The sequence below is a fragment of the Cavia porcellus genome, unplaced genomic scaffold (assembly GCF_034190915.1).
Source record: "Cavia porcellus strain 051 isolate PalLab524CR breed Dunkin Hartley unplaced genomic scaffold, mCavPor4.1 scaffold_22, whole genome shotgun sequence".
NCBI lineage: Eukaryota > Metazoa > Chordata > Mammalia > Rodentia > Caviidae > Cavia > Cavia porcellus.
The window spans coordinates 53,058,572-53,346,929 of NW_026947505.1; the positions used below are offsets into that span (position 1 = coordinate 53,058,572).

Consider the following 288,358-nt stretch of genomic DNA (forward strand, 5'->3'; position numbering starts at 1 on the left):
CGGAAAGAGCAGCTATATGAGGTTACTATCCTACAAACTGGCGGATCATCGCTTGAGGCCTGGAGGAGATGTCCTTGCAGTGATAACTGTCTCAAACTTCAAAGTAAGAGAAACATTTCTTGCGGCTGACCTACACTTACCTTGCAATTGGCAGCTGGAGTTAAGTTTGTAACTTTCTAACCATGGGAACAGGCTGGCTCCTGGTCTCGTCCTTGAACAGTGTTAGAAATATGCTTAGTTTAGTCGGGGGCTGGGGATTTAGCTCCGCGGCATAAGCGCCTGCTTTGCAAGCTGGCAGTCATCAGTTGGATCCCTGGTACCGATAAAAATGAAAAAGACAAAAAAAAAAAAAAAAAAGAAATATGCTTAGTATTAGAAATATGAAGTTTAAAACTGTCTCTGCATTAAAATAGCCCCTACAATCCTAACTCCAGACAGCAAGGTGCGCTTATGATATGCTTCTTAGGTGAGTAGTTGACTCTTCTGGCAATACTCTGATAACAACTTGCTTTGAATAACAGGACACTAAATAAAGCTGTGTTATGTTTTACTTTTGAAACCTAGATACTTCCACAAGAACTCCATTAACCCTTCCATTTTTTTCCGTCCTCTTGATTTGGCTTCTCCTACTTCCCCACTCCCCTTTTAAACTGTTGTATAAATTCCCATGTTTGCAAATTAGTGTTTTTGTTTTAGGGAAGCGCGGGTTTCACAGCCCTGACAACTGAAGTGTCATGAAAGTGCCTGGGGTCTGGACTTTGGTTTTCTCTCTGTCCTTCGCGCCCACCCCCTGAGAACAGACCTTGTTGGCGGGGTCCAGCGCCCGGCCCCGCCCACACCCGGCCCCCTCCGGCCTCCGCGTCCCGTCTCCATGGTAACGCCCCGCCTCCGCCTCCACAGCACCCACCGCTCTCCGGCGGGATCTCCTTTGTATTCCGGTTGTGGTCGCCCCACTCTGGGTTCTGGGCCCTTGAACTGTACTCCGAGGGGAGCCGAGCTCGTTGCCGTGCGGGGAGTTCTGGCTGCTGGAGTCTGGACCTCCCCTGAGTGGAAACTGCAGTCTCTTGCTGCGCGGGTGGCCCGTCCACAGGTCAGACCTCCAATCGCCTGGACAGTCCATCCCCAGGGTCCTGGTGTGGGCGGCCATCGGTCTTTGGGATCCACGCTACTGTTTCTGTTCTTGGATTGTTTCAGTACTGGGGGTTGAACTCTGAACTATATCCCTTTTATTTTTAAAAATTTGAGACAGGGTCTCGAGAAGTGGCCCAGACTGGATTTGAATATGCGATCCTCCTGCCTCAGCCTTCCAGAGTGCTGAGATTACCAGCCCAGTTGTTCTGTGTGTTTGCCTTATGCCACACGCCTTTGTAACCACTGCATGTGTCTCATTAAGTGGTCACCAACTCCGAAAGAAGTAACCTAGGTCAGTCCTTCTCAGAGGAGCAAACTGCCTCCTGAAGAGGTGAAGCAATGCCCAGGTCTCGGAGCTAGACAGTGGTCGGGTCCCAATCGTTCAAGCAAATCCACTCAAACGCCAAAAGCTGCCTTTACCCATTCCCCAGAATGCTAATAAGCTCCAAGTAACTAATATTATTGCCTTTCTGTTAGTCTACATGTGGAGGACTCTACAGGTACACAATAGAAAAATCAAGAAGCTTTATTAAAACCTGCCACCCTTTCCTGATTTATAACAAATGAAATTAATAACCAGGAGTTCTTTTTTCCCCATGATATGTAACTCTCATCTTTTGATTCTTTGCCTTTATGTTTTAGAGGCCATATTCTAATTAGGATATGCAGAAAGGAGAATTTAGATTATCTGAACAAAATTTTTTCTTTCTTAAGTTCTTTTACAATTATAAAAGGTTATTTAGAATAAGGGTTTTCTCTTTTAAGCCCCACAGTGCTACCTACACATATTGACTGGGTTGAGCGTCTTATTACCAACCCCTACTGCTTATCCTTCTTTTAAATTTAAGGACGCCGTGATATAAATTTACTTTTTACCTTTTATGGCAACTTTTTATGGCTATCATCATTCAGGAAATGGTTCAATCATTTGAAGTGCCAGTTGCTCTTGCTGCCTTCAATGTCTTTCATTTTTAAAAACGAAAAAATAGGAGTCTAGACACTAATAGTTACATAGTAGTAAGTTAACAAATAATATGACTACAAATATAGTAGTGGAAAAATCTAAAGAGAAAAATATGTCGATGCAATTACAAAACCTAATACATTTTATTTACCCAGAATGCCTCTCACTCAAGCAGAAAGTGTTATAAAGAATATCATTCGGGAAATAGGACAAGAATGTGCCGCCAGTGGAGAGGTGGTTTCTGAAACTCTGATTGCTTTTATGGTAAGAATGACTATTTGTACAACTTAGTTCTTTATTAGAAATGTTTAAAATTCTGTCAAGCGTTCCTCGATGTATTTTGGCCAAAATATTGAGATAATGCGACAAGTTACTGAAAATATTTTTAAAAAGACTGTCAAGCATGTCAATTCTAGATTTATAATGACTAATTTAGAATTTCTTGATAAGTTTTAGCAACGCTGCAGGTGCTGTGCTGTGGAGGATTTTCTTTAACGTATTTTTGTTCATTGTTGCTAAAATTACTCATTGCTATGGTTTCTCTTTTCTTGCTTTGGGTGGCAATACACAATGAAAATGTGATAAAATATATTATAGTTCCCCAATGTAAAAGCCCACCATGCTTTCACCCTTTCTTCCCATATAATTTTTCTAGTACCATGTTCAAGTTTGGTATTTATTGCTTCCTTGAAAATTCAATCTGTAAGAGTAATCAAGAGTAATTTAAAATAGGAAGTTATGAAACTAAATTCATAATAAATATTTAAAAATTATATAACGGTTTCTTTTTCTACTCTCAGGTGAAAGCTGTTGTTCTGGATCCAAGTAATGGCTTTAACATAGACAGGACCCTCATGAAAAGCGATGTGCAGAAACTTGTTAAGGTGATTATCTAATGATCCTCAAGTTTGAAATTTCTTATTTCCATTTAAAATGCATTGTATTTTGTGTTATTTATTACTGGCTTCAGAGACATGAAAAAGAGCCAAGTACTGATACAAACAAATTAGGAATTTCTTTTCTCTTAAAGTCCAAAGATCATAGACTCTTCTTCCTGGCTTCCTAGGGTGCTTGCTTTGGCATATGGCATGTACCCTGTAGTCACAGGATAGTATCTGTAGGCAGAAAGAAGGGAAAGAGAAAGGGAAAAATATATGTGACAATTGGATTTGTCCCTTTCTATCCAGAAGAAAATCCCTCCAATTTCAGAATCCCCCAATTTCCTTCCATTTATTGACCAGAATGGCACCATAGGTGACCCTGGAGCTTTCCCCACTCCCTCTTTCTTGGGGAAGTCTTTGCCCCAATCTAAATTAGGACTCTGTTAATAAGAAAGGAGGGCCATAAATACCAGAAAAGCAGCAGTGTTCAGCCAAGTATTTTTGCGATATCTTTTTATTAATTTGTGACATTTCTCAATGTTCTCATATTATATACTTGTTTGTTACATGCTGATGCTGTAAAGTTAAATAATTCTAAAATAAGATTCACATAATTTATTTGCTGTAATTTATGGTCTTCAATTCTAAAGAAAAAATTAAAACCAAAGCACAATAATCCTATGAGGCAAGTACATGTGCCTGAAAATCAGTTTTAAAAACTAATGAAAAACTTTAGATTTATGCTATTCATATCTTAAATTTGGCTCATTAAATTTAATAATAAGTGGCTCATTAAATTTAATAATCAGTGAACTTAATTCCCTTCTTCATATAAAGGGCTTGAAATAAGCTTTTCTGAACTTATATGTGGACATTTTTTGAGTCCAGGAAGGGGAAAATGTCATCCTTTCTGTCTTCCTTCACAACCAGCAGTTCCCCTGGTGAAGAGTAGTTGTCTACAGACGTGTCTGAGGTCAAGAAGATACATGGAAGCCGGGAGCTTGGGAATGTGGTTAAGATAAGTGTGAAGTAGTGACTTCATGATATCACAGGCAGGCTAGAGCAGGGTTGCTCCAACCTAATTTTAAACGTAATATCAATCCTTTTCTTCACCATGAGTAGGGGAAATGATTTCTGACTGTGATGGTCAGTCAGAAATTTTATTGGCAAGCCATACAGGAGACTCAAGGAGGGAGAGAAAAAAAGTTATTTTCCTTTCCATGGCCCCTGAAGAGTTCTTTTGGTCTCCCCAACTAAACTGGAAAGAATCAAGTTTTTTTTTTTTTTTCAGTATTGGTTTTCAAGCAGGGACTTTGCACTGAGCTATATCCAAGGCCCCATCCTTTTTTCTTTTTGAGACAAGCTTTTGCTAAGTCACCAGATTTGCAATCTTGCTTCCTTCAGAGTCCTAGAGTTACAAGTGTATGCCACCATGTCGTTTCAATATACTTTTAATGTGACAGGTACAGAAACTCTCAATGTAAAATTTACGTTATCAGAAATGTTTTCTTTTTCCTCAATTAAAAGTCATTTGGGTGAGCTAATCTTTTTATTTGTAAAGTCTACTTTTAAGACAATGCCTCCTCTACTGGAAGGGACCCACATGCACTGGTTTCCTTAAAGACAAATATTCTCAGTTTTGCATTCTACTGAGCCAATTCTCCAGGTCTTTAGTTTTTATTTTGGGATAGGAACACCTAAGATAGCCTTAAAATTGTCATCTCTCTGCCTCATAAGTACCTGGGATCACAGTCATGCACCATATCAGAAGCAGAAATTCGAAACAGAGGGTAGAGCCAGAAAGATTTCATGAGGAGAGGGCAGTACTCGCAGCAGCAGTTTATAAAATGCATGTGACCTGGCATCAGTATAGTGTTGAGCCAGGCTTAGATAAACAGTAGTAAGTATCTAGAGGCGTTCCAGACTAAGATACAAGCCTCATGAAAGATTTACTCTCATTTTACAGTTCTCAGACTGAAACATATGAATAAATATCAGGAACCATTGCTTTGATGTTTCTTTTTATTTTTGAAAATAACTTAGTATTTCAGAAATATAATAGAACTTTTGTTGGCTGTTCTTTTCTAGCTTTGTGTGACTCGGCTACTTGACAGTAAAAATCCATCCCTGGACACAATTAAGATGCAAGTCTACTTTGATATGAATTATACAAGTCGAGGTAACATCAATCTACCCATTTTGATACTTTCAAAAAGGTTTTTATGTTGCATTTCATATAAGAAACATTTGACAAGGATTTTGTTTAATGAAATTAACATTTGTCAGTCTTTTGAAATATTTTCCAACCTCCATGTGTCAAGCGGTTCTGTTACTGAAGCACATACTTGAGACAGTGAAGGGAAGCCAGGTTTATTTTTGGCCCACAGGTTTAGCCGTTCACTCCATGGCTGGCTGGCCCTGTTGCTTTGGGCCTGTGGTGGTACGTCATGGCGAGAGTGTGTGGCAGAGCACAGCCGCTCACCTCATGGCTGGGAAGCTGAAAGGAGACACTGGTGTCCACAGAGGCGGACCTGCCCTCGGTGCCCAAAGATCTTCCACTCTGCCCTACCTCTTCTGAGCTCACCACCTCCTAAAACTGTGTAGACTGGGGATAAAACCTTTGACACAAGATCTTTGGGAGATACTTATCAAACTGTAGTATTAGAAAAATATGGTAATGTTGGAAATGCTTCATGAGAAAAATAGCATTTGTGAATGTTCAGGGTAATTTCAATTTTTATGCTCATAAAAATTGTATTTGCAGGTTTGCTGTTTTTTAATGTTTATTGTACTAATACATAATAATTAGAAATTAAACATCTAGCCCATTGAAGTTAAAAATTTTAAGTTTATTGATGTTCCTCTTTTTTGTTTACCATTTATAATATGTAAATTATGTTGCTGCCTAAAAATGAAATTAATTATGGGAAATTTAAATTTAGACTTTATTACATTATATAAATCAATCATGTGTCAAAGTCAAGTTGTAAATAAGACAAAATGGAAAATAAATTCTTCATTATATTGTATCTTCTCCTGCTATACTTATAATTTATCATTATCATTAACCTGCAATTATTATTAACCTTTCCATCATTTCTCCATCACTTTTCTTTCTGGGCATTAGAATTTCTGTCATGCTAAATATGTAAAATCATATATATTTTAAAATTTTTGCTTAGTAATATATTTTTAAAGTAGTATAATAGTCATGAATTTAAGAAATGTAATTTATATGTTTAAATTTGCATAAAGTTCTCATTTATTTTTGTGGTAAGATTATGAATATGAACTATGTGTCCTTGAAATGTCATTATTGATCTTGTATTAGTAATATGGGATGTCTTATTACATTAGTTGCAAAGATGATCTCTTTACACAAATCTATACATTAGCATATCATAGGAAAAAAGAAGAGGAATAAAGTTTTTGATGCATATTATTGGCAATATTATTCAGAGGAAATTTATCTTACAACTAGAATGTACACAATTGAAAAGGAATATATATACTACATTTACAACTATATGTGTTTACATATATTATAAATACATGGTCATATAAATTATATTAACTATATTTACATACTATATATGCATATTATAATATATACACACTCTATATGTAGTATTTACATACAAGTAGTATGTGTGTGATATAGAAAATACTCTTCTCTTTTTCCAGTTAATTGGGAAATTTAGTCTTTTCTGATAGTTACTATTTAGATTGTTTCAAGTCTCCAGGGTTTTACGAAAGTATTCCATTCAATTCTCTGTAGTAAATATTTCCCACTAGATTTCTGTCTTGAAATTACGTGGTAGCCATTGACTCTTTAGTTATCACACCCTAAGAAGATACTTGTTTCCATACAGTAGAATTTCCAAACGTTTTTTCTGGTCTTTATGTGCTGTGAACTGTGTGGGAAGTGAGGTCCTAAGAGGGAGGGATGGGAGATTAAAAAAGCTATAGACACATCCTAAAAGGAAAGCTGGGACCAGAGGGGACCTGCCCTCTCTGATGGAGTGGCAGTGACAACTCAGCATCCTTTATTTATACACTATGCACTTTATTTAGGCAACCCAGGCTCTTTATTCATAGACTATAAAAAAGGTGTGGGGGTGTGTGTATGTGATGGGCCAAAAGTGCAAAGTTTCAGAATTTTGCTAAGAACCCTGAAAGTGGAACATGCAGGGAGCTATCTGTGCTATAGTCAACAGGGAAGAACACCAAGACAGACATCCGATGGACTGGCCTTGGTCTAACCCCAACAACTTGTTTACATGGCTCGCCTCTGGCTCAGCCATGGCTCTGCACTCTCCATACTTGAGAATTCTAAATATCAAATATATGGAATGCTGTTATTTGCTAATTTTAGAGGACTTTCTTGAAGAACATCATCGAGTCCTGGAGTCCAGATTAAGCTCTGTCAGCCGAGAAATTACAGATAACAGAGCAAGGGCTAGAGAAGAACTGGAAAGCCTCTACCGAAAGATCGTCAGCTATGTGTTACTACGCTCTGGGCTTGGATCCCCTACAGACATCAAGATTGTCAGGGAGGCGACAGGTAAAAAAGGAAATGATTTTCATTCTATAAGTGAAAACATACGATCATCATATTTTATAAACTATGTTAAAACTGAAGTTCCCTTTTTATCTGGGAAAGAAAGCCCCACAAACATGTTAAAATTTACCCAGGCTTCTTTTAAATGGTATATCAACTCTAAACCTCAAATAGAACCTGTAGAAAATGAAAAAATTGTTTATCTTCTTAGAGCTATACATATGCTGGCACCTATTACATCTTACCAAAGAAACACTGGTAATAATATTAAAGGTACTGGAACATTTGGAAAGCCAGATTTCTTATCAGTGGAAGGAGCTGAGTCTGCTGCTCCAGATGATGATGAAGGGCACTGTGTTATCCTCGGGAAATGCTGACCCAATTTCACAGTTTAAAATGAGGAGTAGCAAGATGTCCAGCCTTCCTGTGCTGACTTCCACAATCAGTTTAAGCATAGATTTTTCTACTAAGAGTCCTATTAGGAAGTTTGTTTTAATGTCCATTGCCAAAAAAATTTTCTGATGGAGGTATAATTATTACGAATGTACATGAGACAGTGATATTGTTTTAAATAGTCCACCTTTGATGTATGATAAATGTTGCTATGTATTCTGCGGGTATCAGAAACTCAATCACTAGAAAGACAAGTTCTTTAATTTTCTGCTGAAAGAAACTTGTAACCTAAGTTCTGATATTTATTATATAATTTTGTTTTCCTTTTTTCTGGTTTATTTCAGCTGCCTTACAGAGTGTTTTTCCGCAGGCTGAGCTTGGGACATTTTTAACTCTTTCTAAAAAAGACAAAGAACGCCAGCTGAAAGAACTCACTATGATTGTTACGGGAATTCGCTTATTTAACAGAAATTGTGGAAAAGGAGGAGAAGGCATTGATGACTGTAAGGATATTAGGCTAATTCTAAAGTTATGTATGTTTAAAATTTAAGCTTCACTGTGAGGAAAATAATATATAGTACACCACTGGCATTCTGAGGTTTAAGATTTGCAATTTTTGACTATCCCTTAAAAATGACTACTGTTCATAATATATTGTAATTCTTTCTTTGGCTGAGGTAGAACTTTAAATTTTATGTACCATGAAGCTAGTGTGGGACTGTGAATCAGTTGAAAATAATGTGAGGGCCTTGCCCAGAGGCTAGGCTCTCCAATTTAGTGTGTTTATTCCAAGTCACCCAAAGAAAATAAAACTATATGACCTTAAAAAAAGAATAAAATGCTGGAAAGAAAACAGTTGCTTGTACAGTTAATAGAATGAAAAAGTCCAAGAGAAGATATTTGTTTATGTGTAAATTTAAGAGCATCTAGTATGTTGTTATAGAAATAACATGTTCTTTTTAAGTTTGAAAGTATTTATGAAGTATTTGCTTAAAAACCTATTAGTGGAATTAACATGTTATGAATATGAATTTGGTATTCCTTTAAGTCCATTGATACAGTGTTGATGTCTTTTTCCAGATTACTGATCATTAGATGGATCAGTACTAATAGTGGGATAATTTTTTTCTTGTAGCAGGATTGAGCCCTGGGCTTTGGGTGTGCTAGGCAAGTGTTCCCCACAGTGCTCCAGCTGACTAATTTTTTCCATTTTAAGTTGTTTTAAAAAGGCAAATTCCCATTCTTCATGAAGTTTCTTCTTTTGCTAGACCTTTCAGTTATTTTTCACCATTCAGATGAATTTCTTATGAAGTATGCTTCTTAAATTTGTTTTTACAAATAGAAAAGATACATAGAAAGGGGGATTAGTGGCTATTTTGGAGGCAAATGGTCCATCAGACATAATACCAAAGTCTATCTATTCTTTAAACTCTTTTATATTTTAGTGACAGAAGATAATATGCTTTAACTTTTGGTTATCATTCAGACAATCTTTTGCTTGAAGACGTTCTTTTTGGAGTCTTTTCATCATAGGGTGGGACGCATGAAACGTGGGACTCATTATTAAGTTGACTAGGGAAAAAATCTAACTCAAAATAATACTTAAAATATGAACCCCTCTGGGATTTTTTCACCCTAATTCTTCTTAGACTCCCTTATATCAGTCTCCTATTATGCCCTTACAAACAGTGCCAGCTATTCTTCATGAAGCAATCCCAGCCACCACTCAGTATATTGACTCTCAACTTCAGATTGCCCAAGACCTGTTGTATCGTTACACAGCCATCCTTGAGAAAGTAACAAAAAACCCACTCCTGGGTAAAGAACTTCAGCAGTACATGATAAAAGAAGCACTATATAATATGCGACAATATGAGATCTTCCTTCAGATCATCTTGGTGAGTTAATTCCATGAGATCTGGACTTTTTGTAGACTGCAATGTCTTTGCAACCTCACTAGTTAAGGTAGCAACTTCAGTAACTGCTCAATGTATATCACATCAGTAGGGCCAGAAATTAAAAACGAAAACAGGAAAGTTGGATTTTGACTTTAATGCAATTGTATTGGTAGAAATTGATTTTGTATTTGTTGGTTTTCTTTGGTACGTGATAGTATGTTATAACATGCTGCAGTCAGATAATGCTATGTCTGTATATGGAAGTGATATTGTAGGATTCAAGTGTCCTGACAACAGCAGATGTACAGGAGCATGTCTGGTTGTTTGTCTTGGCCCACACTGGCTGCCCACAGGAAGCAAGCATCCCAAGTGTCTGGCTGTTTCTCCTGGCCCATGCTGACTGCCTGCATGAAGCAAGCATCCTGTTGGTGGCAGGAATACAGGAGTGTTTCTGGTTGTTTTTCCTGGCTTATGCTGTCTTACTATCTGTTTTTAAACATAGAGTATATAAAGAAAGCCCTCAGACACGTGATGAAGGTGTTAAAGGCATTGTCTTCTTTTTTCCCCTCTTTGAGACAGGGTCTTGCTATGCAGTTCTGGCTGGTTTTGAACTCACTATGTAACCCAGACTGGCATTGAACTCACAATGATCATCCTGCCTCAGCCTCCCAAGTGCTGAGATTACAGCTGCACCAGAACTGTGTTTTATATAGTGAATGCCAAAGTTTTGAGTGATAGAATAGAAGGTGTTCTGTACTCCTGTTTTTCATAATTTGTATCTTAATGACTTGATGCTACTTTAATATATGTGGCCTATCCTCCCTCTTTACCTGGCTATGCAGAATAAAGAACTAACCATCCTGATCACAGGACATCATGGCAACAAACTAGGAGTAGTCCTTATAACTGTCCTACTATCTAATTTCTGTAAATCACTGTGATGGGTAGATGTTCCCTTAACATTGACTTCAGCAGTATGTAGCTACCCACTTACCAGGAGTGCTTCATAATCAATTTGTATTAAAGTGCAGTACTGGTCCACAGGAGTAGAAGCTCATTTTGCTTATAGTATGTTCATTTGTAGGGGATATTAAAAGAGGAAACCTTGAGAAAACATAATATGTACTATAAGGATGCTACAGTGGATGTCATTTATTGTACTTTTTTCTTCCAACTTTCAATTATGAGTCTTATTCAACCAAATTCAATTATGAGTCTTTTTTAAAAATCTTTTTATCAGTACTAGGGATTGAACTCAGGACCGCCTGTTTGCAAGGCAGGTGCTTATGCCACTGAGCTAAATCCCCAGCCCCGCAATTATGAGTCTTATTCAACCAACTCTAATCAGAGTTCCATGTCTCACAAGAGGAGAGAGAGAAAGTATAAAGTACAACTCAGAATGCCGACTCTGTATGTAGGCTCCAATCCTTACTTTGCCATCTTGGTGTCCCAGAGGAAACTGCTTAACTTTACTAAAGGGGAAATCAGCAATACTAAAATAATATTTTGCCAAGGACAAGTCAGTACCTATCAGTAACAACCATCAATGTGAGTGGTCTGCATTCACCAATCAAAAGAAATGGATTGGCAGAATGGCTTGAGAAACAAGATTCAATAATATGCTGCATATGAGAAACACATTTAACCCAAAAACTATGGACTCAAAATCAAAGGATATAAACCAATACTTCATGCAACAGGACCTCAGAAAAAGGAGGTAACTGTTTTATTTGCAAAGTGGATTTCAAAGCCAAGACTGATCAGAAGAGACAAAAAAGGCTACTACATCCTTGTTAAGGGAGCATTCCAAGACAAAGAAATAACAAAGAAATAACAATTAAAATACCAGTACACCCAACTATACAAAACAAATACCACCAGATATGAAAAGTCTAAGAAGCACTTGTGGTAGTATAGACCTCAATATTCCACTGTCACAAACACACAGATCAACTAGACAAAAAATCAACAAGATCTCTGAGCTGAACCAAACCTTTGAACAAACGGAATCAGCAGACGTTTACAAAATGTTCCACCCAACAACAACTGAATATACATTATTCACAGAAGCACATGAGAATTTCTCCAAAATAGACCTCATACTAAATCACAGAACATGCTGAAGTAAATCCAAAGTAACTGAAATTATCCTACGAATATTATAAGACCATAATGGAATGAAATTAGAAATCAATGGTGAAATAAAACACAAAAAAGTACCTAAACAGTTAGAAATCAAATAACCAATGGATCATAAATGAAATTGAAGAAAATATTATGTATTTTCTACAATTAAATGATAATGGCAGTACAACATCCTGTAACTTATGGGACACAATGAAAGCAGTCTTCTGAGGGGTATTTATAGCAGTGAAATCCACATCAGAAAACCAGACTGAGCACAAAATATAATACAATGTTGAATGTCAAGATTCTGGAAGAAAAGAGCAAGTCAAGCTCAAGCTTTTATGAAGAAGGAAATTATAAGGATTAGAAGAGAAATTAATGCAACCAAAACTTAGGAAAACAAGTATCAGTGCATTAAAGAGTTGGTTATTTGAAAGATTAAATAAAATACAGAAAATTTCAGCCAATCTTATCAAAAGAAGGGGGGAAATGACCCATATCCATGCAATTTGGAATGAAAAGGATGAAATCACAGTGGATCCTACAAAAATCTAGAAGATCATCACTACCTATTTTGCAGTAGAAAAGAATAAAATGGAAAATTCAAAAGAAATGGAGAGATTTCTAGATAAAAAATAAATTACCAAAGGTTAATTAAGAAGATATAAAATATCTAAATAATTCAGTATCAGTTAATGAAATTGAAGTAATTTTAAAAAATACCAACAACAAAAAAAGGCGGGTCCTGACACATTCATACAGAATTCTATAAGAACATTAGAGAAGAGCTAATGCTACTGTCTCTCAAACTCTTTAATAAAAATGAAAAACTCAGAGAAGAATCTAACCAAAAAAGAGAAATACAAGCCTATCTCTCTAATGAACATAGATGCAAAATTCTCAATAAAATTCTGGCAAACAGAATGGAGCAAATCATCAAACAGATAATATATCATGACCAAAGTCATTCCAGTAAAGCAGGGATGGTTCAACATATGCAATTAAATAAATGAAATACACCACATTAAAAGAACCAAGAATAAGCACCACATGATCATCTCAGTAGATATTGAAAAGGCCTTTAACAAAGTCTAAAAGCCATTCATGGTGAAATCCTACACAAAATTGAAATAGATGTTCTTGATCTCAATCTAATACAAGATATCTATGTCAGACCAACAGCTAACATCATACTAAATAGGTAACAGCTGAAAGATTTCACTCTAAATCCAGAAATAAACAGCAATGCCCACTACCATCACTCCTATTCAATATGGTTCTGGAAACATTAGCCAAAGTGAATAGACAAGAAAAAGAAATAAAAAGGATGAGGATAGGAAAGAAAGATGTTAAATTATTGTTATTTGCAGATGACATGATGCTCTACATAGAACACCCTAAAAACTCCACCAAAAGACTCCTAAAATTAATAAATAAATTCAATAACATACCAGGATACAAAGTCAACACTCAAAGATCAATAGCATTTCTGTACACATATAACAAACACACTAAGAAAAATTAAGGAAACAACACTTTTTGCAATAGCATTGAGAAAAATGCAATACTTAAGAATCAGTCTAATGAGGGAAGTGAAAGACATTTACATTGAAAACTGTAATATTCTGAAAAAGAGATTAAAGATATCAGAAAATGAAAAGATAACCCTTGTTCAATATAGTGTAAGTGTGGGCCATATGCCCACAACTGTTATACAGATTTAATGCAATCCCAATCAAAATACCAACAGCATCTCTCACAGAATTAGAGAAAACAATTCTAAAATTCATATGGGACCAGAAGAGATCCAGAATAGCAAAAGCAATTCTAGGCCACAAGGGGAAAACGGGGGGAATTACAATCCCTGAGTTGAAGTTATACTACAAAGCTACAGTGACAGAAACAGCATGCTACTGGCAAAAACAAGCAAACAAAAAACCAGACCTGATGATCAACGGAACAGAGTACAAGATGCAGAAACAACTCCATGTACACTCAGCTATCTTGTCTTCGACAAAGGAGCCAAACACCTTGATGCAAGAAAGATAGCCTCTTTATTAAATGGTGCTGGGAAAACTGGCTTTCCACATACTGAAGATTGAACTTAGACCCACATCTCTAAAATTGGAGTGGATAAAAGTTCTAAGTATAAAAACAGAAACGCTAAAACTTCTGGAAGGTAGACAGGTAAAACTCTTGAAAACTCAGGTGTTGTTATGAACAAAACTCTGATTGCACAGTAAATATTACAAAGAATCAACAACTGGGACCTCATCTTATTAAAAAGCTTTTTCACAGAAAAAGAAACCAACAGAGTGAAAAGACACCCCCCATGGCGTGGAAAAAATTTTAGCCAGCTGTCTCTCTGACAAAGAACTAATATCTAGAACATTTAAGGACTCAAAAAAAAATCAGACCCCCCAACATTTAAAGACCCAACCCAAATGTGTATTTGAGATGATTATATACTTCTCAGATGAAGTAGCACAAACAGCAAATAAATACATGAAAAAATATTTGACATCACTGATCATTTGATACAAATCAAAACAACACCAAGATTCCGTTTCACTCCAGAAACAATAGCCAGCATCAAGAAATCAGCCAATAACAAATGCTGGAGGGCCACTATTGGTGGGAGTGTAGACTGGTATAACCACTGTGGAAATCAGTGTGGAGATTCCTTAAAAATTAGGATTGTAGGTCCCATTTGACTGAGGTATGCCCCTTTTGGGCATCTTCCTGAAAGAATTAAAAACATACCACACTGACATTTGTACACCCAATGTTGATAGCAGCATAGTTTGCAATAGCTAAATCTTAGAAACAACCTTAATGCCTATCATTTGATGAATCAATAAAAAAGATTTTTTAGCATAATGAAGTACTTCTCAGCCATAAAGATAAACTGGATACATTTCTAGGTAAATGGATACACCTTGAAACCGAACTCTTAAGGGAAATAAATCAGGTACATATGTGTAAATAGCACATTGTTTCTCTGGTGTGAGACGCCAAAAGTGTAAATAATGACCAAAGAGTACAACAGGTATTGTGACATAGGAAGAAATTGTTCAAAAGCCAGGGGAAATAGGGAGGGCGGAGGGGGACAGGAGGAAGGGAAAAGGAAAAAAATAAACAATAAAAGAAGGATAAAATGCAAATACATCAAGATTTCTAAAGACAGCACCTCTCATTCAAATAATTATAAATGTATCTCAAATGGATGATGGAATTACCTTGAAGGAATGTGAAATTCATCTTCCTGAAAGAAATAAAAATATCATACCACAATGATACATGTTTATAGCAGCACAATTTATAATAGCTAAGTCTTGGAAGCAGTCCATATTCTCCTCAGCAGATGAATGGGTAAAGAAAATGTGGTGTTACTATACAATGGAGTATTTCTCTGCCATAAAAAGGATAAACTTGTGTCATTTGTAGGTAAATGGATGCAACTTGAGATCATAATTTTAAGTGAAACAAATAGGACATGCAAGTTTAAATATCACATTATTCCACCTGTGGGGGAAATCCTAAGAGTAAATGAAGAGCAAAACAGATGATATATATATATATATAGAACATGTTCAAATGGGAACGGGAACAAATGAGAGTGAAAGGGGAAGGGAAGGAAGGGAAAAGGGATTAAATACATAATAGAAGGAAAAATGGAAACAAAGCTTCTGTAAATGGAGAGGGGAATCAGGGTTAAAAAGACAAAATGGGAAAAGAAGAATTAAGACATACTATGTACAGGTACAAATTCCCAGATGAATGTGAGCACTGTGAATGGCAAATATGTGCTAAATTTTTTTTTTTAAAATGATGGTGACACATTTGTTATTACCATCATGACTGTCAGTGCTTTAGTAGAACGACTCATTGTACTTTGGCATGGAGCAGTTTTTCTGGAATCTTATTTCCAAGCTCCTTGTGGCTCATGTTATGGATTAAGTTAATTTTTCCATTGCAGCAGGCTTCATGGGTGCTTTATATTGACTTTTCTTAGACAGGATGAGTTTTCTTTACTGTCTGATTTTTTTTTTTTTTCTGCTGAGGCTTTATTTTTGTTGCTTTGTCGCTTTAACTATCCAACCCTTTCCTGGTAATCCGCCTTAGTCACAGTTAAGGGTAATGAGCACAGCCTGTATATTGGTTTAATCAATGTGGCCTCTAAGATATTAAATGTATTAGTTTATATCTAGTTGAGATTACTTACCTTGGTGGGTAATATTCCTATTATTTGAAGAGATACTAATATAAGAATTGAAGTATGATTTTGACTAAAGATTCTCTCTTGGCAGAGCTCCATTCAGGTTAAGAAAGCATTTTTAAAAATCCAGTGTAGCTTGACTAGTGAGTTGTGTCATTTTGTTCTAATCGGGCGTTTGTCTACTTCAGTGAACAAATGCATATGTCCTGAAAAAAAGAAAATATGATCACGCTTTTGTTGATTATCTTAGATAAGAGGTAAAATTCCACCTTCTGGGGCTATTTACATGCAAGAAAGTTCATGAGGAAAAAAACTGCTGATTGTTATTGTGCAAGAAAAAATTTTGCTTGACAGAACCCTTCCTAAAACCTGTAAGTCAAAGTTTTTGTAAAGTCAGCGCTCCCAACCCCATGCTTGCAAGACCTGTTCACAGATGAAGCAAAAAGCATCCTGAAATAAATAACGTGTACTTATTTTATTTATTTTTATTGCACATTTGAGACCTACCATCTTAATACTTTTAACAAGTCTAATCCTGGTGTTAACGGTCGGCCTCAGAGCTCATCCATCGCCGTTCCTGATCCCCTGCACCTGCTGATGAGCAGCTCCCCATTTCCTCTGCAAGTCCTTGGAAACCATCGTCTGCTTCTGTGGGCTGCATGTACTTGTTGAAGATTGTTCATGGAAGGAAGTATGAGAGACTTAAAATTTTTGTGTTTTTTTCATTTTTATTTTTCATTAGTACCTATTTGTGATACATGATTATATCTCTTGTGGGGAGTTGGTTCATGTACATTACACATCTTAATTTTTTTAAATATTCTTTCACTCCATTTCTTTCTCTCTCCATCTCTTGATCCCTTTCCAACATGAGAAAGTTCTACCTCCCTGCTTCCTGTTGTCTACCTATTATTCTGCTCTTGATTCATGTTTTGGTTTCTCATGTAAGAGACAATATTTAAATTTGTGTATCTTTTTTATTACATTATGGATAGGTACATATAGATTCAAGGCACATCGTTTTGCTGGCAAATGACTGCAGCTTATTCTTCTGTATAGCAGAGGAGTGCTATATTCTATATAAATACTATTTTCCTTATCCACTCATCTTTGGTGAACAAATAGGCTACTTCCAAGTTTTAGCTATTTTTTTCTCTCATTTCTTTTTGTCTCCTTTCCCTTCCCTTCATCCCCTCCATCTCTTATTCCCCTTTTCATGTGAAAAAGATTGGTCTACTCTTATGATTTATCCTTTATTTTGCTCTTTATTTATTTAGTTTTCTTCTGTAAATGAAAATATAAAATACTTAAACTTGTGTGTCTGATATATTTCACTTAGTATTGTGGTCACAGATGCATCCATTGTCTGTGAATGTCTCAAGTTTATCCTTTTCGTGGCACTGTTGTACTCCATTGTATGTAAATTCCACATTCTTTATCCATTCATCTGTTGATAGATGTGTAGGCTGTTTCCAACTTTTAGCAGTTATGAATTGTGTTGCTATAAATGTAAATATATATAGATCACTATAATATGCTGTCTTTAACTCTTTTGAGAAAATACCTTTTGTTAATTCTCCATACTAATTTCCATAGTAATTTTTACTAGTTTATATTCCCACATCAACAATGAAGAAAGGTTCCTGCTTTTTCATAAGCTTGCCAGCATTTGTTATTATTTGATCTCTTTATGACAGCCATTCTTTTTGGGGTAAGATGGAATCTTGGTGATATTTTAATTTGGCCAGAATTGTTGAGCACTTCTTCACATATTTCTTGGCCATCTGTGCTTCTTCTGAGAAGTATCCATTTCAGCTGCCCATTTTTAATTGGGTCTTTTATTTTGGGAGTTTAATTTTCTTGAATTCTTTCTGTTCTAGATATTACTCCTTTCCTGAGAAGCAGCTGGCCAAGTTTTAGATTGCCTCTTCATTTTTGTAGTTGCCTTTTTACTCTGTTGGTTGTTTCTTTTGTTGTGCAGAAGCTTCTGAATTTGGTATAATCCCATTTGTTGATTCCTGGTGCTATTTCCTGTGTAACCAGGATTGTGTTCAGAAATGCCTTTCCTGCCCCTAATGACATCAAAGTTTTATCTAACAAGGCATGATGAATTACACCTGTAATTCTAGCACTTGGGAGGCTAAGGCAGGAGGTTTGCTGTGAGTTCAAGCCCAGCATGGACTACATAGTGAGTTCAAGACCAACCTGGACTTCACAGCAGCATACTGTCTCAAAAAAATAAAAATAAAAATCTTTCACAAGGGAGGAAAAAGAGAGATGAAGAAGCATGGTGGTATCGCATGGTTTTTCCTAAACATTTACTAGTGCTATGATAGAAATTTTGAAGTGATATTATCACTAGAGGATTAACAGTACAAAGAACTGTACCTTTGCAAATAAATTCTTTTGGTAATTTGTAAATAGAATGAGGGTTCTAGATTACTGTCAGGAAACAAAATCCAACAGTATTGTGAATGCACCCTGGAAACCAGCTGGGAGACATGAGCTCTGAGATGTCTTCCATTACAGCTTTAAAAAGTATTGTGTCAAATGCCACTTCTTTGAAGAACACAGGATGATTTATTTCTATTTTTTTGTTATGTTGCACAAATCTAAAATGTTTTTAAAGACTGCATTTTAAACTTTAATTCCTAAAGCAAAACTCGCAAGAGTGGTTCAAGAAAGCTCAGTGAGGCAGAAAGAGGTTATTAGAAGATCTTACGAAATAGGAAAAAGATGTTCAAATGGGAAGGGGCTCTAGGTATGGGACAGGAAGGAAGGGAGAAGTAAAGAAAGCAAATAAAAAGAAAAATGGAAACAAAGCTTTTGTAAACAGAGGGGTGAGAGGGGTTGTAGGCAGGCAGGGAAAGAGAGAAAAAGAATCAAGATGTATTATGTACAATATAAATTCCATGTGACGAATGTTATATACATCTAAAATGTACCAATAAAATTAACTTTAAAGAAAGAAAGACCTATTAGACAGGAGAGATGTTATTATGTGGAAGAATGAAGAAAATGCTTAAGTAGCAGTGTTGATAAAATTCAAGCAAGACGCATGCTTTATTTATGAATAAAATTTTTTGTTAGGTGAACTACAGTAATATTTGATATCTCAAAAATCATTACCATTGGGTTAATTCATAATTCATTCATTTTTGTCATTTCAAAATCATGTAGTACTCAGATGTGGTGGTACGCATCTCTAATCCCTGCTAGTACTTAGGAGGCCAAGGCAGTGTTGCAAATTCAAGGCCAGCCCAGGCAACTTAGCAAGACCCACCGTATAAAAGGCATTTTTAAAATGACAAGGAATGAAGATGTAGCACTTGTTTATCGTGCTTGAAGCCCTAGGAGCACCTCCAGTACCGCCTCATGCCCGTGCTGGGTAAAGGCTGAGCTCTGTGTTCAGACGGTTTGGGCATAGAACTGGTAAACTTAGGTAATTTATAATTATTTCAAATTTAGCAATTATTTCCTGACTATTGTATCAAAAACGTATTGCTTTTCTTCTTTCCTTTCTGTCGTCTTCCCTCCTTCCTTCATGTCTTCTTCCTCTCTTCTCTGCCTTTCCCTTTTCTTCACACTGAATTGCATGCCTCAGCCCCGTTTTTCAAAAGTCAGACTTTCTACCCTGTCCGACCTGACTTCAACTTGCAGTTCTCCTGCCTCAGTCCCTCAGAGTGCCGTGGTTACGGGTGTGCACCACCACAGCGACTTTACTTTTAATGCTGTGATTTTTAACATTTGTCTGTCATTTATTAAATCTTGGAATCAAAATAGTTTTCAGAGGGAAACAAAATACTTTTCAGAGGAATACTTCATTAATTTTATCATTGAGGAATGGGAAAATAAACAGCAATACAACTGTACACACTGAATGCCTGGGAATTCATTTCTCAGGAATGCAATTAGATTTACAGAATAGCTACATCCATTTGAGAAAAATTACATCCATTGTATTTCAAAAGATTCATAGATTCCACGAATATTTACAACTGTGCAGATGCTATAAAGGACAGAGTCCATCCTGTCCCTGAGTTTACCTCAAAGGAAGGTGAGGAGCAGCAGGGATTAAAGCACACCTGGATCTTATAGTGAAATTATTAAAACATTAACACAAATTATGTTTTATCCAGTCAGATATACTTACTTGTGCTCAAGAAGTGGAAATGATGATGAAGCAGTTAGCAGCCCAACTGGAACAATTAAAACTGACTGTAAAATCGAAGACAGCTGTCCCAACATCACAAGTCTTTGTAAGTATTTGTCATCAGTTTTGACCTACTTAAAGCAAATTTCCTTGGGAGTCCTGTAAAAGTGGATTAGAAGTCCCTGTGATCATATTTAATTAGTAAATATATAACATTAATTTTACACAAATTTATGTTGTCCATTTTGGTTATTTTGTAGTGATAATCTGCTTTATGTTGAATGAAAGTATTCTCCTTCATAAGAAATTGAAATTCAAGGAAATGTCCACCTCAACTATGAGAACTTAACATCAGTATAGACTGTGGGAAAAGAAATAATCTATACCACAGGGCTGAAAATGCACTCATAGTTGCTAGTCAGAAATTTTCTCTAGTGAAAGAGGTGGGGAGGAGGGGTTGAAGAGGGCAGAGGACTGGGGAAAAAGTCATATCATGTGCAGTTACAAATTCTGTATGATGAATGTGATCATTATATCAAAAATGTACCCATAAAATTAGATTAGAAAAAAGAAATTTCCTCTGGCACACAGGTGATGTAACTTGTGACCTTTCTCAAAGGACAAATAATAAAATACTCATTTTGTTTACCATGCATAGACTTCGTCTTTTGATTATCAGCATCATTGTGTGGACAAACTTGGCAGCTCTTATCTGAGCAAGCAGATATAAAACATACAAGGAGTATTATACAGAGCATTGACACACTGATGATTTCATTCTCAGTATTTGGCTTTAAAAACCAAGAAACACTGATTTCCTTCTTTTTCTTTCTGTACGTTAGTGACCTTTATATTACGTAGGAAAAAATCTAAAATCTATAATTTGCATCTCACAAGACATGCCCTAAGATCTATCGCTATACTTTCTAGTTTCTCATGAAGCATTATTTGTCCCAATAAATGTACTATAATGATTCATATTTAGCTTTTTTTTTGTACTTAGTCTTTTCAAGTGAAGTGTTTTTTTTTTTGTTAGGTGATCAAATATGTTTGGCATTTTTCTAGTATAATTTGAGTAAAATAGAAAGCTTTGAAATAAAATATAAATCGATTTTCTCATAATTTATGAGTCAAATTTCTATGTATAGTATTGTCTAACTTGGAGTTTTTACTTAAGGAGGAATTAATTTTACAAATGACAATTGTATTATGTGTATATACACGTATTTTTTATTTTCTTGCTATGTAACCTCGGCTGGCCTTGAACTCAAGGTGATTCTCCTGCCTCAGCCTCCTGAGTGGTGGTATTATAGTCATGTACCATCATACCTGGGAAAACTGAATTTATTTTAAAGGGAGCAATGGTCTATACGTTTATCACACGGTTATATTTTGAGCATGTTTGTTTCTCCTCCAGCCCATCTTCATGGCCCTAGCCAATCTGTGGACCAGCTTTCAGGATGAAACTGTTTTGATTAGCATACTTAGTAATCTGACTACTCATCTTGAGCCATTCCTCGGTGCTCATGACATTCTCTTTCCTGAGAAAGTAATGCAAGATCTTCTTGATGACGTGACTGTGAAAACGGACGCAAGCAGAATACAAGAACAAATGGGTAATGAAAATTATTATTTGCTCTTGTTTTAAAAAATTATCTCTAGAAAGGCACTTTTGTTTCACATTTTTCATGTTATATCTTTCTGATAAAGTATTAAACATCTTTCTCAATTATGAAGTTTCAATGTTCACTACAGAAAATTTGGAAAACAAAAAATATATAAGCTAAGTATCTTACTATCCAGCAGTAGCCATTCCTAATATTACTTTTCATGTTTTGGTTAACAATGTTTTTTTTGTGTGTACATCTTTCTACTGCAGGATTAGTGATTTGATTATTGATATTTAGTAGAAAAAGAGATTCATCCTTGCTATGTTTGGTAAGAATAGAGCTCTGTTTCTTTCTTTCTTTTTTCTTTTTTTTTTTCTTTTGTCTTTTTTTGTTTTCGTTTTTATCGGTACCAGGGAATGAACTCACGACTGCCTGCTTGCAAGGCAGGTGCTTATGCCTCTGAGCTAAATCCCCAGCCCCAGAGCTCTGTTTCTTTATAGTGTTATTTATTAAATGTCTACCTCTGATTCAATTTGAGAATTTATAAACCAATTAGTTGTATCACTGTCAAATTAATTGAGCTATTTTATACCCTTCAAGAGATGAATTGCTTTTTTTTTAAGAAATTATGTCAATATCAGTAAACTTTTTACCTATTGGTCTCTTCTACCTTAAAGAATTTAAATTCATGAGAAATGGCAAAATAGGCTGTGGAGCTTGAATTAAGGTTTTTTCCCAGAAAACAAAATCATATGACATATGAATTTGTTTTCAAATTTCAAAACTGTAACAGTGGTTTCCTTCTGTAGATTAGAAATTACAAAAATTGAAATCAGAGAGTCAAAAGCATCCTTTCAGAAGTTGAAGTTTTCACTACTTATTTCAGTTTATTGAAATAGCACAGGCAGGAAATATGAAATGAAATTGAAAAGTTAAGTTCAACAGTGGCTATTAACCCAAACCTTGTTAGCAAGGTAGTTTACTTGCAAATTCTTACATTTAGATGCGTCATTTCCTACCATGTATCAACTCGTGCTTTATTCACTGAAACATCATTTGTTAAGTTACTCTCCTGTGAATTACAAGAGCCATTATTGTTCTGAAATAATTTAATTTGACCTCTCACATCTTACTATTGCTGGAGGCCTTGAGCATATTTGGAAAAATATATATTTTCTCCAAGTTATGCATTCATTGGTAATTGTAGCCACAAAGTCATTTATTTAGAGTGTTTGGCTTTAGAATGAGAAAGACTGACAAAGTCAAAAATCTCAGAGAATAATGTTTTACAAATGTGTTATTTGTATACAAATTCATTCAATTTGCTTATTACTGGAAGAACTTTTAAAAATATTAGGAACACGCATTGTTTACCTTGTTTTTAATATCAGGTGAGTGAGAGACATTTCCTTGGCTCTTTCTGCTTAGAACATTTTCTGTTTTAATATCTTGGTACATCCAATTCAAAGTATTTTATCATCCAGTATCTTATTAAGAGTGCCACTATATTGAAAGAAACTGGTCCATCTCTTCCATGGTCACATAGTAACCAGTGTCTTGTGCTCATCCCCCTAGAGTATTTAGTCTGTAGCAGGAATCAATACTTTCAGAAATGCTTTAGTAAGTTTTTCACTCAGGAAAAAACAAATTCTGGAATGGCCTCTCTTCTTGGGTTCTTTATTCTGAAGCAATGATCTACCTCCAAGTTTGTTCCGGCAAGTCATGTTTACCTTGGACTGTCACAAGTTTATTTGTACTTGTTTGCATGAATAACCCTTCTGATAGATCTGGTTTTATATCAAATCTTTGTCAGGAAGAATACAAAGCAATAAGAAAGGAATGTTTCTAATGAGCTACTGCTGATTTAGTCAGGAAAGTTAATCTCACTGAATAGGAGGGTTTTTTTCTGTTCTCTTTCATTTTAGATTATAAAGTCCGTGCATCAGATTTCAAAAAACTCGAATGGCTTTTCCCAGAAACAACAGCAAATTTTGATAAACTGTTAATTCAGTATCGGGGATTTTGTGGTTACACATTTGCTACAACTGATGGTCTTCTTCTTCCAGGTACATTATTTGAAACAGTATTTCTCCCACTTCCCTAATTTTTCCCTCTGTATGGAGTCATTTTCCCTTGCTTGCTCAGACTGTAAAACTTTATGGAATCAGGTGGTAAACTAGGAAGGAAATCCAGAGATGATCCAGACACTGTGTTCTAGAGGTGCTCACAGTATAACCTGCAGATTGACATGGAGAATACATTATAAGCAGTAAGTAATGAAATGTGCGTGAATCTGAAATGCTTGGGAGGAGAAATGTTTCAGAGTTTGGATTTTTTTTAAATTTTGAGATATTTTCATATACATAATGAGGTATCTTGGGAATGAGACCCAAATCTAAATACAGAATTTATATTTCCTGAATATCACACATATTGCCAGAGATAATTTTATACAATTATTTTAGTGTGTCTGTGTTTTGACTTGTGCGAAGTGTCACATGAAGTTGGGCATGAAACTTCCAACTTGTAGTATCAGATCAGGCTCAGAAAGTTTCAGATTTTGGAACCCCTTCCTGTGAGCCGGCAGCAGCCATGTGTCCTAGAAAGAGAACCAAAAAGCCAACCCCTCCCGGTGAGTTAGCAGCAGTGGTGGGCTGCGCCAAACCCTTCCAGGGAGCCCATGACAGCCTGCATCCTGAACAGAGAACCAAGAAGAAGCTGACTCCTTCCTGTGAGCCAGAGGCAGATGTGGGACAGGTTAACCACTTCCTGTGAGCCAGCTGGGGCATGGGCTGCGAGACAAAAAGTGCGGACCCTCCCAGCCACTGCTCTCAGCAACCCGCTGACTTGGAGAAACACAGGCTGAGGTGACAGCCACTCAAGTAAAAAAACAAAACAAGACAAAACAACTTAATGCCTGTATTGTCTGATTGACTTTGTAGGCTTACAGCTGGTAGTCTGAGTATCTATTTAGAAGATAACAATATACAATATAGTGATATGGGGGATTTCCTTCTGAAGGTGGTTGCTATTATTAATTTCCTATTATCTTGTTTTAAAGTCCTAAATAATTTTCATTGTTTTGTTCTGTTTTACTTGTTTTTTTTTTGGGGGGGGTTGATTTTACTATATCTGATGGCATGGGCAGCTATTTCAAAGATACTATGATAGCCATTGTTGATTTCTTGTTACCTTGTTTTGAAGTCCTGTATCACTTTCATTGTTTTGTTTTGATTGGCTTTATTTTGTTCCGTTTTATTCTCCTTTTAAAAAGTTTTGGATTTTGGAGCATTTCAGATTTCAGATTTTGGCCTTTCAGATTACATACATTCAACCTATATTACAATATACATGTATGTCATAGTATTACAGAAAGGGGATGACTCAATACCTAATAAAGTATTCCAGACTACTATAGTATTGATAAAAGTAATCATGTTCCAAAGTAATTACTAAGTAAAGCAGTAATTATTTGACTGATATGCTTACTTAAAAATACTTTTTGTCATTTTATAAATACATAAGTCAAGATTTATGTCTAGGTTAGATTCTTCTAAGGAAATAGCCAATAAATATTTTCTATCCAGTAAATTTTCTCTATAATGTATAGGTTATTGCAGTATCTCCAAAACAAAGAGTAAGTCAGACACTGAAGAGAAATAAATTATTATCCAGAAAACGTTGTGTAAATTGGAAATATAAGAAGGATGCTAGAGTTAGAAGGAAAAAGTTTGAAAAAATTATTTCTTGTTTATACCAGTAACTTCTTCCTTCATTTTCTTTTTTATTTATTTTCTGTGTTACTGATTTTAACAGCTGCTTTTTTAACTAAAAAGAATTATTGGAATTGTATGCATACATACTGTAAAGGCACACAAGTTGGCTCATTTTTTATAATAGTTCCTTTTTATAGTGAGAGTGACAAAAAGCTTACAGTGGGGAACTGAGATAATAGAATTCTGAGGTTCTTATGTGTTAGTCAACATCTTGTTACTGTGAGAAAATATCTGATACAAGCAGCTTAAAAGAGGAAAGGTTTACTGTAGCAGATGGTTTTAGAGATTACAGTCTATGGTTGGCTGGCTCCAAGGGAGAAATACCGTGGCAGAAAGGCATCACAGAGGAATTCTACCCACTTCGCAGCAGTCAGGAAGCAGAGAAAGGAAAGAGCTGGGGTCAAAATCTACCCTTTGAGTTTAGGCCATCTGCTCCCTCGTGTCCTACTCTTACAGCTGGGCTCAGCCTCCTAACAGTCCATTCAGTGCCCTCATTTCAGTCACTTCCAAAAGGCCCATCTGTGATATATGAGCCTTTCGGAAGTCATTAATGATCCAAATCATAATCACTGACCCTGGGGAGAAAAAAATTAAGAGTCTGTGCAAAAAAAAGAAGAATGGAGTGCATGCCACTTCTTGCTTTCCTTTCTTCTTCTCTCCCTGCTTTTCTTTCTTTTCTTTTGAAACCAAGAAAACACACAGAAAGACACGCCTATAGGGTGATGACAGAGGGCACGATGTGGTTGGAAAGGCCGTGGGCTTGCATTCAGGAAAGCCTGGTTTTAAGTCCCAGTTTGTTCCACTGATGAACAAGACTGCCTTCAGCAAAGCTCCCGCCTTCTATGGACCTCAGTTCACCCTTAGAGAAAGTACCAGCACCAGGCAGGAGGCCTGTATGGTCCCTTCCATCGTCCACCACCTATTGTTCTAAGAATAGGGAGAAACAGGAAAGTAGAACTATGGGTTTTAGACTGCTCTCCGAATAAGCGAGTCCTGCCCGCCTCAGTTCTGTTTACTGCATTATTTCTGGGCAGCAGAAACCTTCATCAGCTCTCCTTCCATTCGGGGGCATACAGCACAGGGCTTAAAGCCCAAGGTGACTCTGGCTTTCCCCAGCATGCTTTTCAGATGGTGTCCCTGACTTCATGGCCACCACTCCGCTCCTGGTTTGCACGGCTCTAGCAGCACTGGCTTTGCTGTTCTTGAACATTCTGAGACTGCTTTTACTGCTGGGCCTTTGGACTTGCAGTTTTCTCTACATGTGTTTGATTTGCTCTTTCTTCCTTCCTCCCCACCCTTCTCCCTCCATTCTACCTATAGCATCGGTCACTCTTTGGCTTCTGATGTATTTGTGATTTGATAAGAACAGGAACTTTGTTTTCCTGTGTCTACTTGATGCCAAGAACTCTTTCAATAAATACTTGTTACACAAATTAAACAGTAAATGAACAATACAGTATTACTGTGTATAATACAATTTCTGTAAATTGGGGATATTTTGTAATCTATGGTCAATGTCAAATCTTTTTATAATGGAAAATATTTTATAACATGTAAATTTGATTTTGGAAAAGATGTTTGATCATTGATAATTCTCACAGAGTTATTTTAAAAATAATCCTTTATGGACCATTTTGGCTTTGTTGCAGTGCTTGTTAAAAATAATCCTTTAATAGTTTAGCTTAAGTAGATTTTTTAAAAAGTCTGCCAGATGTCTAAGTTATAGTTCATAGAGAATCTTTAAATATCTTTCATCTAGATAGTGGAAAGTGTTTTATACACAATGTATTTTAAGATCGTACTTTAAAATAAAAATTTTAACAATCTTTTCACATAAAATATCATTTAATAAAATGCATCATTTATGAAAACATAGTTGATAAGTTAAAAATAGAGGACATAGGGAATGGTTTTATAGATATATTGTAAACATAGAATTACTTAATATTTTATACCTAATTCAGTTATTTTTCTTGATTTTCAGGAAATCCAACAATTGGAATTTTGAAATATAAAGAAAAGTATTACACTTTCAGTACCAGAGATGCTGCATACTCATTTGCAGAAAATCCTGAAAATTATATTGATTTAATTAAAGAAAAAGCCAAAAAAAATGCAGAGTTGATTCAGCTTCTGGAACTTCATCAACAGTTTGAAACACTGATTCCATGTTCTCAGGTAAAGAGGTCCATGTGAAGAATGTATGACCTTTAAAATATATTGTATTTAAAGGTTGTATGTTTTTAAGAATAATTCCCAAATCCAGGCAGAGGTAAGAATAGATGATGGGTTGGGGCTACAGCTCAGTAGCACCAGCGCCTGCCTGGCAAGCATGAGGTTAAGAGCTCGATTCCCAGTACGAAAAATAAAAAATAAAACAAACAAAAAAACCAATAAATGACTTTTCACAGGTTATCTGAAAAGAATTCACATCTGAAGATGGAAACCACAAAGAATAATGAAAACAAAATGTGGATTCAAACTGATAAATTAACAAGATTAAGACTTGAAAGAGAAGCCTGTAGTTGAATAATTAAAGCTACAGTGTTTTCGTATCTAAAATTAGGGGTGCTCAGCACAGGTAACACAGATGGTAACTCAATATCAGAGTCGCAAAACAATTTACCAGGTTTAAGTCACAGTAGACTAAAATACCACAAAATGGATCTGAAACTGTGTTTCTTGTATGTCTGTGCCTGTTCCTTAATTTATTCATCAGACATTTAATAAGCCAGTTTCTACATGGCAGAAATTATTCTTGGCATATGGAAATTAGCAGTGAACAAAGTTTAAAACTCTACCTGCACAGAATTCATCCTATTGCTGTATGATCTTGTTTCTTCCACTGTATCTTTGTCATTGTTCACTTTTTATTTGATCCTTCAGGCTCTCCTCTTTTACTGAGTTCTTCTTTTAAAATATGCAAAACATTTTGAAATACACAGTTTAAAATGCTTATTGTTTGCTCTTTTTAAAAAAAAATCAACATTTTAACTATGAATTAAGTGGGCTTTGAGACCACTGATCTAAGCAGTACTTAGAAAGTGAGTTGACATGCTGGCAACGTGAACACAAGGGTGTTCTGCGCACAGGGGTGGGCAGATCAGAAATAAGCTAAAAACTAAATCATCTGGGGACAGGTAGGAGATACAGTGCTCAGGCCCTGGATCGCTCAGGTCAGGCCCTGGATAGTTTGGACAGCTGTGAGAGCGAATGGACTCCTTATGTTTGTTTATTTTTATTAGTAGAGGTTTGCAGCACTATTTTCGAGTCGGGTAATGCTAGCTTCCAGGAATGACTTTGGAAGTACATCTTCCTTTTCAGCTTAATTAAAGATTTTGAGGAGTATTGGCATTAGATGTTCCCTGGAGTTCTTATAGAATTCAGCAGTGAATCCATCGGTTCCTAATCATTTCTTAGGTAGAAAGTTATTATTGCTTCCTTGTTATTGCCTATTACTGGGCTAGTTAGGGTTTTTAAGTCTTCTTGGTTGGGTTTTTGTCATTTATATATATACACAGGAATCTCTTCATTTCTTCTGAGTGCTCCAATCCATTGGCATGAAAGTTTGTGAAGTACTTACTAATAATCTTCTGGATTATTAGTGTCCTTTAAAACAGAGCAAGTCCAAGTAGATAACCTAATGATGCACCTCAGGGTCCTAGAGAAACAAGAACAATCCAAATCCAGAACTTGTGTAAGGAAGCAAATTAGTAAAATAAGAGCAGCAATCAATGAAATTTGGGCTAAGAAAACAATACAAAGAATCATTTAATTGAATTCTGAATACTTTTGGGGCTTATATTTTGATGTCCCCCCAAGCCTCACACTTTCACAGGCGGGGTTATTTGCAACTGGCTGTCTCTAGGGCACGTAAGACTGGTGAGTGGTGCTAAATTATATCCTGGGATGTAAACTGGAGTTGCATTAATTGGAATTAGCACGTCCTGGGTGCGGTTAGTGAAAGCCTCACCTGGGTGTGGGCCACACCAATCAGGGGAGAGAGGAGGCATGCCGCTCTGCTTTCTGCCCCCTGCCTTCTCCCTGCCGTAAACTATTGGTCCTCTATGACATCCACTTGTGCTGCCCTGCCGTGGGGCCAGCAAATATGGACTGAACTCTCTGCAAACTGTGAGCTGAAATATACCTTTCTTCCTTTATCATGTGGGTATTGGTATTTTGTCTCAGCAATGAGAAAACTAACTAAGATATACGTTGTTTCAATTATTTTTGCTTTGTAACACAGTTATCCCTTGATATCTGTGGAGACTGGTTCCTGAACCCTAAGATACAGAAATCTGTAGATTTTCAAGTTCCTTATATAAAATAGTACAGTATTTGTATATAGCTTACACATGTCCTTCTATATATTTAAATCACTCACAGATTATTTATGACACATAATGCAGATATATTATGTTACCTAGGGAATGATGACAAGAAAAACATCTGCCTGTTCAATACAGACATGTTTTTTCCCCAAATTATTTTTGCTCTACAGTTGGTTGAGTCTTTGGGTGCACTGACAGGGAGAGCCAGCTACATATTTGATTATATGTCTGATAAAGAAGCTCTTCTCTATGCCTTTATTTTTCCAAACTGCCTATGTAAATTTCTCAGTAGATTCATGATATACTGCCAAAAGCCTTCTTGGAATATAAATTGGGATTGAATTAAATTAAGCAATGAGAAATTTACATATTTATTATTTTTAATTGCACCATTTATAAATATACCATTTGCCTAGTATTCTCTATAATTAGTTCATTATGCCTTAACACAACTTCATGGTTTTAGGGATATTTTATTCTTCACTTATAAAAGAGTTATTAAGATGGCTTTTAAAAACATATCAATTCTGATCCTATGAAAACTATGAAGCTAAAAAGAAAAACTACTTGTGACAGAAATGTCTATCTGTAACCTACATTTCTAACATATTTTATAAGGCAAAGCACATATGAAATGTATCTCTATCACAAACTAACTATAAGCAAACACCTGTTTATACAGTGCCTATAGCAAGAAAACAATCTATGTTTTGGTTTAAGTCATCAAAAAAATTATTTTGGATTTTTGAGATAGAATCTCACTATGCGGATCAGTTGGTCTTGCATTTACTTTGCAGCCCAAGCTGACCTGAAACTCTTGGAAATACTCCTGCTCAGCCTCCCAAGTTCTGATAGGTATGCACCATCATGCCCAGCAAGAAAAAGAAACTTTTTTTGCTATGATGTGTTTGCCATACATATTACTCACATTCATTAGGGAATTTGTACCTATATATAGTATCTTGATTTGTCCCTTTTCTCCTGATTCCACTCCTCCCCCATTTGCAGAAGCATTGGTCCATGTTTTTACTTGCATTCTTTTCTTCAATCTCTTTGCCTTTCCTTCCCTTCCCCTTATCCTTCCTTTGTTCCCGTTCCCATTTGAACATGTTCTTCCTACTTCCAAGATCTCTTTTCCATTTTGTACCTCCCTTGGGGTTTCTCACAAAATAGAAACACTGTGATATTTAAACTAATGTGTCTATTTATTTCACTTAAAATTGTGATTTCAAGGTTTACCTACAAATGAATCAAGTTTATCCCTCTTAATGGCAGAGAAATACTCCACTGTTTGTTAATACCACATTTTCTTTATCCATTCATCTTCTGATGAGTATGTGGAGTGTATCAAAGATTTAGCTATTATAAATTGTGGTGCTGTAAACATAGGCTTGCATGCATCATTGTGGCATGATGCTTTCAGTTCTTTCAGGAAGATGCCTAAAAGGGTAATAGCTAGGTCAGTGCAAACTCTTTTTAGTTTTTTGAAAAATCTGCATATTGATTTCTTTATTGGTTGTACTAGTTAATACTCCCCCTCCATCAAAGGAAAAGAGTTCTTGTTTCTTCACAGCCTCACCAGCATTTGTTATTGGTTGACTTCTTGATAGCAGTTGTTCTTTCTGGAGTGAGATATGGATCTTGGTGTTGTTTTGATTTGTACTTCTAGAATGACAAGTGATGTTGAATAGTTTTTTCATGTATTTATTTGCTGTTTGTACTTCATCTGAGAAGTGTCTGTTCATTTCAGATACACATTTTTGGATTGGGTCTTTAAATTTGAGGGGTCTGATTTCTTGGGTTCTTTGTATGTTCTAGATATTAGACTTCTGTATGAGGAGTAGCTGGTAAATTTTTTCCCACTCTGTGGATTATCTCTTCACTCTGTTGATGATTTCTTTTGCTGTGAAAAAGCTTTTTAATATGATGAGGTCTAACATTAATTCTTTGTAATATTTCCTGTGCAACTGGAGTATTGTTCATAAAATCTTTGCATACACCTGAGTCTTCAAGAGTTTTACCTATTTATCTTCCAGAAGATTAAATGTTTTCTGTTTTTATAGTTAGATCTTTGATCCATTCCAACTTTAGTTTAGTGCATGGTGAGAGATGTGGGTCAGGTTCAATTTTCAGCATGTGGAAAGCTGGTTTTCCCAGCACTATTTATTCAAGAGTCTCTCTTTCTTGCCTTGAAGGTGTTTGTCTGCTTTGTCAAAGATAAGATAACTGAATGTACATAGAATTATCTCTACCTCTTCTGTTCCACTGATCATCAAGTCTGTTTTTTTTGTTTTTGCTTTATATTGTGTTTGTGTCGTGCTGTTTCAATTGCTGTAGCTTTGTAGTATAACTTCACCTCGGGGATTGTGAGGTGAAGTTTGCTTTGGCTTGCTGTTGTTGCCCAGGATTGCTTTTGTTATTCTGGGTCTCTTTTGGTTCTATATATGACTTTTAGGATTGTTTCCACTAATTCTGTGAGGAGCGCTGTTGGTATTTGATTGTCAGTCTGTATAACAGTTTTGGAAGTATGGCCATTTTCACTATATCATTTCTGCAAGTCCAAGAACAGAGGATATTTTCTGATATTCCCTTTAGTTGCCTTTTTCACAGCACTGTAGTTTCCACATAAAGTTTGTTTCCTTCCATCATTAGGTTGATTCCTAAGTATTTCATTTTTCTTCATCCTATTTTGAAAAGTATTGTTTTCCTAATTTCTGTCTCAGTGAGTTTATTTGTATATAAGAATCCTTTGGATTTTTGAGTGTTGACTTTGTATGTTGCTATGCTACTGTATTTGGCTATTAATTCTACACATTTTTGGTAGTGCTTTTGGGGTTTCTATGTAGAGTATCATGTCATTTGCAAATGCTGATAACTTCTTTTCCTTTTCATATTAATTTTACTTATTTCTCTTACCTAATTGCTCTGGCTAATGTTTACACAACTGTATTGTATTGAACAGAAGTGCTGGTAGTGGACATCCTTGTCTTGTTCCTGAATTTACAGGGAAATTGAGTTTTTGACCATTAGTATGATGTTGGATGGTGGTTTGCCATAGATGGCTTTTACCAGATTAATAAAGACATTCTATTCCAATTTTGGGTAAGGTTTTTGTTATGAATGGGTGTTGGGCCTTGTCAGATTATTTTTCTGTGTATCTTTGAACTTAAGAGACTAGACTAATATCACTCTGAAAAGTGAATATTAGTATTGCTAGATTTTATATCATAATGTTACAGAATTAACATTGGGTTTCTTAGTGTCTCTTCTTCAGAGTATCTGTTCATTACATCGTGTATTATATAATTTGTTCCCATAAATAGTTTAAAAATTCTTCCCATGTGTGAATTTCTACTTATATATCTATCTTCTCTGTATTACAGGGAAAAACAGCTCAGATGCCCATTTTTGGATTGGATCCTTAACTTTTGGGGTCTGATTTTTCACAATTCTTTATATGTTTTAGACAGAAGTCCTTTGTCTGAGGGACAGTTCACTAAAATTTTTTCCCAGTTTGTGGGTTTTCTTTTCACTATGCTAGAGATTTCTTTTGACGTGCAGAAACTTTTTAAAAGGAGTGATCCCAGTTGTTGATTCTGGGAAGTATTTCCCATGTTGTTTGATTCCTGTTCATGAATTATCTACCTACCTCTGTGTCTTCAAGGCTTTTACCCAACTTGTCTTCCAACAGATTTAGTGTTTCTGTTTTAATATTCAGATCTTTGATCCATTTAGATTTTAATTTAGTACATGGTGATAGACATAGGTCTGGTCTTAGTTTTCGGCATATGGAAACAAGTTTTTCCAACACCATTTATTAAACAGACTGTCGTTCTTCCAGTGAACATATCTGGTCCCTTTATAAAAGATAAGGTGGTTTGTAGTTGTGGTTGTATCTTCTAACCTATTCCATTGATTTCGGCTCTGTTTATATTCCAGTACCATGTTGAGTTTACTACAGTTGCTATGTAGTATAACTTCAAGTCAGGGATTGTGATGCCTCCTGCCTTGCCTTTGCTTCTTAGGACTGTCTTTGCTATTTTAGGTTTCTTCTGGTTCCAGATGAATTTTGGGAGTGATTTCTCAAGATCTATGAGGTATATTGATGGTATTTTCATTGGGATTGCATTGAATCTGTATAACAGTTTTGGGAGAATGGCCATTTTCACAATAGTTATTCTTCCTATCCATGAGCAAGGGACGTCTTTCCATTTTTCTGAGATCATCTTCAGTTTCTTTTTTCAGTGTATTATAATTTTCCCTATATAAATCTTTCACATCTTTCATGAGAATATTTCCTAAATATTTTATTTTTTGGTTGCTAGTGTGAAGGGTGTGGCTTCTCTTATTTTTCTCTCTGTGATTTTGTTGTTAGTGTACAGAAATGCTATTCATTTTTGTGTATTGATCTTGTGTCCAACTACACTGCTGAATATATTTATTATATCTAGGAGTCTTTCAATGGAGTTTTGGGGATTTTCTATGTAGAGTATCATATCATCTGCAAATAATGATAATTTAACTTCTTCTTTTCCTGTCTTTACCCCTTTTATTTCTCTCTTGTCTAATTGCTCTGGCTAGTATTTCCAGTGCTATATTAAATACAAGTGCTGATAAGGGACATCATTGTTTTGTGCCTGATTTTAAGGTAAAGGCCTTCAGTTTATGGCCATTTAGGATGATACTAGCTGTTGGTTTTGTCATAGATGGCCTTTATCATATTGAGGTAAAGACCATCTATTCCAATTTTCTGTAAGGTTCTTATCATGAATGAATATTGGACCTTATCAAAAGTTTCTTTTGCATCTATTGAAATGATCATATGATTCTTACTTTTGGCTTTATTGATATGGTGGATTACATTTATTGATTTTATGTATGTTGAACCATCCCTGCATGCCCGGAATGAATCCCACTTGGTCATAGTGTATAATCTTCTTTAGGGTTTTTTGCATTTTATTTGCCAATATTTTATTGAGGATTTTTGCATCTGTGTTCATTAGGGAGATTGGCCTGTAGTTCTTTTTTTTTTTAGTTGGGTCTTTCTCAGATTTTGGTACTAGAGTAATATTTGCTTCCAGGAATGACTTGGGAAGGATTGCTTCCCTTTCAATTTCGTTGAAGAGTTTGAGGAGTGTCGGCATTAAGTCTTCTTTGTATTTCTTATAGAAATCTGTAGTGAATCCATCTGGACCTGTGCTCTTCTTTGTAGGTAGAGACTTAATTACATTATCAATTTCATTAATAGAAAATGGGTTATTCAGTAGTTTTACATCTTCTTGACCTAGCTTAGGTACTTCATATGTTTCTAGGCATCTGTCTATTTCTTCTGTATTATCAAGCCTATGAGAGTAGAGGTTTTTGAAATAGGTGTTGATGATATTCTGTATTTCTACAGAATCTGTAGTGATTTTGCCTTTTTCATTCCTTATTGCATGAATTTGAGCTTTTTCTTCCCTTTTTAAAATAAGGTTGGCTAGCGGCTTATCAATTTTATTCATTCTTTCAAAAAACCAACTCTTTTTTTTTTTAAAGAGCATAATTGAATTTTTTTAAATTTATTTAAGGAGAAAAGAAAAGAAAGAAAAAAAACAGTGAAGGGGTACAAGTTATACAGATTTACAGAAGAAAAAAATGCACAGTAGGAAATCACTAGTTAATGGATTACATATTGCCATCTTAGAAATAATTGTTCAAGTCACAAAATTAAAGCTTGTAGAGTGGACATTCCAACAATGATATTGCAAACAGTTCTGTTCAATGATCCAATAAAACTCTGTGATATCATTTTCTATCTTATACATTTAAATATACATGCAGTTATATAGTTTAGAGCACTTTCTTTTCCTCTCTTTTGTACAGTGACTATTACACATTTTGGGTTTCATTGCTCCCACGGTTCTTATTGCTTTTTTGGAAGAGAGTAAAACCAAATGTGACATAACAGAACAGAATCGGTCAAGTCAAAAGGGTGGACATAATAGATAATATAAAAACATAATACAAGGTGATCAACAATGGTTACCATAATGCCTCCCGCTATTTCTAATAGAATTGCCTATATCATTAGTTGTAATACAATTGAACAAAACCATAAAGAATAAAACCGACAAAACCAAAACATTGGAGATATTGTAGGTCTTCAAAAGTAGATAAAAGTCAACGAGAATGGGCGTCATAATGAATCTCATTATCTTCTCAGCTGATGCCTAAACTTTTGAACCTGATACTATCCAGCAAAACAGAATAGAGGAACCTCAGTCAAAAACAAGATGGTGAGAGTAATACAGGGCTTCAAATCGAGATAATAGAAAGTCAAAGTGGGTTACTATATTATATCCTGCTATATTTTTCCCTTTAATTAAATGCATAAAAATAAAAAAGTAAATAATGGAGTGGAGATTGAGAAAAAAGAGGGCATAACAGCGAAACAGGGCAGATCAAAACATAACCATTTAAGCAGAATAGTGTTTCACCACCAGATAATCCTGACCCAAAAATAGTTACCATATTGACTCCCTCCCTGAAGTCCTTGAGTACAACTTCATATACTGTAGCATTAAGTATATCAAAACAATGTAAAACCATTTAAGAGAATGACAGCATTATAGAGTATTTAGAATCGACTAACAGAAAATGAACAATGGTCTCTGTATAATCTCCTTGTCTTTAAAAGGTTTTTGCTTATACTATCGTACATAACAAAATCCAATAAGATACAACCTGTTTAGACCATTGGAGACAGAAGAACAAAAGCTAGATGAGACTTCAAAACAAGATGAAAAAACCAACTCTTTGATTCACTGATTCTTTGGATTGTTTTCTTAGTCTCTATTGCATTGATTTCTGCTCGGATTTTTATAATTTCCTCTCTTCGTTTGGCTTTGGGCTTGACTTGCTCTTCTTTTTCTAGATGTTTGAGGTGTAGCATCAGGTTATTTATTTGTATTCGTTCTGTTTTCCTGATGTGGGAACTCAATGCAATAAATTTTCCTCTGAGGACAGCTTTCATTGCATCCCACAGACTCTGGTAAGTTGTATCTGCATTTTCATTTTCTTGTAGGTATTGTTTAATTTCTTCTGTGACCCACTGATTACTCAAGAGTGTGTTATTCAGTTTCCATTTGTTTGTGGAATTTTTGCAGTATCTTTTATCATTAATTTCTAATTTCAGAGCGCTATGATCCAATAACATGCAAGGGATGATTTCAACTATTTTGCCTTTGTTTAAATATGTTCTGTGAGCTAATATATGGTCTATTTTAGAGAATGACCCATTTACTGCTGAGAAGAATGTGTATTCTGATGTTGTTGGGTGGAACATTCTGTATATGTCTATCAAGTCCATTTGTTCACAGGTGTGATTCAGTTCTGTTATTTCTTTGCTCATTTTCTGTCTGGTTGATCTGTCCCTTGGTGTCAATGGCATGTTAAGGTCTCCTGTTACAATTGTGTTACTGATAATTTGAGTTTTCATTTCTGTTAATAGTTGTTTTATATAACTGGGTGCTCTGCAGTTTGGTGCATATATATTTAAGATAGTTATCTCTTCCTCTTGGAGTTTTCCCCTAAAGAGTACGTAGTGACCTTCTTTGTCCTTTATGATCATTGTTGGTTTAAAGTTCACATTGTCTGCAAACAGAATGGCTACTCCTGCTTTTTTTTTTTTTTGGATTCCTGTTGCATGAAGTATTGTTTTCCATCCTTTGACTTTCAGTCTGTGAGTATACTTCTGGGTTAGATGGGTTTCCTGTAAACAGCATATGGTTGGATTTTGTTTCTTGATCCATTCTGCTAGTCTGTTTCTTTTGATTGGTGCATTGAGACCATTTACATTAATGGTTATAACTGTTAAATGCTGGTTTATTATTGACATGTTATCTCTCTGCTGTTGCATCTTTATCTTTCTGTTCTGTTTAATTATCTGCTTTGCTTAGTGGTTTTTTCCTTTGTGTATCTAAACTGTCTTTCAGTATTCTTTGCAGGATTGGCTTGGTGGTCATGAAGTTCTTCAGCTGTTCTTCGTCATGGAAGTATCTTATTTCTCCATCAATTTTGAAGGACAGTTTTGCAGGGTACATCAGTCTAGGTTGAAAATCATTTTCCTTTAGGATCTGAAATGCTTCACTTCATGCTCTTCTTGACTTTATTGTTTGTGCTGAGAAGTCCGCTGTGATTCTGATAGGTTTTCCTTTCTAGGTGATCTGTCTTTTCTGACAGCTTTTAATATTCTATTTTTTTGTTGGATTTCTGGGATGGTGATTATTATATGTCTGGGTGTAGTTTTATTTTGGTTATGGCTATTTTGAGTTCTATGTGATTCATTAATTCTGACGTCAGTTTCTATTCTCATGTTTGGAAAATTTTCAGCTATTACTTCTCTAAATATCCTCTTGACATCCATTGTTATCACCTTCTTTTTCATTTATTCCTATCAACCTTATTTTTTTTCTTCATGTCATCTTGCAGGTGTTGAATTGTTATTTCCTGACTTCTTGTTATTTTTAAAAGATCGTTTTCTGTTCACTAGCTGCAATCTTGTCTTCGAGGTCTGAAATTCCATCTTCACTTTCATTGAGGCAGTTTTTACAACTTTCAATGGAATTTTTTATTTCTTGCATATCTCTTTGCATCTGCTGCATGTATTCTGTTTGTTTCTTATATTGTTCATCTAGGGATTCTATCTTTTTGTTTACCTTCTCCAATGTTTTAACTGTGTCTTCTTTGGATATGTTCAGCATCTCTTTCATTTCTTTTATCATTTCTTCATTTACCTGGGAGATTATTTCTAGTTTGAATTCCTTTAAAGCTTCCCAGAGTTGCTTCTTTATCTCAGTTGCTACTATTTCAGGTATTTCAGGTGTATGGCATATGTTTTGTTTTATCTACATAGCTCCTAAGGTTTCTTGGGATGGGTTGGAGGCTTGAGATTATATTTTGGTCTTTTGTTTTGTCATTTGCTATATTTCCGTGTTTTAAGTGTTATTCCAAGGCTTCCCCTGGGCCTGTTGGAAATCCTCTTCTATGCTCTCAGCTTCTGGGACTCTGGCCACCCAGTTCCTCAGATTGAGAGAGGGTCACTGGGTGTGAGGCAAGCAGGCCCATGCCCTGTTGAGCTGGTTCAGTGCAGTAGGAAGCCACAAACTTCCCTTGCAAGGATCTTAAACTCCCTCCCTGGGCTCGGGATGGTATGGGGACACTCAGTCCAGGCTGTCCAGTTTCCAGAATTGAGGGCGCAGGCAGGCAGGCTCAAATCCCCAGAGCTGTTGGACCGCACAGGAAGCCAGAAAGTTAGTGCAGCAATTGTTTCTAGTTTTAAAGAGGATAAAATCCAGGAAAATAAAACAGAATAAAACCAATGAAAATAAACCAGTATAAGTTATACAGGATTTTGAAATCTTACAAAATCAACAATAGTTACCAGAATGCCTTTTGTTGTCTTCAATATAGCTGCAGATACTTCAGACATAGCAAAAATGGAACAGAATAGAAACAATAAAAACAAAACAATGAATGCAATAAAGAACTTTAAAACAAGCCAATAATAAATCCAAAATGGCTACCATAATATGTCTTGCTGTCTTTTTAATAGCTGCTCACGCCATCAGATTTAACATAATCAAACAAAACAAAAGAGAATAAAACCCAATCCAAGAAAACAAAGAAAATGATATGGTTTCCAGATGGGAATCACTTCCTGATGAGGTCTTGTTCTCTCTCTCTGCAGTCCATGAACTGCACTGACTTATGGAGAGAAGCTTGTGTTTGGCTGTCCCCACTCTGGCAGCAGCCAAGATAGCCTCTTCTATAAGTGGTGCTGAAAAAGACTTAAACTACACCCATGCCTATCACCATGCACTCAACTAAAGTAAAAAATCTAAAATATTAAAACAAAAACATTAAATACACTAGAAGACAAAGTGGGTATGGGGAAGGCAGAGAGTTCATGAAGCAAAACCAAACTGCATGGAAATACATCAAAGAATCAATAAATGGGATCTCATCTTATTAAAAAGTTTTGCACGTCAAAAGAAATCACCAACACAGTGAAAAACCCACAGAGTGGGAAAAATTTTTAGCCAACTCTTCCTCAGACAAAGGCCTTTTATCTAGAATGTATAAAGAATTGAAAAAAATCAGGCCCCCAAATTCAAATACCCAATTAAAAAAATGGGTATCTGAGACGAACACACAATTCTCAGATAAAGAAACACAAATGGCTAATAAATATATGAAAAATGTTCAATATCACTGGTCATTCTAGAAATGCAAATTAAAACAACATTCAGATATCATCTCCAGAAAGAATGGCTAACATCAAGAAATCAATGAATAACAAATGCTCAAGGTGCTATGGGGAAAAAGGAACCCTTTTTCACTGTTGGCAGGAGTGTAGACTGGTAGAATCTCTGTAGAAACCAGTGTGGAGATTCCTCAAAAAATTAGGATTAGAGGTTCCATTTGACCCAGCTATTCTTCTTCTCGGTATTTTCCCAAAAGAATTAAAAATATCATACCCCGGCAATATACATGCATCTATATAGCTGCACATATCTTGGAAACAACCCAAATTCCCATCAACTGAGGAATGGATAAAGAAAAATGTGGTATTTTTACACAGTGAAGTACTACTCAGCTACAAAAAATAAACTTGATGCTTTTCATAGGTAAATGGATGCTCCTAGAGACCATACTTATAAGTGAAACAAATCCGACTCATATATGTGTTAACACTGTATTGTCTCACTAGTGTAAGGAACTGAAAGTTACAATAGAGTGAATGGGAAAGAAACTGCTCAAAGGGAAATCATATTGTTTGGTCAATTTTGCATGTAATTTGAACAACTATTTTGAAGATAACAATATGTAATATAACCATTGTTTAAATTCCTATCATCTTATTTTGGAATCCTGTATTATTTTTGTTGTTGTCATTGTGACTTTTGTTGGTTTTTTTTTTGTTTGCTTAATTGCTTTTAATTTTTCTGTGCTTTTTTTCCCTCTTTAAAATAAAACAAGAGTATAAACTATTCATGAATCAATGAGGGAATCTGATAGGTGTTATAGTCAGTTTAAAAGAGAATCCTGAGCCAGGTGGGTGACTCATGCCTATAATCCCAGCACCTAGGAGACTGAGGCAGTAGGATCACTACCTGTTTAATGCCGGTCTAGACTACAGTGAGCTCAAGTCCAGCCTAAACTACATATAAGACCCTGTGTCAAGAAAGCCATCCAAACAAACAAACAAACAAACAAACAAACAAACAGAATCTCTTAACAGACACGTTTATAGATCTGATGTATTCAAATAATGTGTAAATAAAAGCAATACTTATTTAAAGGGTATTTGGTTGAATCTCTAAAGATAGGCTAGACATTATGTGTCTATAGACCAAAATTACTTGATCTCATTATTAGTTATTAGTAAAATAGCTCAAACACAAAAGAAAGCCTAAGGCTGATAACAGGAAAGATGTGGTGTATACACAATACCCACGAAAGTGAGTTTTCTTCTATATTTCATGGAGGAATTATTGCCTCATTATTTACTTATTTACTTGTACTGCACAGTATGGTTATCTTTAGTGTGTTTTTATCTACCAACAGTTATGATATAATCATAATTTTAAAGGCAGAAGCTATATATCAAATGGTAGACATTTCATAATTACCTGGTAATGGATTTGGAGAAAGAAGTTAGTATCTTCCTTCTCTTCTTTACTATGAACTCAGTTCCTCAAACTTTTCCCACTCCCTCCAACAAAATCACGTGCAAAACTACTGTATTTTGGTAGACTGGAATTACTGGATGTTTAATTTTGGGTATTCAGCAGAAAAAAACCCTCAAAACTTTGCTAAATATGCTACAGATGCATAGGTAAAGAGGTTTTGATAGTTTAAACCAAGATGATTTACACCTAATATGTAATAGTTTATTTTTGTTGTTGTTTTTCTTTTCTTTTCTTTTCTTTTTTTTTGAAACACGATCTCACTATGTAGTCCAGGCCATCCTCGAACTCACAGAGATTCTCTTGTCTCAGCTGCTTGAGTGCTAGGATTTCAGGCCTGTGCCACCATCCCCAACTGTAATAGTTATTTTAAAATTCTATCCATTTGTAACTAGTTATTCACTCCTGCTAACAATTGTGGAACACAAAGAAGGACAACGTACATGGGCATGAGGGATGTTTTCCCTTCCATAATAGACTTCTTCCATTAACCTCCATAAAGTCATGCACAAAGATATAGTATTTGGAAAAATAATTCTGCTCAGCTCAATTATTATGAGTTTTTTTGTTGATATTTATAAGTATACTTCATGTTCTAAAGTTATTGTTTTTCTAATTTGGTGACAGTTTTACCTAAATATTTATCTATAGATAATGGTTATGTTTTGCAAGTACTAATCACAAAATTCCATTTCTTTAGATGAGAGATGTTGACAAACATTATGTAAAACCAATTACCAAGTGTGAAAGTGGCACACAAACAGACACACACATATTGCAACCAACTATTGTGCAGTCATATGAGTGGAATGAATGGGAACTCAGAAGAAAAGCTATAAAACTGGTTTGTAACTATATTTTCTAAAGTTACTCATAGGTTGGAGAATTTTAATATGTTGTTGTGCATAGATTTTGTAAGTTAAGTTATTTATATACAATAATGCATTCTACGCTGAATTCTTTGTTAACATTAAAACAGCAAAATTTACTTTGTAAATTGGATTTGAATTATAAGCATATTTAGAAATACAGAAGCATGAAATTACTATCAAGTGATATCAGCCAGTGAATAGCATGATTATATGTATTTAATAGTTCAAAAATTTGGAGTTAGATTTTAATAACTTAATTTCTAATCATTTAAAGCCTACTCCATTTGGGAAGCATTTTTTCTTTTAAATCCATGGGTCTGGTCTGACTCTCAATCTGTTTTGTCTAGACACCAGGCTTATGAATCCTTTTGATTCTCAGTCACCTTAATCAGAATAGGTGCCTCACCTTAAAACTATGTCTGAAACTCATACTTTTCCCACTCAAAGGAATTTCCCCAACTTTCCCTTTTTTGCAGTATAATTTTTTAAAATTTTTAAATTATTTTGAGGGTGTAAAATACAACAGAACAAGACAGAACAAAGCCAATTGAGACAGTGTAGTGAAGTTGGTACAGAACTTCACAGTAGGTTACTGGGATAACAGTAATAGGTATCACAGTATATCTTATCTTAGTTGTTCTTTCAATCACATATAGCAAAATAAAATGAAATACAGAACATTATAGAACTTACCAAAGCAGAATATTGAATAGAGCAATACCACTAATCAGAATAAAGCAAAACAGTGGTTAAAATATTTGCCTTCAAAAAGGTGGTAGAAGGAAATCTCCCTTATTTGCTACATTGCATATGGTCAACCTCCTAAGAGATGCTCAGATCTCTGGTTCCCATCTGCTAAGGGGGGTTAGGGGGAGTGGGATGTTTGATTCTCAGCCCGTGTACCGGTAGGCTCACTATTGCTTAGCAGTGAGGCAGGCTGGTTGCTTGGTTTTTAAGCACCCTAAGTTCCAACATGGTGTGGATCTCAGGAGACACTGGTGGCTCTCCCCCTGGAGGGGCTCAGCCTGTCACACCACAGCCGCTTACCAGGGAGGCGAGCTGGTTGCTTGGATTCCCAGTGCCCTAAGTTCCAACATGGTGTGGATCTCAGGAGTCACTGGTGGTTCTCCCCCTGGAGGGGCCGCAGCCTGCCACACCATAGCTGCTTACCGGGGAGGTGAGCTGGTTGCTTGATTTCCCAGTATCCTAAGTTCCAACATGGCGCAGATCTCAGGAGTCACTGGTGGTTCTTGCCCTGGGGCGGCTACAGTTTGCCGAGCCACAGCCACTTACCAAGGGGATGAGCTGGTTGCTTGGTTTCCCAGTGTCCTAAGTTCCAACATGGCACGGATCTCAGGAGACACTGGTGGTTCTTCCCCTGGGGCAGATGCAGCCTACCATATACCGCAGCTGCTCACCAGGGAGGTGAGCTGGTTGCTTGGTTTCTCAGCACCCTAAGTTCCAACATAGCCCAGTATCTTATCATATTAAACAACAAATATTTACAGTATGAATTGTTGTACCCCAAAAATGAGATGACGTCCAAAAAGAAAGAGTGCTTCATTTAAGCTGGCACCAGCGGCACAGTAGCGTTGCAATTTGCAAAACTGTGCAACTAGGTTAGATTTTTGGGAGGCTTATAAAGGGGAAAATCTGCAAAGCAGGGATGGGAGGGGGTAAGAGTGAGGAAGGCTTTTTGTTCCCTATTTGATTTGGGGACAGAGCTTCTGGCTTAGTTAGTTGCCTTGAAGAAATTTTCACAGCTGGTGGTCAACAAGTTCCTTATTTACAGACACTTGTGGTCGGCTGATTCCAGGAACAACTCTCTTTCACAAAGGGGGACAAAGGTTGAGACAGAGCACAGGGTTACCAGGGTAACAACACATACAGAACAAGATGGCGGCATTTTAGTTACAGCACAACATGAATGACATTAAGAATGTGTCTGTAACCTTTTCCTAGAATATTTTATCTATCTCTTTAGGTGTGGAGATAAATGAAGGCTACCTAAATGAGAACACAGAGGCTATCTATTCAGTGCTTACAACAGCACACATGATGGACTCAGCCATCATGATTTGCCTTTGGCAGACTAAAAACACAGGCAGGGAAATGGGAAAGATTTAGGGGGAAAAGAGGGAAAGCTTCAGATGTCCACTGGAGGGTGGTGACACAGGAAACTGGAGGCAAACTAACAAAAACAGGGTATTCTGTGTGATTGGTTTTGTGAGCATATCTGGCTTTGTCTGCTTGGTCCTGAGCTAGGGAGGTGGAGCAAAAAGGGAGTGGTGGCCACATCACAGCGACTCTGGCCAGATTGCTACAGCTTCAGAGGTCACAATGTGTTTTGTTGTTGTTGTCTGTCTTTTGAGACAGGGTCTTGCTATGTAATGCAGGCTGCTTTTCACTCTCTTATGTAACTCAGGCTGGCCTTGAACTGACAATGATTCTCCTCTGTGGACTTTCCAGTGCTGGAATTAGAGTTGTGCACACAGTGCCTGGCTCAGAGGTTGCAATCTGGCTTTCTGAACTGATTGGTGTAGAAGTGAGCCAGAGTTCTGTTATCATATGTGGTTTAGCTTTCTTTTTGTTTGTATGTTCAATCTGTGATGGGTTTCTCACTAACTAGGATTCTACTGCTATCCTCTCTGGCGGCAGCATTTCAGTTCCCTGATTTCCTAGAAAAGGATCAGGTTCCATATATACATTCGAGATCATTGTTCCATTTTCACTCCTCTTAGTTACTTTTTTGTAGAAATTTCCTGTTCTTTTCTATTATCTACTAAACTCATGTGAGCTTGTGGTACATTTATTGGGTAATATATATCCCACTACCTTGTTCTAATGGGGATAATAGGCTAGCAGGTAATACTGATACACTAAAGTATTTCTGTGCCTTTTGGTGTAACAGAAGTGAAACAAAACTTATAAATTAAATTACATGACATTTTGAAGTTGATCTTGAGATGCAAAGAAAAAGAAGGAAGCAGTGGATGGATTAAGGTATGAGAACAAGACAGAGATACAGATATGGGATGGAAATGTTAAAACAATGGATAGTCAGAGGGCCTAAACTTTATACTGCTTGAACTTTCTGTTCCTAGTATTCAGTTCCCATGAGGTTTTACTCCCACCTGAGACTTAACAGTCGCTGAGCATTGCATCATGTGGAATGCAGTGCTCTGAGGATAACTAACTCAGGCTGTTCATGAGATAAAGCTGAGTTTACTGCTTGTACCTTAAGAGAAAACTTCACCTCAAAATAAGAATGGCAAATGCAGAATTTATTGCGAATATGAAATTTTTTAAGGGAAGTCTTTCATTGCTTAAAGTAGGTTGAGGGTTTGAATGGGACTAGACAAGGAAACAGTAGTCAAGCCTTGGTGGGAATGGTATAGTGAAGATTTTTGAGACAAAGAATTCAAAAGGGGTGGGGTGAAGGGCAGTGGTAGATCTACTTGTGAAGCATGGAGGAGATCCTGTGTTTAATTCCACACATCGGAAAAATAATTCAACTTTCAGGGTAGCATCAATGTACAATCAAGTTATTTGATTGGGCAAGAGTATCTTGGAATAGTGAAATTATGCTATTGAAGACAGGGGAGTAATCATGTCATATTACTGTAGATATTGTGTGGAGGAAAAAGGTATAGGCTCTCAGCTCAAACCTGAATGTCTGCTCAACTTCTAGGTGTCTCTTTTTCACTCATGCTATAATACCTTATGAGCTTTTTCTTGTCCTCTATAATCTCATCAGCACTTACATACTTTTTTTAATGGAGCTGGGGATGGAAAATAGGGCAAGTACCGTACTCCTAAGCTACATACTTCACCCCTTATCCTCCTCTTTATTAGCTCTTTCTTGCTTTTCAGCCCACATGATCTGTTCAACTTCATGTTTACAAGTAATTCATAAAGGTAGTAAGCAAGATGAAGAATAATGTAAATATAAACTGACATCATCAGGGCTTTTTATATTGAAAACGAAAGGTGAAGCCTAGTTTGTAAAGACTTTTATAAATCTTAAACTTTTATCTTAAAAAATATGAAAAAATCTAAGTTGTATAAATCTTAAAGTAGAATAATAAAGGAATTAGAAAATTATTTTAACAAGTAATTGAGCTCATGACTATGACTCTAATATTCTTTGGGGTGTTCATTTGCATCATTTTATACATTTCCCAATTTTTAGTAAAAGTTGTTTTTCTTTCAGTCCAGATCTTCTAATATTCTAACATTTTAAAGAAATATGCTGTTATCAGATTAATTTCTTTGTAGATTGAGATGATAGATATTAACCAGTGTTCAATATTATACGTTGTTTATTCTTTGAGAAATGGTAATTCCTATTTTCTGTTTCCACTTAGGCCAATTTACGTCAGAAAATTACTCACTCGGTACAGACTGATCTCAGTCACATGAGAAGAGAAAATTGCTCACAGGTTTACCCTGCCAAAGATGCCAACACCCAGACCATGAGGCAAGATGGCACGCAAGTGCCCAGGCCCCAGATTTACCTGGCTGGTCTTCGTGGTGGACCAAGCAAAGTAACCCACGAGGTTAAGGTGGACCTAACTAGAGCTGTGGATGAAACCTAGAGACGACAGCCTCAAACATCAGCTCCTGCTTTAAACAACAACAAATACTGAAAAGTATTTTACATCCGTGAAAATTAATTTTGTGGGGGTGTCACATTCACTGAGTGTGTGAATGTTTATTTGATTCTCATATTCTTTCAAACTGCTGTGAAAAGCTAGAAGTTATGTTCCGTAACACAGTTTTCATTCCATTAAAATTCAAAGAAAATTCTGTCCATGTATCTTCTTTAAAAAAATCTTTTAGAGAAAGTTTGGCAACATAAGATTGAAATTATGATGCCATTTTGATAATCCTGTACTGTAAGTTTATTATGACTGGATTAGAAGTCTTATTTCTAAAAATCACATTTAATATTAAAAATTAAAAATTTAATACTCAAGCAGTATTTTCAGCTTTCTCAACTACTGAATGTTAACACTGATTATATTACTATATGATAAAACCTATCTGTTTGGCAGTTACTGCAAAGCTCCACATGACATCTTTTAAAACCTGAAATTTTACATAAGACCTATAGTTCTTTGAAAAAAGTCAGAGTATCTATACAGTAACGTCTGGTTGGCATTCCTCTAAGTGGTAGCTTTGCCCTCTCACAGGACGGGCACTTCCAGTCCTCCACTGTCCACCCCGGCTCCTGCTGCCCTTTAGGCTCCCACTTCAGCCTTCTGTCTTATTTGCCTGACTCCGGCTGTGGTTAGGGCTCCGTGCATTAGTGACACCAAAATTTTAGAGATTGTTTTACATACTTCTAAGACCAACTCATGGATAAGAACAGTTCCAGAAGGAGTGTTTATTACATGGGCTTTAACAGGTGGGGTTGGGGTTGGCATGTGATTTATATATAGCAGTTTATCTTCACAAGCTGATTTTTTTTTTTTTTTTACTAAGAGGTCTGTATTACTTGTTTTCTATGTAGGATCAATGCTGTTTGTAACAGGAATGTGTTTTAAAACCCATTTTCCATAGACATTATAAAGGTGGCTGAGTGAAGAACAATAGTGATATTTAGCTTTTCAAATTGAATTTGATATTTTTATTCCTTTGGGCATTCCAATTCCAGCTCAATCCAAAATGATGGTTTACAGCCATTCTTTTTTTTATGTTTAGGAATTAACAGACATAATCAAGTTCATGATGTTTGGTAAATTTTCCTCTCCAGCTCTTGCTGTAACCACCAGCTAAGCAGCCTATCTTTAATATCATTTTTAAACTGAAGTGTAAAAACCATGACTATTTACATACAAGTAGGTCTGAAGTTCATCTTTATCTTGCGTCTGCAGAGTTGGGTCCTCCTTCCTAGGAGCAGGGAAAGCTTCCAGACTGCTTGTTCTTTTCTCTGTACTGTGCCCTGGTTTTCCAGCTTCTGTGTAGTTTCTAATTTTCTTTTCAGTTCCCTCCCAATTCCCTGACATCCACTTTTTTTCTCTTTGATATTTTCCAGGTGTTTGGGTTCTAGGTCCTAGGGAGGCTTTATTTTGCTGCTGATTGCTGCTCTGCCACTTTGGCTCTTTCTTTTGAGTTTATTTGTAGATTTGATATAAAAGAGAAAAACACAATATTTAATATTCTGGACCTGAATGGTTTCAGTTACTGTAATGGTCTGCTGCGTCCAGCACAGTTGTTGAACTTCCCAGGGTGAGGACCGTGAAGAGCAGTGACAAGGTGAAGACCAGACACAGAGAGCTGGGATCAGGTGGAGCTCCTCTTTCCAGATGGGAGGAAAGGAACTGACCAACCACTGTAGTGCATTTATTTAAATATTATCAACTTGGTGTCTTGGACACCCCATTGCCTAGTAATCTATATCCATGGAATCCTAAGGGGTTGGTGTTCCCCAGCTGGAACACCTTTTTGCCTGGTCCTCTCACTGTTCTGCATCAGGCTTGCCTCGCCCCTGCATGTTTGATTAATCTCCATCTTCAGTCACTCCCCACAGTGGTCTTCATTGTGGAATGTACTCTATTGTCACCCCATGAAATTCTTTTTGCCCTCAAACAGCCTGATCAGATTTCACTATTTCTGTGATGATTTTCCTCATCAATCATAAAAGAATTGGTTCCTTTCTTGGATTTTCATTGGATATTAGTCATTCTTTTATTATAATACTTAAATAGAGTCAGTGTTCATCTTTATTTTGTCTCACGGTGAATTTCTATCAGACTAACTGCTTTAGTCATCTTTATATCCTTGACATTTATATAGTATTTTGTAGGATGAATGAATGAAATTTTAAAAAGAATGAAGGGACAAACTAGAAGCAGGTTTTTGGTTGAGTGTTTTAAGGGTCAAGGTGGGGGCTTATAAGTTAATAGTAAAGTATTACAAAAGAAAAAAGAAAAAGATTATTTTTGGGGAAATAAAGCTGAGTAGATTTGGTATACTTTTTGGAGAACTTTGAAGGTAAATGAATAGTTTGTCTTCCTGTAGTAGGCCATTAGAAAACCACCACAGATTCTTGATTCTGGAGAGGGAGGAAATGACTAGGAAGTTGTTGCAAGAATATGGGGTACTTGCTGATGGACAGTATGAAGGGACATTTAATAACAACTGAGGAAAGGGAAAGGAAAATCAAAGTATGACCTCAGGGTCTTAACCTGGGAGACCAAGGATAATTAGTTGCGATTAGTGTTTAAATATGTGTCTAATACTATGGTTCCCTGAAGTATAGTTGATTCCATGATCTAGGCCAAGGGGAAATCAATATTGATTTGGAACTGCTTGCAGTCAATTTTTCAAAAAGCTGACCAGACTTTGTAAAGGAGCAGGTTTACAAGGGTCACATTTGGATATTTAAGCAGAGTATATATATATATATATATATATATATATATATAAAAGTATAAAAAGAGTATATATATATATATATATATATATATATATATATAAATTAACATATATGGTTAATTTGAGAACACAACAATACCCCAAAATGGGAAGAGAGAAATTGTACAGAGCACTTATAAAGAAATGGTATTTTAATCCTTATATTTAACTTTTAATCTTTAAAGTCAATTTCAAGTACAAGTGTGAGTTTTATGTTTAACTATGTATGTACAAGTACATACACAGAAGTGAGCTGAATAATTCCACAAGTGTAAACTGTATCCATTACAGGAAGATGTGATTAGCTCCATTGAGCATACATAGGTAGAGAAGGGAAGAACAAACAGTGCTCCAAAATGAGACTAATCAATGACAATGCCAACTCTAGTTTCCTGGAAACACATCCTAATATTAATATTATGCTAATAAGGCATGCTAAGTTTCCCAATTAACAGGCAAGAAACAGCTGTATGAATAATGACAACAAAGTGGTATGAAAGATTTACCCCTCAGCTCTTTAAGACATTTTTGGGGGAGAAATCATGCTACAGAAGGTGCTACTGGGCAATTTAGAATCTTGTATACCTGTTCCTGTATTTTTAAACCAATACATATATCTTAAACAGCACTCACTTTAACAAGGAATTATTTCTAATTTCGTATGCTAATAAATGTTTAGTTAATGCAAAGATTATAGTGCTTCAAGTGCTTGTTGATACAATCAATACTGCTGAGACTGGTTATCTGAACAGTTAGAATGTCTGGCTAGTCAAAGACAAGGCTGTAGTGCACACGACTTACGGGTCATATATAATACAAATTATACTTTATACAAAAGGTAAGCGAGGTGGAAGTTATAAAAGCCGACGAAAATAATGTGTTACTTTATGAATTCCGGGATCTTCTCTAACAGCTTCGACGGGAATCACCAAGTCCAACTGCAAATCCTCCGGTGCGCCTCGTAGTCCTCGTCCTTGTGAGAGTCCCAGAAGGCAAGGCTCGGCTCCCTTGATTTCGCTTCCTTATCTGGCCTGGGTTTGTCAGAATCACTCCTCCGAACCTGCTGTCACACGTGTCACCACAGGCCCGGCTGTGGAGCACACCCCCGCTCCTCTCCTCTGGGGCCGGAGCGCGCCGCCCGGCGGACGCCGCGGGCTGCTCTAGGCCGAGCGTCGTCGTCTCTATGACCCCGAGGGGGCGGTGCCCGGGCCGTCGCTGGGCGTGCGCAGGAGCGCGCGCCGGAGCCGCGCGGGGCTGTGCGGGCGTCATGGCTACCCAGAGAGGTGAGGCTGGGGCTCCTGGGAGGTCGGTGCCTGCGGGAGCCACCTGCGAGCTGTGGTGCTGGCAGCCTTTATCGGGCAGCGAAGCACCCTCGGCCCCCGCTGGACCCCAGGCAGGGCCGAGGCGCCGGGTGTCAGGACTGGGTGTAAGTGTAGAGCTGAGCGCTGGCGCAGCCAGCTGCGGGCGAGCGGGTTTTCCGCGGAGGCTGTCAGCCTACACTTGGAGACTACGCCGCTTCCGGCAGCTGGTAGTGGGTGGGACCCCAGTTCTGGCCGCCGGAGGCCCCATCCACCTCATTTATCAGGGCAGTTCCTGGTCTTGGCTGCCCCTCCCGGCTGCCGTCTCCGGTGCTCCTGCTCTGCTGATGCCTCGTAGAGGCTTGCAGGCGTGCTGCGGTTGCAGGCACGGAAACATTACGGGAGCATCAAACAGCTCCGAAACCTGGAGGAGATACAGAAAAATAGTCGTTATCCCCAAGATAATGCCGTGTGTAGTTAATGCATGGCACTTTCGGGAAATAATACTTGGTGACAATTCCGCTTAGAGGATGAGTCTAACTCCAAGGCACTTGTGATTTTTGTTTTTTCTTTCTTTTCTTTTTTGTACGGGGGGTCGAACTCACAACCTCAAGCCAGGCAGGCGCTTATGCTGGTGAGCTAAACCCCCGGCCCCAAGGCACTTGTTTTTGGTAGTTTACACAAGTTGGGAGTAGAGCTGAGTTTTTGTACCATAGAGCAGTAGCAAGGACAGGCTTTTGGCCTAGAATAGGTGCTTTCATCTCTAAGTAAATATTCACTTAATAATAAATAAACACTTAATATTCTTTTACATGGGTGCCAGATTATTTTCCTAGTTGGGGAGACATTTTCATCAAGCCCTGCCTGGGGATGTCATCAACAGTTGCATATGGTGCCCTTAGGCATTATCCCATTTCTAATTAAGTCTAGATTTAAGAGTTTTTCTGTAGCAAAACAAGTTCAAGATATTCTTTTGATAACTTACATAGGACAGCAGATTAATGACTAGTGAGCACTTAAAGATTACAGAATCACGTGAAACAACTGTAACAGTGTACAGATTTAGGCTTATTGCTAGTACGGATTTCCTGTACCTTGGTTGTGCTACAAATCCTGTATGACAGTACAATTTTTTTTTGAGACAGAGTCTTGCTGTGTAGTTCAGGTTGGCCTTGAGCTCACTTTGTATCACAGGCTGGTCTCGAACTCCCAATGATCCTCCTGCCTCAGCCACCCAAGTTCTGGGATTATAGGTGTGTGCCATCACGGCTGGCTACAAATGTATCTCTTGATAAAATTACAGTTTCCTAGCTTCGTAATATTTACAAAAGACATAGATGCAACTTCCTGAATGTCCAAATTCTCAGGTATTACAGTGCCCCCCATAAAATACAACAAGCATATACTCCAGGTTCTTGTTTCTTTTGGGGACATTTCCCACACAGAAACAAACTGTATGGGAGTTAATGGGAACTTTGTGAGAAGAAAGGGAAAAAACAAGTGTTAAGGTGTGGCCACCACTTGAGTTGTGGGCTTGGTTTATACTTACTGGCCGTTGGCATGATTTGAATTGTCAGGAAAGCTTAATTACATGTCATAGACTTTTTATGTTACTTTGTAAAACTTCAAATTCCTAATAGTTGAAATTTCATCCTGGGAAATTTGTGAGTTGAATGAAGAAATATTTTGATCTAATAATAAACTATGTCAGAAAACATGTTTAAAATTATTTTTTAGAAAGTTGAGTAATGTTTCTGAAATGTTATTACATATCAGAGTCCTATATGTTTTACAAATACCTAAACTTACCACTTTTCTACTGAGATTAGTATTTTCAAGAATATAATATGGTTTCCATTTAATCACTGTGAAAACAATCTTTTCAAAGCTGACAGGATGTATGTGAAGGCTGTAAAAATTAGGACTAATATTGAACCATTCACCATGTTTTTTTTGGAATCAGCAACCTGTAATAAAGTAGATGTGAATTGTGCAGTCTTAACTGCTCTTATTTATGAAGTACTGATGAGCAAATTTTCTGTAAAGGGCTGCTGGTTTCTGTCATAACTACTCAACTCTGCAGTACTAGGGCAAAATACTGTATAGCCAGAATAGTTTGTAAAGAAATGAGTGTCACTTTATTCTAGTAAAACTTCATTTATGGACATTGAAATTGAAATTCTGTATCAATGTTACAATGTATACATGTTACAATGTAACATGTATAATGTTATTTAAAATATTTTTAATGATTTAAAGATATATCATTATGAGCTTGCAGGCCAAAATAAGTGACAGTATGGTTCGCTTACCTATGATCTAAGAAAGTGTTTTCTTCCATACTGATTAAAAGTTACTGCTAATTTTAGTTTTGAAGTCATACATTTTTCTCTTGCATAGGAAAGTGTTAGATCTGAGTAACTACTGTACTGCTCTGTACTGTACTGTTTACTTTTACATAAACATTGCTTTTTGGCTTCTTAGAGATTTTGAAAAGGTAATTTAGGTAGCTGAGAGCTCCATTTCTCCTGTTTGACTTTATTACTTTTTAGTTAGACTTGATGTCACATTTAAAAATAATATTTTTAAGCATGGTTTTTGCTGACATTTTTAGATCAAAATATTACATGAACCCTTAAAAATATGCCTCTTTACAAACTATGCTTTAATTCAGTTAGGGAAACTACGTATTTAAGAACCTGTTTCTTTGTTAAGGTTGTTTAAGAACCTAAGTTTCTGTGTTGCCATATTTAAAGTGAAGTGAAATGAAGCATTCATTTCCTTGTGATGGTCATCCTTGAATTGTGGTTAGGCTCCGGAGCAGTGGACAAAAGGATATTCAGCGTACAGAGTGGTTTAGTAGCAGCAGAGGCACTCGATTTTTGATTCTTAACCTACCTTTGCCAGAGTATGACCCAGTGAGTGGCCAAATCTGAGTACATACTTATATATGACATGAACTAACCATGGTTTTTTCTTTTAATTAAAACAAGTTTAAAAGTTTTTGAGACAGGGGCTAAGTTGCTCATGTTGGGGTTCACACTTGTGATCTTTTTGATTCAGGATCCTAGAATGTTTGGATTACAAGTATGTGCCATCATGCTTTTTTAAACAGATGAATTTTTGCAGTTGATTTGATGAGCGACCCCTAACTTCAAACACCAAATAAACGAAATGTTAGCTTTCCCAAATGATTCCATTATTCGTATTAGTGAATCTATATTGCAAAACATTGTACTTAATTTTAATGAGAACATCTGTAATGACTTTTTCTCCCTATGTAAAAACCCTTACTTTTGTCTGAACAGTAGAAATAGTTTGGGCCATGGGTGCCGGGAGTGTGAGCGTGGGAAGCACTGGTGGTTTACTGTAGGTGTCAAACTGGCTTTAGCACTTGGGATGGCTACTGCTCAGGTGTAATTGTAGGCAGTTCTTATCTCTTAAAGTTGTACATTTCCTGCATTTTGGCTTTTGTACAGCTTTGTTGTTACTAGTCTGTTTTGAATTATTTCTGATGTGTAATAAAATGAGAGACCAGATATAAATTTTACTTCTATAAAGTTCTGTATTGCTGGGGATTTAGCTCAGTGGCACAAGCGCTTGCCTGGCAAGCATGAGGTCATGAATTCGATCCCCAGTACCTAAATAAATAAAGTTCTAAGTTAAGCCTCATCTTTATTACTCACTTACTCCTTTTGCTTTTTTTCGGCTGCTTTTAAACTGATAGCATACACTTCTTTCTTAAATTTGTAACCATAAAGATAATTAAAATATGTAAGTTTCATCTTTAAATAGATTACTGGGCACATGGTCTTACAGTTGGGCGTTGAATAAAACAGGCTTTACTGTATTGATGTTTAAGGTTACTTGTGTTTTGTGACTTGTTTCATATAACTGGAAGATACTGGTTTAAAATAGGATTTTAAATGTCATGGGTTTTAAAAGATATTTTGTGCTGGAAATTGGAAAGCATTTTGGGCTATAACTAATTGATTAGCTTTTTAAAATTTTTTAAATTTTTATTAATACCTATTTGCAGTACTTAAGGATTACATTTATTGGGGGTTGGTGTATGTACATAACACAAATTATATACATAATCTTAAATAATATTTTGTTGCACCTATTTTCCAGAAAATGTAAGTCTACTATTCAAATTATACTGCTTGATAGTGATGACCCTGGTGGCTGCAGCTTATACCGTATCTTTAAGATATACGAGGACAACAGACAAGGAACTCTACTTTTCAACTACAGCTGTGTGTGTCACAGAAGTTATAAAGTTATTGCTAAGTGTGGGACTTCTAGCTAAGTAAGTATAAATACTTTTAGTATATTGTTATTTTTCCTCATGAAGTATTTTATTAGAAAATTCAAGCTACATTTTTTAATATTTGGTTGCTCTAGAGCAGTGTTTCCTAACTAGGGATGATTTGCTCCATAAGAGATATTTTTGGTAGTTATAAGTTGGGGGAATGGTGTGGCCTCTAGTAAGAAGAGGCCAGAGGCCACTAAATATCCCGTAATGTCCAGTATAGCCCTCAGCAACAGTTAGGTCCAGCTCTGTTTGTTGCTGGGGTCAAAGAGCCCAGCTCCACACCAGATGTCAAACAATAGCCCATGGGCCAGATGTAGCTTCCTACCTGTTTTGGTTGCTGTTGACACTATATGGCTTACAAAGCTTAAAATATTTACTATTTGACTTTTAACAAAACATTTCTTTGCTCACCCCTGTGTTATTGGAATATGCTAATACATATTTCTTTTGTTCTGTGTTAACTGCTTGTGCTTTTCATGAATTTTCTCATTTAATCTTTATGCAGTCTTGAGATAAGTACTATAATTTTTCTTATTTTATCAGTATAGCATGTGAGATGCATCAAAAGTACAGTATTAATATGTGATAATGCAGGACATTGAATCAATAACATCATATAAGAATTATTTTAGCTAAAGATGGAGTGAAAAAGAGGAGTACTCATAGGGAGTCTCAGAATCTTATTTTATTCTTAGACTCAGTGGAATTGTGGCTTAACACACATTTCCTAACCTTTTAAAAATCCTGTTAAGAAATAACATGGGCAAGGGTTTATGAAATTGGGACCTAGATGAGAATTCATACTGCTTTCAATACATGTGTCAGTGAGAGTAGGCAGGTAGGAAGGCAGAGCTTGTGCATACGCTCTTAGGTGAAAATAGACAAATCACATTCAATGATTTCTGAAACGCATTTAACATACTGACTAGTTTCTGTGTAACAGTTTTTATACTGGGTGCTGGTATACAGGTATGAATAAAATATGGTCTCCATCTTCCTCAAACAGATTTAATGGAAGAGGCAGAAAATAAACGAGTAAACACACATGATTTCACATGATCCTGAAAAATGATGATTTGGGGAGAGTGAAAAGAACAGAAAAACAACTTGAGACTAGATGGTAGGCAGCTTCAATATATTTGAACTTAAAATTATGTTGCAGATAGAGATACACTGGCAACGTAACTTGTCAGGTTAGTAAAACCAGACCTTCATGTAACAAAATTCATTTTTCTTGAAGTGTGCCTTTTAATTATGGAATTTTTCTCTCTGGATTATGTAGGATAAATGTGAGTTTTAGTGTACCTTTATATAAGGCTGTGTTTCAAAGGCAAAAGTCTAAAACTCTAGAATAATGTTTAAACCTCCAGGACACCTTCCATATAACAACCGAAGAGTTAACAAATTAATACAATCTTTTTTTTTTTTTTTTTCCTTTTTTTGGTGCTGGGAATTGAACTCAGGATCTTGCACTAGCCAGGCAGGTGCTTGCGCTGCTCAGCTATATCCCCAGCCAAATTAATGTAATCTTAAGGCTTAGCTTCTTTTAAGAAAAACACAAAGTTCCCCAACTTCCAAACAGACAAAAAAATTTTAACTCAGGAGTTACAAAGAACTATTAAAGCATTGTTAGCTGTTCTAAATTACAAGATCAAATCATGGTTCAGTGTGTTGTGCACCTGTGAAGAATTTGTGGCAATCACTATGAAAAAATTAGCAAAAAAAGCACTAAATCCCTCGGTATAATTTACCAGTGGGGCTAGTTTTCTATCAAGCCACCTACATAGACCTTTTCTTTTGACGATTTTCAAGTCTCGCATTGCTTCTTGTACAGGATTTCTTGCTTTTCTTCAGGTGTTTGATGTTATAGGTATAGTTAGCTATTATGTGGAAACTTTTTGGAAATTATGTCAAAATACCAACACAAAATTTTGAATTTACCAAGCTAGTCAGATGATGGTGTTGAAATAAATGCAATGTGGAAAAAGTGGTAGTTGTTTTGTTTGTCACCAGCAAAACAAAGGCCATGATCTCACGCACAAAAATTAGGCACAGTCAGAAAAAGGTAAAAGAATTACAATATACAGAGTTTTGGTAGTTGGCATTTGACATTAAATAACAATTCGGTATGGAAACGAACCCTTAAAAAAGACTTTCTTACTAGAAAAAGTACTAGAAAATTTAGAAAGCATGAACTAAGTGAAATAACTTTGCAGCTACTGAATTTTTGGAGCAAATATTAATTTGTAAGGAAACATTTTCCAATTGGTGCTTATTCAAAACACCAGTAAAAAACTACCAGGTATTCATACAAGAAAAACGGTTCATTTCTTAACAAAAGGTTTACTTTTATGAGAATATCAGTGAAAATGTTAACTTTGGAATGGTAAAAAAGTTAACGATAAAAAATTATTTCAACCTATGAAGTCACAGATAGGTAGTACAAAATGAAGTGATGTGCTACCTATACTGTTGAACTTGTATTTGGGACTGTAGCTCTGTGGCAGAGGGCTTGCCTCGCACATATGAGGTCCTGAGTTCAGCTCCCCAGTGGTACAAACTGAAATGATGTATTGTGAGTGCTTCTTCAGCAGTTTGTAATAAGACAGTTGATAATGACACTAAAGCACAGTTACAAACTTGGGAAAGATACCCAGTGAAAATACTGAAAATTGCACTAGATCTTGAATACACAACTATCTTATAATAATTTACATAAAGTAATTGCAATATGAAAAATATGAATGACGCATATAACAAAACTGTCCAAGTTAACTGGACAATTAAAAGTTCCTGCAAAGGTAAGATTTTCCAGATATTTTAGTGCTGCTATTTCTTTGCATATATGTCAAAGTATGGAATGAGGATGTAGCTAGTGGTGAGCAATTGCCTAGCATGTGTGAGGCCCTGGGTTCAATCCTCACTCAAGAAAAAAAAGGTGGGTTGAAGGCAACAAGATATATATAGTTTGTTATAAAGCACAAGTTGGAAAGTTGGATGTCAATGCTTTGCTGTGAGGGAGAGACTTCTATTAGGGAATATTTGTTACTCAAAACTTTTATGAGGTACTTTACATTAAAGAAACCAAAATTGGCTCATACTGTTGAATTTGCATTTAATGATTTTAATGTTAAAATAAGTTTCTAGAACTAAAAAATGTAATAAGTTTTTTATGTGTGTTATCAAAGTAGAAGCAATGTTGCATCATCTGAGAAAAGATGAAAATTTCAGGATATCACAGGATGTGAAAGAATTATGTTAAAAATAATCAAAGTTCTGTAGCTACCATTTAAGTGTTTGCACTCATCTTTCCTTTAACCCAACCTTTACCTGATATAAACCACAGTAATCTTACAGAGTTGATACAAATATAATCCAACAACTTCAGTTTATATGCCCTATTGAATGCTTAATCATATTATAGACTATCTCAGTCTGGCTGATTGCTTATTTAGTACAGTGATGCTCTTTGCTTAGTAATGTTTAGTTTTGGCTCATTGTTAAAATAATGATGTTATATAAAGTGAAGGATAGACTCATTGAGTAGCATAAGAAATTTTTAGTATCTTATGATCAATTTTACGTAGAAACATCACTGCCATGCCTAAATAATCAGTGCTTTACTCCCTCTGAACATCTGAAGCGTGTAGTTTTACTAAAGTAGATTCAAGTTATTGTTAATAAGATTAATGGAATAGCCAGTTTCATTTATTCACTTAGCAAATATTTATCAAGCCCCAATTATGAGTTCAACACTGTTCTAGATATAAGAAGTATAGTTGCATATTAAAGCAAATTTCTGCCCTCCTGGAGCTTATAGTCTATTGGAGAACCAAATGTTACGGTAAGTTAATAATAAATTGGTGGTGTTATGAAGGAGAAATAGAGAATGTTAAAAACAAGTATGGTAGAGAGCCTGTATTAGAATTGGAGACTTTCTTCTTTGGGGATGTTGCATTTAATCCTAGACCTGAAGACTGACTAGAAGTTAGGAAAGAGAAGAATGGAGCAGTTGGAGTAAAGAGAGTGCTGTTTGAAATCCCTGAATCAGAAAAAAATTGTTACTTAAACATTATCAGTATGTGTGGAGTAAGATACCAAGAGTCAAATACATTAGAAAATCACTGGATGGTTTAAGTGAGACAAACATGGCAAACTATTTTGGTTCCAGAGTCGCTCTGACCCCTGTAAGGAGAGTGGGTTGGAAAGTTGAAAGTGCAGTGAAGGGTAAAAGTCGGACAGAGGAAAACTTAATAGAAGCAAGTGATAGGGCCTAGAATGACAGTGTATGTAAGGAAGAGAGTTAATGGATTTGAGTTACGCTCTGGAGGTATGATGTATAGTACTTAATCATGTGTTTGAATAAATAGTTCTCTTTATTCAAAGGAATTTCATTCAATAGTCATCACTAGTATTTGAATAGAAACTATTGCTCCTAAATACAAGGTGGGTTCTCATGCGTTTTTGGCCATATTTCTGTCAACTGATTAGTATATAACTTTGTTTTATGTGTGTTTCAATTTAAAGACACTATTTAATACTGTGCTTTGCATCTTAAATACCCCCAAGGGTTATGTGCTAAATGCTTGTTAGATGGTGGAACCTTTAGGAGGTGGTGCCTGTTGGGTAGTCTTTTGGGAACTGTGAGGCCTCAGTCTCTTTGTTTTCTCTTTGCTTCCTGACCATGAGGTGAGTCATTTTGCTGCCTTGTACAAAGCCATGGGATCAACTGATCATGGTCTAAAATCTCCAAAGCTGTAAGCTAAAAATAAAATCTCTGTTATAAGTGATTATCTCAAGTATTTTGTTACAGAAACAGAAAGCTAACACATTTATTGATCAGTGTTGAATCATGGTCAACAGCACTATAATTTATACTTGAATGAAGTTTACCTGTCACATGTATTGTCTCCATAATGTTATATCATAGCTTTCTTAGGACACTAGCACTTTAGCACTATATTTGGAGGCCATTTTAAATAGCAAAATCACCAGCAAAAAGCAATAGAAAGTGAAAAATATGGATTTCTGAATTACTTTATTTTATAAATTATATATCATTATCGCTATTGTTTTTGAGACAAAGTCTCACTGTGAAGTGCAGGCTGACCTTGAACTCTATGTAGCCTAGGCTGGCCTTACATTCACAGTGATCCTCCCACCTCAGCCTGCTGAGTGCTGGAGTTATAGGCATGTGCCATCATGCCTGAATCATTATTATTCTGATGCTGAAAATGCCCCAGATTTAAACTTGGGATCTCCAAGCTTGTTTCTTTTTCACATAAATTCATTAGTCTCTAAACAGTTACTTTGTAGCATGGCAAGATGCTCTCGGCTTATTTTGCTTTTTACCTGCCCAAACACTGAAGTCATACATTTTTTCAAGGATTCTTTGTTCTCTTTATTTTTCCATAATGATATTTAGAAATCAGGCACCTCATGTACACACTGCTACTCCAGTATCCTTGCTTCTAGACCATTTCAGCAAATAGGAAATATATGCACATGTGTATACGTACTCATATTTATGTCTGCTTCCCCATATTTATTGTCTTTATACCAGTAAGTTTACTGGTATATATTGGTTGACACCTACAGCTAGGATCCAGCCATCCTGAGGAGGATCTAACCTTGCCCTTACTCATATTTGTTCCCTTCTTGGTATTTTTGTTACTCATTTGAAGTAACAGGCCTTTTTGTTTGTTTGTTCTTAATTTAGGATTCTTCCATTTTCATTGATTTTACTTGTAGTTTGTAGAATATGAAAATATACTTCAATCTGAAGTCATAAATGCAAGAAAAAAGAATGAGGAAGAATTAATGGACTTAAACTACTTTGATAAATAACGTTGAGATGATCTAACTGGTGAATTTTATTTTATTTTATTTTATCTTTTGGTACTGGGGATCAAACTCATGACCTTGCGCTTGCCAGGCAGGCATTTATGCTACTGAGCTAAATCCCTGGCTAACTGGTGAATTTTAGATGTGCAGGATGTTACTAGGCACTGTATAAAATACACTACTCCGCTGAATTTTTTTCATACTTAAATACTTACCTTCCCTTTTTTTTTATCACTTAAGTATTTCAAAGTACTATATTAGAAATCTGTGTCTTTCTTTCTAAAAATTATATGGTATTCCCTTATTTAGATATAGGCTATGTGCGATTCTGTTGATGGACGTTTGGGTTGCTTTCAGTGTTCTACTACAAAACAATATGTAATAATTGTTCTATACACATTGTTACATACCTATTTGTATCAGATCACTTTTAAATTGAGCAAGAAATGAATGCACTCTGCTTTTGAATAGGAGAGCAAATTACAAGTGATGCTACAAAAGCTCTATATGTAAATACTTTAAAAATACTTAAATATTAAGTCCCCAGTTTCTAAGCTGTATTTTGAAATGTAACCTTTAAAAAAGATTTTTTTCATAAAATTACTAATATAATTCACAGGAAAATTAAGCACTCGGACACCTATTGACAGTGTGGATTAAAGTCCACCATTGGTGGTAATAAGGAAAAGGAAGTGAAAACACTTTCACGTTGCTCTAGAACAAAGCCAGCTTTTTATTGTTTGCTGTTCACTGCAGTAAAAGACTAAATGATTGTAGCAGGATGTGCACATGCTATGTACATATACCTTGGGTGTGTTTTATTGGTAAAACAAATGGATTTTCTATCTTGAGCTACCTAGCCATATCAAGATAAAACAGTTTTACTATTTCATAGAATCTAATACCTAATGTAGCTCTCAAACAGAATTTCCAACTCTGTTTCTCTTTCCTGCTGGGTTTACATTTTACTGTACCTTCATACCCATGTTTTAATGAGTTTTGGGTCTTAGGGAAAAAGTCAAAGTCATTTATCTCATCTGATGAGTATTTTTGTTCTCAGGTTGGCCTAATTATTGTTTTTTATATCTGGTCCCTCAAAGTCTTTTGCGTGTTAGTTATATTAAACTTTGCAGATAAAAACTTTGTAAACAAAATTTAAATTTCTTAAGCTCATATTTAACTTCTGCTGTATTCCATTTTGAACAGTGCCTTGGTAACCTAACCAAGGATTCTATGCTTTCCAGTAGTTCTGATCAGAAAAGCTGAAAGAAGCCTACTTTTGACCAAACATAGGTCAGAGAGAATTGGTTTAAGCTGGTGGATAGGAAATTTAGGAGGGAAAGATAGCATTGAAATCTCTCTGTAGTCAACATGGAGCTTGACCCAAGACACCCACTGTAAGCCAGAAGAAACCATGCTAGCAGGGATAACCAGGAACCCAACCCACTTACCTTCCAGCCTGCCGGCCTACAGGCCAGGAAAGAAAAAGAGGCCCTGCTTCCCCACACCTGTAAGCAATCAGCCGACTCAGAGGAACACAGGCTGAGATGATAGTAACTAAAGTAAAGAAACAATGCTTGTATTGGTTGATTGACTTTGCAGGCCTAAAGCTGGTAGTCTAAGCAACTATTTAGAGGCTAACAAGACGCATTATGGTAACCATTACTAATTGCCTACTGTCTTGTTTAGAAGTTCTGTATCATTTTCTTTGTTTTGGTTGATTTTATTGTCTGACGGTATCAACAGCTATTTTGGAGACAACAATGTACAGTACCCATTATTGATTTCCTATTATTGTGTTTTGAAGTTCTGTATTGCTTTCATTATTTTGTTTTGATTGTTTTTATTCTGTTTGATTTTGTCGGTTTGGGCAGCTATTTTGAAGATAACAAGAGGCATTTTGGGAGCCATTATTACCTGTTATCTTGTTTTGAAGTCCTATATCACTTCCATTGCTTTGTTTTGATTGGCATTATTCTGTTGTACTTTATTTGGTTTTATTCTCTTTAAAGTTAAAAATAAAACAAACATGGAACTTGAGGATTTCTTCAGGTAACCAATATTGCACACAGATTCTATATCAGTGTTAAAAATTAAACAAAATTAGTAGGAAAAAAAACTGAATCTAAGAAGCTTTTTGATTATATATGCTCTCATCTTGAAAAATTATTTACATAATTAAATCTTTGTTTTTAACAAAAGGTGCACATTAAGGTGCTTGATTTGACTCCCAAGAAACAAAGTCAGGAAAATGGCCTTTAGTTTTTTTTCTTGTACAGTATTCAAGACTGTAGTAAATTTAGAACTGACTTTGTATTTTTGTCTTTGTATTAGAAGAAAGGACAATATAGTAGTATGTTGGGGAAGATACATTATTCTTGTTATTTTTAAAAAATACTTTTAGTGAGTAAAGCTAAATACAAGCTATATTCTTAATAAGTTACACAGGATGAATCTGACTACAATAACAATAATTCATCCCCTTTTAAACTTCATGGGGTAAGATTCCATTTATTCTTATGCCTCATAAATCTGCTTGTCTACTTTCTGATTTTTTTTTCTTAGCCTCTGTAACTTATTTCAGTATCTTAAAACTATATTGTCATAATTCTAAGATACTATAGTGAAATTTGAGCCTTCCAATACTCCTTCTTACACTTGGGTTTCTCTAGTATCTACCTACATCAGAGGGAAACAGACAAAGATACCTAAACCTTCCCGGCATTGAAAAAACAGCTTTTGAGTTTCCAAAAAATAAGATCTGGCCCAAAGAGATGAAAACCTAAAGGTTAATCTTGGTGTACTGTACTGTACTATACTGGTTTGTCACACTGAAGGAACAAAGAGTTCTGATTGGCTACTAATTGTTTCATGCAAAAGCTGAAAAAGTTGGAGAGTTAAGAAAAGTGAAAGGAAGAAAATGGATCACAGCTTGGTTTTGGTGCAGGTTTGGTCATTCAATAGTAATTAGGCCTTACTACAGTATGGTTAAAACAGCAGTAATTGGCCCTTAATGAAGGTCAACCAGCCTGTTTTTTTGAACGGCTAAGAAAGTCATTAATATTTATGAAGACTTATTTCTAAGAGGCAGAGATAAAATAGCATTGCCCATAGTTGAGGATTCGGGAAATGATAGTAACCATTATGCCTTGAGGGTGTAGCTTGAAGAACCTCCTGTAGGACACAAGTGAATATGAAGGAAATAAAGCATGAGAATTTGGCAAGTTGTATTAAATGTATCTCTAAATCATTCCTTTAGGGTAGCACTTGGAGTATACATTAGTGTATAGGTTTTCATTTTAGAGGACATTAAAAATAAAATATTCAATTCAAAACTTGATTCTAATATTAACAAAAATAGAGCTTATTATGATTATCATAAATACCTATGTTATCAATGAAGATTCTGGTTCTTGTAAAGGAATTTTAAGTTGTGTTTAGGACCAATCTGGTAAAGTACTTTTTTGCGGTATTGATACTTGTAAGAATTTTATTCTCAGGAAATAAATGATTTATAGCAGGGAAACTGCAAGCTGGATTAGTTTTCCTGAGCAAAAATAATTCAGATTTGTGAAAAGCATGCATAATCAATATGCAGTCAAGAATTTTTTGTACGTTATGCAGTTTACTTTTCTTGACATCAACAAACTTTTCAGATTTCCCATAAAATTATGCAGATTGGGCTTAAAATTTTGACACTGTGCTAATATAAATTAGATTAATTGTATCTACTATATTTTCTAAAATAAATGAATTCATTTACAGATATTGACCTGAATCATTTGATTCCTAATTCATATAATTTCAAAATAAAAAGTAAGCCTTTTTCTTTTGCTTGTACTTTAAATGTGTTGTCATGTGGGAAAAAAGTTTTAAAAGGTTAACTATGAAGTCTGGCTAGAAAATAATGAGTGAACTTGATGCAGTATGGTTAAAGTGGCAGAAGATTAATTTTTAATTGTTTCCTCATCTCATTACTTAATATATACAAAAGCTTCTGAAGCTTTAATCAAAAGTGGTAAACTTAATGTCAGATTTTTCTAAATCTTATATTGTTCAAATAGAAATACATTAAATTTCTTTAACTCTAAAATTAGTTAGAAATTATAATGAATTGTATCAGTGCACAAGATAGTTATCTGTGTGTGAAGGAATTTTATTAAAAGAATGTTAATTTTCTACTTTACTATCTTCCCATTTCCCCCTTTTGTTTCCAAGAGAAACTGGTAGCCTGAGTAGATTCAAGGCCTCTTTAAGTGAAAATGTCTTGGGGAGCCCTAAGGAACTGATGAAGTTAAGTGTGCCTTCATTAGTGTATGCTGTTCAGAACAACATGGCTTTCCTAGCTCTTAGCAATCTGGATGCAGCAGTATACCAGGTAAGTGTAGCTAATGATAAGTTGTAAAGTCTTGAAACATTTTTATTATAGAAAGAATTTTAGTAATTATATCACATTGTTAAATAATTTTCTCAAATATTAATGATTTTAGAAATATTTTTCAGAGACTAATAATAGCCAAATTTATTAATTCATTAATTTGTTGCCAGGTGACCTACCAGTTGAAGATTCCCTGTACTGCTTTATGTACTGTTTTAATGTTAAACCGGACACTTAGCAAATTACAGTGGATTTCAGTATTTATGCTGTGTGGTGGAGTCACACTTGTACAGTGGAAACCAGCCCAAGCTACAAAAGTTGTGGTAAGAAACAAAATACATACCAAAACTAATGTAGGAAATTTCTACCTCAGTCTGATACATACAGTTACACTGATGTTTATAGCATGATCACATTTCTTTGATTTAAAGTAAATTTTGCCTTTTAGAGAGGCTTTTTAAGTTGTGCTGTTAACGATAGTAATACAGACTAGTTTTCTGTTTCTTGAAGGAATATATTAAATATATTAGAGATAATACATTATACATGTTTCCCATTCCTTTGTTTTACAAAACTGAAGTCCAAAGAGATACAATGACTTGTCCAAAGAGAGAGTTAATCACTAATTTGTGACTAAAACTGTCAACTACACAAATTTCTACATGTTCTTAAAAACATCTCAGACACACTAGAAAAGGTTTTCTCTATTTGGTTTTCATTCTTTCCCCTTAACATGATAACAGGAATGGTGTTCTGAGCATTGATAATGAAAACAGGGCAGAAAAAGAAATGCCCTTTACAGTTTTCAAGAGTGAATATTAAGGTACATACCTGATTTTATATATTTTTAATACTGCATGTCTCAATCATTTATTCCCTAAAGAGAAGTAGGAAGTGGATCTCTGGTGAATGCCTTCTAAAAGTCAGGGGTTTTCTCTATACTCAAATACACACTCTTCAACTGTTAGCAAATAGACCGTATTTGTCTTATGAAGGGCAACTAGGAATGGACAGTTTAAAAAGTGGCAAGTGTGCTTCTTTTTAGTAGTTACTCTCCAGTTTGTAGAGAAATCTATTTTTAGAAAATGACTTTTAGATTAATACTTACTGCATTCAGATATTGTGAAAGTACATTCATATCCTTGGTGACATTTCAAAACATTTATTAAATATGCACCAATTAACTCAGTACAACTTCATATAAATAAATTCTTTGGGAAGGCAAACATTTAAATGTTAAATGTGAGCTATAAGTAATATCTTACTATCAGAAAAACCATTAGGTCCATCTTAGATACATGGAAAGTATGTTAGTTGGAGTAGGTTAAGGGCAGTTTATTCTACTTGGACCACTCAAGATCCTTTTGTATTTTAAGCAGAATGCAGATTCTTATAACTACTTATCATCGTTCTTGTTAGAATAATTTAAATCCGTGCCAATTCCATAAGGTGACCTTGTGAATGCTTGAAGATAACCTCACGTCCTCATCCCCCAGGTGCCCTCTGTCTCCCATTTACAAAACTCTATCCTTTCCATGGTATGGTTTCTAGATGGAAACTTACTGGTCCCTATCTCCAGCCCAAGACTTATTTTTCTTCTAGATGCATTCATTGATCTGTCCTTGTTCCTCAGTAGGTCTTAAAACTTCACACCATTCTCCTCCCTCCTTGTTCTGAATCAGCATCAGATTATATTAGTTTTCTGGGGAGAGCAGGGGCGTCCATTTTAGAATTGACTACACACAACTGTATGTAGCTGTGTCACAAAATTTGTCTCAAATGTCTCATATAGCAGACTTAATCCTAAACGAAAATACAGGATGTTTGTACTTCGGCAGCTCATCCTGTTCTGTGTCAGCCCTTTGAGTTCTTCCCAATTTCCACCTATTAGCTTTCCCTTTAGTATGCTCTCTAAGAGTGGGAAAGTCTTGAGTGAAAATTTTACAACAGGATCAGGGTTCCAAAGGTTGCCTTTGTTTGGTGGTTTTGACTTGGATCTCTTAGAAGGTTGTAGTAAAGCCACTGTTTAGGGCTGCAGTCAGCTACAAAGGTTTGCTTAAGCCCTGAGGATGTGTTTCTATGTGGGTTTATCATACTCTGGACAAGCTGGCACTGGTTGCCTGTCTAGCTTGATTTGATCCTATTAGCATTTTTTTCTGTATGAACATGGGCTGTTCTATTATCCTCAGCACACTGTTGGGTCTGCAAAGATACTGGGCAAATCTGTCAGATTTCTTGCCAAACACTGCCTTTTTGGAATTCCTCTTATCATTTAACTCTAGGAATCCTTTCAGTAAAGAAATCTGGTATGTTTCACTCTGAGGGAAACCATACTGTTTTCAATGGTGAACATAAGTTCAAGTTGTCTGTATTCTAAGTATGTTTGTATTTAACAATTATCATTTATAGGGAAAAATAGAAACTAGATTTGAGTAACTCTGTTGTCATCTAATAGCACATTATCTAGCTCAAGAAATATGTTCTCCTCGAATAAAAAAGCCATATTTTAAAAAGCCTTCCTTAATGTTTTAAGCCCCCCCCCCCGCCGTAAGCCTCTGCTTATTCTGAGTTTTTAATTCCTTAATATTTTAAAATTTCTGGTTGTATTTCTCTTGATGGTCTGCAGTTCAGTAAAGACATCTTAATTAGTTATGTTGATTTCTTCGTTTTAACTCTTTACCAGAAGTTCATTCTTCAGGACCTCTTAATCCCTCTTGAACCATTTTTCCACCAGTCATGGAATTCTAATTGGTAGTTTATCTGAATTCTGATTTATTCAGGATTGACGCAGTATCCCTAACTGTGTGTGTGGCAGGCACTCGTGCTAAAATGACATGGTTGCCTTCTTGATCCTATTTCCATCATGTCCACTTTATCACCTGTCAATTTCTTACCTGTCCAGAGACCACTTACTGTTTCCTAACTGTAGAGATCAATAAAGCAAGTCAAAAATTTAGTAGATACTATCTAAAACAGGTTGCTGGGCTCATCCCTGGGATGATGCCTGACAATTTCCATTTGTAATAAATTTCCAGGTGATGCTGCTGCAGCTGGTCCAGGGAGGGACCACACTTTGAGAACCACTGGTCTACAATGTCTTCTGTTTCTCCTTTTATCTTCATACAAACATTTTAGACCAAGCTTTCTCTCTCAGGTACTTACTCTCCTTACATGAGGCTTATTTATTTTGAACAAGGCATATTCTTCCTTGTAATATTGCAGTTGAGTCTCAGTCCTCTTTAATTTTAACAATATTGTTGAGAAATCTCAAGGAAAGAGATGAAAGTGAGAAAATGAATTTGGAATAGTAGTTTGGGACCTCATACACAGGCATCTCCGGGCATGTCTCGCAGTATTACGGTTATATATACTTGTCAGTCTCTCCTACACATGAAACTATAAAAGAACCAGAGTTTTGTGAGTACTGCCTTCTTTGTTCAGTATACAGCTATGATTTTGGTACACAGAAGGTATACTATAAATATTCAATGAAAATTCAGTTTAAAAGTCCGATCTTCCATACTGTAGGTGATGAAGAATAAGTTACCACCATTTTCATGACAACACTATAAGGGGTTAGAGTCATGGCAGAAATCAAAATTCAAAAGCCAGCTAAATATGGGAAATTGTGCTAGAGTGCTTATTAGCATTAGGAAATAGGATTATCATGTCTGTGATTTGAGGGACACATTTTTAAGTGCTCTGGTTAATTTCTGGAATAGACTTTTTTGATTGGTCTTATTCTACAGAATAGCTGTGTCTGATATAAAATATACTTTTAGTAGAATGTTAACACAGATTATTTGTTTAGACTTAGATGAATTCTATTTGTTACTAAAAAACCTTTTAAAATTACTATTATAGGTGGAACAGAACCCATTATTGGGTTTTGGTGCTATAGCTATTGCTGTGTTGTGCTCTGGATTTGCAGGTATGTCATGAAAAATATAGTTTTACCTGTTGCCACTTTTTAAAAACATACTTTAAGAATGGATCTAGGGGGCCGGGGATTTAGCTCAGCGGCATAAGCGCCTGCCTTGCAAGCAGGCAGTCGTGAGTTCGATCCCTGGTACCGGTAAAAAGGAAAAAGACAAAAAAAAAAAAAAAAAAAAAAAAGAATGGATCTAGTTTATTTTGCTCTAGCAGAACAGTTTTATTCCTAGTAATCCTTCTATCTTCTTATGCTTATTGTTCTTTGTCACCTGTATCTCTCGTGTGTGGCATTGACTCACTTTAGACCTCAGTCCTTATTTAGACTTGCAGTTATCTAAGAATGTACGCCTGTCATCCCTGACCATCTCAGTCTAACCAGCAGTCCAACAGTAAACAAAGTGGGGGAGGGGGACTCAAACTAGAGGAAATTAACTTTCAGAAAAGTCAACTAGCTTTATAGTTTTCTAGAACCGGCAATAGTTCTTGCTAGTGTAGGCTGCTAATATAACAGCTCAAAAACTTCAAGTTTCCCTTCAGCAGACTGGGAGCTATAGAATAGAAAGAGAACATAGATAGAGTGTTTTTTAGAAACAATACAAAAACAGTTGAAAGGGAGAGAAGAAACGTAAAAATCACATCAAGAAATCAGGGAAGTCTGGGTCATATGTGTTGAGACAACTGCTTCTCCAGCAAATCAAGAAGTATTAATGCTAAGTGCAATATAAGAAAGACATTTTTAAAACAGTTCCAACAGAGATGAAATTTAAAGCTGTTTTTAGGAGAGAATATATTAGTAATAGCTTATGTCTTTATCCTTATTTGTACCTATTTTAAGCATTAGTAATTTTTATTTTTGAGGAGGAAATAAACTGTTGGTTAAATGACATACTCTATAGGAAGAAAACTTCTAAATTTGGAAATATACTTAAGTAATCGTAGTATTATCTTAAACCTTTATTATAAGATCCAACAAATTAGGAATAAAAATTGAGTCACTCAAGAAATAATACACTTTTGATTTCTAGCAATACTTTTGAGCAGTTATGTCCAACATTGTATTTAGATTACAACTGAGGAAATGGGGTGGTTTATAAAGAGTAACTGAGTACTGAGTAAGTGGTTTTCCCAGACATAAGATCAAAGATAGAAATAAGAACCGCCTTTTATGTTTTCATTCTTTGGCTCTTTCCAGCATAAATTCATGAAAAATACTGTTTTTTTTTTTATTATACTTTACATTGATAAGTATTTTAGTACTACATAAGTCTCTAACATGTTTATACCTAAAACTTTTTAAAAAATATACCTTCACTCAAATAACAAAGCTTACAAGAGCGGCATATGACTGTTGAGGGTGGCAGAGTCATGTATTCTTTTAGAATGTCTGAAAAGTATCTAAGGAACCTCAAGCCCAGAAAGCATGTGTACACACAGTTTATTACCTACTTAGAAGCTGATGATTCTTCTGACATTGTGTATAAACCTGAAAGGAAAATGACTTCACTCAGCAAGTTCTAGTTAATTTTATTTTGGTTGTATCATTCTGAAAAACAAGTGGTGATTAGGTTATTCTAAAAAGTTAGGTGTATTCATTTTTAAGCATCATTATAGGAGTATGATTAAGATAATTCCATCTAGTATTAAAGTTTTCCATCTAACTAAAGCAAGTCTTATTGGTGTTAAGTAGCATACAGTACTTTTGTGATGTATCTTGCTGCTATAATAAAGGTAGAAATGTTTTTAATTTACAGCGCCTGTTTATAAAATTCCCCTTTAGTTATTAGTCATTAGTTATTAGACTGTATGGTCTAAGAAATGCAAATTAGTGTTGTTCAGTATATGTGTCATAATGTACATAGTAAATGTATGTTTAAAGTTTGTTTGTTCCCATCATACTTTGTATCTTTAGAGTATGTTCTAAATGAAATATATTTTAAGTTAATTCATAATGTTGTTAATATTTTTATCTTTTAGGAGTATATTTTGAAAAAGTCTTAAAAAGTTCAGATACTTCCCTTTGGGTGAGAAACATTCAAATGTATCTATCAGGGATCATTGTGACATTAGTTGGTGCCTACTTGTCAGATGGAGCTGAAATTAAACAAAAAGGATTTTTCTATGGTTACACATACTATGTCTGGTTTGTCATATGTAAGTATCGCAGTATTAAAGCCTCTAAGTAGACCCTTTTTTATTTTTTTGAAGTTAGATGTTGCTTGTAAGCTTTGTAGCATTTTGAAATTATTCCTTTGATACTTTGAATAGCAGTTGGAAAATTTACTTTTGGTTTTATTAACTTTTGTGGCATAGCTATCACAAAGCAATTTTGCCTTTACAATCAAAAGTATCTAATGTGTTAGCAATAAATGTATACAAATTTAGTAGAAGACCACACAGCCTTTTGGGCATCTGAGAAATAGTTATGTGGGAACCATTCAATTTTAGTACAAACTCTCTCAGATGACTATTTCTAGAAAAATAGTATTTTCCCTTTCCTAAGTAAAATAATATGCTATGTCTGATGAAAATTATTTCACCGTCATGGAATGTTTCATTTATTTGAGTGTTAAGGTTTTATTTTTTTGTATCCCAAGTTCTTGCAAGTGTGGGAGGCCTCTACACTTCCATTGTGGTCAAGTACACTGACAACATCATGAAAGGTTTTTCTGCAGCAGCAGCCATTGTCCTTTCTACCATTGCTTCAGTGATCCTGTTTGGATTACAGATAAGTATGTTTCAGTTTGTTTTGTTTTCTTGGAAGAGCCTCTTACTTCATGATTCATTTCTTCTCTTATTGAAAATGGCAGTTGGAGTCAGGTGGGGTGGTGCACACTTGTAATTCTAGCACTCAGGAGGTAGAAGGATCACCTTGAGTTCAAGGTCAGCCTGAACTACACACAGAGATTCTTTCTCTAACTCCTGGCAGTTGTCCGTATTATTTATAGGAATGTCTAGTTTAGCTACAATTTACCATGGAAGTACAGCAGTTCAGAGTTGTGTGAAATGTGTGCTAGCAGTCATTAGGCCATTTAAATGGTTCTAGAACTAAAACAAGTGCTCATTTTATGTGCAAGCTAGGAGTTACTAGAGTGTTTATAGTCAGCATCTTTTTAGTTTTAGAAACAGGGTGATTTGAGTCAGGGTGAAGGTGGCCCTATATCTGTAGATTCTGTACCTGTGGATTCAACCAGCCATAGATGGCAAATATTTCAGGAAAAATTATCTCTGTACTGCCTGTGTAGAGACTTTCTTGTCATTATTTTCTGAACCATATAGGTATGAGTAATCTATGAATGATTTAAAGTAGATGGGAAGATATGTGTTAAGTTCCATGCAATTTGAGTATCTGCAGATTTTGGTATTTGAGGTGGGTGCTAGAACCAGTGCCCCCTTAGATACTCAGGGATTACTACAGTATGATTGGGTATGCAAGGGAACAAATTGGAGGACTTTAGAAAATGATTACTTTCAGCAGTGGAATTAAACTAGGTTTATTTTGAGAAAAGCAGAAAACATGTTTTATCTTTTTTTTAAAGCAGCAATAGTAAGCAGTTCAGGGTGCTTTTATGGTGTGTAGTAATAATTATATTTTTATCAATCAGTTACGATACTAATATATGTAGGAAAGCTGTCAGAGATCTAGATAAAGTAAAAGCAGAACTGGCCTATATTTGCATTTCTTTGGAGAGCTGATTACTCTTAAATGCAAATAAAAGAATACAAATGTTGCAGAAAACCTAGAAAAAAACATTCTGTAGTAGGGTAGAAATCTTGTCTGTGCAGCTTTGGGAAAATTAATGCAACCTGTGTCTTAAATTTTCTTCATCTGCAATGAGAATAATGTTGCCCATCTCTTAGGGTTGCTTTCTAAGTGATCTACTTGAAAGAGTACCTGCCACATAGGAAGTGAGCTATATAAGGCCAGCCATTTATCACTGCAGTGTGAGATATCTCTAGACCTTCCCTTCCCTTAGGTGTTCTTACCTGATTAGAGGTGTTCTTACCTGATTAACTTTAATTATAGTTCTGATCCTTCCTTATGTCGAACATTAGTCCTTATGTCTTTTCTCCTGAGAAAAATCTGCTTTTGGTTAATGTTTTTTCTAGGCAAAATCTTTTTGTTAATTAGTTAAACATGATAATAAACTACTACCCTTTTTAAGGGCAAAGATGATCTTTTCTAGTAATTAAGAATGAGGTAAAATCATAGCTTTGTATCATTTTTTACATACCATATTTAAAAGCTGTGAAGACTGCAATTGTACTTCACATAGAATGTTTCAGCTTTTATTAAAATGTACACTTTTGATATAAGCACTTACATCATGCCTGCATGTCAAGATTGGAGCAGCTCTAATGTCTTACATACTCATATTTTAGGATTAAGATACACAGGGTAAGTCTAACAGGAAATTTATTTTATACAGTAAATCACCATTTCACCTTCTGTTTAGAAATTTTCATTAATTTGAGTAATTTCACACCTAACTCTTTAAATTTTACTCAATTTTTTGCCTAAACTTTACAGGTTTCTGGTACCACAGGAAAGCCATGTCCCATTGCATTTTCTTCTGTATTCACATGTACTTCCTTTAAACTGAAGCTATTATGGTGTCAGGGAGCTCCAAGCTAGGCATAACTGTGTCTTCAGCAGTGTGTGATTAGTAAACAGTGATCATCACTTCCTTGATTTTACTGTTTTTTCTTTTGCTAGAATGGGTAACCTTTCTAAAGTTTACCATTAGAAAATTGGAGTATCTAGCTTTCTCATACAATTGATAACGTTAACCCACAGTTAAAATTTTTAAAATTTTTACATAAATGATTGTTACAGAGTTTTAAAGGCACAAACACAGCATTCTTTTCCCCCCACAGCACTCACCTTTGCTCTGGGTACCCTTCTTGTATGTGTTTCCATATATCTCTATGGATTACCCAGACAGGATACTACATCCATCCAGCAAGGAGAAACAGCTTCAAAAGAGAGAGTCATTGGTGTGTGATTTGAGCCTCAGAAGATTCCTACTATGATTAAACAGCTTGCATTAAACTAGAGCCTTAAGTCAGTCTCAGAAGGTAGCTTAACCAAGAACAAGTTAACTGTATGGCCTAAGAAGAAAGAAGAAAGCTGCAGAATGAACTGCTAACACAGAGACAACTGTAGACTTGTTGAGGATCAAGCTATATTGTTTTAGAACGAAGGAATTTTATTGTGTATATATATATATAATGTACATAACAAGTATGAAGATGATACGGTATTAAAAAATCATATGAAGCTTCTGAAATCAAGTGATAAGGTATGGAATACTATCTAGAGGTGAAAGTGCCAAAGCCATTTCTGTACTAACTGTTCTGTTGTTCAGGTACCAGGGGAGGATGACCTCTCCTCTGTCATGTACAGTATTTGGTCTCAACAGCAGTAAAGACCTAGTTGTTACAAAAACCGAAACAAGACAGGCTAGTTCAGAAACAACCTGAATGTGTAACTTCTCAAAAGGAATCTATTTTGTAACTCAGTGATCTCTGGGTGGTGACTGAGTACTCCTTTAGTGCTATATTTGTGCCATTTATTGTCCTGTTCATATTTCTTTGCTGTTACATATACTTGTCCTCAAGAAAATTTCTAAAATGTCACTTTTATACCTTTTTTTATATAGTTGTTGGGTTCTCAATAATTTGTGAAATTTCAGTGTTTTAAAAATATTTCTATAATGTTAATGTGGGAAATTTAGCAATAAACTTTATTTATATGAATCTTCTTGAATCACTTTTTTTATTGCAGATATGACCATGCAAAAACATAAAAAACCAAAATGTTGATTTTTTTTTTTTGCTTTTCCTGTATGTGGAACTATAAAAAGTAAAGTTTGCAAATAACGGCTACTACCCAAGTCTGACAAGCCTGAAGCCTAATAAAGGAATTTATAGGTAGTACCACAATCAGGGATAATAGGGTTTCAACCTGTAGAACTAATGAATAGACTTTTCAGGGAGCTGCTTTGGTGTAGGCTTGGGTCTAACTGTTACCATTCCTGTATCATTTACTGAAGATTTAATACCCAGGAGAATATCATTAGTCTTAGAAAGAGGAAGATTCCTGAAAGTGGAGAGGAATATTGGACATGTAAAACATGATGGTATTGTAGATTTTAATTCCATGTCTGGTTTGTGCTGAGAAATGTTTTTGTTACTTTAAGCAGAAAATTAGTTATCTGGAAGCCATTTTACTTAAAATGGAGGCATGGATAAGTTTTCTAGGACCAGGGAAGTAAACGATTTGTTACTATAAAGTGATGTTTATCCCAACTGAAGAAGCTTTAGTTCATACTATTTTATGTAAATAAGGATGGTTTCAGTGAAATAGATGTTCACTGGTATTAAGACTTTTTTTTCTTCTGCAGTGCTCAGTATCAAACTTAAAGTTTTCTATGTGACAGGCAAGTTTTGTACTACTGAACCACACCCCTAACCCTTAGAAACTTCTATTAGCAACATTTTTAAGAAATTACAGCAGACTTGAATAGAGTTGCTCAGGAGGATGACTGTGCTGACAGAATATACCACACGATACCTCCTACTTGTGTCATCTAATCTTATCAATCCAGTCACACAAAATATACCTTAACCACACAAATACATGGAAGCAGTGTTTAACTCCAAAATGTTCAGTTACTACATTTTATAAAAGATCCTAACAACATCTCTACAAGTAACTCCTTGTAGTTAAAATGTATTCAGTCCCTAAGTTTACAGAGTACATTACCAGGATATATCAACTAAAAGTTAAGTATTAGGTAGGCTCTCTGGGAGTAGTTATCATTGTCAATGAAGAGGTTTACCTTTGGTCTCTGTATTTTTTCAAAATTAGCCATGATTTTAAAAAATTAGGATCCTTCTCTCATCATCAGTTACTTAAAATATCAGATCACCTCAGTGATAAGTTTCTGAAAATGACACTGTAAGAAACCTCAAACCAGTTTAAATTCTCATCCTTTATCTGCACTGTACTGTAGTTTTTGAATTTAAAGAGACTTAGTTTAAAAATATGTAATTCAGTACCTACTGGCCATAAAACTCACATGACTTATAAGCAAAAAGATTAAGGGTGTGGTGGTGTGCACCTGTATTTTCAGCTGTTCAGGAGGCTGAAGCAAAAGGATTTCTTGTGCCTAGAAGTTTGAGGTTTGGCCTGGGTAACACTGGTAACACTGTGAGACGGTCTCAACAAAACAAAAACAACATTCATAAGTTAAGTCACTCACACTTAGTAAAATATACTGGCACAAAATAATAGTTTACATTGTAATCTGAATAGCAAAGCACTTATTAAAAATATCGAATTTATTTAGCTTGTAACAAGCCCTTTTTAATGATAAATTACATCCTACATACAGGTGTTATTCCAAGAAGTCTCATTCCATTGGCTAGGACGTAACGGACAGCTTTGAAAAGATGAAGTCTAGCCTACAAAATAAAGAACAAGTAAATGTTCAGTAACATGCTATTTTATGTAAATATGGATGGTTTTAGAATTTTAACTTTCTTCTAAAGTAGGAATTATACCTCAAATTGTCCTAGAGTTTACTATTGGCCAGGAAAGATATTCATCCCTTCTTATAATAAGACCAGTATAGGAGTTGTGAAGTGAGAAAGGAACAATTTATCATTATAATACCTGATGCACAAAGATGGGTTTTGTAATACAGTATTTTTGGAAATACATAAACATGTATGATTACAGCCCAGTTCTAATTAGATTTACGAGAATCAGAAAGTGTTGAACAAAAGAATGCTATTTAAGAAAAATTTATGAGACCGATTCAGATACTCTGTAAAGACATTCAACATAACTTACCGCAGCCACTTCAGGAGGACTATCTTTTATTTGAAGTGTTTTATGTGCCATAGCTGCAAGATGACTGAAATGGGAAGGGAGGAATCATGATGGGGAACAACAGTAATTTCCTACTGTAATATATGAATAACCCCACCTCTTTAACTTATTTTTGGTATTGGGAATTGAACTCAGGACCTCATGGTTGGCAGGCAGGCACTGTGTGGCTGAGCTATATCCCCAGCCCTGGCTCCACAACTTTAGAATAAAGCTTAGAAACACTGAAGGAGGTATAAAACTGTAAAGTTGAGACTGGAATTGTCTGCCTTTTCTGTAATAGATAAAACACACGAAACTTAGATTTTGGTCCTGTTGGATAGTCAAGTGGCAGATTCTTAAGGTTATATCACTGTTAGCTTTACAAATATAGGGCATTCCTTTCTAACAATTAGTTTGTCCTTTTTTGGATAGCACTTAAAGGTGTAACATGAGCCAGGCATGGTGGCACATCCCTGCATTTGGGGAGGGTTAGGCAGGAGAATTCCTGAGTTCAAGGGTAGCCTGGGCTACAAAGTGAGTTCAAGGCCAGCCAGAACTACTAGTGAGGCCCTGTCTCAAAAGGTCTAACTAAATAAAAGTACAACATGGTATAGGGAGGAGGTAGGATATGGACTAGTTATCAATTCACCCTGCATACACACTGAGCACTTTTCTTTACAGTACCTTCTTTGTTTAGGTATGGCAGCAAGTACAACAATGAGAGAAGACATTCATTTAATGATTAAGTGACAAGACTTTCTGGTCTTGTCACTTCTACAAGTCTAAGTAGAACTTAATCACTTAAATCTGAGAGAAAAGGTAAGCAGTATAAAACAAGCCAGGCATGGTGACACATGCCTGTAGTCCCAGCACTCTGGGGGCTGAGGCAGGGGAACTGCTAAGTTTGAGGCCAGTCTGTGCAACTTAGTGGCTTAGCAAGGCTCCATCTCAAAATAAAAATAAGTGGGGATGCAGCTCCGTGTGAAGGTCCTGGGTTCAGTTCTCAGCATAAAAAAAAAAAAAAATGAAGTCTCAGTTTGAGTTTAGTAAGCTTTATGGGAAGATAAAGCTATTTCTAGACGAGCAGACTCAACTAGCTAAAACTAAAATTTCCATCCAAGTGTCAGTGATTCACTTCCCCATTCACTCTACACTTTGCTGACTGATTCTTCTGTTTCTGCTAAGAACTGTTACGAACTCCAGTGCCCTAAAAAGTAGTCTAAATGGCAGAAAGACTATCTATGTGTGCTTTCTCCCCCCTCCCAGGACTGTGCCTCCTCCTTCCTAGCTGCTTGCTTCGTCTAGCAATAGCTGCTTTCCTCTGAGCAACTGTCTCTGGTCCTGCAAAGCCAGCTGCTGGGCTGATGATGTCTCTTATGTTCCTCTATCACAGCACATATGCACTGTGGCTGACTTCCGTGTCACTGTTGGTTTCTACTCACGTGATTGTGGTGATTATCTTACATCACTGAATTAATAAATAAATACGAATTACTAGTTGGCAAAGACAAAATAAGAATTCTTATAAAGCACATTAATTCTGGGGACAAGGGACTTGTTTATGGGAAAACTTTGAATTAAAAAAAGGTTTCTCATTGGATCAAATTAATACCTGAAAATAGGAAGATTATAAAATACCTTAGAGTTAGCAGGTAACTAACAATGTGCCTGGGTTGAAGGTCTTGAGATGATCTATAAAGCACCTCATCAAACCTAAAAGAAAGATGACAAGCAGCTGTCTGGGACATGTTCACATGTTATAAGCTGTTATGATATTAAAAAGTTGGATACTGACATTATGAAAAGCAGAAGCCATCTGAAAGCAAATATATACTTTTCTTTCTTACAAATTCCTTGATGGCAAGAACTTTATAAATCATGTTGACATTCCATAAGTCCAGAGCAAAGACTTAAATCATGGCTTTTAAAATAAATATACAAAGTCTGCAACCATGTTGAGAAACAATCTATGAATCAGCAAAGCACCTTCAAGGTTAAGAAAATCAGACTGGTTTATTTTCCCTTGCAAACCAGTCATCTGTGAGTAAAGTTTTTGGATGCCTAGAACTGCTAACTATACCATGTGGCAATCAGAGAAAAATGCCTTGTTTATAACCACATGGCCCTTTTAGATAGTTATTTCTGACAAGGCTGGCTTCAACAACACTTGTGTGAACAAAAGCATATGAGCACATCACACAGAAAGATGTAAAATATTTAATATCATGAGTCAAAATCAGGAGGCAAGTAAGGTACTCTCTCAGAAGCTGCTCAAAGCAGAGATTTTCCTTCACATCACAGAAAGTGAGAAGATGCTGTTTTCCAAAACCAAAAGTTACGCCATTATCAAGCTTTATCTTCCCAAACAATGGACTAGAGTATGCTGCATATCTGCATAATTCAATGGTGGCAGTATTTTTAAAACTCAAAGACTGACTGAGTATTGGTTTAAGACAGGTACTTCCGTTTGCCACCAAACACCAATTACTTTCCATACCTGAGAAGATGCTGGAGAACTGAAACAGACTGCGGCTCTTGTAAACAAGCAGTGTTAAAGTCATTCAGATAACCACATCCAAAAGTCTCTTCCAAACTGAAGCAAAAGTTTAAAGTTAAAAACCCAAGTCATCCAGAGGTGCACAGCTGCAGGTGATGAACATTAATCTCATAATGCACAGTCTTGGTCTTCTTAATATAGATTTACACTTTGATGTCAAGTGTTGTACCCGAGTCTTCAATTTTCCCTAAATTTGTTTCCTTATCTATAAAATGTAGGTAACAGGGTTGGCAGGGTTATTTTGAGAACTACATAAGGTAATATATATAAAAGCATTTCTTACATAGGCTGAATACATATTTTAAAACCACAACAACAGAAAGTCTGTGCTTTTATAGTTTTGAATAGATGTTGAAGAACCCAGGGAACACAGCCGGTCATTGGTCTTAGAAGCAAACCAGCTACATCCCAGGCTACAGAAGAGCAGCAGCACGTTTCCCTGCATCTGATCTCACCTGTGGAGGCGGGCATGTGTGTACTGCAGGAAGACTCCTGTGTCCCCACGACTCTGGAAAACACGATCCCAGCTGAAATGATAGTCAGACAAGAGCAAACCTCTGAAGTCCTAAAATGAGAGTAAATCATTAGCCCCGGGATTTATTCTGCTACCAGACAAAATATTTTCATAGGAAGGAGACTTAACAGACCTGAATAATAAGTGCTGCAAGCCCGACCCTCTCTGCAGTCTCCTGTGGGTTGGGAAGTTCTTTAGTTGCTAAAACAGATAAAGGAAGCATCTTTTAAACTGCATGACACTACCTAATCATGGATCAAATCTGAGACAAAAATCTGCCAAAAATATATGCTGACAAAAACAAGTTCACAGTTGGCACTTTATTTTCCTAATTTATGTTAATTTATGTGATAAAATACGTTTATCCTGCTTACATTAAAGGAAAGAAATAAAAACAATTCTTTTACAAGTATTCCTTGTAAGACATTAGACATAGCTGACATCTACTTTTTCAAGGATGAAGGTGAACTTGAAACTTACATTCATTTTACAACACAGGATTCTCACATGACAACACAGATTATAAAAGGACTATGCCAAAGGTGTTTATGAAAAGATCACAAAGGTTATACGAATTCCAATTATTAAAATGAACAACTGGGTGGTACATTTAAAAACTCTGGCATCTTAAATTAGTGAAACTTGCTTCTGACACAGTTAGTGACAGTTCAGTAGAGGGACAGTTTAAATAAATCGCATTGCCTGAAAGTTCAGCAAAATATAAAAGTGTAAAGCATGATTTTTAACAACAGAAATGTGGATTTACTCTTAATGGAAGCCATGTTCTGTAGCATCTTTAGTCGAATCTCATTTAAGACATCTTCCAGAAAAGTGACATCTCCTCTTCGGGTCTTCATTCCTTGTACTACGCCAAAGGGCACATGCTGGCACCTGCAAAGAAGAGCATTTTGTCAATCTAAAGCTAAAAAAGAGCTAGCAATCTGAATTTATCATAATACCCTTTAAGAGTAGCTAGAACTATAACCCTCATAGCATTTTTAAAAATGAATAAAATGAAATGAGATGTAAGATCTGTCGTGTGCCACAAAACATACTGAGCACAGCTTCATTTTTCTAATAAGCACTAGCATGTGATTAAACTACTGAGTTCCTTGATGAATAAAAGGAATGAGCATTAGGAATTTTGGTAGACAGCACAGATGTCTAGTAACAAACCCATTTATCAGGATATAGATTAATGAAAAGAAAACTATTTTTTCCTTACTCACATCTTGAAACAAAGAATTGTAGTCTGAACGAAAATCTCCCTTGGGCTTGGGATTTAGCTCAGCAGTATAAGCACCTGCCTAGCAAGCATGCAGTCATGAGTTTGATTCCCGGGATAAAAGAAAAAAGAAAAAAAAAAAAAAAAAAAAAAGAAAGTCTCCCTAATTACATTTTGGAGCTTGGCTGACCTAATTCAGTGTTGGTGACCCTAAACAGGCAATTAAGAACCAAGAGACACTACCTTTCTGCCCAGTCATATCCCATGATCTTCAGCATTTGAAACAGTTGTTGAAAATGCTTTTGTTGCCCTTTATCTGTCTTGGGAAAAAAAGTGTATTTAAAATAAAATTTAAAAACAGTGGTAAGTTAATATATAACAATAGGTTGGACCTCAATCAAATAAACAGAGCTTTCATAGACTAACATGATTGTCAATTAATATTCTTTAAATAAACACAAAAGACACCAATAGAAAAATGTTTACATGAAATGCTCTACAAGGAAGGAAAATAAAAGCTGCAGCATGTCACCAGCGAGGAAGTTCATAGCATATTTAATCTTCCAAATATATTATTTAATTTCTTCCTTTCTCCCTTATTATGGCATCTATCTCCAAGAAAACCAAAATCTAGCTTCAAAAAGATGTATGACAGCTATTTTCTTAGTAAAAGGGGAGGGTTCATATGAAAAAGGAAAGGGAAAAAGAGTCTAAAATCCTCTCAGCAGTACAAGGAGCAACACTGACACACCACCATGGACACACTTCCAGGTCACTTACTGCACGAGGTGAAAAGAACTTGTTAGGGTACATATTGTATGATTCCATCTGTGCAACCCTCTCAAAATGACAAAATTTGTGATGGAAAATAGGGGTAGGGCTTGGAGGAAAAGTAGGATTACTAAGTAATTGACTATGAGGCGGTCTTGTTTTGTGATAGAAAAATTCTACATTCTGAATGTGGTTAATGGTTACATGAACTTATACATAGGATAAAATTTCATAAAATAAATCCACAAGAAGTGCATGCTAAATCCAAGAAACTTGAACAAGATCTCTAGAAATGTCAATTATTTGATACTTGCAAAATACTATGGTTTTATCTTTGGGGATAGCTGAGTGAAGGTACATGGAAACACTAATATTTTGAGTCTTAAAATATCTAGAGTTGCGTGTGGTGGTGCACAACTGTAATCCCAGCACTTGAGAAGCTGAGGCAGGAGGATCACTGTGAGTTTGAGGCCAGCCTCAGATACATAGTACGTTCAAGGACTGTGTGAAATACAGAGCGAGATGCTGGCTCAAAAACAAAAACTAAAAAAGTTATTTTGAAATAAAAATTCTTTGCATACAGGTCACTTCAATTACAGTGACCTATACACAATAATTTCATATAATGATCACTTTCTTGGTATGGATAATGTTTTTTACTGTAAAGCAATGTAAACTTTTTCATTTTTTAATCTTTTAAAAACTTTTTATAGAGAGGTTACCACCTGTATATACTTAAATACTGGATTCTCTCCTACGTCTGACAAAAGCACTTTTAAAAGTTTTTCATTATGGTATCCAATTTTTATCTGGGCAGTCTGCACAATCAAAATTTTTGTTCTTTATTGGGACTACTTACCACATAAATCATTGTATCAAAATTATACCTGTCCATTCGATCTATAGCAGCTGCAAGGTCTCTAAAAACATAAATCAAGAATTGTTATACAAATCTGGATAACAATTAGTTTTATGTATTTAATAGTAATAAAAATTTTCTACTTAAGAACTCCTATGTTGGGTCTGGCATAAATGCCTGCCTGGCAACTACAAGGTTGTGAGTTTGATCCCCTGTACCAAAAAACAAAACAAAACAAAACCACAAAGAACTCCTATGTCATCCCATAGCTAGCGCTGTATGATTCATGTATAGTTTCCATACATACTCTTGATACAAAATAATAGTAACAAAGTTAGGTTTGGGAAGAGCAGTAAGAATTAGAGCTCTGGGAAAAGTAACTGAAAAGAAAAATTAAAAAAGCTCCAAGAAAAGAGCAGTGAAAACTTATAGTTCTAAGCATGGAATCTTGTAGGTAAATGTGTCATGATTAAAGTCCTTAGTCCTTTTCAGTAGGATTAAGTCCTACTGAAAATAATCGCTTGTCACTTTTCTGCAATACATTTTCTTTTTTTTAAAAAAATATTGTTTTCTACTTTTATTTTCATTATTTTATGCTTTTCATCCTTTTTTTTTTTTTTTTTTTTTGTCTTTTTCATTTTTATCGGTACTGGGGATTGAACTCACGACCGCCTGCTTCCAAGGCAGGTACTTCTGCCGCTGAACTAAATCCCCAGCCCCTACAATACATTTTCTTAACGTAAGTAAAATACAGGTGATGTAGCAAATAAGAGATATCTTCTGGCCAAAGAAGATATCTTAACACAGTCAAGATTACAAAATCTTGAGTCACTTACAAGCCACCCCTCAGGTGTATTTTAAAAGCTTTTTTTCTTTGTTAATGGAGGACAGGGTTTGAACACAGGCCTTTAGCATACTATACAGGTGCTCTACAACTGAGCTACATTCTTAGCCCTCTACGGCATTTTAGAAGTCTGAAGGTCCTGAGATAAAAGTTCTATTGACCTCTTTTATCTCTAATTAATTACATAAATGAAATATCATAAACTATTAAATTTTAAGATTTTTAAAATACTGAAGTTGAAAATTTATAATATATAATACTGGAAGAACTGAAAACAATTCTTGCATGTTTTGAAATGTTGGAGATTATCAAAGTGTCATCTGTACCCTATCCTGGCACAGCATGAAATGTACATTCTCAATGGAGGCAAAAACTAGTTTTGGGGAATGAGAGAATCTTGCTGTTTATGTATAAAGCATACATATGTATATAATACCCACAGATACATTGCACAACTCTGGCCCTGAAATTTCACAAGGATTAGCAATTCAGAAAATTATGGCTAAAAAGATTTCTGAGGTGGATAATAACAATAGTAGCAGTAACTTAAAGAATACTCATATAAACACACATCACAAAAATGGTGTTGCAAAAACACAGTCCCATTATAGTTTTTGGTTTGAACCAAGCAAAAAACAAAAAGAAACCTCTTGAACCAGTGAAAGAACAAAAGAGAAGATTTAAAAGATAATTCCAGTTTGAGTTTGCAGAAAATGAGCTGAAAGCTAGAAGCAATGCCAAGTCATTTATTTAGTCTAGGTCTCCCATTTCACAAAGCAGGGAACCATGGTCCAGAGTATGAAGTGATAGCTACGTATCAGAGCAAAAATCCAAGTCACCAGCCTCATACTCTTCTTTTCAGTATTCTGCATTTCTGTCTGAGGCAACAACTCTAACTCATATCCTCACACACACATGTATTCTATGAGGAACACACTGTGGCAAAGAGACAATTTATTTCCCCAAAGAAAAACAGAAAAAGTAAAGGTATTGCTATAAATACATTAAAAATGCAGACTTGATAGCTCTTGTGATAAAGATGACACAGATCAGGAGAGCTGCAGTCTTTCTGACATGGAGAATAGACATTAATCTTAACTACTGTTCACAGGTTGCTTTAATTTGTCTAATCATTAGCTGGCAGAACCAATATATAATTTTTGTATCTAGGCAAAAAATAAGCCTTTTATACATAGGTACTTATTTCCTAACCTCAACTGCATTGACTTCATAAAGGTAAAGGTCAAAAAGTAAAAGAGATGAATTTCTAAGGAGCAGTTAAAAGACTTTATTGGTTGTTTAAATCTGATTCAAATAAATGATAGTAGTAAGTAGTAAAATATAATTACTTTGTTATAAAAATGTTTTGTGTGGGGCTAAGGGTACAGAGCTTGTCTTACATGCATAAAGCCCTCAGTCTGAGTGCCAACACTGCAAAATATGTTTATTATAAAGGACCTTGGTTTTACACTTAACTATAGAAATTCTAGGATGTTAACAAATTGTAAATAGTTTTCAAGTCAGTTTCCTGATGATATTAAACCTTCCAGAAGATGTAACTTGCAGTTATCTGAAGAAACCTAGTAAGTAATTTAAAATATGAAAGAGATAGACTTACAGTATGTGACTAAAATTTGGTAACACTTTGGGCCATTTGTCCTGAACAAAGAAGATGAAATAATGTACACATTCCATGTTTACCTTCACGGAAACTACGAACCTTGTTACATAGAGAGATGTCCCATCACTTCGCATTACAGTACAAACTGAAGAGGGGTCACCATTCCCAGAAAGATCCACTACAGCAGTTCCTTGTCTAGGAATGTAAGAAAGCAACTCTAAAGCAACACAATAATTAGGACTTTTGAAAGTATAACATCTGTAATATTATCTTTGGCAAACTTGAAGTTATTTTTATTGCTAATGTTCCAATAAGCATTGTCAATTTTAAGTTATGACCAACCAGCAATATAAACAAAAACTATTAAGAATGACTGAGATGCTATAAAAAGTACATATTAGCCTCCCTTTTAAAATCTTAGCATTAGATAAGGTACTCAAAATCTTTAATATACTAATTGAAAAGATCATTAACTGCAGCTTGTCTATAAAATATCACGATTTTTTTTCTATTGCAAATTGTTACAGCATAGATAATGAGCTAATTTTTAGCATGCCACAAAGTACTGTGTGCTAATAATAGCATAGAATTTTATTAAAATCTTTAATGCTTAACCAAAAACTAGAACTTGCATATGACAAAAATTTCCTTGGTCATCACTGAGGACACTATTAACTACATTTTCCATGTCTTCCTTAAGAAGATGACAGGGGAAATTTTGGTTTGATACCATAAAAGGTGAAATTCCTAAACACCGGGTTTCTTTGTATATTACAGATAGGTTGGTGCTTATAATTGGTACCATTTTTCTGGTTGTTTAGCTGACAGAAAGTTAAAAACAAAATTAAAAAGGAATTTGATAAGAAAAATAAATATAAGAATCAAAATCTGAAAGGAAGAAGTTAAAATATATTTGTTTGCAGCCAGTAAGATACTACATATGGAAAAACCTAAAGATTCCACCAAAAAACAGAATAAACAAAACTACTATACAAAATCCAACAGAAATCAATAGCATGTCTATATACCAGTAAGAACTACCTGGGGCTAGGCGTTTAGCTCAGCGACATACGCGCCTGCCTTGCAAGCAGGCAGTCGTGAGTTTGATCCCTGGTACCGATAAAAAGGAAAAAGACCAAAAAAAAAAAAAAAAAAGAACTATCTAAAAATAAAATCAAGAAAACAACTCCATTTATAATAGCATCAAAAAATTTAAAATACTTAGGAATTTTAGCAAGGTAGTAAAAGATCTATATACCGAAAAATGACGAACATAAGAAGACATAAGTAGGCTGGAGTAAAAATACTCATACCACCCAAAGTGATCTACAAAATCAATACAATCCCTATCAAAAGATCAACATGTTTTGTAGCAATAGAAAAAAATAACTAAAATTCATGAGGAGAAATAATGAAGAAAGGACAACCTTGTCAATAAATATTATCTGGAAAACTAGGTATCCACATGCAGAATAACAACACTGGACACTTACATCACCCCTCTACAAAAATCTACTCAAAATGGATTAAAGATGTAAACTGAAGACCTGAAATTGTAAAAATATTAGAAGATAATATAGAAGAAGCAAATATTTCTTGGTAATGATACCGAAAGCAAAATAAAAAAAACAGACAAGTAAGATCACATCAAACTAAAAAGCTCCTGCACTGCATAGGGAGCAACTGACAAAATGAAGAGAAAAACCTATAGAGCAGGAGAAACTATATGCATAAGCTCATGAGGGGTTAACATCAAGATTATAAGAAATTCACAATCCCAATAATAACAAAAAACAAATACTCTGATATAAAAATGGGCAAAGGATTTACAGAGACATTTCTTAAAAGATATACAAAAGGCTGGGCAGGGGTTTAGCTCAGTGGCACAACTGTCTGCCTGGCAAGCCTGAGGTCAGGAATTTGACCTGTGTCATGGGTTTATGTTTGTGTCCCCCAGGCCTCATGAGTTTGCATTGTTCATTTGTGATGGTTCATTGTATAGTGCTTGGATTGATGGTGTCAGTGCTCCACCCACATAGGGGTGGAGCCAGGATGTGATGTAATGGCAGGAAGAAGGTGTGTCTTTCTCTCTTTGCTGGTTCAAGCTTGCTGTCGGCGGCCGCCATGAACTGCAGCCCAGCCATGCCTGCCTGTCTTGGAACCAACTGAGTATGGACTGAAACCTCCAAAAACTGTAAGAAATAAACCTTTCCTTTCCCAGCCTTGGGCTTTAGGTATTTTGTCTCAGCGATGAGTAAAAAGTAACTAAGACAACCTGGTACCAAAAAAAAAAAAAAAAAAAAAAAAGGTGCTCAGCATAAGTAATCATCAGGATCAAATTAAAGTCACAATGATAGCTCCTTTTCTGCTAAAATGGCTTTTATCAGGAAAACAAGGGACAAGTGTTGGCAAGAATGTGGAAGAAATAAATCCCTGTACACTACTGTTAGAAATGTAAACTGATACCACTGTTATATAAAACAGCATGGAAATTCCTCAAAATTATTTATTTGTCTGGAGATAGATTCTTGCTATGTAGTTCAGAATGGCCCAGAATCATCATGTAGCCCAAGCTAGCCTTCAACTCACAGCAATCATCCTGCCTCCTACTCAGGATTACAGGTATATACCACCATACCTGGCAAAAGTTTTTAAAGACAGAATTACAAAATGATCCAGTAACTCTACTTCTGGTTATATATCCAAAGGAAATGAAATCAGTATAAGACATCTGCATTGCCATGTTCACTGCAGCACTATCCATAACATCCAAGATATGGATTCAAGCCAGAGTGCTGTTGATGGACTCTTAAAAATGTGGTCTATATACAATCACTGAAGGCTATTCAGTGTTATAAAAGGAAGTCTTGTCATATGTCACAATATGGATGAACCCAGAGGACATTATGCTCAAACAGATAAGCCAGGCACAGGAAATCAAATACTGCATGATCTTCTATATGAAATCTGAAAGAATTAAAACCAGAAACTGTTGAATCTTTGAACAGAACTGTCTGTAGTCTCGCTGTTTGAATGTCCACTTTGTATGCTTTACTTTTATAATTTAAACAACTATTTCTAAGACGACAATATGTAATTTATCAACTAGTGATTTCTTACTGTTTTTTTGAAATTATGTATTATTTCCACCCTTTTTCTGTTTTTTTTTCCTCTTTAAATAACATTTAAAAAATAAAAAAGAAACAGAAACAAGAGAACAGTAGTTACCAGGGACAGGAAATGGGGATAACATCACCTATAGGGTACAGAGTTCAGTTATACAGGAAGAGTAAGTGCTGGGGAAATCTGTACATAATGGTGATTATAATTAATAATAATGTACTGTGCAAATGAAAATTGTTAGATGAGTAGATTTTAAATTTCTTAAACCAAAATGTATGAGTTTTAGATACTTAATGCTTTATCAAAGCTAAGTATGTTAATTAGCTTTACTTAAATGTGTGTGTGTGTATATATATATAATGATAATGCATACCATAAATATATACATTTTTGTCATTTGTCAGAAACTTAAAAAAAAAAAAAAGGAAAATAATTCTACAATAACACATGGTAACAGAATCCCAGCAGGGACACACTGATGCCTCTGATCTTACATTATTTTTCCTGTTCCTACTTGCTGATTTTCTCACTTTCTTCCAAAAGGCTATAGCATAAATATTTCCTGAAAAGGATGAAAGTGTTTGTTTTGTTTTTGTAAGGCAAGGCAGAGTCAGAAAGAATAGCTGTTTTTCAAGTTATGCCTTATCAGTTTTTGTGTGATTGACAGATAGGTCACTTATGTTTTCTGTGGTTTAGTTCCCTTATATAAGGAATCTTCAAAGAACATGTAACTTTACTAATGAATAGTAACGTTATCATACATTGTTTTTTGTAGTAGTCCTTTACTGTCCAGCAACTTTAAGACTTCTTGATATTTTTCCCGATAAAATGATTCTCCTGAATATTCATCAAAGTATATTCCTAGACGCTAAAAGAAACAAAATATTAGTTAAACCTCCAATAGTCTCACCCTAAGACAAAATTAAGAATGCTTTACCAACTGTCACACAGAGAAGAAAAATAAAAACTGGATCAAGTTACTCCTCTGGTCAAACCATCTAATGACTCATACCACCTTGGTTAGGTCGTCACAACGGTACAGTATTGTTCAGTATGGTAGTTGCAGGTACATGTGGCTAAACTAGAATTAAATAAAATTGAGAATTGGGTCCCTTGGGCATACTGTCACACTTCAAGTGCTCAATAGCCAACTGTGGCCAGTGGTTGCTATGACAGACAAAGACAAAGAATTATACTATCATGGCAGAAAGCTATACTAGGCAGCCCTGAAGAATGGCCTACGTCATGCTCCACGTTACAACCTCTTCAACTTCTTTCCTATCACTTGTCTTCTTATTCACACACTCCAGCTACATGGCTTCTTTATCAAAACACTCCTCATGCCACTCATGTAACAAAACTCATGTAACTGATCTTATGATCCAGTGCCATCTAACAGAGGGTACATATTTCTTTTTTGCTCTTTCACTTGTTTAATTTGCTTTCTCCATGCTCAAATGTAAGCCACGAGTCTAAATTTTTTTCTTTTATTCACTGATGCATACAGTATCTCCCTTAGCGAATGTGTATTAAATTAATGAATTTATACCATCATATACAGACCTATAGAAATGAAAGAAGAAAAAATGAGTAAAAAATTTAGGAATGATAGAAGAAATGAAAGAAAAGCCAGACTGACAAGAAGTATACCATCTGACACTGATTAGTCTCAATTGCAACTGAATCAGAAACTTATTCTTAAATACTAGCTTAAGCAGCAGCTTTAATACGCAGTATTATCAGGGAGAGCTGCACATCACAGGACAGCACAGAGGTCTATGTATACCTTATAAATTTGACTGTATTCTTGAACACTCAAGTCTCGAAATCTTTGCCACAGTGACAGTGCTTGCATGTCACCCAGTTCCAGTCGCTGGAAGAATTCATGTGCCAATTTTGCGATATTTTTATCATCTGCTGCTTCTTTATTAACTTGCACATAAACCTAAAAATACAATAATACATTAAATGAAGCAAGTTATCATTGTTATCCCTACTGCAAAGAAAAGAAAAGCACAATTTTAAGAATTCTCAGTTAAAAGATACTCAAGTAGCCCTATTACACAGGCTAACTTTTTTCTTTCCTTTTTGCAATACATCTTTGGTGAAGCTTACAGATTGCTCCTTGAAATGTTTCTAAATGTATAGAATACATAAAATTATAAAGGAAACACTTACATTGAAATACACTAAACAAACTTTTAAATAAACTGTAATACAGTACTGGAAGAAAATGTTCAATTTTTAATAGAGGTAAGAAAAATAAAAGTACTGTACAACTTTTTCTTCGCATCCGAGTCCACAGACCCCTGGCTTAGACTAAGCTGGCATTTCTTCTTTGTTGTCAAAATGCCAAATTATTATTGCTGAAATTTGTCTGAGAAAGGCTGAAGAAATTAGGGTGGTTTAATCTGACCAAAAAAAAAAAAAGGCCAATGGAAGCTTAGGCTTTTAAAACAATTAGCAGTTGTCTTAATAGAAGATAGTTAACCCGTTCTCTGCATCTGTTAAAGACCAGTGAACTAGATGATTATAATAAAAAATAAGCAAGACTTTTCAAACACTGTTTGGTAACATTCCAACTCGCATTTCTATAAATTCTGCGGAGCATCCACTTCTGCAATATTGTATCAATGTCTGTCCTGGCTGCTTTAGTTCTATACCTACCCAGTAACTATATAGGGATGATGCTTGGTAAGGATTCACTTGTAATGCCATTGCAAATTATTTTACTTTTCATAGACAGGTAATGTTAACTATTAGAATGGCATACTCAGATGAATAAATACTGCTAAATAAAAACATAGTGATACTGAAGTACAGATATTACAACTCAATTATATTGATGTTATATACAAGGACTACAAAGATTTTATAAGTTGCAATGCATTTTTGGTTAAAATGTGACTGACAAATTATTGAATTACTTCAAGGAAGCTTTTATAAAATAGAATGAAAGGAACAGACATTAGTAAATAATCTACAAAAACACATAAAAAAGCCTTCTAAACTCTTATAGTAATATAAAAATTTTGTGGCAACAGATACTTTTTGATTGCCAAAATTACAGCGGCCTATACCCACTAGATACTACCAGCAAAGGGACAGGGCATTAAGAATCTAACTCAAGGTAAAAATGTTTCACTTTTCATAGATAGGTAATGTTAATTATTAGAATGGCATACTAGGTGAATAAATACCGCTAAATAAAAATAAAAATTACCTAATTTTTCTCAATTATATTCTGTGGAAAAAGACTGTCCACTGCCTAACATCTAGAAATCTGGATTTTAGGAATGTTTCCACCAACTAATAGAAGTGGCTCACTGTACCTGAACTGTTTACGTGAACAACAGGTTTATGCTCAATGCTTCCTTTCCTTCTATGAGTTCAAAATTTGGCTAGGGAGAGAGTTCCTATATGTCCAGCACCCAGTAAAAATCGTGGACATGGAATATCGAAAGAGCTTCTGGTGGACTGCATTTCACATGTGCTGTCACAGTTTGTTCTTCAAAGAATCAAGTTCAATCTGTGATTCAGTTTAGGAAAGGACTTAAGGAAGCTTGAATCTGATTTCCTCTGGGCTTCATTCTGTGTGCCTCTTCCCTTTGCTGACAGTGTTTTGTATCTGTTCCTTGCTCTAAATCACAGCCTAGAGTAGGACTATATACTGAGGCCTGTTAGTATCCTGAATGAATCAGTGAATCTGCAGGTGGTCTTTGGAAGACCTGACAAGTATCAGAAAAAACTACTCTTATGTTGTCTTATTTGTTAAACCCAGAATAATGCATAAAATGTTAATTCAAAGACAGAAGATCTTGGTAAAGTGTGGGAAAACAGATAACGAACTGAAGACTTCCTGACTTAAATAACCTACTCATTGATACTACTTAACAATTCAGCTCATTGGACACACATTTATATTTTATATTCACAAACAGCTTGAGATTCTCATTCTCGTACAGACATATACACAAAGGTGTGAACATATAATTTATAAGCAAATATACACACACAAAATGTCCTTACTTTCAAAAGCAGAAAGGATTCCACTTTTTAAAAAAACTGTCACTAAACTCAAATAGTTGAACATTTAAAAAATTACTATGCATTCAAGCTACTGAGGTATTCTTAGAAAAACTTCGCCAAAATTTTTTTTTCTTAAAATTTAAAATTAAAGAAAAAACTTTCTAACATGTGAACAATTTGCAGTCATAAAAACAAACATTAAAAATCAAGTGACATCACCAAATAGAAAAGCTTTAATAAGTACGTAATGATCAGCCTATAAATTAACAAAATAAAACTTTAACTCACTGCCATTTTAGGAAAATTTTTCCATATATATATACATTCAATACTAAGTACTTCTGAAGTTATGAGGGTTTTTTTTTTTTTTGCTTTGTAATCAGTGTATTAAGGAGACATTCATACATTTCAACAATTGCTTAAATTCTGATACCCAGATTTAAGCACGTGACACATGACTTTTAAACATACAAGTAAAGCTATTAAGAATTTGCTATACCTTTATCATTAGAGGAATAAAGTAAGCCTATAACATACTTAAGGAACACCCTATATTACACATGCACATTATATTTCCACGTAGTCTCTTCACTCTAATTTCAAAGTTACCCAGCTCTAGTCACAATTCAAGGGCTTATCATGGTCCAAAGAGAAGGAGCATAGAATGTAATCAGGACTGGTCAAGATAGATAGACAGACAGAGATGGCACACAGAAGGGAAATCAATCCTAGAAATGCAGGCCGTTCAGCAGCAGCATTATTATGATAAACTCCTTTAAAAGGAATTATTTCTATCAGTGATATTGTAGGATAAATTATATTTTATGCCACCTTCAAGTATAGCTGAGGCAACAGAATGCAGAGGCACCACAATGAGTTGCAGTTAACATAACTAACTAGACCGGGGCCAGGGACACAGCTCAGCAGCGCAGCACAAAGCACGAGGCTGTGAGCTTAATCCCCAGTACCAAAAAAACCAAACAACAAACAAAACGCTAGACAAACCAACACTTCTACAAACTGTTTCCTTTTCTGATTTCCAGTTAAATACAGGGTTTTAATCCATAGCTTGTTTAACAATGAAGGGTCAGACACTAAGGTCAACACATACACCTAGCACTTCAGTCTAAGCTTGTCCATGTACACAATTAAAATCAATTATAAAGTATGGCCTAACAGGCACCAGAGTCAGGTACTTTTTACAGTCATTAAACTTCATCCTGCATACTGAACTCATTACATGTATAGGGCAAAGTCGGAGCTTCTGTATTTGCATTTCTTCTTCACTTAACTCTTAAAACATTACTGTAATTGAATATTGAAACAAACACAACAGCAAGTAGTGAGTGACTACAGTCCTTCACGCATTCACTATTGCACACTAAATGCGGCAGTGAGTGTTATTCATTGATCCCTTTAAGAGGCCACATCTGAATATCACCTCTAGGGTGAAGTTCATCATCTTCACAGGCTTTTCCAATATAATGGCATCATCTTTCTTGATTTGGATCGAAGTTCACCAGTTCTACTTGATCCATTTCAGCAGTCTCCTCTGCTTCTTTCCTCCTAAACAAGAATTTCTCCAGCAAAGACAGTTTATCAGGAAAGAGAAAACCATTTTCAGGAAAGTTTACCTTGAAGTCGATGTCTCCACATTTGACAGTTTTTCTGAATGAGAAGTGATGACTGTGGTTCAGTTGTCAAGAGTGGACATTGGCTTCTGGAAGCCACACAGTGCTCCAACTAGCTGTATATCCATACACATGGACAGGTCTATTCTTGTTGAGTAAAATATCAGTCCTGGTTCTTGGTCTCCTTCACTATAGAATGTTATTTTCTAATTTTTTTTTTTTTTTTTTTTTTTTTTTTTTTGTACTGGGGATCAAACTCACGACCTTGCACTTGCTAGGCAGGCGCTTATGCCGCTGAGCTAACTCTCCAGCCCAGGAATGTTATCTTATGGCCATCTTTCAGGCCTTTGTCATTAGGAACTTCTAGAATCTTTTCCTAATTATCTATCTTCCATTGCAGCCTTTTTTGGGGCGGGGGGGAGGGGGGTACTGGAAATCGAACTCGGGACCTTGCACTTGCCAGGCAGGTGCTTATGCTGCTAAGCTATATTCCCAGCCCTCCACTGCAGCTTTTACACCTATCTTTAGGACTGACTCATTCCCCAGTTCCCCCTGGTCCTAGCACTCCATTCATACAAGAATGAATTTACTGAACCTTTTAGTCCTATCTCATGGATTTTTATTTGCATTCCAGTACCTCAGCAGTTGTGACAGCTCTTCGTATCGCCTTTCTTACCATCTCAGCTTTCACATTTGTCACAAATCATATTCTTCTGCAGAGCGGTTTCCTTGTTGCACCATGATATAAACCTTCTAAGGTAACTGAGAACTGACATACCACATTCTTACCTCTCCTTTCGCCCTGCATCTCTCCTCCTCTCCAAACAACCTATAGAAGCTATCCATGGGCAAGCCAGAGGAGCCAAAACTGCCATGCTCCACCCTCCTTAATGACCTGTCCTCCTCGGTCATATAATTCTTTTTTCTTGGCATCAGAGAGAATTTCATAAACTTAAGAAATCTGTTTAAATTTTTCTCCTTTGCATTCTTATCAGGGTGAAACTACAAAGTTGGTTTCCTATGTGCCTTTTTCAGTTTTTCTTGGGTGACACTGGATTTAACTTCTAAAACATTGTATGATTTGTTTGACCATTTTCTAAAGACTGTGAGTGGGACGGCCTGGAGAGGGGATGTGGGAAGGTGCACGTAGTGGTACACAGTGCTCCTCCACTTCTCAGTGAGTCCTACAAAGTTCCTAACAGTTTTGATTTATGGCTATGGGCTACTGTGAACATTTTATCCTTGCAAAGTATGTATTTCAGAGATAATTCCTACTTCAGGCTAGATTTAGACACAAAGGAACAAATTAGAGTTGCAAAATAGTTTTTCAACACTAGGTTGATTCCAGTCATACTGAGGAGTATGTATGCTGTTAGCAGTTATTTTATTAAAAAATTGTGTTCAAAAGTTCTTTATCATTTAGGTCACATTTCTTTTTTTAGTTAATACTATTGTTAAGTTAGAACTTTTAAGCCTAGATTTGACAATAATGTGGCTTAGTATATACTGTTTTTGAGAATGGAAATACAATTTTTCTTTTAGCTCTCACATTGCAAACACTGGATGTAAATGTCTTAGCTTTCCTTAAGCAATATTAATACTCTATCTTCACTATTTCTGCATATTAGATTACCAACAAAGCATATGAAATTTTATTTTGAATTCAATTAATTCAGGTAATTATAGCCAGTTCTTGGACTGATCTGCCCAAATATAAAGAACTAAGCACAAAAAGACTAGTAGACAACAAAATTTGATACCAGAATACCATTAGCCACAGGAGCATAGTTTAAATTGCAAAAAAGAAAAAGCTTTCAAATATTGGTCCATAAATGTCCTAATTCCCCATGAATCACAGCCAACTATTTTGGGAAAAAATGGACAATAGGTACACAGAAACACTAGTAGGTACCAAAATGGAAACAAGAGAAATGACTTTGAGTGTTCAGTATTTTCATCAAGAAAAAAATGCTACAATGATCCCAATGCCATGTCTAACTTAGATGAGAAATTTGACAGTGCAACATAGTGATTATGGTGAAATTCAGAAGAAGATAAGCCACCAAATCCTACAGGCCTTTGGCCAAAGCCAAACTAAAAAAAAATATACCAGAAGGTCAAAACTGCCAAAGCTGTGTCCTTGGAATAGCACTGGGGGATGTAAGAAATGAAACTACTGTGTTCATTTCTACAGCCAATGAAATGAATGACTCAGAAAGGCATTTGCAATACCAGAGTGTTTGTGTGTGGGGGGAACGGGGAATAGCTAGCATGGGAATTTTGGGACTGGCCCTTAAGCTTTTGGTTAGTAAAATGAAAAAAGTAAAGTAAGAGTCCACTAAATGGTAATTAGTGGATCCTACAATAGTTTGTCCTTCCCTGCACTAAAAGTATGTTTCATACTTTACAATTTAGAAACAAAAAATGGAGCAACAAGAACTAAAAGATCACATTCATTCAGACACTTATCATTGGAACGACAAAAAGAAAATCTGGAAACATGGTCCTTTTTAATCAAAGAGCTCATAACTAAAGTCTGACAAGAAAGAAACTTGGTTTGACGATAGCTTTTAGAAGATTTTCACAAATAAGAAAGGGTAAAATGCAAATTGTTCTAAACATTTTATTTCCCATCAGCTAGTGTCAAAAATATCTGCCAATACACTAACCATCAAGCATAGAATTATTATCCTTGACTCTGATAACCTGAAGTGAAGATGGAGGTCCTTTGTATTACTGTTTGTGGAACTTGTTATGCCAAGAGACCAGGGTTGGCTATACATTGATAATGTCAATACAGAAAAACAGTGGTGAAGGGTAGGCATGGCTAGATTGGGAAGCACAAATAAATAGGCTCAATATCTATCTTTAAAGGGTTAACAGAAGCTTTGGTGTTTTACAAAAAGGGCAACAAAAGGAAGAGTGACGGTTTGTACAGCTAGCAACATAAGTGATCTTGGTAAAACCTTCGTCTGGTTCATCAGTATCTTGAGTAGCACCGCTCCCGTGAGATTCTGGGAAAACTGTAATTGCTCAGTAGGCAATTTGTTTCCCATCTTAAAGCAACTGTTCCTACTCTGGGTGGGGAGCCTTGGTTTCTACCATAGAATAAATAACTCATCATGAAATGGTCTATGAGGTTTTGCTTTTCTTGAAATCTGAAGTGATTACAGTAGGTTTAACACAATGACAGGAGACTTCTAGGCATCATTCCAGAGGCTCTAAAACTGGATATTACAAAACTGGCAATTGGCTATCACTACTAAACCCTGAAAACTACTTCAGTAATTATTGTCTTGCTGTTTCAGTGATAAAGGGTGATGAGTTAGGCTCAGTGAATTTAGGATGAGCAAAACTTGTAGTACAGACATTCTTAAACATTAATATACCTGCATGCAGAACTAAGCAAGGATCTGACCCAAAGTTTAAGTGATGAAGGAAGTAGGCATACAATGAAAACTGATACTAAGTTTTACCCTGCTTTTAGTTACTCATTTGGCATCTGCTGATCTGTCCTGTAGGTCACTGTTATATTACCATGTATGTCATCTCTGGAGCGACAGAGCATCTATATAAAACTTCAGTTATTTGTAAGTCTTTCAAATTTTCCTTTAGGAACAGAATAATACATTAAAATGTTCTTAAAAGTTTAAAAAAATCAAAATTCCTCATTTACACTAAGAGTTGATGAAAGTAATTCACAGTAACAACTGTCACTAAAACGAAAACTGGATCTGCAAAAGTTAGCAAAAAGATATAATAAAGTACCAATGAAAATGTTTCGGTGGAGGCACCAAAGTGAACCATGCAGTCTCTTTCCCTCATAGGAGAGAGAGCAGGTGAGCGCTGCAGTGGGGCTCTGTCTTCCATTCCCAACAGCAACATGTGTGTGTCTCATTTGCCTTTTGCCTGAAAGTTCTGCTCCCTATTAGGTACAGGATTCCTTGGCTTTCTAGTCATTCAGAGAATTACTCCCTGCCCTTGTTTCTTATGTGTACCCATCACTTAATAACCTCTACCACAGATATGAGTTGTCTACTATTTTTATCAATCTTGAAGGATGATAACTGGATTAACTGTGATGTGGTGGTACATACCTGTAATCCCTGCATTGGGAGGCTGAGGAAGGAGAATTGCTGCAAGTTTGAGGCCAGCCTGAACTACTCAGTGAGTTCGAGGCCAGCCTCAAATACAAAACAAGACCCTGTCTCAAAAAATCTAAAAAGACAGACAAATCTAACAAACAGACAAATACCCCAACAAACTAAAAAGCACAAAAACTGACACTGTCTCAAAGCAGATACTTATATTATTTGTGCCTGTAGTATCTATAAGGGCATGGAATTGTCAAAAGGATTGTGGTAAAAAAACACTCACCATTATTCAAAGTATAAAAACATAATACAGTAAAAAATTCTAGGCATTGAGCAGGCATGCTTTATTTGTGTTTTTTTGTTTTGGTACTGGTAATTGAAATTGGGACCTTATGTTTGCCAGGAGGCACTGTGCCGCTGAGCTCTATTCCCAGCTGGGCAAGCTTTATTTGCAGATATCTATAAAGAGTTGTTAAATTTTAAACTCTTGTTTATCAATAGAACTGCTAGTGGAAAGACAGTCTTTGGTTAATATAAATCAAAATGTAGGCATTAAAATGCAATGCGCACATGAGTTTAAGAGGAAATGACAAACCTTTAAAGCTTTTTAAAGAGCTCTTCTGGCTTAATGGAGAAGTAAAGAATTATTCTGATGTATTCTCTTGCTTAAACAAAGGCAGGACACTTGAGTTTGTTCCTGGTATGTCACTAACATAGTTGACACTGTGTGTTTCCTTTGGGAGGCCCAGAAATAGCAGAGAAAACAACTGGGACAATGTAATGAAAACTCATCTCCAGAGATTACTGAGACAGGAAGTCCTTAATTAGTAAAGTCAAGGAAGGATGAAAGATAAAGCATTCAATAGACTAAATGAAGGACGGAAAGTTCACACTGGGCAAAAGCCAGAAAAATGAGCTAAATGCTATATATGGACATAAAAGAAAAAAAAGGACACATGAATTCAGAGGAAGATGCTTTTCCTCAAGCCAAAAAAAAAAAAAAGAGTAAAAAAGTATTCATGCTTAGCAAGTTTAAATCAACCATAGTTATCCACATGAGCAAAACAGCATGTCAACTGATAAAAACACAGAATTATTTTTCAGTGTCTAATCTGTTATCCTACATGTTTATTTATAGATTTGATACCTAAGGTAAAAATGTCTCTAGTGGACTAAAAAACAGTAATAAAAGGCACACATGGATATGAAAGTGAAAAGAACCTCCTAATAACAAGAAAAATTTTCAATTAAATTTTCAGTTCATGTTTCAAGAAACATAGTTTTTAAACCCGTGGCATTAAAAATTAGTCAACAAGCTGCACAGTAGTTTGAAAAAAAAATACTGAAGCATTTTCTGATACTGTTTCTTGACAACTTACTTCAAAGAGGTGCTGTAAAGGATTGGACTGAAGTTTTTCTTCATAGCCAAACAGCTGGAAGCCAGTCCCCAGAAGACCTACCATAAAAACCAGTAAATAAAGTATTACAAAATAGAACAGTAGAACAGATAGAGATTAGCCCTCACAATTGTTTCCTGAATCATACATTTAGTGCTATGTACCGAATAGATTAATAAAATTAAGGTTCACAGGACCATGCATTAATCAAAGGCAGGATCTCGGAGTACTCTAACTTTGTATTAACAGTGTCCAATACTTCCCTAGCAAACAAACATTTATGGAGCAGCTTTCCACGAAGCACTAGACACTCAAATAAAACAATTTTTTAGGGTATGGATACTAGGGACTATATCCTGGGACTTTGTACTGAGCTAAACACCCACCCTCTGCCAAAATAAAGTACAATCATCTGTTCAAACATAAATTCCACACTCACAGATTGAACAAAGTCAGATCAAAACTACTCTAAGAAGAAAATTTTACTCTAAGTTGCACATATACAAATGTTTTTATGACTATTCTCTAATACAATAATTGAAACCTGGAACTGGCAGAGAATATGAGTCTCATGGCCTCTCAAATGAACAGTCATGCTAAGCAAAATCCCAGAGAGTGAACTGTATCAGCTGGAGACTTAGAAGGCAGGCAGAGCAATGTCTTTCACTCTGGGCTGGACAAGGACTTCTTAACATGAAAGACACACTGAAATTAATGTTTTGTTAATGAAGTTCTCCAAGATGGACAATAATGCTCAACCAGTCTGGTTTTGGAATTAGCAGTTTAATAGACAGTTATATTCAGAGAAACTATACAAATCACTTAACAAGAATCCGGTAATACTTTTTACTTTCAAAAAATATTTTTCTTGTCAATGCTTAGTGATGATTAAAAACAAAAAAGACAAATTGCACTTCATTGCTTTTTTTAAAGTGTGTAATCAAAAATTTCTGCAAAGATTCAGTTAAAAAAATTAGTGATGTTTCTGGAAGAATTGCAATAAAGTTTATTTTGGGGCAAGGTCTTGAAGTCACTAAATTGTCCAACTAGGTTCAAACCTGTGATCCTCTTGTCTTTCTGAGGGCTAGGATTACAGGTACATGCTATCATGCCTCACTGATTTGAACCTTTTTAAAAAATACAATTTTAAAGCTAGAAAAGGAAATTCTTAGACTGAATATTTATATTCTCAAGAAATTTTGCTAAAAGATCATAATTTCAGTTTGAAATGGTATAGATAGCTTAGGCCAACAGCAGTAAAAAACTGATTATTTTGAAAGTCAATTTCTAGGCTGGGGATTTAGCTCAGTGGCACAAGTGCCTGTCTGGCAAGCATGAAGTCATGAGTTCGATCCCCAGTACCAAAATATAAAAAAGGGAAAAAAATGAAAATCAATTTCTAGAACTATGTCAATTATCAAACTTCAAATCTAAAGGGCCTTGCTCATCTATATTTTTTACATAAGGCTCAGTAGAAAGCAGAATTCTACTGACCGCAGGGATATATAATGCTTTGAACTTTAAAAGATGACTGAATTTTTACTCACTTTCAAACAAGAACAAATGTGATTGTGATTCAGGTTCCTAGTAACAGGGTATGGAAAGATGCTCAGTGAGTTTTAAAACATACAAATGAAAAAATTAAGACCACTCTATTTAACATTCAATCTAATACATGTTCAGAAACTAATTCTATGCTTTGGAACCATCTGCCAGTTTTCAAACGGGGATAGCTGAAACAGCAAAATTGTAATTCTTCAATAATGATGGCTATAATGGAAATATTGACAATCATTAACCATAGCAGTGCTTTAGAGAAAAGTCCCTATAACAAAATCCTGCAGCTATAATTTAATGAATGCCAGAATCACATTTGTCAAGGCCTATAAAAGGCCTAAATCAGTCAAACTATTAAGTCTGACTGCTGAGCCTGGAGCCTGAGCATTAGACTATCAATTGTGAATTGCAGGTGGACTTCTGGAATGCAGAACACATTTTCTGATTTTTCCACAGTGAATAGTAAGGGTACTGTTACCACTTTCAACTTCTGTCCTTTCCAGTGTCTGAAAAAAATTTTCATTGACTGAAAAGAAAAGCATTCATGAGATGTAATCATAAATCCCCTATAATAAATAAACTGTGCTTTCCTTGAAAATCATAATTTTACTTCTTTACCTGTGAACACAGAAATATCAATGAACTTTACAACAAACCATGCATAATGCATACTTACAAAAGCTTTAAAATATTACTTAGCCTTTCTTTTAGATTACTATTAGAAAACATTTCCTAGGAAATTTTTACTCACTCTAGGTGCCTCTTATGAGAAAATAAGAGGCAGAAAAATAAAGAGATACAAAAATAAGATACAGTTCAGGCCTTCAAGGAACATATCATTTATCAGGGAGAGAAGCACACAAAAAGAATGTAACAAGAGAAAAGCCTGTGTGAGTGCAGCTGGGGTCTAGGAATTTGGTGATACGAGAAAGTGGACAAGACTGTGTCTGCATGTCAGAGAACGCTTTACACACACGGCCTTAGGGCTGGATCTCAAAAATTACAAGAAGTTCATATTCCTAATCCTTCACTACTACAATGGCTTCATTTCTTATCTTGACCTTGCATTCCTGGATGACTGACTTATATGAGGTAGTAATAGCTCTGAGTAAACTCATGATGTGAGAGATAATTTGCAGTACACTCCTAATCTGTTTGGTTCTTATTCCTGTCTTCCTTTCTCTCCTTTCTGACTACCACTGTACAGTTAAAGGGGAAGTCGTAGTATATTTTGTTTCTCTTCTGGGCCCCTCATCCATGATAGGATAACGAATCTTATTGCATGTGGTGTGGCCCGGGGAGACTGGACTTAACTAGATTTAAAAATAGCAAGATGATATAAAACACAGTAAGACAAACAGAAATGTCTTCTAAAAAAACTTTACAAATGGAAAGATTGTAGTTGATAAAGTATATATAGCTAGACTTATTTCTTCTCTGCATGCTACCTTCTTCATTAAAACAACTATGTGTGTGTGTGTGTGTGTGTGTTGCGTGTTATTCCAGTGTTGTTCTCAATGTGTGACATTTCCTTTCCCAAAGTGTGTGGCAAGAATTACTCTTACTAAATAAAATAACATTACAAGCTGGTGATGTAGCCCAGTGATAGAGTATGTGGTGTGAATACATGAGGCTCTGGATTCAATCTGCAGCCAACATAAACCAAACCAAATCAAACCAAACCAAACCAAAACAAACCAAAAAACATAGGACACATTATTTCATGTAATAGGATTTTGCCTACACTGTTCAGATGATCAAGTGAAATGATATTTTAAAAAAATTAAACTTCATAGTGAAATGAAAAAAATTCTCAAATATACTTACCAAACTGCATGCCCCAATCTCCAAGGTAATTTATTCTTGTTACTTGATGTCCTAAAGCTTCTTTGAGATTTGCTATAAAATTTCCTATAATCAATAAAATATACTTTCTTATTGTTATTACTCACTTTGGCTTAAGAATCATGTGTTTCTCTAGTATGAAAGCAAAAACAGAAAATTCACAAAATTTGCTAACTCAATTTTTTTTTTTATCGGTGCCGGGGATCGAACTCACAACTGTGCGCTCGCAAGGCAGGTGCTTATACCCCTGAGCTAAATCCCCAGCCCCTCAATTTTTTTAAAAAAGTAAAACATTCATTCGTTTTTCATCTAAGTTACAGACAGAATTTTCATCAATATCAGAGAACACATGCAACTTCTGGTCAATCCAAGGACAGAATATAAATGTATAATTTAGCTGTACCCTAAGATGCTAAGCCACCATGTTGTTTTTATAAACAGTTTACTTGATTTCCTTTCAATCACTAAGGTCTATCCTATATAAGCCTACCACTCCCTAAAACACACAAAAATCCAAGGCTTTCACGTTCCTGTATTGCTGACATAGTCAACTTCCATTCTACTCGTTTCTAATAAGCCCTCATACTTCCAGCAGGGGCTGGAAACTTGAAAGTATTTCCCAGAGTCTCTTGTGGTTACAGTGCCAGAAGTCAGTCCTTCTAAGGCTGGGCAATCAAACACACTGCATGACATTTGGAAGAAATGCTACTTCTCATTTTTCTGACAAACAGTTATGGGGCTTTGGGATGTGCTGTGTACGTGTGTGTCTGTGCATACACACAAGCATACACACGCATGAGTACATACTACTAACAGAGGTCTTATTGTCTTGTCATAACTTCTGAAGGAAATGAATGACAGGTCATGGGGTCACTTGTTTTATCTGTGTGGATGCTAGAAGACATGAATGACAAAGAATAGTGGCAGTTTTTGGATTGTGGTTGTGGCAATATAATTTCAGGGGAAAGGAAATGATGGCAGAAATGGCGGGGACTCCTTTGATAACCAAGTTCTATGGCGCACTTTTAGAAGCCATTTAATCTAAACCTTCTTCAGTCCCCCATCGGCACTATAATAAACTGTAATAAACTCCTTGTTTAAGTAAGAATGGATTTCAGTTTTCTGTCAACAGATCCTGATACACATATTTGATGTAAATTACAGCTACCTTTTTTTTGGTGTGTGAACGTTTGTATTTCTAGAGATTCCAAATCAATAGTTTTAGCAACAAGAAATATCTTCAGTTGCTACTCAGACTCTAGGTTCAGTTTTCTTAGTACCTTGTTACCTTCGAAATTCAATTAAATCACTGAGCTAGCCTTTAGGAATTAAGACTGATTTCATATCGTGGCCAAAATACTTACTATTCATGTGGTTTTAGGAAATTTACTTTTGATATCTGAATTTCTTCAGCTATTCACCAAAGTTAATCGTACTTACCAATCAGGGCTGTTGTGAGATTACGTGAAACAACACATGAAAATACTGTGCATAAACAAGATCTCAATAAATACTATTTCTTTCTGGTCCATTTTCTTTAACTATCAAAACAACTTTATTGTGTCTTATCTACTATTTACTCACTCCTATACTTTGACTTATTCATGTAACTTTTTCTACACAGTGTATTTTATATATTGTTTTTCATCAAGTCTTATTATTTCCCCTTAAAATGCTCCCCAAGAACTTTGTAAAATGATAGTTGATCCTAATTCAGTGATAATCTATCCTACAACTGCTCATTTCTTCAATTCTTAGAAGTATCTGAGCATAAACAACTTTCTTTGAGCATGAAATAGATTTCTACATTGGACAACACATTAAATGAAATAAACTCCAAAGTCCCTTATAATTCTAATATTATCTAATTATAATCTGGATTTTAAATTGGACTGCTGCAAAATGCAATGCTTTAACAGAAAATCTTAAGTACTAAACAAAGAAGCATGACCGATATGAAACAGTATAAAGTAATCTCTATTAGAATAGCCTTGTTTTCATTTCTAGTCTTGAACATTACTGCTACTACTCACATTATTGAGACTGAGTTTGCTTTTTTTTTTTTTTAAATGTAATCTATGTGAATAACAACAAAACCTGTGCAGAACACTTGAGCCATGGCTAAGCCTGAGGTCAATAAGCTCCTTGAGATTAGAGCAAAGCCAGTCCCAAGGACATGGAATGCCAGAGGCAGACTGTGTGAACAAGCTGACCTCTAGCTCAGTGGCCTATCAGCAAGTGTCTGGCCTTGGTAGTCTTCCCTGTTACCTGTAGCAAGATGGCTTTAAAAATGTTTCTCTTTCAGTGTTCTCAGCAAAACACTGAGACCTTGCATTCTAGACCCTAATGGGCATTTACCTTTTTTGACTTTATATATTAAGTACACTGGGGTTGGGATTTCATTGCTATCTTTCCATCAGAGACGTCAGATCCCACTTAGTCCTAGGTTTCATTTTTTGTGTCTTGTTTCTTCTTAATCACCCGTCACTCACTCTCAGGACCCCAATCCTTGTGTAGGTCACCACAAACACCAACACCAAGAGTTACTGTCATTCTCACCTGATTATTTTTACTTTTGCATGCATCAGTTCTTCTACATATATATACACATACTTTCAGAAAATTAAAATCATAATATACCAGTTAAAACAGATTTTGGATTATTACTTGGTTTTGAAATTTCACCTTTAAATTTGTAAAGTTTCCCATCTCATGTAATATTTAAAAAACATTTGGCTCATACTAATGTTAGCCTTTTTTGTGTGGTTTTTTCCCCTATACTTTTATTATTTTAATATTAAATTAAATACTGTATTATCCTATATTACCCCAAAGGCATGTTTAAGGATTTTCTGTGAAAGTAAACACTTACCTATGATAGTAGAACGCAAATGTCCAACATGAAATTTCTTGGCAACATTAGGTGAACTGCAACAAATTGAAGAAGTTATTTTTATCTTAAAAATAAGAATCCTAAGAATGAACTAGGTCGTGCTTCCATACATTCACATAATTAGGAACAAAGACCTTTGGCAATTTAGGACAAAGATATAAGAAATTTAAAGATAAACTAGAATTCAAAAGATTCATTTTCATGACATTGATCCTATGATTCATGAGGTAGTATCATACACAGAACTGTCATAAAATGAAGCAGATATACTTAAGGGTTGATTAAAAAGATGAAAAAATTTAGAGATACTCTTGACAAAAACAACATAGATCAGAAATTTAGCACACCATTCTTCAATTCTTTGCCCTTTTAAACGGTACTGAAGGAACCCAAAGACATTTGTTCTTATGAGTTATATAAGTAAGTAATATCAGAAATTAAAACTGAAAAATGTAAAAATATTTATGCATAAAACCTCCCAGAATAACCAGAGCTCTGACTTACCAATGAGAATTCTCCATCTTCAGATTTATCAGCCCTGTATGTGCTCAAGAAGTTGTAATCAACCATTTAATTGCAGCAAATGCTTCTAAAGCACTTTACATGCATTAACTCATTTAATACTCATAAATATTCTGTTATGTGTATGCTGGAAAATGTCATTAAGCTTTCAATATTAAAAAAATACAAATCAATTTGAAAATAGTTAATAGTGGTAAATTAGAGCTTAAATTTTGGTTTCTATTGTCTTGTTATAGATAATTTTAAAGGAGTATTACAATTGAAAAACTTGACCCTATAGGTAAATAGGAAATACAAAGTAATTGTATGAAACTACATAGCTGCTCATTCAAGTATTATTTACCAACAAAGTATATCTCCTTGTGTAGGCTTAAAAAAAATAAAGAATCTCCATTTCTAACCAAAAGAGAATAAAAAAGATTTAGATTTATCCTTCTGCCTTTAAACAATCAGAAAACTAGAAAAATATATGAAACACTGATTTTATGAAACTAGACAACAGGGAGTAAAGGACTATATAGCCTCTGAGAGAATGAGAGCAAACAAGTTGAGTCCTTGGAGTATACCACATTACTGCCTTCCTACTAAATTTGTGGGATATAGAAAAAGCAGAAAAACTCTATGGCATGCATGTTTATGTGAGAATAGGGGAAGGTTTCAAATCAGTAATCTCCTTTAAGAAACCAGAAAAAGTTAAATAAAAAAGAAAAAGAAACTAGAAAAAGTGAACAAATCAAGTGTAAAGTAAGCATAATAAAAGGAACAGGAAAGGGTAACTTAGCAGAGGAAGAGGCAACAGCAGGTAGTTTCAAGTCTTGCGCCAAGTTGATCGTTAACAGCCAGCCATATTTTATCTCACTGTTCGTAGGTCTGAGAAATCTATACTATATGAGAATCTATACTATCAGCAATGAGGCAGTGGAAGTACTCAGGTTTCGAATTGGAGTCAGCTCTATGAACTTGGAGTTTTTTTTTTTGTTTTTGTTTTGTTTTTTTTTTGTCTTTTTCCTTTTTATCGGTACCAGGGATTGAACTCAAGACTACCTGCTTGCAAGGCAGGCTCTTATGCCGCTGAGCTAAACCCCCAGCCCCAGTTGGAGGTTATTTAACCCAATATTATCATCATCTTAAGTTAGGCGAAAGTGTTTTGAAGACAGTGATCATATCTTTCACTGTCTTTTTTTAGGGGAAAGCTGTCTGGTCTAATTGACTATGTTTTTAAAATTCTTTTACTTCTCTCTTTCAAAAAAAAATTCAAGAACAATGTTTTCTACCCATTTAACACTGTCCCTACCTATTGTCTCTACTTTGAAATCACAATAGAAAGTAAACACTGCAACATTCAGAAAACTGTTAAAGGAGAGAGGAACAAAGACCCCCAGCAATGCTAGGTGAAAACTGTCACAGAGCAAAGCTGGCTGCTGATAAAGGCTCTGCCTTCACTAGAGTTCAAATGCTCATTTAAGCTCCAGTCTTTAACTGCTTTAAAAAAAGAAAAAAAGAGGCATAATTCCATCAACAAATTATTACACAAACCCTAAAGAATACAACTCAAACAGAACAAGTTACTTTTAGATACCGTTTTTCAGGATTGTGTGTGTGTGTGTGCACGTGCGCAGTATTAGGGATTGAACCCAATGGCTTATGCACTCTAAACAAGTACACTACTATTGAACTACAACTACAATCCCAGTCCTTCTTGTCTTTTGAGATGAAACTTCACTGCATTGCTCAGGCTGGCCTAAAACCTGAGAACCTCTTGCCTCACCTCCTAGGCAGCTAGAATTATAGGCACGTGCAATCATGCATTGCTTCAAACACTTCCTAACAAGCATAAGGGGCACACAGAGGAGAAGAGTCAATAACGAATGAAAAGGAGAAAAGCCAAGGAAGAAGAAAAGAAGACTGAAGTCTTGGTATTTTGAGAGCTCAGTTGAAAAGAAAGGATGGTAAAGGTGAAATAAAAATGTAGTATTAAGAACTGAGTACAGATGGCAACTCTTCCAGTTTTGAGAAACTTAAAATGGCATTATTGCAAAGGTAAAAGAATCAAGGTAATAAATATTGTACTGCCTCCCTATGATTTTCCTCTTCCTGCTGGAAGTACCTCCCCAGAGAATGAAACTAAATGTCCTTCATCAATTCAAAGACATGAATAAACTACAGATGGCTATAAATTTTTTTTGTCAGTTTCACCAGTAAGAGATCACCCCTTAAACCTGGGATGATTTTATGACTTGCTTTGATCAGAAGAGTGAGAAAAGTGATGTTAGAATGTTTTAAGACTACATGATTTCACTATTTTAGAGCCCTGAGAAGCTTGTAAAGCGGTGTGGCTACCCCTCTATAGAGACGATGTGGATAGAGCAAGATGTGTGGCTGGACAAGCCAGTGAACCGCTAGGTTTCGGGCCTCAGTAAAGGCTTCAGAGGACCACAGTTAGATAAAGTACCCCAGGCCAGCAGAAGAATCAGTAAGGCTAACCCAAACCACCCACCCTTCTCCCATTTCCTGACCTATAGTTCATGTGCATTAAAATGGTTACTGCTTTTAAAAAATTATTTTATTAGTACATGTTTGCAATACATAATGATTTTTTACCCTATATCCCATGGCTGTTGTTTTAAGGCACTAATCAGGATTTGGCACTAATCAGGATTTCTCTTAAGCAGATAGGAAATATTTTAATAGGTTTTTGAGCTGTCTAGTCTCTGAATCAACTACTCAGTTCAGTTTAGTTTTACTGTACTTAAATGCACTCCAGTATGAGGACAGCTACTATAGATAATATGCAAACAAATGTACACGGCTATGTTCCACTAAAACTTTATTCACAAAAACAAGTGACAGCCTTTATTTTGCCCAAGGACTGAAGTCTGTCAAACTTTGTATTAAGGCGTGTAATGCTTTCTAGACCAAGGGGCAGCAGACAACTTTGTTAAAAGGATGGGATTAGTGAAGCATCACAGTGATATGAGGATGATAACATGAAGTCCCTCTGTACTCTTGTCATATAACCAATGTTTAAATTTAAATACCATGATTGTGTTGTACTGAAGTAAACAGATTCTCTCACATGTTTGAGCCAGAGAAGTTGCAGCTGATTCAGCAATCAGTCCTCAACATAAACTAGTAAGTCTTAATCTGCCTTTTTTAGGAACAAGTGGCACAGAATACAGACGTGGGATGTTAAAAAGCCACTCTTTCTCTAATCATCCAGTTGGTAATTAAAACTAAGTTTAAAAGTTGTTATAAATGTCAATCTTTTTTTTTTTTTTTTTGTCTTTTTCATTTTTATCGGTACCAGGGATCGAACTCACGACTGCACACTTGCAAGGCAGGCACTTATGCCGCTGAGCTAAATCCCCAGCCCTATAAATGTCAATTTTGAGGACATAAACATAAAAGATTTCCCATACCAACTGTTAGAATTCCAACATAGAAATGAATATGTAAGAAAGTAAAAGCCTTTACCAAGTTCTTTCTTACAATGGAGAAAAACAGTTCATTAAGACTCTTCTTTTAGGAAGACAAATACAGTAAGGAAAAAACTTTTGTACTATCAACCTGTCATCATACTATGAAGGTATTAGTTCTTAGTGTTATTCATATTTTTGGTTATTTCAGAATAGTCCAAATATTAGAAGGTATTACTGATAGAAATTTACAAAATTATACAAAGACTATTTTGAAGAATGTTAACAATCGAAGCTCTTTTTCTGTTAACTTTTAAAAACATATACTATAAATACTACAAGGCTTTGTACTGATAATTATTTAAAAATTCTCAATATATGACAGTAACAATATTACTCTGACTCATGTGTCTTCTAAAATGAGTAACCATTTCTTCAAAAAAGAATAATAGTTCAATATTTATTTAAAAATAAAACAATCACTATACTTTTTTTCAAGGAGTGACATAAATGGTTCAAAACTATTTTTGACTAATTGCTCTTGAATGTATCAAGTACTATGTTGAACAGGAGTGTCGCAGTTTATGTCTGTGGCCCCCAGGCCTCATGCATTTGCATTATGCATTTGTGATTGGTTCATTGTCTAGAGCTTGGATTGATGGTGTCAGTGCTACCCACCTAGGGGTGGAGCCAGCATACAATGTAATGGCAGGAAGGTGTGTCTCTTGCTCTTGCTGGTTTCTGCCTTGCTGTTTGCAGCTGCCATGAACTGTGGCCCCGCCATGCCACCTGCCCTGGAGCCAACTGAGTATGGACTGAAACCTCCAAAAACTGTAAGAAATAAACCTTTTCTTTCCCAACTTTGGGCATCAGGTTATTTTGTCTTAGCAACAAGTAAAAAGTAACTAAGATAAGGAGTATTGATAGTGTACATCCTTCTCTTGTTCCTAACTTTAGAGGGACAGCTTTCTGATTTTCCACCTTTAATATGATATGGTCATAGACCCTTCATCAGATTGGGATAGGATTCTTCTATACATATTTTCTTCAGGGTGTTTAATCATAAATTGATGCTGAATTTTGTCAAAGGTTTTTTTCTGCATCTATTGAGATTATCATGTGATTTTTCTCCTTGCTTCTATTTTTATGATAAACTATGTTTGTTGTCTTGCATATGTTGAACCATCCTTGCATTTCTGGGATGAAGCCTACTTGGTCGTGGTGTATGATCTTTCTGATGATTTGTTTCATTTTATTTGCCAATATCTTTTTATTTTTTTAATTTACTTTTCTTTTTGAGAGAGGGTCTCACTCTGTAATTCAGGCTGGTCTTAAACTGACTATGTAGACTAGCCTTGAACTCAAGGCAATTCTATTGCCTCAGTCTCCTGAGTGCTGCTGCACTTACAGGCATACACAAACCATGCTTGGTCGCCGGTATCTTTTTTGAGGATTTTTGTATCTATGTTTATTAGAGAGATTGGTCTGCAACTGTTTTTTGGTTGGATCTTTGTCTGAATCAATATACTACTAGTCCCATCTTACTCCACAAGAAATGGCCATCATCAAGAAATAAAAAAATAACAAATGCTGGCAAAGCTTCAGGGAAAAAGGAATACTTCTACATTGTTGGTAGAAAGGTAAAACTTACATCCACTATGAAAATTAGTATAGAGATTTCTCAAAAAACTAAAAACAGAAATTCCATTTGATGTAGCTATTCCTCTTCTAAGTATCTTTCCAGAAGAGTTAAAGATACCATAGACAGTGATACATGCATACCATGTTTACAGCAGCATGATTTCCTTTGCTGTTGTTTTTTGTTTTGTTGTTTGTTTCTTTAAAACAATTTTCATTAATAGCTAACTTTTGGAAGCAACTGCCTACACATTCATAAACAGATGAATGGATAAATAAAATGTATCTACACTCAAAGGCGTACTACTCTGCTGTAAAGAAAGATTAACTTGAATCATCTGTGGGAAACAGATATACTGAGACCATAATTTGATGAAATAAATCAGACACACAAACTTAAATACTGCATAGTTTCTCTTATATGAGAAACCCAAATTTTAAATAGCAAAATAAAAGATAGGAAATAGGAAGATAGGTGCTTCTCAAATGTGAAGGGGATCAAGAGAAGGAGAAAGGAGCTGGGCGTGGTAGTGCACACCTGTAATTCCAGCAATCAAGAGGCTGAGTAGAAGGACTGCTGCGGGTTTGAGGCCAGGATGTGCTACACAATGAGTTCAAGGTCAGCCTATACTACATAGCGAGACCTTGTCTCAAAAAACAGAGATCAAAATTCAAAACAAAAGAGATGGAGGAAAGGGAGAGAGGTGGGAGGGAAAGTGTATGAAATTTAGCACCCTGAATGATGACGGTATCATACTCCCTGCTCTGTCAAATCAACTAATCAACACATACAGTGGGTAGGTACCTGAATTCTACGATGACCTTCCGCTGTGGAAGACCGCAGAAAAGTTCACTTTTTAATCCATATTTCGAGCCATCTTCAATGACTTGTTGTAGCACTGCCTAGAAAATAAAAGGAATAGGATTTAATCACAGAAAATATTGTGGTTTCCTTAATTACTTTATTACTGGGAATTAAATGTTGGTAATTTATTCATTCTAATTTATGGAGCTGAGAATTTTATACCACTGTATCACCCCCAGCACCAAAGCAAATAAGATGTATCCCCTGAAAACCAGTAAATGTCAACTATTCATTCCTGTAGAAACTAATAATGTACATATTTATAGATGAAGAAATTGAAGCTTAGTGAGTTAAAGTAACTGCCACAAGTTGCATAGTAAATAGTGACAAAACCAGAAGGAGCATCTAGCATTTACTGTGTGCACACAACAGGAAAAGAATTGTGCTAGGTATTGTGTATGCATGTACTGTCTATTTAATCATCACAACAGCCTCAGAGATGAATGGTAGCTTTACAAACAAGGAAAGAAAAACATTGAGAGATTAAGGTCGCACTGCTATTAAGTTATGTAGAAAAAAATTTTCCTACACCACACAGTAAATATATTAACTAACTAGCATATGTATGCAGTTTCAGGTTTTGTGATATTAACAAACACAAGTAATGGTAGGAAACACACATAATTAAAAGTCTATTGGCTACTTAAGTGACAAACAAGGAAATCTTGCAGAAATTTTCAGAATACATTCTAGGTTACTTTTTAGTTACTAATACACAACTATTGTATAGTTCACAAAATTGATACTTTGTTTTTTGATAATGGTGATGATGTATTTTTCAACATGCAGAAACTACTATGATAAACTTTATTTATACTTATATTGGTTTTGCTTCCCTATATTTTGAATACTAAAAATGTATTTCACGTAAAGATTTTTTTTTTTAAACTTTTGAAGCTTTTTAATGTACTTCACATCAGTCTGGCTGGTTCATTTCAGCTTCTTACCACCAAGCCTGGGGGCATGGACTGTTTTAGTTTGACTTTTTTTTTCATCTGTGATGAACAAGGTATAAAAATATCTGCTGCATCAAACTTTAAATTTCACATTATCTTTATTCTTCTTTATCTTGACAGATTTGGCATTGTTTAGCCTGGCTGCGAGCAGGAAATCCTTGATTTCTGCAATTTTTCGAAGCATGAAGATGAGGCGCTCAGAGAGCACAGATGTGTGCCGTCAGAGAGAAAGTCACCAGCAACAAGTGAAGACAACATAAAAGCATGTGAAGAATTTTATCATAAAAAGGAGATGGTCACTAAATGGAGCAGAGAGAGAAGGTAATAGCAGGCAATAAGACAATATAGTCAGTAGTAAAAAGCAGCATCCAGAGTGCTAGATGAGGTGTGTCCATGTTACCTTTATTCCACATCACCTTAAACATGAGTAACATGTCCCATTTAATGCAAAACTAAGCACTTGTTCAAGGACACAAGAAATATTACTGTTTACTCACACTCTACAGCAAAGGAAACAAAGAGAAAGAATATACAGACATTAAACTGAGTAGTACCAGTCATTTAGTACAGACGCAACAAATTTAAGAAGACTGTAAGCGGAGGGGTAATCACTAGTGAAAAGGAATCCATCTCCAGATTATTCTAAATTTAAGGTGTACAGATTTTTTTCATTTCTCACCCCTTGTATGAAACAAATGGTACACTCCATAAAAGTCAATAACAATGTTAGCATTCTCATTAGCAAATTAACTCTCTCTACACTGATTTCTCTGGCACAAACAAAACTAAAAAAAACACTCCAGGAAAGGATTCTTTTTGCCCGTGAGCCCCAACCTCTATCTAGTTTGTCTTTCTACTATTTCACAGAACTATTCATAGAATCAATAATATTCTAACTACTAAACTAGAGTTAATTTTTTATACTTTTATAAACACATTTTCCTTGAAAAACTAAACACATAAGCATTTAAGGTACCTGTAAAGCCCTTTTGTTCACCTGTCCGTTTCATTTGTGCTACTTCTTTCCTTCCATCCCAGGGTTAACACTTTTGCGTCTCAGTATCCTTTGTGGTTTTCCCTTCCATTTACGCTTTCCTCTATAGCCCAGGATGTTCTTGCTTCTAGCTTCTTTATACTTCTAGTGATTGAAACGCTTTCCCTACAGCTTCACCCACCACTTACCTTAGCTAATGTCCCCCAGCTCAGGATTAGCCACGCCTGTCAGGCTCTTCAGATGGAAATCAGCTGCTCTTCCTTCACATCCCCTTTCCTCCCAGTCACCCAACCAAGGCAGACAGGGGTTCCTAATACTCACTCTTTCCCTCAACCTCCAAAACTAATCACCAAGCCCTGTGCCTGCTCTCTCCTAAATATCATCAGAAGTACTCCCCCTCATCCTCTTTTACATGACTTATCTGTCAAGCATATCACTGCAAAAATACAACAAAATCATAACCTCTTTCTTATATCACTTTGGGAGAGGGTGCTCGACTGAACTCAGAGTTTCACACACATTCCACCACTGTACTACATCTGCAGTTCCTTACAAAAACAGACATTTAATTGAGTATATGTTCTATTTAATCCTTCAGTGGCTCTTCACAATTTAAAAACACTTTACTGGCCAGATGGTACATGTCTGTAATGCCAGCATTCTGGGAGACTGAGGCAGGAGGATTTCAAGTTCAAGGCCTGCCTGAGCAACTTAGTGAGACCTCAAATTAAAGTAATAATTTTAAAAAGACCCAGGGATGCAGCTCAGTGAAAAGACACTGAGTTCAATCCCTACCATGACTGAAATGGGGAGAGAGGAACAGAAAAAGGGGTATGGAAAAGAGGAGAAGTGGACAGAAAGACAATATGAAGCAGGGAAGGAAGGGAGGAAGGGGAGGCAAGGAGGAAGAGACAGAAGAAAGGAAGGAAGAAGAAAAGAGAAAATTACATGCATACGATTTTTTTATTTTTTGGAAATTTATTTGTTGAAAGGCATAATTTTAAATGCTAGTATTTTTGCAATAAATATCTAACTATTAAGATGAAATAAATTTAACTGGTATATTACCAACAATCATCACATGTGATCTCCTATGCTATATATCCATGTTTTATACATAGATGTATCTTTCTATCTGCATAAAAATGGAAAGTAAGGATTTGTAAGAAAAAGCTGAAACTCTTATGCAGAGACTATAAAGCCCTTCAAGTTATCTAATTTCACAGCCTCCCACCATACCATCCTGTGTGCAAACTATGCTTGGCCATCTGCTCCACTCCAGACAATACCACATTCTGCACTGACTGTGCCTTGGCCCCACTTGGGCCCTCTGATGAGAATGCCTGCTCTTGCATTTTCAAGTACATTCTTCTCCTCACCCACTTCAAGGTCATATCTTCTCTCTTCAGGATAGACCTACACGTAGCTTTCTTTATACTAGGATTGCATTCTACATATTATGATACAATATTTATCTCATTATCATACTCTTATTTTACACTAAAATTTTTTATGCTTTTATTTGATCATAAGTTCCTTGAGGCTAGCATTCACATCATTAATCTTTAGACCTAATATAATTCCTACTAAATAATTAACAGATTAATGGGCACAGAGATAAAAATTTTTAAATACAGAATGTCAATGAGCTATTGAAGTCTCCTGATAGTCCAACAGATGAATAAACTAGAAGCTCACCTATTTATTAATAGGTATGACTAAATATAAGCTATACCTAATGTATATATTGATGCAGAAAAGGTTTTAATCAGAAATGAAATTTTTAAAACAAAATACACGTTTTGGAATGCGTTAGCAAGATAATATTCCAATTCACTGGTACTTTCTATGTCACTATCATCTTTTTACACGCATGATTTCTGTCATTTCGCCTAACTCTGTTCGTTGGCTATTTTCTTATGGCTCCTATCAGGAGTTTTTAGGAATCTATTGCTGCCTACTTGCCTCATCATTTCTTTGGGCAACAGCTGTGTTTAAAACCACTCATTCTTTCCCTGTGTTCACAGAAACTACCGAGGACTTGCATGCATCCATAGTCTACGGCTGCCTATGAGCAAAAACTCAATTCTTGAATGAGAGAAATGCAGTGATTTCAATTAGGATCTTTTCAAATTTTTCTCCCTTTTGGTAGAATATACAAAGTGAACTCATCAAATAAAAAGCAATGTGTATGAAGTATGATACTCTCCATTATGCTGGGATATTGTAAGATACTCCTAAGAAAAAAGGGTTTTGTCTGTATTTCTATCTACCCTAATTAAACCATATTTTCTTTTTTTCTCTGACATGAATATTATTAAACATTACAATTTTTCTGGAAAGTCATCTGCATATCACTGACAGATGGAAACTTGGTACCAAAGTGATGGTTCTTTACAATGCTATTATGGTTACTCTTCAAGCAAAGAATGACTGACTTACTGTTGGTCCTAAAAAAGGTTGAAATTTTTCTTTATAAAAGGTGATTTAAAAATTCATTAGACTTGCAAAGGACCACTGAGACGTGAAATTAATCAAACAAAATACAGAAGAAACTGCTAAAATAAACTGTAAACTGTTAAAATAGTTAAAATTATGACACAGCAATAAAACTATGAGACGTAGCACAGGTATACTTCTTTTTCATAACATAGGGTTCACTGTCCTAAATGTATCTTTATTAGGACCCTGAGTAGGGCTACTGTAGGCACTCCAAATGATTCTTTAAATTACACGGTTTGAGATTCTAATGGCTGTGATAAAAGGAGAATTTCCATTTGAGCACAAACAGTTAAACTTCAAAGTCTTAATTCTTAGCCCTCCATTGTCAACTGAGGAAGAGTTAAAAAAACTTTTATGAAAGCATAGTGGCTATCCTTATACTCGAGAAAATTCTAGAATCTGTTAATGGTAATAAAGATAAAAACTCATTGCCACTAAAATGTTATAGTATGTAAATATATGATTTATCTCAAAATAAAAATTATATTTCTTTCAGCTAAGCTTGCTTTAAAAGTGAAACTCGATCTACACAGCATATTTTCCTTTGTTCAAGTAGCCTCACATTTGGAAGGCACATTTTTGTAAGCTGCATCTTCATTTCCATAAAACTGAGATAATAAGCCAGATGAGGTGGCACAGGTCTACAATTCCAGCAATGGGAGGCTGAGACAGGAGGACTGCAAGATCAAGGCTAGCCTGGGCTACACAGGGAGTTCAAGGTTAGCCCAGAGTACATGGTGAGACTGTTTCAAGAAAATAAATGAATAAATAAATAAAAGGAAAAAGAAAAGACAGAAGAAGAAGAAAAATAGGGGGGCGGAGCTAAGATGGCAGATAGCTAACAGCCAGCTACAGTGGCTCCATGAGATAGTCAACTTAGAACTCAACATAATACAACATGCGGAGCCCCGAACAGAGGGAGAGGAATTCTCTCGTCCCAAGAAAAAACTAAGGTGAGAAAAACGAATCAAACATACATTCCTGGCTGTCTGTGCCACCGTGCAGCCCTGAGCGCCTCCAGCCCCCATGTCCAAATCTGTCACCAGGGGCCCCACAGAGGCTGGGGGAGTGAAACAACCCGGTGCCCACTGGCTGCCCCGGCCCTGCCACCACTGCCACCTCCCCTGATCCAGGCTGCATCCAGTAGACCATGAGGAAGAGGGCAGGTTGCGGCCCCATGGGCTTGGGACTGCATTTCTGGGACCCATCCGCAACTTCGCACTTGCCACTTGCACAAGGACCTGAGCACATGGCGCCAGCTCTGAGTGGGCCCCGCTGCTGGAGCGCCCCCAAGGTTCCCGGGGCAGGCAAGTGTGTCTTTGCCGCTGCCAGGCCCAAGTAACCAGAGCCCCACAATCGCAGCAATTGCAATCGCAGCAAATGGAGCCCAGAGAAGCTGCTTCTGAAAACATGTCTTCAGACAATAATCAACAATACAAAACCAGAACTTTCAGGTTAGCTGCCATGATTGGCAAGCTCCGGGAATTGGGCCTGCCTGCCTGCACCCTCTGGGCTGGGCGGTGTGGGGTGAGTGTCCCCGCACCATCCCAAGCACCTGCGAGGGAGTTTAAGAAACTCCAGATAACAGCAAACTGGGGAGGGCAGCAAAACCCCAGTCAGCAGACTCTCAGCAATAATAAAGGTGAGGGCCAGAGACCCCCGGACATACCTGTCTGAAAGAAATCAGAAACATGACAAGAGATAGAAATTAAAAAAAACCTCCAGCCACTGACCCTTGAAAAATAAGTCCAGGAGAGATAAATACAGAAGAGAAACAGTGCAGTAATCATGCAATATTAGATACAGCTTCTGCGGATATAAATACTTTCATGATCTCATATACGAATTTAAAACTGTACTTCTGATCCAAGTGAGGCAAGATATAAAAAGATTAAAAAAAGATAAACCCCTCACAAGAGAACACAGGTAGGAGAACAGAGGAACTCAGAAAAGAAAGAGAAACCTTTCATGAAGAATATAAACAAAATCTAGAATACGTGAAACAGACACAAAGAGACTACCAGGAAACTAAAAACTCCATTGAAAGCTGGCAAAATGCCTTGACAGAAACTGGAGTTAGCCTTTTGAAACTTGAAGAGAGATTTATGGTGTGTGATCATGAAAGAAAAGCTCTCTTAAAAATAACAAGGAACCAGGAAGAAAAAATACAAAGGCTAAAAGATGACAAGAGGATTTATAACTTAAGGATAAAAAATGTGATCAAAAAAGCAGGAGTAACTACAAATGAGCTATAAAGAATATTCACAGATATAATTAAGGAAAACTTCCCAAGCATAGGAAAAAGAAATGATATCCAGATAAAAGAGGCATACAGAACTCCAGCCACCTACAACCAAAACAGATCTACACCCAGACATACAATAATCAAGATTCCAGAAATCCACCACAAGAACAGAATATTAAAAGCAGCCAGAGAAAAGAAGCAGATCACCTACAATGGAAAAATTATCAAAATAATGACAGACTTATCAACACAAACTCTCAAATCGAGAAGAGTCTGGTGGGAAACGGTCCAAGCCCTGAAAGAAAATAACCTCCAACCAAGCTGAGGTACCCAGGAAAACTCTCTCTCAAAATTAATGGAGAAACAAGATATTTCCAAGACAAGGAGGAACTGTGGGAGTTCATGGCCACCAAACCAAGCCTATGCAAAATACTGAAGGACATTCTAGAGAAACAGAGGAAAAAATACCAGGATTCCAGCAACAGTGACAGAGAGGCCTCAGTAAACAGGGCAGACAGTGGAATGAAGGAGTAAAGTAGACACATAATGACAGAAGAATAAAATAGCAGGAATGAGGCAGAGACAGTACGCTATAATCTTTAATATAGATAGCCCTGATACACTAACAAAAAAAGAAATACAGGCAGAGTAGGTTAGGAGGCAGGATCCATCGAGATGCTCTGCATAGGAGATACACTCAACCTGAAAGAGAGTTAATAAACTGAGAGTCAAAGATGAGAAAACAATGCCATATGTGACAGGACACCAGAGAGAAATAGGGACAACTCGTCCAGCAGCCACAGATAGACTGGAAAGCCATGACACTTTTGGGCAGTGTAGAACTACACAGCTGGAAGGAAGGAAAACCTTGTAACTTTAGTAAGTAAAAGAGTACAGCTCAAGATCAAGTTCAGGGGTAAAAAGGTTTAGCAACACTCAGATAGATAGCAGGTTGGCCCCCTAATCTAAAAACTAAAAGAGCTAGTGGGACCCAAAATATATAAAGCGCCCTGAGAAAGGAAAAAGGAGGTATTGTCTAAAAAAGGAAGGTGGAAGACACTGTTAATAGTGTACCAGGATTTAAAAGTCACAGTAGTCTTATGACTCTGTTTAGTTTGATTACATTTTGTTCTGGTCTGTCTACCCATATTAGATTTGAGGACATAGAGAACTAACCCAAAAATAGCAGGGTACACCATGGTAACTATCCTTAATTTCCTATTAACTTAAACTGAAACCCTGTATTACTTACTTTGTGTTACACTGACTGATCTTATTTGAAGCTGGTTCATTAGACTGCTGTTTATCCTTGACTGATTTCATTTGAACATGGTATCCTTGATAGTATTAAGTCTGGGAGTGGAGACAACTAGTCTGAAGATGACAAGATATAAAAGATATCAGTTCTGGTTTTATTAACTGCTTTCAAGTCCTACAATATCTTCAAAGTTGTGTTTTTAATAAAATAGCTATGTAATGATATGTTCAATTTTATTATGCCTGATGATATAGACAATTCTATTGAAAATAACAAGAGAAAGCATAGTAACTACTGTAGATCACCTAATATTGTGGTCCTGTATGTCTTTTTCATTTCATGTTTTTCTAGGAATTTATTTTGTTGTCTTGTTTTGATTTGTTTTTCCCTATAATACAGAAAGAACAGATATATATGTAGAGAGTCACACATGAGAAGAATTTCTAAACTATTTACAGGAACAGATTATATAATACACAATGTAATGAACAAAATGCTCTGCAGAATAAGAGACACTAAGAAACCCAGTGCTAATTCTGTAGCGTTATGATTCACTGTTCAGAGTGATATTAGTCAGTCTCTTACGTTCAGTTTCAGCATACGTAAAGATAAAGACAGCTACTATGAAGTGACTGAGAACCATTATGGTAGGTATTATTGATTTCCCCAAAATCAGGTCTTGAAGACTTAAAAAGCCTTCATCATTCTGTAATGAACTGATTAGTTCTATAATGTCCTATTCAATGTGTGTGAAGATAGGGACAACTATTGGAAGAAAACTAGAGATAATAAGATAGACAGTGAAGATCTCCAGTGAACTTGCTTTGAAATCTACTGTTTCTTTAAATTGTTTCCTTATAAACTGTTTTGTTCAGTTTTGCTATGTTAATCTTATCCTCTTTAAGATAAAAAACAAGTGTGTAGGACTGATAACCATATTACTAAGTTCTTGTTGGATGGTTGAGCCAAACTGTTTGCAGTGTCATTGTTTGAATATCACTTTGTATGCTTTAATTTTGTAACTCAAGCAACTATTTCTAAGATGATGCTTATCGATTGATGATTTCTTACTGTTTATTTTTCTGAAATTCTGTATTGTTTCTACCCTTTTTATCTGTTTTTTTTCTTTAAATAAAAAAATAAAAATTTTTAAAAACCCAAAATTCATAGCAGGTTATAATACTTGAAATTATATAACTTTGGAATGAGACCATATTATTAGATATTTTGGTTTTACAGCTATTTTCAATCCAAGACTATAATATTTGCTAAGTCTATTAGGATAATACTGAGTTATATTTCTTTAGTAACAGTCCAAAGTACGCATTATGATAAATTCTAAAGGCTGGGTGTGGTGGCTCATGCTGGTAATCCCAGCACTCGAGAACTGAGGCAGGAGGATTGTTTTGAGTTCGAGACCAGCCTGGGTTATAAAGTGAGTTCAAGGCCAGCTTAAACTGTATAATGAGATCCTGTCTCAAAAAGACAATAATAATAATAATAAAATAAAATTCAATATAGGTTGGGGATATAGCTTAGCAGCACAGTGCTTGCCTGGCAAGTAGTGAGGTCATGAGTTCGATTCCTGCTACCAAAAAAAAAATTAACCCAAATGAAATTTTCCTAAAGGTCTCATACTGCTAGCTATCCAGGATTACCTGTTCTCTAAGATCTTACTGGAACAATATGTATGTAAGATTTCTCCAACTTTCTAGGGCAATGGTGATGAACCTATGGCATGTTATTTGTTTTTCTTTTAAAACAAAAAAATGTTAATTAGAGTTTTTCTTTTTAAACAAAAACCTAAGTATTTGGGTTTAACTGCAGTGCTGGCATTCTACGATAAATAAGTAGGTCTTGGGTTGCAGTTTGGGCACTTGTATCTAAAAAAATTTGCCACACTACTTAGTTCTTCCTGATTTCTCTGTCTCTGAACTTTTTTATGCTTACTGTATCAACCACCTTTTTTCTGTTTTGGTATTTATTGTTTTATTGAAAGAAAAGCTATTTTTTGCCTTTTCTGTTTAAATTGTATGGTTCCATTGGACTACAGGAAGTAGAAATAAATATACTTTTCTTGAATTAAATACACAGCCCAGTTACTCACTCAATAAATAGTAGTCTAGCATCTATTACAGGTTAGGCATTGCGCCATAAACTGAAAATCAATAGTGAGAAAATTGTATGCTATAACCCTAAAGGGAAATGGAATTTAAAGGGTACATTAAAAAAATAAAGGAATGTAAAATAGCAACTACACAAGTGCTGTAAAAAAAGAGATATAAAGTATAGTGAAAGAATATAAATGTAAAGGTCAGAAAACTATTGCCCAAAAAATATCAAGAGCTGAAGGGTAAGTAGCTGTTAACTCAGAGCATTCGTATGTGCAAATGGTGTGAAGCAAGAGGAGGCATGATGAGCTTCAGAGTTAGTAGATGAACATCCTCACTAAATCACAGTGAAGACACAATGGCTCAACATTAACTCATTCTTACCTTTGTTAACAGCTCTCTATTTATTTTGAAATTTATAGTCCTTGGGCCAGTGCTGATCTCACTCACTACTGTGTCGCACTTAAGCTGAAAAGATAACAAACAATGTAAAATAGGTATGCTATATAATGCTAATAATATACAAAGTTCTAATACTATTAAGCTGACCTACAGTGGTAACATAAAAGTTATCTCCAGTCACTGCAGCCGGACCCCTTTGTTAGTCAATCTCTTCAATCCCATCATTCTCTATGTAGGTAGAAATACTTCCTTTTTTTCCTGACTAGAATGCCATTTTGTACTCAGAATCTTTTCTCACCTATAAATTTCCTACCTGTCACATAATGGTCCTTTTATTTCACCCACCTTCACAAGAGCCATAGGACATAACATACTGTCAGGGAAGCACCTGAACTAAATGGATGTAATGGGCTGTTTCTCTACATATACCCTCACTGCTTCACCTGCCAGGTGCTCAAACTCCTTATATAAACTTTATGGAACTAAGGAGGTGCCTATCATCACTGAAAAGCCATTAGTTTTTATTTTTAAGAATTTAGAAAAAGTGAGAGGAAAGGAGTTAAATATTGTAATTGAACTAATTCTACCTCTGATGTACCTCGTGACAAAAATTTGAGCTGATTTTTCACCTCAAGACCATAATGTTAAGTGAAATAAATCAGACACACAAGTTTAAATATGCATAGTTTCTCTTAGAAATCTAAAATATAAAGGGCAAAATAAAGGACAGATAATAGGAAGCAGAGAAACTTCAAATCGGAAGGAGAACAAGAGATGAGGATAGGAAGGAAAAAGGAAAGAAGGGAAAAAATGGAAACAGCTTTTTCAAAAAGGAAGGGCCTCAAGCGTTGGAAGAAATGGAGGGACAGGAGAAAACGGGAATAAATAAGAACTGAGATGTGGTGTGTACATGTACAAAATCACTATGATAAATGTAATTATTATGTATTACAAACAGGTACTAATAAAAAAATGGAAAATACTCAACAACCAAAGCTCCTTTATCATACTCGTTCTTCAATTAAACACTTTTTCTATGATAGTAACTTTCACTGTTCTAATTCTTCAGTTCCAAAACAGGTCCTGTGTATCACAGGTAATAATGTCATTAAATAAAGTTCAAAAGAAAAACCACAAAGACTCCAGTATCTGTCTTTTATGAGGGCATTACAGTAACAATTTTGGTAATTTCTTACACTTAATCCCTCTTTTAGATCCCAAACTCATCAAAAGAAAAAAAAAAAAAAACCACAGAGAAAGTTTATTAAATCATCTAAACACTTATTCTCTGTAATGATTACTCTATTCACATCTAATAATTTCTAGTCATGCTTTAACATTATCAGAAACTCACTTAAAAATTGCAGCCTACTGCTCTAATTTATCAAACTTGTTCTTTTAAATTTTAAAATCTACCCAGTTTCAATTGGTAAATTTAATTAACACTTAAGTCTTCCTGTAAGTAGTTAATCAAAAAACTGAACAATGTCAGTTGAAGAGGGAATGCTTTACAAACTAATATGAAAAATCACTGCAACCTTACAGTGTGTACATGGGTAAAATGGATTTAAAAGATTTTTTCCAAGACGCCTTGAATAAGGAGAAATTAAACTCATTACTGTAGCTGAGATAGCCTGCAGAGCACTTTCTTCTTTTAAATGCTAAGCTTATTATAATGTAAAATAAAGATTATAATGTTAAAATACCTTCTCTGCCAGTCTCTTGGTTTGAACTTGATTATCTGATCTTGAATGGTCATTTCTGTTTTCCAATAAGGAATCCACAAAAAGTTGAAAATCAGCTACTCCTCTGAAGACAAACATTGAAACAGGAAAGAGCTGTTGTTACAAAGATTAACTGTGGGTTCTCCAAAGCAACACAATTTTATCAGAAGATAATGTGCTTTCAAAATTAAAAGGCAATCTTTAATAAATGGTGCTGAAAAACTTGCTCTCTACATACCAAAGACTAAAACTAGATGCATGTCTATCACCATATGCTAAACTAAATTCAAAATGGATCAAAGATCTAAATATTAAAACAGAAACACTAAATCTACTGGGAAAGAAAGTAGGTAGAAAAGTAGGTAGAAATCTTTTTTTTTTTTGTACTGGGGATCAAACTCATGACCAAGCGTTTGCAAGGCAGGCGCTTATGCCGCTAAGCTAAATCCCTGGATGTAAAGTAGGTAGAAATCTTGAAGACATACGTGCAGGCAGAGTTAATGAACAAAACCCAGACTGCATGGGAAATACTTCAAAGAATCAACAACTGGGATCTCATGTTATTAAAAAGCTTCTGCGCATCAAAAATCAATCAATCAATCAATCAAATACCGAGAGAGTGAAAAAGTCAACCCATGGAGAGGGAAAAAAATTTAGCCAATTGTCCCTCAGACAAAGGAATCTTATCTAGAACATATAAAGCACTGAAAAAACTTAGACCCCCAAATTCAAATACCTAATCCAAAAATCAGCATTTGAAATGAATACGTGCTGGGCATGGTGGCTCACGCCTGTAATTCCAGCACTTGGGAGTCTGAGGTGGGAGGATCATTGCCAGTTTGAGACCAGCCTGGGCTACAAAATGAGCTCAAGGCCAGCCTGAACTGCATAGCAAGACCCCATCTCAAAAAAAAAAAAAAAAAAAAAGAGAGAAATGAATACGTACTTCTCAGATAAAGAAATACAAATGGTAAACAAGGAATCAACCAATAATAAATGCTGGTGGGGTTTCAAGGGCAGGAGGTAAACAGGAACCCTTCTCCACTGTTTGTGGGAGTGCAGACTGGTACAACCACCCTGGAAAGCCATATGGAGATTCCTAAAGAAGTAGAGGTCCCATTTAACCCAGCTATTCCCCTTCTGGGTGTTTTCCCAGAAGAATTAAAAACACCATACCACAGTGATATATGTGTATCCATGTTTATAACACTATAATTTGTAATAGCTAAATCTTAGAAACCATCCAAATGCCCATCAACTGAGGAATGGATAAAAAAGATGTATACAATGGAGTACTTACTCAGCCACAAAGAAAAATAAACAAACTGTAATAGGTAAATGGATGCAACTTGAGACTATATTCATAAGTGAAGTAAACCAGATCCACATGTGTAAACATCATTTTGTCTCCCTGGTGTGAGAAACTGAAAGCGTAAATAAGGTCTAAAATGTGCAATAGATATTATGAAATGAGAAGAAATTGTTCAAAAGGAAAAAAGGAACTAAGATGAGGGAAAGAGGAAAGGATGGAAGAAAAAAGGGAAAAAATTCAAGTTAGTTACATTATTAATGTCTCAGTTCATTGAAAAGGAAGGTTTGTGTGAATATCAATTGGAGAAATTTTAATGCCCCTATCCTGTAATTCGAGCAACTACTTTAAAGATAACAATATGTGATATATTAATTGTTATTATTCTATTATTTTGTTATGAAATCATTTTACCCTTTGTTACGGTTTGTGTCTAAACGGCCCTGCCTGACAAAGCCTTGTGCAATCACAGAGCAGCTGAATCTAGTGTTTGTGATTGGTTTATTGTCTATCACTGGGACTGGTGGCGTGAGTGCTGCAAACAGATCACCTATAAAGTAAGATCCATCAGAATCATGGCAGACTTCTCGACACAAACCTTCAAGTCAACAAGAGCCTGGAGTGAAATATTCCAAGCCCTGAAAGAAAATAACCTCCATCCCAGATTGATATACCCTGCTAAATTGTTTCTAGAAATTAATGGCGAAACAAGATGCTTCCAAGACAAAGAGGAACTTGATGAAAGGGTTGTTGACCCAGACTGGACACTGTAGCCAGAAAAAGCCTCAGCTGGACTTAGGGAGCTCCTGTCTCCCCCACCCCTAGAGTTTTACCTGTAACCCAATACCCCCACCCCCACCCTTCGGAATCTGCCCCTGGCGCCAAACTTGTGCCAATGAAACACCTGTGCAACTCTAATGGCCTTAGGGCACTGCCCTAAGCTTAGGCTACTTATATTCCCCCACGCCATGTGTCCGAGTGAGAGAGATCGCCAGATTTCAGCGGCCAGCGCGCCAGTCCTCTCTCTCCGTGTTCCCAGAATAAAGGCCTCCTTTGTTTTATACTCCTCATCTTTTGGGAATATTTTTCATCTTCTGGAAATAATCCTATCATTTGGGAAATTCACAATCACCAATCCAACTCTACAGAGAATACTGCAGGGCATTCAAGAGAGAGAGAAAAGTACTAGGATTCCAGGAACAGTGGCAGAGAGTCCTCAATGAATGGAGCAGAAAACAGAATGAAGAAGATAAACAGACAACTGATGGCAAAAAAAGAGCATAACAGAAATGAGGCAAAGGAGGTTGGTTATAATCTTTAATATAAATGGCTTTGATACACTAAATTAAAAAAAACTACACGTGGAGTAGATCAGGAGGTAGGATCCACTGAGATGCTATTTATAGGAAATATAATTAACATGAAAAAGAGTACATGGACTGAAAAGCAAATATGAAAAAAAAACATATTTTCTCTATGTGACAGAGAACCAGAGACTAATAGGGGCAACCAGTATTTGTGGATAAGTTGGAAAGACAGACTTTAATAGGTAAAGGATACAATTAGAGATTAAGTCCAGGAGAGAGAAGGTTCAGAAACTTAGGTAAATAGCAGGTTGCCCCCCACCACGTGCCCATTTAAAACCAAGGGTCTTGGTCAGACCCAAAAATGCACAGTATACCCTGGGGAAATGAAAGGGGAGGAAGAGTCTTAAAAAAGATGGCAGAAGATATTGTTAATAATGTATCAGGATTTAAAACTCACAGTACTCGCACCACTCTGCTTATACACATTTTATTCTGTCCCAGTTTGTCTACTTGCATTAGATTAGAGGACACAGACAGCTACCCCAAAAACATCAGGATACAGCACAGTAATCATCTTTAATTTCCTATTATCTTAATCTGGAGCCCTGTATGATTTATACTGTTTTATCATGACTGATCTTAGTTAAATTTGGTTTGTTTGATTGCTGCTTGGTATCGACAGATTTTATTTAAAACTGATATGATTGATAGTATCAAGTCTGAGAGTACAGGCAACTATACTGAATATGACAAGACTCTACGATACACACAGTTTGATAACTGCCTGTTTTTGAAGTTTTATACTATATACGAAGTTGTGCTTTTATTAATGCTGTTATGTACTGATATATTCAATTATACTATGTCTGATGATATAGCTAATTCTATTGAAGATAACAAGAGACAACACAAGAACTATGGTAGAACTCCTTGTACAAGGGTCTTATATGTCTTTTTCGTTTCATGTATTTATAGGAATATGTTTTGTTTTGTCTTGCTTTGTTTTGTTTCTCCCCCAAATATAGAAAAGATAGAAATACATGTTAAGAGTCATGCATGCGTAGAATTTATAAACAGTTTATGAGAACTGATCTTATGACACATGATGAAAAGAACAGACACTTTAAAGAAAAAGAGACACTGAAGTACCCAGTGCTGATTCTGGAGTGTCATAATATGAAACCCAGCAATAGTATTACTCTTTGTTCAGAGTGATATTAGCCTGCTTGGGTTTGTATGCTCCACTTTAGTATCTTAAATAACTGTTTGTAAGAGGACAATCTGTAATCATAAACTAGGGATTTCTTACTGTTTATTTTTTTCTTTGAAAGTATGTATTATTTCTACCCGTTTTCTGTTTTGTTTAGTCTTTCTTTAAATAAAATTTTTTTACAAAAAGACACTATAGTACCCAGTGCTGAGCCTGGAGTTTCATGATATGCAATCCAGCAATACTAGTAATCTTTGTTCAGAATGATTTTAGCCTGCTTTAGTTTGTTTAATCTCAACATAAACATGAAGATATGGATAACTGCATATATGTTTAAGTGTATAGGATTGATAACCATATTACTAAGTTTTTGTTGGACAGTTGAACAGAACTGTTTGCAGTCTCGCTGTCTGAATTCCCACTTTTTATGTTCTTTTGTATCTTGAACAACTATTTGTAAAAGGACAATATGTAAACATCAACTAATGATTTCTTACTGTTTATTTTTTCTCCTAACATATTATTTCTACCCATTTTCTGTTTTGTTTAGTCTTTCTTTAAATAGTTTTAAAAAAACTACTTAGATTATTACTAGTTATTAACATCAACTAATTAAGAATATTTAAATATAAGTTCTGAAATTTTTCAAAGTATCACCTGTCAGTAAGAAAGGTGCTAGAAAGAAGAAAATGCCTCAAGGAGGTAAAGGACATTAACCAGACTTCATATATTTTTTAGTTCTCTTTTTGGAAGCTTCTAAACATACACCCACCGGGAATCTTTGTTCTTTATTTGAAGAGGTGATTCTTATATGTGAAACACATAAAAATTTCAAAGTTCAAAACCAAATTCATCAACAGTGGAATGTTAGAACATTACAAAAAAAGAATGACATCAAGGGAAAAGAGCTAAAAATTCTTAATTTTTTGTATGCAGTTTTATATCTATTTTTAAACAAATCTGAAAAATATTAAAAGAGAACAGATGAAAATTATACCTGTTTGTTAGACTCAGTTATCTTATAGTAGTAAAAATATTGGGAACATTTCTCTTTTTTAAAATTCTGTTGTTCAACACAGTACTCAAAACAATAGCAAGCACAATTAGGAAAGAAAAGAATAATAAAATAAATAAATAAATAAATAAAGTAGAATTAAAGCATATGCATAGGAAAGGAAGACATGAAATTATCATTATTTGCCCATGACATGATCCTCCACAAGAAAACCTTAAACAATCCACCGAAAGACTATAAGCAATAATAATCAAACTCAATAATGTTGCAGGACACAAAATCAGTACACAAAAATCAACAGTGCTCCTAGTATGGTAATATCTTACTGCTGCACCAAGAAAAATATCAATAACATCTTTCACCACAGAACTGGAGAAAACAATCCTAAAATTTATACTGATCCAGAAACCAGAATAGCAAAAGCATTTCACAGTGACAAAAGCAAAGCAGGAAGTATCACAATCTTGGGTTTGAAGCTGTATTACTAAGCTTCAGTGATAAAAACAGCATGGGTAATGGCACAAAAAGACATGAGAGTCAAGGAACAGAATAGAGGATGCAGGAATGACCCCAAGCACATTCAACTATTTGAGCTTTGATAAAAGGACCAAAAAGTACACTGAAGAAACATAACTTTTATGATAAATAATGTTGGGAAAACTAGCTATCTACAATGGAGAACATTCAATCTAAATCCATATCTCTTACCATGTAATAAAATCAAAGAACTAAATGTTAAAACAGGAAACACTTAACCTGATGGAAGATAAGTACAACTCTTAAAGACATAGGTATACGTAGACTTACTGAACAGAATCCCAGTTGTACAAGCAATAATACCACCAATCAACAAACGGGTATCCAATTAAAAAGCTTCCATACAGCAAAAGAAACAAGCAACCAAGTGAAAAGACAACTTACAGATCAGAAGATTTTTTACCAGCTATTCCTTAGAGAACTAATATTTATAATATAGAAAGAGCTCAAATATATTAGACCTCCCAAAATAAAAGGCTCAAAAAAAATGGACAACAGTCATGATGGACACTTTACAGAAGTATAAATAGGCACTAAATATATGAAGAAATGCTCCACATCACTAGAAAATTACAAATTAACAAATGCAAATTAAAACAACACTGAGATTTCATCTTATATCAAAATTAATACCATCATCAAGAACTCAAGAAATAACAAATGCTGGCAAGGCTTTGGGGTAGGGGTAAACATTTCTGCATTGTTGGTGGGAATATAAATTGGTACAGCATTATGGAAATCAGTACGGACAGTCCTCAAAAAATCTATTAACAAATTCCAATTGACACAGCTATTCCCCTTCTAGGTATTTTTCCAGAAGACTTAAAGACATCAAATTACAGTGATACGTGCCTACCTATGTTTATAGCAATACAATTCATAACTGCTAAATCTTGGAAGCAGCCTATATGGCCATAACAGATTATGGATTTAAAAAAATGTGGTATTTACACACAATGGAGTACTACTCTGCCATAACAAAAGATAAACGATGCACTTGTAGGAAAATGGATATCCATGAGACCATAATATTAAGTGAAATAAATCAGGTACATGAGCTTAAACAGCACATGGTTTTCTCTTACACAAGAACTCCCAATTTATATGTAAACAGCAAAGTGAAATAGGGCAACAGATCGGAAGAGGACCAAAAGATAGAGGCAAAAGAGAGGAGGAGAAAAGGATGAAAAAAAGGAATTAAAATGTGTTATGGGACATGCACCAACTCCACACAAGCAATGTAAACATTATGTATTGCAAACATGTACCAATTTTAAAAAGAAAAACAAAACAATTCAAAAAGATAAAAAAATTCCTATGTATTTTCCTGAATGTCCTTAAGATTACCTGTTTTGCTTTTTCAATGAAAAAAAGAAAAAAACGAAAAAATTCAACCTTTAAAAAGATATAACATGAAAATGGAAATGGAAACAAAAATTTTGAAAATAAAGAGGGGAGGAAGGGTCATAAGAAGGAGAGGGGAATGGGAAAAAAAGAAGCAAGATACACCATGTACCAGCCCAAACTCCCTATGGTGAATGCTATGGTACCTATAAAATAAAAAGTTTAAAAACAAAGGGGAAAAAAAAGACCTAACATCTAGGCTCTGAAAACCAGCAAATATTCAAACAGTCCAATGTGGGGGATGAAAATGACTTCATCTGGTCCTGTGCAGATGATGGTAGCTGATGGAGCCACAGGTTCATTAGTCCCTCCCCTTTCATTTTTAAAAATAAAAAAAACCAATATTCTGATTTCTCTTCAGACCATGTATACCTTTTGCCTTTTAAAAATTAGAAAGTTTAAAAGGCAATAACTATTTCCATACTACTTCTCATAAATTGTAGTGTTGGGTTAGTGCAAAATCCAGAGACTGGGGTGCTAACGGCTGATAACTCAGTTCTTAACTCTAACACAGTACAATCAATATTATACAGGAAAGTCATCATAGCTGAAAAGTCAGCTATGGAGTTGGGAGAACCTTTCAATTTTGCTGGCATTTAGTACTATAAGGGGATCTGGTCTTATTATGGCAAAGTTGGGAGGTTACCTCTGTTTTGACTAAATTATTTTTTTTTCAGTGCTGGGATTGAACCCAAGGCCTTCACAGTAAACTACAACGTCAGCATTTTTATTCCTTTTTTTGAGACAGGATCTTGCTGAGTCACTAAATTCCACAGGCTAGGCTCAAACTTATGATCCTTCTGCCTTAGCCTACAGAATATTGGAATTACAGGCATCTACCATCATGCCTGACTTGAGGAAACTTAATATATAGAATTTTAAACTTATAACACAGAAAAGTTTTGAAGCCATGCTTAAAATTTATTTCCTATTAATCAAAGTTTTAGTACCCTGGATTAAAGTAGAGGTAAGTAGAAGAAAACCTGTTCATAAGATAGGCACAGATAATTCAGTTATTAAATGTCCTTGACGCAAGATCAAAATTCATATACTCCCCTTGTAATAGGGATTTAAAGACTAGACCACCACATTCCTGATAGTAAATAAAAGTAGGATAAAATCTGGTATATTGATTTAATTTTCTGCATCTCCTTTACTACCTTAACACTTTGGGTCACATCCTCGCTCAGCTCTGCACATAGACACGACAATCAGTTATGGAATATTTGTATTATTTGCCCCAAATTTACTGAGCGTATCTCATCCCCCTTCATGACCAAGGAGACCATGATAAGAGTGACTAAACTAGTTTTCAGGATGTATACGAATATCCAGTTGCCAAGCCTTTATGGCATCAAGTTTCAGAACTCTAGGAGTAATACCTAGAAGTTTCAAATCATTGTCCTGAACCTGTAGTCATTTTGGATTCCAGGAAAAGCACATTCTCACAGACCACTCCATGAGGTTATCCCCCACACCAAGCAATTACCCTAATAACAAGAACCAAGGCTGTCCCTCAAGCAGAAGCAATTATCTCAATATTGGAACCAAACTGCCTCCTCAAGCCATGGCTCTCCCAGAATCTCAGAAAACCAGTCCTGAAATACCAACCAGACTAATGACTGACCAGTATTATCTATATTGCTATCTGTGCAGATCCCCAACCCCTGCCTTTCCATAAAACCCCAAAGCTTCTGTCAGCACCCAAGACAGACAATGTTAAGTAAGTTGACAATGTTGATTAAAATTTCTTTCCTGCTCCTCACCACTGCTATCTTTTATTTTGTTTTGTTTCTTGAGACAGCGTCTTGCTGTATAATTCAAATTTGCATTGAACGCACTGTGTGGCCCAGGCTGACCTTGAACACACAGTGATCTGAGTACTGGGGTTATAGGCATGCACCACCAGGCCAGGCACCAATGCTCATCTTGTGTTATGGGACACATGGCCGATCCTACTCTGTTAGAATCCTCAGAACTGAGGTTTTTGCCCTCAACTTCTGGTAACATCCTTATTATGTAGAATGTAATTAACAGACTTTAGGAAAATGGTAACTGATTTTAAAGTTGCTATTACAATTTTAGTTCTTTTATTTTCAGGTAACTAAATTTGGACTTCATTCCCAAAGACTGATACAGTTATCATTACTAGCATAAGAAAACATCAAAATAAAATATGAATGTTATCTGTTAAGAGTATCAAAAATACACATTTCAATTTTATTAAATCAACTGGAATAATAGGATAATAGGTTGAATATAATGAGTAATATCTATGGTTAATTTAAAGGACCATTCTATGAATTGAAGAGTAATACTTTTTTTGTGTGTGGTGCTGGGGATTGAACTCACAACCTTGTGCTTGTCAGGCAGGTGCTTATGCCACTGAGTTAAATCTCTGGCCCCTAGTAATACTTTTTTGAATTATCAATAAATTTAGTAACATTTTAGACTGTTACAAATACATTATACTTAACTCTTTTTTGGAAATTGGAATTGCAGATATTGACTTGATCAATTTTTCGGGTGGAAGATCCAGCACTCTGGAAAGCTAAACAACAAAAAGAACAAAACAGAACATGAGTGTTGAGCATGTATTTGTTGAGCAGACTGAGTAGAATACTACTTAGCTTCTAAAAGAATAAACTATTGATACATTTATAATATGTATGAACCTCAAACGCATCTTGCACTGAATGACATGAAAAACTCAAACTGTAAAAGTGAAGGCTATATAATAATTTGTTACACTTCATATTCATATTAAAAAGTACCCCCCAATCAGACCTAGAGCTACTGTTTATCTTATAGATGATTTATAAATTTGTGCTTTGGTTTAGTATATGCTGATTTTTAAACTGAAATATTAATGTAAAATCTTTCTATTTGAATTTTCCAATCTTTAGAAAATGAATTATTGTATCCCCTATATAGAAGTTATTTCCTTAAGATATATTCTCACAAGTGGATGAATATGTTCAAAGCATCTATAGAACAAAGATTGTAACAGTTATGTTTATCCTACAAAATGTTCCCACCAATAAAGACATTATCAGTAATAAAAGTTCTACTACAATCTTTTAGAAAAAAAGATGTAAATGTCAGTTCCACTTTCATTAGGCCTTGGGAAAGGAATTTTACATCAGTGAACTTTAGTTTTCATAACTGAAATACAGAGTAATAAATGTATTAAATAGTAAACTAGAACTCTTATGAGGATTACAGAATATATGTCATAAAATACACATGCAACAAACATTTCCTTTTCCATTTACAAGGTTTTAGTTAATTCTGGATATAACTTCCCTCAAACTTATTGATACAAACTAAGATTTTCTATCTCAAATATGTTCACTGTACCCCTAAAGGTTCTTTTATCTCAGAAAAGCACTTGAGGACTTGTCAGTGTGACACATAGACAACTTTATTAGGCAGAGTTAGAAAGTAAGAGAAAATAGGAAGATACTTGTTTGAGGAACTGAAGAGGGCACAGGTCTGATGAAGAGAATCAGGCTTCCTCATTAACAAAAGAACAAGACCACATTTCATGGATTTGCTGGAGTGGGCTAGAGTATGGCTGATCATGATCTTAGCTCTGTTTTTGCAAGATGGCTCCAAGAGACGGCCTTATTGGTTGAGGAGACAATTCAGTCTCCATGTGACAATTTTTTTTTTTTAATCAGTACCAGGGATGAAACTCACGACCATGCGCTTGCAAGGCTGGTGCTTATACCGCTGAGCTAAATCCCCAGCCCCTCCATGTGACAACTGTTTCTGCTTGGGACAGTCTCAGTCTTGTGGAAGCTTTCGGAAACCATGGCAACAGTTGGTTTAGAGCAATAACTGAAGATTTCTAGGTGTTCCAACAATAGCTAAATGTCTGTAAAGTTCATATGCTGATGTCCTCAGTCTTGTAGAGGGATGAGCTAAATTACATATATTTAGGGCTAATCCAATTTGCCAAGAAAGATAATCCCCAAATAATTAACATGCCTCTATGCTAAGATAAGAAGGAACTTGACCCAAACTTTTAAGGCACAAAGTGAAAGTAAAGATTTGTTGTTTTTAATCCCAAGAGAAGTCCCCTCCTTTTTAAAGCAAATGCCAAAAGAAGTACCACCCTTCTTTAAGGCAAATGACTGCCTTCATTCTTTTTATGAGCAAGGACCCAGGAGTTTGTCCTACAAAGATCTCTGCCTGTGTCAGGAAGATTGGCAAACAAGCAAACATACAGGAAAGTAGGAAGAGTGCTTTCTAGTAAATACACAATGATAGAGGGACGAAGCCCAAAGCCACAAACTGAAAGTGATAGCCAAGAGGAGACACAAGAATCAGAAGCAGAACGGAGCAGCTTCATTTGGCAGAATTTCTAACCTGGTCTTAGAAATCACAAAGATGAAGCAACAGAACCCAAGAAACATTAAATATATTCACAGATTATCTTGATCCCATCCCATATCCCCTCTGCCTCAAAAACAGAACCCAAGAAAAGACCACCTAAGCAGGTAGTTTATCTGGGAGATGATCTGGAGGGCAAAAGTGACAGACTGAGAAGAATGAAGAGACAGCAGTGTAAAACAGTGCCATCAAGGTCACTGTCACAGACAACAGGGACTTAATTTCTAGCATATCTTAATTTCTATGCAAAGTAGATGTGCCCACCTAAAATACCTATCACAATGTAACTAAGTTTGTACTGGAAACAGCAGACTTCAAGGAATATGAGGGACTGCTATACTAACTGAATGGATGCACGCGTGGGTTCACCCAAGTGGCAGCTGTAATCAGTTATGACCGAGGTCATGAAGACAAGGCACAACAGTCAAGAAGGGAAAACGTCCCTGAAGAATAACATCTAAATCTAAGAACACTGAAGAATAGCATATCATTCAGCAGTAAAAATCAAAGTAAATCTCACACATTTCTATAGATCATTTTTTTAACAAATTGAGCCAAATTTTAAAAAATACAAGCTGCAAGAAAATAGTTTTCTATCAGTTATATCATATTTAATAACTTGCAAAATACTACTACTTAGAGATACATTTATAGGTAGTTTTGCTATGTATAGCTCTGTTAAACACAAATTTCAGGTTAGACATTACCATACTACCTCGGTAAGGAAGGAGTTACGAACTTGGGATGGTTATCCACAGGATTTTAATGATACCTGTAATGTTTTATTTTTCAAGCTAGGTGGTGGGTACACAAAAATCAAGTATAATTACAACTAAATATTTCATTAAAAAGAAACTGAATCTAAGATCAAAATAAATTATATCAGGAAATATAATATAGAAAGTTCAACACTGAAATACATCCTGGCTAAATTACTAACTTTACAAACCAAGTACCCAATGAAGAAAAGTCCATGGAAAATCAAATATACTTTATTTTGCAACCATGTTACATCATGAAAGATCATGATGCATTTACAGTTAAAGAGAAAAAAATTCAAAACAAGAGCTAAATAATTTAGTGCGACTCTTTTTCCTAAAATGAAGACTTTCACATTCCTAAACCTATTTTAATATTATTTTAAAATCTGTTAATTTTATAAAGTTAGCCCTCCCTTTGATACTTTCAGTATTATTTTATCTGAGAAGTCAAGATTTCTTTTTCTAAAAAGGTAGTTTTTAAAAAGCCTTGTCTTTTCGAAAATTTGCTTATAAAAAATTCTAGCCAATTAAGCCACAATTGGGAAAGACTGGTGGCAAGCATTTTACTCAATTTGATATAAAATAGAAGGTAGTACAGATATGGTTACTAAACAGACTAAACATTGCAAATTCAGAGGAAGTTTCCTAATACATTTTGATAAAATTTTAAAAAGTCATATGTATTGGCCTCATGTCTCATTAATACTAAATTTGAAACACCAAATTTTTAAAAACATTCCAAATTGTAATGTCTTTCACAATCCCTCTTCTAATCTACAGGGACCTCATTTAGGAAATATATCAATAATTCTTGAAATTGTACTAAGGGTTTTTTCTTTTGTTAAAAATCAAATAAAAGTAAGTTTAATATATGAATGTCTTCCAGTATAAAACTTAAGGAGAACACTCTAAAAATAAAAAGTAATTACAACACAGCACAGTGTTTATAAATCCAGGCTTACCGCATTATTTTCCTGCCCATAAAAAGTCAAACAATTTTAAAGATAATGACTGTTTATGGAGATGTTGTTTTAAAAATTCTTTGCATCCCTTCGGATTCTTTACAATGAAGTCATTATGTTTGCAAAAACCTGACTTTTTTCTTTACCATATTACAACTATTAAAAGTACAAGAAATTCCCATTGATTTGGGGTTTTTGTTGTTGTCTCTTTTGTTTTTCTTGTCTGTTGGTTTGTTTTCCCTCTCTAAAAGAACAGGAAAGAAATTCCTATTGTAGGGGCTGGGGATTTAGCTCAGTGGCATAAGCACCTGCCTTGCAGTTGTGGGTTCGATCCCCCGTACCGATAAAAAAAGAAAAAGACAAAAAAAAAAAAAAAAGAAAGAAATTCCTATTGTAGCTGAGTGTGGTGGCATGCGCCAGTAAAAAGCATTCTAGGAGGTTGAAGCAGGAGGATTACAAATTTAAGCTCAGCCTTAAATATAGGAATAACTTTTATAAGATGATACTAGCTCTGCTACCTAGACAATTTAAGCAATTTAATGATTTAGCAAAACCCTGTTCCAAATTAAAAACTAGGTGGGGGGGAAAGCCCAAAGGCTTGGGATGCAGCTCAATGTGAAAGCTCTAAATTCAATCTCTAGTCGAGGGGAGAGGAAAAGAGAAAAAGGGAAACAGGAAGAAGAAGAGAGAGGGAGAGAGACAGGTTGATTGATTCCTGTTTAAAATTAGGCAATATATCCCAGCAGGAAATTCCTACTTAAAATTAGATAGTATGTCTCAAATACGTAGCTTTCCGTTTTATCTACTTTTCTGTGGTGCTAACACATCCATCAAGGGTAATGATGGTGAACCTTTTAGAGCTTTCAATGAAAACAAGCAGCTGGCCACAGGTTCACCACCACTGATGTAGAATAATGGATAACAGCTAAATCTCACACCAGAAACTGTCTAGGGTGGTAGTAGTAATAAGGAAGATTCAAAACACCCTTCACAAACTCTAACATAATCAAATAACAGCTAATATTTACTGCAATTATTTGTTTCTCTGGCACACAGACAAACATGATTCTATCCCCAGAATCCAGATAATGAACACAAAGTCAAAAAATATCTGTCTAACTTTAGACAGCTACTAACTTCTAACAGGTGCTAAACTTGCCAGGTCCAGGATCAAAATCAATGGAAATCACACAAAACCCTAGCTTTTGCTAAGGAAAAAGAGATGATATGCAAAGAGGTCAGATGTCCAGGTAGCAGGTATCATCTTATTTTTTTTCTTTTTTATTATTTTGAAGGTAGTGAAATCCAACAGAACAAAGCCAATTGAGACAATGCAGTGAAATTGGTACAGAACATCACAGAAGGTTACCACGGTAACAGTAATAGGTACCATAGTATATCTCATTATCTTCACAATAGTTGTCCTTTCAATCAGGTATAGCAAAATCAAACCAAATATAGAACATTATAGGATTTATCAAAACAGAGTACTGACTAGAGCAATACAATTAATCAAAACAAAGCAAAACAGTGATAACAATCTTTGCTTTCAAAGAGATGATAGAAGGAAATCCCCTATATTTGCTATATTGCATAGGGTCAATCTCCCAAGAGATGCTCAGACCTCTGGCTCCCATTTGCTAAGGGGTTAGGGGAGAGGTTTGTTTCTCAGGTCACATGCCGAAAGGCTCACAGCTGCCTACCAGGGAGGTGAGCAGGTTTTCTTTCCCAGCACCCTAAGTTCCAACATAGTGGGATCTTGGGAGATACTGGCTGGTTCTCCCCCTGGGGTGCCCACCGCTTGCTCAAGCCATGACTGCTTACCAGGAAGGTGAGTGGGTTGCTTTCTTTCCCAGCAAGTATCATCTTATAAAAATTATTTCTATATTTTATGCATATAACAGTCTCCAGGGCCATCAGTCTTAAAATTCTTAAGTTATCACTTATTCTTTAAAATCATAAGTTACTTAAATTAACAATTATCTCTGATTACTCTTGACTTCTGACTCTAATACAAGGTCAGATTCTGTGCTATGAAGAGAATATTTGCATTCCACATTTGCCCCTCCAGAGGAACAGGTCTGGATTAGATCCACCACACAAAGTAACAACAGAAATTTCAGGGTTCAGAAGTGTTATGGCTTGTATCTAGATGTCCCTCAAAGCCTGATGCCATCTTAGATGGCTAGTTTAGGATACCTAAGTGTGGATTAAGATGTGATACTGGGATAAAGGGTGTAGGTAATGGAAGCCCCACTCTGGATGTGGATGCCACCAATCAATAGGCTCATATGAAGTATAAAGGGAGAGAGGGAAGGCAAACATCATGAATAGTTTCTCCTTTATAATGCCACACTGCCTTGGAACCAGACACCTATGGACAGAAATCTACAAAGTATGAGCTGAAATAAAATCTTTCTTTCTCTAACTTGTTTGTGTTGGGCATTTTATCTCAGCAACAAGATAAGTAACCACGACAAGAAGATAACTTCACAAATGATTTGGAAGGCAAATTATTACCAACTACTTATATTGAAAAAAACAGCATGACTTCATCCAACATGAGGTTTTATGAAGAACTGAATGAGTGGACTTGACAGAGTAAGTGTATTAGTAAGCTTCACATAACTGCTCAAAATAACTGATATAAATTAATTAGAAAATAAAGAATGGTTGTGTTGGTCTTATGGTCCTAAAGGTTCATGTCCAAGACTGGGCAACACCACTGGCTTGAGCCTCTGGTGAGGGTGGCACATCATGTTGCGAGTACAGATGGAGCAAGTTCTTACATCTTAAGGCAGGAATCAAACAGGTCCAACTAGGGTCCCACAATTTCTTTTGGGAAAAAGCCTAAAATAACCTAAGCACCTCCTACTAGGCCTCCCCTACCGAAGGCCACAATACCTCCTAACACTGACACCCTAGAGACCCAGCTTTTACCTATGGACCATCCAAACTATAGCAATAGGTAAGAAGCAAGGCATACACCCAGATAATTCAGTCTTGTATCCACTTGAATGTGAGTATCTTCCCAACAAAAATATTCTACCTTAAAAGATGACAATTGGTTAGCAAATTTAATTGCTTTTTCCTTTTCTTGTAGTAGTAGGGATTGAAACCAGAGCTTTTACATTGAACTACATCTCTGCCCTTTTATTTCTAATTTTGAGAGAGTGTCTTACAAAGTTTTTCAAGCTGCGCTCAAACTTGTGATTCTCCTGTCTCAGTCTCCCAGGGTTGTGGGACTACAAGTATACAAGTACAGCTAATTGTGTCTTGAGGCTACAACTGAAACTCAGCAGCAGCATTAAGGCGTATCTTCCTAGTCACTCACTCTTAGCCGTGTATCACCTCGATTAAGTTCTGCAGACATAAGTTAATGAAGACATCTCAAAACCGCTTAAAATATGTAAGTTATATGACAACTAAATGCAATTTGCAATCCAATATTGGAAAAAAATGCACAAAACTATAACACGGGCTATATATTTAAGCATTACACCAATCTTATGTGAGTCTAACAACCGTAACGTAGATATGTAAGGTAAGTCTTGGTTTTAAGAAAAAAAGATTATGTATCAAGAAATAAAGGAGTATAATATGCAAAACCTACACTCAAAAAACAGGAAAAAACCAGAATGATAAAGCAAATGTGGCAAAATGTCATGTATTTAGATAAAAGGGGATATGGAGTTCTCAGTGCTAGTATACTTTTCCCTAAATTCTTTCAAAATTAAAACTAAAAAAAATTACATGAACTTGCTGGATTTATTTATTTATTTTTGAGTCAGGGTCTTGTTCTGTAATTCAAGCTGGTCTTAATCCTCCTGCCTCCTGAGTCATGGGATTAAAGGTAACTTTACTCCCCCCCCCTTTTCGTTTTTTAATTTAAACAGTGCTAAAGCACAAATAAAAAGGTGTGAGAAAGGCAAACTTTTTGCAAGGCACAAACTGCCTTTGCTCTGGACTCTTTTCAAGAATATTTACATAGAAAATGGATTTATCAGAAATAGTGCTTCAAAAATCAGACTCAAGAATCAATGGAACAGAATAAAACATTTAGAAACAACTACAAACACTCCGCTACCTATCTTTGACAAAGGGATCAAACATCTTCTTGAAGAAGGAAAGCATCTTTAATAAATGGGGCTGGGAAAAATGGCTTTTCATATGCCAAAGATAGAACACAGGTCCATATATCTCACTAAAGTAAAATCAAAATGGATCAAAGATCTAAATTTTAAAACAAACAATCTGATGGAAGCTACAATGAGTAAAATTCTTGACGACATAGGTATAAGCAAAGACTTTATGGACAAAACCTTGACTGCATGGGGAATTAGTATAAAGAATTGGCAACTGGTATCAGATTTTGCTTTTGCACAGCAAAAGAACCACCAACAGAGTAAAGAGACAACCCATAGAATGGGAAAAAAAATTTTACCAGCTATTCTTCAGACAAACGACTAATAACCAGTGTAAAGAACTCAAAAAGGGGTGGGGGGAGAAAAAGGAAAACAAAATCTGACCCTCTAAATTTAAAAAAACTAATTCAAAAATGGGTATCTGAAATGAATAGATACTTCTCAGATGAAGAACAAACAGCAAATAAATATATGAAAAAATATTCAACATCACTGGTCATTTGAGAAATGCAAATTAAAAAATCCACTGAGATTCCATTTCACTTCAGAAAGAAAGGCTATTATCAAGAAATCAACCAATATATGCTGGTGAGGCTGTGGAGGGAAAAAAAAGAATTCTTCACTGTTGTTGAAAGTATAAGTTGCTAAAACTCTTATGGATATTGGTATGAGGATTCCTCAAAAAACCAAAACTAGAGGTTCCATTTGATGTAGCTATTCACCTTACAGGTACCTTTCCAAGAGTTAAAAGCATATCACAGTGATATATGCACACCCAGGCTAACAGTAGCACAACTTGTAATAGCTAAATCTTGGAAATTGCCAATATGTCCATCAACAAATGAACAGATAAAGAAAATGTGGTTTTTATAAAAGTGGAGTACCACTTCACCATAAATAAAAACAAATCATTTTTAGGTAAATGGATGTACCATGAAAACATAATTTTAAGTAAAATAAATCAGCCACACATGTTTAAATATCACATTTTTCTCCTGTGTGTGAAACTCAAAGATTAAACAAAATGGATGGTAGATATTTGGAAATAAGAAGAACATGTTCAAGTGGGAAGGGGAACAAGGGGGGGGGGTGATAGGGATAAAAAGGATTTAAAAGGAATGGAAGGAAAATAATATAAAGTTTTGTAGATAGAGGAAGAAGGATTAATGGGAAGAGAGGGAAATGGAGAAAAAAGGAATCAATACATTATGTACAGGTACAAATTCCTTACGGTGAATGTGATCAATATGTATGCCAAGGGTACCAACAAAATTTTAAAAATACCATAAAAGAAAGGAATAGTCTCTCAAGGGCTGGGCATGGAGCTCAGTGGTAAAGCAGTTGCCTAGAATGAGTCCCCAAATTTGAATCGTAGCACTGAAAAATAAAAAAGAGGTAGTGCTTCCCTCCAGTATAAAGTGCAAAAATGCTTGCTCCCCATGATTCAGTTTCTTTTCTGAAGGTACCATCTAACCCTCTTCCTAGTGCCCTATAGAAAGAGAGGTGTGGGAAACGAAGAGAAAAAAATGTTGATGCTCTACTGCTATTGTTATGAATAACACAACTCTTGTCTCACCAAGAAGCCTCAAGTTTTCTGCCACCATCTATGGCACTACAGTAAGCTCACTAGTATGGTAAAGGTAGAGTCTTTAGTTCTTGACACTAAGCACTTTATCTCACTGATCTTATCAACAGCTTTAAAATTAAGCAAAATCACTGCCAGTACAAATGAAGTATTCCACAGATAACTATTTGTGTGCATGTGTGTTTGTGTGTTGTGCTGGGGATCAAACCCCAAATCCTGTGCATACTAGGTAAGCACTCTACCTCTAAACCATGCCCCCAGGCCTCCAAAATAGTATCTACATCAGCCCATTAACTCTTGTAATAATTCTATAAACTGGGCATCAATACTGTCACCTTACGCCTAACAGATTAGTTAAAATGTGAACAGTCACACAACTGTAACAATAAGATTCACTATGACGCCCATTCTGGTTGACTATTATCTTCTTTTGAAGTCCTCTAATGTCTCCAATGTTTTGGTTTTATGGGTCTTGTTCTTTACTGTTTTGTTCAATTTTATTATAACTGATGATATAGGCAATTTTTCCTAAGACAGCAAGAGGCATTATGGTAACTATTGCTGATCATCTTGTATTTTGTTTTTACATTATATATTATGTCCATCCTTTTGATTTGACTGACTCTGTCCTGTTATATCACATTTGGTTCTACTTTCTTCAAAAAAAAAAAAAGTAATAAGAACTGTGGGAGTAATAGAACCCAAAATGTGTAATTGTCATTGTACAAAAGAAAGGAGAAGAAAGTGCTCTAAAGGATGTAACTGCATATATATTTAAGTGTATAAGATAGATAACCATATTACTGAGTCTTGTTGGATCATTGAACAAAACTGTTTGCAGTCTCACTGTTTGAAAGTCCCCTCTATATGCTTTAATTTTGTAACTTGAACAACTATTTCTAAGATGACAATATGTAATTAACTAGTGATTTCCTGTTTATTTTTTCTGAAATTCTGTATAACTTGTACCTTTTTTCTGTTTTTTTTTTCTTTTTTCTCCTTAAATAAAATTTTAAAAAAAGGAAAAAAAAAACCTAAAAAAGAAATGGAATTTTAATACTTTTCACTATTACTATGTCATCTGACACACTTAAAGTTATCGACTTATTCATTGAAACTGCACATTCTATATTAATCATGCAGATGTTCTGATACTACATCTTTAGATAAAAGACTAAATATCTTCTATGGGGGCTGGAGGTTTAGCTCAACGGCATAAGCGCCTGCCTTGCAAGCAGGCAGCCGTGGGTTCGATCCCCGGTACCGATAAAAAGGAAAAAGACAAAAAATAAACAAATAAATAAATAAATATCTTCTATGTTCTAGACACTTTCCCAGTGATGGGGGAAAAATATAAGACTTGTTTTCTTTGTTCACGAAACTTATAGAGGAAAGACACATTGAAACTAAACAATTATATACTCCTAAGTGTTATTATGGAAGCTAAGAGGGACCAAAACTAGGAGGGAGAGGGCTAATTTTAAAACTATATATTGCCAACAAAATAAAATCAATGAGTTACAACTTCTATTTTTAAACAATAAAATAGTATAGAAAAGAAAAAGAACATATTCTCATACCGTATTATTTTGTGAAACTTACATCTTGCTTACTTAAAGGGTTATATAGCATATATGAAATCTATTTCTTTTTGGCACAGGAATAATCTACACAATGGGAATGTAATGAAAATGGAAACTGCTGTTACAGAAAAGACTGGCTGGAACCTATAGAAAGTACAGAATGACATGAATGTTGAGTTGCATAATTAGATGTTAAGGATGTGGTAGAATCTGTGAAATGTAGAAAGGTAAGTGATACGATTTGATTCATTTTCTTTTCTTTTTTGAGACAGTCTCACTATGTGATTCAGGCTGGCCTCAAACTTACAGGGATCTTCCTACCTCAGCCTCAGGAGTTCTGAGTTTACACCTGGGATACTGTTCAGAAAACTATAGATTGAATCAAAGTTTGTAGAATGCATGTAATATACCCTTCATTCCTAACAAAGTAATCCTCACTTATAAAGATACTAAGTATTGTACATATTTCCATTTATCTTCAAGTTTTAGATAACCACATGCTTCCATATTCAAAAACATGTATTTATGTTGCTGTACAAATCCATAATGTTCTTTACCAGTCAGATTGTACATCTTGCCTTCACCAACACCACAGTGGATAGGAAAGCTTATTTTTTCATAAACAACTCTTCAAATTATTGATCACGTTGTTTGGATAGGTTAATCTCTCTACACCTCAATTTATTCAATTACATAATACAATTATATGAACTATATCCAAGGCTTGCCATGGGGCCAAGTATAAATGTAAAACAACACAAATACATGCTCAATAAATACATACTCAACTGACATTTTGTACAGGAAGAATACAGCCTTTGCAAAACTAAACATAGTATGTTTCTGATTATGGCATTATCTTGACCTATGGCCTCAAAATAGAAACCATCTATGGACACTGAGGCCCAAAACTATCCGCCTCTGACAATTTACTGTCCATGTGAACATGAGGTTATTATTTCTTTGTCCTCATTAACATAACTTTACAAGCCTTAGAAACTCTTGCCCAGACAAATAACTTGACCATTACAGGAACTTCGTTAGAAATCTACTCTTTAACAGAAAGCATCAGTTTATGCCTTAGAACTCCTTCCTTTTTCTGTCCACCAGTGATAAACAGTTCTATCAAGAACAGTATTCAATCCTAGTCAAGCACACAGTCCCAACCCTCTCTACCTCTGCGCTAAGACCAGCCTTAAAATATATTTCAAATTCTCAGTAAATCTGACTTAACTCATCTTTCCAACCTGAGACAGTATCAAAACTCTAATGTGGTGATGCTCTTCCTTACCCTACCAAGCAATAAAATCAGTTTTATCTCATTAAAATGTGATGGTGGTGGTATTTGGGGAGTTAGCATTGGCCATGGCAGTACCTCTGTAGGTACAAAGATAAGGCCTAGGGTTGGGGATTTAGCTCAGCGGCATAAGCACCTGCCTTGCAAGCAGGCAGCCGTGAGTTCGACCCCCGGTACCGATAAAAATGCAAAAGACAAAAAAAGAAAAAAGACAGGGCCTAGGAATTCGCCAACAAATGTTAGAGGGAATAAGAATGAACTAGTGTAAATTATATGCCAAGCAAAATACGTCCACTAATACTTCCATTAGAGAAGGAAAATGGCTTGTCAAGACCATAACATGTAGTCCTTGTAAAATTCCACAAGTGGTCAGTGCATTTTAAAAATTCTTTTTGATCAATTCCAGATTTATTCTGCAGTTTTTTAAGGTTGCCTAGAAGTCTCTGCAAGAGCTCATCAGCTTTCAAGTTGGATTCTTTCCAGTGGCAATTTAGGTTATTATCAACTTCACGGTTCTAATCACAGCCCAAAGACATTCAATCCAAAGTACAATAAAGAATCGAAAGCTGTTGGCTGTGGAAGTGAAGGAAACAATGAGTGCCTTTCAAGGTTTACATTTTCACCCCGAGAAAGTGGTCTCCATTCCACTATCGGCCCCTTCACAGGATTCTCTACTCCAAAGAGCAAGGAGTGGGCAGAAACAAACTGGATTCCGCGGAACACGCTCTGCTGCTGAGTGAGGATCGGCCAGCAGAGGCCAAGGGGGTCTGGAGTCTCGGACTTTTGGGGGAGTCTTCCTTCCGCCCACTCTGGTATCCATACCTGACTGGCAATAGACCTGCGAAAACCGCTCGCCATATCTCGCTCTGAAACTTCTTGGTAGCGGGCCTAGTACCGACTACCCTCCTCTGTAGTCCCGCCTCTGCACACCGGAAGCCCAGCGAGAGAGCGACGACAGCCAATCAAGGAACCCTATAGCTCGCCGCTAACCTTTGCCCTCTTGCCGCGAAGGCGCGCGGGAAATCTCGAGTGCATCCGGAAACCTCCTGACTGCTGGGACTATGGCCACCTCCGCGGTGTCCAAGGTACGTGGGTTGGCACTTACGAGAGCTCCACCGCCCCCTCATTCCTGTTTGAAGACGCAGTGAAGCCAAAGTTACGTCTATCTCGGTTTCCTGGCTTGAAGGCCAACGGGCAGATTTCAGGCTTCTTTGCCCCAGGTTCAACTGACGCCAATTTTACGTTGGAAGTGAGATCGCGAATCTGTCTTGTGGTGCGACTAGGATGTTTAAATTCCAATTCGTGGAGGTCGGATGCTCCCAGGATGTGACCCCAGTCTCCCCTACTTTTTCTCTCTTAAGTATTCACTGTGTGTCAAAGCTCTCCTTTAGGTATTCAGATGCTTATGAATTACGACAAATGTGAACAAGGAAAAAAGTCTTGTAGAAGAGAAAAAGATGAAAGTGACATTTTGCCCGAGACTTGGGAAATGAATAGAAGTTTTTCAGGCACAGGATTGGGTGAAGGAGACCAGAGAGAATAACATGTTCTTTGCCTTAGAAGATGGAAATAAAGTGGCATATGAAAAGACGTCAGTTTAGCCATAGGGTAAAGAAAGAGTAGGAGCATTAGGATAAATAAGTATAAAAATGAAACGTAGATATGTATATGTTGGGTGAGTCGACTCACATATGAACTCTCTTTGTGTGGGTAACTTAGATGGCAAAGGTTGGCAAGTCAGTATAATTGGTAAGAAAATTGCTGGGCATGGTGGTAATGTCTGTAATCCCAGCACTCAGGAGGGGAGGATTGCCACACATTCGAGGCCACCATGGGATGAATTCAGAGCCAGCTTGAACTACTTAGTGAAACTCTGTAAGAAAGTAAATCCTAAAGTTATATTGCCAAATATAGTATCCACTAGCCGCAAGTGGCTATTTAAAATTAGAACTACAATAAAATTAAATAAACTATAAAATTCAATTCTTCAGTTGCACTAACCACATTTCAAATAATCATGTAAAACTATCACTACTGTACCAGATTGAGCAGATAAAATTCTTTTGGGCAGTACTGCTCTGGATCATGTCAAGTAAGGCCTTTAGTTGCCTTTTAAGCAGTAGGAAGCCCCTAAAGTTAACTTGCGTGGTGAAACTGAAAAATGCAGACTTTGCAAAGACTTTTTCTCCATGTGTTCCAGCAATGGAATGATGAAAACTAAGGATTTAATTTTTAATTTCGATTAAAATGGTCTATGAGAAGCACATTTCCCAAAACTACATCTCAGGGAGTAAATACAATCCTACGGTTTAAGGTTTTGAAGCATTAAAGACTGATGTTGGATGAAAAAGTCAGAAGAGGTTTAACTGTATTTGTTTTTTGTTGCAATTATTACTGTTTTTGCTGCTGTTTTTCTGATTATAAAGTTCCATAGGTTTTGAGTGGTCTGTGTCCTAATCCTATTGTTCTATAACACCTCTTACTTTTTCTCAGGAAAATATGTTTGATGTTATAAATGCCTGTATTGGGAGATTATGAAATATACTGTACAATAGTAAGAACCCTTTAGCACCATTCTTAAGTATTTTTAGTTCTCTTTTTTGATGAAATTTTCTGTTGGCTGCCCACTTAGATGTTTCCTTCATCTCAAGCACCATCACTTGATGAACAGTTCAAAGTGGTTATACTAGGCTGGAGATTTAGCTTAGTGGCACAGTGCCTGCCTTTCAATGGTGAGGTCATGAGTTTGATCCCCAGTACCAAAAGAAAGTGGTTGTACTATATTGTTATCACTGCTTTATAGAAGGATCCATTCTAGGGATTTGCCGTATCTTGCTTCTTTTCTTTACTGAATTTTAGGTTTATATGGAAAAGAGTCAATGAAAAGTTGGTCATGGTACCACATGGTTTTTATAAATATGTATGTGTATTTCACATAGTTTCACTAGTTGTAAATATAAAAATATAAGGCAGAATTCTTAATTTGGAAATTATAATTCAGATAGGCACTTTATATTTTGCATAACTGCCTTTTTTTAATACTGAGATGACTTTTATAGGTATATTGCTTTTTGTTTATCTTCTGTATAAATGGAATTTAAGAAACTATCCATAAAGTAGAACTTTAGGTTCAGTAAAAGGCACAAGAACCAATTACTTAGGGAGCTATGTACCATGGTCCAGTATAATAATATAAAACTAAATGTGGCCAGGAAATTACCAAGAAAATTATTTGATAACATTCATTTATTCTGCATGCTGATTGCCAAATGTATATGTTAGCATTGTCCTACACATTGGGAAAACATTTATAAATAAAGTACAGTGTGTACACTGAAGTTGCCCACCGTGTAACTGGGGAGACAGACTCAGAATATAATGATAATACCATGGAAGTGATTTAAAACAAAAGGAAATAAAGGTGTTCAAGAATTGTGAGATCTCAGGGAAAAGAACATTTCTGACTAGAGAATTGGGGAAGGTTTCCCAAAAAATGTGAATTTTCAGTCCAGTTTTAATGAGTAAGTTTATTAGCTGAAGGAAAATGTAGGGTGGTGAAACCCTAGCCAACATTATGTTTCCTGTCAGCATTCTGCAAGGTGCTTAGAGTTTAATTAATTCTTTTTTTATTTTTGGGATTGAAGAATGTCACTATTATCACCCTTCTTGATTTTTATTTTTAATATGCAGTGTTAATGTTATTTCTGTCGAGTTTTATAAAAATGAAACCTTAATTAAATTAAATTGCATCAGCTTTTATTTTCTTTGTTTGCCTATAACAGCAGGTTCCCACAGTAAAACCAAAGATCTTTAAGAGCATGCCATGGGAAAAAAGGAAAAAGAACTAGATAGTATTTTAAGATTTTTACTTCTCTGATTCAGAGAAAAGTCATGTGATTTCTTAGGACCCGAAAGAAACATCTCTTCCACCTCCCCTTTTTGTAAAAAAATGTATTTATTCATAAAATATTTGGTTAACCATCTTTGTCTGCTTAAGTCTATGGCTATTTTGATTTTATGCTTTTTTATTTCATAGGGCTGTTTTGTGTTTAAACCAAAGCTTAAGAAGAGAAAGATCTCTGTGCCAATTGGTAAGGTGTCTCAACATCAAATTTATTACTTTTTCTTCCTCTAATGTCTTCATAACCTTTAAAAACTAATCCTAATCTGGTTTATTTACCATGTTGATGTAAAAGTTGCATTCCAAAGCTCTGGTCAAAAGAGTAAAGGTACACCAGGGTTGTGTTCTCATAGGGAACATAGACATATCTTCAAAAAACATATTGGAAAATTACTTTATTTTGATGATTTCTCTGCCTATTTTTTATCTACAACTTTAGAAATAAAAATAACGGTCATTTGATACTAGAAAAGTATACTGATGCCTAATCAAAGAATCAAAGCAATTGCTGTTTTGTTAAAATGCTGGTTCATAATACAGATTTCTACCAATAGTAGTAATATATACAGAAAATGAAATACATAGTTTTACATGCAAAAATTACAAAAAAATAAAACTAGATGTGCATATATTTTCTAGTGAAAATTGTATAAGCTTATTTTGTAATACACAGTATTTATGGAGAAATTTGAAACATGCTTAAAATTTTGATTAACATTCCATTTTATAGATAAACTTGGCAAGATAATCAAAATTCATCCTATGGAACATATAATAATGACTTTAGAAACTACATGAATGTGAAATAAGATGTCACATGTTCCAATTTAGGCATCAGTGCTGTGTACACCAATACATACTGAGAAAAAAAGGCCAAAGATTTAGATCTTTCTTTCTTTCTTTCTTTCGTACTAGAGATCAAACTCAGATCCTTGTTCATGCTAGGCAAGAATTCTACCACTGAGCTACTGTTGATTTTATTTTGAGAAAAATCTATAATTTGCCCAGGCTGGGTTCAAATTTGAGATCTTTTTTCCTCAGCCTCCTGTATGACTATGGGCATGCATTATCTACTACTATTCTGAATCTATCACAGTAATGTTCCCAGGTTGTGGAAGTACACAGTTATGGAATCATCTGGACTAGAATGAATTAGACAAGGAGTATGATCCTGATCCTAACTAATTCTATTGCCTTTGCCCTACTGTTCAACCTTTCCCCAGACACTCAAACATTTGACAGTGAAAACCATTCTGTTCAATGATCCAACAAAAATTTAGTAATATGGTCATCTATCTTTTTTTTTCTTTTTTTTTTAAATTTTAGTTAAGGAGGAAAAAAAAACAGAAAAAAGGTACAAGTTATACAGAATTTCAGAAAAAATAAACAGTAGGAAATCACTAGTTACAAGTTGTCATCTTAGAAATAGTTGTTAAAGTTACAAAATTAAAGCATATAGAAGGAATTTTCAAACAGTGAGACTGCAAACAGTTTTGTTCAGTGATCCAACAAAACTCAGTAATATGGTTATCTATCTTATACACTTAAATATATATACAGTTATATCTTTTAGAGAACTTTCTTTTCCTTTCTTTTGTACAATGACAATTACACATTTTGGGTTTTATTGCTCCCACAGTTCTTATTACTTTTTTTTTAAAGAAAGTAAAACCAAATGTGACATACCAGGACAGAGTCAGTCAAATCAAAAGGATGGACATAATACATAATGTAAAAACAAAATACAAGGTGATCAACAATAGTTACCATAATGCCTCTTGTTATCTTAAAAAGAATTGCGTATATCATCAGTTATAATAAAATTGAACAAAACAGTAAAGAATAAGACCAATAAAACCAAAACATTGGAGATATTAGAGGACTTCAAAAGAAGATAATAGTCAACCAGAATGGGCGGCACAATGAATCTTATTATCTTCATAGTTGTTGCCTATACTTTCAAACTTGGTACTATCAAGCATAACAGAATAGAGGAAAAATCAGTCAAAACAAGATGGTGACAGCAAGACAGAGTTTCAAATCAAGTTAATAGGAAATCAAAGTGGGTTACTGTAATATATCCTGCTTTTTTTATTTATTTTTCCCTTAGTTAAAAGAATAAAAATGAAAAAGTGGATAATAAAAAGGAGATTGAGATAAAAAAGAGGGCATAACAACAAAACAGCGCAGGTCAAAACATAGCCATTAAGCAAAATAGTGTTTCACCACAAGATAATCTCGACATAATAGTAGTTACCATAGTGTCTCTTCCCTTAAAATCTTTGGGTATAACTTCGTATACTGTAGCATCAAACATATCAAGACAATGTAAAACTGTTCAAGAGAATGACAGTATTACAGGGTATTTGGAATCAACTAACAGAAAATGAACAGTGGTTTCTGTATAATCTTGTCTATAAAAGTTTTTGTTTATATTATCACATATAATAAAATCTAATAATATACAACACGTTAAAAGCGATGGAGACAGAAGAACAAAGGCTTGATGGGAATTCAAAACAAGAGGATATTAAATCAGCACTACCTATTATGATGTCTTATTTTCTCCAAAATGGCTGTTCCTACCATCTAACCTTCTCTGCCTCATTTCTGTTGAGCTCTTTTTCTGTCATTACTTGTCAGTTTGTCTTCTTCATTTCAATTTCTGCTCCATTCATTGTGGCCACTCTGCCACTGTTTCTGGAATCTTGGTGTTTTTCATTTTTAGAATATCCTGCAGTAATCTCTGTAGAGTTGAATTGGTGGTTGCAAATTCCCCTAGTTCTTGTTTATCCTGTAAGCACCTTGTTTTTCCCATCAATTTCTAGGGACAGTTGTGCAGGATATATCAATCTTGGCTGGAGGTTATTATCTTTCAAAGCTTAAATTATTTCCCCCCACGCTCTTCGTGATTTGATGGTTTGTGCCGAGAAATCTGCTGTAATTCTGATGGGTGTTCCCTTGTAAGTGATCTGTTTGTTTTCTTTGACGGCTTTTAATATTCTGTTCTTATATTGGATTTCTGGAATTTTTATTATTATATGCCTGGGTGTGTCTCTGTTAGGGTTGTAGATAGCTGGGGTCCTGTATGCCTCATACATCTGAGTGTCTTTACCTTTTGCTAAATTAGGGAAATTCTCCTGGATTATTTCTGTGAATAGCTTTTGTAGTTCATTTGTTTGAGTCCCTACTTTTTCTTTTATGTTCTTAATTCTTAAGTTATAGATCCTCTTATCATCTTCTAGTCTTTGTATTATTGCTGTTTGTTTTCTTGTTATTTTTAAGAAGTTTTTCATTTCATGCTCCCACCTTACAAATCTGTCCTCCAGTTCTGATAATCTATCCTTAGTTTCTTTCAAGCTGTTATGCCAGCTTTCAATAGAGTTTTTTGTTTCCTGGTAATTTCTTTGAACCTGTTTCACGTATTCTATGTTTTCTCTATTTTCTCCATCAAACAATTCTCCCCTTTTTTTCTGTTCTTCCATTCCACCATCTGTTTTTTCTTGGGCGGTGCTTAGCATTTCTCTAACTATTCTCCTTATTTCTTGCTTTATTTCATTAAATACTTCATTTTTGAACTCGTCTATGAGGCTCCAGAGATACCGCTTTATGTCTATAGGTGCCGTGTCTGATATTGCATGTTTTCTGTCTTCATTCTCTTTTGCATTTACCTTTCCTGGATCAGTGTTCTCAGAATTGGGGACTGAGGACCCTTTCTTGGTGCTCCCTTTTCCCATACTTCTTGTTCCTTCCATACAAGTGTCTGTAGGAGGCCCAGGTGTTTTTTTTTTTTTTCTTTCTTTGTTATAGTTTGTTTGAATCCACTGGCTAGGTGTTCCCGCCCACTACAGTGTACTAGGGTGACACAGACCTGGGCAGCCTCTGCTGGGCCCGCCCCTCCAGGTCGGCCTACTGAATGCTTCACTGCTAGGGTGTACTGCCAGGCACAGGGACCTGATTTGGGCTAGCCTACTGGATCTTAGTCCGCGGCATCACCAGGCCAAGCACTCCCCACCACTCCCTCTTGAGAGGGGAATATGCGACTAAAGTCACTGCAGGGCCCTGTTCCGGCTAGTCTGCTTGTTCCCAGAATGTCCTCTGTTGGAGTCTCCTAGTCTATGAAGGGTCCCCATTTCTCTCACTTACCGCAGGTCAGTCCCCCTCTCAACTCTGTTTGGTTCGCCGATTCCAGCTCTCAGAGCTTTCGCACATCTCTCTCCCTGTCGTGCGGATTGGGAAGCAGTATCAGCAGCAGGAAATTCAAATCATGGTTTCCAATGGCACGGGATCCAGCTTCCGCACTGAGATTTTATCTGTTCCTGTTATAGCATCAGGATTGCATTTCCAGTTAGTTTCTCTCAGCTTAGTTCGTTCCTGGGTCGGCAGGGTACATCTCAATTCGCGTAGGACTCCTCACACGGCACCACTCCTGGATTCTAAACTGGTAATCTCAGAGAGCCTCCGTGGCTGCTGTTATTTGTCCGCTATGTTCTCCCGGAAGTCCATTTCATATTTCTTATGTCTTTAGCTGCACCAAAAATTCTATCAGCTAGTTTCATCAGTGATTCCCCTGTGCCAAACTATGGCTCTTATTTCACTCTTCGTTTCAGAATTTAAGACAGGTTATTTTGTACATTTTTCTCTTTCTTTCATTGCATGGCTTCAGGGTCTCATGGAGTCCTTTCCATGCAGCAGGCAGCCAGGAGAACTCACAAAATGTAACCTAGCCAGCAAGAGGGGCTCGGAACAACTTGCTCTGGACTGGCAGCTAAGCAACATCGGTCATCTATCTTAAACACTTATACATACAGTTATATCCTTTAGAGCACTTTCTTTCCCTTTCTTTTTTTATAATATCGATTATACATTTTGGATCTTATTACTCTTTCTGTTTTTATTATTTTTTACACTAGAGAGCTAATGTGATATTTACTAATCTGAGTCTTGTTTATTTCCCTTACAAGGATAGTCTCAAGTTGCCTCCATTTACCTATAAAGATCAAATTATTGTTTTTAGATCTGAGTAATATTCCATTGTATAAAATACTACATCTTTTTCATCCACTTTGTGGTTGATGGGCATTTTGGTTATTTCCAAGAGTTAGCTATCACAAATTGTGCTGCTATGAACATGGGTGCACATATATCATTGTGACATAACCTTTTCAATTTTTCTGGGAAAACCCCAAGAGGGAAATAGTGAGATTTAATGAAGCTTCCAAACCTAGTTTTTTGAGGAATCTCCATACTGATTCCCACAGTGGCTGCACCAGTCGACATTCCTACCAACAGTGGAGAAGTGTTCCATCTTCCTCACATCCTTGCCAACATTTGTTATCAGTTGTTTTCTTGATGGCAACCATTCTTTCCTGGGTGAGATGAAATCTCAGTGTTTTTTTATTTTGCATTTCTCAAATGACAGGTGATGGTGAGCATTTCTTCATGTATTTATTTGCCATTTGTATATCTTCCTCTGAGAATTGTGTGTTCATCTCTGATGCCCATTTTTGGAGAGGGTCTTTGAATTTGGGGAGCTTGATGTTTTTCAATTCTTTATATGTTCTGGATATAAATCCTTTGTCTGAGGGATTGTCGGCTAAAATTCTTTTGCATTCTGTGGGTTTTTCATTTTGTTGGTATTTTCTTATTACATGCAAAATTTTTTAATAAAAGGAGTCCTAGTTGTTGATTCTTTGAAGTACTTCCTGTGAGGTTTGCATTTTGTTCATGAATTCTCTGCCTACCCCTTTGTCCTCAAGACTTCTACCTACCTTATCTTCCAGTAGATTTAGTGTTTCTGTTTTAATATTTAGATCCTTGATCCATTTTGACTTTAGTTTAGTGCATGGTGATAGGCATGGAACTATTTTTAGTCCTTGGCATGTGGAGAGCCAGTTTTCCCAACACCACTTATTAAAGAGGCTATCTTTTTTCCAGTGAACATGTTTAGCCCCTTTGTCAAATATAAGGTGGCTGAGTGTCTTTGTAGTAATGTTTCCATCTTCTAATCTGTTCCATTGATCCTCGGGTCTATTTCTTTGCCAGTACCATACTGATTTTATCACTGTGGCTTTGTAGTATAGTTTCAAGTCAGGAATTGTGATGCTTCCTGTCTTGCCTTTGTTGCCCAGAATCGCTTTTGCTATTCTAGGTTCTGTTTCCAAATGAAGTTTAGGAATATTTTCTTTAGCGAAAAGTAAAAATCACATGATCAATGCAGAAAAAGCTTTCAATAAAGTCCAACACCTTTTCATGATAAAAACCCTACAGAAACTCGAAATACGTGATATATACCTAAATCTCATAAAGGCCATTTATGACAGCCAACAGCCCACATATACTAAATGGACAAAAACTGAAAGCCTTCACTCTAAAATAAGGAATAAGACTCTATTCAATATAGTTGTAGAAAAATTAGCCAGAGCAATCAGATAAGAGAAAGAAATAAAAGGAATAAAGATAGGAATAGAAAAAGTTAAATTATCATTATTTGTGAATGACATGATACTTTACATAGAAGACCCAAAAAACTCCATTAAAAGACTACTAGAGGTAATAAATAAATTCAGCAGCATAGATGGATACAAAGTCAACACTCAAAAATCAATAGCATTCCTGTACACAAACAAAAAACTCCATGAGAGAGAAATTATGAAAATATCACCTTTCACAATAGCATCTAAAAAAACAAAATACAGGAATCAACCTAACCAAGAATGTGAAAGACCTATTTGCTAAAAATTATACTACTCTAAAAAAGGAGATTAAAGAGGATATTAGAAAATGGAAGGATATTCCTTGCTCTTGGTTAGGAAGAACCCACATTGTGAAAATGGCTGTACTCCCAAAACCGTTACACAGATTTAATGCAATCCTAATTGTAACCAAAGTTTCACAACCAGGATACTGACATTGATACCATCACTTCAATAGAAAAATTAGGATGTAGAATTAAGCATATTTATATGTGGCTTTTGAATGCCACAGTTTTACTAAGGAACTATATAAGCTGAGTACATAGAATAGAATTTTGCTAAATCACATAATATGATCTTAATCCTTCAGCTAGCTAGACAAGTATTAGACTGAAGGATTAAGATAATAGTCTAATTGGAAAGGAAATAAAGGGTAGAAAATACAGTTTATACGGAGAATATGCTTTTCCACTAACAGAGAAATGAACAGTGATCTAGAGCTTTATACTCTATAGACTTAGTCTGAAAGAAATTTGAGGTCATGCAGGGTGGCGCACACCTGTGATTCCAGCACTTTGGCGACTGAGGCTGAAGGAAAAGCTTGAGTTCAAAACCAGCCTGTACTGCATAGCAAGACCCTGTCTCAAGAAAGAAAGAATTCTTTATTCTTTTAGTTCCTTATTCTCCTCTCTAGATAAAAGTAAGCTAATACTAATAGGCTTGGAAAACTGCACAAAGAATGACTGTTACAAATTATTTTTATGTGATTGATTTATAAACAAATTTCTGTAGTGCTGGAGATTGACAGATTTATTAGAAATAATTCAGAGAGAGCTGAGTGTGGTCGCAAATGGCCTGTAATCACAGCACTCAGGAGTCTGAGGCAGTTGGGATCACTGAGAGTTTGAGACCACCTTGGATTATATAGTAAATTAAAGGCTAGATTGCACTGCTTAGCAAGTCTCTGTCTCAAAAAAAACAAAACAGAAGGGTGGGGGGAGGTCTCGACAGAAATAGTTCAGAGAAAATTTTAAATCTTACTTGTAAGAGTTATATAACATGCAATGGCATCTGGTGTATCAGCAATATAATTATATTGAATATTGGTAGCATTTTTCAACATTTATGTGCTAGACTCTTCTAAGCATTTTTATATGTGTTAATTTGTTTACTTTCATGGGTATATTTTCATTGTATCCATTAAAATATATGAGAAAGCTAAAGATGGTAACAGCAGCCTATAATTAGTGACGATGGGGTTTGCGGTGGAAGGATAAGATCAAGACCAGCCTAAACAGCACAGTAAGGCCCTGACTCAAAATTTAAAAAGACATGAAATAGCACTTTTTCAATTTGGTAAAGCTGAAAGTGGTCGAACTAGAATTTGAGCCCAACTTGCCTGATTTCAGACCGAGGTCTAACCACAACTTAATACACCCTTTAGAACATGAGGCACAAATTTGCTTTGAACTTTTTATGTTGAATTTCAGCTGTAATTTATTAAGATTGTTTATAATTTTTAGTGTCAGTAAACCTAAGTTCTAATTACATAATTAGAACTTTGCTTTAGAATTTTGTTAGGTTTTAAGTGTGTGTGCTGAGCTAAGACCAGTAGATAATGTTATAATTTGAAAATCTTGGAGAAATTAACCCTAAACAGATGGAACAAGACTGAAGAAAACATCTACTTTTTAGCACTTTCCTTCACTGACTTACATTCATGAAACAGATTAGATGCTCTGCACTTTGCCTGCTATCTGTCCCCTGACTTGAGGATGCTTATGGAGATTCCTAAGAGAGTGGTAACCCTCAGTCTCCTCAGTATTCTGTGAATGACTGCACAGCCGACAAACCAACCGGGCACAAACTAGGGGAAAGGGTTGGCACTGGTATTGCACTGGCATTGTAGGAGAGGTGGCCCTGAAGTGAAGCTTGAGGAGCAGGGAGTGCCTTCACAGCAATGAGTGTACTTTCACTGGCTCCTCTCAGTGCCTGCTTATTTCTTACCAACCTAACAAAGGACTGAGAAAAGTCACAATAATAAGGCACAGTGTCTTGCTGTTACTGTTTCCAATTTCTAAGTTTCTCAGTGGTATTCAATGCAGCATTATGCAGCACATAAAATTCATCTTGATTGGCACTTAACATTTTAGGTATGATTCTGCCCTTTACTAATATAAAGTGACATCTTGTTCTGTTTAATCCTACCTTAATATTCTGCTTTCTCTCTTACTGTAATATTTTGTCTTCTTGCTTTGTTATTTGTTTGCATTTCAATTCTGTAACTTTGCTATTTTACTACTTGAAGACTGGTATATTCTGCAATATATGGTGCAATTAAATATCAGTGTTTGCTAAAAAATTGAATTGACTGCTTAGTTCCTTAACACAAAAGAGAACTTCTATTTCAGACTATAAATTAACTTAAAAATTGATGATAGAATTCTAATAGAAGAAACATAACATCCTGAAAGCTCTAGCTTTTGCAATAAAATATGTAGCACTGTATGATAAAAATATGAAGTAAAAAGTAGAAACCTGTAAAGAATTTAAAATATTTGATCAAAGAGAACTATAATATTCTTGGATGTGAATTCTTTTTAAACATCTTACAGTGTTGTTTCTTCTAGTCTATAAGCTTGATTGTAATTTCATCAGTATATCAGTGTATTATGAAAAAGTGACACAATTACCATAAATTCAATTTGATAGGTTGGCTTAGTCTTTTTTAGTAAGAAAAACATTGATAGCAAAAGACTTGAATTTTGTCTATATTAAGTGCACTAATGTCTACAGTATGATTAAAACATGATGAAAGTTTAAATTTTAAAAAGTGTATTACAAAGCTATGCATGGTGGCACATGCCTATAATCCCAGCACAGGGGAGGGTGAGACAAGATTGCTATGAGTTTGAAGCCAGTATGGGCTGCAGAGTGAACTCAAGGCCCGCTTGAACTGCATAGAGAAACTCTGTATCAAAACAAACAAACAAACAAACAAAAGTTTAGTACAGTAAGATACATTGTTATTAATCCCCTCCAAAATACACTCCTCTATTTCAAGCACACTTACCCCACCCTTCTTGCCACTTTAAGAAGCACTTCTGGAACTCCTTTTTCTTCATGAATGTCTTTAGTTGGATTGCTATAACTGCCTCAGTGCCCTAAATCAATTAAAAGTGTTTACCTTTCATGGTTGTTTTGACTTTGGGGAAGAACCAGAAATAACATGGTGAATAAGATAATTGAAGACACATATTAATGTTTTCATTTGACAAAAATTGCCATAAATGGTTAATCAGCAGGGAGGATGATCCAAAACATACTTTGAATGTTTACATTTTAAAAAATTCATTGAAGTAAAAAACATTGCCATTAATTTCCTTCAAAATACTCCAGATGGCTTCAGAAATACTTACCTGGCTTCAGACATACTTACTCATCATTCTTGACGATGCATCTTTTCCTGCAGCAAACTTTGATCACCCCTTGTACAAAAGCTACAGTGATTTAAACAGGTTGGCATTCACATGGGCATAAAAGTAAATTTGGTAGAACAAGATTTACAGTTCAGAGATCCTACAAGTTTAAGCATCGTTGCGAGCCTGGGCTCCGTAGTGTGTTCAAGGCTAGCTTAAACTAAAAAGTGAGACCATGTCTCCAAAAAAAAATAGTTTCGGGTATATTTAAGTATTTAGACTGAAAAGCCATCTCTGTGAACTACTCTGTAACAAGTGTTTTTCCAGTGGAGGTGATAACCTACATGTGAGTTATTAATCAGTTTAGTAAGCCATGAAACAAAACATTTGCTGTTACTTAAGGAGGATAGGATTATTTTATGTAACTTATTTTTATTATATGGCATATGTTAGATAATGATGTAAGATGTGTTCTTTAATGTGAGTCATAGTTTAAAGGTTGGAAAACCATTGCAAATAAAAGGTGTGTTATCAAAGGACATTGGAGAAAACTTTCAAAATAGTGTAGAAAATAATACAGGCTAAATAAAAAACAACTGTGACAATGGAACAAAAATACAAGTACAAAAGATCATTTAATTGAGAAGATTTGAAAGCAAATGTATAAAACAACATTTATGCATCATAGAATAAAACAAATAATGAAAAATATGTACATACTTAAACCCAAAAGCCATTACAAAGTGTTAGAAATTAAAAAGTAAAGGATAGAATCAATCTAAAAAGTAAGACATTTTAAATCTTACAATGTTAATGTGTTTAATATGTTAGTAAAAACTAACATAAAATCTAACGCAAAGAATGTGGCTTATTATGTTTTTTGATGAACAGGAAAAAATTCAACCCCCACTATTTATTTTGTGCCTTTGCACATTTTCCAACTTCTACTAGGTAAAAAACTGACTTCTTTCTATATTTACAGAGGAATATTTTAATAAAGAGAAAAATGAGTCTGAAGACAGTAAACTTCGATTTGAAACTTATCACTTGACTTGGAAACAGATGAAATCAGAAACTGAGGTGAGTATTCTTTTGTTAATCTTGCTCTAATTCTATAAATCTCATATCCGTTGCTTTCCATCATTCTAAAAGAATATTGTTAAAGGGGATTTCGCTCAATGGTGTAAGCACCTGCCTGGCAAGTGCAAGGTCGTGAGTTTGATCCACAGTACCAAAAAAATAAACATTGTTAAAAAGCTGGAGGTGGTGGCTCATATCTGGAATCCCAGCACTTGAGAGGCTGAGGCAGGAGGATCATTGTGCGTTAGAGACCAGCCTGGGCCACAGAGTGACTCAGAGTCGAACTGCATAGTAAGACCTGGTCTTAAAACACACACACACACACACACACACACACACACACACACACACCAGCCTGGGCCACAGAGTGAGCTCAGAGTCGAACTGCATAGTAAGACCTGGTCTTAAAACACACACACACACACACACACACACACACACACCCCAGCCTGGGCCACAGAGTGAGCTCAGAGTCGAACTGCATAGTAAGACCTGGTCTTAAAACACACACACACACACACACACACACACACACACACACACCAGCCTGGGCCACAGAGTGAGCTCAGAGTCGAACTGCATAGTAAGACCTGGTCTTAAAACACACACACACACACACACACACACACACACACACACCAGCCTGGGCCACAGAGTGAGCTCAGAGTCGAACTGCATAGTAAGACCTGGTCTTAAAACACACACACACACACACACACACACACACACACACACACACCAGCCTGGGCCACAGAGTGAGCTCAGAGTCGAACTGCATAGTAAGACCTGGTCTTAAAACACACACACACACACACACACACACACACACACACACCAGCCTGGGCCACAGAGTGAGCTCAGAGTCGAACTGCATAGTAAGACCTGGTCTTAAAACACACACACACACACACACACACACACACACACCAGCCTGGGCCACAGAGTGAGCTCAGAGTCGAACTGCATAGTAAGACCTGGTCTTAAAACACACACACACACACACACACACACACACCAGCCTGGGCCACAGAGTGAGCTCAGAGTCGAATTGCATAGTAAGACCTGGTCTTAAAACACACACACACACACACACACACACACACACACACACCCCAGCCTGGGCCACAGAGTGAGCTCAGAGTCGAACTGCATAGTAAGACCTGGTCTTAAAACACACACACACACACACACACACCAGCCTGGGCCACAGAGTGAGCTCAGAGTCGAACTGCATAGTAAGACCTGGTCTTAAAACACACACACACACACACACCAGCCTGGGCCACAGAGTGAGCTCAGAGTCGAATTGCATAGTAAGACCTGGTCTTAAAACACACACACACACACACACACACACACACACACACACACACACCAGCCTGGGCCACAGAGTGAGCTCAGAGTCGAACTGCATAGTAAGACCTGGTCTTAACACACACACACACACACACACACACACACACACACACACCCCAGCCTGGGCCACAGAGTGAGCTCAGAGTCGAACTGCATAGTAAGACCTGGTCTTAACACACACACACACACACACCCCAGCCTGGGCCACAGAGTGAGCTCAGAGTCGAACTGCATAGTAAGACCTGGTCTTAAAACACACACACACACACACCAGCCTGGGCCACACAGTGAGCTCAGAGTCGAACTGCATAGTAAGACCTGGTCTTAAAACACACACACGCGCGCGCGCACGCGCGCATATTGTTAAATATGGGAAATTACTGGTCAGGCACAATCTGCAATGTCCTAAAAAGTAAAACAAAAACTCAAGTTCCAAACATGAAGTGTAGCTTCAGACACTAGAATGAACTAACTGCTAGAGCAAGGAGTGTTTGTTTCAAATGATGGCACTTTAAAATTAATTATTCAGTTAACAAGTTAGACAACTGTGAAACAAAACTGTCTCTAAACTCCTTCATTTCCTCATCCTCATACCTAGTTACATTCTTTTCTATAGCCGTGCCCTGAGAAATTTCTTCAGGATAGCGGATTAGTAGATTTAGGGCCAACATCTAGAGCTAATGTTTTGTTTGACCAACACATTGTTAATAGTTTTGTTTTTGAATACTTACCCTAATGGGAGAGTTACGTATTTTCTGGTTTATTAGTGCTTTCTACCAGTTTCACAGATTTACACCTAGCAGCTTTGTTAATTCATGTATTCCGTGGGATCCTTGAAAAGATTTGAGTTTGTGGTTTCTAGTTTATACCCTCTTTATATGGGCTATTTCCAAGATTTAGCTATTAATAATGCTGCTATAAAATTGGATATGCAAATATCACTGTGGTATGATGCTTTTAACTTTTTTGGGAAGTTACCTAGAAGGAGAACAGCTAGGTAAAATGGAACTTCTAGTTTGAGTTTTCTGAGAAGTCTCCATACTAGTTTGCATAGTGGCTGTACCAATTTACACTCCCACCAACAGTGGAAGCGGGTTCCTTTTTTCCTACAGCTTCACCTGCATTTGTTATTGGATGATTTCTTGGTGGTAGTTGTTCTTTCTGGAGGGTGATGAAATCTCAGTGTTCTTTTAATTTACATTTCTGAAATGACACTGATGTTGAACATTTTTTCATGTACTTTTTGGCCACCTATACTTCTTCTGAAGAGTATATTCATTTCAGATGCCATTTTTTGGATTAGCTCTTTAAATTTTGGTGACTTAATTATTTTGAATTCTTTATATATTTTAGATATTATTCCTTTGAGGAGTAGCTAGCAAATTTTTTTCCCATTCTGTGGGGTTTTTTTTTAATGATCCCATTGATTCTTTGTACTCTTTCTTGTGCACCTGGGGTTCTTGGCCTACACCTATGTGTTCAAGAGTTTTACCTGTTTTGTCTTCCAAAAGATTGAATATTTGTATTTTATTATTTAGATCTTTGATCCATTTTGATTGCAGTTTAATGTATGATGAGAGATAATGAGGTCTAACTTCAGTTTTTGGCATGCAGATAGCCAGTTTTTCCAGCACCATTTATTAAAAAAGGCTGTCTTTCCTTTAGAAAAAATATTTATCCCCTTTTTCAAAGATAAGATAACTGAGTGTGCCTGGAATTGTTTCTGTTCTGTTCCGTTGATCCACAGTCTGGATTGTTTTTTGTATTTGTTTTTGTTTTTGCCAATATTGTTCTGTATTTCACTATAGCTTTGTAACGCAGTATAAATTGAAGCACAGAATTGTGATAGCCCCTACCTTAACCTTCTTGCCCAGATTGTTTTTACTATTCTAGATCTCTTTTTGATTCCATCTGAATGTTAGGATTGCCTTTACTAGTTCTGTGGTGTTTTGATTAGGATTGCCTTATCTCTGTATAACAGTTCTAGAAGTACAGGGTAGCCCTTTTGAGGAATAGGGGCTATCTTCTGTTTCCTGATATCCTCTTTGACTTAGTACTTGTTCAGAGTACTAAAATTTTCATTGAAGAGGTCTTTTGCTTCCTTGGTTAGGTTAGTTCCTAAGTATTTCATTTTTCTTACTGGTATTGACAAAGGTATTTCCCTGATTTTTCACTCCTTGAGTTTGTTATGGTGTATAGGAAGACTGTTGAGTTGAGTATTGACTTTGTATCCTGTTATACTACTAAATTTGGTCTTTTGATGGAATTTTTAGAGTCTTTTATGAAGAAGATAATGTCATCCACAAATGATAATTTAATCTCTTCTTTCCTATCTATATTCCTTTTATTTTTTCTCCTGTCTAATTACTCTGGCTAACATTTTGAGAACTATATTGAGGGCAGCAGGCATCCTTGTCTTGCTCCTGATTTTGGTGGGAAAGTTTTCTGCTTCTTTCTATTTGTATGGTGTTAGTCATTGGTTTATCCTACCTAGATGGCCTTTTTCAGACTGAGATAAAAATCTTTTATATCTAGTTTTAGTGTTTTTATCATGAATGTAAGTTGCATTTTATCAAATGCTTTTGTGCTTCTATTGAAATAATCATGTAGTCTTTATCTTTGGTTCTGGTCATGTGGTAAATCACATTAATTGATTTGTATGTGCTGAATCATCCCTTCATACCTGGAATGAATCCTGCTTAGTGGTTATATATAATGGTTTTGATGACTTTCTGTTAAGCCAGTATCTTACTGATAGTTTTTGTTTTTTTGGTTGTTCAGTTTTTTGTTTTTTTGGAATTTACAACCTCGCATTTGCCAAGCAGGCACTTACACCTTACACTGCTGAGCTAAACCCCGGCCCTTACTGACAGGTTTTTTATCTATTTTCAATCAAGAGATTGGCTTGTATTCCTCTTTTTTGGTTGGATCCTTCTCTCATTTTGAAATCAGGCTAATGTTTGCTTCCAAGTACTTTGAGAGTACTACTCTTTTGATTTCATTAAAGAATTTGAGTATTAACATTAGTTCTCAAAAGTTCTTTGAGAATTCAACAGTGAATCTTTCAGGACCTGAACTTTCTTAGTTGGTAGTATTTGTTTGTTTGTTTTGTTTTTAATTTCTTCAATTTAATTGATGCCGAATTGTTCATGGTTTTTATATCTTCTTGGTTTAGCTTTAGTAATTCACAAATATCTCAGAATTTTATCCAGTTCTTCTGACCATTCCATTTTACTAGAGTACAGGTTCCCAAGTATTACCAGGAAGCTTTTCAGCAGGCTCCATTGTGATTTAACCTTTTACATTTCTAATTGCATAGTATTGTGTCTTTTCTTTCTTTATTTTGGTAAGATTGATGCACAGTTTGTCTATTTTGTTTAATCTTTCAGAGAACCAATTCCTCTATTTATTTATCTTTGGTTATAATTTCATTGATTTCTGTTCTGTTATAATTTCCTTCCTGGTAGTAGCTTTGAGTTTGGATTATCCTTGTATTTCTAGGACCTTGAGGATGCATCATTAGGTTATTTATATGAGCTCACTTTTTCTGATGTGGAGTATCATAGCTATTAACTTTCCTCTTAGGACTGCTGACTTTGTCCCCCGTAACTTTTTATACATCCCTTTGCTGGTAAAGGTTTGCTGATCCTCTAAATGACCTTCACAGTGCTGCCAGATTAACCCTTCTTAACCTGGATTTAATCATGTCTTCATCACATCCCATCAGTGACTCTCTCCAGAAAAAAATCTAAATTCTAAGCACCATGTGTATTTTTTTCCTGGCCTTTTTACATATGTATGTAGCATCATTCCTACCATTTCTCAGGTTTTCTTAACCTTACCTATATCTGTAGTTGTGTGTTGCTTTTATTCTTCCTTACCTCCCCAATCTTCATTTCTTCTGCCTTACCTTTGCTTCCTGTCACCTTCTTACCATTTGCTCTAATACCTTTGTTCAAATACATTATCTGCTTAGTTTAGATGGTCCTACCTTGCCTCCTTTACTGCCTTGTATTTTAATTATAAGTCTTCTCATCGGATTACTTTCTTAGGGTAGAGACTGGCATTTATAAGGTGATTAGTAAATAAAGGTTTGTTAAATGAATACGTGAAAGAATTTTTATTAGTACACATTGGTAATACAGAATAATGAGTTTCCTTTTGATATACTGATACATACACATTACACACTTTGATTGTTTCAGCTCCATTGTGTTCTCTGTTTCTTCACTTTTTGTCCCTGGTGCTCTTCCTTACCTCATTAGAGACTTATTGAGAGAAATTTTTAATGAGGAAATAAAGATCAGAGCAGAAATCAATGAAATTGAAACTAAAAAAAAAACTCAATAAATCAAAAAGTTGGTTCTTTGAAAGATTAAACAAAATAGACAAACCCTAAGTCAGTCTTACCAAAATAAAAATGCTAGCGATTTAAAGGAAAAACTTGTTTTGTATTTTATCCATCTTTTAATCATTTTACATGTAATCTTTGAATAGAATTCATAACAAATTTTTTTTCCAAAACCAGAGAGGGAGATCAAAAGGGTCACACTAAAATATACTTCTTTAGTATATTTCCAAATGGCTATTCCATGATGTTATATACACAGGAATGTCTCTGAAAAACTGTTTGCAAAAAGAAATTTACCTCTATCAACATTAATAAACAGGAGGTAGCAGCAGGAGCTTCTCTATCTCATACACCCTATTTACCTGGGAATAAACTTTTTATAAGAAAAAGAGGAAGGATAGCACAAAAGGAGATTGCCATAGATGGCCTTCTTTTTCTTCTCCTCCTGTTGTCCTGGGCCAGTACCCTGCACAATCTAGGCAAGCATTCTAACACTGAGCAACATCCTTGCCCCTTTTTAATTTATTTTGAGACAGGGTGTTGCTGAGTCTCCACACTGGCTTCCTTTGTTTGGTACCTAATCCTCCCTCCCTTCTGTAATGTGTGTTGTTGCCTGGTCCCCACCCTGTCCTCCTACCCATTATCCCCAAATGCCTATTTCTGTAAAATGCAATTTAGACTTCACCCATTTTGCCTTTTCTTTAAGTCTCATACTTTGTGTGTAGCTCATTTGATGTTAACACGTGTATATGCTTTCTTCTCTTGTTAATATCTTGCCAGTTTATTTCATAGATTAAATAAAATATTGTGATTTGCAGCAACTACAGGAAGAATTAAATAAAAACCTCTTCAACAATCTGATTGAATTTCTGCAAAAGTCTCATTCTGGATTCCAGAGGAATTCAAAAGACTGGGCCTGTCAAATAAAACTTAAAGAAATTCCAACAGCCGCTCTTGTTCTTGGTATGTATGTGTTTATTCATGCACACATTTTTAATTGGTTTCTATTATTGAGAATAGTAGGAATAACTTGTTCAGATAAACCTCTTTTTTGTGTCTTTTATTTATAGAATTAAACTATGGTTTGCGTGCTTCAAAACCATTATAATGTTCATACAAATGTAAATTAAAATAAAGTGATCCAGCAAGTGTTCTGTTCAACTTTTTGTGAGGAGTCATAGTTGTTTTATTCTTTCTTCCTTTTATATGTTATGAGATTTGGATTAGGCAGTAAAGAAGTCACCAATATGTTAGTTGATGTGATTTTTGTATCTTTTCCAAAAAATCGTATCTTTAAGGGAATTAATCTAAAATTAACTTATTTCTCTGTGCTTAGTTTTTCAGTTTCATATTGTTTTATTAATATTGCCCAGGAAAGGCTTTTGATGAATTGTATGCAAAAAAAAGCCTCTGTAATATCAGGAATTTTTTTTCTTCTCTCTCTCTCTCTCTCTCTCTCTCTCTCTCTCTCTCTCTCTTCCCCCCTCCCTTTACCTTTTTTGGAGATGAGGGCATGATAGGGATGAATTCAAGGCCATAAACAGGCTGAACATGTTACTGAGCCAGGTACCCTTATCCCTGCAAACTTCTTTCATTCCTTTTGAAAAACAGAACAGAATTTATTTGGATTCCAAACACACTGGTTATTTCATTTCCAATTTGTTATTTATTTAGGTTTTTTTCCTTAGTAGACTCCAATATAACAAATTTTCTTAATACCATTTCTAATTCTGTTACTCTTATTCCTTATATTCAAGACAATACTTCTCAAACTTTAATGTGGATGCAAGTAACCAGAGAGGGTTTTATTAAAAATGCAGACTTTTGTTAGTAGGTATAGGGTGAAGCCTGAATCTTGTAGTCCTAATAGCCTTTCAGCTGATGGCCAGAATCACCCTGAATAACAAGATTCAGTGGAGTGATTTTTATGTTTCGGACCAATTCCAAGGCAGCCTGCTATGTAATTTTAAAACTTGTTTCCATTTATGGATCCCCCACTTACACTATTGGGTGCTTTGTTTGTCTGCTGCCAGTTTGTAGCAGTTGAAGGTAGGTTGAGGAGGCACAATCAAGAAAGTAGATGGTTTCAAAGGGCTTACAGCACTGTTCTGCCTATTGCCAAAAAAGGAAAACAGTTTTCCAAGGAAGTGTTTTCAAGGAAAACAGTTTTCAAAATTATGACCTGAGAATTTTTTTCCAGCAAAGGACATAGTTGATTATCTTATTCGCAATAGATACATGTATTGTTTCAAGAAACATAATGTTGCCAGGTGGTGGTAGTGCACATATGGAATCCCAGCAGTCCAGAGGCTGAGGCAGGAAAATTACCACAAGTTCAATTGCCACCTGGACTACATAGTGAGACACCATCTTAGTTTAAAAAAAAGAAAAAAGAAACATAGTATTAAATAGCTTTTATGAAGTCAGATTGTGAAAGGCAACAATAATTACAGCCATCAATTACGATGCGTGCTACAAATAGCATGATTGCCTAAAAGTATTTTGTATAGGGTATAAACGCTATTGCATATCTTGTTTTCAAAAAAGCACACGAACATTTATTTAAAACCAGTCTGCTGATCAAAGAAATTGAAAAACAAAAAAATGATTTGGTAATAATTTTTGGTTTTTGGCTTTCCTGGGAGAAGGGAAAACTTATTGCTAGCCTGATTCTTAAATATTTTTTTTTCCAAGTAATGGAAGTTTTCCAACTAATGGAACAAAAAGTCTCAAGCAGTTTGTAGGCACGTATATACTGCTGATACATCCTGAGTGCCAAAAGAGTTCCTAGAAATCACAGATCATTATGCTAGGGAAAGTATCAGTTAACCTTTTTCCTAAAGAAGTAGGGAGATTTCTATACAGTTCAGATAAGTATATGCAGAGTAGCATTAAAACTGTGGAAATGAAAATGAGTAGTTTGATATATACCAGAACTTTGTAATTTCAGATTTACTCTTTCAGAAATGGATTTAATACACATTTTACATACTTTGTACTAAGATTGTTAATAGTATTATAGTTGGATTCTCCTCAGTATTTAAATCAGTAGGAATAAGACTAGATTCCATAGCAAACCCTTATACATGAATGACTATAAAGAACTTTTTATGAATTTGACAATGTAATGAAATTACTCCTAATTTTCAAAGGTCAGCTACACATCTTTATTAATTTTTCAAAGAAAGAATATCTTTCTGGATACGTCAATTGTGTTAGCTTCCTGATACTGTTGTAAAGTGCTCACAGTATTCAGTTTATAAGGAGGAAACTTGTATTTTCGCTCATGGAAGTTTCAGTCCTTGGTCCTTTAGCTTGTTGTTCTTGGGCCCATTCTGAGGCAGCATATCATGGCAGAGTGTGTGTTGGAGCAAAGCTACTTGCCTTGTGGCAGCCAGGGTACAAAGAGAGACATGAAGGACCCAGGGTCCCCTCATCTGCTTCAAGAGTATCTTCCCTTACTTCCATTAGGTCCCACTTTCTGAAGGGTTTGTTACGTCCTAGTAAGTGCCACAAGTGACAGGCCGAGTGTTTAACGAATAGTCCTTTACAGGGCATTCAGGATCCAAATCCTAGTGTCAGTATAGCATGATAGCTCATCTTTTATGCAGTGTATTATTTTGATTTTTGTTAAAATCATGTTGTTAAAAATATTTTTACTTAATAGTTTACTTGATATATTAAATATCTTTTGTTAAATTATTAATAAAAGTAATGATGTAATATTAATATATTATCCCATAGGTGTGAATGTCACAGATCATGATTTAATATTCAGACGTTTAACAGAGGCCCTTCAGAATACTATCACACCATATGTAATCTCTTTGCAAGCTAAGGATTGTCCAGGTAAAATATAAATGTACTTACGTTGTAAAATGTTAACAGAGTAATTTTAATCCTCAGTCTCTCTCTCTCTCTCTTTCTCAGCTGTGTGTTTGGCAGGGCGAGGTTTACTGGGCCCTAGGGTAATCTTAACTATTGTGAATTTTACTTCCTTTTTTCTGGTTGCATTCCTACCACATACTGTATTATATTTGCTGCCAAAAATAGTCAGTGCATTTTGCAAGATTGTTCCTAACCTGGGGAAACTTTAATATGTACAAAGATTTGAAGAGGAAGCTGAGAATTGGGGAGTGGTAAGCTCTTATTTAACCAAGCAGATTAAACTCTGCGGGTTCATATTTATAACCATACGTCATATTATTTTCTTTCAAAGTCTTTTGTGGTAAAAATAGTTGGCAGAGCCAATCTTAAATATCTAAAGCCATCAAATCATAAAGAATTTGTAACTAATATTAGTATAAATTGTTTGGATCTGGACTGATACCAGGATTTTATGTGTTTATATTAGTTTCATATTCATAAATTAATTCGAATTAAGTAAAAGCCTTAAGACAGGTTTAAAAATGATAATGAAGGAAAATTTGTAATCAGTAAGATAGTTCATGTAAATAACATTTTTGATGCTTTTTTTAGAGACCTTAAAATCCTTTTTGTTGTTTACTGTAATTTAAGTACATATTTCTGAAATAATGGCTATGCATAGTAGCACATGCCTATGATACCTGCACTTGGCAGGCTAGGCAGGAGGTTTACTGAGTTCAAGGTATCTAAGCTACGTAGCAAAACCCCGTCTGAAAAAAACAAACACAAACAATTTATTTATAGTTTCCATGTTTACATTTCCTGTAACACTTTCATTATAGATACTACTTAGTCTAGTCAGTATGAGCTAATGAAATTTAAACATTAAGGAGAGGGTATTAATGAGCCTTAATAGTATGTTAAATGTTACTTTAATTATGTTGATGATAAATAATAGAGAAATACATTCTTCCCAACTAATGTAATATCAACTGTTTAAGAAGTTTCAAAGACTTTAATTTGTCTTAAGAGGAGATAACACTTTCTTTTTATATTCTGCAGATATGAAACATTTTTTACAAAAGTTGATCTCACAGTTAATAGACTGCTCTGTAGATACAAAACCCAAAGAAAAGGAAGATGTTCAGGTCACCCAGAAAAAGACACATTGTTCAATGGATTCACTTTCCAGTTGGTATATGACTGTCACACAGGTAAACTGAGGATTTTCTTATAGAAAGTTGGTATATAGGACTCGGAATTATATTAAATAGACTGCTTTTTTGTACTAATAAGCATGTGTTTATGCCCCACTAGGTATCAATTTGATGATTCTTTTTTCTAAGGCTACTAGAATATAAAAGATATTCTTTTTTAGTATGCAGTCTAATTTCTGATAAGGGCTTAGGTTCTTACGGTGACATATTTATGGAGAATGTCATCTACTGGCAGAAAGTACTGGAGTGTGTTCTGTTTTAGATTCTATCTCTAGCAACAACTATCATATATTATCTCTTAAATTACTCATTATTTACTTTTGCACAATAAACCACATTACCAGGTCCCACTGTCATTTTAGTCCTGTGGGGAATAATAGTGGAGTTTTTTTTAAAGTGTGATTTGTTCCATTCTAGGAGTTCTTGTGGAATCTGCTCTTTAAGTAAAATATATTTGACAAACAAAGACCTAAAATTAAATTTTACTCTGGAAATTTGTTGAAAATGAATGATTCCTATGTAACTGCACTGTAAAACTGCTGCCTTCATGTGTAACACTGTGTAAATAGACAGAATGGGCAAAAAAATAGTGTGGTGACATTTTCCAATCAAGATTTTTGCTGAAGTCAACATACGTGAAGTTATATTTTCCTTCATATAGTGGTTAAACTAGGTGTAATGCTTACCCAAAATACCTTCCTTTGATCAATAAGTTTTGATTTTCGAGAAATGAAACACTGCTTCTGGTTACCTAGATTAAACTAGGTGATATTTAGAGCCCTTTTCAAGCTTGAATGTCACAGCAGCAGAGTAGCAAGTAACATGTTTATTATGCTTTTTAATTAAAAATACTAACTTTCTACCAATAGAAAAACAAGTTTGTAGAAAATTTTCTCCTCTTCCTATGTTTTTCTTGTCATTGTCTAAGCAGAAAGTAGAAAAACTTCATGAGTTACAGATTTTCTTGAAGCTTTTTCTTATTATTCCCATGTCTGACACAGAAAGATTCTGCTAGACAGTGTTAGATTGGATTTCTCTTATTATGTGGAAAAAAACAAAATAAGACAAAACAGTGTCACTGTGAAATATAAAGAGAAGTAAATCAATATGGTACAGCATTGTAGTGTTGTTTGGGTGGTGAGGCTTACTTTTGACTCCTTCTTTCCACAATGACTTAAAAGAAGACAGATCAAAAAATGCCAAGCAAAACGAGGACTAGTCAATGGCAGTCTCCTCCTGTTGTGCTTATCCTAAAGGATATGGAAAGCTTCACCACAAAAGTACTTCAAGACTTCATAACAATTGCCAGGTAGATGGTGTGTCACTTGACTTTCAAGCAAAATTCTCTTTGTGTGTTAAGAAAACATTACTTTTCACCTAAAAAGTATAATCATTTTAAGGCCAATTGGTGGGTTTCAGACTGCTTTAAGTCCTTTATCCCTGAGTGTTCCAAGACCTCCTATGAGATTTTTCATTTGCTTTTTGACTCAAGAGTGAAAAAGATACTTCGCCTGTTTCTTACTTTCACCACCTTCATCCCCCAACTCCCCACCACGCAGCACTGGAGATAGAACTCAGAGTCCTCTCACAGAGCTACCTCCCTCACCCCTTTTTACTATTTTAGGACAGGGTTTCACTAAGTCCCCAAGTTCCATGGCCTGTCTGGACTTGAACTTGGAGTCCTCTTACTCAGGCTTTCCAGAATGTTAGCCTGTTTTTAATTAACATGATAATATATTATAAAATGTAGTTTATCTCATCAAAGTTATCTGTCTCTTTAGCCCATTAATGTCACATGTTAAAATATTTTTATTGGGCCTTATTTTTTGATACAGAAAAGGCTAACGGTTGCATAGAGCTCTAGTTAACAAGAATATTTTCTAAATCACATGTTCATACAGTATTTCTAGAGAGGAACTACTTTCACAATATCATTGGTTCTTCCAGGAGCATCCTAGAAGGAGTCAGATTTAAAGTTATTGTGTTTTAAAATCACATCAAATACATTTCCTATGCTATTATCTTTTGGAATGTAATGAATGTACTTTGATATCTGCTATATGTGAATTTGCCTTCTTAGCTGTGGCTACACTTGCTTAAAGCTATGTTGAAATATAACTTACTAACATACTAAAAGTTCTTATTTTGACAGTGTAGATTGTTTTCCTCCATTAACTCACAGTCCTAGATTGTAAGACTTTTGAAGTGAGTTTTTGTGAGGAGAGTCTGTGCTGGGAATTGAACCCAAGCCCTCAAAAACAATAGGCAAGTCCTGCAATGAGCCACATCCCCAGGCCCTGCCTATCCTAGAGCTTCTCTAAATGCTAACACTGAAGTGTTTACCATAGTAGGAAAGTGCCTAGTACAGTGTAAGTGACAAAAAAAGAAAAAAAGACCCTGCATCTTTAGGAGCTAGGCTTTGGGACAACTTTAACTGTCAAAAATTGAAAAGAATTTAAAGCAGCAAGGGAACTCAGGTGCTTTACACGTATGAACGTATAATTGCAAACAGCTAGAGTACTACAGAATAGTCACTAATGGGCAAGAACAGAAAAAAAAATCATCAGCCATGATACAGATAACTCTGACTTGCAATAACCCTCAAAAATAGCAGTTTTATTCCATAATAGAAGTCTTTTGTGTTTAAGATGCTTGAGATAAGAAAGCAAGAAAGGATGCAATGATGTACATTAAAAATATATCTGGGCATACTGGCACATGCTTCTAATCCCACCATTATGGGAGATCAGAGGAGGAGGATCACAATTTCAAGCCCACCCTAGATAATTTAGCAGTTTAGAGAGCCTACCTGTCTCTCTGGCTCTGGCTCTGGCTCTGGCTCTGGCTCTGGCTCTGGCTCTGGCTCTGGCTCGCGCTCTCTCTCTCTCTCTCTCTCTCTCTCTCTCTCTCTCTCTCTCTCTCTCTCTGTCTCTCTCTCTCTGTTTTTCTTTCCTGTTTTTTCTTTCTCTCTCTCCCTCCTTCTGCCCCTTCCTCCTTTTATCTCTCTCTCTCTCTCTCTCTCTCTCTCTCTCTCTCTCTCTCTCTGTCACAAACACACACACATTTTACATAGGTATAAGCAGTTTCCTAGCTCTTGGTTATTACAGCTAGATAACAGTGTCGATCACAAATGATTATAAATAGAATACATTCCTTTGAAAATCAATTATCTTCGTGTTGCTGGACTCTGAAAGAATAAACTGGGTGGCCAATTATGATGAATACTGTGTTAATTGAAGATTTAATACATTTTAGGACAGCTAACATTGGACACCTTTAAGGAATGTACTTGATCATTCATAATCTCTGTATTCCTGTTTATAAAGTAGAAGGATGCAGTTAGACATGATGATACACTCTGTACTCCAGCATTCTGGGAGGCTGAGGCAGGACGATGGCAAGGTTGGACCTAGCAAGAACAACTTAATGACTTAGACAGACACCATCTCAAAAACTAAAAAAAGGCTCAAGATTGTCAGACACAAAATTTCTGGTATCACAAACAAAATAAAGAAACAAACCTTTAAAGTATGTTGGCAAGGCTTTATTTCTTCAGAAGGGTGTATGACTGAACAAAGCCAGTCAGCACACAAGTGGTCTGGGTTTTTAATTTCCTATACTGTGACGCTGTTGTTGCTGTGCTGTGCTCCCTTGGTAAAGGGCCTGGCCTTAGAGTTGGCTAATTCTTAAATTGTCCTAGTTGCTGGCAGAACAGGCTGTGTCTCAGGAATCTTTTGTTACACAAAATTTATGGTAGGTAGACTGGCATGTGTGGCCTTTTGTCTTAGCTTGTCTTTCTAAGGAATGGTGAAGCAACCTCAGGTACATTTTGTAAAAATAGAGTTTTACAGAAAAAGAGAGATTTGTATAAAATGGATTGACCCTAAATATCCCCTTTGACAGAAAGAGACTATCTTTTTCATGAGATAGCTCAATGCAAAAGCCCTGCATTCAATCTCTAGTGCTGTAAAAAAAGGGTTTTGTTTTGTTTTGTTTTGTTTTGAGGATACATTAGTAAATTGATTTCACAACTAGAACAAGAAATAACAAGGTTCAAATTACTTCAATAAGAAAATGAATGATCTAGAAAATTTTAGTACTGTATTTTGGAATGATGCTCATTAGCAGTCTTACAAAGTAGACATTGAAATAAAGCTGGTTATATCTTGAAATATGTATTGAAATGTATTTGCTAAAGAAATGTCACCTTTTGTTTCTTTAAAAACTAGTCAACATCTACATGAGTTTCCACTAATACTGGTTTTTGGGATCGCCACATCTCCTATTATTATCCACCGATTGCTTCCTCACGCAGTTTCATCTCTGTTGTGTATAGAACTGTTCCAGTCTTTGTCTTGCAAAGAGCATCTGACTACAGTCCTTGACAAGGTAAAAAGAAAAAGTGTTACCAGTGACCTAGGATGAAAGTAAAACTGCCAGAAATAGATTATACATAAAAATGTTAGTGATAAACCTCTATTTCTCAGAATATTATAACTGTATTAGTTTACACATTTTAGATTTTTATGAATGATTATATAATCTTAGGATAAATTTGTATAGAATTTTCAAGTAAAATACAATCTTCGTAAAAAGACTTGTTATATCTATGTATGTGTACCTTTTATTACTGAGTAGAAAATTAAAGGCAGGGCCAGGGATTTAGCTTAGCTGCATAAGTGCCTGCCTGGCAAGCGCAAGATCCTGAGTTTGATCCCCAGCACCAAAAAAAAAAGTGTAACAAAGAAAATTAAAGGTTTTTAAAATAAATTTTTACAGAATTTATAGACGTCCTAGTAGATTATTGGTGTATCTTGATCTTAAATTTTGAAGTTTGTAATGAAATCTTTCTTAACTGATAGTCATGTTGCTCTTGACAACAAATCACTACTAAAAATTTCTCAGATCTTAGTTACTTACTATAATGTTTCTATCTAAAAAGAATTACAGTTCTTTTTTTGTGAGGGTGGCATTGGGAAATGAACTTAAGAGATGCTGTAAATTAAGCTACGTTCCAGTCCACCTGTCTGTCTAATCCGTCCTTCCTTCATTTCTCCGACTTTGAGAGCAGGAACTACCAAGTTGCCCAGGTTGACCTCAAAGTTGTAATCCTCCCACCTCAGTGTCCCGAGTATTTGAACCCACTCCTGGCACAGTGTTGAACTTCCACAAGTTTAGTGTTGAATTTTCACATATTTTTCCTTTACTCTTTTAAACTGTATTTATGTTGTAACCAAGTAATTTAAATTTAGTTATTCTAAATTTTTAAAACATAAGTTGTTAATTTTGTGTTTTTCAACTAAATACGTAACCTGTTACTCTATTAATTTGACTAGGGATGAAAAAAAGACATCTTGTGACAAAAATTTTTAAAAGCTGCAGCTTCGTGACTTCTGATGAAAAAAATAATTTTATATAGTTTATAGGCAGTGTTTTTAAAAGTTAGAAATTAGGTGGAATATGGTGGATGTCTTTGGATCTGAGGATATAGTATATTAATTGCTTCTTTTGTTGTTACTCTAGAACAAATTCAGTTAAAATGTTGGTTAACATTTGACCTATGAAAAACTAGCTGTTACTTTTATATTTACCATGTCATAGTATCATTCTTTGTTTCATTATTTATCCCTAATATTTATGAGTAGTCAAGAATAACAAAGAATTTCTACCTCCCCACTGTTAATCTCTTTCAGCTACTTCTTACAACTCAGTTTCCCTTTAAAATAAGTGAGAAAGTTTTACAGGTTCTGACCAACATCTTTTTATATCATGATTTCTCAATTCAAAACTTTGTGAAAGGACTTCAGGTAAGAAGATATTAATATGTTTGAAAATTCACAAGCTGATTCTAAATAATTTGAATATCTTTTCAGACTGTTTACTATGCTAAATCATTTTAAGTGACAAAATCTAGAATAAATACAGTGAATCCTAGTTATTTTGTTCAAACTTGTACCATTACTTTATAGCAAAATGTGGAGACTTAATTAGAATAAGCATATTAGATAAGTGCTCTCTTGCAGTGATTCTTAAACATTCTGGAAATGAGCTGGAAGGACTTTTTTTTTAAGAAGTTGAGGAGAGCTTATGATCTTTTTACCTAAGAAATGCCATACGTAAGTGGTCAGGAAACTTTCGTAATACACCAGGAATAAACATTTTTTGTTTTACATGCCATGTGTGGTCGCTGCTACTGCTGCTTCTCCTTTAATATCCCTTTAAAAATGTAAAATAAAAGCCATTCCTACTTCCCGGGACAAACAAAAACAGGTTGTATGCTAGAATTTTATGACCCCTGCACATACATATATTTATGTGTGTTTACATTTATTCTGATGTCAGAAATTGTTACCATTAGGGTTTCATGAATTATCAGAAGGTAATTCTTAAATTTAACTTAAAACATTTACTCTAACACAAAAGAACAACCCCATCCTCTATATGTTTAAAGGTTAATATTATTGTCTTTGTCAACTATTTAAAATATCTTATCAGTTCAGCCATTGTGAACATGTGTTTTTTGTCGTTTACTAAGACCTGTATATTGATAACTTTTAGCCCAAAAATGTAATAGATTAATACTCATCTTTGTGTAGTGCTTTTAAATGTATTTCTCATAAGTAGTTTTCCTCCAAATAAAACACTATAGTGTTTTTTTTAAATGGGTAATGTGTGTTCTGTTTTTCAACATGGACTTAGAAAAATATTTCAAATCAAAACTTTAGGAATACGTTAAATAGTACCAAGATAATAACCTATTAAATTTCATCTCTTATTCATTTAGTCATAAATATTAGTCAGGAGCCTACAGTGAGCCAAGTACTATCCTGAGCTACATATGTACAGAATAATGCTTCGAATTGCTCATTATCTCTTGAAAGAGGCAGAAGAATAAACCCACATCAAGTCGTCAGTATTACGGAAGAAACATGCCCTGAAGTTCCATAGCAGAATGAAATCATAGCCTAATAAGAGCTAGACAGGTCAACATGAGAGGAGCATTCCATGCAAAGACAACAGGAGAAGAAGGGAAATCTGCAATGTTAAAAAGCTATTGACTAAACAAGATATGACAAGGAACTAAACTGAGAAAATAATAGTGGAACTAGAAAGGAGGAACAAATTTGAGGAGGGAGATAAAATCAACAGAGCTCAGTGACTAAGATGATAAGGTGTGTAAGAAAGGAGCAAAGGAATATATAGGCTCTGTTAGCAGATGAATTGAAGTTATTACTACTTATTTAGTACACATTAACAGAGTAAATGGCAACTTCATTATGAGAAAAATGTTATTTTGTGTATGTGATTGATTTAACAGTTTGTTGTATACAGAGAAATTTGATGCTCAGAAAAAAGATTAGGAATAGAAACATTTAGTATTTATCATTAAAAGGTCACCACCTTTTAAGTGGTTAAAGTCCTGTGATGAGAATAAAATGTCATTTGGGGGATGAGAGTAAGGAAAATAAGGAAAAGGTACCATAAGACCCTAGGAAGCTGACCTAGAAGGCCCAGCAATAGAAAAGGTAACCACAAGCAAGGAAACTCAAAGAAAGTGGAGTACCACTGAAACCAAGGGAAAAAGAGTTTCAGGAAATAGAAGCGGTAGCTTCAAATACTGTATCTTAAGAAAGTGAGTAAAGAAAAAGATGTTAAATTAATCTCTGTGTGTCAGTTTTCTCATCTAAAATAAGAATCAGATTAGATAACTTTAGGGATCTGGATATTTTCTAAGCAATTGTTTTGTGCTAGGCACTTTATTAAGAATTTACATTGTTAATGTATTTTTTTAGCACACACTTGTGGTATATAATATTTATATTCCTTGTGCAGAGTTGGTACTAGAATACTCTGGATAGGTACCTTCTCTCGGATGTGTCTTGCTTGGTCATGGTGTGTAATCTGTGCGATTTGCTTGTTCTCTTAGAGTAACTTATTGAAGATTTTCCCATCCTTAATGTTTATTAAGGAGACTGACCTGCAGTTTTCTTTTTTAGTTACACCCTTCTTTGGTTTTGGTATCAGGGTAATGCTTGCTTCTGAGAATACATTTGGGAGTATTGCTTCCCTTTGAAATTCACTAAACAATTTAAGGAGTAGTGACATTACATCTTCTTTAAAGTTTTTGTAGAATTCAGCAATGACTCCATCAGGATTTTCTTTGTTGATACTTTTTTTATTATTACATCTTCAACTTCACCAACTGTTACGGGTTTATTTAGAATTATTTTCTTGATTCAGTTGTGGTAATTCATATATGTCTAGGTATCTGTTCATTTCTTCTGAGTTTTCCATTTCATTAGAATACAGATTCCCGAAGTAAATACTGATGATCTTTTGAATCTGTGCAGGATCCATTGTGATTTTACCCTTTTCATTCCTAACTCCATAGCTTTGACTCTTTTCTTTCCTTTTTTGGACAAGGTTAGCCAAGGATTTCTCTGTTTTATTTAACGTTTCAAAGAACCAGCTCAATCATTGTGAGTTGCTTCTGCAGATAGCTAATCTGTCCATTCACGTTAGTTTCTTTTAGTTTTTCTGAGATTGCCATTTTGACTTTGTCTTCAAAATTGGAGCCTTAGAAATGTTAGAGGTATATATAGCCAATTATGTATTGCTTGCACTATTATTGTGACTAATCTATTACTAGTATTATAAATACTTTTGCTTTTTAAAAAAGCCTTAAAGTTGATCAAATATGGGGCAAAAAATTACTGTCAAAAGGTAATAAATATATTTAATATCACATTTCTTTCAGCTTTCTCTATTAGAGCATTTTTATTCCCAGCCCTTAAGTGTTCTGTGCTGCAGTCTCCCAGAAGCCAAGAGAAGAATAAATTTGTTATCAGTTAACCAGTGTGAAAACATCCGACGTCTTCCATCATTTAGGAGGTAAACAAAAACAAATAAACAGAATAACTAATAAACACACACTAGCATTTGCAGAATAAAGAACTTTAGATCCACTTGTTTTTTTCAGTGAGGGAGGGATAAATCTTTTTTTATTTTGTTTATAGCAATATAAAACCATTGGTTTTAAATGGTGGTTTTTAATTTGTTTAAAATTTTCCATAAAGAAAATATTTTTTATAAAGCCACATAATTTGCGGGTATTCTGTTTATTTTTAGAATAACAATTTTTTGTGGGATATATGGACTTTGTTTATAATTAAACTATAAAGTATATATGATATAAGAAGTTAAAAATTACCATTAAGCCAGGACTATCCTCTTGAGTTTATTTTTGAGGAAAAAAAAAAAAGCTACCAATCTAGGTAGTTATTTTTTGCAATATATGCAAAAACATAGAGTGTTTAATATTTTTTCTGTGTGTGGAATGTAAAATTTTTAGGTACGTGGAAAAACAAGCTTCAGAAAAGCAAGTTGCACTACTGACGAATGATAGATTTTTGAAGGTAAGAATGTAAATATTTTTTTCAATTTTACTCTCATTTTTCCCTCTATGAAAAAGAATACACTCATACACATTCTGTGAAATGTTATAAAATATATCTGTATTTTCTAATATTTGCATTGTGAAGTACTGAGCCTTAATAATCATTTAGAATGTGAACAGATGATATGGAACCCTAACTAAAAGATAAGGCTTTTTCATTATTTTTTTATTACTATCGGTTTGCTGTATATAATGATTACATTTTTCATGGGAAGTTAGTACATGTACACAACACATTAGAGAATTAATAAGAAAAAGTATTAGCAAGAACACTAGATTCCTTTTATGTCTCTTTTAAAGGCACTTTTAAATCTATAGAGATCTGCTTTGCAGATTTCTTTCCACTTAACAGTTTTGAAATCTTCAGGCAATCTCATTTTAATGTTCCTTTAAAGGCTGTCATAAATGAAAGCAGAGAAGTCAGGCAGCTTTGGCACCTACTTCTAAATGAGTATTGATCCGATTTGAAAATATTATATATTTACATTATATGTATATCATATAAATATATATTTATAATATAATGCCAAGAAAGAAGTAATGAGTTTAAAAAATCATGTTAGCCATATAACAGAGAATATCAAAAAGATCTTTTTTTTTCTTTCTTTAGGTAATACTTGGATCTGGTAAATAAATATTTAGAGAATATTTTGCCTCTCTTACCAGTATCCATTTCTCTTTCCAGGACACAGTCACTGTTGTTAGTTTCTTAAGTATTACTCGAGTTTGTCTCCATATATGTAAGCAATTACATACACATTTTGAGGGCTCTGTCCGTACAGAGGGTAAATGTACTATTCTATATCTTGTTTTGTCCTGTGCTTGATTTTTTTATTTTTTGTTTTATTTTATTTTTTTGCTGCGGGGAATCAAACTCAGGAACTTACACTTGCTAGGCAAGGGCTTGTGCTGCTGCGCTCTATCTCCGGCCATCTTGTGCTTAATCTTGAAAGTCACGTGTTCTGTTTAATGAGTATATCTTTATTTTATTTAATAAATCTTTTGCTGATGGACATTTAGAAAGATGTCTTTTTTTAAAAATTCCTCTTGCCTACAAAGAAAGCTATTAGAATATTGTAATAAATTTAAGAGCTTGAAGCTAAGTCTTATTGTTGTGTGTGAATTTTGCTGATACATACAGCTTTCTTATTTATTTGGTAATAATGAGAATTAAACTCAGGGCTTTACATATGTAAGGCAAATGTTTTACCCCTGATCCATATCCTCAGCTGTGTTTTCAAATTTTGAACAAAAGAACATAGTCTGTGTAGATCTAAGTACCACTTAACCTACATTGTAAAAATATCAAAAAATTTTGTGAAAGGCCTCTGCTAAACATTGTTTCCAGTATAGTACCCACATGGGCCATAATAAAAAAGTTAGCTTTGAATTGGGTTCAGTAATCGTTTTAATAATTTCTCTCACCTTTACAAAACAAAATAGACCATAACTGGGTTATTTTTGATAGAAGAAATTTAAGGATCAGTGAGAAGGGATATATTTCTATGTCTTTTATTAGAGATTAACTAGATTTGTTCTACTCAGTCAGCTACTTGCCAAATGTGTTTCTTGTTAGACTTTTCTATCATAGTGTAGTTTCAGAAACTACAGTTTTTTGAGAACCTGTTAAGCATTGAGATGATAAAGAAACAGAATGTCTAATGTATTATAAAAATAGCCAGACATTTATACTTATTTTTCAGTGACCTTCTGTATATTTCCTAAGCATTTATTTATATTATACTTCTTTTCTTAGACACTCAGCCCATTTATTATTATCTTTTTTGTATGCAGGATGTACAATAAGAAATATGAAGGTATGTGAGGTGGGTTCGTGAACAAACTGGAAAGTTAGAGTTTTTAAAAGAGAGAATTACAAAAGACATTCTGTTAGAAACAGTTTAGCTAGAATCTTACATTAATTTTTGGTTGACACCTGTATCCTGCTTCTATGTTGAGCAGATTAATTTTTCTCCTGTGGATACAGGTCATTCTGCTTTTCTCATGGAACTTATACCCTGAGTAATTTTCCATTTTCCTGGGTCAAATACAGGGTACTAGTTAAATTCAGGGCTCAAGATGGCATCAGTTACGCCAGAGTACAACAGCAAGGATTTGTATTCTTGTCCTAAAAAAATTACCCATAGGCTACTTACTAAATTCAAAGGGCAGGTGTTTATGAAAAAAGTTAATAATGTGTGTCTGTTCATTTTCTAGCTTAGAATAAAAATAACTGAATATTTTATTCTCATTATAATGCTTTCTATAATTCTTTAAACATTAGTAATATGCTACCTCATGATCTAGGGCAAAATCTTGCTCTTGACCCCAGAGATCTTGCATTGGAACTCCAGTTACTTATAAGCTAGGTGTACTTTAAAAGAAAAATCCTTAATTGTCTCAATTTTCTTTTGTATAAAATAGTATAATTCCTAGTATGATTTCTTCAGTGTTGGTTATAATGGAAGTTTATTCAGAAAGTGAAAGTGAGCTGAAACATATAGCTAGAAAATTTTTACATGTGTACCTAGTGCCACTGTTACATAATTTTCACTGCCATGAAAAGTAGATGTCAATTTGAGTATGTAATTTTCTGTACTTTGTATTGTATACATACTATATATAAAATAATCTACCCTGTACTGTGTTATATAGACTTGCCTATGACTAAAGTTTTTATTTTGTATCCATTTCCTATCAATCCATTTCTAAGAGGTAAATCTCAAAAATATGTTCCAGAGAAATTTAGACTTATCTTGACTGTTTCTGTCCTAAAAAATCTGCTTTGCGTCCTGCCCTGATGAGCTAAACCAGTGGTTCTCAGATTTAGTTTTAGTTTGCATCAAGATCCCACAGAGGTCTAGTTAAAACACAAACTTTTGAACTTCGTCCTGGAATGTCTGTTTTCATAGCTCTGGAGTGGACCTAAACATTTGCATTTCTGCATGATTTCAGGTGATGGTTCTGCTTATCGACAGTTCTTGAGAATCACTTTCATTCTCTAACAGAGTTCAAGATAATAAATCCTCCAATGCCCTCAAAATTATAGAACCATAAATTTCATAGATATATTGCTTCAAAGCAACATGGCAGATTTGTACTTAATAAACTTCAGGAATGGATTTTTTGAAGTGTACTTTTCATTTAAAATATTCACTTGACTGAAATATATTTTTAGAAGACTGAGAATTTTACACTACAATGTATTTGTGAAGGCCATGCATATCTGATGAAATCACTAAAAATTCTGCAATTTTGCACTGCTGAGTTGTATAGTGCAGCTGGACACAGTGGTCAGAAGGTATACTCTGACAAGTGGTAATCAAGTTTTCTAGTTTAGGTAGAATAAGTTTGCACAAGCTTGCATTAAACTCTTGATGAATCTAATTTTCAAAACCTGTAGTAGGGAGTTAATCATATAGTCCATAAAATTCCTTTGGGTCTAAAATTTGATGGTTTTGTTTACTTTTCATTAAACAAGATAGTAATTATTTCTAACTGATTAAATCATCTTGATTCCCAAATAAAAATGTATGTTAGTGCCAAATTAGGTTTGATACCAAATTATATGTAATTGAAAATAAATTAGTTTATAAATTAGTTAGGTAAAGTTTTAGATGAAATAAGATGGGAGACTATGTATATTTTTACCGTGTTTCACCCCACACTGTTGTATTGGTAATTGTTGCTTTCTTTCCTTATTTTTTTTATTAGAGTACTAAACCATCTCATTTGCAAAAATAGATTTCATGAAAAATAAGCTGTCAAAAATATCTTATAAAAAGCTTTCAAATTCACTATAATTTAAAAGATACAGCTTTTACTATTGTTTGTGCCTGTAGTTTTGTTTCAAGTTAAATATTAAAGAGAGCTTTGAAGAAGATTATATTGCCTCACATCATATTTGCATCATTACCATAAAGGGAAGCACTCTGCCCTGATACTGGGATGGTTTTTTAAATTGTAAGAAATTTTTTTATACCTTATATGAGAATGTTTTGTTGGGGGAGGGATTTTTAACATCTTTTCCTATTTAGTAGGTAGTTTTTATTCATGGTCTCATCTTTTAATTCACTAGTTGAGAAGAGTTACAAATTATTAAGTACTTGCCTATCTAAAAATGTTATAATTAGTAAGTGTAAATAGTATCTGTCATTAATATCCAGGCCTGACATTAAAATCTCATATACTTTGTAAAACATTTCATTGAGAATTAGTGCAAGCTGACAAGGGGTACCTGAGATTCTTGATTAGTATTTGAGAAATCCGAAATGGGGTTTTCAAATATCATGGCAAGTTAAAAATAAACATAAATTATGAGAAGCTTTTGGAAACCAGTTGGATGAGGCAGCTTCAGCCTTTGTAGTCAGGCAGCTGTGTCATGCCACCCTGTATGCTGCTGCTCCAGTTAAAGAAAAAAGGGAAACAGTCGCCTCCTTCCCACAAAAATATATATGGTTTTGTCATTATGTATGTATATGTACACACACACATTAATAGTTCTAAACTGCTTTTTAAGAAGAAGTCCTGGTACCAAATCTAATACTGTGTTCTCTGCTGGCTCCATTGTCTGCATTCCTAGTAATGATATACTATTTGTGTTGATCCGGTTCTAACAGAAGAAATTATATCATGTTTAGCATATTTAATGAATGAATAATTCCATAAACTTTGTGTAAGGAAATCAGTTTTTATAGATTCAAATGTTCCTTATATTGTAACTGTAGCTAATTTCAACCTTTAAAGGATTAAACTTTTTGCTATGCAGCAAATGTATTCAATCCCTTGTTTATGATGTATGTTTTATTATTCTGATTTGTTAATATTTCAGTGTTTCTGTGCCTATTTGCCAAAACAGAGTTTAAAGCCATAGAGAAAAGAAATTCTTCAACTTCTTAGAACTGTAATAGATTACTATTAGTTAACCTCCTTTTATACATGAGGAACTGTAGTCAAAATAAAGAAGTGAGATGATTGAGATCACAGAGCAGTTAGAGGTAGAGAAAAGATTTTACTGTTCAACATGTTTATCTTGGTGATTGATGAACATGAGGCACAAAATTAGGAGTCCGGTGGAGACTTGCCTTTCATTTCTGCTAGCAGAACTTCCTTAACTTTGTGTGTGTGTGTGTGTGTGTGTGTGTGTGTGTGTGTGTGTGTGTGTATTTGAGACAGAGTCTCTGCAGTTCAGGCTGGCCTTGGGCTCACTTTGTGTAGCCCAGGCTGGTCTCCAGTTTACAAGCATCCTCCTGCCTCACCCTCCTGAGTGCTAGTTTTATAGGCATGAGCCACCACGCCCAGCTCCTTAACTTCTTTTGATAGACCACTAGGGCAAAAAGAGGAGAAAAAATAGTAAGTAAGAAAGAAAAAAACTGTAGTCTACCACACATGATTAAATGAACTACCTATTAGAAAAGTTTAAAAATAAATAAATGAGCTAGGTAATAGCCTTTTGTGTCTGCAATTGGTATTTTAAGCCTAAATATGTCATCACATTCTCTTCCTGATCTAAACGAGCAGGGTAGAAGTTCAGAGAGCAAAAGGCAGAGACAGGAGAAAACTAGTACTCACCTGTCTAAAAGTGAGGACAAAGCTATGACTTTGCACTCTGAGATATCTATAATTAATAAATCAGGTCTGGCAAATATTACCAGCCAACATTTCTCACTAACGAAAAGAATAAGAATTACTTATACGGCATAAGCGCTCGCCTGATGAGTGTGAGGTCGTGAGTTGGATCCCCGGTGCCAAAAAACAAAAACATGAAAAGTTACTTATAGTACGGTGATAAATGAGAAAATTTATTTGTAGCTGTTAGCTCTGAATTCCAGAATTCAACATGCTATGTTTTACCAGCTTTTAAAGATCAGTGAATTGACTGAAGAGATGAAATGACAAAAATTTTGCAGTTGTTTTCACATGCTATAATCTTCTTGAGGTTACTCTTTACCCCAGCCATACAATTCTAGACACAAAAGCGGCAAATGCTATGAAAATTAGACAAGAAATAAATACAAAAATGAAGTATCAGGGCCAGGGGTTTAGCTTAGTGGATTAAGCGCCTGCTTGGCAAACGTGAGGTTGCAAGTTCCATCCCTGGTACCCCCCCCCCAAAAAAAGGATCATGGGAAATGTAATTGTTCCCAATTGTTTTTTTCTTGCATATATACTTAAGTGTTACATACATGTTGATTTCTCTAAAGAAAGTAATAGTTACGAAAGTGATCATATTCTCTAAAGAAAGTAATAGTTACGAAAGTGATCATAAGTTCCAAGTAGTGATCAAAAATGACAATGAATGTTTAAAAAAATTTTTTTTTCATTACAGAAGCTCATGGCTGTTAATCCCACTCAGAATATTCCTTGCTTTGAACATGCTTACCCATACTTTTTGACACTTTCTAAAACAATTCTGGAAGTTCTCTTGCATGAGTATTTTTACAAAATGTGATAAATGCAATGAATGCTGCTGCATGACATCCCGTGGGAAAGTTCATAAAAATATTACAATGTGTCCTCATCTGCCTTATTCACCAGATCTGGCAACCTGTGACTTTGCTTTTGCACAGTCAAAATAACCATGAAAGTAAACATTTTGAACAGATTCAGCCTTAAAGCAGCTATAACAGGGCAACTAAAAATTCAAAAAGGACTTCTAGAACTGGTTCAGAAAGTGGCAAGAAAATGGGATAAGTGCTCGAATCAAGGTGAAGTACTTTGAGGAAAATTAATGACAATATGTCTTTTATTGTAGTATTTTTTTATTTAAATACTATTTTTTAACCATCCCTCATAAATGACCTAATATAGTACTTTGAATGACAAACAGGATTGATGAGATTAGAATTGACAGACTTAAGACAGCATATTGCATGTAAGTGGCAATTAACAGCCTAAGTCAATATCACTTTTTAAAAAGTCAACTTTTGCAAGTTGAGAAATGTTACATTATAAATTCAGATTGTCTTCATTTGAAAAATCAGAAGTGTTCAAATCTAGGTTGCATCTAGCAAGACAAGTAGTTACTCTCCTTTAGACTAAATATGACTGTCATTCATGAATATACTTCTTCACACAACAAATGTTTTCTGAGAACCTGTTCTGTATCCGTTATTAATTTAGGAGCTACAGTAGGAAAAGAGATGAAACAGACAAAATACAAGCTTCATGGAGTTAGAAGACAGACAAAATAAATAAGTAAAATATCTATTTCTAGTATAAATGCTAACAGTGAAACAGAAACAGAGAATATTGTTTGATGTGCAAATAGAGTAGAATTGAAATTTTAGATAAAGATTTCACTATGAAAAGGTGAATTATGACTTAAGACCTAAAGGAGTAGAGCTTGCCCTGTAAGAATTTGGAGGAAAAGAATTCTAATACATCAAATGGAAAGGTTCTGAAGTTTGAGTACCACATTCGAGGAAAAGAGAAGGCTGCTATGCATTTGCTCTGTGTTTCTTACAGCAGAGAGATAGTACTATTCCTGTAACTGTGTCAAAAGTCAGTAAAGACTAAGTAGACGATTAAGTAGGTATAATGGTACATTCCTGAATATTCAAGCATTTGGGAGGCCGAGCAGAAGGATCAATGCAAGTTTGGGGCCAGCCTAGGTTACATAATAAAGGCCAACCTGAACTACATAATGAGACTCTGTCTCAAAAAAAAAAAAAAGTGTAACAGTAATCATCCCAACCATAGTTATGAAATAAAACAACAACAAAGACTATTTTACAGAAAAGATGACTGAGAAAAACTTCAGTGAATAGAAAGTAAGATTAATATCTTCACAACTTTGTGTTTGCATGTGTTAGTGCTGCTGTAGCACATTAAATGGGGAAATTTTCTAATATATTAAAACTTCACAAGTTTGAATTTATAAAGTAATATTTATAAAATGCAGTAGAAATTGCCCTGGCTTTGGAAGATGTGTATCCATTATTAATTTAGGTACAAATATACAAATAAAGCAGACAAAACTGTGTAAGACAGAGAACTTACAGGACTAGTGCCATGAAAAACTTGATCATTTCTAATGTTTTCTGTTACAACTAATAAGAGATATAACAAAGAAAGCTTTCTTAGGTTATGAAGTCAGTACATAAGACAAACTGGGATGGTCCTGATTACTTTGAAAAAGTCATTAGAAAGGTATAATAAACTTTCCCGCAGTAAGTCCAGCAGAGTTAGTTTTTTTTCCTCCAGTACTGAAAACAGCCTTCCATTTCTTTACTTGAGCATAAGACAAAAAATAATCTGGTCTGTTTTATGGGGGAAAAAAACCCAAAAAATGTGTAAACACTTGGACTTCATCCAACAGAGTCATCACATGAATCAATAAAAATACCTGAAAGAAAAGCATGTTCAGATCCTTCATCTCGCTCTTTCCAGAGCATATTTCCTTGAGTATGTACTGCCTTATACCTTTTTTTCCCTCCACCACATCCAAGTAAATTCAATGAAGATATTCAAATCTATTGTATCACCCAGGTACCTGTAGATATATTTATTCCACTAAGTAAAAGAAAGAACAAAAATAGTGTAAAGAATAATTATTATTATTCAGTAATCACTTTTCCTCCCTCATTTAAGATCTTTGTAGCATATACCACAGCAAACAATTAATTGCTTAGTATAATATTATGTTATAGCTTACAATAAAAATAAGATAAAAGTACTCTGTGACTAAGGCGGCTTTTGTTGAAATCTAGTCTTTTTAAGAAGTACTAATTAGCCTGCCATGGTGGTGCATGCCTGTTAATCCCAGCACTTGGATGTCTGAGCAGAAGGATTGCTGTGAGTTCCAGGCCAGCTGGGGCTACAAAGTGAGTTTAAGCCAGCCTGAACTGCATAGTGAGACCCTATCTCAAACAAACAAATACATTAATTTGCTCAAACAGTGGGAGGAAAAACATCTAGGTCCCAAGAGCTTTTCTTTCATTTGTGCTTTCAAATAACGAACCAAACTTTGTTCACCAAAGCATTTATTTCTAAATGAGTTGGAATTTAGCAAAAACATATCAGATTTCCTTGAGTTTACTGATAAATGAAGTATTACTTTCTGCTTCATCTTCATCACTAAAAATTTGCAAGAAAGACAGCCTAGTGTAGCAGTGGTATGCTTGCAGAGTATCAGTGATAACAAACAGCCTGCTGGCCTGGTAGTTAAAAGTCCTTGTCTGACTTCTTAAAGGAAAAAACAGTGTGAAGGCCATGCTACAGATTATAATCCTTTTAAGACTGTGTTACAGGAATAAGTAATTGTAAAAGGAATTGAGGTCTGAAAAACCCTTGATAGGATTTTTTATTTTCAAAACATTGTATAAAGCACAACACCTCCCTTGCCTTCTGGAACTGATTTGCAAAATTAATTAACCAAGGTGTTTTTAAGACTCTTGTGCCTCATATACTTTCTGGATTGTAAATTATTAAGCTTGTTGTCTTTAGATTTCTGCCCTTCATTTTTCTTTCTCAGGTAGTAAGTTGAGTAAAACCAATATTGGTATGTCTCGATGAGAAGTAGGGATTTATCAGAATCACCTATGTTTTTCTTTCTTCCACTCCAGATACATTCATGCAGTACTTTAGGAAATCATAAGCAGAACTTCACCAGCTGTTGATTATATTGGGACAGTACACTCTGAGGATCTCCTCACCCTTCTAATGCCAGTGAGGCAGATGGCAGTGGACCTTCTCTCCCTGTAGCATACATCAGATGATTGACACAGGCAGGCATATGATAGGCTGCTCTCTTGCACACTTGTAATTTTGGAGATCAGAGGTGTCTAAGGAGATTGAATTACAGTAAAAATTGTAGTGTTTTAAAAATCAGACTTGATACTAAATTTAAAACATATCCTGGTTTATTTCAAATTCTTGTGAATTGAGGCTAGTTGACAGCAGTGACTCCTTTCGTCAATTAGGCATATATTCATGAAGTGGATTTTATTATATTCCTTTACTACCTTACACATTAATATTCTATTCTGTGATTTTTAGGAGGAAACACAATCATTACTAGAAGACCTACATGTCTACCATGTGAATTACTTCTTGGTTTTGAGATGTCTTCATAACTTCACCTCTTCTCTTCCCAGATACCCACTGGGCCGACAGGTAAATGGAACTTTCTCATTTGAATCTACAAATTAGTAAAAAGAATAGTACTTTCTGACTTTGATTTCTGTAACAGTCAGGTATTAGAACTTGAAATTGATCCAGTTCTTACAATGAGAGCACAATCCATTCCACCTAGATGCAGTACTGGTAATTGAAACAGTCAATTTGGTTCTGATGATCACAGCTAGAACTAACTACATGAATTCCAGTGATAATTTCCTCCCTACAGTGTATTTGTACCAAGGCACTTAAATCTTCTTGTTAACAGATCCAGTTCCCTACACTTAGTGATCTGGAAAAAGGAATCTCCTTAATGGTTAAGTTTTCATTATACCACGAATTAAAGGAAGTATGCTCAGTTGACCTTAGGAATCATCTGTAAAGTAGATGATAATGGAAAAAAATTACTAATTTTCAGCTTTCCTGAGAGTTTCAGAGAACTGATACATGTAACAATTGTTTGAGAGGTAACATCTGCCATTGAACATTCACTAAGCATTTCCACCATTTTTATCATTTGCTTGTTACAGAGTGGCGGGTGATATCAGTTAATCTGTCAGTGAACCCCAGTACAGTTTCGTTTTACTGTCATGTAAGTCATGTACTTACAGCCTCTGATCTGTGTGACACATCCCACCCCTGTCATCTTCTAAAAAAAAAATGGTTGTGACTTTGTTTTGATTTGGGCTGTATTATTATTGTTTGTTTGTTTTATTTTGGAGAGTCTCATTATGTAATTCATGCTGACCTTGAAATCACTAGTAGCCCAGGCCGCCCTTGAATTTTCAGTGATCCTCCTGTATAGTGGGATTACAGGTGTGCACCACCATGGATAGCTGGTTGTTTTTAATAGCATTAAGTTTTGGGGTGTTTAATAGCATTAAATTTATGGTTTTGCCAATTTAGTGTTTCATTTTTCTCACAAATGTTGTTCACTTGCAGATCAGAGAGTTGTACTGCACATGTTTAGAAAAGAACATATGGGATTCAGAGGAGTATGCATCAGCCTTGCAACTGTTGAGGTAATTTTTTTCATTTTGTTTTCCTTTTTTGTCTACTCTAACTCTGCCAATAACACCTTCCTCCAGAGCTCTGCTTGCCAAAAAAGTTTCATAAGTAGCCATGTTGTGTCTTAAGAATATTTCTGTATATCTAGAATTTATGGTTATAGCTTATTGTGCTTTTAATGTAGCAACTGTCCATTCCTTTGCTGCTCTTACTGTGTTTTGAACTTAGGGTTTTTCAATATTGATATTATAAGAAGAGAGCTTAGATATAGATCATTTGAATCTATTCAGTTTGACATAATGGCAGGGGAAGGGAGGGCAGGTTTCTTACATCCCTGTTTGACTGGGTACAGAAACAGTATCATTGGCCTTCTATATCCTTTGAAGGAGATAACAACTAACTTTGATTAGAAGTAGCAAGCGATAGGCGTGGCCTTGTCACTTTCCTCCACCTAAGTTGACTCTGTCCACATTAATGTTGGATATTTCATAAATTATGCATCTAATATAAATATCTTATTGTTATTACAAAATATTAAAAATCACTACTCTGAAAAAGATACCTTTTGAAGTTATAATCATGTATTCCCTTGGTTTTACTTTTTATATGTATGATAACTTTTTAGTCTTCCATAAAAATAATGACCACTTGAATAGTGAGGAAAAAAATCAAATGTGAACTGAGTTTTTCTCACAGTCTTATAATTTTCCTTGGTGGATATAAATTTCTTATATGAAAATATAAGAAATCTGAAAACTAAACATTTTTAGATTCTGTTTCATCGATCCACAAGGAAAGAACAGATGGACACAGTAGGAAGCAAATTCACACAGAAAGTACTTCCAGAAACTTAATAATACAAATATTAGTGCTCTGCCATGTGCAGTATAAAATATGAAACTGATATCATGCTATGTGGAAAACAACTTTCCATGGAAAGTCAGCTGCCACTAAAAAGCTATGTTTTTTTCCATTTTTAAAATCCTAATAAATGATTTTCTATGTATTTATAAACTTGAACTATAATAGTTCTTTTTTTCTTTTTTTTTTTTTTTGCCTTTTATCCAAATAAAAATTCTCATTTGATTTTTGCAGGGTTTTCTATTTTCTATTTTAATTTCATGATGTGATTATCTTCTTTCTTCAGTTACGTTCATAGATTCTTTTTCTTGGAGGAATCTGTTTCTTCTTAACCTCTCTGGCACTGCTATTCTTGGAGTAGAGTCAAGGATCAAGAATGCAAATTCCAAAGTAGAATGAAGACACATAGACGATAATGGTGCCAACAGTCACCACCATTAATTGAAGGCTAGTCATGTGCCATGCACTGTGTTAAGCATATTAGAATATTTTTCCATCTTATACACTACATCTTCATAGTAGATACTGTTATCTATTCTTCAGTCCTGGATTACTGAATCACAGATAAGGGTTTGACTTGCCTAATATTACTTAACTGCTGATGAAATTCACATTCTGAGCCAAGTGTGACTTTAAGCTGTTTATTTGTATCTTCTGTTGTTTATTGCCAAGATTTAAAATATTTTAAGAAAGGCAATGTAGTGAAGACTGTGAGTTCAATCCCCAATACTATGTAAAAAAGGAAAAAAAAATGAAATAATAGAAAAAGTCTATATAATAATATTTCTCTTGAAAAAAATTTTTTCTAAGAACTACTGTTTTTATAGCCATTGGTCTACTTGATGAAATATTTGATGTCCATTAAAAATATATATATAGGGAACTGAGCATGTTGGTACTTGTCATAGTCACATCTACGCTAGAAACAGATTGGAGGATCAGTTCAGCCCAGGAGTGAGGGACTAGCCTGGACAATATAGCAAGGCTGTGTTTAAAAAAAAAATGTGTTTATAAGAAATTAGTGATAATATTGGCAGATAAAGACAGAATTTTATATCACATATTGTTTAAATGTTAAACCATCAACATGTTCCCACCAACTTGAATCACCAGTAGTGCATGTATGACTGTCCCATCAGGTGCCATGGGACAGTCCTGTCAGGTGATACAAGCCGCCTGATGGGATAGTCATGCAGGCCCATGAGATACACAAATTACGGCCCCTTGATGAACATTTTAGTGGGGTGTGGAAGAACATGTGAGTGTGCATTTGGCATATGTGTCATATTTGACTTGTGTGCAGAGGTTCTATAGGTTGTATTCTATGTCCTGCCCTTAAAGTATTATAATCACCTTATATAGGATATAAGTTAATTTTTTCACTCAACTTTCTTATCATTATAAGAATATGTATATTTTTTAAAAGAATATATTTTAAATTAAAGAAAACTATTTGGGAACAGAAAATAGTAAAAATGATGCTGACTCATCACTCATCAGTGAACAGCATAAATATACCTGCTTTTCCTGGTGTGCTATAAAGTACTTTCAGAGGGAAAATGTACCCTTCTGTCAGAGCGAATTTCTAAATACCCATCTAAAAATCAAACAGTAGGATTTTTTCAGACTTCTGAAATTCACGAGTTACATATTTTGATAGTTTCAAGGTCAATATAAATCCTTTTTTTTAATATTTTGTTTCCTGTGTTAAATGCTTGCCAATTTCTTGTGGTCAATGGCTTTATTAGTAGTATCAAGGCTTCCCTAGGAAGTATCTGTTCTTCAGGAATGTCTTCTCAGTGTAGGTGGTTCTGGTCTTTATGTCTATCCCAAGAACCTACCTACCTTCCAAATTTATTAAGATGAGAAATTGTTATCTATTTGGCTCAGCATGCAGTCCTATTGTACTGGATTATGGTAATGATTATGACCCCATACAATCGCAATGTTATCATACAAAGGAGAAAAAATTGATTGTAACATATATGACATCCTGGCTAAAGTAGTGGAGTTAACCGTAACAATAGCATTCAGTGTAAGCTAGCTACTGACAAACCGTGGTAACTATTAACTTGATTAACAGTTAAGTGACAAAATCCAGCATATACCAGAACTTGTATGCAAAGATTTCCCCCCTTAATAGAGTGGTTTTAACCTGTTGCAGGGGAGGAGGGAGTAGAGAGGGATAGAGGACAAGAGAGAGAGACAAATGAAGTCAAATACAGTAGAAACAATGGTGGAGAACAAAGGATGATCACCCATGCTTTGGGAAACTGGCCAACATCCCATATTTTGAAAATGTACCATTTTATCTCATCAATCTCTTATTTGATATATATTCAGAGAGTTTCTGGCTCTTCACTGTTATAAACAGTAATGACAAGCCTATGTGTTTATACATTTGAATAATTATTTCCACAAAATGAATACAAAGATGTAGACTTTCTGAGTTTAAAATGTAAAAACTATCTCTTCCCAGCAGTATTTAAGGCTTTGCTCATAGTCTTGCTGTTGCTAGATATTACCAAGCTCAAAGATCTTCCTTTGTTTTCTTCTTGTATTTTCTGATTGGTGGGTTTATACTTTATCTTCCTCCCACACCATACTTACAGTTTTATTCTGAAATACGTTTGTATGTATAACATAATATAATGATCTGGTTGTTTTGTTTTTGTTTCTGAGTAGTTATTGTAATACTTAAGATTTTTTTCTATTTTTTTACCATGTTGTACATGGTGTTTTCCATTGCTAGTTGTGTGGATATATATACATATACACATACACATACATGTATCTTACATTCACACAATCTTACATATATTTATATATCCCTTTAATATTTTTATATAGTTCTTAGATTTTCTAACTATAGAGTCATATCTGTATAAACAATGAATTTCATCTTTTTTAATGTTTATATGACTTCTTTTTTTTTTTTTTTGTCTTTTTCTTTTTTATTGGTACTGGGGATCAGACTCACGACTGCCTGCTTGCAAGCTAGGCACTTATGCCGCTGAGCTAAATCCCCAGCCCCCTATATGACTTCTTTTTTAATTTATCATGAACTGCAGCCTAGAATGGTAAGGATAAGCATGTTTGTTAGTTCTGTGAGTGGATAATTTATTTTGCTGGACTATTAATTTCTAAACAGCTTTATCTTTTACATGAAACCAGAGAGTACTTTAGGAAGGTGTAAAATCTTTTACTACTGTGTAAAAACTGTGTGAACATAATTCTTGGCTAAGAATAAGAGGAATAATAATAATCTGAATCCCTAGAAGTTAACATGTGAAGTAAAAGTGCAGTCTTCTCCAATAAACTGACATGTTAGAAGTTATGACTACTTCCAGGAGAACATGGCAGATAGATAACAGCAGCTACAGAAGATCTCTTAGATAGCCAGCTTAGATTCTAGGAATGGTGTAGTGTGGGGAGTCCTAAGCAGGGGGAGATATACCCTGCTGACCCAGGAAAAACTGAGCTGAGAGAAACCAACTGGAAATGCAGTCCCAGTGCTATGACTGGAACAGCTAAAGTCTCAGTGCTGAAGCTGGAATCCGCGCCTCTGGAAACTGTGGCTTGAATTTCCTGCCGCCGCTGCTGCATCTAAAACGGCACAGCAGGGACTAAGATGCAAAAGCTCTGAGAGTGGGAATCGGCGAACCAAATTGAGAGCAGAGATGGCGGGGAGCCCTGCATCAACCTGCAGTGAGTGAGAAGAACGGAGACCTTTCCATAGACTAGGAGGCTCTAAGAGAGGATATTCTGGGACTGGGCAGACTAACCGGAACAGGACGCTGCAGTGACTTCAGTCACATATTCCCCTCTCAAGTGGGATTGGTGGGGAGCACTTGACCTGGGTGACACCGCAGACTAAGACCCAGTAGGCTAGCCCAAACCAGGTCCCTGTGCCTGGCAGTGTACCCTAGCAGTGAAGCCTTCAGTAGGTTGAGTGACCTGGAGGGATGGGCCCAGCAGAGGCTGCTCAGGTCTGTGTCTCCTTAGTACACTGCAGTGTGCGGGAACACCTCGCCGGCGTGATTCAAACAAACTGTAACCGACAAAGAAAGTAAGTGGGCCTCTTCTATATGCTTGTATGGAAGGAACAAAAAGTATGAGAAGAGGGAGCAACAAGAAAGGGTCCTCAGTCCCCAATCCTGAGAACTCTGATCCAGGAAAGGTAAATGCAAAGGAGAATGAGGACAGAAAACATGCAATATCAGGCATGGCGCCAATAGACATAAAGCGCTATCTCCGGGAGCTCATAGACGAGTTCAAAAGTGAAGTATTTAACCAAGTAAAGCAAGATATAAGTAGAATAGTTAAAGAAATGCTAAGCACCTCCCAAGAAAAAACAGATGGTGGAATGGAAGAACAGAAAAAAAGGGGAGAATTGTTTGATGGAGAAAATAGAGAAAACATAGAATACATTAAGCAGGTTCAAAGAGGTTACCAGGAAACTAAAAACTATTGAAAGCTGGCATAACAGCTTGAAAGAAATTAAGGATAGATTATCTGAACTGGAGGCCAGATTTGTAATGTGGGAGCATGAAAGGAAAAACTTCTTTTTTACAACTTTTTTTTTTTTTTTTTTGTCTTTTTCCTTTTTTATTGGTACCAGGGATCAAACTCACGACTGCCTGCTTGTAAGGCAGGCGCTTATGCCGCTGAGCTAAATCTCCAGCCCCAAGGAAAAACTTCTTAAAAATAACAAGGGAGGGGCTGGGGATTTAGCTCAGCGGCATAAGCACCTGCCTTGCAAGCAGGTGGTCGTGAGTTCGATCCCCAGTGCCGATAAAAATGAAAAAGAAAAACAAAAGTGTAAAAAAAAATAACCAGGGAACAGCAGTAACAATACAAAGGCTAGAAGATGATAAGAGGATGTATAACTTAAGAATTAAGAATGTAAAGGAAGAAGCAGGGATACAAACAAATGAACTGCAAAGGCTATTCACAGAAATAATCAAGGAGAACTTCCCTAATATGGGAAGAGGTAAAGATACTCAGATGTATGAGACATACAGGACCCCAGTCACCTACAACCCAAACAGAACTACACCCAGGCATATAATAATCAAAATTCCAGAAATCCAATATAAGAACAGAATATTAAAAGCTGTCAAAGAAAACAAACAGATCACTTACAAGGGAACACCCATCAGAATTACAGCAGACTTCTCAGCACAAACCATCAAATCACGAAGAGCGTGGGGGGAAATAATTCAAGACAATAACCTCCAGCCAAGATTGAGATATCCTGCACAACTGTCCCTAGAAATTAATGGAGAAACATGTTGCTTTCAGGATAAAGAGGAACTAGGGGAATTTTGCAACCACCAATTCAACTCTACAGAGAATACTGCAGGACATTGTAAAAGAGAAAAATACCAAGATTCCAGAAACAGTAGCAGAGAGGCCACAATAAATGAATCAGAAAGCAAAATGAAGAAGACAAACTGACAGCTAATGACAGAAAAAGACCTCAACACAAATGAGGCAGAGAAGGTTGGATGGTAGGAACAGCTATTTTGGAGAAAACAAGACATCATAATAGCTAGTACTGATTTAATATCATCTTGTTTTGAAGTCCCATCAAGCTTTTCTTCTTCTGTCTCCATCGGTCTTAACATGTTGTATCTTATTGGATTTTATTATATGTGATAATATAAACAAAAACTTTTATAGACAAGGAGCTAATACAGAAACCATTGTTCATTTTCTGTTACTTAGTTCTAAATACCCTGTAATACTGTCATTTTCTTGAATGGTTTTACATTGTCTTGATATGTTTGATGCTACAGTATGTGAAGTTATACTCAAAGATTTCAAGGAAAAAGACACTATGGTAACTACTTTTATGTCCGGGTATCTTGTAGTGAAACACTATTTTGCTTAAACAGTTATGTTCTGACCTGTGCTATTTTGTTGTTATGTCCTCTTTTTATCTCAATCTCCTTTTTTTATTATTTATTTTTTTATTTTTATCTCTTTAATTAAGGGAAAAATAAATAAAAAATAAAAGGATATATTATAGTAATCCACTTTGGTTTCCTAGTAACTTGATTTGAAACCCTGTATTGCTCTCACCTGTTTTGACTGATTTTTATTCTATTCTGTTTTGCTTGATAGTACCAAGTTTGAGAGTATAGGCTACAACTGTGAAGACAATAAGATTCACTATGATGCCCATTCTGGTTTGACTATTATCTTCTTTTGAAGTCCTGTAATGTCTCCAATGTTTTGGTTTCACTGGTTTTGTTCTTTACTGTTTTGTTCAATTTTATTATAACTGATGATAAAGGCAATTCTTTTTAAGATAGCAAGAGTCATTATGGTAACTATTGTTGATCACCTTGCATTGTGTTTTTACATTATGTACTATGTCTATCTTTTTGATTTGACTGACTCGTTTTGTTATGTCACATTTGGTTTTATTCTCTTCAAAAAATGTAATAAGAACTGTGGGAGCAACAAAACCCAAAATGTGTAATTGTCATTGTCAAAAAGAGAGGAAAAGAAAGTGCTCTAAAGGATATAATTGCATGTATATTTAAGCGTGTAAGATAGATAACCATATTACTGAGTTTTGTTGGATCACTGAACAGAACTGTTTGCAGTCTCACTGTTTGAATGTCCACTTTATATGCTTTAATTTTGTAACTTGAACAACTATTTCTAAGATGACAATATGTAATCTATTAACTAGTGATTTCCTACTGTTTATTTTTTTTTTAAATTCTGTATAACTTGTACCCTTTTTCTGTTTTCTTTCTTTTTCTCCTTAAATAAAATTAAAAAAAAAAAAAAGAAGTTATGACTAGCAAAGTTTGGTTTCGTAATTATGTGATATAATGCTGGGTTGTTGTTATTATTGTTTTGTTTTTTTGTTTTTTGTTTTTCGCATACTGAAGATTTATGCAGTAGGCTTGACCTTCCTCGGTATTCATTATTTGTAGCTCAAATAGATGCGAAGTGTGACTTTCTGTTGCCAAGATAATTTTCAGTGGGCTACTAATGTGGATTAGATCTTCCAGGAGCATTATTTCAGCTTTCTCTTCCCTCCAAGTAAACCACTGCAAGTGCTGCTTTTGTTGATGTGTGTAAGTAATAACATATTATTCCAGTGCAGGTGACTTCTAGTTAAGTCTCCTAACAGTTTAATTCTATAGAGAAATAAAAAATAATCTCAACTATAATAAAGGGTGAAATGCTTATTTTTTTCTCTGTCCTGTTAACTGGCTTTCATTTACAAGTAAGACATACATTTTAGATAATTATTACAGAAAAAGATTTTGTACTCTTTCTTAATACTGAGGAAAAATTTACTTCCTGCCTACCTTATGAATTTCTATGTTTATTGATTGTAGAGTTTTTCTTTTGTAAATTTAAATTTTGGTTAAAATAATTGGTTAATTTCTTAGTAGTTTTCATCTGTTTATGGGGCTGGAGATTTAGCTCAGCAGCATAAGTGCCTTCCTTGCAAGGGCATGGTCCCTGGTATCAATAAAAATGAAAAAGACAAAAAAAAAATAAAAATTCAATAGTAGTTTTCATCTATTTTAAACCTTTTTCCTAATTTAGTAATGTTAATATTTTAACCCAGTTTCATGTTATTAACAAATGGTACACTTAAGTTAAGTTAGTCTTTAGAGAATGCCCCATTATAGTTCTTTGTTTATTGTTCCTGTAGAGTTAATGTTAAAACATTTGATCATTATAGTCTTAAATAATTTCTATATCTATATGATGCCACATCGCATATTAATTAATAATGTTGACTTAATACTGTTCCAGTTGATACTGTTATTGAGGATGATCTTGCTGGAGAGATCCTGCAAGTAACGGCTCTGAGAACAGTCTTAATTTTATAGTATCTATTTGAAGTTCGTTGGATTCACTGATTAATGTTAATTAAAGCCCTTAGGAGACACAAGCTAGTTTAAATGGTAATAACTAGAAAACAACTCTGATAGCTTACATTTTTGGTCCTTTTAAACAAACTTGCATTTAACACGTCATATTCTCAGTATACATTTCTAGCCTCTTGTGTATGTTTAGCTCAAAATGAAAAGGAATTTTGTGGCAAGCACTGTGCTGGACTCTTCAGTTGCATTTCCTCATTTAATTTTTAAGTCTCCATCCAAACTGTGAAGTATATTCGTTATTATTCTATAGACATGGAAGCCAGAGATACATAATAAACTTTATCTGTATTACAAACATAGTAAGTGTCAGTGCCAGACTGTGAGCTCAAATCTTTGTATATTTTCTAAACTAAGCTTTATGTGTTAGTATCTTTAAGAATGCTTCTTAATATCACATAATTGAAGAGAATCTCTACCAAAGAAGTTGGTAATTACTGTTGAAGAATTTATGTGCTCTTCTGAGCAGAAACATTTAATATGTAAGAGGTGTTTTTAAGTATATGTTCCTGTTATATCTCTTTTCACTGATTCTTTTCTAGGATGTTGGCAAAGGATGAACTGATGAGTATTCTTCAGAAATGTTTCCAGGCATTTGATTCCTCTTCTGAAAACCAGTTTGGCAGCACAAGAAAAAGAATAGAGGAGTTCCTGGCCCAGTTTCAGAGCCTTGGTGGTAAGAGTATAATATCGTGTAAATTCTAATGGCTGTGACAGTTACTTAACCAAAATGACATGGACAAGCCCTTGTTCTGATGTGCTGAGAGATGAAGAGATAAAGTAGATCATGATCATTCAGTATAACCAGCCCTAGAATGCCCAATTGTAACATCATAAGTAGGCCAGAAGCTTCTCTGCTACATTTGGTTTAAATAGTGAGAAGCATCAAATGGAAAGGAAAAAAAAATTCACAGATTGGATTCACTTTTTTTAAAAAAGGCAACAGAGAGAAATTAAAAAATTAGAATAGCAGTCCATCCTAATTGAGAGCTTCTGTTAAATGTTTCTTCTTAAGCATTTTATCAAGTTTTTGTAGGACTTAGATACTGTACAAATTGTAAGTCTGAAAAATTGATAACTATAAACTGCTTTCACAGCAGTAACGCTCTTTGGTATGCTGATTACCAAAATATGTAGAGGTTTGTTTTAATCTGATTTACGAAGGCTTGACTTTTTCTCTCTTGAATGAACTGAAGAAGTCCAGCATTTCTCAGTGTTGTAGGATTATAGTTTTATGTATTTTATATAACCTCCACATGAAATTTGTATTTGCTCAATGTTTGGAGTGCCTGATTTTACATAGGCAATCATTTTTTGTTCTCTAATGCTCCAGATCATCTGTGTTCTGATGGAGCACTATAATCGATATTGATCACTGACTTCCTGGGCCCTTCTTTGCTCTACTACTAACTTAACATTACATTTTTTTTTATTAAAACAAACAACTAGTGTGTACTTTTCACTGTACTTTTTCACTATTTAGAGGATCTTTTATTGGAGGTTACAGAACGAGACTGTTTGGTATATAAGTGCAGAGTATTAGACATGACATTGTGAAAATTTTTATTTGGAGTGTCCATTTTAGTCCTTTCTGTTTTGGCAAGTGTTACTTTGTCTTAAAAATCCTTTGGATTTACAAACTGCTTTTGCAGAAACCTCTTCATATCTGTTCATCATTCCAGTGCAAGGCATATGATCTGTGCTCTATTAAAGGGAGCGTTTGCCTAGCATAGCATGAGCAGGTAGAATGAAAAGTTCCCTAAAGGCACTAATGGGGTTTCCTTCAGGTTATGTGTGCACATGGTTCTTTTAGTGCCATAGCAGGACCTAAACTGCTTTTCAGACCGTGACATGAGGGTGAGGATGTAGCTCAGTAGTAGAGTGATTGCTTAGCGTATGTGAAGCCTTGGGTTCAGTCCCCAGCAAAACTTCCTTATTCAGAACATAAAAATGTAAAGGCCTTAAATCTTTGAATCCTGCATTCCGGAATCCTTGAGTCCAGCAACAGCCAGACTCTACACTCCAGGAAGAGAAAGTAATTGGCTTGAAATTACACAACTGGCTAGTGATAGCGCTAGATTAGAGCCCTCTTTGCTTAACCACTAGTTCATTTTTTGTTCTCACCAGTGCACGATTATAATGCCCCCTAATTGTGGTGACTTGACCAGTAAGGAATTACCCTTGAGGATAGAAATAGGGTAAAATGCTTACAAAATATGTTGTCAGTGTTATACAAAATTGATCACATAGAGGTTTCTATAAAAAGAAACCTGCAGGGCCAGGGATTTAGCTCAGTGGTGTAAGTGCCTGCCTGGCAAGTGTGGGGTTCTGAGTTCAATCCCTGGTACCACCAAATGAGAGAGAGAGAGAAGAGAGAAGAGAAAGAGAAGAGGAGAGAGAGAGGAGAGAGAAACTGTAAGTGTAATAGTGTTTTATTTTAATTTTTGTGATGCTGGAGATTAAACTTAAGGTCTTTAAACTGAGCTGCATCCCCAGCACTTTTTTATATTTTATTTAGTTTGGAATAGAGTCTCTAAATTGTCCAGGCGGGGCTGGAACTTGGCATCCTTCTGCCTCAGCTTCTTAGAGTGCTGGAGTAGAGGCATGAGCCATTGTACCTCGCCATGATAATTTTAGAGTTCTATAACATGACCTAGTGAACAAATTTGTGATATACTAGCATTCAATTAAAAGCTTATTCAAATGGAAAGGTTAAAGTGAATAACTTTACAAATTAAAGGAAAACTATCTTGAAGAAATGTCTATATTTCTCAATTTTTCAAAAATCATGTAACAAAAATGTAATTAAAACTCCCCGAGTTGAGTAAGTAGAAGTGTTTGACTCTATGTTATCTCTGGTTCTTTATCATTAATTAAACATTACAGTTTCGGCTTAAAATTATAGTTGGAAAAACTGAGCATGATAACCAGTACTCTGAGAGGCTGAAGCGGGAAGATTAAGTGTTCTAGTATAACCTGGACAACTTAGCCACTTAATGAGACCCTCACTCAAAAAATAGGTTGAGAATGTAACCCAGTGCAAAGGCCCTGGGTTCAATTCCCAGTACCAGTAAAAAATTAAAAATTATAGTTGGGGAGGGTTAAGTAGGACAGAGTATCATATCAGATTTATTTTTAAGGCTCTGTTACATGTTAATGAAATGGAGTAAAGAATTTGGTAGCTAACCTTAAGTTGTGTCTTTCTTGAGCCAGGAATGATTAATAACTAAAAAGAAATTTATTCTTTGAAAACTATGTGTATTCTCCAGCTATATCCTCCTGTCTTAGATTTGGAGCAAAACAAGCAGGTAATGTCAAATTTTCTAAGGAGCACTTGCACTTGAAGGAAGGTATCTGAGGCTTAGGCATTTCAGAAGCGCACACAGCTGTACATTTTATTAGTTAAGAATTCCTGTCCCCTTTGCTGAAGAATCATGATATACTGTATGTCTTAGTGGATGACTTCACAACTTGTACACACTCCCCTCTTCACACTCAAAGAATTTTGGATCAAAAATAGGGAACTGGAAGATTGAAGTCAGGTTTGTCAGGGTGTAATTTATGTTATTTACAGTCATGACAAACTCAAAGAAAACAGTTTCAGTTTGTATGGGGTGTGTGTGTGTGTGTGTGTGTGTGTGTGTGTGTGTGTGTGTTTTAGAGCTGTTATAGCTGTATAAGTATTTAGGGCTTTTTATGTTGATTTGAGGGAACTGTGTTTGGTTATATTTTGTTTTCATGGTGGTAACACTCTTAAAACTCAGTACTTTGTTTTTGAAGCCCTCATTACAGCTTAAATATGCCATATTTATTGACCTTTCACTCCTAGAAGAAACCTTGATTCTTCCAGATGAAACCTTGATCCTTTGTATATTGGGATGGGAATAAGGGCAAAATTTTACTTCCTTTGGATTAGCACAAATGTTTGTTCTCTTGACTTGGATGTACCCTCCTTGCTATGTAGTGGTTTTATGTTAAAAGCAGATGCCAAAGAAGAAGAAGATGCTTCTGGATCACAGCCAAAGGAGCTTCCAAAGACAGACCTATATCATCTTCAGAAGGTCAGATCTCTTCTTTTCCTTTCAATTACATTGTATTTTGCTGGTCCCTTTTCTTGGTTTTTTGTCTATAAATTTCTTTTTTAGGCACAACCCGAAATGAAGCAAAGTTTTTAATTCATTTACAAAATGAACATCCTGTTTATCACTCTACACTACTATCCTCACATCTAATGTACACAGGCTGTAATTTTCTAAACAACATAGATGAAAACTGTTCCTGTAGTCTCAGAAAAACAATTAACTGGCACCGAGGGAAAATGGGAACATGGATGCAAAGAAATATTTGTTTTGATCATAAGTCTGATGTATTTGTTTTTCTATTTGATCAACAGAGATTCAAAAGAGCCTAAGTTATTACTTTTACATACTTCTCTTGATTTTTTTTAAATGCAGTGCACATTATAGTATGGAGCAGAAATTGACCGACATGTCCAGTGTATTCTTTTTCTAATAGTTTTAACTTTAGGATCTTGATTTTCAAAATGAAGATCCTTCTTTGTCCCATGATACCAAATTGTAATAAATATAGCAGAAAATTTCAGCCTAAGTGAAACAAACCACGTGGAACTTATTCTGTCAGTGTGGCAAAAAGGCAAGGTGGTAGTAGCTAGAGTTGTCATCATCTTCCTCCTCCTCTTAATCTTCCCCTCTCTTTTCCTCTTCCACCTTTTTTCTTCTTCTTCTCTTAAGCGAGCCAGTGGATTATGAATAGTGATATGAAGTAAACTTCCCTTTTCTTCTTTCCCTGAAACTTCATTTGAGGAGAGATTCTTGCCAGATTGCCTTAGAAATCCATTTTGATCTGGTTCTTGCTCTGTACATCCTGCCTCCTAGAAAGAGCATCAAGCCACCTCCACCTAAATAGCAGTTCCCTCTGAAAGTTTTTCTATCTCAGAATTACCAAGAAAACTGTGTTCTTTGACCCATAGTCCTTACTGGAAATGAAGGAGTCAAGAAGATCAAGTAAGAAGCAAACCAAGTTTGAAGTACTCAGAGAAAAAGTTGTGAATTTCATTGACTCTTTGGTAAGGTGAGTCTTAATGTTAAAGCTGAAAGTCATGCTTTTTTCCCAAATAACATTGGTGCAATGGCTGTCCACAGCCAATGCAGGTATTTTCTCCCACCTTTCAGGTTCTTCCATCATAGCTTAGAATTACTTATATCCTTGCTAGTCTTATTAAGATGTTTAATCAGAAACATTGCTTTTTTTACTGTCAGCTAAAGATACAGTTTTAAGAGCCAAACCTGGTGGTACACACCTGTAATAACAGCACTGGGAGTTTTGAGGCATCAGGATTGGGAGGTTTGAGGCCCGTTTGAGCTATATAGTGATACCCTGTGTCAAAAAACCAAAACAAAGAGAAGAGTGGAAGGGAAGGTGAATGGGTGGGGTGGGGATGGGTTGCAGATTTACCTTGGATTCTATCCGTCAGGCTAGGTGAGGAGATTTAAGGAGTTAGAAATGTTTTTCCCCTTTCTAATAACAGAGTGTTTGTTTTACACTTCTTCATTGCTTATATTTTATAGGAGTTAATTGCTGGATCTAGGCCGAACGCCGAAAATATAGCAAACTAGCCATATTTCTCTATTTTGTCCTGAGAAAATAACTTTTAATTTTAAAGAATACAAGTACAATTCATTATAAACACTAAATTCATGTTGAGGTAGACGTCTACTCAGTAAATGTACAAGCCTACTCTAATTTTACCAGTATTTTACAATGATTCCTTCTTGGAAATCCTAGATCATGTTGAATCATAGAATCATTTATAAGCCAAAACCAATTTTATGACTCTAAAATCACCCATTTAAACTACCATTTAAGAACTCGGGCTATGTTACAGTATACAAAAGAAGTATACAAAATAAAGTGATTTAATACTTTAAAGAAAAAAAAGGTATATGATTGCTTATTATTTTTAATGGCAGTTCAAAAGCAACAGCAAGAGAGGCACATAGAATAATATAATGAAAGAATGGCATCCTGTGTATTGAAAATAAAGAAGGTTTTCTGACAAGTAATCTGTCTTTCCTCAAAGTGAAAAGTTCCATTTTCCAAGACAGTATGGAGCAGAATCATTGTCCAGTTTATCAGAGAGAAAGTATTAATTCTATGAAATAGGGAAAAATAATCAGTCAACTATGATGATAAGGTTAAAAACAGAAGTATATCATAACAAGATGATGCATTCCAGTATTAAATTGACTTATTGGTGAAAAGTTACATTTCAGCACTGATAGAGTTAACCTTGTCCTACAAGGCTTTCCTGTTCTTGTATCTTCTAGCCCTAGGCTCCTGAATTTTCTTGTCAAGTTGTAACTAAAAATAATTTTGCCAAGTAATTTAGCATCATTTATAAGCCAAATATCAGGTTGCTGTATTCCTGTAAATCTCAAATTGTAGGCTCTGAAGTCACACCAACCATTACCCTTTAACGGGGAATGATCTTTGACCTAATGTATTTAACTTTTTAACCTTTCTGAGTAGTTACTGAAAAAATGCTGAGCATGACTGAAATGAGTTCTGTTGTAAAACTGCAGAATCTCGCCTACTAGGATTTACTGTCTCTGTGAAGATCATCTATCCCAGGAAGGAAGAAAAGAAACATGAAGGCTTATGTGGCAGCTGGAGCCCAGAGAGAGGTTATGAGTCTGCCAGTGTGACACTGTCCTAGTCTCTTAATACCCATCAGAAGGTCTTCACCATCTCTACACACTGCCCCCAACGCCCACAGTACAGATGTGAACAAACGGAGTTTTAGAGAAAAGATGTCTTTTAAAAATAAATATTAGCAGTCGACTTCGGTAGGCAGCTTTCACAGTGTATCATGAACAGCTCTTGGCAAAACTACTGGCAATCAGGAAAAAGTTGACAAATTTTTTTTTTTGTGGTACCAGGGATCAAACTCAGCACCACGTACTTGCAAGGCAGGTGCTTATGCCACCCACTGAGATAAATTCCCAGCCCCAGTTGTGAAATCTTAAGGGCCAAGAAAAAAAATTACCACTTTCTAAGTTATTGTTTTCACCAAAATTAGATTCAACTTCACAGCCCTTGTTGATAGGAATCCTGTCAGTTCGCTCAGAGCCATCCATTTGGAGGAAGGCCTATCATTTATTGTAAAATGATCTGAACCCAAAATGAGTGTCACATAGTGCTATGGTGCCAGATTTGTTGCTTATTTTTTCTCACAGCAGTTAAGTAGCAGAAGTGTATTTTTATAGCCAGACAAAAGCTAGGATGTTTTTCAACAGATGTAGTGTACAGTAGAAATAAAATAAAGGCAGATCTTTTATATGCCACTGATATTCTTTGAGAATACCAACTAAGGGCCTTTTGCCTTGGAATTTGCCTGAATTTCTAAACATTAAATGTAAAGATTTTTAGGAAGAAAAGCAAAATTGAGGCAGTAGTTTCTGTAATGGATTCTGCCTGCTTGCCTTGTTAGATTTCTAATCTTTATTAATAGCAGGAACTTCAATGAAGTATGTTAATGATAGCCTTGATACTGATTGGAAAATAACTGCATCCAGCTGGTATAGCAAGAATTTATGGTCAGAAATTGCAAACTGGTAGCCACCCAACCAGGCAATCAACATCATAAAAATATTTTCCTCAGACTATAGCCAAATTATCTCAATTCTAAGTAATTGAGATGATAGTAGTATGTTGGCCCTCGGAGAATATTATACTCTTTGCACATGGATTTTATTCCAACAGACTGGAGCAGGAATACCTTCTAAAAGTAGAATGAACAGTCTAAGTAGCTCTTGAGGTGGGGGTGGCAAGACGGTGGAGAGTGATATGCCTATTTTTATTTTCTCTTCTTCAAAGCCACCAACCCCACCAGGCTAGTGCAAATATAGAGACATTTTCTAGGAAGTGGTACCCTCTCCAAAAAGGAGAGAAATGCAGAGCACTCAAAAAAAGCTATAGTGTCTCTGCTGTCTGAAGTAGCTACTTTTCTTTGCCTATACTATTAGGAAAAAAGCTAAGAAAATCTGTTGTATAGCCTATATATATATATACTTTTAGCTCAGGGCTGGACTAAGCCCTGGGAATCTGCTTTATGGAGGTATGTGAGTTAACTATTTTAATCCACTTTGTGATTTATTGCTATGTTTGGATTATGTGTCCAGCCAGAACCTCTCCCTTCCAGTTGGCCCCCTCCAGGCTACCCAAGAGCAATTCCTGTCATACCACAGACCAGCTGGTGGGCTTATTATACATTCAAAAAGAACTTCCATTGCCTTGTTTTCTAAATTAAGATTTAACCAGTTGGTTTGCCTTTAGAGTATATGCAAAAATAGGAAATTCCAAATAAAGCCAGGGTTTTTTAATTGGAATTTTTTTAATGAAAGGCTGATCATGTTGATACACACCCATAATCCCAGCATTCAGGAAGCTGAGGCAGGAGGAGGGTCACTGTGAGTTTCAGGCTAACCTGGGCTGCATAGTGAGTTCAAAACTAGACTGAACAACCTAGCAAAACTCTTACCTCAAAAAAAAAAGAAAAAAATTAATGAACAATTTATTTTTTAATACTTGGAAACTGAAATTTAGTCCTTGCTGCCTTCAGAAGTAAAAAATATAAAGAATTTCTAAGATATCATTTCCATGAAAGACATCAGCTAAAATATGTATGTGTGATCCAAAAAGTATCTCCCGAACTCTAAATTCCCAGCCTGAGAGCTGTACTTAACACCAAGAAAAGAACCAAATGTTTGCTGTAAAGAAAATGTAGATATCTGTTTTCTAAATAAGAAATTCATTAGTATTTTAAGAAATTATACTTTAAGGATTTTAAGCTACTATGTCATATATAAAATATATGTAATATATTAATGTAATGTGTAATACACACACACACACACACACACACACACACACACACTTGTCCCTAAAGGTTTAAGTCAGAGCCAAAACGCAGATGGGCTGGCTGTGGGGGCACACATCTGTAATCTCGGCCTTCTGGGAGGCTGTCAAGACTGAAAATTCAAGCCCATCCTGGGCAACTTAGCCAACCTCAAAAAATACAAAAAGGGCAGGAATGTAGCTCAGTGCAAACGCCCTGGGTTCAATCCTCAGTACTTCAAAAAAAAAAAAAAGTAATAATAACAGTAATGTAGGGGTAAAGTGCACTTTTGAGTGAGAAATTGCATTGTATCCACTATTTGACTTTTGTTTCTTTTGCTTATTGGTTTTGCTTTTTAAGTAAATTGCTTAGTCTTACAAAGAGATCTAATAAAACAGTTGTACTGAAAATAAACTTGTGCATGTGTCCGGATGCTGATAACTGACTTTGGCTATTTCAGAGAGTACCTTCTGCCTCCTGAAACGCAGCCTCTGCATGAAGTGGTGTACTTCAGTGCTGCCCACACTCTCCGGGAGCACTTAAATGCTGCACCACGAATCGCCCTTCACACTGCACTCAACAATCCTTATTATTATCTAAAGGTAAGAAGCAAATTTAGTCCTCTGATACTATAGCTCAGGCTCCAAGCTTGATTGTCATAAAAATATTGTAATTTTGCGGTTGTGTGTTAATAAGCAAAGAGCTGAAAACTTAGGGTTGCACCTTTTATACATCTTGTAAAAACTATTTGGAGGAAGTTCCTGTTGATGTTGCTGACTTTTGACCATATAAAACTGTCTTTGTTTTTCACTTGATAAAACTGTAAACTAGGTCATAAGCAGAAGACTTAGAGTATAATGCTTAGTCTTGTAAAAATAAAGGAAATGTTTCCTGCAGACATAGCAACAGAATATGGTCAAACAGTGGGCCTAATGAAATTACTTTAATATTCAAATGGTTGTTTCTAATGGGAAAAAAAGTAAAACTTTTGGATGTCACCATGGATTTTAAACCAAAGAAGATACATTTTGAGAGCTGAGCTGAATGCAGGAAGTGGCCAGCAGTCTGCCACAAACACACCTGGGGCAGCAGAGTGACTTGTCTAAAATCCAGACACAGCTACTAGTCATGACAAGCTCTTTCTGCAAGGGAGACTAAGGTAATTTACTGTTTTTAAAACTAGCCTTCTTATGACCAGGAAATGTAAGCACTGTTATACATTCAGGATGCTGTGTGAATGTATGTGAAATAATTTGGAAGGAGCTATAAATTATCAATTTAGCTAAGTCACCTACAGGTAACTTCCCACAAAAGATACCTCAGACGTGCTCACTTTAACAGCATGTATATTTAAAAGATACCTAAGAAACGGTTCCATAAAACTCATGAAGAACAGTCCAACTTAGTCTGGCTTTCCATTGTAAAATGGCACACAAACATGCTTAGTATTTTAAGAGAGTAGTGAGTAGTTTTTTAATGATGTTGGTAATAGCTTAAATTTATGTAAATCACAAATTAAAACCCTTACATTATCATCTTTTTTCTGGCTAATGGTGGATCACAGAAGTAAACTGGTAGAATTTTGGCAGTCTTTGGGAAGATAGATATCTTCTGCAGGTTGTACATGAGAGACTTTCTATTTGTTAATCAGAGCCATGGATTCCAAATGGGTTGAAAAATCACTGATGGTTTCTGTACAATTTAAGATCTGCAGTGATGACAGTATAGTATTATCTCTGAGAAGTAACTTCTGTACATTTTTTGTGGCAACCAAATGCACTGTGGTCTAAGTAGATAATAATTTATGATTAAATGAAAATGTTGCTTGTCTTCTGATCTTGTATTTTGCTAATGTTAAGGAATTAGAGGAATTTTGATTAGACCTAACCTAAATAAAAATTTAATAAAGAAAATCAAAATCATTCCATTCACTAGTTTACTAAATTTAGGTTTAAGATAGGGCTCATTGATGTCTGGTTTTGTTGTGAATCATTTCTTAGTACTGTTATTTTTTAGAATGAAGCACTAAACAGTGAAGAGGGCTGCATTCCAAATATCGCCCCTGACATCTGCATAGCATATAAACTGCACTTGGAGTGTAGTAGGCTGATCAACCTTGTGGACTGGTCAGAGGTAGGTCAAGGAATAAAAGAGTAAGCTGTTTGGTAACTGTCTCGGAATATTTTTATGATTTTGGTATTTCTGAAATCAGCTTTTTAAAAAATAGCTCATCTTTTATTACAAAAGCATAAATAGCATCATACTTTAGAAGTTCCTTAGAAAGTAGCACTCAAAAATCCTCCCAGTTGCCTGTTCTCTGATTCTATATCCTTCAACCAAGCCCATTCTATGTTTGTGCCAGGTCACAATTTTAATACGTGATCTAACTTAATGGTTAGCATTAAACAAAAGTTAAACAATTTAAAATTTAAGTCAGTTCTATAGCATTCCACAGCTAGTTGTATTACTAATTACTGTTTCCCTTCTTGCATAAAAGAAATTAGACTAACAGATTTAGTGATAAGGAAGTACAGGGAATACGTGGCAAGACAACTGCCAGCTGTTGCTACTGTTTAAAACAAATATCTGTATTTTTTTCCCACCAGAATAACATTACAAAGTTCTTAACTCTGTTGAAAGCCCTATTTTACAGATACCACGATTGAAAAATAGCTGTGCCAGGCGTGGTGGCTCACGCCTATAATTCCAGCACTTGGGAGGCTGAGGCAGGAGGATCGTTGCAAGTTCGAGACCAGCCTGGGCTACAAAGTGAGCTCAAGGCCAGCCTGAACTACATAGCGAGACCCTCTCAAAAAGACAAAAAAAAAAAAAAGGAAAAATAGCTGTAATTACTACCTTCAAGAAAAGTAGGCATTTTGCTAGGGTAGCAAGTAAAGGGTTCAGGGCTTTTTTTGTCTTGTAACTTGAACTAGCTTTGTTTCTCCTTTTCTTTGCAAACTTCTTAGTTCTCTGAACCAAGATTATTTGAAGCACCGTGACATTATCATTCAGTATACAACTAGTTTTAAATGATCATCAGTGTTAAGGATTTGATATGAGAAAAATAAATGTGCCAGCCAGCTATCAGCAACTTAGGTAATACAACTTAGTAATACAACTTAGGCTTAATTATATAACCATCTAAAGGGACTGTGGTAAAAAATGTTTGGCAACTGTGAGAATTTTATTTTCTCCTCTATTGTGTTCCCAAAAGGCTTTTGCAACAGTTGTGACAGCTGCTGAAAACATGGATGCAAATTCTGCAGCATCAGAAGAACTGAATGAAATAATCCAGTATCCTTTTAAAGCCAGTTCTATAGTATCAAGTACAGAATACAAGATTAGTTTCTCAGGCTGGAGGGTTAGCTTAGTTGTAGAGCGTGTGGTTAACATCCATGAGGCCTAGCACCAAAAATAAAAGTTCATAGTTTCTTCAGATCTACATTAGAGATTCATAAAAACAAATTAATATTAAACATTTTATCCCAGAATCCCTTAAGTTTCTAAAATTCTTAATTTAAACCTAAAAGGAAATCAAATCTAAAATATTTGATCTTGGATTGGTATCAAGATAATATCAAACACAAAAAATAGAACTTCCATTATTGAATTCTCTATTTTTCTAATGTACTTTAGAAGTTGAGATGGAGAGCATTTTTTATACTATCTGAAAAATTAGATTGAGGTGTTAAGTATTTTTTCATTCATGTCTTATTAACACTGGATTCTAATTATACTTAGTGTTTTCCAGTACAGGTTATAGTTTAATTAAAGAGTATATATTTCACCTTACATTTACCAACTATTTTTAACCTTTGTGTCAAAAATATAAATATAACACAACTAGCCAAGTGTGGTAGCACAACCCTATAACGCCAGCACTCAGGAGGCTGAGGCAGAAGGATTGCTGTGAGTTTGAGGTCAACCTGGGCTGCAGAGTTGAAGGCCAGCCTGAACTGCATAATGAGTCTCTGTCTCAAAAAGACCAAAAAATAAAATAAAATAACACAGCCAGTTTCCTTAACTAGAATCTCCAGCGCTCGGTTTATTAGGGCTGTTTCTGAACTAGAACTTTTAGGATTTATAAAGCCTACCAAACGGAAGACTGACCACGTGGCAAGGCTAACATGGGGAGGCTGCTAAAGAGCAAATAAGTGAAGCTGCAAGGATCACATTTAGCTTAAGAGAAAAATGAGCCCAGTCGTATTTATATGCCACTAGAGGGGACTACTTTCATGAGAAAAATGTGTAATCCCCTTTTGATGTTTAAGCAGCAAGTGCACTTCTAACCTCAAACAAATGTACATGAAAACTCTGGAGTAGTTTAAAATCCAATGAATAACATGCTTAAATTGTCATTACAGCTCATAATTACTGATATACTTTTCACAGTCATTATTAAATTACAAGTAAACGTTGCTGATCATTACTCATTCCTCCACCCCTAATTTTTCGCACTGGTGTTTGTCACTATAGTTTAGTGCCTCATATAACATGAATAGCCTACAAGTTTGTTTCCCCTGATACCAGTAGACTGCTTTGGCTCCCCATATCCTTTACTCTTAAAACTTGCAAGGTCCCAAGCTGAGTTGGCCTTCCACTTAACGTTAGTAAATACTGTTCTTCTAGATGACCCATCATGGAGTCTTGCTGGCAGTAAAAATAAATTTCCAGTATGTAAAAGCAATGGAAGTCCATGATTTATTTTTGCAATAATTATATATTTTGTCAATATTCGAATCATTCTCCTTCAGTCAGATGCACCCTTAAACCATGTGTTTCTTTTTGTATAATGGTTGCTAAAAAATCTAAAGAATATGCACATGACTTTAAGGACTTTTTTCCATCTTTTGCCTATTTAAGTGAGATAGCTACAGGGAAGGTTTCCAGTACTGTATGTTAATTAGGATACTATCAATATATACTATATGGTTTCTTCCAGCTTTCAAATGCAAGCACAGGTTCCCAGAGTTAAGTGGCCCTGCTTTTATTTTTTACTGGTAACTTAGCAAAACTCATCAATCTTAAGTGCCTGTTATGCAGTGAACCATGTTTTCTTCTCTTAAAGATGGAAACAAAAGCATGATAGAAACTGCCCTATTTTCATAATGAATACCCAAAAGAGTTATGAAAACATGAAACTAACCTGATAATTATCAGTGGAGTCTATGATATAGCAGCAGTTTTGTTTTGCTTCTTTAATCCAGTAAAAATGACAACCTCATGGAGACAAATTTACAAATGGGAGTATTCTTACGTAATCATTTTGTTTAATGAAATACTGATGTGAAAAGTGAATTAGTTGGGGCTGGAGATTTACCTCAGTGGCATAAGCGCCTGCCTTGCAAGCAGGCAGTTGTGAGTTCGATCCCCAGTACCGATAAAAAGGAAAGACAAAAAAAGTGAATTAGTTGAATTTGATTAAAAAAATACTATATACTGTGTGTTGGGCACTGTTCTAGGCACTTGCAGTACTACAGGGAACAAAGACACTTGATTTCATTGTACTTGAGCAGAGAAAGAACAAATAATTATTATAGAAAAGAAACAGCACCTGGGATACAGCTCAGTGGCACAAGTGCCTGTCTGGCAAGCATGAGGTAAATTCAATCCCCTGTACCAGAAAGACAGAAAGAAAGGAAAGAAAAAAAGGTGTAGAAAAGAAACAGAATTGTAAGGAGAAGCAGGAGTTCACTCTGCAATTTCAAACACATTAGTCAGAGAAAAACTCACACTAAGATGTCATTTGAATGTTTCCAAAGTGGTACATTTTATGGGACAGAAAGAGCAGTGACACAGGTCCTAAAGTACATGTGTGCTAGCCACAGTGGAGGATCAGCAGAGGTTGCTAGTATGGGCAAGGCACAGCAAGGAAGAATTCAACTGAACTGAATCAGGTGGGATAGAGTAGGTAATTTAGGGCTTTGTAGACCATTTAAAGGTCACTTTTTCTTAGGTAGAAAACCATCTATGAAAGGCCCTTAAATAACCACTCTAGGTCTGTAAGAATAGAAACAAGTAAGGCAAAACAAAGACCAGTTAGGTAGATGATCACTGAAATTACCCAGGCAAGCCCCTAATAGTGTCTCACACTAAAGTAATAGTGATAAAGATGGTGAGACTTTTAAGTGGATCAAGACCAGAGGAGATCCAGATGGGTTTTGGCTAAGATTACTTACAAGCATGGGATCGCCAGTGATTGGGGCTTGCGGAGGCTTAAAAGTGTCCCCCAAAAGCTCATGTGTCTTCCTGAGTAAAGGCTTGGTTCCGGGTGGTGGTTTTGGTAGGTGTTAGAACTTTTTAAGGTGGGGACTAGTGGGAGGTTCTTAGGTCACTGGGAATGTGCTCCAAGGGGAATTTTGTGTTCTTCCTGGCCCATGTGTGGTTTTGTTCTACCATGCACTCCTGCAATGATTGCACTGCCTTACCACAGATCCCAAGCATTGAGATTAATTTGTCAGATTGAAAACATCTAAAATGGCGAGTCAAAATAAATAATCACTTTGTAAGTTGATTACCTAAGGTATTTTTGTTACAGAGACAGAAAAGTTATCTAACATGGGTATTTCATCATTTTGACAGAAAGCTAATACTGGAATGCTTTGGGGGGAAACAAAAGGAAGGAGTTTGAGTTAAGCCATAAAGTGAGATGTCTGCTACCTATTCACAAAGGTATAAATATGATCTGCTATCCTTATGATACAAGTAAGATCACTAAAATAAGTAGAAAAGATGAAGCAAGGAGCCAAAGGTCAAGCTCTGGGACAGGCCTATGTTTATTAAAGTTTAAAGGAAATAAAGAATGGTCCAGGAGGAAAAGAGAATAGTGAAGCGAGAAACACAATCAACAAAAGACAGGTCAACTGAAGAGATTCCAGGTAAAATGTGTTTGTTGATTAAAATTAGCAATTTAAAAATCTCTGGTGCCAAAAGCAGTGGGCAAATAAAGACCTCACCTATCCAAATTTAACATTAACCCTGGAAAAGCCATGTATTGTATGAGGTAACAGTAGAGATCACTAACATCCCCTTATATTTTTGGGCTCCTACTTTAATCTGAAAACTGAACCTTTAGACTTCACTTCTAGTTTATAGCAAGTTCAAGGTGACAGCACAAAGAAATACTCAAGACAGTTCTGCATCTCTAGAAGGTTGGAAGGTTAACTGAATCTCAATGAGAAGGCCATCAAAAACACTGTGGTGACAAATTTGGGGAAAAATGAGCATAGAACTGATATTAAATTAGGGAAGTATTCTCTTAAAAGTGTGATAATGGTATTGAGCAAAAGTATATGACTCTTAGGAGATATGCGTAATTTTTAAGTGAGTCATAGGAAGACACTAAATTTTTTCTAAAACAAGTTGATGGAAACGGGTGGAGGATTGATTGGAAGAATTTTAGAAAATTCTTGAGGTTTTGTTATAAATGGCAGTAGCAAAATCAATAGTAATAATTGGAGGAACACAAAATCAGGTTTTTTAATTTTTGTCATTTGGTCTTTTGCTGTACTCAAGTTTGAACGTTTTACCCTTTCTGAGACAGGGTCTGACTAAACCAAAGTGGCCCTGAACCTGTGATAGTACTGCTTCAGCTTTTGCCAGGCCCAGCCTCACAAGGTTTTAGTAACATTCATTATGCATGTGAGGATGAAGCAACAGAAAAAAATCACTGGAGAGATTACTGGGAGTCATGACTGAATGAGGTGTGAAGGTTTGCATCTAATGTATCTCACCTACAGCAAGTGCAGCAAAAAGTTGACAGAATTCTGCTCTAGCAGAATAGTCATGTAACACCAATTTAGGAAGCCACCAGCGACAAAGTCAACTTTTTCCGAACCCTGGTTGCTTAGATCACCAAGGAGCATATTAATGTAATTTTCTTCCTTGTGCTTCTCCCATCATGTAAAGCCAGCTTCTAGAAATCATTCTCTTGATATCTTAAACCTCCAGTAATTACTCACAACACCTATTTTTCCTCAATAATACAAAAGAAAAAACAGTATCTAGCTGTATACGTGCCCGTGTTAATCCAAGATTTACTGAACAGTACAATTAACACCACCATTTCAGAACTTTTACTAAGAGAATTAAGATGACTATCAACAATGGAATTCTGTGAATTAGTAACAGGAATCCCAAGCATTGTTGGGAATTTAGAATCTCTTAGATAATTGATACCACATATGATTGGTGTTTAGAGTGACTACTGAATCCATCAACAATCCAGGAAACATGCACATTTACTTTCTGGAATTCTCTTATACCATTTTAATACCATATAACTAGGGCTTTCTGATAAAATGAGATGCAAGAATTTGTTAGGGGAAGGGAACTTTATTTTTGATCAAAGCTAAGTCTAAAAACCATATAACTTACTGCTCCATTCAGATCGCCAGTACTCATCTTTTAGTACCAACCATAAAATCCAGCCCTTACCAATATGCATTTGTAGAAATTTGCACATGCTTAACAAAATATTTTATTGTTACTGGAGCTAACAAGGGGTAAAATGTTTGCACATGTTTCCCACACCTCTATTTTAAACTTACTGCTTGCATTCTCCTAAAAACACTATCCCGTTAAGCCAGTAGTTCTCAATTGGGACCAGTGTCCACTGAGGAGCACCTTGGCAATCTGGAAATCCTTGGTTGTTGGGAGGAGAAAAGAAAGGCTAGAGGTGATGCTGTTACATACCCTATATCACACAGGTACAGCCCCCACAACAGTGATCTGGCCCCAAATGCTAACACTGTGGAGATTGAAAATCTGTACTAAACCATTAAATATACCCATCTATGGCTCTCCTGTGCTAAAATCAATGTTCCTCAAACACTAATGAACACATGAAACCTGGCAATCTTGTGAGAACTCAACACTAAGAGCTCATTTTAAATGAAAAAAACTGGTGTAATACAATTACCAAAGCTAAAAAAGCTCCTTTCTTCCAATGGGGTCAATTATGAATGTTTATGTCCTGTACATTTAAGATATGTGTATGCGGGGCTGGGGATTTAGCTCAGCGGCATAAGCACCTGCCTTGCAAGCAGGCGGTCGTGAGTTCGATCCCCAGTACCGATAAAAATGAAAAAGACAAAAAAAAAAAAGATATGTGTATGTGTAATGAGGGAAATAAGCCATTACAATTCTACTTCACTGGAGTATTTTTCCCACTCACTTTGTTACAAGAAAACTTATGTTTGCAAGCCATGCATGGAAAATGCAATACATGTGCTGAATCATGTTTTCACCTACCAAGTCCCTTTTAAAAACTGGATACTTCTGATAGCTTTTCAAGTAAAAATCCTACAACTGTTAGAACTCTTATGTAGAATACTATTATGCAGTAAAAGTTAAACAAGTAATTTAGAACTGAGTGTTTGCAAGTAGCACTCAAATCTTAAAATCTTACCAGAAAATTAACTTCATTGATTTCTGGAAAATGCTTACATTTAAAACACTGGCTTTTATTGAAACACTACTCATCTGTTAACATTTAAAAAACAAGCAGAATAGAAGTAAATGTTTTATTCCAACTAAATTCCAGTACTACAAGGGCAGTAAAACAATGATACACTGGAAAAATGCAGCAATAAACATTTGTTAAAAAGACTGATAGAATAAATAAAACTACCAAAAAAAATCATATAAACCCATTCCGAAACCCCGAGAAGTCCTGGAATACAGAAATGCCCTCCTCCTTCACTACTTCACAGGAAGCACTTGCAGGCTATTGGCTTAAGATGGTCCTGGGATTACATTCTAAATTATTAATAACTGGTTACAGCTTGGTTGTAGTGCACAATTAAAATCACACTAACTTCATCTGAAGTGTCATTCTACAGTTTTATTTACACAACCAGTGAAGGGCATGTTCTAGAATACCAGTTTATAATCTTTTTCAAACATATTAATATAAGAAGCCAAATTGTAATGATACAGCAAAATGAGGCCACTGGTATTAATACAGGTAGCAAAGGTCCACATCCAGGTTGTACTGACATCAGGGAAATTTCCAAAACCAATTGCTGCTGCCTAAGAGTGGTTGTCACTGACGAAAGCTTGAAATAACCTGTATTCACAAGGGATATTGGCATTGCTGTATGTCATAATTGGAACTTCCTCCAGCAACTCGACAAGGAACAAGGCAGCCCACAAATGCAGAAAATGTGATTCATGAAACATCTAAAGAGACAGAAAAAGAAAATTTAGTGCCAAATATTTTCAAACCTGATGTTCATTCTCAGTGTTTGCCCATAGGTATTTAAACAACCCAAAGTAAGATTTGCAAAGTTTTGTTGCTTAGTTCATCCAAGTTTTTCTCTATGATCCTCTGTTAAATTCTCTTAAATATAAAAGATGGTCTTGTTTTCAGTTTATATTTCAAAGGTCAAATACTTACAGCTAGCAGGCTGTTCTCCATATCGTCGCATTATTTGATCATGCGTAAACTTCACAAAAGCATCATATTGTTCTACAAAGAAAGATAGCAGTTACATGATTGGGAAATACCCTCTCTAGTATATTACAGCTAGACAAACTCTCAAAAACATATAGTGAAACAGCTTTAAATTACACTTTGATCAGTTATATAACCAGAGTAGTAATAAGTGTTCCAAATGGAGAGATCTCTGAGCTTTGAATATAAGGTAGGCTCATCCAAGTCACATGACCTTTTTTGCATAAAAGATGGACAGGGCTTACTTACTAATGATTAAAAACAAAGGGCTGGGGCTGGGGATTTAGCTCAGCAGCATAAGTGCCTGCCTTGTAAGCAGGCAGTCGTGAGTTCGATCCCCGGTGCCCAAAGGGCCTTGGTGCATACCCACAGTCCAGGTATTTGGGAGGCAAAGGCAGGAAGATCGGCACAAATTCAAGGCTGGACTGGGCTACATAGCAAGTTCAAGGCCAGCCTACACTACAAAGTGAAACCTCAAAAAACAAAGGGCTTGCAATTATAAAAAAAAATTTCCTACCTAGAAAGCTAAGTGGTCTGTAAATGGCAATTTACTGTTAATGAAAACCATCTCCCTGTACCCTTAATCAGATGTCACAGAAAAGAATGTTATGATCAGGTATGGTGGTACACACCCATCATCTCAACTATTCAAGACACTGAGGCAAGAGGATTCCAAGTTTGAGGAAAGACTGGGCAGTTTTAAAAGACTTCTTATCTCAGAATATAAACGGGTTACAGGAAAAAAGCTCCACGGCAAAATATTCTGCTGTCTACCATTGACATGTAAGTAACTCCTTCAAATTCAGGAACCTTACAGTAAGTATTTACAATGAAATCTGTGGCCTAAACATAAAATTACACAAAACCTTAACTTACTGCACTTAAATGATCGACTTCTACTTATTTTTTAAAATCCCACAGCTTCACACTGTAATATGATGTACACAGGATAGATACTTCAAGTATTTACTTGGTTGGTTAGCTTCCCAAAGTCTCTCTGTGGGCTGTGAACTACAGGATACATGATTTTGTTTAATTAAACTAAAATTCTACACTTAGAAAACAGTATGCCATATATAGGAAGTACATGTGAGAAATAATGCAGTTCTTACAATGAATTTCGGGGGGGTCTAAAATAAACACCTCTTACCTGAAAGCTTTGCGCTCAATATTTCTTCATATTCTTCTCGAACTTTTTCCTCACGTTCTTTTAACAAACGTTCACAGATCATCCCAACCTGCCGTAGAGTAAATAATGGCTGTTCTTTTTTTAATGGCGAGGATGCTGCAGATGAAGTCCCTATGTAGAACATGAACAAAAATTGTACCTGACTTAGAACCATGAGAGAATCTTAGCTGAAAAGTTTCATTTGTATTCTTACAATGTTCATATAAAAGCATTCTTTAAATCAAATTTTACTGTAGGATTTTTCAGTCGTACAATAGGTTTTCAAGTATAAATCTGTTTATGACTAGAAAAACAACGTAAGCACAAAGGACAAAGTTTAAAAGATGACTGAACGAAACTTCACAACAAAGTTCACAATGATGGGTCCTAGGATTAACCTCATTTTCACTCTACCAGTTCCCTACCATAAACTGTTTTACTGACCAGTTTACAAATATTCCTATAAAGAAAGACAATCTCTGGTATAAAACTTAAAATTTTACTTACTACCAGAATAACATGATTATCCTGTGAGAAAACACTATTATATTTTAAATAAAGCTAATCTCATAAAAAGATGGGGATTATTCTACCATTTAAGGTATTTTCCTCATCGGTAGAAATTTAGCTCAGTGGCATAAGCGTGTGGTCATGAGTTCGATCCTCATTACCAAAAAAGAAAAGAAAAAACCAAAACGATATTCTCATTTTTCTAGGAATTTCTAGTCCTTAAAAAAGAAAAACAGATTTCTCACTGGCACAAAATCTTTGTATTTACAAAACAAAAAAGGTGAAAGTCTACAGCATAGGGCCTGGGGATTTAGCTCAGCGGCATAAGCGCCTTGCAAGTGTGCGGTCGTGAGTTCGATCCCTGGTACTGAAAAAGACCAAAAAAAAGTAAGTCTACAGCATAAGCCTTTTTAAAAGAACATGATGAAATTTTGGTATTAGCCCTTGCTAAAGGAGCACAGTTGAGTCTTAAGGTTCCTGAACACAGTAATTTTCACTAAGTGAGTTAATTTAACTCACTTTGAAAATATACTTAAAAACTCTAATAACATACAATTACACTGTTATCACAGTAAAGCAACTAAATGCAAAACAGCTACAACATCCATGTTTGTCAATTTCATTAGTAAATTTCAAAAGTGGAATTTTTAAGGGGCAAATATTTTGCAGCAGTGATTGATTTTTAAGACACTAAGCATAGATCTATATTATGAAAAGCTTTCTGGGGCAGAATGGGATGCCAACCTTCTCTGTAAACACTGATAAGCAGATATTTACAGAAATTTTATTTCTTAATCTCAAAGAAAGGAGCACTGATAATTTTTTATTTCTTGTTCTCTGAATATTTTACTTTTTTCCTAACATTTTTTGTTTTTAATTCATTGTAACCACAGGAAGACCACTTTGTTTAAAAAAAAAAAAAAAAAAAAAAAAAAATCAACCCTGACAATACATATAGATCTCATAGTCAACATTTAAATTTTATGTTTCAATTCCTAGGTTTTTAAGGTAACAGCCATCTGGCATTACAGGATACTAATAAGAAACTTCAGAAATGCATTGCTTTTCAAGGACTACTTAAGGCATTTGGTCTTCCAAACACTCCCAACTTGTTAGGTTGGGATAGTCTCCCATCTATCTTTTTGCCAACTCAGGTTATTTCAGCCATCCATTACAACATGGGTGCAATATACAACTGTGTATTTTACACACATACCAAACACACACTCATTTGCTACAGTTGTCTCATCTTGTTCTGTGGACTTGCCCAGGTACCTGCGCCTCTCTTCACTTGCTTTTTCTCATGTACATGGCTAAGATCAGTTAACTGCTTATTAGAATTATGTATGTCATAAGAGTTAGTGCAACAGCTTTAATAAAATCTATTAACTGCTAAAAGTATATTATTTTCACATTCCCAACTCTCCCAAGGCTGCCAGTTAATTGATCTAAGTCTGATAGTGAAATGATAATCTTGATTTCCTCCTGAGACAGTCTCCACTCTCACCATGTTTCACCCACTTGCAGCTGGGCCCCAGATAGGCAAGAATACTGCAATATTTAGTTCTGAATAGTTTTCATGTTCCCTGATCTAATCTCTTATGCTTCTGAATATTTCAATCTGTCAGGTTTTTCTATTCCTGTGTGAGGGGGTAAGGGAGAGAAAGTAACTACTACCACAGACAGAAGGGAGTGAGGGAAGGAGGGAGGCAGGCAGGCAAAGTAAGAGAAAAAGAAAAGAATAGAAAAAAACTCCAGAGTGGGAGTTACTGGAGACCGAACCCAGGGCCTTTTCACTGAGCTATGCCTACAATTTTTTTTTTTTTTTTTTTTTTTTGAGATGACTGCCCAGGCTGGGCTTAAACATGCAACCCTCTGGCTTCAGCCTCTTAGTATGCTAGGATTACCAGAATGTGCCACTCTAAACTATTTTGGTAAGAACTTTACTAAAGGTAAGAGCTACTACTGATGGCTCTTTTTCCACCAAGAAGCTTCAGTTTCCCATTCACTCTAGCCCTATTTTTGCTTCCTCCAAAAAAGATGAATGGCCAGGATATAGCTCAGCAGCACAAGTCTGCCTGGCAAGCACAAGGTCTTGAGTTCGATCCCTGGAACCCCCCCAGGCCCTCAGAAAGGTTAAGTGAGAACAGGTAAGTGTACGACAGTATATGCACAGGGATATTTCTGCAAATTCTCTAACAGCAGAATTTCTAAATCTAATTGACAATTAATTGCAAGAAAACCAAAACTTTGCAGTGTGCAGCCATGCAAGATACATCTATACAGTGTATAGTTAGTGTTTCAATTTGGAACTACAACTCATAGTATAGTATTTATACAACGTCCACTTTAGAGGTGCTATGTGTTTGCAGTTAGTGGGAATCTAGGTGTTGATTTGTTTATTGTGTACCATATTAAGGCATTACGTGTTCCAATATAAATTATTTTAATCTTGGGAAGAAACAATTTAAGTGACTGAAGGCATTTTAGAATACACGTTTCTCACAGTGAATAACATTTTTATTTTATTAAAGCTTGTTATTACCTGGTGAGGCTGGTCCACTGAGGAGAAATGCATGTGGCTGTGCATCAGAACTACAACCTGGATCTGTCTGTTGGAAACTACTTTCTAAGTGTCTTCTTTTCTGCATGCGTTTATACTCTTGTTTTATGTTGTACAGAATTTGTTCTAAAAGAAAAAAAGTTACAATTTGGCAAGATAAAAAGTTGAAAGTTAAAAGGTTGGCTTTCCAACAGTTACTTAGTAGGATCAATCTATGCAAAGTAATCCCTCCAAATAACATACAGAAAACTGACATTCTGGAAGGAATTCACTTCAGCATAAATGAGATGCTCACTCAGAAACAGCATATGTGTACCACCTGGGATTTGGCTATCCAACAAAATCGTTTCTGAACAATAACTAGCAAAAAGTAAACTTAAAAGCTTTTCACTCCAAATGGTCAGAGTCTGCACTAAAAAACACTTATTTTACTCAAATTCTAAGAGTCCCAATGCTCATCTATTCCTCAGATACAGATCTATTAAAACTAATAGAAATTTCCAAACCCTTAAGAATTAAAGGATTTTGTACATTCACACACCAGTGAGAAGCGACAGGTCAACAAAATAGCAAAGCAGATGCGAACTAAAATGTCATCATACACAAAATGGTCATAATGGTCATGAGTGTGGCTGTAAGTTTGAACTTCAAAATATTCCAGTATTAACAGCAAAACATTCTGAAGGGAGGAGTGGGGCTGACCATATGATTGTTACATATTGATACATAATAGGTCCTCCCAATAAGAGCCACTATACCTCAGTACAACTTTTACCTACAGTAGAAATGATAAAATTATATCCAGTGTATCCTTTTAAGCCCATATGGATTCATTTCAGAAAGACTTCTAATTCAAAATAATTACCAATTTGACCTATCTAGACAATCCATGCCTAAACATTCTCCTCCAGACATTCTCGCTACCCCACAACTCCCAAATTGCTTATCCATAAGAAACTACATCCCAAGAAGCTTACTAATCCACATCTCAAAAAACATAAATTAAAAACAGCAGTAAGCAAAAGAATTCAAAACTATAGTGGAGTACAACCAATGCTTGATTCTACAATAATGCCTTAATAACTGGCCATTAAGGTTTATGAACCTTTTTGCAACTTAAATGCTAGGAATCTTCACACTTTTTACTTGTCTCTTTTCTCACTTTAATAATTTTCCCAGGAGAGTAACTTGCAGGACTTTAAAGATAAGACTGATTTAACAAACATAACCATTTAAGATACTTTCAGATGAAAAAATTGCCAGAGATAAATCCAGTCAAACCACCATTTATTTTAATTCTGTCATATAAACTTAACAGTTTACATATACAAATATGTATGGCTTAAATATAAAACACACACTGGAATGATTAACTTTAGTATGGCTGTACATCTTCACCTGTATTTAACATTTTTCAAAATGTTACATTTGTTTAATGGTTATGGTAATTTTCAGTCTATTTCTATGAAACAGTCTATAATTTTAAAGTGAAATTAACAATGTGAATAAAATTACCCTTGAAGGGCTGGGTATAGTTCAGTGGCAATAACACCTACCTAGCAAGCACCAGGCCCTGAGTGCGATTCCCAGTACAAATTTAAAAAATACTCGAGTATTAAGTTAACCTAGCTACAGATGAGTTTCCTAATATTTACCAGTTGCATCCAGTGCAACATACCATCCTGTATCAACCAAGAAAAGCACAAATATTTTTTTCTTACAAACAACTTTCTGTTCAAAGCTACCAATAATTTTATCAAAAGTGCCATTCAAAGCATCACAAAATTTACTGACAGAGTCATTAAGATGTACTACTTTAGAGTAATTTCACTTTAACATTAACCTTTTGTGTAACTGGCTTACATTTTTTTATTCACTACATAGCTAGTCTAAGATTACTTTAGTCTTCCTTTCTTCACTCCACAATCAACAAAACCAACTAAAATATATCAAATATATAAAATATATATATCAAATATATATAAAATATATCAAAATAATGTTTGTTAATGCTGGGCATAATGGTGCCTGTAATCCCAGCAGGACTGCCAGGAGTTCAAGGCTAACCTGGGTTATGTTAGTTCAAGCCCAACCTGGACTACATAGCGAGACCCCATCTCAAAAAAACAGTAATAATAGTAATGTTTAAAGAATATTTGTGACAAATCTAGGATTAAGATATACTATCTAAAATTTATCTTTGTAAGGAGGTTAAAGATCTCTACATTGCAAACTATTGTACTCAGAAGGAGATTGAAGAGGATATTAGAAAATGGAGAGACACCCCATGCTCTTGGGTAGGAAGAACCAATATACTGAAAATGGCCTACTTTCAAAACTATCATAAAATTCAATGCAATCCCAGTAAAAATTCCAATAGCATATCTCATGGAATTAGAGTAGACAGTCTTAAAATTCATCTGGCACCAGAAGAGACCTAAAACAGCAAAAACAATCATGGGCAACAAAGACAAGACGGGGCATCATAATCCTTGAAATTATACTATAAAATTAGGGTGATAAAAACACACTACTGTGTGGTACTGGCAAAAAAACAGACCAGAAGATCAATGAGACTGATTAGAAAATGCAAAAACAATTCCAGACACACTAAGCCACCTTATCTTTGGCAAAGGTGCCAAACACATTCACTGGAAGATAGACTCTTTAATAAATGGTGCTGGAACACACATGCCAAAGATTAAAACTGGACCCATATCTTTCACCATGTATTAAGCTAAAATCAGAATTAATCAAAAATCTTAACATTAAAACAGAAACATCAAATGTACTGGAAGACAAGAGTAGGTTAAAACTCTTGAAGACACTGGTGTAAGACAGAGACTTTTTGAACAAAACCTTGATTGCCCAAGAACCATCACAAAGAATCAACTGAGATCTCACCCTACTGAAAAGCTTTTCAACCCACACCATGGGAGAAAATGTTTACCAGCTGTTTTCAGACAAAGGGTTACTATCAAGAACATATAAAGAACTAAAAAAAAAAAAAAAAAAGTTAGTCCTCCCAGATTTAAAGACCCAATCCAACAATAGGCATCTGAGATGAATACACAATTCTCAGATGAAGAAAAACAGCAAATAAAAGTGAAAAAATACTCAACATCACTGGTCATTTGAGAGATGCAAATTAAAACACTGAGATTCCATCTCGCCCCAGAAAGAATGGCTACGATCAAGAAATCGACCAACAACAAATGCTAAAGAGGCTGTGGCAAAAAAGGAACCCTTTTCCATTGTTGGTGAGAATGCAGACTAGTGCAACCACTGTGGAAATTAGTATGGAGATTTCTCCAAAAACTAGGACCAGAGGTCCCATTCCAGCTATTCCCTTTCTAGGTATTTTCCCAAAAGAATTAAAAACATCATAACCACAGTGATATACATGCACCTGTGTTTGTAGCAGCACAATTTGTAATAGCCAGATCTTGGAAGCAACCTAAATGTCTATCGAGTGAAAAATGGATTAAAAAGATATGGCATTTTTCTATAAAAGAGTACTACTCAGTCATAAAGAAGGTATACTGGAGACTTTTACAGGTAAATGGATGCAATTTGAGACTATACTCATTAGTGAAATAAATAAGACATACGTGTAAACATTGTATTGTTTCATTAGTGTTAAGAAGCTAAAAGACAAAACATACGTATATGTGTATGTATATGTATACAAAAAATAGTTCACATAGTTATAGTACTGATTGTTCTACATTCAAACTTGTGCTGGTGCTGGTACTGTTCACACAAGTGAATGCAGGTATCTTGTGCTCTGGTTGAATGATTTGGGGATGACAATGCACAATGAATGTACCACTGTTGCCCCATTGTTGTTTTTTGAAACTCTGTTGTTTTTTCTTTTTCTTCTTGAAATAAAATGGATTTGGGGGGAAAAGACAAAAAAAATTGCCTTTGTGAATCTTTATCCCCCCCCCCCATTTTATTTAGGGTCTCACTACGTAGTTGAAGCTGGCCTGGATGATGTAGCCCAGCCTAGCCTCAAACTCAACAGTGATTTTCCTGCCTCAGTCTCCCAAGTGCTGAGATTACTTACAGGTGTGCAGCACCACAATCTGCTTATACATTTGATATTTACAAACACCACTGACAAGATAAAGAATTTTAAGGTATAACTTAAAAATAACAAAATTTCTCTATTTAAATGTATAACTGAGTTCAGAGAGTACATACATATGGTCTTGGAACCTTTACCACCTTCATCACTCCATCACTTGAAAAGTTCTTTCAAGTTCCTTTATAGTTAATTCATCCACAAACCTCACATTCCCCCATTTGTCAACACTTATCCTCTGTTACTATAGTTGGCCTTCCTATCTGTGGATTCAACATGTATGGATTCAACCAATCACAGAATATTTTCTAAAAATTGTATGTGTATGGTGAAAGTACATTTTTCTTGCCATTTATACCCTAAACCAACTATTGCAAACCTTTTAAAGCTTTCACTGATAGTGAACAGCCCACTGCGGACATAGTTTCACCACCACTGCCCTAAGCAATGTAGTCAACTACTTAACACAGTATATACACTGTAACAGACATGATTTAGATTCATGTGTTGCCTAAACCAGTAATTATTTTATTAGTTCTATTCCACTGTATGATTTAGCATTAGCCTTTGGATAGTTAATAAATACCTAGGAATGGGATTAGACTGTCTCATCACATGGCAAGTGAATGGTTTTATTTTGTAAGAAACTTCCAAACCATTTCCCAGGGTGATTGTACCACTTGGCATTCCTACTAGCATAACTGTATTAGTGTTCCAGCTCCTCTACACCCTTGCCAACACTTGACACTGTCAGTTAGAGAGTTGGAAGAATTTTGAATGCTATTGCTGGCACTGCTTTTCAAGTTAAATATGATGCAACTATGTTACCTAAGCCACACTGTGCCCTCAAATGTTCTAATACTAGGAACAAGAGATCAACAACGTTATACAGTAAATGGTGTGATTTAATCTGGCTAAGATCTCAGCAGCACAATTTGCAAAGAGCTAACTGCAAGCCTCAGACTTCAGTGCAGGAGTATAAAAAATTTTGAAGCTGACAACTCAAGAATTCCCCCAGATTCAGTATTCTGTAACTCATATCCATAAACTCAATCTACATATGACTTATTTTATTTAGCTAGCATACCAGCTGCATAAAAGCCTTCTTAGTGAAGGATTTCTCAGTTAGGTTTGAACTACTTAGATCAAGCCATCTTTTATCAAACTAGCAATTACACATAATTTATATATGCCAAGACAATGTAACATTGTGTGGCCGACACAATTTACAGTCCATTAAAGTTTTATTTCATTCTGTTATATATTCCAGTTTTAATCATGCACACTTCATAAAATTTAGACTAAATCTGCAGCAGTCTTTTAATGTAAAAATTTATCTGACAGGCTACATCACAAATGTCCCTTTTATTAATCCTAAAAATTTACATTAGTCTTTTACATAAATTAGAGAAGCAGAAAATTCTGACTTACAGCATTTTTATTTTCAAATCTAATATATATCATTATGACTGCTAATAAAATTTGCTTCCTTTTACAGTTAAGAGATGCTAATGAGCCAACTTAAGTGCTTTAGAATATTGGGATTAAAAAGAAAAACTCAGTAATTGAGAGTAAGAGACACAGGAAATTAAAACCTACTAAAAATATGTTTAAAGAACCACAAAAGGGTGAGGGGGACCCATCTTAGTAAACCAATTGTTTTCATCTGTTTAACAAGTTCTCATGGTCTCCTTGAAGAGGCCACCAGCTATTTGACTAATGAGCTGCTATCATTAAATTACTATTATATCACAAGGACCTGAGACCAAATTTGAACACCAGTCAGGGTACAGCTAGTTTAACTTCTACCAGCATTAGCCTGAATCTTAATACACTTGGCACAGATGCACATATCAACTTTAAGGCATCATCTACCAGTTGTTGCCAGTTGTTTAAAACAACTGGCAAGCCAGTTGTGGTGGTAGATCCCTGTAATCCCAGGAGCTGGGCAACTAAGGCAGGAAAATTCATGGGAGTTTGAGACCAGCCACAGCTACACAGTTCAAGGTCAGCCTGAAATGCAAATCCAGACCCTGTCTCAAACAAAACAAACAAAAACTGACTTAGGTTCTAATTTTTCATTATGTAATATTTATTGCATAACATTCATTTATCTACTGCAGGTGAGTAGAAAATACTATAATCACTGTAAGTTACAAACCTATTACCAACTGATAACCTGTTAGGGCACTCAAAAAAACCTACAAATACTGAGTATTCCTGGCAACTATAATTTACAAACACATTCACAGGCCAAACTGAGCCGTGTGGCCTAAATACTTTCTTTTTAGAAACAAAGGTGAATTTGCAATCAACATTTTAAAGTTGGATGACTTTACAGAAAAGGTCAGATTTCTGACTACTTCTGAGAAAGAAAACTGGACTATATGGCAAAACTTAACTGAAGATAAAGAGGGGCCACACTACCTTTTGGGTGCAAGTTCTCAAGTATTTTCAAAATTTTAATGTTCACACAAATCACTGAGAGTTGTTAAAATATAGATTCTGAGTGAATCTTACGATTCTGCCTTTTCTCATGAAGTGATGCTGCTGCTCTTAGCAAAGTTGGAATTTACTAGTCCCTTGCCTAGTTTTCAGTGCTCATTGTATACCATCTATAACACTGTACACTCAAGTCTCTAGCCTCTACTTAAAACGACTCTCTTAATGTGACAGTTTTTTTAAAAAAGTGCTTTGCTTATTAATGGACATACTAGACAACCATGAGGAAGGCATTAACAGCAGGGATGATCACATGTACAAAAATGCATATACTGATCGAAATTCATTTGGCCACTTCACCTAAATGGCTTTTGTAGTTCTAATTTAGACATACCCTTCCTAAGCAGGAAAATATTGTGCAAATTAACTTGTATGAATCTACTAAGGGAGACTCATTACAAACTAACCTGTGACCTGTAAGCACTGTTTTAAAAACAGAAACTCATTCATGGTCATTATGTGACTGATGGTGAGCAAATGCATGTACTTTTCTCTCATTACTCCTATAGAAGAGTAGTTAAGATTACCTCCCCCACAGAAGGCACTATTTACATTTTATTTATCCTATACATTTGGTAAATTAGCTGTGAACATTTTAAAAGTTCATAGATTTAATTCTAACCTCCAGTTAGAGCCTCCTGAGAAGATCTGACAATAAAAGGTCCCAGGCTATAACTAACAGGAATGATCTGAATTAACGATAGTGTCATCTGTAAGTGGAAACGTATGTGCTCTGACAACTAACAAGTGAGACAGGCATGAAGGAGAATCACAAAGAGCAACCAGAAATGGAAATCAGGGTAATGTGAAAAAAGAAAACTATTATTTCAAACAGGAGAGAGTGTTACCATGAATACTCAAAAAGAAAAGTCAACTACAAGAATTGACAGTGCCATGGAATTCACCAGCGATTTGACAAGTTTTCTGAGGCACAAATACATTAGGAGTGACAACCAAAGAATTGTGAAGCAGGCTATGTGAAAACTCTTTTCAAGTTTTAAAGTGAAGGAATCTATAAGACTGCTAGAGGGAAAAAATGATGTTTTAACTTATTTTCTAATAGGAGACCCAAGAATACTTAAAAGCCAAAAGCAAAGATCCAGTTAAGGAAGGAGGGGCAATAGAAGAGGATAATCAAGAGGATAAGTAAGGATGCTTTGAGCCAGGCAGTGGTGTGCACGCCTGTAATCCCAGCATGCAGGAGGCTGAGGCAGGAGGATCATTTCAAATTCCAAACCAGTTTGGGTGTCAAAGTGATAAGGCCAGCCTAAACTGCATAATGAGACCCTGTCTTTAAATTAAAAAAAAAAAAAAAAAAAAAGGAAAGATCCTTTGGGGAGGAGGACCATTTCAGCATAAAGTATTTTCATTATCTCATTTAATCTACTAAAAGGGGACTAGCACAGACACAATGTCGTTGAAACTGGTAATGAAACTACCATTTAAATCGCCTTCTTTTTCTGTCAAAAAGGAAGGTAAGATCATTCACTGAAAGTCAGGACTGCTGGGCTGTGTTAAAAGTTCCACTGAAGGCTGTCCTATTGTGACCTACATTTCCAGTACTCAGAGGCAGGAAATACCCTTTGTCCCCACGACCCTGGCAGACAGATACTATTATCATATGCACATTTTTATAGGTAAAGAAAATGAGGCCCAACTTCCATACCTTCCTTCTGAAAGGTCACACACAGTCAATAAGAATGTTTTATTGGTACTTTAAAAGGAATTATTATAAACTGGTAGGCTAGGGTTGCTATATACTGTGCAACTAATTACAAAGCAAGCCTCCAATAATGCACTAATTTCCTCAGAAGGTTGTGAACAGTGAGCAACCAGGTTCCTCTGTGCTCTTAAAATAACCAAAATCTCCTGTACTTTTAAAGCCAACAACACCACTAGCATTAGGTATATGGTAATTCCTTGTAACAATTAAAAGGCATAGTTCACAGTAATATCTGAAAAATTGTCTTTCTTCAAATTCTACTGTTTATTCTACTCTTCAATTGCTAAGCCAAGTGAACACTACCCCACAAAAAAATCAAAATAGGTTTGCTGATAAAACATCTAGCCCCAATTAGTGGCTGCTGTATCAGTTCAAGAGGCTGTCTAGTCAGCACAGCATTTGAAATTCACACAGGGGCATAAAGGTTTGAAAACTGACTTCAAGAATGTACAGAGTTTTAAATGTTAAGAAAAACAGAGTACATGACTAAGACTTTGAAACTAAGTGGAATACAACAATTGTATTAACCAAACTATTACAATTTAGTAAGATCACAATGTTGAAAAAGCACTAGTACATCTCTGGATGATCTGCCTGTGACATTTGTGACAGATAAAAACTAATGACTTCACCTGGCATGATAATGTACACCTGTAATCCCAGTAGCTGGATGGATAAGGCAGGAGGATCACTGATCTCAAAATTAACCTAGGCTACATAATTAGTTGAAGGCCAATCAGAATTTATCCCATCTCAAAAATATAAAAAATACAAACAAAAAAACCAATGACAAGATTTTTTAAAGGGAAAAAAAGTACTTACACTCCACAAGAAACTAAAAGTATATGATGAGCTTCTTTTTCTACTGTAAGATGGTTATATATCATCACCACTTTTTTTTTTTTAAAGTCTACCTTTGCAAAATCTGTTAGCCAGGGTCGGGATTTAGTTCAATGGCTTAAGTACCTACCTGGCAAGTGTGAATTCGATCCCTGATACCAAATAAAGAAAAAAGGATGTAAAATCTGTTAACCATAAAATTCTGATCAACGGCCCCAAAATAAACAACAAAGCTAAAAAATGTACATACACTAGAATTTTATGTCACCTGCAAGGATTTCCTGCTTAGTTTGACTGCAACATCATGTGAGAAATTCACTGTAACAATTATTTTAAAAGATTAGAACTTCACTCTATGAAATATTTTCTCAAAATCTTATAAAATCATGAAATAATGTGTTTCTACAAATGAGCAAACCTAATAATGGTAGAATTACTGTAAAGAGACTGTCTAATAACGTAATGCAGGTAGTCCCTGTTTATCATCTAGAAAGATGAGGGACTACTACATTTCAAGTACACTCCCAAAATTGTTTTAAAGTCTTTAATTGCAGTATTACAATTCTTTTGTGTCACAAGATGTCGTAAAATGTTTTATGTACATAACTATACTGTCACAAAATGTAAAAAAGTATAGACGTATGAAATTGTATTTTTTAAACTTTACCTCTAAGAACCTTCAGATATGCCAACTCAAGTCTTAAATATTTCAACAAATAAATTCAGTATTTTAAAGCTTTGTCATAAGATATAACTACAAGTGAAGGTATGGCACATAAGAATAACTCGAGAAAAAAAAATAACTCTGAGGCTACTTTTCAAACTCCATGTCTCACAGAACCCATACTAACACTCAAAATTCAAGGAGCACCCTGCTAATCACTGCTACAAGACTGATGCTAAGGTACTCAATGGCGCGCCGCCTGCCTGGCAAGTGCAAAGTCCTGAGTTTGATTCCCAGTACCAAAAAATAAAAATAAAGACTGTTGCTGATGGGTTCTTTCAAATGTTTAGAAAGGTGATAAACTGAGGTATGCTGAACTCTAGAATACCTAAACTCAACAATTAAATTAGTTTAGCATCTGCTGATGCCAGTGGTTCACGCAGGCTTGAACAATTATTTTCCTTTCATCTTTTTCAAAGTAGGTAGTCTTCTCAAAGGCAAGAAGTTCACTGTGGTTTCACATGCACAGAAAACATTCTGTGCATCAACAAAAACACAAGGACTACAAAGATCATACTATTGGTTAATTTAGTTACATGTACTTGAAAATACATACCTCCAATGCTGTTATCTAGTGATAAATCAATGATCCAAAAGATTCAACCTAAAGTTAGTAATACACAGTATATTCTTTTTCCAAAAGGTCATTCAAAAGCTGAAAAAAACTGTTCTTTAACATCTCACGTTATGTCTCTCACAACCATGGTAGCAGCATAAGACAGGCTAGCCACTGATCTCACCATGTGTAGCCTATGTGTTCCTGTACTTGTTAGGCTTCAATTGTCTACTTTTCGAGAAAACCTCAATAATGAATAATGTATACAACTGCACTGTTTTTAATGGGCATAATTACAAGATGGTGCAGGGAGGCAGGGCTGGGTTCTAGGCAATCACAAGTCTGTTGAACTATACTCCCCAACCTAAATCCCAGGATTTTAAATGTGAAATTTATATAATTATGAAAAAAATGTAGGTACATATACTAACCTAAATAAAATTTAAGGTTTAAAATCCACAGTACAAAGACCATTTGAAAACATCTATTTGCTAAATCCACTGAGAAACTAGAAGCAACTTTTAACAGCTGTCTAAATAACCACAAAATATTAAACATTCTGGCTCAGTATAAATGACATATGAAATGAGATACTGCCTCCTCCAACAGACATCTCATTTGTTTGCCTAGAATCATTTATATTTCATTTAAGCCAGCTGGTGTCTCCATTTGCAAGCATGTATCAATGTCTCGTGTGCAATCTATGTTCCTGTAAAGTTTTCTCCATTCACAAGCTGCAGTTCCCATTTTTAATGGCAAGTTTCCAGCAAATATGAGTTCTTACAAAAGAATTTAACTCTTTAACTCAATTCCTAAGGCAACCTACATAATGATACCAAACCATAAACAATGTGTATTAATGTGTCTAACAAGTTTGCAAAGAGGCTGACATCCACAGATAGCTCTCTTCCCCAGACCATTAATATGCTGCAAAATTATGAAAACAATGTGGCAGATTTGACTAAAGTGTTTTGCAATGCTGTGTAATATTTTGGTTTTTAAAATAATTTCTTTCTTGGAAATGTTATGGCAATCTTCTGGCTAAACAGGAATATTATAGATTGTCAAAAACCAATGAATAAAGATAGAACACTTTGTTTTCTACTTGCCAGCGTGACCACTGATGCAGTTACTATAGGGATTCATTATAAACATGTTTAGTATTTCGTTCCCTCTAGCCACCTTCAATCATTATTCACTTCACCTGTACATACTGGAGTTTTACAAACACTCACCACCACCACCCTACATTGCGGTGTGAAAACTTTTTTCTGTAAAGGACCAGACAGCAACAATGGGGCTTTGAGGCAATAGTATCTGTCACAACTACTTAACCTTGTTGTTTTAACCTGCAATGGTTAAAAAACTAAATGAGCACAGCTGTGTTCAAATAAAACTTTTATTTATGGACACTGAAATTTAAACGTGACACCATTTTCATTTCACAATATAATCATTTTCTTTTCCAATCACTTAAAAATGTGGAAAAAAATAGTTTTAGTTCTCAGTCTATACAAAAACACAGCCACGGTCTTTCAGCCCTACCAGAGACCACACTTCTGAATTAGTAACCCAGGTATCCAAACCAGATTTAGAACATGCTGTGATAAGGGACTGCTAAAAAACCTAGTCTTGCCAAGCAAGCAAGCTTGACTTCCTTTCAGTTTAGCTAAGCCTTGTCCCAGTATTAAGCTGTAACAGTTTGAAAACTATTGATTTTTAATAAGAACAGTCATTAAGTCAAATTTCATAATCACCTTCCCAGAACTACTAAAATAATAGCTGGGGCTGTAAATAGCATCCAGGTTTCTAAAACTAATAAAACTATGTAACTTTAGTTGTAACCCTAGGAGAAACCACATGAGTAATACTTCCAGAAATCCAGTACGTGTTACATACCCCCTCCAAATTTTAGTTCTCTAGTCCTAAAGTATTTAAATTATATTCAAGTTTATACAGTTCCACAATAATTTCCATCTTAATTGGGTTAAGCCATCGACCATTTCTAATCCCAGCTACTTATTGCAGCAGTCATGTATAGTTTAAGAATCACCAGTTAAAGTAGAAAGCTATGTGCCTGGAAAAATTATTTCCAAGTTTGATCACAGGAAAACTGGGAAGCTCACTGATAGCTGCAATAACACTGCAACTCCCTTTCTGACCTTATTACAAGGCCATACAGAAATATACCCCAAGCTAATCACAATAAACATGTTACTTCAATGTCATTAAAAATTACCATAAAAATACATTTTTGTAAATCTGAACTTCAGGAATTTTAACTAGTTTTCTCAAATCCACTTTTTACATTAATAGTCAAATCAGTTGAGATCAACAGACATCCATTAGGATCAGCCTTGAGGTTTCAGGATATGATCAAGCTTTCAAAGCAAATGTCAAAAAATCTTTAAAAACAGAAGTAGCACTACAGCTAGAAATGTGAATTTGAATCAGCTGGCTTGAAATTCAATCATGTTAATACTATAGTCCACTTACCTGAAAAGTGAGGTAATGAGTCAATTCTGTTAAGTGACACAACAAATACATCAGTGAATTGACAAATTCACAAAAGCATCTCAATTCTTTTTGAATAAGTTTCACTTAAAATGAGGGAACATGCAGCTCCATTTTATATATGCGCTCTATTTTAATAACATCGATAGATACTTTAACTCACAAACCTCCTACTAAATTTACTACTTCCAATGAAATTTATTGCTGAAGTGGCCTTATTAGTAGCAGAGTGAAGAATTTCAATTTGCAAAGAAGCTTTTTCACTCATGACCAACTAAAAATGTCAGCCACAAGAAATTTATTCCTGACATTAGCTGTGCTTTTGAAATAATGTCTAACATAGAAGATAGTTTATATATGGTCATTAAATAAAATTCTGGGAATTCCTGTGAAAACTGCCTGTAATTCTAAAACAGTATCAAATATTTAATAGCAAAAATGGAGGCCTAGGCATTTGAGGTTCTTCCTATGGGCTTGGGAAAGGATTTTAAAATGCGACATTAAGACCTATTTAGCAGGACCAGTTTCAAATTAAAGTTACCAAATATAGAAGGTTTTTTTTTTTTTTTTTTTTTTTTTTGGAGACAGGGTCTGGCTCTCATATTTTTTTAAGCTAACAAGACATTTAATATAAAGCTAAGAGAAGGTTTTGTCTCAGGGTGATAATCACCAAAGGGCTCAACCATAAAACCTTTGCAAGCTACACACAAAGAAACCACATTTACACTTCAAGTCCACAAAAACCTACCCTAGGACTGTGCCCGGGGCACACAACGATTTCAAACAGTACACACACACCTCAACAACCTGAGCATACACATGCTGTACAAAGCAGCCGAAAGGCAAATCCCAGTCACTTTTAGGAAATGTTTCAAAACGAAAAAACAAGTCTAAAGTCTCTAGGAGCCTTGGGTTGATTCCTAAAGCTAGACTGTTTTCTCCCAAAATACTCTGTTTCGGCAGGAATAAAGCATTTCCAAATAAACGCAACTACAGGGCCCCCATTTTCAACACAATTTGCTTTTCACTGAAAGTTGAAATCTCTCAAGGTCTAAACGCTTATTGTGATCACATTACAGTACAAATAGAAGAGTATCTTCTTTGTTGTTGACCCTGCTAGGAAAACAGGTCTTGACTCAGCCAAAGCGGCGTTCTCGTGGGTGATTAATGACAGGCCTAGATCTCGCCCCAGTGACATCCATCCCCACCCTCCAACCCCTCTATACTAAAATCAGCCATGTCTGAGCTGGAGGAGGGGCTGTCGTCTCGCCTCAAACCACCCAGTCCTAGAGTTAATAGCTGCAACTAATTGATTCAAGCCAAAAAATAAATCGAGATTCGGGTAAAACGCGACCAGTCTCTCGCCTAATTTATGACTGTTCCCCTCTGATCGTTTCCGATGGGCATCTGCTTACTATGGAAACAATTTCGATCTGTGCTAAGAAAAGGACCTTCCTCTTCCCTACAACACCGGCTCTACCCACCTCGGCTCCCCAAACCCCCTCCACGACACCAGCCAGTTTCTATTGTGCCTTCGTGCCCCGAAAAAATAAGGAAATGGAGTCCTACGACCACTTTGTTAAGCACGAAGGCCCCGGCCCGGCACCCCGGCTCCCACGGCCTCCTCCCCCGTCCCAGACCCCCGTCTGTCGCCGCCCCGAAGCCCAGGGCCGAGTCCCACCTGTGGTGAGGCGGGAGGAGACGTCGCCGAAGGGGGACGGCTCCATCCGGAGATACTTCTGCGGCGAGGCAGCCGCGGCCGAGGCGGCAGCGGTGGTTGCAGCCGCCGCCAAAGGAGAGGCGGCGGCCGAGGTGGGCGCCGACAATGGCGCACATCGCCGCCTCTTCGGGGACGCCGGGCTCAGCAGCGGGTCGAAATCCAGAGTCCTTTTCAGAGTAGCGCCGCAAGCCATGGCTGGGGGCAACAGAGGCACCCGGTTCGGGTGGGGCCGGGGAGGGCGAGGGAAGCCGCGAAGCGCCGAGACGCGAGGAGCGCCGAACCGACGGGCTGAGCGGCCGGGCGAGACCCCCGGCGCCGAGGTGGAGAGCGCAGAGCCGCCGCCGCCGCTGCCTCCGCGGCAGGGGCAGGGGCAGTGGCCGGGCCAGCCCGGGCGGGAGCGGGAGGGGCGGCGGCGGCGGCACGCACGCCGGCCGCGTCAGGGGGGCTCTTCCGCCGCCTCAAGCGCCGCGCCCCCGAGAGAGGCTCCGGCCACCTCAGCCGCCCGTGGAAGCTCGGCGCCGCGCCGGACGTCTCCGGGCTGAAACCAGCTCCCCTCGGAAGTGGGTACCAGCTCCGGGGTGTGTGAGGTCGGAACGCGGCTTCCAACACGCCCGATTATGGTTGGGAGCTTCCGAGCAGTAGCAGATGAAGAGGGACTGCCAGGTGGCTGCGCCAGAAGCAGAAGCTCAAACACGTCCAACCGCTTCCCCCTCCACTGTAGGACTCGTCCACCCGCCGCTGGCCTCAATATGGCGTCAATAACAACGCCGCCGATTCAAACCCTGCGGCCTCAGGGCGCCTGCGCGTAGGGGCGGGCCCACCGAGCATGCATTCTGGGAGTTGTGGTGTTTCCGGGTGGGTAGATAGGAGCGTGAAAAGCACTTTGGAAGGAGTCGCGGAAACTACGACTCCCTTCATGCAAGGTGCGCAATTCCGAGTTCCGGGTTGAAATTTAAATCCCCCATGCGCAGCTAAAGAGTACAAGGAACTGAGTGAAAGAGGAAAAAGAAAATGCACCGAAACAGTGGGAGACAGGAAAGCGAACCGATGGGCAGAGCTGGCTAAGCAACGTGAAGACCTGTAAGACTCAGAACCTGATTACAGTGATTTCACTGGGAAATAGGAAAGAGCCTACCTAACAGTCCAAGAGATTAATTTTGGTAACACCGAGTGCTAAAAACAAAACTAGTCAAAAAAAAAAAAAAAAATAGTACCATCGATGGGCTAGGAAATAATGAAAAGATTATGACAACTATTTGGGATGCGAGAGAACAACAGTAATAATATCAGATTACAGGATTCTGGGCTGAACTCTTGTGCTTCTTGCTTCCCAGGTAGCTGCTTGAAATACAGATTAAATTCTGCAAAGCCACCTTTGCTCCTGTAAATGAAAAGGATTTGAATTAAGTACAGAATCAAATTGTTTTGCTCTGGGTAAGCGAGTGATTCCAGAAATTGCATTATCAGTTGAATTTGATGTACTTCTTGTGAACAATAAGACGCAAAACAAATCAAAAGACGTAAGAAAGTGTAAGTAAACGTGGGACCCATTTAATAAGTGAAGGGGGAAAATGTTTCTAAAGATTGTATTCTTTTTCAGAACATAAAATAGGGATTAAATACAACAGTTAGAAAGTGACTTATGTACAAACTGTTGTCCTCTATGGATCCTGTCACCAATCCAAGTATAAGTATTTGAATATCATTATCAGCTGAATATCAGATACTGAGTTCCAATTCATTTATTCCCATTGTTTTATTTAATCATGTTTTGCAGCCATTTTGTCTACAATTCTTTATACCACCTTTGAACAGTAATCCAATATAGCTTTGTCTTTTAGGATTCTCTAACATCTCAAGGTCAGAAGTCTTGATCTCACTGTGTCAACAAGTTTGATGACACCTACTAAGTAAGACTTTTACTAAATTCTAGCCACTCAATAAAAATCTATGATACTGTGAAAGTAATACAATGATCAATTTTATGTAAGTGAATAGAAAAGAGTCTTGTTAAATATTTTCTGAAATTAAGATTTGACCTTATATTACAACATTTATATTAGAAAGTGGCTGTTATAAACTGAATTGCATTCCCTCAAAATGCAAATAGTTGAGTCCCTACTACCTCAGAATGTGACTTTTATTTGAAAATAGGTTACTCTTTAAGTAATGCTTTGAGAGCATACTAGAGTTGGGTGAGCCCTCTAATTCAACATGACTGGAATCCTTTTGAACAGAGAAAATGTGCATGAAGACACAAGGTAGAAACCTGAAGGTGGAGGTTAAAGTGATTCCTTCATAAACCAAAGAACATCAAAGATAGCCAGCAGTCCACTAGAAACTAGGAGAAGGACACTAAATAAATTAGTCCTTATAATCTTCAGAAGGAATCAACATTGAGATCACTCAGTTTTAAGAATTCTATTTTTTAGTTTGTGAGATAGTAATTTTCTATTGTTTTGTCTGTTTTGTGGTACTTTATGACAGCTGTAGAAAACTAACACAGGAGAGTTGTGATTATCTTTTGAGATACACTAGGCTGCCTGGACAACCAAGAAGTTGCATTATTGTGTACATGGGGTGCCTGATAAACTAAATAATTTAGTCATAATAGCTGCTTGTGTGGTCAGCATAGCACAGCATATCTGCATAGGGTTGGGGAGCTACTTCAGAAACTAAGACAAGAAGGGGAATGCTTGCTATTCATCTCTTTATGTTTGCTAAAGTCCTCTTGCTCCTCACTTGTTGGCTACTTGCTATTTAAGACTCAGGCTAGGCATTAACTCCTTTGTGAACCCTTTACTAATGCCCCAAGCTTAGTTCCTTTTACAGATTTAAGAGGAGGCACTCAGGAGCTGGGGATTTAGTTCAGTGGCATAAGCACCTGCCTGGCAATCATGAGGTTGTGGGTTTGATCCCTGGTGCCACACACACACACACACACACACACACATACACAAAACACTCATCTGCATATCTTCATCATTATTATCACCCCACTGCAAAATAATTCTTCATTCACACAACTGTTTTTCCCACCACTGTGTGAGCTCCTAAGCAATAATAGTTACCCTGTCCACCTCAGTAACATCCGTTCAGTATTTCTTGAAAACTTGCTGCCACCTTGTCCTTTCACTTAATCTACTTTATCATTTAAGATAGACATCTGTTAAAATACTTGGCAGTCATTTTAAGGTGGAAAGAAGCTTTTAGAAAAAAACTATCCACAAAAATATTTCTTAGACTAAAACTGAAAATTAAAAACATTAAACCATAAGTTTTGGCAGTTTGGAAATTTTTATATTATAGGTCAAAGGGAAAACTATTTAACACATTAATACATTGACTCAAGTCACATGAATCTACATATAATACAGCAAATTGTTCCTGTGACCTACATACACCAGAACTGCTCGTTAGGCTTGAAATATTTAGAATAATTTTACTGCAGTCCAGGAACTATTTTCTGATTTGTGCAATCTCAGAAGTCTCTGAAGAACTCAGAAGTCTCTGAAACTTTCAGTGAGATGCTAGTATTTGATTGGTATTAAACTTTTGTAACACAGCTCAAAAAATATTCCCCAGGAATCTGATTCTGATGAGTCATTCTTTGACTAAAGCCAGTAAAAGCAAACAAAACTGGATAGAACAAAACTTCATCATCCTGAGTCTGAAGATCCACTTTAAGTAATTTTCAAGCAAGTCTTCTGATGTTAAATAAAAGTGAATGCAAATACTTAAGGTATGGAGAGGTGTTTGCTGACTTTTTAGCATTAGAAACATCAGTTCTAATTCAGGAGCCACTTCAAATTGATATTCAGAATGAGGATTGCCGAGGGAAGAAAAATTGTTTAATTATTGTGTAAATGATTGCAGTTAGAAAAGAACAGCTATGTAATTCTTTATGTGTATGAATTTGCAAGATTGCTGAAACCTCTAAAACATTTGCAATACACAGTATTTTGTTTTTAATGTTATGACGCTGGCTAGTTTTCATTGTCATCATTTTGAATGTAGACATTTTTAGTTGATTGGATAGAGCATAATCAGAATTGTTTCTTGAGTTACAATAGGACTGTGTCCCAATAAATTCTTCATAAATTGGAGACATTATTAAGTTGAAAATGTACTTCATATACCTTACCTAGCGATACAATGAACAACACAATATATTGTAGAATGCCAGTGCTTCCCTCATAATAGCATGGCTGACTGGGTAACACCAAGTATCACTGGCCAGGGAAGAAATCAAAATACAAAGTACATTTTCTGCTGAATGCATATCACCTTCCTACCAGTGTAAAGTCAAAGATGCCTAAGTTGAATCATCATGTCAAAGACCATGTGATCCTTCCAGTGATTTCAAAAGATCACCAAGTACAGTCCCCTATCTCAAAAAAAAGATAATCTGTAAATAAGCAGGATCAGTATCTGACCTGACTGTTCCTTAAGATTTTCAAGAACAACATCTAAAATCCTGTGCAAACGTGAAAATATAACTGCAAATCCTATTTCATTTCAGTCACTTCTTCATCAGAAGTAGTACCCTATAAAGAGCAATACACTCCAAAAAATAAGTGCAACTCAGAGATTTTAAAAGAAGCCACATGATAGATTTGAGTAGCCAAAATAAGATTTTATGGCATCCTCATTTTAAAATTTGCATACCTAAAGACACACCCTCAAGTACTCTTGTTCTTTTCTGTAAATTTTACCCTTTACAGAAAAACCTTAGTGCTTGCGGATCATAGAGCAATTAGAAGAATCAAATAGGAATTAGGAATTGAATACAACACAATCTTTGAACAGAGAGAAAGAAATTGTAAAACAGAACTAGAGAATTTAAGAACAGCCTTGAGATACTGTCCCATCAGAACAATGAATTCTACCTTAGCACCACTGCAGTTGATGCATGGCAGAGTTGGGGGCTGGGGATTTAGCTCAGCGGTATAAGCACCTGCCTTGCAAACAGGCGGTTGTGAGTTTGATCCCCGGTACCGCTTAAAAAAAAAAAAAAAGATAATGGCAGAGTTGCCAGAAGTAAAAGAAAAAAAGTGAGACACCCATTTAAATTTTAACTTCAGATAAGGAATAATTTGTTAGAATTATTTTGTTAATCTTGCACATATTTAGCTAACATCCCAATTTTACTGAGTATCGTGTATTATATCTGATGGCCCTTGCAAGATGGTGACCCAAGTTATCAAAAAAAGCATAACTAAGTTTAGTATGCAATTCAAAATTGTATGAAATAAGGTATTAGAAAGTTTTCTATTAATAGTTTTTAGGACTAAGAGTTGAGTTTCAGTTTTTTAGAAAGTGACATGAAATATTTTGACCTATGTATGTTCTAGTCAAAGCAGAGTGGCAGGCATAAAATATACTGTAAACTTTTGATGAATTTGGAAAAATAACATGCCATTGGTATGCAACTAAAGCACCTGAAGTCTGTCCCTGCCTCCACTCATTTAGTTTTAGAATGCCTTCTTACCTTCTGCTACAGGCCCCTTCTCCATTGGCTTGCTTATATCCACACCTGGGTCAGAGTTGGTGTCACTGTCTGTGTCGGGCTCCCGTTCCCTCTTGGGCCTTTGTTGTGCTTCCATGATTCTACCTTGAACCTTCTCTGATACAGCTTTTCAAGAAAATGAGATGATCCCCATACTTCCCAATGTTTTAGGCTGGTTCTCCGAGCCTGTTGTTATAAGGGTCAGCCAGGTGTGTGGTGTGAAGGAAATGAAAGAGGCCCACGCTTTCCAGTCCCACCCACAGATAACAAGCATAACCCTGGAACCAGTCATTGCTTGCTTATAGTTCCATCAGCCTGTGTTAAGGCTAAGGCTTCACAGAGTGCCCAACAAACTGTGTCCTACTACTACTGGCAAGGCTAGTCCAAAAAGTTGTGCTCACTTGGACTTAAAGGGAATTCTGCAGTCTTAGTTGGATTTGCCTTTCAGCAGTGGGTCAGTAGGAAAAAAAAATGGTTCTCCCCCCCATTTTTTTTTTTTTTTGTCTTTTTCATTTTTATTGGTACCAGGGATCGAACTCACGACCACACACTTGCAAGGCAGGCGCTTATGCCGCTGAGCTAAACCCCCAGCCCCTTGAGCTAAACCCCCAGCCCTGGTTATCCCCTTTTAAAGTTTACTTTCTACCATAAATGTTTGTCTGAAGATTCTTTTTCAGAAGTCTCACTTACGATAATAATTTAGAAAACGAAAAATATATAAAATTTTCTTGGAGAAAAAGATATCCCAATTGCCATCATACTGAAAACTAGTATATCTCACAATGGGTGGCTAGTACATAGTAAATCTTTAGTAAGTGCTGGTCATGCAGTGGCAAACTCCAAAATCATCCCAATCCTGAGGCAGAAAGAATCTCAAGAGTATCTTCTTATCCAATAGACTGCTCAGAGGCCACTTATGACTCCTGGGCTACAGATTCAATAAGCTGTCCCCCTCCACACACCACTCAAGGTCTATACACTGAAATAAACTGTTGTTAATGACCTCTACTCTGTATTCCCTACTCTTGAGTAATGAAGTTAACTCTCTCACTGTATTTCTGGGTGGTGCCTCATTATATTCTATTGTGCATCGAAACCTACTTCCCAGAGATGTCTTTCCCAAAAGAAATGGAAGTTTGGATCAGAAGGCTTACTTCCTGTGGTCAGCCAGCACAAGCAGCAAGACCCAGCCAGATATGCCTCTGCTTATTGGCCACCACCATTAGAAGGCTTGCTTCCTGCAGGGAAGCCAGTGTGGGCAGGGAGATGCAGCCAGATAAGCCCTGTGCACCCACAGGCCACCATTGGAAACCCTTGCTTCATTCAGGCAGCCAGTGCCCACTGAGAGAATCAGGCAAACCCACCCCTGCATGCCTGCTACCATCAGGGGAGTCCTGGTGTACACATGCACACGAAAGCTGAGAGAAGAAGCTGCCCCACCACCATGCACACCTGGCTATCAGGGAAGCCACAGTGTAGCTGCACAGGTCTGGAGGAACCTGCCCCACACCCTGCTAGGTTGGAACCTGGGGTCAGAGAAACCCAGGTGTCTGTCCCATTCTTGTACACCGCAGAGGAGCAGCCAATGTGGGAAGTATCTGGGACTCCACAACTGGCTTGTTGGGGGGAACCAAGGAGAATGTCAAGACAAAGGAGCAAAAGGCAATCTCAGATCTCCAGCCCACACAAAACAAGTGTAGGAGATATAGTCATGGAAGAAAATGGAAGTGACATACCTGAAATCTCTGAGAGGATAGCAACTGAAGTAAAGAAGCAACTTCATGAGACTGTGAAAGTAATCAGATCAGAAATAATGTCTCAGGTGAAGAAATTACAAAGAATTGCTCAGTATATCTAAAGAAGACAGATAAAAAAGAGGAGCATAGGAAAATGATAGAAACCTTTAATGAACAATATAGGAAAGATTTACAATGCATGAGACAGATTCAAAGAGATATCCAAGAAATCAAAAGCCTATCACAAGCTGGCAAAATCATTTGAAAGACAGTGAAGATAGACTTTCAGACCTTAAAGACAGGATCCTAGCTAGAAATCGTAAAAGGAATGCTCGGTTAAAAATAACAAGGAACCAGGAAATAATTTAACAGCTGCACTATCATGCAAAGAAAAGTAATTTAAGAGTAGTAGGTATCAGCAAAGAAGCAGGGGTCAACACAAATGAAATAGAAAGGCTATTTATAGACGTAAAAGCAGAAAACTTCCCAAACATGGGAAATGGATCTGGCCTACAGAGAAGCGAGGTGTACCAAACTCCAACTAGCCATAACCAAAGTAACTCTACACCCAGACATAATAATCAAGGACCCAGAAACTCAGCACAAGTGCAGAATATTAAAAGCTGTTAGAGAAAAGAAACAGATCACTTATAAAGGAAAAACAATCAGAATCACGACAGACTTCTCAACACAAACCATCAAGTCAAAAGGAATTTGAAGTGTTTAAAATACTGAAAGAAAATGACTTCTAATCCAGATTGATGGATAAATAAGCTACCTCCTTGATAAAGAACAACTGAAGGATTTCATGACCACCAAACCAACCCTACAGAGTGTGCTGAAGGATATTCTAGAGAGAGAGAAAGGTGACCACGGTTCCAGGAACAGCAACAGAGAACTGCCAAGCAGGACAGGCAGTTGAATGAAGGAGAAAAGTGGAGGACCAACAGCAGGAAGATAGCACAGCAGAGATGAACCAATGTATGCCAGTTGTAACCATTAATATAGATGGCCTCAATTTACCAATAAAAAACATGAAGAGAGGATCAAGAAACAAGATCCATCAATATACTGTGTACAAGAAACACATTTAACTCAAAAGGAAATTCATAGACTGAAAATCAAGGAGAGAAAATAATTGTTTCATGCGATAGGAAACCAAAAAAAAAAAAGGATAACTTGCCTATCAATTGCAGAATGGATAAGAAAGATACAGCATTTTCATACAATAGAAAGCTACCCAGCTAGAAAGTAAGATAATATCAAGGCTTTTGTTGGCAAATGGATACAACTGGAAATCATATTGGGGCGAAATGGCTCAAACTTAACATGGGTGAACCTTAGCTTAAAAAACAAGTAGTTAGTGGATTCCAAAAACACAATAGTTACTATAAAAATGATAGAGGAGGGGCTGAGGATTTAGCTGAGTGGCATAAACACCTGCCTTGCAAGCAGGCAGTCGTGAGTTCGATCCCTGGTACTGATAAAAATGAGAAAGACAAAAAAAAAAAAAAAAAAAAAGAGGAGAAAACACCTAACAGGGAAAAGTAGTAACCACTGTAATTTCTTGTTGTCTTGAACTCTTGTGTCATTTTCAAAATCTCGTTAGGTTTGGTTTTGTTCTGTCTTGTTTTGTTAGGTTTTCCTGTGTCTGATGGTATGGGCAGCTATTTTGAAGATAACAACATATATTATGGTAACCATTGTTAGTTTCCTATTCTCTTGTTTTGAAGTTCTATAATACTTTCATTCTTTTGTTCAATTGGTTTTATTCTGTTTTGTTTTGGTCAATCTTATTATATGTGATGGTATGAACAGCTATTTTGAAGAAAATGAGACATTATAGTTTAGACATTATTTATTTCCTGTTATCTTGTTTTGAAGCCCTGTAACACTTTCATTCTTTCATTTTGATTGGTTTTATTCTGTTTTGTATTATTTGGTTTCATTATGTGTGAAGATATAGACAGCTATTTTGAAGAAAACAGAAGACATTCTGGTAGCCACTGTTCATTTCCTAGTGTCTTGTTTTGAAGTCATGTGTTGTTTGCGTTATTCTGTTCTGATTTGCTTTGTTGTGTTTTGTCCTATTTTCTGTTTTATTCTCTTTAAAATTAAGAGAAAAGAAATGGGATATTAGATTAAGCTGTCAACTGATACTCTTAACTATTTTCCAGATGTCATTCCAATTTGGGTTCATTTTTTATTGGTTTAATCATTCACAATTGCCAATCCAAAAGTCACAACACTTTTGAAACAAGGATCATGGTGATGTACTGAAAAGAGAATCAACTCACTAAACCTGAGTGTTCCCCAACAAAGGGTGCGGGGGTAATCAATGTCAAGTTTATAGCCTGATTGTTAATCCCAAACACTCACTCTGAGCTGTTAGCTTCCAAGAGATGATAATAGAAATCAGCTTAATTTAACTGGTCTGTGGGCAGCTTGTTTTGGAATATAAAAAGTGACTTGAAAAGTGAGGTCGAGGGCATACAAAAACCATTTTAAATTTTGGGAGTGGACTTCTTGTTTAAAGCATTACTCACTGAGAGTCTACTAGTCAAAGACACTGTCAACAGGGATCTACAAAATAAAAAAGACTTATTTTGCCTCCAAGGAAGCTTATAGTATGGTGAAGTATATACATACACAAGTAATTCTACAGAGAGCATAAAAGAGCTTGCTCAGAGAACAGCTAGTTTCCAAATCAGTTAAGTAAAATTATAAGGTATGCCTCTGTTAATTCCACTTAAGTGAGTGAAAACTTAGGTTAACAATATTGGGGAGGAAAAAAAGTTGTTTCTAGAGATACCACCATGACCCTGATAGGTTTTCAGTTTATCCTAACAAAAATTCTAAAAGGTAGGGGCTGGGGATTTAGCTCAGCGGCATAAGCGCCTGCCTTGCAAGCAGGCAGTCGTGAGTTCGATCCCTGGTACCGATAAAAAGGAAAAAGACCAAAAAAAAAAAAAAAAAAAAAAAAATTCTAAAAGGTAGTACCACTAATCCAATTGTACTGCTAAACTTGTGACCTATGGCCAAATCTGTCTAAAATAGGTCAGAGTACAGACCAACCTGAGTTTATAAGATTTCAGAGATGTGTCCCACACTGCTGACTTGGCAGCAAAGAAATAGGAAGGGACAAAGACCAGTTAATTTACATTTTACAAACATTAATATGGAAGTACTAGCTAGTGGTAAAAAAATATATATATAAATAAAAATATACAAATATTTATATATAATGTATATTTTATTGGTCTTCGGGCCTTGCTTATGCTATATAAACTTTCAACCACTGAGCTATATCCACATCCCCTAAAACTAATATATGTCTTTAAGGGAAATCTCAACATATGTTCCAGAAGATACAAAAGAATATCACCTATTAAACCAGGGAAGGGCACACATTCCCATAATGCTATAACCATAGTATGCTGAGACAGGAGGATGCAAGTTTGAGCCCAACCTGGGCAGTTTTGCAATTTAGCAAGACCTTGTCTCAAAATTTTCAAAAGTGGGAAGAGGTGGAGGCTAACGCTAAGTGCAGAGGCTTTGGGTTCAGTCTGCAGTAGCCCCTCCCCAAAGAATCACCTATGACTGCAGGACTCTGTTTTATTTCTCCATAAAACCTAGTACTTGAGCACAAAGCTCCACAGGGTGATTTTGTGGTGCCATGCTTATGCTCCAAGCTCTTGTGAGTTCCTAGGGAGTACTGTGTTCTAGAAGGACATATGACTTGTGTGACTTTCCTTTTTCTGAGTAGTCTTTCATTGAGTCTCCCAAAAGCTAGCACTTTTATCTACAGATTACTAAACATAATTCCTAAACCATATTAACCACATCTTTTACTTTACATGCTAACAAGCAGCTGAATAGAAATTCAAGTTCTTTTCATTCTCTCCTTGCTATTCAGTGTGGTCCGTGGACCAGAAAAACTAGCATCACTTGGAGCTACTAAACCCAGACCTACGCTGTCGCTGTGCTGTCCCCCTCATGAGTCTAACATGAAATTTAAGAGCTCTGCTCTAGTTAGTTCACTTCACTGACTTTTCTGGACGGATGTGCTAATGATACTCCGGCTTGGTGGTTCTAGGTTTGGTACCATGCCCTCCTTGTGAGGTGAGGCCTCGGTGATAGATAGTAAGGTAACTAAGACGAAGCCCTGTGATAAAAAGGAAGTAGAATAAAAGACAGATGGGAATCTAGACAATTTGAAAACATTCCCCTGGACCAATGATACTTTCTGTATGTAAATACCCTGCCCTGCAAAAGAATAGAGTTTAGATTGGGCTTGGTGGCACGTGTCTACATCCCAGCCCTGTGGGAGGTGAGGGGGAGGTTCACAAATTCATGTCCAGCCTGGGCAACTTAGCAAGGCCCTAACTCCAAATTTTTAAAAACTGGAAAAAAAGCTGGCAGTGTAGCTCAGTACAAATCAGTATGAAGGCTCATAGGTTCAATCTCTAGTACTACTTAAAAAAAAAAAAGACAAAATGGAGTTCATTATAGCTTTCAATGGAGATAACACAGCGCAACATGGTGGTGGTTCCTCAAGAAGCATAACTTAGTAAAGTAGTAATAAAAAAAGAACATTTGCACATATCTCCCATACTCGCATACTTCTAAGTAGTTCCTTCATTCCTTAATAACTAACTATCCCTTTGCTGCTCTCAAAGATGTATGAGCACCTATGACTGTTTACCCTGAGTGTTTGCTATGCCCGTGTCCCATGTCTCAGAGTACCTTTGTGCTCCGTTCTCCAGTTACAGATAAACACTACCTTAGGCCAGGCCTCAGGGAGCTCAAGGTAAATGCAAACAACTTCTAGACAAGCCTATAAGTGCAAATAGGAAGCTGTGGCTCCAAATGGAGGGGAAAGGACTAATTCTTTCCAAATTCTCTTTCCTTTGTAAACATTGTAACCTTGCCTTCATGGCAAAAATATCCATTTCAAGAATGTTTTCAGCACCTAAAATGGAAGTATTGGAGATAGCTACTTTCTTCACAAATGGAAATAGCTCTGATAAAAACTGAAGCATCATTTGCTATGCAACAATATTTCTTCTATAATTGTGATTCAGCATTCCAACACAGTGCTATATTCAGTGGTACTCAAAGCATGGTTTGTGTATTTGTTCCCAGCCACAGATAAGCACACAAGATAACTCAATGGTGGTTTAGATACCTTTTTAGCAATTTGACATGATCACAAAATGTAAACACATCACCAGGGAACTAATGTCATTGGATAGGCAGATTTCAGGTGTTGAACTAAATTTGATGAATTATATGTGGCATGAACTTCATAATAACAGTAGTAGAGTATTTTTAAGGTTAATTTTATATACTGTGACCCTAAAGCCTATAAGATCCAGAATTCATCTGAGTTATTTTTTTTAAACTAAAAATAATTTAAATTTAACTATAAAAGATCAATTCTGGAACTAGCTACTGAGGAAGAATTTAAAAATGATTGTTGAATATATAACATCATGTACTTCATTTTGGGTAAATTTGAAAATGAATATTTGAGCCAGGCACAGTGGCACATGCCTGTAATCCCAGAACTTTTAAAGGCGGAGTCAGGAGAAGGATAAATTCAAGTATTGCTATGGCAACTTAGTGAGATCCTATTGTTAAAATTTAAAAAATTTAAAAGAGATGGTGGTATAGCTCAGTATAAAGACCCTAGCGTCAATTATATAATGTAATTTTAGTTTTAAAAAGAAAAATAGGAGAAGATAAACAACTGAAGCTTTACGAAAGCTGCTTTAAATTCTTATTTCCTTTCTCATCCACCTAACTCAATGAGACAGGTTTCTTTGCTCTGGCTATTTTTTTTTTATTTTATCTTTATTGAGACAGGGTCTCGCTATGCAGTTCAGGCTGGCCTTGAGCTCACTTTGTAGCCCAGGCTGGTCTCAAACTCTCGATGATCCTCCCGCCTCAGCCTCCCAAGTGCTGGGATTATAGGCGTGAGCCACCATGCCCGGCTGCTCTGGCTATTATTAAACTTAGAAACTGTGTAGATAAACATAATCAATCCCCTGTTACTCATCTATCCAATCTAGATAAGATAAGAAGCAAAAGCAAGCTCAGTCATCATATGAAAAACCTTATTTACATAAAAGGTATTTGTTTCAAGTACGTATATTAGCATTTAATATGGACAACTGCTATTTTCTTTCTTTTTGTTTCATCATAAATGTGGAGCAACAAAAAGTAAAGAAGCGATATTCCATTAATTGCCTGTGCTCAATTGTTTTTTGTTTGTTTGTTTTTTGAGTACTGGGGATCGAAGTCAGGACCTTTTACTTGCCAGGCAGGCATTGTGCCACTGAGCTATATCTCTGATATACATTTTTATTTCTTACTTTATTCTATGGTTTTTCTCTCATTGGACTTATTGAAAGATATGTTTACTGAGTCTTATAATATGAAAATGTGGGCTTGCATTTTGTATTTTTTTTACCTAAGAAATTCATTTTTGTTCTGTTTACAAAGGTCAGCATGAATTGAGGGGTCTTATCTGAGGTGTTTCTTCACCCCAGAAAGTTTAAGAAAATGCTATAGAAACTTATATGTTAATGATTATTGCCATCAAACCCAAAATTATTAAAATGGAAGAACATTACTAATAAACTAATATATAATAGAGTTGAGTAACTCGGCATGGTGGCACATGCTTGCAATCCCAGCACTCAGGAGACTGAGGCAGGAGGACTGCTGTTGACTCAAGGCTATGAATTAGCTTGATTCAATCAAATAAATATATGTGTTGCTTTTAAATGAATTAATATTTTAAAAATCCATTTTAATCTCTAATATATATATATATGTATATATATATATATATATATCACCAAAAAATGTGTATAACTCCAGCAATTCAGGACCCTGACAAATGGATAAATGTCTAGAAGTTAATGGCTACTACATAGTGAATTCAAGGCCAACTACATAGTGAGACCCTATCTCAAAAAACAAAAAAACTGAAATAAAGTGGGTAAGCTAATACAAGTGGAATGTTACCAAGGGTTAGACACTATTCTGACTACTTTCTGTATATTATGTTATTTACTCTGAATTTATGAATTAGCAATTTTTGTATCACCATATTACCAGTGAGGGACTTGAAGTACCAAAAGGTTACATCTCTTGCCCAAGGTCTCATAGCTCTAAAGTGGCAAAGCCCAGGTCTAGAGTCCATGCTTTTATCCACCAGGAACATAAAACACACATTGTAGTCATAATTCTCTAAGTGATTATGGGATTAAGTGAGTCATTTTAACCACTGTGGGAAAAGAAAGGAAAAATTAGAAAAGCCCCTTCTATAAGAGCTACACTGCAGCAGCCTTGCAGTGTACCAGGCATTGAACTAAGTTGTTCGTGTAAGATCTGAGTGTCTCCAAAGCGTGGGGCAACGCAGGAAATGGTTTCAGGTAGTAGGGAAGATGATTCAGTGCTGCATGGACCAGCAAAAATCAGATTGCATAACAGAGTGAGAAAGCTATTCCTTCTTCCCATTTCTGACTTCCGCTGATTACATCTAATAGACGAGTCCCCCTTTGGTGCTAGTCTAGAATGCTTTCCTAACATCTATTTTCTTTCACAACAGAGTCTTTCTCATTTTTATTGCATCCTTAATTTAGGACAAGTAGTTTTTCGTTTATGTTAGGGATATAGAATTCCTTTTTTGTAATTTTTTTGCTGAGATCAGGATTGAACTCAGGGCCTTTGCCCATCCTTGGAAGGTGCTCTACCACTAAGCTATATCCCCCAGGAATATAAAATTTCTTTTGGAAACATTTATTTAGGTTTTTAAAATGGGTTATAAGAAAATACTAAGGGGAAAAATAGAATGAGTCTCACATGAACAGAGGAAAGTTATGATAATGACGTTTAGAAGATACTTCATTATCTTCCAACAAGTCAGTAATTACTATTCTCTGTCTGAAGGTAGGATATCTAATTCAGTAACCTTCCCAAGGCCATTCTGTAGGAAGTAAGGAGTGGGATTCAAACCTGGAAGTGTCTGTCTCCAAAGTCAGTGTCCTTAAGCACTGGATGTACTGTTTTCCTTATATGGTAACCATGTATATTTCCTCCCAGGATAAGCCCTCTGATCTCTGTATGTACTTCATGTTCTAAAACAGCAGTTCTCACAGGTGTGGTGGCATATGCCTATAATCCCAGCACTCAGGAAGCTGAGGCAGGAGGATCTCTGTGAATTCAAAGTCAGCCCGGCTACAAAGGGAATTCAAGGCCAGCCTGAATTGTACAGTGAGACCCTGTCTGAAAGAATTTTTAAAAATTTGTTTAAACAAACAAACAAACAAAAAACAATAGTTCTCAGAATCTGATTCAGGAATACTTCAGGTAAAAGCAGTTCCATTAGATACTGAGCTGTGTTGTCTCTTGCACTCCTGATTGCTCCCAAATGTACAGTATTTTTTAGAGGATATATGACAGGTGATGTCACAATACAGAATGTGAGAATTTAGCTGCCTTATGTGAGACAGTAAAAAGATTTTTATAGGAACATAAACAATTACATTTTTTTCACTGAATCTTTTTTGTTTTGGAAAATAAAGCTTTTTAAAATAAAAAATATGTGATTTTTATTAACATAAGTTTATTGTTGCTTTTAAATGAATTAATAAATATTTTTAAAATCCATTTTAATCTCTAAAGTAGAATACATAAATATATAAATAAACAAATTCCTTGGAGTCACCAAGAGTATAAAGGGGTCTTGGATACAAAGGTATGGTTAGGGAAAATAAATAATAAGTACTTAAGATGATAAGTATATGAATTAGTTTGATTTAGTGATTCCACAGTGTGTGTGTGTGTGTGTGTGTGTGTGTGTGTATAGCCAAAGAATGTGTGTTTGCACTTCAGCAGTTCAGTGACCTGATGGATAAATGTTTGGGAGCTAATGGCCACCACTTTGAGCACTTCTTTAATTGTAGAGGCCAGAGGTAACTTCAGTTAATCTCATGATATCTTAATAAATTTAATATCAAAATATTTATGTAAGTGTTTCTTTTCCTGATGTATATGTTTTTTGGTTCTCTCTCTTTCTCTCTATCTGTACCTATATCTCTATATATCATATCACTATGAATCTAACAGTTGTAATTTTTCAAAAATAATAAAAGCTACTTTCTGCTTTAAGAAAAGGGAAAAAAGAATAGAAAGAGATCTCAAGATAGAAAATACGTGATAGGGATATTTTTAACAGTAACCTTTTTCTTCACATGCTTCTACCCTTAGTCTCTTACCCTGTCCCTTCTGTTCAGGCCCATAATCCTTAACTTTACTGCTGCAGAGGAGGGCATTTCCAACAGGAAAGCAGAAAATGATATCCAGGCTTTGTATTTCCAAAAAGCCTAAACCTATCAAGGAAATTACACTCATTGCTTTGAAGCAGTAACAATGAAATGGAGCAAGTACCACTGAGAGGGGAAAATGACATTATTGAGAGAGAGCAGCTAAATAGATAAATATTTCTGACTTCAAAGGGTGGATACAGGGAAGAACAAAGATGAGAGGGAGCTTCGAGAATCACAAAAAAGAGAGCCAGGCTGAAGGGAGCAGAAAGACAGAGACCAGACACACTGCTCAGTCTCAGCAGGGCATTGCCAGTGTCCAGGAGCCACGTGAGAGCTGGGACTGTCACTGCCTGAATCTGGAATCTCTGAGAATCACCCCACCCCTGCCAGTCCCATGAGTGACACCATCTGACTCATCCAGCTGAACAACTGTCCCTTCAAAACATCACCAACCCACCTGAAGCTATGAGGAGACTGGGGCCCTGGACATCTAGAGGGATGATGGGGCGTCCCAACTGCAAATGCTCTGGATTTCAGGGAAGAGTCCGAATAAAATCAACTGCAGGGCCACCCTGATGTGGGCAAGCAGTTAACATGCCGTTCCTCAACTATTAGGAGCTAGAGATACACCTGCTGGGTCAACAAGGGACAGTGTTACAATCTGCCAAAAGTTGCAATTGATGGTATTGAGGTGCAGTCCAGCCCATAAGGGAGTTTCCTTGGTCCAGTGGCATAGTTTTGGTTTGGTAGTTCATTTTCATCAGAATGCATTTGGGATGGAAAAGTGCTGTTCAAAAACCATGCTTTCTCCCTTGCAGCCACTTCGCCCTTAAAGATTCCTTGCCTAGCCCCCAAGTACTACTGGGTTTTCTCGTCCTCTTATACAAAAGACTTGATCTACAATAGACACTCCTCAGGGTGAAACCTAGCAAGTGGAAAATCATGAATACATGCATTTTTGTGACAATCCATTCTTGGCTTTCAACTACCCAGAGGAATCTATGACATTTGGATTGGAATCTGGGCTACTCTTTACTAGCTACGTGACCTCGAGCATGTCGCTTAGCATATCCTGCTTCCATTTCCTCCTCAGTGAAGTGAGGGTGTTCATGATGTTTAAGAACTGACCCAAGGATCAGAGGAGTGCTTGCTGTCATTATCAAGGAGGTAGACCACAAAGAAGTGGGAAACCTGTGTCTCAGGAGCAACCCTCATGTTGAGAGGTAAATGAGGGCAGCTTTGGTGACCACGGCCTATCTTCAGGATGCAGCCTGTGTAGCCCTCAGAATTCACTTACTCAGCAAATGGTCCCACATGGAGGTCATGTGGGAAAGTACAGGGAGGCCACTTTGCACATGGCCAAAAAAGTTATCAGCTGCTAGAAAGTAAGTGTCTTGTTTTGAGAAAGATCAGGGTCTGAAGGTAGCACTAGAAAGAACCATAAGCTATGATCTTGGGACACAATTTTGCCCCAGAAACCAATGCCTCTTTAGTTTTGATGTCTAGTAGCCAGGCTGGCCCACTGAAAAAGCAGAAGTGTCACAGTCAGCAGAAACTGGAATCCTACTCCATCACTGTTTAGCCGAGTGTTCTTGGGCAACTTACTAAACCTCCCTAAATCATGATTTCCTCTTTTGCCAAACTGAGCAATAACCTACTTTGGTTCAGTAGTTCATTTTATGCAAAACACTTACCAAGTACCCAATAAACACTCTATAAAGGGAGACATTACTGTGGTCACATGCCTTTACTAAACTGGGACTTGAGGGACCTGAGTAGAAGAGGGGTCCCAGTGTCTGATTGCTCGAGGAATCCTAGAATAACCAACAACTATTAGAGTGAAGACCCCAGCCTCATTGTATATTTTCTTGCTCAAGCTCAAGTTTGCAGAATTTTTAGGACTTCTTTGTGCTTAGGAACCAGGCAAGAAGAAAATTAAGATCAGAATATTCTTTCAAAACTATCTTCTCCCTCCCCAGTATTCCACGGAGTATAATCTGTGATATTGCTTATTATAATGGAAATCCACACTTGATCTTGACCAAAAGGCTGAGAAGCAATTGTAATAGAAATCTAATCAAACCAATTTAAGTACACAGTTTTCTCAGAGGCCAGGGTCTCATCTTTTCTGCTTCCAAAGTATGTCTGCTGCTTTTCTTTACCTACTTTCTCTTCTTTATGATGCACATGGGCACAATGGCTGATCAGACCATTTTGCTTGATTGTTTCTGTTTGTTTTTAATTTCCTGGTTTACATACAGCAGATCAGAGGTTCCCTGTTTGACTGCCCCAGCTCCTGCCACCTACCTGACCCTAAAAGCCCCAACCACAGGTGTGCATATATTGGGAACGGTGGAATGGTAGAGACTCATAATGTATACAAATACATCTGTATATAATTGCGTTATGTGTATGTGAATATATGTCTAGAATAAAATACAAAACTAATGACTGTTACCTGTGGAAATTAAATTTTGGATGTGAGCAAAAGTACAGATTTTATATATGAAAGGGAATTATTTGATATTTTAAAATTAAAGAGACAAATAAAAATCCAGTATTTTAACAATGACACACAGCCAGAATGGGTGGCAGAAAAGGTTGTCTGTCCTCTCCATGGCCGAGGGTTATTAGGAGGAACTCTCTAAGGTGGACAGGAGAAAAGCCTACCTCTCCCAGCACCAGAGCATCCTGGGGCTATCCCATTTGGAGAATTTGGCCCACCTGCAAGCTGAAGAATCTCTCCCTCAATGCCCACACACAACATATATTAATCAAAGAACTTGAACTTTTCAGTTCAACCTCCCCCCAATAGAACCCCATATATTTGTATTTATGTATGAAAACGTCACTCGTCAGTGATGAGAGCTGAAATGTTTAGCAAAGTAAAAGGATGACTCTGGAAAAACTTGAAAGCTAACCTGAGGAAACAGAAGTAACCCTGGATGTTCTAGGAACACAATTACTATTAACCGTGGGCTTATGTGGCTGCTCAGGGCTGTTCATAAAGGAACTTGAATGGGTTGGGAAATTAAAATTCTCCCTGAAATCACTATCATTTTTAAATTTTCCCCTTTGATTCTTCCTTTCTTGATACGAATATGTTCATTGTTTTATACCACAATGGACATTAATGGAGAAAATATTAATCTAGCTGTGTGGGCACCTTCATGGGAGTGCCTCAGTTTGCTATACTATAGGATAACAGTGTTAATTTGCCATCCACAGAAGGCAGTTTCAATGAACATGGCCCTTTGTTTTCATTTGCAGCGAGCAGTTCAATAATAATGATTTTAGAACACTGTTCACTATCAGAACGAGAACTGAGTGAATAGTCCATTATAACTGAAGCATTCTCTTTTATCACATTATTTTTTCAAGCCTTTAAAACATGGACAAGTAAACTATTTCTGTGCAAACTCTTTTCCTCTTCCTTTAGAATTTCCCCCTAAGCAAGAAATATTTGCTAAATCCCTACTTGGGGATTTCAGCATTACTAGCATATAACAGCTTTCAAAATCATTTAAGGTAATAGTAAGGGTGGGGATAATATTACAGGGACTTACTGCAAAGATAGTTTAAATGGTTTCTCATATAAGACCTGCCAAATTGTTAATATTAGTGAATCATTCCTTTCATTATGATATTATTAAGATGAAAACAGTGCTTATAGATCGTGAGAGTTTGTTCACCTCTGTCTGGTTACATATGAGGAAATGGATCTTTGAAAAATTAGAAATGTTGTCTATAGTTTCATACTAAAACAAAGAATTATTTTCATTCTAAACTCTGTACTCTTTAAAAATCGATTTGACAACCCTCTTTCAGGCTGTATCTCCAGAGATGCCAAATTTTCTCCTCCCAACCCACATTCTCCTTTGGAGTTGCTTTCTCCCAGCCATAAGAGAGCTAGTACCTCGTACCATGTGACTGTGTCCCCCCAGTCTTACCGTGACCTAAAGGTAGACATCTGACCTAAGCTGGGTTGATCAAATGGTCTCCCAGGAATTTGTAATAGGGACAAAGAGGCTGAATCATTAAGCAGGGGGCCAAGCTGCAAGGTCACATCCAGTTGGCTTTCCACATGCTAACCAAAGTGAGGGGAAACTGGAAAAACATGAGTTAGCAGGAAAAACCTATCTGCAAACACAGAAGCATCAGGATAGAGCAGACAGATCTCAGAGACAAGTAAGTCATGTACTGCAAAAGACAGCAGAGCCCAGGAGAGAGGAAGAGCGGTTCACAACATCCCCGCCTCGCCTCTAGGTCCTGTACTGTCCAGGAGCCCTGGCTTACCCTGGCTCATTGTAACCGCCTAGTAACCTCTGCCTTTCAGCCCCGCCTCATTTCTTCCAAGTTGCTCCACACATCCTGGTTTTTTCTGAGACACTTCACAACTCATATTGAATATATTTTGGAATAGAAAGGCTGTCCACTTTTATGATGATTATGGAGATTAAAGCCTTATATCTCAGACTCCACTGCACAATGAGTAGCTTTCTCCATTCTTTCCACTAATTATTTAGGCTTTGGAGATGGAGCTTTTAAGGTAAGTGGTTTTGAGGACTCTAGGATGGGAGCTAGCCTCACTCTGGATCTTTCCCCACAGATATCTTAGAGTTGTTCATTCCAAGAATAGAGATATTATTGTGGTATGTAACTGCTACTTGGGGACATATGTCAGGATTTCTAATGACTCTCCACCCAAAATTTCCAAGAAAGGGTTAATCCTGATTTCTCATAAAGTTCCTTTTCCTTTAGTCATAATTGTGGAATCTTCATATCATCAAGGCTGCCCCACTAAGAACGTGGCCATATGCATGAAAAGCTCAGATACTGTTTCTGTGCTAATCTCTCCACAACGGTGACAGAGACTTTGAAAGAATTCCACTTGTCCATCCTTCTGCTTCTCCTGCTCCTTAGTTAGACAGAGTCTAAAGTGCTAAATTGCCCATATGGGGCTCAAACTTGCAGTCTTCCTGACTCAGCCTACTGAGTACTGAGATTACAGTCATGTGCCACCACACCTGGCTTCCCTTTGCCCTTCAAAAACCACAAAGTACTGATGAAAGAATTGCGTAGATTAGGCTTTATCAACTGATTAAAATGATAAATACTAAGATTAAACAACATGAAAAGATGTTTATGATTCAATAAATAAGGAATAAACTCAAAATTCTAAGTCTCAATCATGTAAAAATGGTGAAGTCAGTTTTTTGTCTTTTTGGTTTTTTAAAATACAGTCTCACTATGTTGCCCGGGCTATCCTCAAATTCCTAGGCTCAAGTAACACGCCTGCCTCAGCCTCCCAAATAGCTGGAATTATAGGTGTGTCCCAGTACTGCATGGCATATCCAGGCATAAGCACTGCATTTTTCCTGGTAATTCTCAACAAAGTAAGTCAGGTAAACATGATTTATCTACTGATCTCGGTATGTAAGATAAAATCCATCAGGCATTTTTGCCATGGATCACTTTGACTAGAGATGAGTCACTGTTTTAGTTTGGGTCCAGAATTTTCCCTACATTTACCTGATTTTGTGCTCTATACTGATCCATAGCACTCTCAACCGATAGGACATCCTGATAATGAAGAGCTGCCAGTCTTTCTGTCCGCAATTACTTTACTTAGATCTGTGAATTAGAGACCCTTTGTTTTGCACTACAGAAATTTCAACAGTTGTATTTAGGTTGAGTATTTGTTTGTTTGTTGTCGTCCACCATGTTCTAATTCTGTGACCAAGTGGTAGGATGATTCTCCTCCAGTATGCTAATAATTTCTACAAAGTTTCTGTGAATGCCTTCTCCAGCTGAGAGAATACTCTCTAAATCTCTTGAAACTTGCTGTGTCGTCTGCATCCGGGAGAGGAAGAGGAAGCTGAGGATAGGCTGAGCACAACCTAGAAGGTCAGCATTACAAATAACTCATTTTATGACTATTTTCTGTCCTAGTCACAAGAAGTCTGTTTGACTAGTGGAAAGAGTAAAGACAATTCAAACTCTTGCTGTTTGCAAGAGTTTGTCTAATTATTTCAGGTCTATCCCAGAAGACATTTGTTGTATTTGTGGGCACTTATCATCTCTTGAAAGCACTTCCCACATGGAGAGAGTCCTGGCTTCTCAGGATAAGACTAAAGCTCTCTATCCCGGCCATTTCTGCAGCCAGGGTGCAAGTGCATGACCTAGTTTCTGTAATCAGATACAGCCACATGACACTGTGATGAGGCAGAGGAAATCACGAGAAAGCAGGTATATCATGCAGAGTCTGATTTTTGATGAAACTGTGGGGCATGGAAGAAGCACAGAATGAGTAGCACCCTGGTGTTAGTAATCCCCTGGGGGGCTCTCAGTGCGGCCACAGTGGGATGGTGGTGGTGCTGTCTCTTCCAACAGCCCAGCAGTGTAGTTTGGTTATTAATTCTTTCTAAGTAATCTCAGAGCATGATTCTTTTTCTTTGGAGACAGTCAATGTGTTGATACCTTTTAGTACATTCATTTTTTTTTTCAATTAGCAAGTAGGTATTCTATTGTGTGCAACTAAAAGTCTTGAACAATATGCTTATTTTCATGATTTCATAAAGGGCTAAAGGGCTTAGAAATTGTTTCTTTTTCTTGTTCATCATACTTCATCAATATGTTGATATAAGTAAGACCACAGGTAATAACATATCCTAAATTTTACTGGCTGCTTAGCATTAATTCCAAAGTTTCTCCTGGAATCTCTAGGTTGCCTCATATATAAAATAAATAGTCCTTGTGTTCCTCTCTTTTGCTTCTCATGCTGTTATCAGTGACTTAAGAAACCATTTGGAGCTTTTGGCTCTGTTCTGAGGTCAGTGCCAAGCGTGATAAGACTGGTGCTCGTGACAAATGCATGCCACCTGCCAGGGCTTTCAGTGTCAGGACCCGCTGCACTGTGTCTCAGGCCCACTTGTTTTATGGGTGTCCCTGTGAAACTGCTTCTTTTAAAGAATGCATGAAGTTCTTCTCTTTGTAGGGGTCAGACATGAGACTGGGCTGAGAAGCCAAATAGGATGCTTGTTTTTCTTGATTCTCAAATATACAGTCTCTTCTTCCCTCTCCATGGATGCAAATAGTTACCCCTGCCTGTACCAGTTTATCGTTCAAGTTTTGTCCTGTTTCCTCAGAATGGAAACAATTTAGGATTAAGCTGGTGGACTTCTGAAGTATTGTTTTTTTTTAACACTTCAGAGTTGTAGGTGTCATAATACTATTTTTCTATAAGAAGAAAATTATGGCCTACAAATCGTCAGTTTGTCATATGAAATTTGTGCTGACGCAGCCTGTCTGTGCCCGAATGCTTTTTACCTGATGTCTTCTTTCCTTATACGCTGGGTAGTATTTGTGTATTCACAGAACACAGGCAGTTTCCGTGGCAAGTAGATCCAGAATGTTGGCATAAGCACTGAGTCTCAGGAAAATGAAGCAATTAAGGAATTTCTCAGTAGTGTCACTGCCAGTTTTCCCTGGGCACTTGTACCAGTGTTGATTGTAATGACTTTAATCAGGACATTTTATTCACCCTAACTCAGAAGCTCAAGATTTTAGAGATCAACAGAGGATTCAATGTATTATAGTCTAGCTTTGCAGAAATTATTGGGTGGAGTTTTTCTGTGAGTAAATAGAGCAGTAAAAATCCCTTCTTACCACGACTTTCCTCTCTGCTTTGCCATTTGGCATTTGTCCACTGTAGTTATTTTAACAATTCCAGTTTATGGTTCATAAAAGATCATAAAGCAGTAATATGCTCACAGATTGAGCTTTGCAAATAGCATTCAAACACCTCTCTTCTGGAAAATACTAAAAAAAAAAAGGCCTTGAATTTTAAAAGGATAAAATTTTCATGGCTTTTTGGATCTGCATCATGATTCTTTTGAGAAACACAGCTTGCTTCTGTGTAGTGAACTCCTATAGCTTTTTCAGAATTTATCTTAGGACAAAGACAGGGATAACTAGTGACTGTGACAGCGATATCTGGCTATGTTCTGAAAGACAGATCCCACAAGCTGCCAAAGTGGCCCAGGGAAGAGACACTTCAAGGGAAGTATAAGCATTTTACGTTTGATTTTAAGCCAAAGATACATTCTATGGAGATTTGATGGCTAAAAAAATACATTAGGATGTCAGTTCACTCATTCCACTTCTAGCTGAATCCTACAAGAGAAACAAAATTTATTTTGAGGGTGTGGTAGGACAGCAATGGACATGAAAAAGAATAGCAGGAGATGCAGATGAGAAATGTGACTCAGGATGTGGGCAGGGGATACTGTGGATTTAAGGGAGCCAGTTATCCCTTCACCGGTGCCTGCTGTCACCCCAGAAATGGTGTGTCTGCCCTCTCTTATGTTTTCTGGTAACCAATTTTACAAAACATTCAGAGCAAATATATGGAGACTAACTGAGCAAATGGAGCAGTGCAAGAACTAAGCAACCCCTTGTTATGTGCACAAAACAGATCATCATAGCAGTGGTTATATTGATAATGGAGAGTAAAAGAAAGTAACAGTGAGGGCAAAAGACACTGAAGCCACCCAATTATCTTTGCAGGGCATGAAAAGTCTCTTTGTACATATGTGATTAGCCTGACAGTGCATTAATTACAAAGCTCAAAGTAATTCTGAAATACAGTTTTGGTTAATGTGCATAAAATATTTCAGTCTGGGCACATGGAAGAATTGTCCCATATCTTATGCTTTCTTTTTCATTTTTTCTCAGCACAGTCTAAAAATACAAAATGTATAGAAAGGCCAAAACTTTCTTGAGTCCATCTGACTCTAAAAAGGTGAGTGAACCATTTGCTCAAACACCAGCCCTGTCACTTATTTCTCATGTCCCTGAGTGAGATCCCTGGGCCAAGCTTCCCTCCAGGTGGTAAGAGGATCTCCAAGTCACATGATGGAAAGGGGAGGGTGAACCTGCAGTCCTCCAGCTCTGACTCTCCTTCTCATGTTTCTGGCAGCCTTTATTTGCCATGATTCTGTGCAGAAATTCCTTGTACCTGTGCTTTTGGTCCATTACTGCTTGGATTAGAGTCCTGAAGTCCTCTTGAGATACCTGTAAACATCAGCAGATAGCCCAGTCTCTCATAACACAGAGGAGCACAACCTGCAGGACCACTGGGATGACTCATGCTGTTGGCTAGGATCTGAGATCAGGGTCACCTGTGTGATTCCTGGGAAGACAGCATAGTGGGCATCCCTAGCCTGGACCAGATACCTCAGATCATAACATCTTACTGTTTTTCTTTCTGAGGTACTAGGGGTTGAACCCAGGAAGTACTGAGCTGTGTTCTCAGCCCTTTTTATTTATTTTTTAAATTTTGAGACAGGGGCTTACAAAGTTGCCCAGGCTGGGTTTGAACTAGTGATTTCTTGCCTCTGCCTTCCCAATAATTGGAATTATAGGTGTGTACCACCACGCCAGGCAGAACCATAACATTTCAGAACAGGAAATGTATGCTGTGGTTCTTGAGAAGGACCAGGCAAGTAAGGAAGGGTGGAGTGATGCATACCAACGTCTCCACTTGGAAGACATGAATGTGCCTGTTTAGAGGACATGGGTCAAGTGAACCACTTGCACAAAAGGAGCTCAGTGACACACAAGTAGGAGAAATAGCCAAATTAGGACTGGGGGCGTAGCTCAACATAGAACATAAGCTTAATTGTACAAGTGCACTAATCTCCAGCACTGTGAGACAAAGAAAAAGCAAGCAACAGTAATGCACAAGAGCCCAAGCTTCTCTACAGAAGCTGCAAAATTTACACTGAATACCCGTCTATCCCTTAGAGGGATCAGGAAGTCCTTCTTTCAATTTCAGACTCCAGTCATGATAGTTACGAAATTAGAAAGGAACTGAGACAAAGGAAATTCTGTGGCTTCCTCAGTGAAGTAAACCAGTTTTGCTAGAGAGAGAGGTGAGCAATCAGTGTCAAGCAGAAAAAAATAGTCATAGCCACCTCCTGAATCACTGCATAATTAGCTTCTGACATGCAGAAAGTCTCAAAGAAGCACAGCAGTAAAGGAAGTGAATGAGCCAACTGCACTGGCTCAGGGCCCACGGAACACCCTGCTTCAAGGATAAAATTGTATCTTTTGTGCCAACAGTTCAGGCAGAGGAACCTAGACAGATAATGCTTGGAATGCAACAGAACAAGCTGAGAGATCGAGGCCCTTTAAAAATGGCATCCAAAGGTTGGTTTTGCTTAGTTTATTTGCTTGGTTGTTTTAGTGCAGGTAATGAGATGAGGGCATAAATAACCCACCATCTTGTTCTAATTGTCATCCCTTTAGATGACACAGAAAGGTGTCATCTAGGTAAAAGGGTGTGGAACCCTGCTACGTCATACTTCCCTCCTGGCTAAATGAAAAGCCAAGGGCTCCTATAAAAAGCAATTTGCATCCAGTTCTTGGGGCAGGGAAGTATTTGCATATTGACAATGTAACACACTAAATTTTAACTTGGGTCTGTTTCCTCCTTGCTCAGAAAGTAGGTCACATGACTTGCACTTGCCAGGCAGGTACTTACACCACTGAGCTAAATCCCAGGCCATCACATGGCTTTTAATAGCTTTAGCCTCTTCAGAATTGAAGCCAGAGTGAGCCAGTGGTTACTTGAGTGAACTACACATCCTGGTGTACGTTGGAGAAAAGAGAAGTCAAGGTGAGGATCACTGACAAAAGTTAGGCTAAAAATGACCTTTAGTCACTGTCATTGGTGTGTCTCTCTTTTGCTTCAAAATTCTCATGTTTTAAGTTATTTTTATGTGTGAGTGAAAGCAACTTTTAACTTACAATATTTTCTTTCTGATTTCTGGTACTGTTTTTCTCATTTATTTTTTATTAAAGAAGTATTGTTTTTTGAATTAAATAATAAAGCTATTTAAAAACCCATAGCTGATATATGTTTGCTTTTTAATTTTTCATTAGATCACCACAAATCAGACTTAACTTTCAATTGCAGATAACACAAGTAAGTTTCTAAGTGATGCTAACAGAGATGCACTTTCCTTTATCATAAACAAATTAAGAATTTTAAGTTTATAGGTGTGCAAAACATCAAAACACTTTAGCCAAAAAAATGTAATTTTAAGAAAAAAGGGTAATTTCTTACTTTTAATCTAAATTTTATTTAATTCTTCCCAGTAGAATCAGTGCCTCTGGAATCCCTTTTGGTGTTGTCCAATCCTTGAATTTCTTCTATCTCTAGGTAATAAATCCACTTACCAATGAGCTGGGAAACTTATCACTTTTTTTTTTTAATTTCAAACTTTTCTTTGCCAAAATAAAATAGCATAACACATTTCCTCTGTAATCTTCATCTGTGACCCCAGTCCAGCATCTATGAAGTGTTTGGCTGCCAAGCCAGATCGTGGAGCTACTCTTCCATAGCACCCAGAAAGAAGAGCTAGCTGAATGACCCTTTTCACGAGAGCTTTCTCCCAGGATACTGTACAATCCTAGGCACTGCACAGGTCATAACTGGCTCACCCCCTCAGGTCATGGAGTGCTCTTAACAGCGCATCAAGCACAGCCTCAGGGCCGCCTGCGGCTTGCTGGGGGACAGGGCAGGGTAGGCCTGAGGGCTGGAGGAGTGAGGTGAGAGGTCAGCCCTGAGTGAGTGTGCGGCCAGAACACTTTTCTTCTCAGTTAATCCTTTTCATTATCTACTAATAGAAAAAGGATAGCATAGAGTTAAGGAAGTCTCCTAACTTAGTAAAAAACAGAACAACACCACCAATAAAAACTAGAGAGTAAAAAGAGAAACAGAAAACCCTCTCCTACCCCAGTTTCTGGGCTGTAATCAAGAAATCAATATGTGGCCAAATTCCATTAGTTTAGAGAAAGCTATAGATTGGTCGTGTGCAGTGCAACATACTAATATGGTGATTTGACAAAGGAGATCAAAGACCAAAAATTTAAGATCTGACAATAAATGCTAGGAGGACACTTCATCTGATGAAGTAGCTAGAAGGAGCTTACAGTGTTCTGTGCTTACTGCTCTAACCACTTTACCTGTATCAACTCATTTAATCCTCAGAACAATACTGCTAGGCATTCACCATTATTGTTTGGCAAACGAGAAAACTAGGGCACAAGGTGGTACTTACAATAGACACAGAAAATCCTCCAGAGGACTTTCAGCTCAGCTGCCTCTACTCCTTCATCTCCGCTTTTTCACGGTCTCCCTCGGCTGTTTGGCCTGAGGTCTTGGTCTTCCCAGGGCATCCTGCATTGGGCAACAGAGGTAAGGTATAAAGGCCCAGTGATCTCAGCTCAGGATTGGATAATTCCAAGAAGTAAGAAAGAGTCCCAGCAGAGCTCCTTAGCTGGTTAGCAGAAGCTCTGCTCAGCCTGCATTGCATTTTACTTTCTGCCTTAACTGGGTGACCACTGTCCTATTTACACAGGACTTTCTCAATTATAGCACTGAATTTTTTTCTCCCCCAGTATCCAGTATAGGCAGATCAAGGTGATTGGTTGCTTCAGCCCAGTCTTGCTTCCTAAGTAAAATATTCTGAACCTATTCTTGCTCTCCAACTGCATCGGACTCTGCTTCTTGAGAACCTCACCATCCCAGCCCATGATAGTATTACACGCAGCTGAGTTAGTTAGAAATATAGGCAGCCAGACAGGGCAGGGCCCTCAAAGGAGCCAGAGTAGAAGTTCAGATACCTTGCAACCTTGGAAGAGACAATCACCTCCTGTGGTGAGCCAAATCTCAAAAGAAAAGGCAAAGCAAATATAACCACATCCTAAGGATCCACAATCCAGATAGTTCTCTATCACCCCGAGGAAGTCAGGAGTCAGCATCCCGCCCCCTACAGGAAGGGTGACTGCTGTTAAGCATGCCTCTTACTATGTGACTCACTCTCCTATTTGCTCCTAATTTAATCAATTTTACCTGAGCAATTAATCTCATTGGTTGACCACAGTTCCGTCCTACCTTATGCCCACCTTGCAAATTCCCATTTTCCCCCACCTTTGACCCATTTAACCTCATGATTTTACTCTATAAAAGACCCTAGAAAACACAAGAGTCCCTGGCAACCAGCTCAGGACCCCTTCTGTCTCTCTCAGACAGAAGCTTTCTTTCTCTTAATAAATATATTCTACTCTTAACCCCCGTTGTTTCTAAAATTCATTCTTTGACTTTAGAGAACACAAACTCACACTCGACATAGTAGGTTGGGAATTTCATTCCCCTATGTCAGCAGGGTCACTGCTGGTGTCAGTATCATTGCTGGTGCATATTCCAGCAATACATCGTGTATTCTTAAGCCTCATTCTCCCTTTATGTAAGTGTTTTGGGTACTAGCAAGAAGTATTCAACAGAGTTCCAGGTAGGTCCTCCAGACTCCATACAACCCAGGTGAAATATTCTCAGTAAGAGTAAAACTGATTCGTATTTGTTAAATGTGCCAGGTGATGAGTTAAGTGCTTTACCTATGAGGGAGGGTCTATCAGTACCCTTACTTTATGAGTGAGAAAGTTGAGGGTCGCAGAGTTTGCTTACCCAACTACATCTCAGTATTTTAATGTAGACACGCCTCTACTATGTCCATTAGAGTACAGATAAAGTTGAATAGCTAGCATACTATAAGTTGGAAAGCATCATTTTTTTTGGAGTACAGTTGTAGAGATGGTTCCAGGGCAGGTTAGTGAAGATGCAAAAAGCACCAGGCAAAATAGAAGGAGGCTACAACTACAGTCCGTCCAAGTTTTCAAAAAAGTTAGTGCAGTTTAAAAGTAGTGATATTATTCAATTCTAAGTCTTTTCTTTTGCAGCAAAGCAAACCTCTTATCTCTTTGCATCTTCTCAAATCTTCAGTGAAGTCTGGCTCAGAAAGGCCTCATATTTAGTGTGTGGTATAAACCACAAAGTGGCTGCTGGAGGAGAGAACAGGAATTAGAAGAGGCTAAACAGAAAAAAACAAATCAATTAGACTTGCCTTATGACAGCCTTTCCAAATTTCCCCCACTTCCACCTGCCTCCAGGCCTGGAGGAATTTGCAGAAGGATTTAGGAGTTTGTAGGACTTTAACAGGCAGGAAATAGATTTGAGCCAAATTTATCTCCATCTGATAGAACAGGGAGAGTCCAATGACAACTGGGCAGCACATGCATGACAAATTAAGATAAATAAAAAATGATAATGGAAGTTGTCTCTAGGAGAGGAAAGTAGGAAAGCGGGAAATTTGCACTTGCTTTTTTGGGGGTGTTTTTTTCTGGGTCTTCAACGTTTCAACAACAAATACACACTATTTTTATAATCTAGAAAAGAACACTAAATTATCCAAGCAATCGATTTCTGTTTCTCCTGTGTTCCTCATTATGTAGACTCTTTTGTCTCAGGAATGTGCTCAGTCACTAAAAAGGAACAGATAAATACAAAGGCCATATCATCGATTCATATCTAAGTGTTTTATATAGTTACAGAAAAATAATGTGTGTTCCAGGAAGGGAGTCATTAACTTAGTGGAAGAGCACACAACCTGCTTTGGGTCAGTGTAGGGGGTCTAGGAAGAAGACTCTGTCAATATGTGAGCTTTGATAATGCTAAAAGTTAAGACTGATCAGGCCAAGATTCATTCCTGTCTTGATTCTTGACTTGTGTTTTTTTGAGTATGCAGTTTTCTCCTTTTAGTTTTCCTGTTCTCAAAGTAACCAATATTATTTTCAAATAGACAATACTTACAAAGAGTTTTATGATATCAGGATTAAAGATTCTATATAAAAATAAAGTTATGTTTTTTACATGTTCAATTTTACTGATCAAGCAAATAACAAATATTCAGACCAAAAGCAGAAAGAAAGATTATGAACAAGTTTTCTGGCATATTTCACATAGCACAAGCCTTAGTGCTGTTTTTAATGACAAGATTAACGTGATTTTTTTGATACTCGTCTGAAGTATTGAATAAGAAGACAGCTTATTATTTTTGAATAATCCAAATGCCAAAGTGTGCAGAGGAATGAGAGATATATGATTTCATATCTTGGGGCTATCATTTTTAGCTTGCTAATTTCCATATCTGGGCAGGGAGTTGTCAAAAAAATGAATATTCTTTATGCTTTTAGAAAAATGAGCGGACCTCAAATGAAGGCATGGAAAGTTGCAAGTGTCATTATGAAGATAAAGGGAATTCTGTTAGCTGTTAGCTGCATCGCCTCTTGGCTGATAAGTAAAAATGCATTGTGTCCCCCATGTCTGACACCTTGTATGAACCTGGCTGTCATGCTTGGTTTTTCTTCTGCTGAGATGTGCCGATTACCGAGGAACTGTGTCCACTTCTGCTTCTGGGTCACTGGCAAGACTTTTTCCTGGGATTCAACTTACGAATGAGCTTATTTAAATCTTATAGTGATTTTATGATTTCTTTTTTGCTAGGAAAGACTTGGGAACCATGAGAATGTAAATATTATCAGTAGTGGTAGATTTTAGAACTCAAAATGCTTACAGTGTACAGCACCTGCATGGCAAGCACCAAGACCCTGAATTCAATTCCCAGTACCTCAAAACACAAAACAAAACAAAGAGCTTAAAAATATCCTACTCAGATGCACATGGCATCCATTTACTGCAATAATAGCAATAAATATTTCTTTTCAAGCTAATGGTAAGATATGAAATTAAAGGGGAAAGTCAGTGTCTAAGTTAATATACTATTTTCAGATTTTTTTTTTTCATGATCATTTAAAAACCTATTTTTCTGATTTAGATTGCACTTTAGAAAATGAATTATAAAAGACTTGGGGGTAATCAGTAGAAAAATTTGTAGATTAAATATTAGATGTAGATTAAATATTAGTTGATAGTAAGTAATTCATGTTACTTTTGCTCAGTGAGATAATCTTATGTTAGCTATAAAGAAAATATTCTTTATTAACTTTTTAGTAATAAATGTTGGAGTATTTCCAAGGGGAATTTACAGGTGGGTGTCTTTAATTTGCTTTAAAAACTTCATTATAAAATGAGTAGTCAGATGTGACAGTACATGCCTGCAATCCCAAAACCTGTGAGGTTGAGGCAAGAAGGTTGGCATGAGTTTGAGGCCAGCCTGGGTGACCTGATAAGTCCAAGGGTGGTCTCAACTACATAGCAAGACCCTGTCTCAATAAATACATATATAAGTTAATTGATAAGAAAAGAAAAAGTAGTGAATTGAAAATTTAGAATTTCATCTATTATAGGAATTTAATTTTTATTTCTATTCACAATTTTATTTACAATTTTTTTCTTATAACACCCACCTTATTTTATACTCTTTTATTTGCACATTTATTATTTTACTTTTTTATTGGTCTTTTTTCAGTTCGTTTTTTAAAATTTTTATTTTTAGTTAGTTAGTTATTTTTGGTACCTGGGATTGAACTCACGACCTTGCACTTGCCAGGCAGGCACTTGTGCTGCTGAGCTAAACTCCCAGCCCCTCAGTTTTTATTTTTATTAGCACATGTTTGCGTTACATAATGTTCACATTCCTTGTAGGGAGCTGGTACATGTACATGACATGTCTCAATTCTTTTTCATCTTTATTTCTCTCTTCTCTTCCATCTCTTGATCTCCTTTTGTCTTAAAAAAGATTTATCGTCCTACTTCCTATTACTTGTTTTTTATTTTGATCTTTATTTATACTCTGAGGTTTTGATATAAAAGAAACCAGGTGATATTTATGCTTGTGTGTCTACTTTATTTCACTTAACATTGTAGCGTCCAAATGCACTCTTTTTCGTACGAATGACTGAAGTTTATTTTCCTCTACGATACGTTAGGTCTCCACTGTGTATAAACACATTTTCTTTATCCATTCTTCTTCTGAAGAGTGTATAGGCTGCTTCCAAGCTTTAGCAATTACGAATTGTGCTGCTATAAATATGGGTATGCATTTATACATTTATTGTTTTAATTTTAAAAAGCAAGACAATGCATATTATAAAAAATTTAAAAACTCATAATCTCATTTCTCCATTACAAATATAAGCAGGAGGAGGGGAGGGAATGTAAAAAGAATTTAGATGTGTTATGTACATGTAGCAACTCCAACATGAATGTAATCATTTTGTATTATAAATATATACTAATAAAAACAAGTATTATAAGCAGATTATTTCCTTCCAGTTTTGTTCCTAATTATATTGTGTGTGTGTGTGTGTGTGTGTGTTTTAATTATAGTATATGTATAGTTTGGTCTCCTGTGCATTTTCCCTTAGTATTATATCTTCAGTCTTATATCCCCTTAAATTTCCTAATATATATACAATCCAGTACTGGTAAAAGACAAATTATTTTTATCTTCCTTGAATGATTGTTTATTCCTAATGTGAATTTCATGGTGAGTCACGGGCCCATGACCATTTACCAGCACTCATGAGTTTCCTGGATGCTTTAGTATAGCTGAAATAGACAACTGAACTGTAGCACGATGAGTCTGGGTTCTGTTGTCTCTTACCCTATCTCCATCCCTGCACATAACCCTGTCATAGCCTTTAGGACTCTTGCAAAATTGGAGAAAAAAGTCCATTGCATATTAAATAATTTAAAAAGATCACCTTCTCAAGTGAGTTGCCAACCACAAGAGAGAAACAGAACAATGGTAAAATCTGAGGGCCACCATATAAGACAGGTAACCAATTTCAGTATCACTGATAGAAACACTGTAGACTAACTTACGTGTCTCTTGGTATAATCCAATATAAAGTTCAAGTCTGTAAAGTTTTTCTGTGAAGCATTGCTGCCACAATGTTTCCTCTGCACCCAGTCAAGCCTTTAATACCTACATTTTAGCTCATAAGAAATACAGAGAATTAAATAATATGCAAAAAATTTCCACCCAAAACCTAGAAGCAAGAAAATCTTACAAACCAGTCATGTAAAGAGGAAAGAGGTCAAAGGGTACTGTTATATTAAAAGAAACCTGGAATCCATAACACCCAAATACAGTGTGTGTTGCTTGTACACTCCCTAGTTTTAACAAATCAGATATAAAAAGAATTGGGTGAAAACTGTATATTAGATAATAATAGAAATGCCTGAAATTCATTGGTGTGATAATAGTATTGTGTTGCATAAAAGAATGTTGTCACTGGAGATGTGTGTTCATTGTACTACTCTTTCTAATCTCCAATATAGTGTAAATGCTTCATCATAAGTTTCTTGAGTTGAGAGTAGTAATAAGGAAGGGAAAGAAAAAGAACTATTTAGGGTTGTTTTCCCACCCATCAAGGTTCACTTCTTTCACAACTTCAGACAAAATGGAAGGAAGTCTCTGCTGGAAATGCGTGTTGCTGAATGTCAGGTTTTAGAGGCAGAACCTTGGACACCCTTGTCCAAATGAAGCAAGTCCACTTTGTGCTGCTCCAGTGGCTCAGACCTTTAATTAAAGGCACATGATTAAACATTTTTTCTAAGTTAACTTAGACAAGAGAACCACAGGGGATTGTGGATTAACTGAAAGAGTTTTCTTTTGAGGCTCTTGATATCTTGGGCTTATTTTCAAATTCAATTCTCATTCAAGTTGATGGCACAGGATTTTAGATTTTCCAGATTTAGCATTACATTGGAAATTAAGTAGAACATAAACATGAATTCCAGTTCCTCAGAAGTCAAACACTGGATAATTAAAGATTTGCTGTTGTATTCTTTGCCCTCCACTCTTTCAGACAACAGACAGGCAGGGTGCTAGCGTGCTTCAGGGGTCTGATTAACAAAGAAAAGAGTAATTTGTGCTGTAAACCCCTGAGTGAAACAAACACCCCTTTGTCTTCCTTCCTCTCCTAGAAGGGTGGATATGACCTCCACCCTCAAGAGCCTCCCGTCACACTCCGAGGGGAGAAGAGGTTTTTCAGGATGCAACTCTTTCAAACTTCATGAAAAGCCCAGATTTTTCCTTTCAAGTCTGGTGGACTATTTAAATAAGACATGTACAATTTGAATGCATTCATGCCCAAAATAAAAAATCTCTTCAAGCGAAATCCAGATTCTCTGCCTCCTCCTCCTGCTCTCCTGCTGGAGAGGTCTGTCAGGACTTGATCTCAACCTGGTTGTCACAGAGCATGACAGTCCAGCCAGATTAGCATAGTGGCAGGAAGGAGTGTTTCTAATGGTTTCTGCTCTGATAACAAATGAATTACAGTTCAAGACATGCAAGATGAGATCATCAAGTAACTAAAATACAAAGTTGGACAGGATTAAACAGACTATATTTTCAATGTTTCATCTCATTGACTTTTCTGTAAGATGGAGATACTACAAGAGTTTTACTACATAGGAGAAAAGATCAGATAGTCACAGTAAATATTTTTTGAGCTTTACTGCATGCCAGGCAACATGTCAAAGTTAGAGATTCTATAACAAACAAGTCTGATGTGGCCCCTACCACAGTGCAGTGTATTCTCTAAAGAGGAAAGGAGACTAAAACATGCAAACTGACAAATATAATACTTTAGAAAATCCTTCTTCCTGTGGAGGAAACAAAACAGGGCTGCACAGAAGAACAATAGGTGTGTTAAGAAAGAGCTCTTTTTGGAGGGACTGCCAGATTAAGTCCTAAAGTGGCTTTTTTGGGGAGTGGGTAGGGTACCAGAAATTGAACTCAGGGCCTCACACTTGCCAGGCAAATGCTGCACCACTGAGCTAAATCCCCAGCCCAGGTTAAATCCTATAATACAACCATTCGGAAGAACAATGAAGAGAAGAATATTATAGGCAGAGGAAACTTCACAAAACTCTTAAATGTGACAAAGAAATTAAAGAAAATCTAATTAGGGCAGGAGGGATTGTGCCCCAAGGTGAATTGATAAACTGATTATAGGTTTGTGTTAGTTAGGATTCACAAGATTAATATAAATATACATATGGTTATACAAAGGATTTACTAAGTAGGCCTACAGGATTGAAAATGAAAGAGTCCCAGGCGTATCTGCCAGATCAGAGATGGAAGAATGCAGAGCAGCTCTCTGCCTGTGGGAGGACTGAAGGCCTGGAGCTCACTGCAGAGTCTGGTGTGCATCCGTGAGAAAGGAAAGCGCCTTTGTTAGAAAGCTGGAGTGTCCTGGAAGCCTGAAGGAACTGGAGGTTAATGCCCAAAGACTATGGTGACAACCCGAGCACCTCCAAAGGAAAAGGGAAAGCTCTCTTCTTCTTTCCTATTGATCACATTAAGGCTACAAGCCTATTGATTGGTATCATCCACATCTGGGGTGAATCTTCCTTCTCAGTTTATGGCCAATATACCTATCATCCACAGACACACCCAGAGCCTTGCTAACCTGCTCAACTGTTTTTACTTAAGTCGCGCTGACATATCATAATTAACAATCACAAGGCCATAACAAGGACTTGCATGTTTTTTCTCTAAAATATGGCAAGCCATATTTAATGATAATTAAGGGTATTCCACTTTAAATAATGCCTGGGACAACTGTTAACACTCTAAAAATTTAGGAGTCACAAATACATGTCTTATACTCTAGTCCTACTCAGCCACTCATTACGATCCTCTCAGTTCTAACTGGATGACTCCTTCTTGCCAATATGCCAAACTGATACTCATTTGGTGTTATCAGTAAATCTACTGTTGTGTAACACGTTGTCCCCAAATGTAGTGGCTTCAACCAATAATGCACCCAGTATCATTGTATCATAGTTCCATGGGGTGAGAGATTATGACTGTGTGCTTCTAGTTCAGTGTCTCTCGTGCAGTTGTAGCCAATAAGCTGGCTGAGACTTGCAGACACTGGAACACTCAACTGAAACTGGAGGAGCCATTTTCTAAGATGACCTGTTCACGTGGCTGTTGGCCTGATTTACTCAACAGCTGCCATGTAGCCTTCTTGAGTATCCTTGTGGCATGACACATGATTTCTCCTAGAGTGAATGACCTAAGGAAGAGGTTAGAGAGAAACCACAATATTATTGGAAATCTAGTCCTGAAAGTAATACATACTTTGTGACGTCCTCAATATTCCATTAGTGTCATTGGCATTCGCCAAGTCCAACTCGCATTCAAGGAAAAGGAGTTAAATTCCACTTTTGAGTATCTAGAATTTGAGACATATTTAAAGAACACTGCACTTGGTGACTCAGCTCAAATATGAAGGCTTCTTTTATTTTTCCGGTAAGAGCTGGTCACTCTCTTTTTTCAGTCTTCACAGCGTGCCATTCCCATCTCTGGGAATTCTTGTGTGGTTTACTGTGTTCAGTTTGTTTGGATGTCTGTCTTCCCCACTAGACCAGATGCTCTCCAAGGAATCATTTACATTGTCAGTCTATTCATTAATGGAATTCTCAGAATACCACTATCACCCACCACTCCTCGGGGAGGTGTTTGAAAGATGTCTCATACTTGTTGCTTTTTCTGCATCTCATTCATAGAGATAATTGGATAGATAGATGGATAGATATATAGATAGGTTAACAAGATGATATAATCCAAAAATAAAATCATATTACTCATCTCTCTCTCTCTTTGTCTTTTTGAGACAGGGTCTTGCTATGCAGTTCAGGCTAGCCTTGAGCTCACTTTGTAGCCCAGGCTAGTCTTGAACTTGCAACGATCCTCCTGCCTCAGCCTCCCAAGAGCTGGGATTACAGGCGTGAGCCACCATGTCCGGCTTACTCATCTCTCTTTAAAGTTCTCATAACACTAAAGGCAATGCTCTGCACTATAGTGATAGATATCTTTTCTCCAATAATTGAATGACAGGGCTCTTCAGAGTTCAAAAATCTGTCTTTGGTAGTCAGAACACTTATTAGCTACTCCAATGCTATGTAAACTCTAGTAAAGAAAGGCTACTTCATTTCATGATGCATAAAACAGCATTGAGAAAGGCCTCTGAAGTACAAGGATTTTTCTTAGGTTGGTTCCTCATTCTTTAGGGAAGAGACAACTATGTGAGGCCCTTCAGCATTCTTTGGAAAGAATCTGAGGAAATCATATTTTATTTTCTTTAAAAAAATGAGAATCCCTAATTCTTTTCCATGGTGGTAAGGTATCAGGCCATTCTTGGTTGCAGTATCTAGAATGTTGTCATTCTGGATAGTTTTATGTAGATTCAGCTGGAAGCCTAGATGAACTTGGTTCTGATAACTAGAAATCTTATGATGTTCTGAAAAGTTTTATGTGGCAGATTTCTTTGAGTTTGGAGAGATTGTTTGACTAGTCTTGAATTTATGACTGTCTCAGGGCAGAGCAGGAGGAGTGGGGTGAGCAGAAGCCAGACCATGACCTTTCCCTCCTTCCCTGTTCACTTTGATGAGGAGCTTCCGATGCTTTCTCACTAAGCAAAATTACTGCACATTAAAATGAAAGAAAAACGGGAAACCTCCCAGTAAAGCAGCCCATCCAGCACATCCATGGGAAAAAGCAAATGCATCCCAACTCCGCTTCTTGCTCTCTGACCCGTAACGATAGAATTGACTTGATAGAGCAAAAGTGTTTATGTATTATGAAGAAATTCAGTTTTCCCTATGATGATTCATTCCTGTCAAATCAAGGAATATGAGCAGTCCAGAATGCATGATCTGATACACAGTCAGGCATCCTCAAATGCTGGTGGTTACTCACTTGGTCAGAATGCTAATCTGGCTGGACTGTCATGCTCTATGTCAGCCAGGCTGAGATCAAGTCCTAACAGCAGCAGGACTCCAGCAGGAGAGCAAGTGGGTTCTGAAGGAGGAGGCAGAGACTCTGGATTTCAATTGATGAGATTTTTAAATTTTTGGCATGAATGCATTCAAATTGTACATGTTTTATTTAAATAGTCCACCAAACTTGCAAGGAAAAATCTGGGCTTTTCATGATGTTTGAAAGAGTTGCATCCTGAAAAACCTCTTCTCCCCTCGGAGTGTGACGGGAGGCTCTTGAGGGTAGAGGTCATATCCACCCGTCTAGGAGAGGAAGGAAGACAAAAGGGTGTTTGTTTCACTCAGGGGTTTACAGCACAAATTACTCTTTTCTTTGTTAATCAGAACCCTGAAGCACACTAGCACCCTGCCTATCTGTTGTCTGAAAGAGAGGAGGGCAAAGAATACAACAGCAAATCTTTAATTATCCAGTGTTTGACTTCTGAGGAACTGGAATTCATGTTTATGTTCTACTTAATTTCCAATGTAATGCTAAATCTGGAAAATCTAAAATCCTGTGCCATCAACTTGAATGAGAATTGAATTTGAAAATAAGATATCAAGAGCCTCAAAAGAAAGCTCTTTCAGTTAATCCACAATCCCCTGTGGTTCTCTTGTCTAAGTTAACTTAGAAAAAATGTTTAATCATGTGCCTTTAATTAAAGGTCTGAGCCACTGGAGCAGCACAAAGTGGACTTGCTTCATTTGGACAAGGGTGTCCAAGGTTCTGCCTCTAAAACCTGACATTCAGCAACACGCATTTCCAGCAGAGACTTCCTTCCATTTTGTCTGAAGTTGTGAAAGAAGTGAACCTTGATGGGTGGGAAAACAACCCTAAATAGTTCTTCTTTATTCTTTTATATCATTCATTTAATTCACTGCGCTGGGTTAACTTAGCCTGAATGTACTAAGCAAATTGTTAGGATGAAGTCAGTTTCCAGATTACTAAGAAACACTGATGAATTTCACTCACTGCCCTGCAAGGACTTGGAGATGTCACATGAAAAGTGGGATGTGATTCACCAGACACTGCAGTATGGAAAGATGAGAGTGGGCTGCTGGGTTGCAGAAGAAGGCATACAGGGTTAGCAGTCAAGGCCCTCAGCGCTGAAGCAGCTCTGCTGGCAACAATTCATATAAATCAGTGAGGCCATTTACTCCTCTGGGCTTCAGCTTTCTCCTCTAGTCTTTGGATGTGTTGACTAGGTGGCTCACAATAATGTGCAGCTAGTATGTGATGAGACTTGCAGGTCTGTCCATCATGAAGAATTGTGATGTCCATAGTGATGTAGGGCACACAGTGTTTCCCAGGTGAGTGAGCTCACTGCCCCATTTCTTAGCCTTCACAGCTATAACATGGACGTAATAACAGACTCTATGTTATAAATTGCTGCTGTGAGGTCTAGATGTGATAATACACTTGTAGATTTTAGAATAGAGCCTGGCATAAATGTTGGCTGACATTTGATTTTAAAAGGTGCTTCTTTTGCCAGATGGATTTTCTGAGTTTAGCATTTTTGCCTGGTTACCATCCCCAACTGTCATAAGGGTCCATATGTGTCCTGTGACTATTTTGTGACTTTTAATATCCCTTGGAAGTGTCTGCACGGCTATTAGAGCTTTAATTTTCAAGCTGTGAAAAAAGTAAAATTTGTTAGGAAAAAAGCTTTACTCTTTGGATATTTCTAATGTTCTTTGATTTTTTTTTTTTTTACCACCTCAAGGAGACTTTATTGTTCTTTGATTTTAATGTCACTCAAGTAGCTACTGTTTAATGCCTCCATGAGATATTAAATATAGTGGTACCTTGATTCATGAACTTAATTCTTTCCATGATCCTGGTCACAGAATTAGTTCCGTAATTCTGGTCTCCTGAACGGATATACCACTGTATCAGGATCTGAAAGGAGATACTGGAAACGTTGATGGCACTGACAGTTTTGCAAGTTTTGCTTTGTCTGGATCACAGCTCAAAGGTCGTATTCATTCACTTGTTCATTCTTTTGCTCACAAACTTTTGTTGAGAACTTGCTGCATGTTAGTCATGGTATAAGCTAAATAATAAATGTCTCTCCTTTTCAAGTGCTCAGAGCCTATGAGGAGACAGATAAACAAATGTGTAAAGTATCAAAGTGGTCATTGTTGTTACAAGGACATAAAAATGCTTTGGGAATCCAGAGAACCAAGCAATTGATTTTATCTGGAGAAGACAGCAAGTGACAACTAAAGTGTGTCCTGAATGGTGTGTGACTTTTGTATGATTTTGTGTGTTTTTCTGTCCAAATAGGACCTGTAGCAGGAGAACACTGGCCTGTGTTACTGGAGTTGATGCCTTGGGGTCTGGTAGACAGAAACCTCATCTAGGTCCCACCTTCCTCCAGGAATAAGAGAATTCACATTAAGTATCCAGATGGTGCTGGGAATATCTCCATAGGATACTTAAAAATTAAGTATTAAAATTGGTGTAAGGATTTCGTCATCTCCCAAGAACCTGGCTGTCTTCAGTAGCTAAATTTACACTGTGATGCATATGACATGGATACCCTCCACTATTACCAAGAAATCTTTTTTGAAGCAGATTTATGAGAAGGTAAAGAGGCTGGGTATTGAAATACAAAAGCTAAGATAATACAACAGTTTTAGAAGCCCACAAAATCAATAAAATGAATACTTTCGTACTGCTGTGGTTTAAATGTTGAATGTTTCCTAAAGACTCATGTGTTAATGTCTTGGTTCCCAAGGTAGTATTATTGAGATGTGGTGGAACCTTTAAGAGATAGGGCTGTGGGAGTATGTTATGGATTAAAAATGGTGGACAAATTAATGCCAGCTGAATTAAATCAGCATGGTGCTGAGCGTAGATGTTCCACCTGAGGAAAGTTGCCAGCATAAATAGAGATGTGGAGAAGAGGACTGAGTTGTTATGGGTTTCTGTAAGTGTTGCTGCTTGACCATTGGTTCTCTCGGAGGAGCTCATCATGACTAGCTTCCCCAGTATGAGTTCGACCATTGTCATGGGAGGAGCTTAGGACCTTATTGGTGAGAGTGGCTATGGTTCACTTTGGGGGAGCTCTGGTCCTTACATTGAGCATTGCTTCCTGGCTCCAGAGGGGAAAACATGTACTATTTAATTTCCAGGAGAAACCTGTTATGCTAGCTTTCTGGCACACACTCAACTGTTCTTATTGTTGGAGGAGCTTGGGACCTCTGTGTTGTTGAGGATAGCTGTGGTGTTTTTCAGGACAACCCTGGTCTTTGTTTAGAGTGTGACTCCTTGGCTCCAGCGTAGAGCCCTCAACCTACCAGCACACCTTCACCCTGCTGGCAGAGACTTTCTAGCTTCTACCATTGACCTTTGGGCCTTCCCAGTGTGGATCCTTAAAACAGACTGGTGTGATTCCTTCCTAGAACTCCAGTTGGACTCGTGAGAGGCATTGTCATAGGTTCTAGGTTTTTATCTGGACTTATGCAAGACATTGCTGTGGGATCCAGGCCCTTGGCTGAATGTTCTGAGTCTTTAGTGCTGTGGACAGATTTCCTGCACTTTTTTGTGTTAGCTCTGGGTGACCATCATAAAATAATATTATAAATTTTGTGTCCTGATTCTAATTGTTCTCACAACCTCTGACTAACAGCAGAAGACTTCAGGTCACTGGGGTGATCTTGAAGGGGATGGTAAGACCATCCCCCCCGCTTTTTCTTTCCTGACCACAAAGTAAGCAGTTTTTGCTCCATCATGTACACACAGCAAGATATGCTGCCTTCTCACAGGCCCAAAGCAACAGGGCCGATAGGTCATGGAGTGGAACCTCCAAAATCATGAGCCAAACCAATAAGTCATCCCTTCCTATGAGTTGATTATCTCAGGTATTTGTCATATGGAAAGCTGACTCACACATGTATCTACCACCTAGGTTAAGCAACCATTATCATTTATCCATTTTAGCAAATTTTGAAAGATATGTGTATATATGCTGTATCTTCTGAATCCCTTTAAAGCAAAGATGTCACAATATTTCATACTGAAGTACTCCACATGTCCAAAAATTAAAGATATTCTACAGTGTAGCTAAACGTGTTTTACATTTAACATGGTAAACAGTAATTTTCTAATTTCAAGTATTGCATCCATATTTATATTTCCTTGTTTTCCTTACATTACAGCTTTTTTTAAAAACAAGGTAAGTTTATATTTAAATAGGTAGCATACTTTTTTTGGAACTCTTGGACACTGACTAGACTAATTTCTACTTCAAAATATATTGTGTTTCCTACCATATTGATTTCAAATCCAAAAATAACACTTAGGCTTGTATAAGTACACATAATGCACAAGTGAAATGGGCTTGACTTGCTAAGAAAGACTGAAGAAAAGAAGAGCTGGATGAGATGAAATGTTCTGCTTTTTGCTAAGAGAGAGCCCTAGAAAGATTAAATTGATCACAAAACAAAAACGCTAACAGATAACATTCACTATTTCTTCTTGACCCTTCACAGTGGATGTGGGCATTTTAATTAGATGTTAGAAAAAAAAAGCAAAGCAAGAACATTCTGCCTGTTTTTAAAGTCGTTTCCTCAGTGTCTGCTGACCCGTCCCGCAGCTTCATCCCAGAGCATCGGGGCTCTGCTGCCAGGTTGTACGCACTAGGCTCAGTCAGGGCTGATGCCTGGCCAGAAAACGCTCTTAGAAGCATCTACCTCTACCAGGAGCACTGAAGCAACGGTACGAAGGAAAAACCTTAGTTATGATAAAAGGATTTGGCATCAAATGATATGAACTTGAAAGTTTTTGAAATGATCTCCACTTTACAAAAAAAATGTTATTTGTAGAATGTTTTTCCAGAATCATTTGCCAGTCTGATGTGTCATAATCTCTAAATTTTTTATTTTCCTATATTGCCACTATATAAGCATCAAAATTAGAAAATTAACATTGATGCATTACTACCATCTAACACTCTGATCCAATTTACATTTTACCACATTCTCTCATAGCAAAAAAATCCAGTTTGAAATCATAGGTGGCCTTTAACTGTTAACCCACAAGAAAGAGGGCCATCACCAGGTGAGGCTCCTGGGCCCTGTCCCTTCAGAATAGTGGTGGGGTAAATAAATTTTTCTTGCCCCCTTCTTCCCTCTGCTTGCCCCTCCCCTTTACCCTCCTCCATCCTCCTCCTCTTCCTTTTTAAATAAGTAGGCTGATTAGGTATTTCACTATAGCTAATAATAATAATAATAATAACAATACAGTCCCTACCCTCCATTTTCAAAGCCAGTATCACCACAGCATCTTCAAATCACTGTTCCTTTCTCTGTCTTTCTCTTTCAACTGTGCTTGTGTTGTCACGACTCTCTCTGACTCTGGCCTTCCTACCTTCCTTTAATAAGGACCCTCATGATTGATTAGATTGGGTCACCTGGACAATCTAGGATAATTTTCCAATCTCAGGTCCTTAATTTAACAACTCTTGGGAAAACTCTTTTGCTATGTAAGTAGGCATATTCACAGGTTTTAGGGATTAAGATGTGTGCATCTTTAGGGGTTTATTACTCTACATTCCATAATATGTATGTATGATAAATAACATGTACTTATACTTCTATTTCTATATCTATATAAGTTTGCCTGGATTTACCTGGATACCTCCACTTAGTCCAACCACTTCAGGGTTCACTCTAGGTCTCTCTGTTTCAGTGCTTTCAATTCTCTTCAACAACAATGAGAAAGCTTGTATTCTCCTTACTAAATTACTTATTTTGTTAACTTCCTCCAAGTCACCTGCATCCTCTTCCATTTCTTTCCTCTTACCCACAGCAGGATGCCTTCACACTCTGCATGGACCCTGACACTGTGCACCTGGCCCCTCTCTGGGGAATGTCCTCTTACTCCACTTGGGTTCTGCACGCTGGGGGTGCTGCCCCATGCTGGGCAGGCCTGCCCCTCCACCCTGAGCAGGCTTTCTGTGTGAACTTCTTGTGGCCCTGCTGGACCGTAACATCTAGCTCTGAACTGCCATGACTCCCCCATGTTGGTCCAGTTTCTATTTTATTCTGTCCCACCTATTAATTTTACAACCAAATTATTGAGAGAGAGGAGAGAGGACACAGAAAAGTCTTAAGTTACATGTTTTTAGGAGGGAGAAAGGGCACTGGATCTTATTCCCCTTAAAGGTGGGAAATGTGAGGTGCTGGGGTGGGGGAGGTGGGGACTGCTGAGGGGTGAGAGGGAGGGGTGCAGGAACTAAGTTCATAACAGAAGACTTGAGGCTACAAGGAATACAGATCGTGGTCCTATTTCATGTTTGAGCAATCAATTTGTATTTTTCTGGGCTGAGGATGCTGCCACTGTCCTGTAGCTTCATCAAACCATATTTTAAAAATTATTAAAAACCATCCTTTTGGCTCTTGGTGCTTTTTTTTCTTTCTGATTAAGAATACTGACTTGATTAAATGAACAAGGAGACTGATTGTTGCTGTGTCTCTTAAAGCAGGAGAGGCTTTTGATCAAGTGGAGTGGGGGTTGATGACTGAGGTACTTTTTAAAAAAATGAAATTTGGGGATAAGTATATGAACTGAGTTTGAACTTTATTCCAAGATCAGTGGAATAATATTGTTAATCTGGACAAAGCCCATCACAATTACCCTTTTAATCCTTCATTTTTCTTTAAGATGAAACTTCTCATCATGAACCTACATACTAAAAGGGGCACTTAAAAAATAAACTGCAATTGAATGATGTTTGAAATTCTTTTCTTTCTGAGGAAATAGGAGTCTTGGCTGGGGTGCCTTCTCCCTTCCCTGGCACCCAGAGGGTGCTGTGCCAAGCAGTGACCAGGGAAGATGGGGGAAGATGTGCGTTTCACCACATGATTGCACAGAAAGCTGAAGCTTGTGGATTCTGAGTAACTCCAGGCAGTCACTTAATGTCTGCATGTTTGGTCTGCCACGTGGCACTGAAGCTCCTCCTCATCACATACCTCATCAGGGCTGATTAAGGAAGAGGGTGGTCAAATACTGCATGTGTACGAGTTAAGAAAAGTGACTCAGTGACCTCTTCAAATTAGAGATGGTCTTTTCTTTTAGGAATGAGCTATGCTTGCAGTGCTGGTATTTATGGCCATTTCTATATTTTATTCATTCAACTCATGCAATTATTAAGTATATTTGTAATGTGCTTCATTTAACACAGATGAAACCATCCACTTCAATATACTTTGTGTATTTCCTATATGCCTGACACTTTGTATCAGAATGAAAATGCCTTCTAAACTACTGGGAAGTCAGATAATATGAACTATTTATGAGCAAATTCATGCTTATGTTGGAACTTCCCACCGTGGTGATGTATTTCTTTGAACAGACACTTTTATCACAAAAATTATCTGAGGGAAGCTAAGCTTTAGTGAAAGATACATCTTAATTTTTAAAAGGAAGGGCTCCTCATTGGCTAACTTTTCACAGGAAGACAGCCTTCCTAAAGACATGGTATTCCACTTAATGAATTTCCATGTTGTTCTTTCCTAAAAGGGATATTCACCAAGATTAGCTGTTCCTTTGCAGTGCCAAGCACAGAGCAAATTAACATGAGTACATGTACTCAATATTAGCTATGTTAGGCCAGACTGCACGGAGACTGTCCTAAACTAAACTAAGGGAGACCATTTCATACTCCTGAAAATTCTTCATTTGTGTATACATGGAAAGAGCTTCATTTCACTACACCACCCATACTATGGCCCCTGCCTTCAGCAACATTATCTTCAAACTTACAACAGCAGGAAAGCTTCATGCTTTTATATTACCCAAAGCTGACATCTAAGTTCAAAATGCCAAGGGAAAAATGAAAACCACACAGTAACACAACACAGAATGGGAAATAAGGGTTTGGCAACTTCGTTTCCAGTTATTGACTTTGGCACTCAGCAGGACTTCTGGTTGGCTGCTGTAGGAAAACTTTTTGAGTGTACTGAACAGAAACAGCAGGCCACATGAAATTTCTATTATTACTTCAACCTTGGCTGCCTCTAGTGCAGGGAGCCAGCTGCCTTATGCTCTTGTCTTGCAGTGTGTCATTTCTGAGTATAGCTCCAGCGCACAGGGACTTCCCCAGAGCCTGTTTAAGGACCATTGCCTCCTTGGACTGAGACTACTCTAGCATGATCTTTGCACTGCAGCTGCTGGTGTTTCTGGAGCACAATCAAACACAGCCTGGATTTTCTTTTCTAAAACTGTGTCATAATTAAGTGTGTCAAAGTCGAAGGGATTAACAATCCCTTAAATCAGAAAATAGATAAGAACAGAATTGTAACATACAGAAGTATTTCTAACTTACAGTAAAGAGAGAGCCAGAGAGAATGTTACCAGTGTCTAGATAGTTCTCCCAGAGAGAGCTCAATTTTGTTTCCCAAACTCTATTTTCTACTCTGTATATGGGGGAAATTTTGAGCTTTTGAAGTAATAATTTTTAAAAATCTTTGTATGCTATGACCTTAGGTATTGAGAAAACCCAAAAGGCCTATTGTCTAATTTATTGTTGCTTATGTCCCCTGACTGCCAGGGAAGAAGAAGGGCTTGTCCCTTTTTCCTAGAATTTGGATCCTGTGATGTTCACTGTAGGCTGGGTTATGCCAGGAGGTTGACACTAACCATTTTCTTAGGAATCCTGAAAAATGTAATTTTCTTCAAGGGGAAGCTTGATTTCAAAAGAAACTGCAAAACAGTAGATTTTTGTGTCTTCTTTTCTCATGCCTCCAGGCTCGGCAAACATTGAAGA

General features: G+C 36.2%; 5 protein-coding genes, 1 long non-coding RNA gene and 1 pseudogene across 10 annotated transcripts; 4 read left to right on the forward strand and 3 right to left on the reverse strand.

Moving 5' to 3' along the window:
* The first annotated feature begins 895 nt into the window (after positions 1 to 895).
* Positions 896 to 47,451, forward strand: Cfap206 (cilia and flagella associated protein 206). The gene is made up of 13 exons (XM_023564074.2): positions 896 to 1,090; positions 2,251 to 2,359; positions 2,896 to 2,979; positions 5,065 to 5,155; positions 7,352 to 7,540; positions 8,275 to 8,433; positions 9,620 to 9,828; positions 20,314 to 20,433; positions 21,745 to 21,943; positions 23,863 to 24,003; positions 27,698 to 27,891; positions 42,474 to 42,617; positions 47,013 to 47,451. Exons 2-13 carry the CDS (start codon positions 2,252 to 2,254, stop codon positions 47,241 to 47,243), a joined length of 1,869 nt encoding a protein of 622 aa, XP_023419842.1. The 5' UTR covers positions 896 to 1,090; position 2,251; the 3' UTR covers positions 47,244 to 47,451.
* Positions 47,452 to 51,241: 3,790 nt separating this feature from the next.
* Positions 51,242 to 75,595, forward strand: Slc35a1 (solute carrier family 35 member A1). Its single transcript, XM_063233195.1, has 8 exons — positions 51,242 to 51,350; positions 55,500 to 55,677; positions 65,746 to 65,905; positions 66,076 to 66,228; positions 69,770 to 69,836; positions 71,813 to 71,989; positions 72,433 to 72,567; positions 74,714 to 75,595. The coding sequence occupies exons 1-8, from the start codon at positions 51,251 to 51,253 to the stop codon at positions 74,839 to 74,841; spliced, it is 1,098 nt and encodes a 365-aa protein (XP_063089265.1). The 5' UTR covers positions 51,242 to 51,250; the 3' UTR covers positions 74,842 to 75,595.
* A 1,569-nt stretch (positions 75,596 to 77,164) lies between these two features.
* Rars2 (arginyl-tRNA synthetase 2, mitochondrial) lies at positions 77,165 to 147,765 on the reverse strand. Of its 4 annotated transcripts, XM_013150011.3 has the most exons (20): positions 147,643 to 147,765; positions 134,567 to 134,640; positions 125,290 to 125,392; positions 123,566 to 123,649; positions 113,056 to 113,153; positions 106,654 to 106,709; positions 103,764 to 103,847; positions 100,362 to 100,438; positions 91,015 to 91,173; positions 89,990 to 90,096; positions 86,205 to 86,300; positions 83,641 to 83,701; positions 82,254 to 82,330; positions 81,552 to 81,676; positions 80,919 to 80,986; positions 80,727 to 80,836; positions 80,212 to 80,307; positions 79,353 to 79,427; positions 77,697 to 77,760; positions 77,165 to 77,305 (listed from the first exon to the last, which is right to left on the reverse strand). In XM_013150011.3, exons 1-20 carry the CDS (start codon positions 147,676 to 147,678, stop codon positions 77,219 to 77,221), a joined length of 1,737 nt encoding a protein of 578 aa, XP_013005465.1. In that variant the 5' UTR covers positions 147,679 to 147,765; the 3' UTR covers positions 77,165 to 77,218. The 4 variants fall into 4 exon arrangements, with proteins under 4 accessions (XP_013005465.1, XP_063089263.1, XP_063089264.1 ...); XM_063233193.1 differs by lacking the exons at positions 123,566 to 123,649; positions 125,290 to 125,392 and having other exon boundaries at positions 147,643 to 147,716; XM_063233194.1 differs by lacking the exons at positions 123,566 to 123,649; positions 125,290 to 125,392; positions 134,567 to 134,640; positions 147,643 to 147,765 and adding an exon at positions 115,048 to 115,191.
* Positions 113,167 to 115,037, reverse strand: LOC134472133 (large ribosomal subunit protein eL38-like; annotated as a pseudogene).
* Orc3 (origin recognition complex subunit 3) lies at positions 147,734 to 215,677 on the forward strand. 2 transcript variants are annotated; one of them, XM_005002615.4, is made up of 20 exons: positions 147,734 to 147,905; positions 150,857 to 150,911; positions 161,818 to 161,915; positions 168,441 to 168,585; positions 171,367 to 171,471; positions 172,552 to 172,703; positions 173,888 to 174,015; positions 176,936 to 177,095; positions 178,400 to 178,513; positions 181,465 to 181,598; positions 182,059 to 182,122; positions 192,163 to 192,279; positions 193,225 to 193,304; positions 202,616 to 202,749; positions 206,055 to 206,134; positions 207,064 to 207,164; positions 211,451 to 211,592; positions 213,007 to 213,123; positions 214,205 to 214,284; positions 215,028 to 215,677. In XM_005002615.4, the coding sequence occupies exons 1-20, from the start codon at positions 147,882 to 147,884 to the stop codon at positions 215,131 to 215,133; spliced, it is 2,136 nt and encodes a 711-aa protein (XP_005002672.2). In that variant the 5' UTR covers positions 147,734 to 147,881; the 3' UTR covers positions 215,134 to 215,677. The 2 variants fall into 2 exon arrangements, with proteins under 2 accessions (XP_005002672.2, XP_003467472.3); XM_003467424.5 differs by having other exon boundaries at positions 206,058 to 206,134.
* A 4,823-nt stretch (positions 215,678 to 220,500) lies between these two features.
* On the reverse strand, positions 220,501 to 240,904 carry Akirin2 (akirin 2). Its single transcript, XM_063233197.1, has 5 exons — positions 240,315 to 240,904; positions 225,670 to 225,813; positions 222,597 to 222,746; positions 221,390 to 221,461; positions 220,501 to 221,172 (listed from the first exon to the last, which is right to left on the reverse strand). Exons 1-5 carry the CDS (start codon positions 240,544 to 240,546, stop codon positions 221,162 to 221,164), a joined length of 609 nt encoding a protein of 202 aa, XP_063089267.1. The 5' UTR covers positions 240,547 to 240,904; the 3' UTR covers positions 220,501 to 221,161.
* Positions 240,905 to 246,048: 5,144 nt separating this feature from the next.
* LOC134472134 (uncharacterized) lies at positions 246,049 to 259,387 on the forward strand. Its single transcript, XR_010041998.1, has 2 exons — positions 246,049 to 250,460; positions 250,592 to 259,387. It is a non-coding gene; the product is annotated as an uncharacterized LOC134472134 (long non-coding RNA).
* Positions 259,388 to 288,358: the final 28,971 nt, after the last annotated feature.

Bases quoted from the DNA above. Each gene is read 5' to 3' on its own strand.
- Cfap206 (XM_023564074.2), top strand. From the start codon at position 2,252: ATGCCTCTCACTCAAGCAGAAAGTGTTATAAAGAATATCATTCGGGAA. The intron at 7,541-8,274 runs GTAAAAAAGGAA...GGTTTATTTCAG, and splicing joins GATTGTCAGGGAGGCGACAG to CTGCCTTACAGAGTGTTTTT. The intron at 24,004-27,697 runs GTACATTATTTG...CTTGATTTTCAG, and splicing joins TGATGGTCTTCTTCTTCCAG to GAAATCCAACAATTGGAATT.
- Slc35a1 (XM_063233195.1), top strand. From the start codon at position 51,251: ATGACCCCGAGGGGGCGGTGCCCGGGCCGTCGCTGGGCGTGCGCAGGA. The intron at 66,229-69,769 runs GTAAGAAACAAA...TTACTATTATAG, and splicing joins CCCAAGCTACAAAAGTTGTG to GTGGAACAGAACCCATTATT. The intron at 72,568-74,713 runs GTATGTTTCAGT...TTCCCCCCACAG, and splicing joins CCTGTTTGGATTACAGATAA to CACTCACCTTTGCTCTGGGT.
- Rars2 (XM_013150011.3), bottom strand. From the start codon at position 147,678: ATGGCGAGCGGTTTTCGCAGGTCTATTGCCAGTCAG. The intron at 123,650-125,289 runs GTATTTTAACAT...TTATCTTTTCAG, and splicing joins CCAAGAGACTGGCAGAGAAG to CTTAAGTGCGACACAGTAGT. The intron at 106,710-113,055 runs GTACCTACCCAC...AATTTGTTGCAG, and splicing joins AAGGTCATCGTAGAATTCAG to TTCACCTAATGTTGCCAAGA.
- Orc3 (XM_005002615.4), top strand. From the start codon at position 147,882: ATGGCCACCTCCGCGGTGTCCAAG. The intron at 161,916-168,440 runs GTGAGTATTCTT...TGTGATTTGCAG, and splicing joins AGATGAAATCAGAAACTGAG to CAACTACAGGAAGAATTAAA. The intron at 174,016-176,935 runs GTAGATGGTGTG...TTTAAAAACTAG, and splicing joins GACTTCATAACAATTGCCAG to TCAACATCTACATGAGTTTC.
- Akirin2 (XM_063233197.1), bottom strand. From the start codon at position 240,546: ATGGCTTGCGGCGCTACTCTGAAAAGGACTCTGGATTTCGACCCGCTG. The intron at 225,814-240,314 runs GTGGGACTCGGC...TTTTTCTTTTAG, and splicing joins CTCCTCCCGCCTCACCACAG to AACAAATTCTGTACAACATA. The intron at 221,462-222,596 runs GTAAGAGGTGTT...CTTTCTTTGTAG, and splicing joins ATTGAGCGCAAAGCTTTCAG to AACAATATGATGCTTTTGTG.